This window comes from Heterocephalus glaber, unplaced genomic scaffold (assembly GCF_053883595.1).
Source record: "Heterocephalus glaber isolate CG9 unplaced genomic scaffold, H.glaber_assembly_v1.0 deba00001428, whole genome shotgun sequence".
Classification (NCBI taxonomy): Eukaryota; Metazoa; Chordata; class Mammalia; order Rodentia; family Bathyergidae; genus Heterocephalus; species Heterocephalus glaber.
This window is the reverse complement of record NW_028258293.1, coordinates 18,116,299-18,404,656: the sequence shown is the minus strand read 5'-3', so window position 1 is coordinate 18,404,656 and position 288,358 is coordinate 18,116,299. Positions and strand designations below refer to the sequence as shown.

Here is a 288,358-nt window from a genome sequence, read left to right as displayed (position 1 = left end):
CTGTGATACAGAGAGGGTAGAAAGCTTGCCCACAGTGCCACAGCAGCCTCAAGAAGCAGCAGAAATGATGGGGTTTTTTTCCAAATTTGGATTTCTAAATCCAGTATTCTTCCCACTACATCACAGCTGTGCCTTTATTTATAGAAGCATAAATAAGATTGCAAAAGAAATGTTTAGCTTCCTTAAGAAAGCCAACAGTTTTTAAGAGTCTATAAAATTACTTTAATCTAACCCATCTGTCTATAGAAACCTACTGCATTAATTACAAATGTTGTTACCTGTTCATTTAACTGAGAACAAATATGCAAAATTACTACTTGTAAGACTGTGTTGTGCCAATTGTTTGCACACCTAGCTTTTCCCTGAAAGACAACACTGTGTAGTAGAAAATATGGGGGCTCTGAAGTCAGAGAAGTGGGTTCAGATCTTGGCTCCATCATGTACCACTTCTGTGGCCTCAGACAAACTATTTAACTTCCCTGACCCTCAAGTTTCTCATGTGAAAAGCAGTTTTTAATACCAATTTCAGAATTATTGGAAGGATTAAATAAGATGGAAGTCACCTACTGTCTGGTAACTCATAGGTACTACATAATAGAAAGCTGTCACTATCCCTTGTGAAATAACTACACTTCTTAAAAATATTCCCAAATTCAGCCTGCATGATGGTGCATGCCTGCAATCCCAGCACTTTCAGGAGCTGACATAGGAGGATTGCAAGTTCCAGTCCTCCCTGGGCAACTTAGCAAGATCCTGTCTCAAAATAAAAAATAAGAAGGGATGAGATATAGATCTGGGTCTAATCTCCACTACTAAAAAACAATCTTGAGTTCAAATATATTACTAGTTCAAATGAATAAATCTCACTAAATACAGCAGTCTAATAAACCAGCAAGTTCAAAACTTCAGACCATAGAAATGGTCATGTCTACAGAGGAAAGTGTACGTATACAATAATATTAATTATACAATTGGCTACAGTAGTGGAAAATGGGAAATAAGCTATGTCTGTATCCACCAAAAGAGGGTTGGTTAAACAAATTATGATTTATCTATATCAGGGCCAACTTTTTCTGCAATACAGTCTGGTTTCTGTTGCAACTATTTATGTCTGCTGTTGTGAGTGAAATCTGCCATGGAGAATATGTTAAAGGGGCCAAGTACAAACTTTATTGACAGATACTGATGAAGGCCAGATGTGGCCTCAGGAATTGATGTGAAAGGCTGAATACTATAAAACCATTAACAAGAAAATCAAGTAGACCTGCAAATATTTAGGCAAAGGGATATCCACAAGGATTCCTACAAATCATAAGAGAAAGACAAACAGTGCAAGAAAAATTGAGATAAGAATATGAACAGGCAGAAATTCCAAGAGCTACTTAGGAAAATTGCTCCACTATCTAATTAAGGAAATTTTCCAAATGCAAACTAAAGCAAAATGATTATATTTTCATTCATCAGGTATGCAAAAATTAAAACACTGGCAAAGTCAACTGTTGATGATATGGCAGAGAAAAGACTCCCCTCATACACTGTTAGAAAAATATAAACGAGGGCAACCACTTTGGAAGATTCTTTGGCACAGTCTATTAAAACTGCAAATGTGCCTACCCTCTGACACAGTGTTTCTTCTTCCAGATCTCTACCCAGGGAACCACTTTTACATATGTACAAGAAGACTGGATAGGAAGCTAATTGAAGCATCTTAATAGCAAGAAACTGAAAATGACCTAAAAGGTCCACCCATAATGGCAGGGGAAAATATAATGCGGCAGAATGCAATTCAGCAATTACAAGGAATAAACCAGCTCTACGTTCATAAATGTAGATAGATCTCAGAAATGCAATGCCAAGTTTCAGAGCAATCCTTATAGTAATATACAATTTATATAAGAACACAGCCCAAAGTCAAATAATACTATATATGTAATATATATGAGTGCTCACTTCAGCAGCACATATACTAAACTGTAATATACATGAGTACACATACGCACAGATCTTTAATCATCTGAAAGCTCGTGCACTAAACTCAGAGAAGTTATCTTAAGGCATAAGGGAGGAGACCAAGTTTAGAGGTGGTGGTCAAGGTGGACTTAGCTTTACCTATAATGTCCTAACTTTTAAAAAACAATGTATCTATGTATTATTCCATAATTCAAATAAATTTAACAAAAAGATGTTCATGATTCATTCAATGAGTAGCTAGGTTGCAAAACCACATATATTGTGTGATGCTGTTTTATTCTTTAAATTATACATTGGTCTTGCATATGTGAGTAAACACCAAATAGTTAACAGGACTGCGGTGTTGTGGGTGGGAACCAAGGGCTGAGGATAGACGTGCTCCTTTTATCTGATGAGGCAGGATGCTGTTGAAGCTGCTCTGGAACTGAGTTGGCCAGGTCTGATCCCAGCGATGTGACTTCTTCAGAGCCACATGGCCATGGAAAAGTCAACTTCAGTTTTCTCATCTGAAAAATAGGGATGATAATATCTGATGGAGTGCTTAGTAAGAGCCAGGAACTCTTGTAAGTGCTTCAACGTAATTAGCTCATTTCATCCTGCCCTCAAGCCTATGAGGTGGGGTTATGTCTGGTTTAGAAGAGGAAACTGAAGTATAAAGAGGTTAAGTGACTTGCCGAAGACCATAAGGCTAGAAAGTGGCAGAGCTGGCTCCAGGGACCACAGCCTTCAGTCACAACCATTACTCTATGTGGAAATTACTGCTGTCTTTATGTTTTAAAATACATAAATATATAAATTTATAATGCTTGAATTTTATAACAATATATATGTATGTGAGTTTGTGTGTATTGGTTTCCTATAGATCCTATAACACATTGACTTAGTGCTTCAAACAATAAAAATTTGTTTTCTACAGTTAAAGGGCTCAGAAAAAGTCTAAAACCAGGGTGCAGAGCTTTAGAGGCTTTACAAGAGAATTGACCTCCTTGCCCTTTTCTACCTGTGACAGGCACCTGCACTCTGTGGCTCATGGTCACTTTCCCTGTCTTTAAAGTGGGTCTTCCAACCTCCTAGTCACCACACCTCGCCTTTCTGACTTTAACTCCTCCTGTGCTCCTCTTGTAATGCCCTTGTGACTACACTGGGCCTACACATATATTCCAGAATGATCTCCCTATCTCAAGATCCTTAGATTAACCACATCTACAAAGTTCTTTTTGCTATGTGAGGTGGCACATTCAGAGATTCCAGGGGTGAAGGTGCAGATCTTTGAGGACCATTATATGTGTGCATATGCATTCACATATATCTACACACACATATGCATACGTTCATAAAAAATTCAATGAAGGAAGTCAGATATATTCATCACACATGCATAATGCATCCTGATTAACAGCATATTAGACACAAACCATGTTTCTATACATAGACTTTTTAATGGCAGAAGTCTGCGCTTAGGAAAAGGAAGTGTGACTGAGTCTCCTCCCGGGAGATGAGAGGTCCAGAGAACGGGAGGCCCAGCTCCCATGTCTGCTTGTGTGGTTGGGAATCATTTACCTAGCCCAATAGAGCAGGGTTAGAAAAAAGAAGTGGTGACTCACAGGATACATAAATCCCATGTCTCTCTCTCTCTCTCACGCACACACACACACGCACACACGCACAGCAGATACCTGATTTGAGACAGCAGTATGATTTGAAGCCCCACCTCACACACGCACACACCAGGGGTCAGGCCACAGACCAGAGAGGATCAACGGGCTGCTGGTCCACACTGATTTCCAGGTCAGGTCTGCGTCAATTATGACACACTCTCTGACACCTCTCTGCTGGGGCTTTGGCAATGTCTCCTGAAATAGCATTATTCTGACCAACCTGAGCACTAAATCTTCTGCTCCAGGAAAGAAGAGAGCTTTGTGGTTTCCTTGAGAAATCTTCACATCTGGCTTTCGGCTCCAAGAGCCTCAGTGGTGCCACTAAGTTGATTCTGTTTCTTCTCGAAAACACTCCCCACACAATTCCATGCATTTTAATTTCCAATCAGCCTTGCTTTGTGAAGGTAACCACACCACGGCAGAGTAACAAGCCTCTGTGGCTATTCTACAGACCCTCAATTACCTTCTGGCTGAGCCTGTTTCAAGAAACCATTTAGAGCTACACTGCCTGCCACACCAGGTTGCCTGTCCTGACCCAGCCCCACTGTGTGCAAGCACCATCAGGAGCCCCGTCAAGGTACATCTTGGCTTTCACTTCCTGTCTCTGCCAGCACACCCTGATGCTGGCAGCTGGTCAAGACAAACATGGGAGACCCTCTCCAAGCTCCATACGGGGAGGGAGGCTTGAGCAGACCTAACCTGTCACATCTTAAGAAAGCCATTTCTACTTGCTGAGTTTCCTTATCAACTAGTTGATGGGGAAAACTAACATTCCAGGTCATGGCCAGCCCATAGTACTATCACATATATTTATCACAGATGATCATTAAGATCTCTCCTAGCTTAAAGATTCTATAACATTGTACTCAAGTAGCTCAGAGTTGTGTATGGAAAATAATTAATCTAGCCTGCCATTTTTTTTAATCAAAATTATTCAAAATGAAAAGTTTTCACAACTGAAAAATCTCCAGGCTTCATCAGGAATGTGATTGATTAAACATGTTTTCCATTTCTACATTCCTACACAAATCTTTAAAAGGAAGTGGGTATTGAGAACAGACAAGCAGTATATTCTATCTGGAGTCAATTTAGAATTCCTGTCTTATGAGATACAGCACACATCTTGATACCACAAGCTAAATGACTAAGAGGTGTTTTTCCTCATTTTAAATATGATTTATAACCATCAAATGTAACAAAATTACATGAGGCCTAAGCCATAGCAGTGAAGTAAAGGGAAACAGCTACACATTTAGAAAAGGAGATGGCAGGGTGGAGGATAGAAGGAAATGGGGAAATGTAGGCCAAAAGATGCAAAACAGCAGTTATGTAGGATAAAGTCTTAAGATCTACTATACAATATGAGAACTATAGTTAATGATAAAATCATCCCCCCTTATCCATGGGGGATATGTCCCAAGACTCCCAAGGGATACCTGAAATCATGGACAGTACTGAACCCTACATATGCTATTCTTTTCCTGTATGCCCTGTAGTATTACTACATGGTCCCAGAGTTAATCTGTTCCATGTTTCATGTTTTATGCACTGCTGCTTTCTGTGCATCACTATCCTTGTGCTTTGGGGCCATTAATGAGTGCTATAAGGGTTACTTGGATACAAGCACTGCAATACCACAAAGTCCAGCTGAGAACTGGAGTAACAGCTAAATGACTAAGGGACAGATAGTGTATTCAGGGTGACTACACTGAAAAAAGGGATAATTCACATCCTGGGCAGGATAGTAGGAGATTTCATCTCACTACTCAGAATGCCAGGCAATTTAAAACCTAAGAAATACTTCTGGAATTTTCCACTCAGTACTTTTAGACATCAATTTGCCACAGGTAACTGAAACCACAGAAAGCTGAAAAACAGATAAAGGGAAGGTTGCAGTTTTGTATTATATTTGGGACTTTTGCTAAGAGAATAGATTTTAAGTACTGTTGCCACAAAAATTGGGTTGCTATGTGGGATGATGAGTATGTTAGCGTTCTTGACCATAATAACAATTTAATTATCTATATGTACATCAAAATATATTGCATGATTTAAATATGTGCAAAATTTTAAAGGGAAATAAACATCTATTGAGCATCATTTATGTGTCAAACACTGTATTAGGCCCTTTATATGAGACAGATGTTGCCCTAAACTTCAAATAAGGAAATATAGAGCTGTTATATAAGTGACCTAGGTCACTCAACTAATTAAGTGGGCATTGAGATTCATAATGTCTCGATTTCTATGCTTTTTTATCATGCCATCTCTCCAGCATGTTGAAGTGGGATAAATTTTCAAACAACCACAGAGAAGAGGATGTTGGATGTGATCATAAAATCTGTAATATAAAAGATTATGACAAATATAAAGTTAGGTTTAGTTAATCATAAAACTGAGCTTCAGTTCTCTTAACATTTAACAGAACATTTATGGGTATATTACTCCAGGGAGAGAGTCCAAACTTGTAGGCATATTCTTGGAATTTGGCCATGGAAACCAGGTCAAGCTTCCATTTTTTTTTTCCCAAAATTTCCAGAGGTCTTTAATGCTTTCATAAATCTGTTTCTGATTCTCCATCCTCTTTACCCATAAATGGCATAGCCTCAGCCTGCACCTCTCAAACAGTCCTGACAGCCTGGGGAGCTGGAGGCATCATAGAGGACAAGGAGCAGGAGTTTTGTCTTAACTCCAGACTGGGTAGTGTCATCCTCAGAAAGAGCCAAGAGGTGTGAGAAGCGGGCGCTGTGTGGTGTTTTGGTCACTGATAGATCTCACTGCCTCACGCACTGCTGTCCCACCGCTTTCCTGGGACTTTAGTATCAAAGAACTCAGTGGTACAAGGTATGGCCCTGCTCTCTCTCTTCTGCTTTACTCTGTCTTAAGCCTTGTCAAAAACTGTAACACCTAGGGGCGGGGACTTAACTCAGTAGTTCCGGCGCCTGCTGCGCAAGCGCAAGGTCCTGAGTTTGATCCCTGGTACCAAAAAAAACCAAAACTGTAACAGCTGATGGATGTAGATCACATAGCAAATGAGGAAGCCAAAAAGCTCAATCAAATAGCTCAGCGCATCAGACATATCACCTCTCACAAAATGCAAACTGCAAATTGACTCTAGGTCAAGGTTTTTTAAACTCAGCAATATTGACCATTGGGAGCGATAATTCTTTGTAAGAATTACAAAGTGAAACGGTCTGTATCTCTCATTCCCAACTTCTGTCCCCCAGCTGAATCCTACCATCCCCAGGCTTCTGCTGAGATACAGCTTCTGGGTGAGCTCCCCTGTTTCCAGAAATCTGGATTATGTGTTCCCTCCAGTGTGCCCTCATACACCTGAACTTCCCCCTCAGAGCATCCATAGTAATCGTTTCTTAGATTGGACGGCATGACGGAGAATGTAGACAGTATCTGACCCATAGTCTATTGTATTTTTGCTCCCATTTAATCCCTCATTTGTTGCTATTGTCTCCATAGAGCATCCTCACCAAATTGTGATCAAGCCTCTACTTTTATACCTTTGATGGTGGACAATCCATTACTTTTCTTTTTCTTTCTTTTTTTTGGTACCAGGGATCAAACTCAGATCCTTGTGCTTGTGAGGCAGGTGGTAGAACCACTGAGCTAAATCCTTGGCCTACTTTTCAAGACTACTATCCTATTGCTGGATAGTTGAAAATATGCCATAAAAAGTGTATCTTAATCATAACCCCCAGTTATGCTTTTATATTCTCTTCTTGGCTGTGATTCTACCCCTGGGACTACCACTTTCAGACTGACAGACAAATACAAGCAACCTACATCCCAGGCTGATGTCTCTCCGTCACCTACTCTCTTTTGAGTTTGGTCAATCAACTGTGCATGTTCAGAGAATACAGACCTCTCTGTCTTTCTGACTGAGCGATGCTTGATGAGACAGAAAAGTAGAATAAATCTCTTCCAGGCCCAGCCTAGGAGTTTGGGCCTTGGTCTGGGTCCTGTCCCCACTGAGCAGAGATTATGATAGTCACTACTTAATATCTGGAATCAGAAGCTCTCTTGCTCCTGCCTAGTTTTATGAATATTGTTGGGACACCAGGTGGTGGTAAATTCTACATTATCATTTGGGAAGTCCAAATGGTTGTTCCAAGTCTCCAATGGCTGTACAATTTGTCCAGTGAAGGTGACCCAGAAAGAAGTTCAGCACCCAGAGGGAAGATATGGAGGAACACAGCACAGGCTGCCTGAAGCCAGGAATGGTGCCCCTTGGCTGGTACCATGCCAGGCCCTTTGGCCTCCCTGAGACCTCTTCAGACCTTCCACACCCTGTAACCTGGGCATCCCTCAATCCTCAGAAAGGAGCAGCTACACTTATATCTGGCCAGAAGCATCCTTATTACTTCAGTTATGCTCTCCAGTCTCCCACTGAAGAACATCTTGTCTTCTTCAGGAGGTCCTTGTTTCTACTCCCACTAAATCATTCTTCCACTGTTGCTAAAAGGATCTTTCTAGTACACAAATCCAGCCTTATTACTCCTCTGCTCAAAGCCATTGAATGACTGTCCATTACCTTCAGACCAAAGTCTAAACTCCTCTACACTACTCCTGTCCTCTTTCTGGGGTCATGGCTGACCTCTATCATGTGTATCTCATAGTACACATCTCAAACATCTGGAAATTTCCCCAAAGTCTCATGGTCCTTAGTACAGTCATGACCTCACGTGTTCTAGTTCCTCTGCCTAGAATGACCCTCCCCGCTCCCGTCTTCATCATGGAAGAATCACCACTGGTCCTATAATAATCAACTCATCTCCTTCTCTGGGAAGCATTCTGTGACCTGCCCAACCCACTCCATATACTTTATGTTAGCTTTTCATCACTGTGACCAAAAATAACAAGGAAGAAAGGTTTATTTGGGCTCATGCTTTCAGAAGTTTCAGTCCATAGTCAGCTGATCCCATTGCTTTAGGCCTGTGGCAAGGCAGAAATATGGCAAAGGGGTATGTGAGAGGAAAGCTACTCACCTCATGAAAGCCAGAAAGCAAAGAGAAAGAGCCGAAGGAAAGGACTGGGGACAAGATGTCATCCCCAAGGTCAAGTCTTCATCACCCACTCCCTTCACACAGGCCCCACCTCCTAAGTTTCCATTATGTCCCAATAATGCCATCAAATTAAGATCTCATCAATGGATAAATCCACAGATGGCGTCAGAGCCCTCATGATCCACTGACCTTCTGAAAGCCCCAACTCTGAACACGTGACACTTTCAGAGGACATTCCAGATCGAAACCTTAACACACTCCCAGGCTATATTAGTGCCCCCTCCTTCATACTTCCACAGGTCAAATATTTACCCCAATATAAACAACACTCATCACAAACTTCTATATGTGTCTTTGGATCTAATTTCCTGCATTCCCCTCCAAGTCAGAACAATGACTAGTCTCATGTGTAGCCCTCCTGCTCAGTACAATGGCATAGTACTACTGGCACATTGTAAGTTCTCCATATGGGTTTTTTTTGTTATTGTTCCATATATGTTTTTGAATGAATAGATGACCAGTGACAATTGACAAAATGAATAATCTTTTTTTTTTGGTACCAGGGATCGAACTCAGGTCTTTGCACTTGCTCAGCAGGCGGTGAAACCACTGAGCTAAATCCCTGGCCCAAAATGAATAATCTTACTGTGTTAGTCAGCATTCATTACTGCAACATAATACCAAAGATAATCAACTTATAAAAAAAGAAAGGTTTATTTTGGCTCATGGATTAGTAGGATTCAGTCCATGACCTATTGCCCCCATTACTTTGGGCCTATGGTGGCACATCACTGCAGAAGTATTTGGGGAGGGAGCCCTGTCACTCCATGGCTGATCACTAAAGAGAAAGAGCAAGAGACCAAGGTCCCACAATCCCCTTGAAGGCTATACCCAATAACCTAAAGACTCCCACTAGGCTACTACCACCCAATGGTGCCACACTGGGGGAAAAGTCTTTGGGAGATATTCCAGATCCACTCACATTATGATAATTCCTGCACTCTGTGTATAGGCTGTAATCTAGTTAATAATATATTAACCTCTCTTATACATCCACTTCCAAATTATAAGAACTTTCCAAATCAATGAACCATGATCTAAGTTTTCACTGTGTAACTTTAGCAACCTGTACTCTTTGAGTTTATTAAAAGTAAGTTAATATTTGAGTTCTCCAGTGACAGTGGCCATTATTACTGGCTTTTATATTAGACAATACAGATGCAAAACACTTCCATCATCACAGAAAATTGAGTAGCAGTGCTAGTCTAGGACAAGGCATCTGAATTGGGAAGCAGATGATTTCATATACTTTCACCCTCAGGGAGATAAAAATCTGCTGCAACACTGGAAAAAATATCATCCCCAGTATTCCCTTGATCAACTGTCCTCTTGAAGGACAGCTGATTATGGCTCATCAGACATTAGCCAAGCATTTCTGTCTTACCTATGGTTCTAAAAATTCATTTTTGCATATATATAAAATATCTCTGTGTTGTGCTGAAGTAAACAATCATTTTAAAATTTCTAACCCCTTAAAATTATTTTTTATAATTACCATATGGCGCGCTTATTTTCAAGGGTGTTAAGAGACTAAATTAATGTTTTTTTGAAACCTTACCTGTCAGAGCTGCTATTAGAGGATCCACTGAGAGTCTACTAGTAACAAAAAGTTGGGTGGAAAACCTTAGCTTATTCACATGGAAACACGTAAATAATGAGAAGAATTCCCTTGTCAGTTTTAATTTATCATTTATCACTATCAACTATTTATTAAGCATCTACCATTGTTTGGCAGTGAATGACAGAAGGAAAATGTGATTCCAGCAGGAGACTTGTGATTACTTCTTAGTGTAGAGTCCCTAGCATCCATCAAAACTCCTGTCATAGGAGGAAAAGTTACAGAACCATGAGATGGAGAAGTGGAAGGTGCCAGCTGGTGGGTTAAGCTGTCTCTGCCTCCATGGGGTGACTATAACCCGGGATATTAACAGTGTAGGTCCAGACCTGAATTATTCCCATATACCAAAGGGTATATGATAACCTTCATCAATATTGTCTCCTCATTGTTGTCATCAATTTCTAACATCTAGATAGTATTATTAGGTCCTCATTAATCAATTACTTGGAACTGACTTTTACCAAGTCTTACAGCATGTCCCAGTGACCTAACACTGGTGTTTGAGTCTGTTCCAGGATCCGATTACCTCAGGAACCTGAGATAGAAGTCCAGAGATTGCTGGGCAGGGAGGCACTGATGTAGTAGACATCTATAAACTCTCTAGCACCCCCATCTCACCCTATCTACACCCAATCTACACTTCCTAGGGGAGCTGGTGAAATTCTTCACTCTACCTTCTAGACATAGTTGACTGGTCCTGAGTGGACACTTGACCCAAAGGGACAATAAGCCTCCTCTGAAGAATGTTTGATACGAGACAGCAAAAATGGTAGTGAGTCCCTCTCCAGAGATGGACGCAATGAGGGGTAAAATTCAGAAGCTACAGGGGTCCATGTTCACTACCACTTAGAGAAAGTTGTAGGAACAGATGTGGGCACATGTGGGGAGAAGCAGGAAAAATCCTTAGCTGTGTCTAAGCTCCTGATTGCATGTGTCCTGACCCCAGCTTCATTTCTGGCCTCCTACTGATGTGTGGTGTTCATCCCTTCCTTGGATTCCAGACCTATACATTTCTCTTTTGACCTCTAGTTATTCAAGTTAGGTTTTTTTTCATTTGCAAACAAAGTTCTGATTAACACTCAACCTCCAGTGAGGTCCTAGGCTCTCGGCATACCATAGAGGCCCTATCTCACCTAGAACTCACCTTCCTTACCAGTTAATGCTACTCTCTCTCACTCTCTCTCTCTCTCTCTCTCTCCACCAAGCTCCCCCTCCTTGAAACATCCTTGCCTAACTCTGTATATTCTATTCAACTTAAACCACTGCAGGTTGTGCACTGCTGTATTCCCAGGGATTAGCACAATGACTGTCATACAGTTGGTGCCCAATAAATATCCAAACTAAACCAATAAGCCAGTACATGAAAATAGGTGCTTAGTCCTGAAGAAGCTTTCACTCAACTATCACAAGTCTCTATGAAACATTCTTTCCTACTATCGGAGCGTTTCTCCAGGTTAAGAACACTCCTCTTATATTTAGGCCCTTTCCCTGGACAGCTCTGGATACTCATTGGCTGGGTACTCACTCTGCCCATAAGGATCCCCCCCTGAAAGTTTATTGCAGACCAACCCTCTCTGTAGGCAGATCTCTCCCCACCACAGCCAAGTAAATACACATAAAGATGTAGATTCTCCAGCTTGACTGAGACATCATAGATTTAGTACTCCTAAAAGTGTTTTTACTGGCTGCCTTTTAATAGCTGCCCATTTTATTAACTCTTGGAACATTTTCTATAGAGAGCTGATCTCTTTGTATGACATTTTTATTTCTCTTAATTTCACTCATAGAAGGTGATGTAGACTTAAGGCTCTAGGATTTCCATGTCTGCCATCACTCACCTTTGGAATTTCTATCCTTGAAATACCCACAGTAGCAGCATCTGCCCTAGCAGAGGGCCAGCACTGGCAGCAGGCCCATCGCCACACTCCCAAGGGCCACAGTGGACTTCAAGTGCAATGGAAGATGAGTGCTCATGGCAATCTTTGTCTTCCTCATTTAAACCCATCCAGATCCCTTTTTCTACTCCTTTCCTCTGTGCTCCCTTCCCTGCCCCCTCTTCACTTTCCTGCACTCTCAGGATCACTGCTCATGAGGGTTAATTTTATGTGCCAACTTAGCTAGGCCATGGGATGCCCAGACAACCAGAGGTGTTCTTGGAAATGCCAGGATTTGAACTGGTGGACTGTGTGAAGCAGATGGCCCTCCCCTACGTGAGTGGGTATCATGCAACCTATTGAGAGCTTGAAGAGAACTGAAAGCCAGAGGAAGGTTGAATTCATGCTAGCTTACCCCGTGAGCTGCAACATCCATATTCTCACACCCCTGGTGCTCCTGGTCCTCAGATCTTCACATGAAACCAGCTTTCCTGGATCTCCAGGTTTGCAAAGAGTAGACTGCCACAGTTCTCAGCCAATACCTCCTTTTCTTTCTTCCTCTCTCTCTCTCTCTCCTCTCTCTCTCTCTCTCTCTCCTCTCTCTCTCCTCTCTCTCTCATAGATCTCCTATTATTTTGTTTCTCTAGAAAATCCTAATACAACTTCTGAAATGGCTCTTGGGGACAGAAAAGAGGAGAGGATGACAGGAAGGAAAACAAGAGATCTTCTCTCCCTTACTCAAGTGCTCTTTCCCTGGGTCCCAGTTTCCTGCTGAGCCCACCCAGCCTTCCTTCAACAGCCCGCCCACCTCCAGCACTCGCCCTGGCAGCACACCGCTGGGCTTCATGGCTGGCAGTCTGGAGCTGTGGCTGGCAGCCAGGGTGCTCCACTTCTCATTACTCTTCTCACTGCAGTTCATTTTCCCGTGATTGGAGGCAATTAGGATGCCAACAAACGACTCGCCCAGCCTTGCTTGGCAGTTACATAACCACAGACATGTGTGCACTGCCCATCGGAAGTAAGTGAGCCACTAATGATGAAGGTTAATTGCAAAGTGAGAGTCACCTTAGAACAGCCCTTCACTGCATTTTGTCTCCTCTCAGGCCAGTCACCGATGCCTTGACTATGAGGCCCAAAGTACTTTGTAGTGTTCTTTTTGGAAAACAGAATTGCTGATCCATGCTTATGGGTACAGAAAGGGGGCGGAGACAAGTTCTGTAACACCTCCTGTCCCTGAGAACCTGAGACATTGTCCCCCAAATAATCCCAGGCTTTGAACTCTTTGGCCTATTTGCTGTATTATTAATCCTCATGCTCTTCTGAGTGACTCAAGGCTTTGTGTCTTACCTTTCTCTTGCTTCAAGACACTTAAATACATCCTAAGGATGTCTCTGATGTTGCAGAGTTCTTCCATACCTCTGAGAAGACCATGCCCTAATGAACATCAACTGGCCATACATAATGTCCCAGGAAGAAACAGCATAGGAGGAGCTCCACCCAAGCCCATACTGTGGACTCCTAACCAGATCTTTTCCAGCAAGCTGTATCTGTGCTGACTTGAAATTTTCTCTTTCACATTTTTCTATAAAAACTGGCATAAGAGCAGCTTCTGCAATCCCTTCAAGTTGCCGCAGTTGTATCACCCTTGGTGTTACACATAGGAAGACAAGACCCAACATCCGAATCTGGAGGAATTGGGAGGAAATTCACACTTTGAGCATGAGGTGACTTGGGAGCATGGCTGAGTTGAGGCTGGAAACATGAGTGTGTTGGAAGTCCACTTTGTGAGGCGAGAGCAACTCTGACCATTGCAAGAATTCATCAGGCTTAGGTTCTCTAGCATCTCTTGAGGGCTGTCTCATATTTGGTGGTAGTAAAAATCTTTTCCTTTGCTTCATTTTCATCCATTCTCTTCTCATACATGGATGAAATGAAGCACATTCTCACATAACATTTTATTTCTTCCTTATCCTCCAAAATGATTTCATAATCCAATGTGTCTATAATACACTTTTGATTGAATAACATACCAATAAACATGCCATATTTATTGCCATATGATGATGGCTGTTTTCATCAACTGCCACGAAATGCATTCTTCTAAAATACTATATATGTGACCTATTCACTGTATACTGATGGGTCATCAAATTCCCCTGTCACTCCTTATTTTCACCTTTCAGTATGTGTCCTTCCTCTCATGTGGATAGGACCTCTGGTCTTGGAACAAAATGGCTTATCAGTCATCTTTGGTGCAAATCTTTCTGTTTTTCAGGAGTTAAAACAGTGTGAAATATCCTTAAAAGAAAAGAACTGGCAGGTATAGAGTACAAAGAGAATGAGGCTGGTGGGGTAAGCAGAAGCCAAACAATGAAAGTTAAAGAATCTGTACTACATCTTGTGGACCAGCAGCACTATTTAACATATTTCCTTCAGAAAAACTAGGGTATTGCTCATATGTACATTGCCAAAGGCATGCATAGATTTATACACCATTCCCCCTCTTACTAGCTATAAATTCCCCCTTCCACTCCCCACCAAGAAACACCTCACCATGCAAGTGATTTAGGGTACTATTATTATAGAAATAAAATGTATCCCCCATAATATTCAAATAAATTATTCACAATCTTTAGGGCTTTCACTCTTGTTAGTAACAAGTCTCTGACCCTATGGAGATTTTTGTCTGTTTTGTTTACTGGTGTAACCCAAACATCATACCAGTAGCTGACACGGAGTAGATGCTCAATAAATATTTACTGAATGGGAGGACAAATGTGCCTTCTTAGAATTGATGTGACAAACTAGTGTGTCATGACACCAGAAGCTGAGAACTGCTGTGGTTAGAAAGCACATTGTCACTGAAGGCTTTTAAGCAAAGAATTGACAGCATCATATGCACATTTTTTGAGAGATTGCTCTGCCTGCTGTGTGAAGGATGGACAGGAGAGGAAGAACCCAGCAGCAGGGAGACCCGTTAGGGAGGCTGATGCAGTGATGCATGCAGGAAATGATGAGTTCCTGAACCATGACAGTGGTGAAGAAGCCAGAGAGGAAGAAAGAGATTCAAGAAATATCTAATAGAACTGATCAGAACTTAATCAATGAATCTCTTCTCCATCAAGCCTTTGAATAGCAGCAATTATCACTTTGGGCTAGAGCAAGGCCCAGGATGCTCTTCATACTGAAATGATCATGGCAGAGCCCAGCAACCATTATGTGCAGGTAGAATAGGAAGCCACCTCCATACTATAATGTCAGGAGCACATGGAGAAGCTGAAATCCAAAAATATCTAGGCCACCCACTGCCTGACATTACATCAATGAAGTAGCATTTCTCAGTTTTAATCCTTTCCAGATGACTAAAACAGGTTAATATACCTGATAAGGGAAGAAAAGAGTATTTATTGAGTACAAAAATCACTTTGCATATCTTTATTGAATCATCAATATGACCTTGCAATTTTAACATTGTAAAGAGGAAACTGAAGTTCAGAGCAATACACAAGCAATAAGTAGAGAAGCTGGGATTTGAACCCAGGCCTTTTTGATTTCTTGGGTGAATCTTTATGGATACCATCATCATCATTACCATCAATATTTCTATTTTGTTTCTTTTACAAATATGATAGTAGTGGTCCCATCGCTTCTCGGCCTTTTGGCTAAGATCAAGTGATAGTAGTGGTCCCAAGGGAAGGGGGAGTGGTGGAAGTTCTGAGAGTTGTATATGGTACAGATAAGATAAATAAGCCCATGGATTATTAACATGTTGCCGAGGATTTAGCTCAGTGGTTCCACCACCTGCCTTGTAAGCACAAGGTCCCAAGTTCGATCTCTGGTACCAAAAAAAAAAGACGATTAACATGTTCAGTTTCATAACTTAGCCTAAGACTTCATGTGTAGTGCAGCCCTGAGACAGGAAGTGGCCACAGCAATCAGCCACATGGCCTGGGTGAACTAGGATTCTGAGCATTCTGGTTCTTATGAGCCATGAATTATCCAGTATCAGGAAGAGCTCCCAGGAGACTCCTTGTGGTCTTGAAATAATGACTAAACCTAGACCAGAGAGCTTAAAATGAGAACCAGAAAGAGTAATTTCCTTCATATTTCGACAATAATGAAAAGAAACTAGCTGGCCTAGATCCTAAGAGGAAAATTCTCTACATTCATAAGTTTACTTTTGTTTTGCAAATTTCTCATTTTACTAATTGTATCTTGTTCCTCTATTTTAGAGCTCAGTACTTTTCCACATTTGAGTAGTCTGTAGGTCCCACTTCACAGGTTTCAGGATTTTGCTCCTTTCCTGTTTTTTTCTTGGGCATTTGTAACACCTAATTAAGCTAGACTGTAATATCACACTTCACCAGTAGGAAATGTGAAGTAGCTTACAATGATACCTAAAAATCAGTTCGCTTAAACTTATTGATATGAAGATGTACAGTGGCTTACTAGTTCTTAAATTTGAAATTTATATATTGAGTTCATTATATATTAAGGCATACAACAGGAAAAAAGGATACTGTAGAGGGAAGGAAAGACCAAGGCCAAAAAATGATCAGAAATAGACAAGGCCAGAGCTAAACACCATGAGTAAGAGTATAGAGAGAGTTAGGTCAGAACCAGTGGGCCTATCACCAGACTGAGCATCAATGAGAGACAAAGACACATTGGACCCTCAGCTGACTAAACTGGTCAGCTCTCAAAATCAATCAGGTTCAAGAAATCTCATTTTTGTTAACCAAAATCACAAGGCATTGATTGATAATTCAAAGGCTGTACCATTACTTTCCAAAGAAAAACATAAGTGCTAATTGGTTTGTAACTGAAGCCATGTCCTGGATGATGTCAGAGATAAGCTAACCAAATATGAGTCTTTGGCTTTCAGTTTTTCTAGACTCTTTGAAACATTTCCCCTGTGAGCAATGCCAAACATATACAACATTCTGGTTTAGCTGGTTGAAGTTCTTTCTAGCTATCACTCTCCAGCAAAACCATCCTGTGAATACCCTAAATTCACCACAGTAGTTACATCCACCCATTTTTTTCATTCACTCAACGAAAACTTATTGATGCCTACTACATGCCCATAAATGTGCTAGCAGTTGCAGATATAACTGACAAATGAGAAAGGTGTGGTCTCGGTCCCATGAAACTTACATTAAAATAGGAAGACAGACTACCATCAGGGAGCCAGACGAAATCATTGAAAAGTGCGTGGGGGGTGTGAAGCAGGGATAGGACATATAAGGAAAAAAAGCCTCTTTAGATAGGGTGGAAACATGACATTTAATTTAAGACGTGGAGAAGCCAACCTTAAAAAGAGACAGGGGCTGGGAACAGGGGCAGACATTTAGCCAGGAGTATGGCATATGCAAAGACTCTGGGCTGGGTAAGAACTTGTCATGAAAGATAATCAGTGTTCTTGGAGTATAATGAACAAGGAGAGGGGGGATGTTGCATGAGATGAAGTTGGAGCCATTGGGGACAGCCATGCAGAACCTCGTGTACTATGAAAAGGAGTTTGGGGGCCTGGGATTTAGCTCAGTGGTTTCACCGCCTGCTGCGCAAGCACGAGGACCCAAGTTCAATCCCCGGTACCAAAAAAAAAAAAGAAAAGGAGTTTGGTTTTCATTTAAAGGGAAATGAGAGTCATGGAAGAATTTAAGAAGCAGAGTGATGTAATATGAGCTGAGATTTTAAAAGATGATCCTGTGGAGAGTGAACTGTGGCTCAGGTGAGGGTGTGTAGGTCTAGATGGAAGTAAACTGAATTACAAGATCTTTAGAAAGAATTGACAGATTTCCTGTTGGATTGGACATGGGAGAGGATTTTCAGTAGGTTTCCAGTAGACAGTGGAACTATGTACCACAAGAAAGACAAAGCAGCTTCTTCTAGGAAAGATTTCTTCTACTGAGCCCAGTATTTTGTGCTATCCAAATTCTGGGGTCAACCTTTACACATTATTACAGATGCTCCCCAAAGAATCTCTGGACCCGTTAACAACAACTGACAAAAGGCCAATCAAAGCAATTGGAGATCTTGATCCTCTTGAAGAAACATCAGTTCAAACAAGGTTAAGGACCAGCTCTCTCCTGTCTTAACCTCCTTAGCAAGGTTGAGCAATGCAGCACATTTTAATTTATAGTTTCAATTAAATCATAATATTAAGATCACTCTTTAGACACTCAGATGCAACATTATTAAATTTTGTTCACTTGTGATTATTATTGTTGCTGTTATTAAAACTTTATAGGTGTCTATGGTGACCTTTTGAATGAACAGCAAATTCAGAAGGAATCAAATCTTATTTTTATAAAAATATATTTTGCCATCCAAGAATTAGAATTGGATAAATTAACTATCAAGAACAATTTCAATAGTCTTTTTAATTAGCTCTCATTTATTGATTGTCTACTGGGTGCCAACTATTATTAAGTCCTTGCAATTGCTCCATGAAGTGAGTATCATCATTCCCAGTTTAAACTTGAGTAAGTCTCAACTCATGGAAGACATGACCATGAGCTAGGATTGGCCTTGGAATCCCATAAACATAATAGTTGTGCTTGTCTAAACATGCTTCTATTTATTATTTCCTGGGAGTTGTCAGCAACGTCATGCATAAGTGACCTCCAAAGAGACAGCAAGGAAAGCGAAGCCATAAGCCTAGAATGGCAAGTGCAAATGCCTACTAGATCCAGGCAGATGCTATAAATGATGAATGCTATTGATAGGAGAAAACTGGGAGTCATGGGGACTATGGAAAACTAATGAGCACATGTCTTTTGCAAGGAGAAAAGCCCCTACTTAGCTTGGCATGACTGCCACTGTTGGGAATGTGGCCCATGAGACTAGATCTGCTTTATCAAGGAAATAAAAATCAAGATGTCCATGTAAGCTCTCTGGAGTTTTAAAGTTTGCAACAGAACCCAAATTTTTTTAAAAAATAAAAACAACAACTACAACAACAAAACTATGTGTGCCGACACCATGTAAACCTACCAAAATGAGTGTGTGGGCAGAATCCAGCCTATATGCTGCCAATTTCTAACCTCACCTACGCAGACCATTGAAATATTATTTATGATTTGGAAGAATTTGATAAACAACCCTAACGTCCTATGAAGTAGGTTGCCCTGGCTCTCTGTGATACAACCATCTGATTAAATTTTCAAAGCCTTCAATAGTGAACAGTAGAAATTCCATGTAGCATACTAAAAAAATCCTTAGGATACACAGCAGGGCAACATGCTTCTGATATGATATTAAATTTAAAAAGCAAACTACAAAATGATTCCAAGGCAAATGGTTCATATCTTGAGCTAGGGGGCAGTTACAAAAATGAACACATATGAAAAATCATCAAGCTGTACAGAAGCGAGCACTTCCCAGCATGGATGTCACACTTCAGTAAAAACATTAATGATGCCTGGTTATCATTCCCATTGTGTACATTTTGCATGAATGTTGGCAAGAATTTCAAGGATGCATGAACAAAGAAAACAATTTGATTGTATTGGTTGTGGGATAATAAAACATTCTTTTTTCTCCCTTTCCTACATGTTGATTTCCATTACTGTTACTACAATACAGCATTTCTTTGGGAGGGAAAAAGTTCCTCCAAAATATATTGTCTAAGAGCAAGAAGAGAAGTTAAATTCACTTTTACTTTCCCATTGTAATGTTATTGAATGCCCAGAAGAAGGATTCAGTATTTAATGTTTCATTGGGGTTATTTTCTGCCCCTGCCCAGCCAAGGCCTCAACTTCCCACCTACCTGCCTTAGCTGTATCCCTGAACAGCTCCAAAGGGAAGCAGGGAAGGCCCACAATGCTTCCCTCATGGCTCTTGTTACTGGATAGCCTCTAGCAAGCTAGAGGCACTTCTGGGCCCACTGAGCCAACACAGTCCCCCTTTAATCAGTCAGTGTGGTTTCTGCTGCAAGCAACAGAAAAATCCAACCAAATGGCTTCAAATCCTGGGAAAAGTTCATTATCCCCCATATGGAATAATGGAATAACATAAACAATTTAGACTAATTGTATGGGTTGAGATTGACATAGGCATCAATGTCCTTGACGGCCTTTATCAATTGTAACTCCTAAAAAATGTCTTACAATTTGTCCATCTCACTGGTTTCTATGTTCCCATGATTTCTTTCCTGAACCATAGTAACAGCCTCCTAACTAATCTACCTACAAGTCCCTGGCAGTTAGGGACTGTTATCGTGCTCCTAGCTTAATCAAGCACCCAGAGAGTTAAATCAAATCTGCCAAATAAAATATTGAGAGTAAGGGGGTCAGAATACAGAAAGGACATAAGCTAGAAACAGAAGGAAAATTTCTTTTGATTGCTGAACTTGCGTGCTTCTTTGCATGTGACACTGCACCAAGACTAGCGCTTTATACATAGGTTATAATGTGATTCTCAGTACTAAATGTTTTCAGTAATCAGCAGGTTTATCCTGGAACTGCCAAGTTTAAAGTCTTAGAAATAATCACCTCCCAAGAATGCTATTCATCCATCCTATAGGTTTCCTGAGGACTTAGATCCCAGGCAGTGTGCTCAACCCTGCACAAAGGTGCATAAGGCCACACAGTCTCTGCACTCTCAGAGCCCACAGCGTAGCAGGAAAAGCAGCCATTAAGCAACAAATTACAGACTAATTATTTAATTCCCATTTTGACAAATGCTGTTGATAGAGAAATACAGGATGTTGAGACCAGATAATGCCACAAGGTAGGAGGCGAGAAATCAGAAAATGTTTCCTCAAGGAAGTAACATTTAAATGAAGTGGAGTTTGGCCCAGAGAAAACGGAAGGGAAGTATATTCCAGAATGAAGTCACTGTGTACAAAGACACTAAGGTGGAGCAAAGTGAGGAGGACTACAAGTAAGTCCGTGACCTGAGAATTTATGGAACAAGGAGGAGAGTGGTGCACATGAACTGGAGGTGGGTTGTCACCAGGACTCATCAGGACCTTTTGCACTGAAGGCACTTCTATTGGTCAGCTTTCCCATTGCTGGATACAATACCCAATACTCACAGCTTAAAGGAGGAAATGCATAATTTAGCTCCCAGTTGGGGGGGTTCAGTCCATAGTCATCTGGCCCCAAGACAGGAAGATTACGGCAGAAGGGCATGGCAGAGCAAAGCTACTTAGTTCATGGTGGCCAGGAAGCTGAGCAGGGGGCCAGTGCCAGAGAGGAAGTGGTGAGGAACTATTTATAGTCCCTAAGGTCATGTCTCCTTGACCCGCTCAGATATACCCAGGAGTATGCTTTACTAACCTACTAGATGTTTCTTCACCCAATGAACTTGACATATCAGGATTAACAGTCACAGCATTTAAGTAAGTGATGTTGATTAGAAGCCAGAAGAGGACTCTACAAGCAATTGAGAAGAGACAGAAACAGAGGGCCAGTGAGCCACTTCCAGAATTCTTGGAGAAAGGGGCACCCTTGACAGAAATTGAGGCTCTGATGAATCTGTTTACGTTTGACTTAGCCTTTCATTCAGTGTCACATTTGGACACCACAAAACCACAGGTCTCAGCGGATGACTGTTATAACATCCTACTCCCAGAACCCATAGAGCTGATCTGGCTCATATCCAGGCGGGAGAGGTTCCCAGATACCTGGAATCTGGGCTTCCCCCTTGCTCTGGCCCCATAGCCAGTCTCCTGCTAACCTGATTCTGCATGACAAGCGGGAGCCCTGTCTATTCCTCCAGCCTGAGCTGTGCAGACCGTTAATTTGTCTGTTAATTTTCCACATGAGGTAATATGCACAATGAAGCACAAAGAAGAAGCAGGACATGGATTCTGCCTCTAGCTGAGAAATCAATTCATACTTTAAATTACTCTGGGTGACCCAGTCACCACTGGCTTCTAATTGTCATCCATCCTGATTTGTACAACGCTGTCCTCCTGGAGCATGCAGCCCCCGAGGACTCCTGGGAGGTTCACCACTGCTCCCCAGTGGCACAGGAGTGGCCTGGTGAGAAGGAGTGCCAGACCTGAAGGCAGAATGTCTCCAGGGTGGGCAGCATGCACTGCACACCGATGGAGCTGACCCCTGTTGGGCCACACTGCTGCTCAGCCTCAGCAACAGCATGAACAGCCTGAGGCTGTCAGCCCCTACCTGGAGCACAGAGCCCTCCCCCTCCTCCCCACCACTTGAAAGCTCAGCGGATGAATCGCCTGGATCATTCATCCGTTTCACATCACACACATGACTGTCAGATACTCTGCTAGGTTCAGAGTTGAAAAAGACACCCAAGAATCCTAACCTTGGAGTTTTTTTTTTTAATGAAGCACTCTGGGCTTAAGTTTCAGTTCTCCCACTGAGCATATAGGTGGCCTTAGGCCTTAGGCCCCTCTGTGTGTTAGGTTCCTGGCCTGTGAAACAGAAACAATGTCTATTTCCCAGGGTGAGTGACCATGAAGATTGCATACAGATAAATAAAATTGCTTTTATGTGCTTGTCACTACATTGCACAAAATAGGCTGAATGGACTCTCACCAGTCATGGAGATCATAATTGGGATGGTCCATGTGAAGAAACCACACACTGTGTGATCCCATTTATAGGAAATGTCCAGAATAGACAAATCTATAGAACAGAAAATAGATCAGTAGTTTTGAGAGCAGGAGAGGAGCAATGGGAAGTGACTGGATTTCTTTGGGGGGTAATGAAAATGTTTTAGAATTAGATAGTGATGATGGCTGTGAAGCTTTCTGACTATACTTGAGGCAGTGAATTGTGTACTTTAAAGTTTATGACATGTGAATTATATCTCAATAAAGTTACTAACTTATGTGTGTGTATAGACGCACACTATATGGCATATACAAATTCACTTTGGCCTGTGTCAGAAGGAGAGACTTGTGACATGAATCAAGATGATGGGGAAAAGAAGCAAGGTTACAAACATGAGCCCAGGGTGAGAGTTTCAAGAACAATGAGGCTTGCGGGTGTTAATACACAATCACGATGCCATTGCACACCAGTAGCCACCTGTGGCCAGTGTTTGTCATATTGGACAGGACAGTGCTAGATGAAAGACAAAGGAAAAAGAAGCAAAGAAAGAGAGATACCACCTACCACAAACCTCCTGGGAGATGGCCATGCTCTCCTGGGTGACCTTATCCACCTCACCAATGCTCACAAGGAAGACGGCATTGTCCTTCTTGGACATTTGAGTAAAGTGAGGCTTAAAAACATAAAGCAAGGTTAAGGAAAAGGGAGTTTATGCATAAATTGAGAGTGAAGATGGAGGACAGCTAAAGTATAAAAGAGCCAACAGAGAATAGGTAGAGGGCCTAGAAGACCTACGAGCAGGATGTTTAACAAGGACATGATCCCAGAGGGTAAAAAATGTGTTTTATAAGTCACAGCCGTGTGGGTGAGGTTCACCTTGTAGAGCCCCCCGATGCGAGAACCAGGCACGTGTACAAGGCCGTGCCATTGCTTAGCTAGGATCAATGTGAACGTGAACATCACCAGAAATGTGCCTCCATGTGGCAGAAGCAGAGACCCCAGCAACCAAGGTTTGTGAGAGTGACAGGTTATGACAGTGACCAGCCCGTGCATTCACTCAGCCTTCCCAGGCTGTCTCCTTCCCGATTCAGAAGAATCCCACCCACTTGCACTCCGACAGCCACAGCAGCCCTCTCCTCTTTCCTTCCCTCCCTTCCCCTCTCCAGTTCTTTCCATTACACAGCCAGCTTCCTCTTCTCTGCAGTCTTTACAAGAAAGCTCTTTCCTCTCATTCTCATGAATAATCCAGGAGAGGCACTTTCAGCAGCTCTTCTTTCCTGTTCATAATTAAAATGGGTCTCACTGAGCAGCCTCCTCCCTAAAGCATTCATCAGATAAGAAACAAAGAGGGGACACACACTCCTCCTCCTGAGGCCTCTTCCCTTTAGACAGAGCAGGCTGTGTGCCCTGTGGAGGTGACAGCACTTCCCTGGGGCACAGCTGAGGACCTGTCCCAGTGGCCGATTCGCCAGTCTCCCTGATCTACAGGCAGGTGCTGCCTTCTCCAGCTCCTTAAGGTGTGCTTGACAACCTGAGCAACCAGAAGCCCACTGCTCCCAGTACACTGAGCAGAGTGAGTCTGGCAGCTGCATACAGGTGTTCAGACTTGGATACCTGAATCTGCCACTTTTTAGCTGTGTGGTCTTGGGCAAGTTACTCACCACCTGCTTCTTCCCACTCCACCAAGCGTGTTACTGGCGTGTGTTTAAAGTTAAAATTTTCTTAAAGGAAGGGGGAGATAAGAAACTGACAGGCCCAGCTGCACTAAGGATTAAAAGACACAGATGTATAAAAAGACCAGTGTTACAGTTTCTCATGGCTGTTACTTGCCTTCATTGCTTTCTTTGGTTATGAAGGGAGTCAGGCTAACTGTGCAGCCCAGTGTAGACAGGGATTGTATGTTTGTAGAACTCACCGGCCTGTGCACTGCCCCTTATGTGTTGAGTCTCAGTAGCTCGTTCAAGGTAATGACCAGATTGAGCCAAAGTAACACAGCCTTTCCCCTGATCGTGCATCTTCTGTATACAAGCCAAAAGAAGGTCAAAGATCTCAGTTCCAGTCCTGAGTGTAGGACAAGGTGACCTGAGTGATTTCTTCTATTAATGAAGCCTTGATTTGTTCTTCAGCCCCAGCATTAAAACCCTGATTACTCACATACAAGATTCATTTCTGAGGACAGCTGTCAGGAAGGGAACAGGAAGGAGGAAGTTGGAGAAGCACTGATCTTGTGGTTTGCCTCCTTAGTTACTGGATTCTCTCTGTGCTCAATACCTAAAACAGTGGCCAGATACACCTGGCTCAAAAAAGAAAAATTGAATAAATAAGTGATTGACATTCCAGGAAAATGAAATGAGATAGTCAAAGACAGGAGGATGTGAAAGAATACAGAATGATCAGGAAACTGCACACAATTTAGTTTTGAAGAAATGCAAAATTTAAGAGAGATAGTGAGAACTGAATGAATGAGCATTGGAGACTTTTTGAAAGTCCTAGAATCTTTGCTCACTTTAAATGTCCTTTCATAGGCAGTAAGAAGCCTCCATGCTGATTTCTGAGTAGGGAGAGAAAGTGGTCTGATTAACAATTTAGAAATATCACTCAGTGGAAAAAATATGGATCCAAAGTATAAAATGGCCAGAGGTTGCCTTAATCAGAGGCAATGACAACAGGGATGGAAAGAAAACTACAAAGACAAAAGAAACATAACAGGCTGAGCATAAGGAAGATAGAAGGATCTAGAATAAAATGAAGGCCAATGGTGTTTGAAACAGAGCACGTGGTGCCAAGAACCAAGTTTTAGAAGAAAGAGTTCTGAACCCCGGGAAAGAATAAGACTGTCAATGTCAGTACAAGGATGAGAAGACTCAGAGCCCCATTTCTGCCTTATCCAACAACAAGGGCATGTGAAAGACCATCAAATGCTCTAATTGTCGTATGGTCTTCAATTACCCATCTCCGTGTGACTCATTTTATTTTTTACCAAAATAAATGTAAAATTTAATTTTATGGACAAATAATTTGAACAGACACTTCAAATAAAAATATACACAATCGACCAATAAGCACACAAAGTATGTTCAACATCATTAGTCATCAAGGAAATAAATACTAAAGTCACAATGAGATACACTTTGTTTTGTTTCTGGGTTTTTTTGTATATCCTTTTTTTGGTACATTTTAGGTGTACAACATAATGACATTCATCATTGGAGATATGCACCTTTACATACTCTATTGGTTCTTACTTTTCACCCTTGCCCAGCCCTCCCTTCAACCCCTCCATTCCTCCCTATTTACAAAGAATTTGTTTCCATTTTTTCGTTTTCTCATATTGATTCCATTCCCCTCTTTCCTTTCCCCTACCCCTCCCACTTCCCCCTCCCCTTTGCCCTTTTTCTTCCTATTTCACATTATCTATTATATCTTTTCATCCTTATTTACACTTTCAGTTTCTCACACTAGAGAAACTATTTGGTATTTACACATGTGTGTCCTGTTTATTTCACTTAAGAGTATCGCCTCAACGCACATTCATTTAGCAATAAATGTCTCTAATTTCTCATTTTTGATGGCTGAGTAGTACTCCATTTTATTTAAAAACCCACATTTTCTTTATCCAGTCTCCAGTTGATGGGCATTTGGGCTGTTTCCAAGTTTTAGCTATTACAAACTGTGCTGCTATGAAGATGGGTGCACATATATCACTGTGTTATGATTCTTTTCATTCTTTGGGGAAGATCCCCAGCAGAGGAATAGCTGGGTCAAATGGGACTTCCAGTCCTAGTTCTTTGAGGTATCTCCATACTGATTTCCACAGTGGTTGCACCAATCTATACTTCCACCAGGAGTGGAGCAGGGTTCCTCTTTCCCCACAGCCCCGCCAGCATTTGTTATTGGTTGATTTCATGATAGCAGCCATTCTTTCTGGGGTGAGGTGGAATCTCAGCGTTGTTTTCATTTGCATCTCTCCAATGACCAGTGATGTTGAACATTTTTTCATATGTTTATTTGCCATGTCTACTTCTTTGTCTGAGAAATGTCTGTTCATTTCAGATGCCCATTTTTGGATTGGGTCTTTAAATTTGGGAGGTTTGATTTTTTTAAGTTCTTATAGATAATGTGATACACTTTGTGTGGATAAAGTAGGGTGCCTATAGTTTTAAAAATAGATAGATAAGATGTGGAGATAATAGAATCCTCAAATACCAATAATGAGAAGGTAGTGACTAGTTAAATTAATATGTATTAGAATATAATTTAAAAGACTCACAAAAATAAAACCAAATATTGACAAGGGTGTAGACCTATTGACACTCACAGATGTGCAAGTGGGAATGCAAAATGGTACAATGGCTTGGAGCACAGTGTGACAGTTTCTTATAAAGTTAAACATATTCATACCATAGGAGGCTACTGCCCATTCCTAGGTATTTACAGAAGAGAAATGAAAACATATATCATCACAAGATTTGTGCAACTTTATTAAATAACAGTCAAAAACTGCAACAACTCATTTATCAAAAAATGGACAAATGGATAACAAATTGAACAAATGAACTTAGCGGATGTCTACGGAGTGTTCCACCCCACAACATCAGAATACACATTCTTCTCAACTGCACATGGAACATTCTGCAAAATAGACCACATGCTAGCTCATAGAACAGGCTTAAGTAAATGCAAAGGAATTGAAATTATTCCATGCATATTATCAGACCATAGTGCAATGAAATTGTAAATCAATGGCAAAAGAAACCACAAGAACTTTATAAACACATGGAAATTAAATAGCACCCTCCTGAACAACCAATGGGTCACAGATGAAATTAAAGAAGAAATTAAATAGTTTATAATTAAATGATAACACCAATACAACATACCAGACTACATGGAATGCACTGAAGTCAGTCCTATGAGGGAAGTGTATAGCAGTGAATTCCCATATCAGAAAAACAGAGCAAGCTCAAATAAACAACCTAATGTTGAACCTCAAGCTTCTAGAAAAAAAAAGATCAAGTCAAGCCCAAAGCTCATACAAGGGAGGAAATTATAAAGATCAGAGCAGAAATTAATGCAATGGAGACTAAGAAGGCAAAATAAAAATCAATGAATTGAAGAGTTTGTTCTTTGAAAAATTAAATAAAATTTATGTTGAACACTACTTCACATTACACCAAAAAAAATAAAATAATTTCTCAATGGATTTGACATCTAAATGTAAATAGTTAAGCAATAAATCTCCTAAAACTGAATGCAGAGAAATATCTTCAACACACTGAAGTTGCCAAGATTTTTAAAACAGGATGCAAAACTTACTACTCACAAAGATACTGATAAATTGGACTACATCAAAATTAAGTTCTATTTATGAAAAGTCAAGCCCTTGACTAGAGAAACATGTTTGCAATATGTATATATAACCCACAAAGAGCTCTATCAAAAATATAGACAGGCTGTTTAAAAGTAAGGAAAAGGAAGATTTTCCAATAAAAAAGGAAGATTTCCAAACCATTAGTAAACATACAAAAAGATATTGTTTGAGAAAATGCCAATTAAAACTGCAATAAATACCAAGGTCCACCTAATAGAATGACTAACATGGAAAAGAAAATCAATGTCAAATGTTGTCAAAGAAGTGGACTAACTGGAGCTTTCAGATCCTGGTGCAAGAGCATAAATTTCCATAAACACTGTAGAAAATGTCTGACAATACTGTTAAAGGTAATGTCATATAATCTATAACTTAGCAATTTTATCAGAAGAGAGAAGCAATCTAAATATCCATCAACAACAGAAAAGATAAATAATTTGCAGTATATTGTACAATATAGCAATGAAGAATGAACTATTGCTATATGCAGCATCATGCTTGAAGCTCACAACATTAGCACTGAATGAAAGAATTAAAGCACAGGAAACTTTTGGAGATTCTATGTATGCATGTATTGTGTCCAAAATAAACTTTTAAAATCCATGATGTTAAATTCAAGATTGTATTGTATTCAAGAAGAAAGAGTGGGGATAATGACAGAAAGAGGGTGTTGGGTGTCTTCAAGGATGTTGCTAATGTTTTCCTTCTTAACCTAATTTGTGATGACATAGGAGTGTTCCCTTGGTAAAAATGCACTGGGCTCATTTATGATTTATAGGCTTTTTATATAATCATTACTTTCCAACAAAAATTTGTGAAAAAAATAAATTTGAAATAATGGTGATCACTAAACACTATATGCAAAGAGGTGAAAGTTTTACATGTAGGTTGCCTTAAAGAGGATACTAGGAAATAACAACCACCAGGGGGCAGAAGCCTGGAACTGAGAAACATCAGGAATGAGAGAGAAGGTGGAGTCAGATAAGAAAGCCAAGATACCAGACCAAGAAGAGATGAAGCCAGAAGATCCCAAAATACAGTGGCTGAAATATGAGCTCGGAAGCTGAAATGCATCTGAAATGAAGAAGGTGGTATCCAGTTGCTCAAGAATAGGGGCATCCAAGACAGGCATGGTAGGGCGATGAAATGATCTGAAAGCATGGCTTCTTTTAACCTTTTGTTCTAATCTTTCTTTAGTCTTGCTGTACTGTGCTTCTTAATTCCTAACAGACACAGGTCACCTTGAAATCTTAGACTACAGAATTTGACTTCTGTTCAACAATTCCCAAAGGATTTCAGTAGGGAAGCTGGAAAGGAGTTGTCACTATGATATATTCTAAATATTCAAACCAGCCTTTCACTTTCACTCTCTCTCCTTGGTCTTTGAACATCCAAAAATGTTTATAATACAATAATGAAAGAAAAATAAAGTCATTCATCAAGAACCCTGTATTTATTTTCTTTATGGCTGAAGGTTGTTAAATCCTAATTATCCTGAACTATTTTCATACTGCTGAGCAGCCTCCACTTATGAAGTCAGTAATTAATATTCAATTTGCCTAGAGCTTTCAGATTTGAATGTTAATTATTGATTTCTTAATCACCAGGATGGGTATTTGAGAGCTTTAAAGAACAATGACATTTCAGTAAATGTTATAGAGTGATTAGCTCTGTAGATTGGGATTTTTAAGAAAATATTTTGCAATCTTTTGTTTTCAGAAATCCTCTCCACCTGAAGCTCTACTTCTTTTCCTAAAGCATCTGCTCAGGCTTTGCTCTGCTGTTATTGATAGAATTTTGAGTTCAAAATCTGGAAAGAGGCAATGTCATCCTTTATGGTCTTAGCCTGGACACCTTTCTTCCTAGTGTGAGAAGGACATCTTTCTTCCAGTGGGAGAAGAGAAGGAGGTGGGGAATATTTGCCTCACATGCAGAGAGAGGCAGAGGAAACTGGGACTAGGTTGGCTAGACAGTGGGGAAGTGACTTAGCTGTAGTGGTTGGTCTAGTTGAGAAACCAGAAAAAAAAAAACAGAGCTCAACGGGATTCCAGTTGGGGAACTGAGAAAACTGATGGAAGTTCAGATGCCAGGTGACACTTGAATCCCAAGCAGGCAACGGCATCAGGGTTGTGGTCAATCAAATCTTTCACAAGACTCCAGTGGGTTGTGGGAGGACAAAAGCATTGGGATGTATCCAATTCCCAGGGGAAATGAATTGACAAGAACTGTTCTTATGAATTTAGCTGATAGGGCTGATGGTCAGATCGGAGCGACAGATTGAGTTGGGAGCTTCAGCATCTTCTGATCGTGGACTTTTGTGGCTAATTTCAGAAAAGTAATACATTCACACATGAAGTCCTTCACCTCACTCATGCACACCTTACCAAGGACTCACTGTCATGGTGCAGGTCATGTAATAGCCTGGAGAGTCCTGGAAAATAGGCCAAGATGCTACATTTACCTAAGCCATGCTTAAGTCAGTCATGAGGACACCAGCTGAGAGCCAGGAGAAGACCTGCTTGGCCAGACTCCAGAAGAAGTGGAGTGGAAAGAAAGGATACTGCTATGATGTGAGATCCTAGAGAACGGGCAGAAAAGAATAATTATGAATACGGAGTGGGGCAGCTTAGAAATACACTTTGAAAATACAGCTACAAAGACCTTGCTGTTTGACACAATACTGTCCAGATTGTACATAAAGTCTCACAATGAAAGGATCCCACTAGCCAAGTGTTAAGAGGGTGGAGGTAGGAAATTCTTCTTTTTTTTTTTTGGTACTGGGAATCAAACTTGGGACCTTGTGCTTACAAGGCACACAGTGGAACCGAGCTAAATGCCCTGCTTGGAGATAGGAAATTCTATGGTTTAGGTGCTCCCCAGTAACCTATCACCTTGAAATAGCAGTTCTGCAAAAATTCACTGTTGATGAAATCCATCCCAAGTGGGGCCAATATAACCAATCACTCCCTACTGTCAAGATTGTCAAGAATGGCTAAGGAATGGAGGGGGACTGAGCCTATAAAAGGGAGTAGCTGGAATGAGTTTGGAAGGTCAGAATGAGAAGAAGGAGGTACAGAAGGCTACTATGAAATCCCAGGTTCTTAATTTATGCTGACTGCTTCATTGACTGTATGCAGTGAATCAATCTAGAGAGGATATTTCCCAGCAAGAAATGTAACCAATAGAATAGTATCTAAATATCAATAGCCTGTGTATCTTGAAGTGCACCAAAGGACTTTAATGTGATTTTCAATAGATTGGCTGACTGTTCTTCTGCTATAGAAGAGAAATGGACCAGGGAACTGAAGTACAGCTAATATCTTAAATTACCTAAGTGATAAGCATGAATTCATTATTTAATCATATTTTAAAGTAGGAGTATCATCATGCCTGCAGTTATCTCAAGGTATTTAGAAGTTTAAGAGAAAGCCAGATTTAGCTATGTGTATAACCACCATCTCCTTGAATTTCTTCTTCATCCTATTCTTAAAACATTTCTGACCCATGCTGAGCTCTAAGTCTGCCATCCAGGTGGTCCAAGTGACTTTAACATGGTTCACCCAATACCAGATCCGGACCCTCATTTACCTGCTCTTCAAATGGTACTAGCAGTTCCAATGCTTTACCTTCCACCAATCCATTCCCTTTCATTGTGCCTTTGCTGTTTTTCCTACTAAAAAGGCAGAAAATATTTCTATACCAAACCCCACTTTGCCCAACAGGTTTATTAACATGGCTTGCTTTAGCAAAGTGGGTATGAATGGGCATGAGTAAACAATTATTTGAAAAGTGAGTTTTTTATCTTAGCTAAGAGGCACCTTCCAGATCTTTTTGTACACCAGCTTGTTCCCATCTCTATCTTGGGAACACAAGAAAATTCCAGTGTTCTCCTTAATTCTTAGGGAAGGAGGAAACTCAGTAGAGTGTCTTCACTGCTGTATGTCCCAATAACAATGCAGCTATTTTATTTCCCTGTTCCTTCACCCTGGTGGTATGGGACATACCACAAAGATGCCACCTCCAAGGAATCCATTAACTCATGAATCCCCTACATTTTCTGGAGGACACAGCCCCTATATAACCAATTTAGAGCTAACTTGGGCACCCTTTTCTTGATGCCTCTCACACCCAACTCTTTTCCTTCACACCAATTATTTTGTCTGTTCAAATCCAGAGATATTTTCCCCTCTATTAGTAGGAGTAGAGAGGAAAAAGAACTGGCCAACCAACTATTATCCCAGACCAATTTCTTATATCAGGATCATTTTGTTTGTTTTCTTTCTATCCTTGCTTTGGCTTCCTTGAAGACCAAGATCTAGAAGTAAGAACAATAGAACAAACTAGGAAACTGAGACAGTACCAACAGGTGACAGCAGTGACAGCTCCACTGGATATCAAAAGCACAAGGTTCAGGTGAATAAACAAGTCACCTGAACTATTAAGCCAAAAACAGGTAGAAAGATCCACACAGTAGCAGAGGTGCAGGACACAGAGATGGCAGTTCAAGGCTGGGCTTCACGGAGCATGTCCAGGGCATGGCCCCAGCTTGCAGTTTCATGTTTCAATGTGCTGTGACCACGGTCTCTATCTGAACACACCTATGTCCATGAGACACTGCTTGAAAATCATGAGGAGTCTGGAAGGGATCCACTCTTGCTCAGAGCTGGAATATGAACCAGTGCTCCCTGTTTTTGTGGTTTTGCCACATTGGCATGTGTGTGGGATGCTTTGGTCATATAATTATGAGGTGGGGGGCAAACACTGCTATTCCACTGATCTCATCTGTCCTAAGTTCTCTCCTTGTAGGGATTTAACTCTTTAATATGGCCATCCTGATATACTGAGGGTTCACATGGTTTAAACCTAGCATTTCTGATGACAATGCATATATCAGTCTCACATCAACATGATAAAATATGGAAGCAAAGCCACTTTCAGTCTCACAAGCTCCATCTCCTTAAAAGATACAACATTCATCTCTCTTCCTTCTATGCCACCCTCCTGTTAGTTATCGAGATTCTTCCCTTTTCTCTTCTCCTCATGTCCTTGTCTGCTATTCATAACTTGGTCTGATGACCACCCACCCACACTCCCAAGCTAGCTCCTGTGTTCCGTGAAGCGTTATGCATTTTCCATCACTGTCCTTCCAATTATTTTTAAATTTCCTGTTTCTAAGCCTCACTGGGTTGGGAGCTCGTATTATAAGGGGCTGGGTCTTTTAGTCCCTTCTCTGTCCTGCTCATGTCTGTACTCCTGAGATCAGCCCAGCACAGGGTCCTGGCACAGATTATATACTTCAGTAAATATTTAGTGCTGGCCAAAGCACATTTAAAAGAAATGTAATTGAAATATCTCTGTTCCCTGTCAAAAAATCTTGATTATGACTGGGGTACTTGCCTTAGTGTAGCTGTTAGATTCCTAGTGGTTTCCTCTATTGCCCTTGACCCACTTCCATTGAACATGAGCTAAAGTTCCCCATATGCTTGCTTGGCTCTAATTAATATTGGCTTAGGCTTGTCTCTGACCAGCCCAGGGTCTCAGAACCCTAGAAGAAATACCTGGAGAAGAGGAAATATTTGGGAAAGCAGAGCCTGAATACCAATCAGAGACAGGCTTTGGAAGAATAAACATCCTCCATTTAATGTGTCTGGACCTGGACACAGGATTCATGACCCCAGTGACTCTTCGCCATCTCTGACATCTATTATTCTGTGAATTTGTGAAGTCTCAATCTGTATACTTTTGAGGGAAAAGGGGTATTACAAAAAAGCACTTTCCCTTCTCCCCTAGGCAAGTGATGGTTTCTGAGCATTTCTGCCAGGGGGAGAAGCCGAGGAGGCATTAGGCGAGTTGTGAGCTATTCTTCCATACACCCCTTTCGAAAGGCAGCCAAACTCCTTTCAAGACAGAAGGCGGTAGGTTTGCCTCTTTTCCATTTTGGCAATTATCCTTCAGCTGCTCTGTTTCATACTGTTATGGAGTGGTTATTTGGGATTAAAGGAGCAACTGAATCTGTATCAAAAATAAGTTTGTGATTCCTCGCCTCCCTGACAAACGTGTTATTACTGCCTTCGCAAAGAGGCATTTACTTGTCAGAAATACACTGTTTTCATTTTGTACGAAATTCTCTTTTACTTCTGAAGCTGTGTCTGTGGAACAAATCAATGCTTCTGACAGACATTTCCCAAAGGGGAGCATGAGCCTTCACATACCCACGGTAGGTCCTGGCCCTTCGCTGCACGGTTCAGTTGGGGAAACGCAGTCAGGGACCTGTGAGGTTTAAAAACAGAACCTCTGAGGTTTCCTTCATTCCCAAGGTCTCTGCTGCTTCTCTCATTCATATGGTATTTAAGAGATCCCAATTTTCCTGAACATTCTCCTTAGTTTTTTTTCCCCCACAAAATAAAAAATATTTTGCATTTAAAGGAGAGAATCACTTTGGATTTGTGACTGCAGAGTCCCTGCCTAATTAAGTCCCTGGTACTGGGGTTCCCACCAGACTGCTATGTGTGCTCTGAGCTAGCAGTACATCATCCTCCCAAATGAGTCTTTCATTTCTCAAACTATCACTTTTTACACTTCATGAGAACCTTGAAGTGTGTGGTCAGGAGAAAGCTCTGCTATGAGGGGTAACAGCAGTCTAGAGTTTTAGAGTTGCAGAACACTCACACTTCGCTACCTCTTTTGAGCCTTTTGATAATCTTGGAAGGTGTTTTCCCACCTCACAGATGAGAAAATGGAGGCTCCATGAAGGGAGGGGTCCTGCCAAAGTCAAACAGCTCTGTGGCTGGCCTCACTCAGCTCTCCTGAAAAGCTGTGCCAGGATTCTTCTGCTGCCACATAAAAGCCATGACTAAGTAAATCAAAACCCTGTGCCGGGGGCCTGGGCTGGGTGTGCCCACAGTTGCCTAAGGGATGCTCCCTTCCCTCCCGCACAAGCCCCGCTCAATTCTAGCCCTGAGTTCTGGCGATGAAAAATGCAGAAGTGAGGACTTTCTGAGGAAGAGCCTGGGGCCTGTGTGAATGCTGGGGGACCAGACTAGGGGATCTAACCTGCACATGCACCTCAGGAACTGCAGCAGTCAGGTTCATGGTGTCCCACTTCCCAAAACATTTTACACTCACTGATGTATCCCAGGCTTATTAGTGAGGAGGTTTTAGAGAAAGGTGGTCAGGCCATGGTCACAAATTTAAAATTATGTTTATATACTAGACATTTACTTTATTTCAGGGTTTCTCAATCTCTATGCTATTGATATTTGGAGCCAGATCTCTCGTATTATGAGGGCTGTCCTGTGCATTGCAGGATGCTTAAGCAGCACCCCTAGCCTCAACCCACTAAATGCCAGTAGCTGCACCCACAGATACCCCCAGTTGTGACTCCAAAAATGACTCCAGACATTCTCAAATATCTCCAGGAGGCAAAAATCATCCATCCCAAGTTAAGAGCTGCTGCCTTATTTTGTTATATTTGATGTACATTTATCTGGCCGCCTTAACTGTGAGCTCACCTCTGTAATCCCCAAACCTAGCAGCACACTGTAGAGACTTTCCAGTTCACAGTGACCACTGAAATCGACCTGTCCATCCCAGGAGTGCTTCTCTGAGGCTTTGTACTCAGTTCTACTCCCTTGACCATGGTTTATTGGACATGTCATTTAAATTCAACCAATCAGATTCTCTCTCCTGCTGGAAGAGAGACTGCTAGCCTCTACAATAGCTGGGGCTGCTCTTTAGAATGGATGAGCCGGGAGCAGAGAGCAGCCTCTTGTACCTATCATAGGAACTAAAAGCAGAGAAAGCCCATCTTCCAAGAAATGAGAAAGGAACAGATGTTCAAGCAGAGACTAGGGACCAGATGAGCTTGCCTGGGCTGATGATGGTTTTTCAGACACTTCCTGGTGAATTACTCCTTCCTGGAGCCTGGCTACCTCCCTGCCCTTGGTTTCTATGGAGGACCTTTGCTTTCTTCTGACAAATTTCCTTCTTATATGTAAAACAGCTTGAGGTGGATCTTGATTCTTGTAATCAAAGAAATCTTACTGATACGTGAGACCTAGAACTTGGTAAATATTCAATAAATTTTGTTTGATTGATTGATTGATTGACTGATGTACCAGCAGCCAAGAATAAGAGGTGATCAGACCAGGACTCAGCAAAAGCAGTAGCAGCAGGGTCACTGGCCACCTGGGGCCCAGGAGATGGGAAGACAGCTCCTCCCTCTAGACAGTGCCCAGCCCTACCTAGAGGCAGAGCAGAGCCTGCCACTGGGAGAAGGAATGGGTGGCAGAGCAGGATGAGCAGTAGTAAAACCACAGAGAGTATTGACATGACAAGAGTCCAGTCCTTCCAAGCTAGGTCCAGCCTGGAATACAGGCTCCAACTGGCCTGCAAACAATCTGATTAGTCACTGAGCCACAGATGCTGCTCCCAAAGCAACTGCAGGAAACTCCCAATTCACAGTCATCCACAATGCAATGCAATTTTTCAGGAAGCGGGGGCTGAGAGCTCGAGTGAAGGAGAAATGCCAGTGTTACAGCACTGCAGATGAAGCCAGGTGGGAGTTGGCAGGAGCCGTCAATCCACTTCCTGGCAACACTGTCCCAGCTCCCAGAAAGCCTCAGGGTGTGCTGGGATGCACATGGAATCTGAGTCTGCAGCACACAGGTTCCCAAAAACCTCTCCTGGCTCTCCTCTGGGCACCCCAGGGACGCACTGAGTTCTAAAAGGTAAAGGACACATGGTGAGGGGACCAGGCTGAGGTTCTTGTGTGGCACCCTAGATGAGCAAGCACCACCTGTATGTGCCAAGTAGGAAAGGCACAGAGGATCCCTGGGCTTCGGAGAGATGGGCAGATCGGTCCTCATGAGCAGACTGAGTCCATGTTTAACCAGGAAAGCTCTGTATTGTTAAGTAACAGGGACTGCTGAAGTGGCATCAAATAAATGAAGTCAAAACCACAATGGCCAGGAGGGCACCAACAGGTCAAGGCTATAGAAAATAGGTGAGCAATGTTTCTTTACTGAGCAAACAGGGACGGCTCTATGAGAATGGCTCACAGCATCAGGTAAACTGAGTTCAGAGTTCAGACAAGGTTTCTCTGTCTGGGCAGTTTTTCTTGTAGAGTATTTCCCTGTAGGCATTTGTATAGCCCATTTTATGCCCATTCTTGCTAATCTGTGGAACAGTCAGAGTCTGGCTGGGGAAGGCAAGCTGCAAACATACTCCAAACAGGATACACATAATCTTCCCTGTCTGCCTGCTAGGTGCAGCTGTCTCTAATATCAGAAAGTTTTCATGGTTGAGGTCGCAGAGTAGAAAACTGGAAGATGAAAATGGGCACGGGTCTTAGTTACTTTTCTCATCACTGAAACAAAAATATGCAACACCCAAAGTTAAAGGAGGGAAGGTTTATTGTAGCTCACAGTTTGTAGAGGTTTCAGTTCAAAGTTTCCTGGCTCTAAGGCAGGGTGGCATGGCAGAGGGGCATCATGGAGGAAAAACAGTTTATGCCAGGCAGAAAGGAGCAAGGCGCCAGGCAGAAAGGAGCAAGGCACCAAGCAACAAAGTAGTGAAGCAGCAAGCAAGAGATCCTCTTTCAGTCCCTTATATTCTATCCAGGCTACACATCCTAGGCAGCACTCACACCTAGAGGGCCTTCCCATTATCTACACTCAGGACCATGCCAAACCAATCACTGGACTAATGTAGTAATCACACACCCTTGATCCCAGCACCAGACCCTCTAGATCCAGTCATCTGAAAAGCCCCACCTATGACCGACTAAGGCTTGGGGGGGGGGGGGTCATCTAGACACAAGCCAAGGCAGCACCTTCAGTGCTGGAGACTACTCAGATATTGGTATCAAGACAATGCCATTGTTCCCACATACTGGGGAGATGTAGTTGTGGATGTGAAAGGAACATTTGATGGCTTGAGAAAGTAGCCTGTAGGAAAGCGGATGGTCAGGAAAGAAACACCTCGAGAAGGTAAGAACTATCATTCTGACCTGTGATGGTGGGCAGCCAGGGAGCTAAAGCTTTGCCCAAAGCACCATTCAGCACTAAACAGGAGGATCCCCTGCAAGTCTGTCAATTCCTCCTCTGTTCAGCCTTCCGGGAACACTACCACTAGAGCAGTCCCTCTTTCCTAGGGGCTCTAGCACTTCCAGATGCCCTCCTTGTTACATCACATCTGGCTTTTCTCACATGGCCCTCCTGGATGGCAAGAATAATAGGCACAAGCTCCACACAGGTTTTCTGTAGGCCAGTTAGGGATGGAAGTCCTGACAGCAAAGGACACATCTTGGGGGTTTCTATTCCGTGCCCCAGCCACCATAAAAAGTGACCTCAGAGACAGCCCAAGGACCCATGGTGCAACTTTGAAATAAGAATTTCTAGGGTAGCAAGTAGGTTAAAAATGTGGCATCTCCAGTCACAGCACTGAGGCTTAGGGAAGCAGCTGTGAAGCCATTTATGGCACAGGAAGTCTCCAGCCTTCAGAACAATGTCCCCAAACCTTCTTTCTGCATTAAATAATACATTCTATAATATTAATTAAGTTTATGGAAGATATTGTGCAAAGATGCTAGGGAACCAAAGTTAGAAAGAAAGAGAAGCTTCTTGATGTCATGAAGCTTACGTCCTAAAGGAAACCTTCATACATGGGTACATCAGAACACATTTCCCAGTGAAATGTGACCAAATGTGGCGAATAGAAGACCAACATCATTACACAGGAGCTAACAATCCCCTCTGGGCTTTTCACTAATAAAACTGAGCTTTATGCTCTTTTGTAAGGAGGGCCATAGCAATCCCAAGCTCACAGCATCAAAGATTCCTGGTGTTGAATATGTGAAGATCGTCCACACCCTCCCAAGCATCTAACTTCCCAATACAACATCCCAGGAGCCCTCCCAGGGTGGGAGGTGGGGAAGAATTGAGTTTCCCATCTGGGTCCACAAAGAAGCTTGTCTATCCACAAGACCAATCACAGTGAGGCCATACAACCATGGCTCAAGCAACGACTTTTAGAGTTAGACAATAAGTTGATTCTACCACTTACTGACTATGAATGTGACTCTCCCTGTGATTCAGCTTCCTCTTGTACAAAATGAGGATAATAATCCCAATCTCCCTGAGTTTCTGAGTACATTGAAAGAAAGTTTATGTTTAAAGCATTTGCACTGAGCCTGGTGTGTGAAACTTTCAGCAAATTTTAGGGCTTTGCTCTCATCTGAGCTGGCTTTCCCTTCTCTCACTGCTGACCCAGGTCCCATATGTTTCTCTAAAGCACCCCAAAACAAGCTTCTTTCCCTACCAGAATAGTATTTGTCTTACTCAAACTTCCATTTCCCCAGTTTCAGTCCACATATAATCAGGAAAGGAAGTATCCTTCAGATAACAGGTCTGAGAGTCCCTGTTGCTAAGGATGGATCACTCGGGGAGGATTCATGTGGTGTGGAACTTTGATGAGGAACCATTCAAAGGTTCCCTAAACCCTCGGCAGAGTCACCAATCCTATAAGCACATCAGGACTGCCCTGTATCAATGAAGCAACAACTCAAATTTCTCCCATTCACAGGGCAAAGTCATAAATTTTCCCTCAATTCCCTGTCTCCCATCCTCTTTCTTCTAAGACAGCACTAGAGGGGGGATGAGTTGCCTGTTTGTGCTGTCACGCCTCCCAGTTTTATTGCAAATTAAACATGCACACATTATAAACAAACAATAGATGTCTCTAGAGCAAATATACAGCTTGCAGACCCCTCATAAATTCTTCAAGAGGAGCTCTTTGTAGTTTATAGCCTCGATGCAATTTTGAATGAGTTACAGCCCTGCATGTGTGTGTCAGAAAGCAGGCTTCTCACTTCCGGGGCTTCATAACCAAAACCCTCCACTCTCCCATTTTACTACAAACTCATTCAGAGTTGGAGTTTGGTGAGGTTCTGGTCTCATACCAGCTAATTTTCTCCTTCCCTCCATGCTTGTTGATTAGTAAGAATATTCTCTACTGCTAACAAGTTCAGTACTCAGCCCTAGTCACCAAATCATAGAAATCTGGGACATGAAAATTTTCCCCATCTACTCATAGTTTCTTTGATTGGAGTTTGATGTGGAGAGCCCCGGAGAGGTTGAACATGAGTATAAGAAATCCACACTGCTTTTCCTACCCTCACACACTCCACACTCACTATGCCACACAGCACAGAATGCTTCTATAGTCAGATGGATGGACTTTTCCTCACATGTACCATGAAACCCTCCAACAGATAGTAACTGATTCCTCTAGTCCAATTTAATGCTAACATTTTCTGCCTTATGGTAGCATCAGCTCCAACACATAAGGGCTGAGTCCCATCAGATGGGCTGCACTTCAGATACCAATCACAAGTCTTAAGACTTAACTTGAATTTCTAACCAGCTGGATCTAAATTGGAGGTTCCTTCAACCCTCACCTCCAGTTTGGTGAATTTGCTAAGACAGCTCATAGAACTCATGCACACACGGTTATTGGTTTACTGTGTTAATAAAGGATATAGTAAGAGATAGCCAAAGGAGCAGCCAAGGGAAGAGACAAAGTAAGGTATGGAGGACAGGCCGGAGCTCAAAGACTCCATGACCTCTCTAGGCCACTCTCCAGGAACCTCCCTGCAGTCAGCAAATGGAAAGCTGTCCAAATCCTGTAGTTCCAAGATTTCCATGGAGGCTTCATCACGTAGGTATGCTTGATTATTAACTCAGTCTCCAGCCTCTCTCCCCTTCCTGGAGGATGAGGAATAGGAAACTGAATGCTCCAAGGTTCTAATTTTGGCTTCATCCTTCTGGCGAGCGGCCCCATGCAGAATCCCATGGAGATGCACCTCATCAGAACAAAGAACACACCTATCACTCAGGAAATTCCAAATGGGTTAGGAGATCCGTGTCAGCAACTGGAGTCAAAGACTAAGTATTAGACAAAAGATGAACTTAGCATCCTGATCACTTGAGCAACTGCAAGGATTTTTGTAGCTCTGTGCCAGGAACCAGAAACAGAGAAAAAATATTTATATACAATGTGTCAGGAATCAAAGGAGAAAAGTGGAAATGGGACCAGTGCATGGCCACATTGTTATTCCTGAGGGAAGACAGAGGCTACACAGGCATGCAGGATGCGTCCCAAGCAGGGAAATGGATGGGAAGCCCGGGGATTTCCAGGGTGGATCTGGGAACATGTTTGCACAGGACAGGCTCGGTGTCTCTTTAGTAGATCCATTTCACACTGACTCTTTGTTCTACATTTTAGAACAACTCAGCAGGGGCACTGATCAAGCAAACCTGGGCTCAACTGGGTAGTTTCCACTGCAAAGGACACTGAGAGAAGGGCTCATCCTACAGAGCAAATGTCACGTCCAGGGGGTTGCCCTGGAAGGAACAGTGTCCAACAGAGGTAAAGGCTTAAATTTTGGTTCTTCCCCTGCCATATTTAAGTGAGGAAACTGAGGCTCCAAGAGGCTGGCCGACCAAAAATGTACAATTGTTAACCAGAAGACATCTTCCCATTCCAGCGCTCTTGACAGCATATCACGCTCTCCTCTAAACTATCTCCATGGCATTCCTGCCTTCCTAAACAACAATATTATACATGATGATTCTTTAATCAATTAAACTTATTTTTTGTTGCCTGTCATGATACCCCTCCAGATCACTGTCAAAACTCAAAGATCTCAAACTTGGGGTTGCAAATTACACTTAATTCAGGTGGTTCGGCCTATGAAACCTGATTGCCTGCTTTTCAGGAAAAAGTAACAGAAACATAATAGAAATTCTGTTTTGCTAGATACCCACATGCAGAAGAATGAAACCAAAACCCTATTACTGGTTACAAAAATCAAATCAAAATGGATTAATTAAAGACATAAATGTAAGGCCCATAACTATATAAATTACTAGGAGAAAACAGAAGAAATGTTTCATGACCTTGACCTGGACAAGGAGTTTTTGGATAAGATCTCAAAAGCACAGATAACAACAGCAGAAATGGGAAAATAGGACTGTATCGAACTAAAAAGCTTTCACAGAGCAAAGGAAACAACTGACACCCTGAGGAGCTGACCTGCGGAATGGGGGGAATATCTACACACTATACATCTGTAAGGCATTAATATCCAGAGTATGTAAGAAACTCATGTCAATAGCAAGTAAACAAGCTAATTTTAAAATTTTTAAAACACTGAGAATGTGACATGACAGCTATTTAATTTGCTTGACTTAGCCATTCCATAGCATATATGTGCATCCAAATATCATATTATACACCATGAATACAAAATATCATATTGTACACCATAAATACATACAATTTTTATTTGCCAATTTTTTAAAATGTGACTTTGCATAGGTAGAATTATAGTTTTAAAAAGCAGAGCATATAAGATCAAGAAGAGCCTGGGTCTTCCTTCTGGCTTGAGTGGACCCCAAGGATCCTAAATGAAGACACGATGGTAGAGGGAGTTTTGAGCTTTTCAGTTTCTAAAGAGCTTCTGGCTGGTCTACAATGAGAGGGAACTCATATGCAAAAGACATTGGTCAGTCAGCCAAGGCAATATTCTGCTTCATGGCAAGACTTTCAGGCTCTGAACCCCTCTTGAGACAGATCTGCCCTTCCTGGGGCCCCCACTGTGTTTAAATTTTCCTGAAGAGAAAGACTCCCCAAGTTGTTTTCCAGCCTCATACACAGTCTTGTGATAGAAACCTAAATTCTTACATTATAAGGAATATTCCTGCTGCCAAAAGCATTCATTAATAAATGATGAGAGATTGGACAAAATAACAATAGAATCCCAACTAGCAACTGAATTTCTCTAAAAAATCATAACTATTTTATGTTCAGGATGCTCTGTTAGTTCCTTGGCATTGAGTATATGTGATTTGAAAATATCAGTAATTTTTCCAAAGTGAAAGATTTCCTTCAGCTAAATTAATGGATTCCCTTTATCCAGGTCCTTAAAGTCCTATCTGAGCTGATTCCAGCCCTTCTCAAGCCTGGCTGGGAATCATATTGTTCACTCATAGTCAGTCTTCGGTTATCAGGTACAGGGAAAGCGCTCCACAGGAAGGCCCTCCCTGCTGTTACAAACCTTCAGTATGAAACTGGTATTCAGAGGGAAAATGGAATCTGAGGATTTCTATCAACCAAGCACCTCAGTAATGCCTCTGGAGAGCTACTGGACTGAAAGTTCCAGTTTGTAAGATGTGTTGATGACAAACTGTTTGTTTAAAATCGTTATGAGTCCACCATGCCCTGTGTTTTCTACCATTTTTCTTATAATTCTTTTATTAGTACATGTTTGCAGTACATAGTGGTTACATTCATTGTGGGGAGTTGGTGTATGGGTATAACATATCTTGATTCTTTTTTACTTGGCCTCCCCTCTCACCCTCTTCCCTCAATCTCTAGATCCCTTTCCCATTTGCAAAAGAGCTCCCAGATTCATATTATCCAACCTTTATTTTCCTCTTTTTCAATACTTTGTTTCTCATGTAAGAGAAATCATGCAATATTTAAGCTTGTGTGTCTGATTTATTTCACTTAACATGGTTTCAAGGTACATCCATTTTCCTACAAATTACCCAAATTTATCCTTCTTTCTGCCATTTGTTAAGCCTAATGGTGACAGGATCACCCCACCAGAGGTACCCAAGACCCTTTGTGTGCATTGCTGGCATCTCTGACCCACCCTGAAGCTGGTCAGTCCCTGTGGGGAAATTGAGGGAGCTCAGTACCACAGAACAGCTCCTTATTTTGTCTCCAGTGGCAGCCCCACCTAGTATAGATGCCCCCACACACCCTTTCCTCCCATTTCCAGTGCTGGTGAATAAATGTTCACAAAGGCTGGAAATTATTTTATGGAGTACAGATTTTAATGAATACAGGAATGTGTTTACCCCTAATTTATCCTCTACCTTTTGGCAATAAAATTTGACTACAACTGAAGAAGGGTTTCATACTTCTATAAAGGCAGCTTACATCATGAAAAGCTTATAGCTTTTCCAAGCAAAAAGAAAAATTTAAACCGGAGGTGGTTTTAAAAAAATAATCTTTCTCACATACCTTTTAAGAAACAAACTACCCTATCCATGCCCACAGTCTTTCAGATTTGTAGCAGGAAATCCTCCTAGTATTTGATGATTCCATTTCCACTGAGACTGGCACATTTCACAAGCACAATAAATGTCTTTTTCCTGAATTTCTTTCCGGCATTATCATTATTATTGCCATCATTATTAGGTTAGGCATTGGTTTTGCCTAAAGCAACAAACTATCAAAGACAGCCTTTAAGGTTCTCCCTGAGTTATCACCACATCTAGAATGGATCTTACATTAGCATTGTTGCGTTTTTATTTCAATCAGACTATGACTCTCCAGAGATCTGAAGAACTCCTTCCACCTTTGTGAACAGAAAAGCATTCTGAGGCAGTATAGATTTTCCCCAAACAAATGGAAATATTATTACCTGGAGAATTGCAACCAATGCTGGTTTCACCTGAACTAACAAAATTTCTCCCTATATTGCCTTCAATCTTCTTTTCAGCTCTGAGAAATTCTGCCATGCTAATGGGTACTCAGATAGCATGCATGGTTGGCACTCAGAAATGTGAGCCAACCAGCAAACGGAGAAGTATTGCTCTGGGCAACACTGTGGATTCTTAAAGCAGAGACCTGAGGCTTGCTTGGTTCTCTATTCCCTGGCACATAGGAAAGGGTCCTTGAAAGCTTGTTGAATTTCAGCTAGCTCAACGGAACAGGCAGGTTCCATTAGAGTAACCAGATGGCCCAAGGCTTGAGATCTGGCAAGTATAGTTTGGCCTGCACTGACTTGGGGAAAGCAAGGCCATTGGTGTGTGTGATGGGTGGGGGAGAGAAGGCAGGGGGTGATGGAGTACTGATAATGGAAGAAGGTGGGTATTAGCAGAGCTGCGCAGACAGGCAGTGGCAGTTCAGGTGGTCTATCCACTCCTAGCAAAGCATCAGCCAGTACCTTGGGAGGAAGGAGTTTAGGTAGGAAATTTTAGTGTTTCACCACTATCCCAACAGGGAAGGAAGAGACTGAACAGAGTGTAATTCTGAACCACAGAAAGAGAGTTTAGTTGGGACCCAGTCATGGAGAGGGATTATAATACAGTATAAAGTATCACAGCCAGGCAACTACAAGGCAGGGCTTGAGGCAAATGCCCAATCTGACAGTCTAATTTAGAGGCAGGAAGGATGAGGATCAGAGGGCCATTTAAATAAACACAGATCATTTTTGCCATTCCATACATCAAGTATGGGGGTAACTTAACTCCAGGCTCCCAAAGTAATGGGGATCAAGCTGCTACCATAAGCTATGTCCTAGTTAGGAATAGCTGAGGTCCTGGATCTACAGGAAAGGGGAGCTGATTGAAGTCAAGATAAGCAAAGGAAAGCTGTGGACCCTGCCTGACCTACAGAGGTTTCTACACAGGGTTCCAAAACCTGGCCGCTCAGGCTCCAATCAAACCAAAACTGTACAATCTGAAAGAATAATTTTTACAAGATACTCTTGGCCTGATTTCTCTTTATTATTTGAAATAAAACAGCAGGTGTTGCAATGTCTTTTTCTAGGGGGCAAATCCAAGGCTTTAGTTCCTTGAGTGTCTAGCACAAGGTTCAGGAAGGCTACTGAGTGACTAGAAGTGTCCAGTGCTGGAGAACCAGCTGAGGTCCCCTGGGGCAGCCAGCTGAGTCTATCAAGACTACAAAGCAGGAAAGCCGACCATGTTGCATTGATCAATGACCTGGAAAAAAGACTAATTCTGGAAGTTGGTAAGGAAAGGAAAAAGAAAGAGATCATTTATAATAATCATGGCATAGAGAGTAGAGAAAGAGATGACAGAAGTCATCACAGCAAGAAAAAATGACTGACTCCTTCAAGATCTGTACAGCCCAGAGATTCGTAAAGGACATTCTTCTTGAGGCCCACTGAAGCCTAAACAAGGATGCGTAGAATCTCTTCCCTTTCCTCTCATCAGCATCATCCAACCCTGAGGTGGTTTGTTTGTTTGTTCATTTGTTGGTTTTCAAATTGGAGATCAAACCCAAGGCTTCTTGCACATTAGGCAAGTGATCTACAACTGAGCTGCATCCCCAACCCCAACTCTGAATTTTCAAAAACTCTGTACACATCTTCCCAGTCAGAGTGCAATCAGAAAGATTTCCCAGATAGGGAAGGCTTTAAAATAGGAAATAGCCACTTGTACAACCACTGGAAAGATTTGAGGGGCCAAGATCAGGGAGCAGCTCATCTTCATGAAATCAAGAAGTGACCAGAAAAGGGAAGCAGCTGACAATTACCTCTGCCTTCCACAAGTCAAAACAAGGGATCACAGGAACTCACCTGAAAGCTCTGCAAACCCCACCCAGCCCCAGCTTCCCACCTGTCCACCACTGCTGCCAGACAGTAATAACTTCTACTCTGTCACTCTTCAACTGTCACAGGAGTTTACAGCATTGCAACACCTGCTGTGTCTAACCCACCGCCATTCCAAAAAGGAATTCTGGGAACAGGGCTTACAGGCTTCTTTGTAAGGATGATGGGTTTTTGAGGACGATGTGGAAAGAGGTAGGGAAGATGCTGAGTTGATAGCAGACAGCCTGATACACCTATTGAGAACGAAGGTTTTATGAGTTGTTTGATTTATCCTTGGTGTGTGACTTGTGGATTTGAAGTTTGTCATTAATTCTATATTAAGCATATATCTCTTTTCACAGGCTGACTGAGTGCTTATACAATGGAAAGAGACCGCTAGCTCATCTACTATTCTCTGAATATTTGCTGAGCTCTTCCATGTACCCAGTGCTGTTTAGCAGACGGGGATGTACTTGTGGACAAGACAGATAAGATCTCTGCCCTCAGAGGCTTACACTTTGACCAAAGAGTGCATGTCAGTAATAAAATGAGCAACGTGAACAGAGTAGTTTCTTTTTTAAATAACTTCATTAAAACATTTTACCTATCATAAAATTTATCCATTTTAAGTATACAATTCAAAGACTTTTAGTAAATTTACTAGGTGGTACAATAATCACCACAAATCATTTCAGAACATTCCCATCCCCCTGAAGGCCTCGCTGACCATTTACAGTTAATCCAAGTTCCCGTCCCCCACTCCAGGCCACCACTAGTCTTTCTGTCTCTATAAATTTGTCCTTTCTTGACACTTCATAGAAATTCAGTTATTCCAGTAATTTCAATTTGAGATCAATGGTAGGAGTTAAATAAATTAGAATGATGGCGACAGAGCTTCTGGGGCAAGACTCACCTTTCTTGGATAGCGAAAGAAAACCATCTCATGAAAGATTAACACTTGAGCTGACAGAAGTCTCTTCAGATTTATGAGGCCTATGTTTCAAGACCATGGGTAGAGACTGTGTCACTCCATGTAAAATATACCAATACTCTGAAGTCATGCCCTTGAAGATGATGGGCAGTCAGACTCTTCTTGCCAATAATCTCCTTGTGACAGTCAGGGTGGGGAAGGCCATGTGCTCTGGAGACGGCAGGCCTTTTGGAAGACACAGGCTTGTGGAGAGAATAAGGGAAAAGGCTAAGATGCGAAAAAAGAGATGAGGGAATTTTTTTCCCTCTAAAGAACACAGTCTTCAGGCTCCACTGAAAAATGAAGCCCAATTCTCTAACACAACACACACACACACACATACACACACACACACACACACACACACACACACACACACACACACACACAAAGATGGAGCCAAACAAGAGAATCTGCTTCAACCCTTTCCCTACTGCCCCAGTCCAGATACTAAGCTGGGGCACTGAAGGCTTTCAGCCTTCAGAATAGAATTGAGGATGTAATGTTTGAGACTTTAAAATGAATTTTTCAAATTCAGTCCTTCACATCCTTGCTATATGATCTGAGTTGCCAGTTCCTCATCTACAAAATGGAAATAAAAACTCTTACCTTATAAGACTCTTTTGAAGATGAAGTGTGACTAGGCATAGAAGTAGTCGCCCAGTGCCTAACATCTCAGAAACTCTCAGTGAATGACATTGTTTCTTTGAAGGAAGGAGCTGCTCCCTTGGGAACCAGGGAGGGGGAAGGGAACACAAAGTTACATGCTTTTGATAGATCGATTCTGACTGGTTTGACTACTCAATCTGCCACATTTATGTTAAAAGAAGGATATTAAGGCTGCTACTTGGCAGAATTAAGCAAAATGACTTGTCTCTCAGAAGTGGCCAGGAACAGGTGAAAATGAAGCAATTATGCAAATATGAAGCTTAGAGTACAAAGTGACCATGAGATCAAGAAATCTCACCCCACCAGAGTGCACTCAAATCTTGGGGAATCTAGGGATTATCTACTGAAATAGAATGGGGCTGGACCCAGCTTATTTTAAGGAGCAAGAGACCCAGTAGACATCAGAGTTAGGGCAACTATTATTATTACCCTCCACTCTCAGGCCAGTTTAGCAGATGATACAACTAGCATGAAACATTACAAGCTAGGCAGGCCATGTGTGATGGTGCACACCTGTAATCCCAGCTTTCTAGGAGGCTGAGACAGAAGGACCACAAGATTAAATCCAGCCTGGGTAAATTCACTGTTTTGTGAGACTCTGTCTCAAAATTAAAAAAAAAAAAAAAAAAAAAAAACTAAAAAAGCTGAAGACATAGCTCAGTGCAAAGACTTAGGGTTCAACCCCCAGCACTGAAAGATAAATAAATAAATAAATAATTTTAAAAGTGAGGCAGGCAAAGAGATTAAAGCACAAGAAGCTGAGGGCTAAAAACATGATGTGTAGGAGAGAACAAAAACTGGGTGATTCCTTGTCCTGGGGAGCCTGCAGCATACTCATTATCATCTCTCCAAATGCCTGCTAGAACTTTTTTCTGAAAAATAGAAATAAAAACCCTGAAAGGTTTGTCCTTAGTAACACCTGTGAACTGAATAAAGATAGCGCCTGCAGTGTCTCCCTGGGTCCTCCCTTGTATAAAGTCTCATCCCAGAATTTGGAGGTGTAAGCTACTCAGTAAACAATTCAAATGAAATACAAGGAACAGCCTCTGGGGATTTCTAAAGGTGATATTATCCAGAATACAAAGAATTCAAAAAAACACCAAAAGAACAAGTAATCCAGTCAATAACTGAGTAAATGAGCTGAACAGGCATTTCTCAAAAAAAGTACAAATGGCCAACAATTACATAAAAACAAAATGCTCAACATATTTAGTCATCAGAGAAATGCAAATCAAATCTACCCTGAGATTCTATCTCATCCCAGCCAAGATGGCTACTATCAAGAAAATTAAAAAATAACAAATGCTGGTGAGGATGTAGAGCAAAAGAATACTGATGGACTATTGGTGGGAATGCAAGTTTGTACAGCCATTATGTAAATCAGGGCAGCAGTTCCTCATAAAACTAAAAATAGAACTATCATATGACCCAGCTGTACCCCTCTCAGTATATACTCAAAGGAATCAAAGTCACCCTACAACAGAGATGCCTGCATACCCACATTATTGGTAGCACTATTCACAATAGCCAAGTTACAGACTCACCAATCATTGGATGAGTGGATAAAGAAATTGTGATATATATACACAGTAGAATACCATGCAGTCATAAAGAAGAATGACATCAAATCATTTGCAGGAAAATGGATGAGACAGACTGGAGACCAGCATGCTAAATGAAATCAGCCAGACTCAGAAAGACAAGTATCATGTGTTTTCTCTCATGTGTGGAACATGGTAGGGGCATGAAAGTAGACAGGTGTCCATCCATTAGAGAAGGGAAGAGGGGCCAGGGTGAGGAGAGGGGAGTAAGAAAGGGTAATGCAGAAGGTGCACAGTATATGTCACAGAGAAGCCCATCCTGGTGTTCAATTAATATGTGCTAATACTTATAACTTTTAAAAAGATAATATAGGGATGCATAAAAAAGAAAAGAATAAAAGATGATATGAATTGGTGCTGGCTAAAGAAAAGCCAGTAAACATCTATCTTTCTCTGCCAAACCCAAGCCAGACTGTTTTTGCTTCTTTTCAGAACCTGAGGATCAGATTTTTGAAGAGGCTGCCCAGGTGAATGTTATCCAGGGGACCCAACCCTAAATAAAGACACCACTCACCTGCCCAGACAGGAGAGGTCATCAGAAGATGCTTCACTGTTAGTACACACAGAAGAGCATATTCTCAGATCTCAAGAGCAAAGCCTCAGCAGTGATCAGAACTGGATTTAAATCCCAGCTCTGCCACTTAAGCAAATGATTTCACCTCTCTCTGCCTCGGTTTGCTACTCTGTGAAATGAGACAAGCAAAAATTCCTACACCACAGGGCTGTTATCAGAACTCAAAGAGGTAATTCATGCAAAGCACATGGCTGAGTACCCGTCTCACTGTAAGTGCAGTGAAAATTGGTTGTTCTTATTAGTATCCATGTATTCCAATGTCACTGCCCTGTACTGTGCTGGGAAGCATAACTGGAGTGATGGGACTGAAGTGAGTGTCAGAGAAGAGCACCTGAGTTTCAGTGCTGGCTCTGCCCTTTATTAGTTGTTCAAACTTACTCACCTAGAAAATGAGAATAGTGGTATGAGAAACAAATAGAATAACATTTTTTGAAAATATAAAAGTGAGATGTTATTACTGATTTGTGGATAGCTTGGGCCCTTGATTCCCTTCTTTTCCTCATTTGGCTCACCTCCATCGGGGCCCATTTTCTCTTCTTAGTGTTACCACCCAAGAGGGAGAGAAAGGAAAAAGGGCAAATTGACACACACACTTCAGTCCATCTTAGCAGGTATTATGATCTTATAATACTTTTTATGTGAGCAAAAGTTAAAGATGCAATTAATTCCTAGCACAGATCCTAGAAAGGTGGTATATATCCATTGTGCAGGGCAAATTTAGGTTAGGAGCAAGAAATCAGATTTGGGGATCAGATGTGTGTTTCAACTTTTTTAAAATCCTGTTTCCCATTTCTCTCCCTTTATACCTGTATGACCACTGGCCAATTTCTTAACTTCTCTGAGCCTCAGTTTCTTCATCTATAAAATAGGCATAAGTATACCTTAAATATAAAATAGGTAAAACGCAATTTGTAGATACATTGGATATTCAGTAAGCAGTAGTTATTCTAAATTAAAGTATTTATGTCAAGTCTCTCAAGTTTGTAATCATGGTAAAGACTTTTTAGCACTACCCAAAGGTTTGTGAACTACAGCAAGCCTAGCCATCAGATTCCAATGTGACCCTTCATCTTTCTTCCTCCCCTCAGACCCATGCTTCTTGCCCCACACTTCATCGAACAGTGATCAAATCACTGGCTCACACATAGCTCTTTGTGGCACTTCCTCTCCCTGCAAATTCTTGCTTTCAACCTGGCAATTTTGTCCTTCACAGAAGCAAGTACCTATGGGGTGAATCACCCTCCAGGACTGAAGTTCTATCAGTAGAGATCTGCCAAGTGCTACTGAAACTGTGTAAGACTCCAAAATAGGCAACGGTGGGGTACACAGTCCCTGGCCCTCAGGAAAGCCAGACCTGTTCATGGCGGCAGGGCCATGGGACCAGGGCTCTGATGGACCAGTGCCCCAAGGTGTGAGGAGCCAACACTGCTGTGAAGCAGCCAAAGGAGGTGATCTTTAGGCTGGGATTTGGAGAATGGGTAAGAGTTTGACAGGTAGGCAAGGGAAGGAAAAGACTGAACAGAAGGAACCATATGTGTAAAGATGGAGAATGATTTGAAGTGTGTGTTGGTAGGAACATAATAGGTTTTGAAAGAATAAGGACCGAGTTTGGATAAGCATGTCAGGAAAAGATGATAACAATCAAAACTAGAGCCCTGGGGCTGAGGGTGAAGAGGAAGAAAATCACAGGTTGTAATAATCAGTTCTTAGCAACCAAAAACCATCACCAAATGAATGAGACAAGTTAGCATCTCAGATGGCTCTCGGGCATGACCTGGAGGACTGAGTGGATGGTGGTCCATAGGCTGCAACAGAGTCCTGACAGGAATAGGTGGGGTGTGAATGTTGAGCTCTACGTGGCATTTATAGAATCTGACAGGTATGGGGGACCTTCCAGGCTTCGTGGGCTCCCAGGCAAAGCCAGGCCCCATGTGTTACTCTGTTGGACCCCTGGACTGTGCTTGCGGATTGTGCATTCTTCTTCCTTACGAATGGCCGTGCCAACTTAGACAGCTGGATCTTCACATGTGTCAGTTTTGAAGAGTCACGTTCATTAATGCCGTCACACAAGTCACGGGGTAGAAAAGGCACTTCTTTAGCTAGACACAGTGGTGCATGTCTGTAATTGCAGCTACTCGAAAGCCTTGAGCAGGAGGATCACAAGTTTGAGGACAGCCTGAGCAATGTAGGGAGACCCCATATTCAAAAAGAAATGGAAGGGAAGGAAGAAAAGAAGAGGAAAGGGAAAAGAAAAGAAAAGAAAAGGAGGCAAAGGCACTTCTTTGTACCTCATAGGTCCCAGAAAGGGAAGGAGCATGTGGTAGGAGCTTGATGAATTACAACTGCTGGGTTGATTTTCCTGACACAGCTCTCCCCTCTCGCTACTTCTTCTTTTCTATTGTGTCCACATCTTTCTTCCTTTCATCTCTTGCCGCTTCTCCTTTTCAGTGCCTAGTGAATACTCGATGAGTCCTGGCTTAGCAAACAAGCTAAACCCTTCTCTTAGAAAGCAAGCCCCAGCTTTTATCTTCCTCTGTGGGTTTGGGTTTGCTAGAATCAAAGTAACATTAGCACGATATGTTTGGATTAGCATGAAGACTTTTAATCTGCTCCTTTGCAATATTCCATATTTTAATAACTTTAATAATTACTGCTTCCTTTTTCTAATTAAGAGCTTAGAGATGGAGACCTTGGAGAGGGACCAAAACAGGGACATTTTGATTTTGCAGAGAATGGGAAGAAATGTTTGCATAGCAGAATCAATATTCAGAGGAGGCTACAAAGCACTTGGATTTCAATTGCGTATTTATTGTGCCTGTTCTAGGAACAAGACCTCAAATGTTGGAGATTACACATGTGGTAGGAAATTTTTCCATCCTGCCTGGGGTTCAACTGGAGTGATCTAAGTTGCATTCTGATAATAGCATACAGACTTTGTAACAATATCCTCCTGGGAATGTAGCTAGCAGTTCCTAGCAGTCCCTAGAGTTTAGGACAAAATCCAGACCACTCTAGCCCTCTGCTCCAACTTCAGGGAGGTGCAGTCATGGCTGAACAGAGGTTCCCACTGGGGAGTTTCCCTCAAACTGCAAAAGCTAGGTCAAGTTCTTGGCTCCAGCAGCAGCTCTGTATATATTAGGATGCATCCTCTCCACTGGATGCTAACCTGAAGGGCCAAGACAGAGCCCAGCCAGATCCTCGGTTTAATCTTCCCCATTGTGCAGCGCTGCATGGGTGTGAAGGCCCTGAGATGACAAGCATACCCTCCGGGCATGGGGTGGGTCTGGGGCCTTCCAAAGGGGGTAGCAAACCATCCATGCTTCCAAAGCTGCCAGGTTGGCGCTCAGGATCATCTGGTCCTGCCTCAGCCCAGCCTAGAGTAAGCCTTTACACAGTACAGTTGGCCTTGCAATCTGTGAGTTCAGCCAACCTTGGATCCAAAATATCTGGGAGAAAAAAACTATGTCTGGGCTAAATGTATATGGAATTTTTCTTTGTCATTATTTTCTAAACAATATAGTGTAACAATTATTTACATAGCACTTACATTGTATTAGGTATTAAAAATCATCTAGGGATGATTTAAAGTACATGGAGGACGTGCATAGGATCTATGCAAACACCATGCCACCTTATGTAAGAGACTTGAGCGTCAAGGCTTTGGGTATGGAAGGGAAGTCCTGGAAGCAATCCCTCATACATACCAAGAGATAATGCTAGGTCTTTCTGTTTGAATCCAAGCTCAGGAATGAACTGATCTGGGATTTAGTGCTGGGATTTTTCACCCCTGGGACCCAAAATCCCCATCCTCTTCCCTCCTGGGGCCTGCCTTCACCAGCTGAGCTTTATTCTGATCCAACTGTGTTATCATCTCTCTCCTCAATCATGCTACTCCTACTCTTGTTACAAAATCTATCTTTAGGGACTACAGTGTGCTTTGCCTTTCTAAGGGAGACTTCCAAAGGATTCCACTTCAACCCTTCTAAGGAATACCCTTCTAAGGGAGTTAGAGGTAGCTTTCTGCATCTTCCCACTGATTAGAGGAAAAACACACAAATTCAATCTCCAGTGGGCCACACTTCTGGTAGGGATTTCAAGTCCCAGAGACAAATTTGATTCCACCTCTGCCTCAGAGGAATCAGACAAAGCCTTCATTAATTCTGCATTTGGAGACCTGGAGAGGGTTTCACAGAGGAAGTGTTCAATTTGGGACTTTGAGGATAAGAATGATTTACTAGATGAATATGAAGGCAATGGCATTCCAGGGGAGAAGCAGAATGAGCCAACCAGAGGAGCTTGAAAATGCAAGCTTTACTTAGGAATAATGAGGGATCCAATATTACTAAAGAGTGGGATTCATGCCAGCTGAAAGGAAGCAAAGTCAAAAGTGTTTAATGATGTCCAAGCCCATGGCCTTGATTGCTGTGGCAAAGAGTTGCATCTTCAATCTGTCAGGCATGGAAAACCACCTCAGTGGGTCTCTAAAGAGAAGAGTGGTCCAACCCTTCCTCAGATGAGAGAGCTTGAGGTGGATCCCTGTTTATCCATGAGAAGAGAGAAAGTAACCATAGGCTACCAGCTTGGAAGCTCTTCCTATCAGCCAGGAAACAAAAGCCAGGGAGAGGTCAGAAGGAGGCAAAAGGAGAGCCAGGGATTTAGCTCAGTGGTTCTGGGGCCTGCCTTGCAAGTGCAAGGTCCTGAGTTTGATCCCCGGTACCAAAACAAAAACAAAAACAAGAAGGAGGCAAAAGGAAAGATGGTACAGGGAGAATTGTCAGGTTTCTGCAGCTGACTAGCTGAGGTCTCATTGTCTGGGTGTGTGTTTGACCTTGCTCACCAACATACACATCCCTTGAAAGCAGAAACCATGTCATATTCATCTTTATGACTTTGCTGCTTTCTAGAACATCTGGCACACAAGCGACTTTGACTGGAGTAGAAATCTTAACATGTGACCTCAGGAGGTCTTTGAGAGGATCTACAAGTCCTCCCCAAATGATACACAGAATTGTGTGTCTGTACATATTGTTCACCTGTTGGAGAAGGGCTTTATCAGGTCCTCAAAGGGCCCTTGACCTAAAAACTCGTTAAGAACAATGGTTTTAGAAATCTGATGTCTTCATAAATGTTCCTGACTCTTGGTTTCTGTTTTATTCTTTCTCTAAGTACCAACTTCCAATAAAGAAAGACAGGGTCAACAACATTAAATGGACACTTTGAGCATTACTGCATTTTATTTGTAGTAAAAACTCAACATATAAATTCAGCACTGAGTCTAAATTATGCTGAAACACTGAAAGATATTTTCCCTGCCCATACCTGACCTCATTCTCTGGTTGCACACCCTATTTAAGAACTTACTCTCTAATAGCCAATGCTTCTGTGAGACTGTGAATCAATTTTAATTTGGACTTTAGCTTCTGCAGCAAGTGCCTTTGAAGAAGCACCTTCCCAAGAATGCCAGCTTGCACCTTTCAATTATGGCCAGATAATTAGGACGAAGACTCACCTGCTGCCCATTCCATTTCTATGGGCATGGGGGAGAAGGGATACACAGGGCATTTCTGGGCATCTGACAACTTCTCCAAACACTGAAAGAGAACATGGTGTCCAAACCCACCCTGCTTGTCAGAATTGCCTGGGGAGATGGGGGGGGGGGCTTGGATGCCAAGCTACTAGATTTACAGTGATATTTCATTGGTATAAAGGGGATACATAAGAGTATTTAAAAGTGGGACTGTCCTGGAAAATCCAGAACATATATTCTTTGAAGGAAGAAATTAGCATCAGACCTTGAGAAAATGCGTAGTCTAGGAAGATAAGGGACACACATGAGGGGAAAGGAGAGTGCCTCTCTGGCAAAGGGTCAAGAGAGTGTGTTCTGTGCAAGGGAAATTATTGAGATAAGGGGAAAGGGGGAGGAGGAGAGGAGGAATTTAGAGAAAAGAGCCACCACTACACAGTAAGGTACTCACAGGAGAAAGTGCACGAATGAGGGACAAAGGCAAGTAACTTTCCCAGGACAGGCAAATATTAAGTGGCTGAGCCAGATCCCAAACCCAGGTCTGTCTCACTTCAAAGATGACATTCGTTTCACGTTACATAGTGTTTCTGAAACACTCCCAAGGAAATGTTGATGAACCTTGAAAACATTATGCTAAGTGAAAGGAGCCAGGCACAAAAGATTCCATATTGTATCATTCTATTTATATGAAACCTCCAGAACAGGTAAATCTATGGAGACAGTAAGCAGACTAGAGACTGAGAGGAGCCTAGGGGAGGAGGTAATGGGAATTGGTTGTTTAATGGCTACAGGGTTTCTTTTGGGGTGATGAAAATGTTTTGGAACTAGATTGAGATAATGGATTCACAACTAATGAGTGTACTAAATGCCACTGAATTGTATACTTTAAACACTTAACAGTTAACTTTATGTTATGTGAATTTTACCTCGATTTACAAAAAGCTATTAGGAAAGATAATTCAAGGAAACAAAACCCAGGAAATGAAAACACTCTCAGCGTATTCAGGGGACGATGAGGAGACAGCCAAGTGGAACAGCATGATGAGCCAACATTTCCTTCTTGATTCAAGTGAAGAATTCGGGTAAAGGATGAGTATCTGTCCTTGGTTTAGAGTGAGAATTCCCAAGCACTGCCATCTTGCTTTCCTAATCACAGTAAGAGGTGACCTCTATGGCTCAAAATGTCTCTGCTTGCATTTTGGTGTTAAGAGGAATGAATGCCACCCTTCCTGTGGGTCCCCTAAATCAGAAGACACCATATTCTGCCTGAGTGTTCCCCAGAGCTATGAAATGTGCTTGTTTCTTGGTTGCTCAGAGGCAACTTTGAATCTCTGTGAATCTTAACCAGTGAGGATGCCCAGACAGTTGCTCCTCATCCCGTCTCAACAGGGCTTTGTCCTTGGCATTGAGGAAGCAGCAACTCTCGTGCAAGGCCTTGGTGCTTGAGAGGCTGGGTTTGGCTTTATTCCCTCTAACACTGGCTATGACAGACACTAAGGCAACTCATGAAAATGGGGACTTCCCAAGGCCAGGCCACATTCCCAGGCAAGGGTCTGCTATCCAAAGAGTGGGGGCCTGGCCACAGACTCATCTCAGGGTTTCAGTCTGCCAGGCTCTTTGGGAAATGCCTACCTTCACTTTGGGCCATTCTCATAAGTCTGTGTCTGATTGCTGATGGTTCTTGTTTGTTTAGAAATTCACAAAACAAATAATCTTTGTTAAGGCCTTGTTATCATTCTGGTAGCTAGAAAGAGGGGACAGAAGTGTGAAGCCTGCACTGTTCCCTTCCCTTCACCAGGGACATAGCTGCCCTGGTGGGCCTGTGGCCCAGTCTCCTCTCAACCATAGGCTCTGCTCCTGAAAGGTGTCCACTGAGTATATCTGGGATGTGAGAATCAGACTCTTCAGCTGCCCACTCTTGCCCATTACTGAGGTCATGGAAGCACCCAGAAAGTGTGCTCATTTCAGAGTCTTGCCTGGTGTCAACCATGGTGCTGAAAGTCATGTTGCATGACAGGCTCAGAAGGAGCCCTGCTGGGTTTCCAGTGCAATGTCCCACATCGGATTCCACCCAGTGCCTAATGCAGCACTCAGTCAAGTGCTGTACAGTGACTTCCCTGAGCCCACTAAGTTATAACGTGCTGTGGCCTGGGCAATGCCAGCCCAAATGTAATATCTGATCAAGAGAGTTCAATGCTAGACTTAGGTAGTGCAATTCCCCTAAAGTTTTCTGAGTGGCACTCCCAGGAAAAAGTGCAACTCTGTGCTAAGTATATTCCTGGTGCTCAACAAGTATCCATTTGATGGCCTGTATGATGCCCAGTAAATGCCTTCAACCCCAGACAGTAACACACCTAGGAGGTCCTCTCTGCCCATAAGTCCCTTTGTTCAGGAGAACTAGGACTGGCTCTCTCTGGCCACTGATGAAATCCAAACCTGACTGCCAGCCTCACACTGGCTCCTGGAGTCCTTCAAACTCAACAAAATATCATTTTATCATGTACTAATAAAAAATAAAATAAAATATTTTGAAACAAAATAAAAAATAATTTGTTTTAAACCTAAGGACCATCTCTAAAACCCAAATACCAATGTAATCAAGTTTTACTTTATCTTGAGATTCTCTTTTACATTAAAAAAACAGTACAATAAATGCTCACTGTAAAATGAAACAATCCAAGCAAATAGAACAGAAATCTATTAAGTATAAAATGAAACTCCCTATTTCCTTCCCTTCCTTTCACCTCCCAATAATTCTTCTTTCTGTAATTAGCTACTATTTACTTGGTTTCCATTCTTTCAGGTACATTTAATGCATTACTCAAACATTATATGCATAGCTCTTTTTTTTACATACAGAATAGTACTGACACATTCTAAAACACATGCTTTTCTTGTTTCATACGATGTGGTCTCCTTTCTATATTCACACATATGCATTTGCTTCATTGTCTTTGATTAATGTATACTGTTTCATAAAACAGAGGTATTACTACCTTTTACCCAGGCCTCTGTTAGTGACATTTAGGTTACTTCCACTTTTTAATTGCTACAAACAACATTGCAATTAACACTCCTTACATTTTTATAATATTGCAAAATTACTCTCTAAACAGATTGTAACAATTTACACTTCTTCATGACAAACAGAAATCATTCCATTGCTACTGGAAAGCCATCAATCCACTCCACTTTAAGACATCCAGGAGGCAGAAGGCTGCTGAGAGGACTTGCAGCCTCATCTGCCTATTCAGAATGGGAGTTGGCAGTGCCTTTCACAAAGTGCAACACATAGGCTGCAGGCCAATCTGTGGCATGCTCGCTCATCCCAGATACCCCCAATCCGTCCCAGCTGCTAGGTGTGGTGATCTACCATCATGCTCAGGAGGCAGGCTCGGCTCACCTGGGACCAGGCTCAGTCACATGGGATCATGCTTGCCTCTCTTGGGGTCAAGGTAGGTGCACATGGAATCAGGTTTGGCTCACACAAAGAACAGGCTCTGCAGTGCCTCCACTTCTGCTACCTCCACACCCATCCACCTCTGTCCTCGGTAACCCCATGAATGATCGGGCTCCCAAAGTAAACACAGTGGCATCGGCCATCCCTCATTCCCGTGAAACAGGCCTCTGATCGGGCTCAGGCTTCTGAGGCCTCTGATCAGGCTTCTGAGCCCTCTGATCAGGCTTCTGTCTTGGTCCCTTGTTTGCCTTCAATTCTCCACATGGAATGCAGCCCAACTGGCTGGGCTCCTTCTCCCTCCAGCCCTTCCTCCAGCTCAGCATTAGACCTACACTCATGGTGATGGGCAGAGTCTTGAGATTCTCACTGCTCTCTCATTCCCTACCCTCTGTGTTGATCTGGATCAACATCGGCTCAGGGCCTGGGAGTTAGCTCAGTGGCACCAGGCCTGCCTCACAAGCGCAAGGTCCTGAGTTCAATCCCCAGTACCAAAAAACAACAAAAAGATCGGCTCATCTTCTACAGTTTGGATTTGCACAATTAACTACTCCTGTGTCACTGTTGCCCAGGCATCCCCTGGCCACCCCATCCATGCTCCTCACCCTGCTTTGCCCGGAGCCCAGATGTCTCAGAGCCAGGCTCCCCTCATGTTTCACTTATTCATTCATTTAACAAATATTTATTACATGCACTATATGCCATGTACATTTTCTACCAAAATTGCAAATTGGTAGAAATTCCTAAAACAACTTATATACACATTGAGCTCTATATTCCTGTTATAATACAGACGGCAAGTTATAGCAATTCTGTAAATTTAACTACAGACTGGATATAGTTCAGTCCTTTTTCTGACTGAAAAAGAAGTGCAGAAATGCACTCCTACACGGTTGCCATGATAGTACTCCATCCCAGTCCACTGACATTATATAATAACAGCCAACATTTGTTAAGTACTCACCATGTTTGGTCTAAGAAGCACACATGTGTTAATAATCCCCACCATGAAAGCCTGATAGGTATGTACTATTGCTATCCTCATTTTGTAAGTGAATATTGGAAGTTACATAAGTCTTCTAAGTTCACCATACTATAATTAACAGAGCCAAGATCCACCCAAGCCTGAAACCTTAACCACATTCCATCTCATGATAGCAACTCTCCACATCAGTTCCTTGGGCAAGAGCCCAAGAAATTAATCATTAACAGCTTTAGGGAAGTCTAAAAGGAGAGGTCCAGGATCTAAAAATGAGAGCAACAGCTCTGTACTCTGGCCAATGGGATGCCTTAGGAGCTCAGTGATCTACAGACCGTGGGTACCATTGTATCCAAAGCTGTGATGTGGGAGATACTCAGAGGCCAGCACTGAGTGCCTGGGACCCTAGTTCCATCCTGCTGCCAACAGACCTGTGGATGAGAGGGGTCCATTCAGGCTTATTTTTTGTTCAATCTCAGTCATTTCAAGCATTGCTGCATGGCGGTTGTTATGGTTGAGATCTAAAATATCCCCCAAAAGCCTCATGTGTTAAGAAGTGGAGCTTTTGAAGGTGACTGGATCATTGGGAAGCTATTCTCATCAGTGGATTCATCCATTGATGAGTTCAAGGCTAAATGTGCCATTAGGAAGTTGGGCCTGGTCAGAGGAGGCGCTTCACTGGGAGCGTGACCTGGAAGGGTGTATTCTGATCCTTGGTTCCTCCCCTCCTCCTTTCTCTCTGCTTCCTGGCTGCCATGGGGTGGGCAGCTGTCCTCTGCCATGCTATCTCATTATGCCATTTCTGCCTTAAAGCCACTCAACCATGAACTGAACCCACTGGAATCTATGAACCAAATAAATCTCTTGTTTAAATTGTACAGTATTTTCCCCAGCATTGGGTAAGCTGACTGATAGGGGGTTAAGATTTCACTGTAAGAATTAAGGGTAAGGAAAAAATGATGAGAAATGGAAAAAAATGGAAATAAAGTCTTTGTAAATAGGGAAGGGTGGAGGGCATGAAGGGAGGGCTAGGAATGGGGAAAAAATAAGAACCAAGATGCATTATATAAAGGTACAATTCCCAATGAGAAATGTAATTGTGTTGTATACCTACAATGTACCAATAAAAGAATTTAATACAAAAAAAAAAAAAGAAATACCAAATTTCTAGATGGAAAAACTCTATATTGTAAAGAAATTTAAAACTCTGAACTAGTCCATAAAAAAAAAAAAAAATTAAAGTTAAGGACTCTGCTCTGGCATCAGTGTCTGGGTCCACCCAAATCCTACCTGAACCATTTCACAGATGTATGCCCTTGAGCGAAGCTACTAAATATACCTGTGCCTCAATTCCCTCATGTATAAAAAGGGGGAAAGAATAGTATCTTTTTCAGAGAGTTCTTTTAAGGGTTTATATAATGGAATTCATATGACGTACTGAAAAGTATAGATAAAATGCTATTTTCCTATCATATCTAAGGTCTACTGATCACTTTGAAACAGCTGAGGCAGTGATAATAGACCTACAGCAAAAAGACATGTTCTTATGCTAGCATATTATATGAGGTACATGCAAAAGAGGAGAAGATGGAAGAAGAATGGCAATTTGAAGGAAAGTACCTATATTCATTTGCTAAGGCTTCTATAAGAAGGCCCCACAAACTGGGTGGCTTAAACCATAGAAATGTTTTGCCTCACAGCTCTGGAGGCCAAAAATCTAATTAAAGTGTCAGCAGGTTGGTTCCTTCCAAAGGTGATGAGAAAAAAAATCTGTCCCAGGACTTGTTCCTAGGCATAGATAGATATGTTCTCCTTATGCAGACACAGGCTTCCCTTTTATAAGGACACCAGGCACAGTGGTTGAGGGTTCATGCTTATGATTTCATTTTAACTTGATTACCTCTGAAAAAAACTCAACTCCAAATAGGTTCACCTTGTACAGCAGTGGATTTAAGGCTGCAGCACAGAAATTTTCAGAAAACACAAATTCAACCCAAAACAATAAATAATGAAACTAGTTGGTGTTTATTGGGTGATTGCCATGTGCTAAACCCATTAGAAACTGTGACTCTTAATACTCACCACAAATCCTCGGTATCTTGGGAAATGGAGATAAAGAGAATTTAACTTTCCAAGATGATTACAACTAGTCACTGGCAAAGCCAGGATTTGGAGCAGGGGCTGTCCAGATTCCCCTCCCCAGTACTAGTGATCAAATCCAGGGCCTCACACATGCTTGGCAAGTATTCTGCTGCTGAGCTATAGCCTCAACCGTTTTATTTTTATTTTAAGACAAAAATTCACTAAGTTGCCCAGGCTGGCCTTGAAATTATGAAATTATGATCCTCTTGCTTCTTCCCAAGCAGCTGGGATTACAGGCATGGCACCACTCCACCAGGCAAAGCCCACATTATTAAATGTCATTTAACAGTGCCCTTTTGGTTGGTTCCAACTAGTCAGTCACTTAAAATCACTGCAGTGACAGTGGTCACCTTAGAGCTGCCCTGCATGGGCAGGGGCTCAGTTCTGCTCACATGCCCTCTGCTGGGTCCTGAGAAAGTCACAGGCTAACAGAGCAGGTGGGCACCTCTGTCACCCCTCTTTACAGAAGAGGAAACAGAGGCCCTGCAGCGCCACCTTACTTGCACGAGGTCCCACAGGAAGAAGGGAGGAAAGAGTTCTGAATCATCTCACTTCCCAACACTGCCTCAGCTGGAAGAAAATCTGAACTTGGCTGGTTGGGCTAATTTATTTGGAAAAATTGTTTAAGGGATTTAAGTCACTTATATAAAACCATGAGACTAATCATATTTAATCCAGCCAGCCTAACAGTGCCCAAGGAGCACGTCTACTATGAAGTATCCTGCAGCCACAGTTACTGAATGCCTGAGATGGTGGTGAGCCCCTCACATTCACAAGAAGCATTAAACTTCTTAGATAACTTCTTTCATGTGCTAACATTTCAAACAGTAAGAATGAAGGGAAAGGTGATCTGTTCTTGTCACAGGAATTGTTCTGTTACACAGGAGAAACCTATTACATTTCCGCATCACTCGGTGGATAGCAAATGTGGTGTCCCTCCATAATAGCATCCATCTTCTCTCAATTACCAGCCTGGGGCACAACCACCTGGTGAGCATTTGGAGCACATGTCCTCTGTCATATGCTTTCTCTGTCCTGGAACACAGACCAGGTTTCTCAAGAACATTAACAAGCAAAATGTTATCAGAATTGAGACAGCCACACAACCACAGGACTTGGAGTAATGGGTGAAAAGACTCAGCAAGCTAGTCCCCAACTCAGCCCACCTCTTAGGAACTGTACCACTCAGGTACCTTCCTTTAGCTTCTGAAACTCAATTTCCTCATCATCAAAATGGGAGGACAGTTGCTTACATCACAGGTTGTGAGGATTAAACAAGATAATGGTTGAGAAAGTACACGGCCAATAGCTGGCACATAGTAGGGGTTTTGTATTTATTTTTAATTGAAAAGTAAAAGGATCTAGATGTGATATGTATAAGTACCAATATCTGGTGATGAATATATTCATTATGTATTTACAAACATTTATTAATAAAAACATTCTTAATGCATAGCGAATAACATTCTTTCCTTTAGAGCCAAAATGCAATAATCTACCCTTTTCCTTATTCCTATGCAAATAACACAGGAAGGGGTTGTGACTATTATCAGTCCTAATGTAGCTATCTCTGTTCTCATGCTGCCACCTGCTGGACAGCCTACATTTCACACTGTTAGTTCAAGGAGATGCCCTGAAAAAATAAGATCTGGGGCATCGACTCCCCGGCCCCCATTCCACCGCTCCCAGGGCAGAGGAGCTGAGCCAATCCCAGTGCCCAGAAGGAGGCTCACCAGCTGCCATTCCATGACTGAGGGCAGAGGAGGTGAGCCGCGCTGATGCCAGCAACAGCAGCACCACCACCACCAATACCACCACCACCACCACCACCACCACCATCCCCCTCTGTGGAAATGAGAAGATACGTAAACAATCCTCAAAAACAGACTTCCAGATCACCTACAAGCACCCCAAAGGGAAACAAGATGGAACAATCTGATACTCAACCACCTGGACTCCCTGAACTGGCAACAAAAGAGGATCTGGAAAAAATAAAATCAGAAATAATTTCTCAGATAACAGCAGAGATTGTGCCCAAAGTGCAAGACATGATTAATAAATCTAGAGAGGACACAGAAGAAAAAAATAGAGGATCTGAGGTACATGATGGAATCCCAACATAGGAAACAAATGGAATCCATAAAACAGATACAAACAGATTTCCAGGAGATTAAAAACTCCATTGAAAGTCTGCACAGCAGAATGAACCAATGTGAGGACAGAATTTCAGACATAGAAGGTAAGATTACAATTAGTGACCAGGAAAAGAAAAACTGCTTCAAAATTGTAAGGGACCACAAGAAAGCAATCCAGCAGCTGCTAGATGATGCGAAGAAGAATAACAAGACTGATTGGAGTCAATGAAGAAACAGGAGACAGTGCAGATGACATAAAAAAAAAAACTGTTCACAGAAGTAATTGCAGAAAACTTCCCAAGCAGGGGAAAAGAACCTGACATACAGATAAGTGAGGCATACAGGACTCCAACTAGCCTTGATCAAAAAAAGTCTACACATAAGCATATAATTGTTAGGATTACAGAAACCCAATAGAAGAACAAAATTCTACAAGCAGTGAGAGAAAAGAAACAAAGCACATACAAAGGAAAGCCCATCAGAATCAGAGCAGACTTCTCAATACAAACCCTCAAGGCAAGAAGAGCTTGGAGTGATGTATTGCAAGCCCTAAAGGAAAATAGCCTCCAACCCAGATTGATGAACCCTGTAAAACTATCTTTCAAAATGTATAGAGAAATAAGATACTTTCATGATAAAGAGCACCTTAGGAACATCATGAATACCAAATCAGCACTCCAAAAAATTTTAGACAATATCCCAGGAAAAGACAATGAGGATCACAACCCTAGGAAGCCCAGCAGAATGAATTTGTTGGGCGTGACAAATTAAGGTAAAGGAGGAGAATCCAACAAAAAGAAAAAGTCATGACAAGGCTTTTAAAACTTTTACCTTCATCTCCCTAATGAATGTATAACTCAATCTTGTTATTGTACTGATTAGCATTTTTCTGATTCTAGTGTTGCACACCTTTCCTTGTGCTATACTGGCTATTTATCATCTCCTTGTGTCTACTTTTTAATTGGGTTGTCTATTAACGAGCTTTAAGAGTTCTTTATATATTCTGGTCATAGGTTATATACATTGTAAATATGGTCTGTTTAAGGACTACTTTTTATTTTAATGACGTCATTTAAAGTTCTAAATTTTGATGGAATCTCACTTATCAATTTTTTTCTTTTATACATGTTTTTTGTATCCTAAGAAGTTCTTGCCTACCTTAAATTCATAAATATTTTCCCTTATAATTTCTTCTTAAAATTTTATAGTTTTAGTCTTTCATATTTAGGTTCATAGATCCTTTCAAGTTATTTTTATGTTTGGAAATAAAGGGTTAAGGTTAATTTTTTTATATACAGATACCAGGTGTTCTAGTTCCATTCACTGAAAACACTATCTTTTCCTCTGCCCTTGAATTGAGTTTATATTATATAAAATGCTAATGTTAAATAATCTTTCAAAACTCAGTGGACCATATATGTGTGGTTCTATTTCTAGATTCTCTGTTTTATTCCAATGATCTATATATCTTTCCTTACATCAACACTGCCTTGATTACTATAGCTTTAGAGGAAGTCTTAAAATTAGGTACTAAATGTCTTCCAACACTGTTTTTTTTTTCTTTTTCGTTTTACTTTTCTCGGTCCTTTGTACTCCTACATAACTTTTAAATTTCAATATCCAATTCTTCATTTATCCCAAGTATACATACACCTGAATTTATATATACATACCTTGTGTTTCCTAATCCTGCTAAATTCAAATACAAGTTGAAGGGGCTCCTAGAGATTTCTTAGTATTTTCTCTCTAGATGATCATTTTATCTACACATAAAGATTTTGCTTCTACCTTGCCAATCCTATCCTAGTTGTGTCATTTTATTGCCAGACTATTTTGGTTTAGGCCTATGTTTCAAAGTTTAATGGACAGATGAAGACTAGGCATATCTGCCTTTGTTCCCCACCTTAGGGAAAAAGCATTGTATCTTCTCCATTCATATAAGGCATTTTTGCTGGAAGTATGGAGTACATGTCTTTGATCTGTTGAGAAGGTTCTGTTCTACTTCTAATCTCCTGATAGCTTTTACCATGAACAGCTGTAGAATTTAGTCCAATACTTTTTCTCTAGTTAGTTACAGGATCGTATGGCTTTTTTCTTTCCTCTGTTAAAATGATGACTTTTGGGGGTAGATCTTCCAATGCTGAACCAATACTGCCATCCCTATAATAAAACCACTTTCTACGTACTGCCAGATCTGAATTTTAATAGTTTGTTTTGTTAAACAAATTTCTATGTATGTTCATACTTTTTTCTTCTATTATCTTTATCCAGTTTTAGGATTAGTACAATGTTGATTTCCTAAAATGAGGGGAGAAGTGTTCCTTCTTTTTTCTGCTTTAAATGTTTAATATAATTTATCAGTTAAAATGTTTATGAGCCTGTTGTTGTCATATAGGTAGGTTTTCAAGCTAGGAATATACTTTCTTTAATAGGTGCTATTCAAATTTTATATTTCCTCCAGAGTTAGTTTTATTAATTTGTCTTCCAAGGTACTTCTTAGAAGTTGTCAAATTTATTTCAAAAAAAATTTTTGTAATATACTTTCTATATCATTTTAAATTCTGTAAAATCTGTGGTAATGTCTCCTAGGTCTTGATATTGTAATTTTAAAAATGTATAATTGATATTGTGTAATAGGAAGAAAAGGTCTAAAGGAGCAGGGGAAGTAGGAGGGGTAGGGCAAAGGAAAGAAGGGAAAAGAAAAAATATGAGAAAAGGAAAAAAATGGAAACAAAGTCTTTGCAAATAGGGAAGAGTGGAGGGGGTGAAGGGAGGGCAGGGGAAGGGGAAAAAAATAAGAACCAAGATACTCATGTAATGGTACAAGATCCCAATGATGACTGTAACTGTATTTTATACCTAAAATGTACCAATAAACTTAATGGGGAAAAAAAATAGGGGTTTTTTTCCACCATGTTGAAAAATCTGAAGACACCGCAACACATGACCCACTTTCTTTCATAACAGTAATTAGCAGGAACTAAGTAGCAAGGTCCCCTTCAACCTGAATATGCTTTCTCAGTTGGACACTTCCTACTCCACCTTTTTGGATCTTTCACTTGGCCTACTTTGCTTGATCTGTCCTGACCCCAGCTCTACAAAAAATGTTGCCTCTCTATTCCCAACCAAAAGTCAACCAAGATGGCCAAATAGAGTCAGATTTATAAATGAAGGTATTAATTATACCTTCAAGTAATAACAATAATAATTAGTAATTTCTAAGAACTTGCTTGTCTCAGACACAAGGAAAAATATTTTGACCCTAACTTCTTTCGTTCATTTCTTTTGTGTATGTGTGTGATTGGTGGTACTAGAGAATAAATCCAGACCTTTGCGCTGAGCTTCCTCCCCAGCCCTTGTTTGTTTGTTTGTTTGTTTGTTTTTACTTTGAGCCAAGCTATCACTAAGTTGCTAAATGGCCTGGACTGGGCTCAAACTTGTAATCCTCCTGCCTTAGTGACCCAGAGTGCTGGGATTGACTCTAATTTTTTTTTACCTCCAAAACATTTTTATTTCATTGTGCATTCAGATCTTACATCTATGTTCTATTCTTCTGCTTTCTTCTTTGTGTCACAAAAGATAAATGACTAGTGCATCCAATGTGTAACAAATAGCACTTGCAGAAGCAATCTGTACAAAGTAAAATTAGCAGGGGTGAAAGCTTTAGACAATAAAATGTGTTACTGACGCAAAATGACCCCAAAAACCACAGATTTTAGGAAATATTGAAAATAGAAAATTTTGAACTAAAATTTCTATGAAAAAGAATAGAATCATCACAAAAATCTCAATCTAATGAATTAACCTGAGAATTGTACTTGCTAAAACTGATGACCAAAAAGAAAACAATAATAAAAAATTATAATCAGTTTAGAAATGAAAAAAAGCTAATTAGATGAGTGTTTGTCAAAAATGTATTTGGGGGCCAGGGATATAGCTCAGTGCTTCCGCTGCCTGCCTTGCAAGTGCAAGGTCCTGAGTTCAATCCCCGGTACCAAAAAAGAAAAAAAATGTATTTGGAAAAGAATCAACCTCAATAAAAACAAATTCAGTACAACAAAAATTTAAATTGGAAAAATGTAAAATCACTTAAATTTATAGGAACTTATGCAAGAAATTATGTTGGGTTTACTAACTGCTCATCTCCAAGTACCACAAAAAGTCCATCTCAATGATCTAGTGTCCTAGTTACTTTTTCTCTCATGGCTGAGACAAAATACCCAACACCCAAAGTTAGCGGGGAAGGGGTTTATTGAGCTAACAGCTCGTAGAGGTTTCAGTCCATAATTGGCTGCCTCCAATGTAGGATGGCGAAGGATTTACTCATCTACAAGTGTCCATTTATGTGATTTAGCCTTTTTAACTGAAAGGTTCATGGTTTGTTCCCATTTGTAAGAGCTTTTAGCATATTTTTACTATAAATCTTTTACTACTACTGGCATTACAATATTTTCTTCCAAATTAATCATCTGTCTATTGACTTTGCCCGTGACATCCTTGCCATTGTACAGTGGGAATTTTTATAATAAATATGATTAATATTTGATTAAAAGAGTCATTCTCCCCTCCTTAATCATTTTTAGAAAATCTAGGAATATAGATTTCCCAAATTATCTTGCAAAATCTTACTAATTTTTTATATTTAGTTTTTACAATAATTCTTAACTTATTTTTAAATGTATAACATAGGTATCCAAGTTTTTCTTTTAAATGGATAGCTAGGAACAATTATTATAGAATTCATTCTTTTCCCTCTGACCTAAACTACCACCTTCCTAATATATAAAATGCTTATATATTCCAGGATCTCTTAGCAGAGTTTTTAACCTATCTGCCTATTCCTATACCAATAAGATATTTAATTTACAGTATGCTTTGATAGCTTGTACACTCTCACTAGCTTTCTTAGCATATTTTTCTGTACCACCTTTGGGCATTTATCTTCTATATAAATTTTAAGATCATTTTATCAAACCATCTCTCATTTCAAAGCCACTGAGATCCTAATAAGAATTGTGTTAAAATTATATATTAATTTTGAAATAATTGACAACTTACAATATTACCTTTCCACTCCAAAACATGGCATCTCTATTTGTTTATATTCTTATTGTATGTCTTTCTATGACACATAACTTTTTTTTTTTTTGGCACCAGGGATCAAACTCAGGACCTTGCACTTGCGAGGCAGGTGCTGGAGCCACTGAGCTAAATCCCCAGTCCATGTGACACATAACTTCAAATGAATTATTTGCTTCACATAAGCCATACACCTTTCTTGTTAAATTTCTTCCTGTTTCACTTTGTTGTTATTCATTGAATACTTGTTAATATTTCATTTATAGCTGTTTATTTTATATTAGATAAAAATTGCTAAATTTTACGTATTTATCCTGCACCTAGACATCTAGCCAATCTTTTATTAACTGTAAAAGTTTTTACTGTGGTTTTCTGGATTTCGATACACATGACCATATGGTCAGAAGAAATTATTTTTTTTCTCTTTTCCAGTATTTTTACTGATTAGTGTATTTTATTAATTATATTTTCAAGAACCTCCAATATAATGTTAAAAAAATCAAGAATAAGCATTATTGTATAGTTTTCATTTAAATTGAAATGGTTGTACTATTTTACCATTTAGGATGACATTGACTATTTGTTTTTAATAAATACTACTTCTTTTATTGGAAATTTTTATTAGAAAGTTATTAAATTCAATCAAATGTCTTTTCAATTGATATGCTGATTTATTTTCTCCTTTAACTTATCAATAGATGGATTATGATGCTAAACTTCCTAATATTAAACTATATTTGAATTCTTAGAATAAACAAAACATGTTTTATCATTCATATACTGCTAGAATCTGTTAGATTTTATTTTATTTAATTTGCTAGAAATTTTGCATCTCTATTCACATGTGATCATTTGTCTATGGCCTAGACTAGTTTATGAAACATTTCAATTATCTATTATTTAAAAATGAGACAAAACTCAACAGTGAATCTGTCTGGTCCTATTGTCTTCATCAGTTATACCTCTGTAATCACCTTTGTAACACCCTGAATAGTAATTGGTGCATTCACATTTTCCACTTCAGTTTATTCCTTTGAGGAATTTAGATTCTGCTAGGAAATCAACTGTTCAAATGTTTTGCCATATAGGTGTGTGTAATAGTCCTTACAATTACTTTAGTTTTTATGATTTGTAATTTTTCAAAATTTCCCTTTTTTTCTCTTTAATGACAAAATCGGAGTTTGAGGTTTAGTCTTTTGGCATTTAGCCTAGTCTTCCTGTCACTTTCACACCATAACCCAGAGGGTAATTAAAGCTAAATTTGTAAATGTAAATTATTTTGGCTTACTTGGTTGAAAAGATTAGTCAACTGAGTGAATTATGTATTTTACAAAATTTAAATTATTCTAATTTTTTCTTTAAAAATACTATCATGGGTAGGATCAGCAATAAAATGTGTTGGGCAAAACTTGGGGAATTCGAATTGTCTTCATTTAACGAACAGATTCATTTGTTTCCTTTGTTCTAAAACTGACTTTTCACTAGCATCAATAATTTCCATGGACGAAAACAAACACCCTCTCATTTTGAGACTCTGAATGTTATTTAATTCTAGAAAATGATATTCAAAGTAACATGGGATTTCATTTGGTTTAATAAAATACTACCTCATTAGGAAAAAGCTTTGCTACTATCTCTAGAGATATATTAATATCATTAAAAAGAACATATGCTTAGAAGTATGTACATTTATAATTTTGTTCCCTTCTGAATGTGAAAGAGTATTTAATTAAGATTATTACTATCTTTAAAGCTTTTTCTCAAAGGCAATATTCCTCATTCTAAGCTACATTATCGGCCTTGGTTAGAAAAATTAAAGAAATATTGAAATCCTACAAGGACATATGCTCTGGTTGTATCCTAAGAAGGGCCTCCTTCCTTTTCCCTCCTCTCATATTTCCACAGTGTAGTGTAAATCAGGGTTGCTTGCTGTGCTCGGTTTATTTCTCTCTGTAATGATTCTCTCTGAATAAACTGGAGAAATAAAACAATTTCCTGTGTAATTCAGATTAAGAAAAAAAGAGTGTGGAGCCTGGCAGGGAGATGAGAAAAGTACACCTGCTACAATCCAGAAAAGGGACCCAGATTCATACTTACTGGTCTATTTTGCTTTGTTCTCAATACAAATGTCTCTGCTTTCAATGGTCCACACCCTTCAATTTATCCCTTGCTCCTCTCTTCTCTTCCATTTGAGTTTCAGTTTCTTACTTTTCTTCCCCTGTGCACCATCTGACTTTTGCTGAAACAGTTCTCCCAGAGACCACGTTCTCTGCGAGGGGTTGAATTATGTCCCCACAAATTTCACATGTTGAAATTCTAAACCCCAGTGCCTCAGAGTGTGACCCCATCTAGAAACACAGTAGTTGCAGATCTAATGAGTTAAGATGAGATCATACTGGAGTAGAATGGACTCCTAATCAAATGCGACTGGTATCTTTATAAAGCAGAAAATTTGAACATAGACGTATACACAAGGAAAAGGCAAACTGAACAAAAAGTCCAAGACTAAGATGGTGCAACTACTAGCCAAGGAGTACCAAAGACTAACCGCAAAAGCTAGAAGAAAGCACGGAACAGATTTCTCCCTCATAGTTTTCAGAAGAAACCTATCATAAGGACACCTCAGTCCTGGACTTCTAGCCTTTACAACTGTGAGGCAATATGTTTTTGTTATTTAAGTCACCCAGTGTGTGGTACTTTGTTACAGCACTCCTAGGGGAAGGGAAATACTAACAAATTCCCCTTCCAAATTGAATGGTATTTCCTTTGTGCTTATCTACATAGCTTCTCCCCTAAAGTGATAACAGTAGCTACTAAGTCCCTGAATCACTCCCCTGATGCTACAACACTATAGTCCAGAGATCCTTTTCTGGTATTTCTTCCTATCGCCTTCACTCCTTAAAAATATCAATGCCCCCAAGTTTCTGTCCATAATCATTTCCATTCTTAGTGGGAATATTTTTAAATAGCTAGCATATATATAACTAGCATTTATATGACAGGCATTTATATTATATTTTTCACATATTATCTGCTTTAATATTCACTGCCCCTCTGAACAAAATGCTATTTTCTACTCCATTTTAGGGATGAGAAAACTGAGGCTTAGAGAGAGTAACTTGACCAAGTCACACAGAGTATGCAACAGAACTAAGATTCAAAATGTTTCTGAGCACGTGATCCCTTTCACATGCCTCTCACTCTTTCTCTATAAAGAAAAAAAAAAACAGATTTCCCTTCCCTTCCAAATTCTTACTGAGTTCCACTACTTTGCTTTCTCAGCACAGATAATCTCGCAATCTACGTTTCTGAGTCATTTCCTTTCCATATTCCAAGTCTACAGTTTGACCTCAACGTCCCACAGACATCTCAAACTCCTCTATCCAAAATAGAACTGCTTCCCTATCTTTCAAATATGCTTTGCTTCTGCACCCTACTGATTCTGCAATAGTCCCAGCCACCCATGCTTGGAAACTTCATAGCATATTTTATTTATCTCTATCCTTTGCCTCTCTTTATAATCAGTTGTCAAGTTGTGTTAATTCTACTCCAAAACATTTAGGTTGCCCTCTCCTATCCATTCTACTTGCCTAAACTATCCTAACAGTCACTTAATGTCTCTCTATATTCCATCATTTCCATCCTCCCATCCATCCCACAATCCTATCAACAGTCCCTCCTAGAACACGTGGTTCATCAAGTTATGCTCTTTGCCTAAAGAATAAGATCCAAACTGCTTACATAGGCAGTGAAGATCTGCTAGAATCTAGCCTCAGTCTACCTTTCCAATCAATCTTCATTATCAAGCAAAACATCCGGCCATTCTACATATACCCAGACTTTCCAGACACAGTTCCACCCAGTATGCCTCTAAATGCCTAATCCCTTAAAGTTTCAGTTCAAATGCTTCCTGGTCTGAAAATTTACTTCAGATCTTTCACCAGCTAAAAGCTATCTCTTCCTCCCCAGAACTTACTTTATATTTTGTTTATACTTGTATTGAATCATTATGATTTTCCACTTCTATTTCAGTTATTTGTCTGTCATATAATCCCCACCAGACTATGAGTTTATTAAGGGTGGGACCATGAGTCATCTTAGAATTTAGCACAGCACTAACTCAGTATCTAACTGTGGCTGGTATTTATTAGCTTAATTTTTAAATTCACTAAGTACATTTCCGTTTTAGCCAAACTGACTACCAGACTATTTAAAATTCACAGAACTCAGAGCAGCTAAATCTTTAAAGTAGATTCTAATCATCAAAATCACCAGATAACATGGCTCACCTGGATCCCATTATGGTCTGGTCAAAAGTTGTCATTATGCGCAGCAATCCTGCTTTTTTTCCTGGGAAGTATTCTGAGCTAATATATTATGCTGGAACCAAAGCCCTTTTCTCATCTTTCCCACCACAACCTGAAGGGTAAGAAGTTGTCATTATCCTTCTTCACAGCCTGGGCTATATTGGATGCCTAAACCGCTGATAATGAGAGTAAAATAACTGGTGCCAAAATACTTTAAACCTGTCAAGTTCCATCCTATTGTTATGGCTATTCTTGTGCCCAGAGGCCACCACCAGGAGGCTCTGGCATATCCCTGAAGCCTAGCAGTTTTGCAAGGCCATGGGAAAGATTGAGGAGAATCTTCCAAAGCCTTGGTTTACAATCCCAAATCATGGGAATGCTGGGCAATCCCAACTGATCCTCACCCAGAGTATAGCCACACAGGATCTGGGAGCCCAGTGAGTGACAAGTGTCTCATCTCACATTTGAGAATCCTGGGGTGGGAATTACGCAGGTCTCAAGGCTTCTAGACAGCATAAGGAAGAAGCTAAATCAGAGAACTGAGAGCTGATAGCTTAAATTCTTAATCAGATCTGCTTACCTCCCCCTAAGAGAAGTCAAGAAACTATCAGAGGCCACTCCCGGCCCAGAGGTAGGGGCTTCTGAGCTGCCCTCCCACTGTTCCTGGTCCAGAGGCAGGGGCTTCCCAGCCACCATCCCTCCCACCATTCCAAGCCCAGAGCAAAGGGCTTTTGGGCCACCATCCCTACTGCCGCTCCCAGCCCCTGTCCCACCTCTCCCAGATCAGAGGAGGTGAGCCCTGCACGCTCCAAGAGCACACCCCTGTCCCCACCTCGTTGAAATGAGAAAACACGTAAATAAGTCTCAAAACCAGACTTCCAGATCACCTACAGTAACCCCAAAGGGAAATGAGATGGAACACTCTGATACTCAACCACCTGGACCCACTGACTGGCAACAAAAGAGGATCTGGGAAAAATGAAATCAGAAATAATTTCTTAGATAACAGGAGAAATTGTGCTCCTAGTGCAAGACATGATTAATAAATCTTCAGAGGACCAGAGGAACATGATGGAATCCCAACACAGGAAACAAATGGAATCCATAAAACAGATGCAAATAGATTTCCAGGAGATTAAAAACTCCACTGAAAGCTTAGGCAGGAGAATGAGCCAATGTGAGGACAGAATTTCAGATATAGAAGATAAGATTGCAATTAGTGACCAGGAAAAGAAAAATTGCTTCAAAATTATAAGGGAACACGTGAAATCGATCCAGCAGCTGCTAGACGATGCAAAGAAGAATAACAAGACTGATTGGAGTCAATGAAGAAACAGGAGAGAATGCAGATGACATAAAAAAACTGTTCACAGAAGTAATTGCAGAAAACTTCCCAAGCAGGGGAAAAGAACTTGACATACAGATAAGTTAGGCATATAGGTCTCCAAATAGCCTTGATCAAAAAAATCTACACATAGGCATATAAATGTTAAGATTCCAGAAACTCAACAGAAGAACAAAGTTCTACAAGCAGTTAGAGAAAAGAAACAAAGCATATACAAAGGAAAGCCCATCAGAATCACAGCAGACTTCTCAACACAAACCATTAAGGCAAGAAGACCTTGGAGTGACATATTCCAAGCCCTAAAAGAAAACAGCCTCCAACCCAGATTGAGGCACCCTGCAAAACTATCTTTCAAAACTGATGGAGAAATAAGATACTTTCATGACAAAGAGCACCTTAGGAACTTTGTGAATACCAAACCAGCACTCCAAAGAATTTTACACAATATCCTAGGAACAGACATTGAGGATCACAACCCCAGGAAGCAAAGCAGAATGAACCCATCTGGCACGACAAGAAATTAAATGTAAAGGGGGAGAATCCAACAAAAAGAAAAAGGCATGGCAATGACAAGTCAATATGTTTCAGTTATAACCATCAATGTTAATGGCCTCAATTCACCAATCAAAAGAAATAGACTGACAGAATGGGTCAAGAAGCAAAACCCAACAATATGCTGCATACAAGAAACACACTTAATTCAAAAGGAAACTCACAGACTGAAAGTTAAAGGGTGGAAAACAATACTCCATGTGAAGGGAACCTGAAAAAAAGCAGGAGTATCTATCCTCTTGGCAGATCAAGGAGATTTCAAACCAACACTGATTAAGAGAGATGAAGAAGGACACTACATCCTTGTAAAGGGAAGAATCCAAGAGGAAGAGATGACAATCATAAATATCTATGAACCAAACACTAGTGCACCCAACTATATAAAACAAATACTAACGGACATGAAAAGTCATATATGCACTAATACAATTGTAGTGGGGGACCTCAACACCCCACTGTCACAAATAGATCAACTAGACTAAAAATAAGTAATGAAATACTAGAACTCAATCAAACTCTTGAACAAATGAACTTAACAGATGTTTCCAGAGTCTTCCACCCCACAAAATCAGAATATACGTTCTTCTCAGCTGCACATGGGTCATTCTCCAAAACAGACCACATACTCACACATAGAACATGTTTAAGTAAGTGCAAAGGAATTGAAGTTATCCCCTGTATATTATCAGACCATAGTGCAATGAAATTGGAGATCCATAGCAAAAGAAACTGGAAAAATTTCATAAACACATGGAAATTGAACAACACACTTCTGAATAACCAATGGGTCACAGAGGAAATTAAAGAAGAAATCAGACAGTTCCTTCAATTAAATGACAATGATAATACAACATATCGGGATCTATGGGACAAAATGAAAGCAGTCTTATGAGGGAAATTCATAGCAATGAATATGCATATTAGGAAAACAGAACGAGCCCAATTAAACAAACTGATGCTGAACCTCGAGCATCTAGAAAAAGAAGAGCAGGACAACCCCAAAGCTCATACAAGGGAGGAAATTATAAAGATCAGAGGAGAAATCAATGCAATGGAGACTAAGAGAATGATACAAAAAAAATCAATGAAGCCAAGAGTTGGTTCTTTGAAAGAATCAACAAAATTGACAAACCCTTAGCCAACCTTATCAGAAAAAGGAAAGAAAGGGCCCAAATTCATGCAATTAGGAATGAAAAGGGTGAAATGACAACAGACCCAGCAGAAATCCAGAGGATCATCAATACCTACTTCCAGAACATATATGCCAATAAGATGGAAAATACAGAAGAAATGGACACATTCCTAGATACATATGAATTGCCAAAGTTGAACAAAGAAGACCTAAAAATTCTAAACAACCCAATATCAATCAATAAAATTGAAAATGTAATTAAAAACTTATCAACTAAGAAAAGCCCGGGCCCTGATGGCTTCACTGCTGAATTCTACAAGACATTTAGAGAGGAACTGCTGCCACTACTGTTTAAACTCTTCAATGAAATTGAAAGGGAAGCAATACTCCCAAATTCATTCCTGGAAGAAAGCATCTCCTTGATCCCCAAAGCAGAGAAAGACCCAACCAAAAAGGAGAACTATAGGCCAATCTCACTAATGAACATAGATGCAAAAATCCTTAATAAGATACTGGCAAATAGAATGCAGAAGACAATCAAGAATATCATACAGCCTGACCTAGTGGGATTCATCCCAGGGATCCAGGGATGGTTCAACATATGCAAATCAATCAATGTAATACATTATATCAATAGAGCCAAGTACAAAATCCATATGATTATCTCCATAGATGCAGAAAAGGCATTTGACAAAATACAACATGCATTTATTATAAAAACCCCACAGAAAATTGGAATAGACGGTCTCTACCTCAATCTGATAAAAGCCATCTATGAAAAACCAACAGCCAATATCATCCTAAATGGTCAAAAACTGAAATCCTTCTCACTAAAATCAGGAACAAGACAAGAATGTCCACCATCATCACTCTTGTACAATATAGTTTTGGAAACATTAGTGTCGGCAATTGGACAAGAGAAAGAAATAAAAGGAATAAAGATGGGAAATGAAGAAGTCAAATTGTCATTATTTTCAGATGACATGATACTCTATACAGAAGACTCCAAGAACTCCACCAAAAGTCTTCTAGACTTAATAACCAAATTCAGTAGAGCAGTTGGATGGATACAAGGTCAGCACCCAAAAATCAATAGCTTTCCTCCACATGAACAACAGACCCACTGAGAGAGAAATAGGGCAAACAATTCCTTTCACAATAGCATCCAAAAAATTGAAATACCTAGGAATCAACCTAATGAAAGAAATCAAAGACCTCTTCTCTGAAAACTATAGCACTCTGAAAAGAGAGATTGAAGAGGATATCAGAATATGGACAGACATCCCCTGCTCCTGGGTAGGAAGGATTAATATAGTGAAAATGGCCATACTTCTAAAACTGCTATATAGATTCAATGCAATTCCAATTGAGATCCCAGCAGCATACTTCATAGACCTCGAGAAAACAATCCAAAAATTCATTTGGAACAAGAAGAGACCCAGAATAGCAAAAGCAATTCTAAGTAACAGAGACATGGCAGGGGGTATCACAATCCCCAACCTGCAACTATACTACAAAGCTACTGTGATAAAAACAGCATGGTACTGGCAAAGAAACAGACCTGAGGACCAGTGGAACAGATTAGAAGATGCAGAAACAAGTCCAGACACACTCAGCCATCTCATCTTCGATAAAGGAGCCAAATACCCTCACTGGAGGAAAGATAGCCTCTTTAATAAATGGTGCTGGAAAAATTGGGTTTCAACTTGTCAAAGATTAAAACTAGACCTATATCTCTCACCATGCACTAAACTAAAATCAAAATGGATTAAAGATCTAAATATTAAAATAGAAACTCTGAACCAGTTGGAACAGAGGTTAGGTAGAACTCTTGAAGACATCCGTGTAGGAAAAGATTTTATGAACAAAACCTCAGTCACCCGTGAACTAGCACAAACAATCAACAAGAGGGATCTCTTCTTATTAAAAAGCTTCTGCACAGTAAGAGAAACCACCAGCAGTGTGAGGAGGCAATCCACAATGTGGGAAAAAATCTTCACCTGTTTTTCTTCAGACAAAGGTCTACTATCTCAAATCATAAAGAACTTCAAAAGATCAGACCTCCCAAATTTAAAGACCCAATCCAAAAATGGGCATCTGAAATGAACAGTCATTTCTCAGACAAAGAACTAGAAATAGCAAATAAACATATGAGAAAATGTTCAGCATCACTGGTTCGAGAGATGCAAATGAAAACAACACTGAGATTCCACCTCACTCCAAAAAGAATGGCTGCTATCATGAAATCAACCAATAACAAATGCTGGCGGGGCTGTGGGGAAAGAGGAACACTGCTCCACTGCTGCTGGGAGTGTAGACTGGTGCAACCACTGTGGAAATCAGTATGGAGATACCTCAAAGAACTAGGACTGGAAGTCCCATTTGACCCCGCTATTCCACTGCTGGGGATCTTCCCCAAAGAATTAAAAGAATCATACCACAGTGATATATGTGCACCCATGTTCATAGCAGCGCAGTTTGTAATAGCTAAAACTTGGAAACAGCCCAAATGCCCATCAACTGGAGACTGGATAAAGAAAATGTGGGTTTTTTTATAATACGGAGTACTACTCAGCCATAAAAAAATTAGAAATTAGAGACATTTATAGCTAAATGGATGCATATTGAGACAATACTCTTAAATGAAATAAATAGGACACACATGTATAAATACCAAATAGTTTCTCTGGTGTGAGAAACTGGAAGCGTAAATAAGGACTAAATGTATAATAGGTAATGTGAAATAGGAAGAAAAGGGGCAAAGGGGAGGGGGAAGTGGGAGGGGTAGGGGAAAGGAAAGAAGGGAATGGAATTAATATGAGAAAATAGAAAAATAAGAACAAAATCTTTGTAAATAGGGAGGAATGGAGGGGTTGAAGGGAGGGCTGGGCAAGGGTGAAAAATAAGAACCAAGAGAGATTATGTAAAGGAGCAAATTTCCAATGATGAATGTCATTATATTGTATACCTAAAATGTACCAATGTTTAGAATGAATAATCGAGAATGCAAAATAGGAAGAAAAGGTCCAAATGGGTAGGGGAAGTGGGAGGGGCAGGGGAAAGGAAAGAAGGGAAAGGAAAAATGATGAGAAATGGAAAAAATGGAAATAAAGTCTTTATAAATAGGGAAGGGTAGAGGGGGTGAAGGGAGGGCTAGGTATGGGGAAAAAATAAGAACCAAGATGCATCATGTAAAGGTATAAGTTCCCAATGAGAAATGTAATTGTGTTGTATACCTAAAATGTACCAATAAAAGAATTTAAGGAAAAAAGAAATAAACTACCAGAAATCCTATATTAGCTCCCCCATATTATTATGTAGTGGCATCATTAATACTTACAAAGCTGATAAAAATAGGAGCATCCTATCTGAATAAGAGCATGCTATCTGAATATGCTATCATCTGATCTTCCTGCTGTCCCTGTGAAAAATTCCATTTATTAGAAAAACTAAGGTTCAGAAGTATAAGTAATGTCCTAAGGTTACATTGGTTCTAAATGCCAGACATTCCAAGGCAACTGTGGAAAGCAAGAGAAAAGGCAAAGAGATGTGGGAAAACACAGAGACCTGTAAATAGCTGGGTATTCCTAGAGAACAAAATAGAAAGAAGAGCAAGGAGAAAATGGTTGCCCTTTTATGCCATGTTAGACAATTCACTTTATCTTGCAAATAACCTAGAGCCTTTGAAACATTTTAAGCAGGAGAGAGACACATCCGACTTGTGTTTTAGAAACTGTGGTGGAAAAATTATGGACCAGTCAAGATCAAAGGTAAGGAGACCAGTTGGGAAACTATAGAAGTAATAATGGAAAGAGATGATGCTAGCCCCATGCTTTCTCCATCTCTGTGATGATAAAGGGAAAGTGTAGGAATAGAGAAATATATGACAGATAAAATTACCAAGTCTTGGCAAAGTATTGCCTAAGATTTTCAGCTGATCACATCTCCAGTATATTCTCCTGTACCTCAGACTCACACACACATACACAATTGTCTTGTGGGTGTCCATGGCTGTTGTGTCAAATTGTGCAGAGGATGCAGGAATAAATAAAACAACATTTCTGATGACCATCTAGTTGGGACAAACAATATCAATGAAATAAGAAAAATATTCAATAGAGATAGGTGTCATGCATATGTTTAAAATAGAATGATGCAATATGGTTTGGACTCCTTTAGAACTGAGTGGTCAGGGACACTTCTCTGAGGAGAAAGTTGGAAATCCAAGTCTGAAATTCTGGGAAGATATTGATTATAAAAATTTACATTTCAGAATGATCAGCCTATAGATGGAATGTAATACCCAAAGACCAGAGAAGTGTCAGGGACACTTCTCTGAGGAGATGCCATTTAGCCTTGCTAAGAAAAGGCAGAGAAAGAAGTGGCTTCTGGTGTTGGAAGAATCCAAAGCAGGTCAGTGTTGGACTAGAATGGGCAAAGGAGAAAGGAGAGCAAAGCAAGATCAGAGAGACAGGCAGTGGCCAGATCACATAGAACTTTCTAAGTAAAGTTAAGGAACCTAGACTTTATTTGAAGTATCATGTGATGTTTGTGGAAAGTTTTAATCCTGGAGTGATCTTATGTGACTTAAATTGCTAGGTGATCGCTCTGGCTTTTCTATGAAAATGCAGGCAAAGCAAGTGTGAGAGTAGAGAGATTTTTGTAGTTGCCCCATTGAGAAATAATATTGGCTTGGAGAAAGGTGAATGGAATGAAGATTAGTTTTAACAGCTTAAATGCAGAAAGAAGAATCGAAGTGTAGGGGAGGCTGAAAAGGAGCAGTTTGGCAGAGAGAAATCCAAAGCTTTATTTTAGACTTATTTAGTCTAAGATGTCTATCAGGGATCCAAGGGAATATGCCAAGTAAGCAGTTGGAAATCCAAGTCTGAAATTCTGGGAAGACACTGAGTATAGAAATTTACATTTCAAAATGATCAGCCTATAGATGGAATGTAAAACCCAAGGACCAGATGCAACTTTCCAGTGAATAAGAAAGAGCAGAGAGAAGGCCAAGAAAAGAGATCTGAGAGACTCACACATTTAGAAGTTGGGAGAAAAAAGAGAAGAAGCTGGGAAAAATTGAGGTGGAGCAGCTACTAGGTGAAAAGAAGCCAAAGACGGTGTGGTGTGCCCACAACCAATCAAAGAAAGTGATCAAGAAAGAACAAGGCACCGATTATGTCTAATGCTGCTGACCATTCAAGTTATAAGAAGACTGAGAACTGACCATTGGAATGCTCTTGAGGCATTTGATCTAAAGGAAATGGTGGGGCCAAAGTTCAGTCAGAGTAAGTCAAAGGGAAAAGTGAAGTAACTGAAATGGCCTGTGGTAGACAACTTTCTATTGCTATGATAAAATACCCATGGTAAACAACTTCAAAGGATGAAGATTTATTTTGGAGCATGGCTTCAGAGGTTTCAATCCACAATCACTTGGCCCTGTTGCTTTTGGGCTTGTGGCAGGCTGTCCACCATGGCAGAAGTTGCATGGAACAGGGAAAGGAGACATTACTAGAACCTCTGCAGTAAGTCCTAGTCTCCTGTGAGCCACAACAGTGCAAAGAAAGTTAACTTAGTAGACAGAAAATATAGAAAAAATGAGATTCAGAGAAGAAATTGAGCTTTGGGCCTCATCAGTGCTGCTCTGGGCTGCAAAGATGAAAGCCCGGAGCTTGCCACACCTTTATTCAGTACATCAGGAGAAATAAATGTAACAAATGACTTGGGGCAAAGAGTTCAGTACATGGGAGAGTAACAACTGTAAAAGGTGACTCAAAGGGCAGCAGAGATGAAAATCCTGGAACAATGAGGAACTTTGCAGATGAAGATTTTGTTCCTCCCTAGGATGTCCTCAACTGTGTAATCTTGCCCTAGAGCATCACAGCACCACCCGACCACTGACTGAGGTCTTAGCTGTGACCAGAGGGGGAAATGGAGTTATGTCTTGACATGCCATAGTTGGCCGGTAGGCAGGAAAACTAGGCCCTAATCATTTAACTGTGAAATGATTTTTTCCCAAAATTATGTAGAAGTGCTTCTGAAAAGAAGTGCTTGGCAGAGGAAAGCTGTTCAGTTCATGGAGGTGAGAGAACTATAGAGGAGGAGAGAAAGAATTGGGGTCCGGATATCCCCTTCGAGGGCACACCTACAAGGATCCAACTTTCCTCCACTCACTTATGTTTTCACCAACTCCCAGTAGCACCACAAACTGGCAGCCTACATTCAATATATGAGACATTGGAGGACACTCCAGATCCAAACTATATCATGGCCTCAATGTCCTTAGGAAGAAAAGCTATGCAACAAAGACGAGTGGTGAGGGATGGCATAGGGCTTGAGGAGAGTGATAAAACCTAAGACAAGTAAAGAGTTCTGTGGGAGAAGCTAAGCTGAGCAAGGAGAAATAAGAAGCAGTGCATGTACCCAGCTGAGGCTGGGGACCGTAAGTGGTTTTATAGCTTTTCTTTCCAGCAACACCAGCAGCCCAAGCACAAGAGCTAAGAAGACAGAAGTCTTATAGTTTTACAGTTTGGTTTTTGATGGATGAGTTCAGAAAAAGAAGAGGTAGTGAGATAATCCAGGGTTTGACAAGGAAGAGACTCACCAACCACATCTGTGGGATGAGACAAAAAAGAGGAACCAGGGACTGGAGAGTCGGTGTGGAAGAAAAGGCAGGGGGACAATGGGATTACCAGACAGCTGATAAGAAGCAGACCAGAAGGTGGGATTGAATGTGCTATAAGTGAGGAGGCCCTTAACTAACTGGATAATTAGAACTAGAATCACATTGAGAATGGTCCATCTTTGTCAGATACTTTGGTACCAAGACTGGACACCCCCCAACACACCAAATTGTCCTACTGTAACCACTGTACACACAGACCAACAGTGCCAGGTGAGCTGAATTAACTGTGGGTCTTGGGCTGGCCTTGCAATAGTGTGGGTTCATTATAGGTCTAGACCTGCCTACTGAGGTGGAGGGGATACTTTCCTGCCCTTCAGAAAAGTATGTTGTGACATTCATCCTAAGCAACAACACTTTGTGTTTCTGATGTTCCCAACGGACTCAAGTTAGGATGGATGTAAAATCCAGGAAAATCTTGCACACAGAAATGTTCTTTTCCTCCCACAGGTGAAGTCTTGTTTTTGACCCAGCTCTTTTTCGTTAGGAGAAACAACTTCCTCAAACTTTAGTGCAAATCATATAGGCCCACACTTCCATATGTCCCCAGGCACAACTGGCCCCTAGAGAGAGGGCAACTTCATCTCAAGGGAGACTCTGCTATATTGATATCTCTTCATTGTGTTGTGGGAATTGGGAAGAAACAAGGATAAGAAAGTACACTGTTTTCCTGGCATATAGTAAGTGTTCAATTTGGATAACTGTTCCCTAAAGGCTCATGTTGGTCCCCAGGGTGGCTCCCCTGGGAGATCATGAGGTAGAGCCTAGCAAGAGATCTTCTGATCATTGGGAGTGTACCTTTGGGTATGTGTGTGTGTGCGCGCACCCATGTGTTCAGTCTGTAGATCAAACCTAGGGATTTATACATAGTAGGCAAGCACTCAATCACCGAGCTATACCCCCATTCCCCAGGGTCATGCCCTACAAAGGGATATGGGGACCCCAGCCCCTTCTTTCCCTTTTTCATCCTGCCGCATGGTGCCAAATGGCCCCACATGCTTCCACTATAATGTGCCACAACGCCACAGGCCCAGAAGCAATGAGGCCTCTGACTATGGACTGAAAGCTCCAAAACTCTGAGCCAATATAAATCTTCTTTTTAAATTGATTATCTCAGATATTTTATTAATCAGAAAACTAACTAATGTAATAAGCACTCAATAAACATTTTTACTAGAATGAATGAATGAATGTACTTAAGAAAAAAGAAGAAATAGAAAAGAAAGACATCAAAACTCTTGGAAAAAATTAAAACATCATTTTTGTTTGCCAAAAAATCTGTGTATGCTGTCAATAAACAAATGTTCTATTACTCGCTTAATTGTTTCCTAGGAATAAACACATATGGAGGATTATTGCATTTTAAAAACCTTTTTGTCCTGAAAAGGTAGACAACTAACATTTCTATTGTCTACTCTAATATAGAAGAGGTCACCTAACTTGTCTATATTTGCTGATAACTTGATGCTAACATCTCAAGAAATTGATTTCACATTATTCATAATAGCTAATATATAAACCTAAATGCGCCATCAACAGACAAATAGATAAAGATAATGTAATATACAAATACAGTGGAATACTATTCAACCTTTAAAAATACTATTCAACCTTTTAAAAGTAATGAAAACCTCAACATTGTATGTCATAAACATGAGATAAGATGAACAATATCAACAAAAATGAAAATGGGGAAAGGAGATTAAAAGGAGGGAAGAGGAAAGAGATTTTTTAAAAAAGGACCAAGCTGTACTATGCGCATGTACCCACTCTCCAAGACGATTATAAATCACAAATGCTACAAACATATACAATAAAGGCGGGGGGTGGAATTGTGCTATATGCAACAATATGATAGACCAGAAGGACTATGCTCAGTGAAATAATAAGTCAAACACAGAAAGATAAATATAGTGTGGTTTTACTTACATGTGGAATCTAAAATAGTCAAACTGGAGCCAGTTGTATGTTCTTACAGTTGTTGTGGCAAAGCGGAACAGCTCAGCGCTATAGCCAAGTGCCACAGCTCTGAGGCACAGACGAGTGTTACAGCTCAGCGTCGCCATGACAGTGGACTCAGTGGACCTCTTACTACGGTACTACTAAGTCCGAGCCTTGGGGAGCTACTGGGTGGGTGAGCATGCTCGCTGAAGCAGGGGGGGGCGGAGTCACAGAACATTCCTGAGAGGGGCGGGACTAACAACATTCCTGAGAGGTTTTGCAGTTCAGACAGTTACAAAACATTTTGATACCTTGGGCAGGGTCGCTGCCCCGCAGCACATTTCTGGAACAAAACATTGTGTGGAAAAAACATGAAGGCAAGGCAAGGGCCTGTCTTATTGTATAGTATTGCTCTATCAATTCCAGCGGTTTGGGACACTGAGACAGGCAACTTAGTGAGACCTTGTCTAAAAATAAGAAATAAAAAGGGCCGGAGATGGGGCTCAGAGCAAAGGCCATGGGTTCAATCTCCAATACTTCAATAAATAAATAAATATATACAGCCTTTCATATGTCAGTTATACCTTAATAGAGCAGTTTTTCAAAAAATAAATAGATGTTTCCCCATTTCCCCAGCCCATTTTCTCTAATTTCTTCCCCCCCAAAAAAATGCTAAAATTGAAAAGTATGTTTGTAGACATGCTAAGATTTTTTTAAATTTTCTTAATATCACTTAAACATAAAAACCTAAAAACTCTACCTTGAAATTTGAATTTGTTCATGTACTGAGGTAATTTTTTTTTTTTTTTTACCAGGGATTGAACTAGGCGGCAGAACCACTGAGCTAAATCCCCAGCCTCAACTTGGGTAATTCTTATGCTTAAACACTTCCCTTTGTTGGTCATTTTTATTTTCACTAAAGACTCTTTAGGACTATTAATATCATGTCTGCTTTTTAAGAAAAAAGGATGAAATCAATTTTTTCTGAATATATTTTATCTCATCTGGATTTTTGGCACTTGACACAAACACATTTTCCCTCTAGCTAGCATCACTAAGGACAAGAGAAATTGCACCCAAGTTTTCGTTATTGCCTTTCAGAAGTCTCACAGTCTCCAAAACATTTTTAGGAGTCACATGAACTTCATTACTAGCGTTCAGCATGTTACAAAACATGCTCTCAGCCACTTTTTGCCATGACCTGCTTTTTCCAGGCAAACTCAAATCCAGAGGCTGCTCTTCCAAATCTACTTTCTTTAGCTCTCCAAAGACCAAGGAAAGTAGCTCTGGCTAAAGAAATGTAGAACTCTCCCATTTGTCAGGCCTCTCTCAGGTGCCCATGTGGCTTTGGTCTCTCTTAGAGGACTTTTAGTTGCCCTGAGGGAGAGAACCATTTTCTTGAACTACTTCTGCTTTGAAGATCTCCTCCCAACTTCTGCAGAGTCACTGAAATGATGACTCTTCTCCACATCCAACCTTGACGTATTTAGAATTTGCTAAAGACAAATAAATACAGCACCTATTAAGACTCCTGGAGACAAGTCTTGATTTTGTTAAAGGGCTTTTGAGTTAGAAAAATCTCTCTCAACTGTAATCAAAACTAGCCACATATTGTTTTCAGTGCTTAATGTGCCTGTTTGAGAAACCCTCTTATCTTTCAGGCTCTGCACCCGAAATTCATCTTCTGAGTTACATGTTTTCAATTCTAGCACAGATGGACTGGATGACAAAGGAGGCTCTATGCTGTGAGGACAGCTGTTTATTTCAGGGATGGCAACTCCTGATACAAGGCCAACAATGATTTCCTTGTGTGCCCATTTCTGCTTTTGGAATCTACTTGGATCCCATCAGCAAAACAGTATGAGGCAGTTTAAAGATCTTCATTGCAATTATCTCTGGAAATGCTGGGTCCCTGGTGTTCCCTGCCTTCATCTAGACAGACAAGCATAAATACCCACACAATGCTTTTAGCCTTGGTTTTATTTTTCTTGCAAAAAATGGGTCTTCTGCAGAACCTTTTATAAATTAAATCTGACAATGAGTCTTGACAAAGTTTTTTTTATAATTTTTTTATTAGTACATGTTTGCAGTACATAATATTTGCATTGCTTGTGTGAAGTCACAACATGTACATAACACATTTTAATTCCTTTTTCATTCCCTTCCCCTACACTTCTCTCCCCTCTACCTCCATCTCTTGACCCCTTTCTCATTGAGAAAGATCTATCTCCCTATTTCTTTTATCTATCTTTTATTTTGCTGTTACATTTTTATTTTAAGTTTCTCATATAAGGGAAATCATGCAATATTTAAGCTTGTATGTCTGTTTATTCCACTCAACATTATGGTCTCAAGGTGCATCCATTTTCCTAGAAATGACTCAAGATTATCACTTTTTATGGCAGAGTAATAAAGTCTTTTAAAATGTGCTTTTCTCTTTCCTTTCTTGTCAATAACGGGCAAAAATGAAGATGAAAGAGAAAACCTGATGTACAAGAGAAATGTCATCTTTGATGAATCTGATTTCATCTCAATCCTTTTTATCATGCTTACAATGTTTGTTTCTAGGAGTTAGCTTCTTTTTATAAAACAAGAGCATTAGATATAGTTGAGATATGTTTCAAAACTTTTGGGTTTTCTGAATCAAGCCTTCATTTTTCCTATATACCTGAGGCATATTTTGATGATCCATGACATTTTCTAGCTTTATATTTTCTTTAGAATGACGTGCTATTAATTTTCCCGTATAGCATCAGTGTTTTCATCTGATTGCAACTGACAATACTTAGACAAAATTTGTATTCATTTGGGCTGGGGATTTAGCTTAGTGGTTCCGCTGCCTGCCTCTCAAGTGCAAGGTCCTGAGTTCAATCCCCGGTACCAAAAAAAAAATTTGTATCAATTTATCCATATAATAAAGAGTCACTGCATGCACCCAGCCCTACACTAGATGTTACGTATAGTCAGATCTTAAGATGTTTAGTAGAGGAAGGAGAGATACAAATCCTTGGAAAAAAAAATCAAGCCACTATATTAATAAATATAAATAGGTGGCCAAGAGGAACACTTACGTCTAAAAGTAAATCTGGTTTTCTTTTGTAAGATTACACTTGTTACAACAATTTGATTGCAACACAAGTAGTACTTAATGATTATGTGTAGCAACCCAAGTGTAGGATGACTTGAGTTATAACCAGCAGTGATTTGATGACTTTAGTTAGAAATGCCTACTTTCTTAATTAAGTGCCCCCCCAACAAAGTGCAGGGACTGTGGTTTTATTTTTAAGCAGAAAACTCTGTTTCCAGCTTGCCAGCCTCAGGAAGCTTAAAGAATATTTGTTTGATAAGGTTTATTAAGGTGGTATGGTATGTTTTGAATAGTAAAGGTGAGGATGAATGACGGAACTTCATCTGAAAACATCTGCCTAGGAGAAAAGCTATTTTAAAATGACAGGCAACATCAAGAGACCAAAAAATAAGGTGCCAATTACAATAACAGCCATATCCATCTAATAATGCACCATAAAACCAACAAAACCATGTTCTGCTGCTATTACTAGCAAATATCTACATACACCTTTCCCTAAGAACTGTATATTAACCATAAAAACCATTTACCTTTGCAGAGTTTGTTTCTACTTTAAAAATGCTTTACCCATACCAATAAATGAAAAAGGATTTATGCATGTGCCAGATGTACCTGTAACATAAATTGAGGGGGAAATGTGTGGGCCTTGAGGTAGTGGCTGCAGTCAGGACAGCTCTGTCTTTGGCATGCTGCACTGTGTGAAGATAAACCTCAGACTATGAAGTAGGGCTCCAATCAAAACAAAATCAAATAAGGCTGGCAAAATCCATTAAAGAACAAGGCAGGAGAAGCACATCCAGTATTTAAATCAAACTTTCAACCACTGGCCTCCACAACAACAAGAAGGAATAAAAATAGAACATGAGTCCGGATTCCACTGGTTAATTTAAACTGCTTATTATTTCATCTTTGAATCTCCCACCCCAATGCATCAGGGTTGGCATCAAGTAAATAGAGTGTGATTTATAGGAAGGACCAGTAGAAAAGAGAGAGAGAAAACCCACACTTCGAATTCTCACTGAGCCATATGGAACCTTTCCACACAAAGGTGAACAGAATAATTCCAGAAAACAGCAAACAAGCAAACCAACAAACAAAACAAACCTGTGGGATGAGGTGGCTCAGGAAGCTGTTGTGGTTTAGATCTAAAATAGCCCCCAAGGCCTCATGTGTTTGGAAGGTGACTGGATTTTGGGAATTTACAGCTTACTTGCCCTTAGGAGGTGGGGCCTTGTTGAAAGAGGTGTGTCACTGTGGGCATGACCTTCCTGGCTCCTCCCTTGACTCTGCTTCTTGGCTGCCATGAGGTGAGCAGCTTTTCCCCTGCCATGACCCTCTGTCATACTATTTCTTCTCAGGAGTTGGTTGACCAGGGACTGAAAAGTGAGCTAAAACAAACCTCTCTTCCTTTAAGTTGTGGGCATCTGGTATTTTGTCCTAGTGACAAGGAAAGTGACTAAGCCAGCAGCCATCCTTTGGGAGTCTCTCCTTCCTTGGACTCTTTCTCATTTGCCTACCATCTTCCTCTTTTCTCTAGTCCCCCTTTACCCCAAATCCACACATTGACACTCCACAAACCCCACTCCCAAGCTTTGGATAAATAAGATCTTCAGCATCAGTTGGTTGAGGTAGATATTCTTTTTTATCTTTTTCTTTTAGGTGCAGTATTGAGGATTGAACCCAGGGCCTTCACACTGAACTACATTCCCTGCCTTTTTTATTTTTATTTTTAATTTTGAGACAGGGTCATACTAAGCCACTAAGTTGCCCAGGCTGGGCTTGAACTTGTGATCCTCTTCCATCAGGCTTCCTGAGTACTGGGATTACGGTAATGCACCATCACACTCAGCCAAATAGTCTTAACCAGAATTTAGTGCATAGAGTTATCTATGTATATAGAATTCCAGAATCTGGAAGTAACCCTAGAAGTCTTTTTACTCCTAATTTTCCACCCTCTGCATAAATTCTCCTATAATAATCCCTACATAAGGGATGATGACTCTGAGTAAACACCTCCCAGATTGTAAATCAAGGCCTCCTGGGCAGCTTCTTCCATTTCTGAAATGTTCTAATTAATAAATAATTAAATTAATAAAAAGTTCTTGGTCATGTTAGTCAGTATTAGTCCCCTGTAGCTTCTCTTCATGTGAGAAATATCAAACAAGTTGTCCTTCCTCCTGGCAGCCTTTTACTTTGTTTGAAGCCAGCTGTCACCTCCCCGTGGAGTACTGTGCCCCTGCACTTTAAACATGCCCAAATGCTTCTTGTAGGATGTGATTTATAGGTTTCTAACCATCTTGGTCATCCTGTCTTGAACATATTGCAGTTCAACAAAGTCCTTCTTCAAAAATGTCTCCAGAATGGAACACAATATTGCAGAAATGGCCTAAATGTGGAACGAAAGTATTTGTCTCCTGTTAAAACAACCCAACACCGAGGATCACTTGAACAAGAAATAGTGGGGGTTTTATTGTTGTTATGAGAGGGAGAGTTTGAGGGGAGGAAGGCAGCTTCACCATGCTTTACACTTGGTGATTTAGGAATTCAATTATAAAAACTCACAAATGAGAATTGGTCTTATACAAGGCTCTCTGTTGGGGATTTTTGGAGAAACAAATGAATAAGATAGGGCAGGGAATGAGTCCATATGCTATCCCCTGCCCCTAGTCCTTTCTCTCCCTATATGTCTCACAGGGATAGAAGGCTTTGACCAGGGAGGCTGATACCAGTCATCCATTTTAGACTGCCTGGATGGGCACAGAATGCTCTCAGGAAGAGGAGCTTGACCTGGTCCCAGAACAGCTGACAAAATCCATTCCCAGGAGCCACAGAAGTACTTCATACTCCAGCATCACTGGTCCCACTGATTCCCACCACCTGGCCTGGCTGGGCTGCATGTCTTTTCAGTCTGAAGCTTCTTCCTACTTCGTGGACCCCAGCCTTCTCCTCACTTGCTGAGTTGCCCAGGTACTACACACTTAGTATCCCCTCCCTCTGGCCCTAAGGATCCAATATCCACAAGGGTTTCTCCAGCCTCCCTACAGACTGGGAGCTCCAGGCATGGGGTTGTCTGGTTCACCAAAGAAATCTCCAGTACTTTGCATTCATTCATTCTTTTTGCCTCTGTACCTATTTGCTGCTGAAGGGTTGGGAGGTTTGCTGCCACCATCTGTGGTTAAGGACATAGACTGGGGTTGTTCAGCTCTACCAGTCTGTCTCTCATAGAATTGGAGAACTGAAAAAGTTGTGGCAGGGCCAGGGATGTAGCTCAGTGGCACCATGCCTGCTTGGCAAGCACAAGATCCTAAGTTTGATTCCTGGTACAAAAAAAAAGTCTTGGCAATCATTGCTTTTCCAGGTGACAGAATAGGGAACCCCAACCAGGTAGCAGAAGACCCATGGTGCTAGAAGATGAACTACCTGGATTCTTCATTCCACATTTCTTTTAAAAGCTTTTGTATAAAGTCATCCTCAGTATTCATGGTTTGGAGGGAAGGGTTGATTCCTTGACTCCCATGGATACCAGAATCCTTGAGTGCTCAAGTCCCTTATGCAAAATGACCTACACACATCCTACTATATACTTGAGGGCATGTCTAGATTGTGTATAATACATAATACAATGTAAGTACTATGTAAATAGTTGTTATACTTCCAAGCTCAAAGATAGAGTGACATGGGTACTTTCAACAGATAGCCTGCCCTGGAGTTCATGTAATCACAATAGTTGTTAAAGAGATAGAGCAGGGCCAGGGATTTAGCTCAGTGGTTTTGCTGCCTGCTGCACAAGCGCAATGACCCCAGTTTGATCCCCGGTACCAAAAAACAAACAAACAAACAAAAAAAGAGATAGAGCAAAACAAGAAAAAAAGGGGCCGGGGATTTAGCTCAGTGGTTCTGCCGCCTGCCTTGCAAGCACAAGGTCCTGACTTCAATCCTCAGTACCAAAAAAAACCAAAACAATAAAAAAAAAAATTGGTCTCCTTTGTGATTTTTACTATTTACAAAACCCACTATAGCTTTTGAATTAGGAAGCAAGGTATGTCATGTACAGGTACAAATTCCCTATGATCAGTGTCATCATTATGTATATCTAAAAAGTACCAGTAAGATTTTTTAAAACATGCAAAAAAGCTTATTTAATAGGGTTCATTTGTATGAAAAGATTTTGAAATCTTTTTAACACTGCTTGACCAATGGCTTGAGGAAAGGAGATAATTATGATCTGTCATCTGTCCCATATTCTGATCTTTCACAATAGAGACTCAAGGCCTTATAAGAGTGACGATCCTACAAAATACGCTCTCTGGGGTGTGCAGTTTCTGACACTAGTTTACACTAGTGTGATTAACAGTATGTTGTGGCATTTGGCAAAGCCGGCCTGTGGTGTAGACATTCCAGACCTTGAGCTCTGACCTGGAGGACCTGAGTCATTGTGATTGATGGAAGAGGGTGTTGCCCATAAGTTTAGGCCTGGTGTGCTGATTAATGGTCTCAGCATGAAGCACTGGGTCTCTAACCTGGACAGATCTCTAGCTCTCAGCAAATGCCCAGCATTTGGAGGTCATGGTTATTATTACAAGCTGATAAATACATGAATAATATAAAGCAGAGCTAATGCTCTTTTTATGCGTTGGGGTTATTTAAAAACTAAGCTACATATTTTCATGAATATAGATTCTGTTTGTACCATAAATCTTCCATTAGCTTTCACAAAGCAAGTGCAGAAAGCATTAACAGAACCATATTTCACCATCAATGTTGCATTAAATTTTAACTACTGCAGTCATGGCTAGGGAGATATTTTCATTGTAATCTAGTATTTTCAGGATCTTACAATTTAGTTCAATACTCTCTTTTGGTGAATTGATTATTTTCACATTCATCTCTCCTTCAAGGAATATTGATAAAACTCAGTCAGTCTTTAAGATTATTTAAATATTAGAATAGATCAAATCCACACAGAGAATCATATACATTATCTGGGAAAAATAATCAGCCCCTATAGGAAGGCAACATAGTTGGCCAATGTTTCATACTTATTGGGTACAATATAGTGCAGTGAAAAATAGATATGGTGCCACTGTAAACTTATAGTATGTGAAAAAGGAAACCATAAGCTAATAGCTGCTGGAATTATTGTCTGTTCATTTATTTCTTTAGTTCCTGATTCACCTATTCTCCAATGGGGGAAGGAGGGAGAGAGAGAGGAAAGGAGGGAAGGAGAAGGACGAGAGGAGAGAAAAAGATAAGTTAGCTAACACAAAAAGTGATAAAGGGAACAATAGGAGCGACCAAAAAAAAAAGATTACAACTGTTAACTGTTCCAACAATAAGAATTACCCAGATGGCATCAGACATCCCATCTCCTGGTACTAGAGGTTAGAGGGAAACTTGTTGGAAAGAAGAAAATGTGTGAGGTCCTCTGAGATGACTGATTGAGTTTAGAAGTCTATTAAACCTTATTCTTGTTCCTTTCTTTTTGGCCAAGAGACTGTGGCACCTTAGCGATTCTTTCTTATGGACTGAATTACGCACTGCCAAAATTCATATGTGAAAGACCTAGTCCCCAGTGGGACTATATCTGGGGATGGGACCTTTAGCAGGGAAATAAAGTTAAATGAGGTCACAAGGTATATCAGTCAATGCTCACTAGAGAAGCAAATTTAATATAAGATATATAAATATATAAGGATTTACTAGGTAAGCTTACAATGGCTGCCCACTGTGTCAGGTATGGAAGAGTACAAGAGGGGCTATAAGTGTGCTGGAGATCAGAAGGATCCGGTCAAAGGTTGAAGGCCTAGAGCGCACTGTGGAGTCCTCTGTGAGTCTGTATCAGTAGGCCAAAGGGTCTGCTATGACAGCCTAAAGAGTCTGCTCTGGAAGCCAGAAGCCAGAAATCCAAGGCAAAGGTGAAGACTGGAGCTCCTCTGAAGAAACCAGAGCAAGACTTCCTTCTTTGATCCCCTTTTCATCCCATGCAGGGTATGTATAAGCCCATTGGTTGGTGAAACTCACACCTGGGCAGGGCCTTCTGTCTTCAATAAATCCATTCAGATACACCCAGAACTATGCTAAGCCAATCAGTTGGGTGTTTCTTACTTAAACTGACACTACAGTTAACTATCACATGGGGGAGGGTCCTAATCTTATAAAACTCTGGCATACAGGAAGAGAAAGATTCTCTTTCTCTCTCTCTCTCTCTCTGTCTCTCTCTTTCTTTCTTCCCCCTTCCTTATCCCTCCCCACTCCCCTATGCAATGCACAGCCAGAAGGCAGCCCTCCTGCAAGTGACCAAGTGAGGAGGGCCTCACCGCCTCTTCAGGACCCCCAGGACCCCATGCTGCAGCCTGATCTTGAACTTGCAGCTTTCACAACTGTGAGAAAACAAATTCCTGTTGTCTAAGCCACTCACTCTGTGCTATTTAGTTATTGAAGCCACAACATACTAATACATATTTTGGCATACACTTCCCTTAAGACATGTGAAAACAGTGCACAATCAGGTGACAAGAAAACTAGGTCTGTTCCTAGCCCTATATTTCCTTCCATGGTTCATCAATATAGAAGACAAAAAGATCTAATTATAGATTTTTACGTGGCCTATACACTGAAAAACAATAAATAAATGAGTCTTTCTCAATACCATGAAGTAAAGTTATAGATTTTCTTAAACCATATGGTGAGTCCATTTATTTCAGTCTATTTTAAACAGCTAAAATAAAAAGGTGAGGCAGCTACACAGCTATGCAAGAATAGGAGAGTGATAAATATGGTGCTTTGACTATCTAACTATGAACTGTTGCTTTGGGAAATTTTGAAAAAATATATGTGATACAATATTTAGTAACATTTAAATGACAACAATTCTAAGGATAATGTAAAAACGAAAATGACTGAAATAGATGGTTGAAATATGAATCACTTTTCCCTTATATTTTTATTTTCTAAATGTTACAAGATGTTCTTTTTTGTCATTTTCAATTTTTAAAAATAAATTCAAAAGCACCTGTGGGTATGTTCTGTGAACTGTCTTTTACTAGTATATTTTATTAGTTTTTGAGGAGTCCAACTGTGATTAAAGTTTCATTTGATTGATAGTACTATCATTTTAAACATACATTCAAAAAAAACTAAATCAAATAACCATTGTTTCAACTGCAATGAGATCTGAAAAGTTTAATTTAGCCAAATACCTTTAAAAGACAGTTGTTCAAGATGGATATTGCATAATGAGATATATTCATCTTACTATAAACATGAAGATCGTCTAGGGCCTCAAGATGAAAATGAGATGTATTCTTAGAAAAAAGAAAGCACTCAACCCTCATCAAAGCTGGGTCCAGACTGCTAAGTATTCCTGGATAACAAAGGCCTCCTACCATTTGCTATTCAATCATTGACATTCACTAATCATTCATAGGTTGTGATTAAGACTCAGGCTTGATGGCCAGATTACCTGGGTCTAAATCTCTACTCCATCGCTTACCAGTGTTCTGATCCTGTGTACTGAGATGAATTAGGTTTGCTATGGCAACATTAAAACATGAATGTTTATTTCTTTTTCTTTTTTTTTTTTTTTGGTACCAGGGATCAAACTCAGGACCTTGCGCTTGCGAGGCAGGCGGCAGAGCCACTGAGCTAAATCCCTGACCCTCAATGTGTATTTCTTACTCAGGCTGCATTTCCATCATGAAGGAGAGGGAGCTCTGCTCCACATTGTCACTCAGGAATCCAAGATGATGGAGACTCTAGAACCTTGTAGCTATAGATACACATCAGCTCTTTGGAGCACTAGGGAGTTTCAAACCAGCAGTTAAATACTCCAACAGAGAAGTAACCAGAGCACAGAAGTGACACTCACAGCTTAATGACCATTATTAGTCACTAGGCCACATAACTGCAAGAGAATAGGAAAGAGATCTCCCCACAAGCCTGGAAAGAGGAGAGACCCAGGGAAGGATGAGCACCTCTAGGATATCTTAGGAACATTACCTAATCTTTTTGGTGGCCCTATTCATTCCTGGAATGAAGATCATAATAGTGTGTGTATTAGTTAGGATTCACTAGAGAAATGGAAGCAGTATAAAATATATGTATAATTATACAAAGAGATTTATTAGGTAGGCTTACAAGATCAGAGGCAAAGAGTCACATTGTCCTTCTGGGGAATGAGAAGAGGAAGAAGGGCCATCTGAGCTCTGGAAAGCCAGGGGATTCAGTAGCAGTCAAAGGTCAATGGCCTGGAAGCTCAGTGTAAAGTCACTGGTGTGAGTCTGTGTTGGAAGGCTGAAGAAACTGGAGATCAATGTTCAAAGATTGTGGTGAAGCTTGGAGCTCTTCCCAAAAAAGGGCCATACGTCTTTCATTCAGTTTTTATTCTATTCAGGCTACAAGCCTATTGGTGCCACCACATCTAAGGTGGGTCTTCTCTTCTCAGTTGGCTGGGCTACATGTCAATTATCCGAAGACACACCCAGAACTTTCGTAATCTGCTTGGCAGTTCTTACTCAAGTAAAATTCACATAGCGCAGTTAACAATCACAGTGTGTATCTTATAAAATTATTGTGAGGATTAAGTTATTATGGATAGATCACTTCGAATTGTGCCAAGGAATGGGGACAGTGAGAGGAATCAGACAACTCTCTACCCTAGAAGTTTACATCATTTGTAGAGAATATAAATTTATATGAAATAATTCAGCAGGAAATCTGACTGTTATCTCTCACAAGTTATCTTAGTTCTGGTTACTCAGTAATGCAAAAAGGCGGAGCAACATGGAATTGTGGAACACAGCCTGCAGAATGGGTAATTCTTGGTTTTCTCTTGGCTCTGCCACTTACTGTCTGTGAAGTAGCCTTTCTAAGCTTCAGTATTGTTCTCTGTAAGACAGTGGATTTAAAAACATTCACCTGTAATTAGTCATGAGAATTAAATGTGGAGCAGTTAGCATAATATGCAACATGTAGTTCAGTTGAGAGGAGCTATTATTGTGAATATATTCTTTTTAGGGGGTGGGGAGGGATTATTAGGATTGCACTGAGCTTTATCCCCAGCCCTATTTTATTTTATTTTATTTTGACAGGGTGTTGGGAAGTCACTACGATGCCCAGCTAAGCTTGAACTTGTGATCTCCTGCCTCAGCCTCCTAAAGTATTGGAATTACAGATGTGCCCCACCATACCCTTACACTGAGCCACTAGAAAGGGCTCTCCAGTCCCTAGCTGCCCCACAGCCCTGGAAGATGCTATTACTGCCATTCATGGAAATTGGTGATGGTCCAGAGAGGGGAAAGACAGGAGTCTCTGGGCTAAGTCAGCTGAGGGGGATGTCCTTCAGTGGTCTTCGATTTTGTACACAGTGAGTTCTCAAGCCCTGTAGCACATTCCCATAAATATTTACCTTTGGTCCAGAATCTTTACTGCCATCCATCTATTCTTTTGTGTAGTTGTGCAGATAGTACCATAGTCAAGGTGAATATTCACTGTTAACTAAAAGTTAATTTCCAAATCTACCAACCAGATGACCCCACTTCTACTATAGGTTTGAAAGAAATGACTTCAAGCCTCACAAAGTGGTAGACAGTTGGTATTTGATAATGTGAATTCCTAATAAATAAATATTCAAATGCTTTTGTGTTGTGTGAAATCTATTATCTTCTGGACAATCAGTAAATGTATAGTGATAGATTACAGCATAGCAATAAATCAACAGGAATCAACCTCACTGAAATATTTTCAACAGAATGAGAAGAAGCTTCGCAGTCCACCAGCCCCAGCCTACCCCTTCTCCCGCTCCAGTCCACTCAGCTTCTTGGAGAACTTCTGGAGTCACATGATCTAATGAAATCTCTGCCTCCTCCTTCTTAACAAGATTTCCCTGTTTGGAGCTGGACATTTTTTCTCTTGCCTTTTTTTTTGACAAGTATGGAATGTGTACAAGAGTATGAATGTGTGTGTGTGTGTGTGTGAATGTGTGCGTGCATGTGTGCTCTATTTTAGGACAGTGCCTACTCCTTTTTCTTAGCATATATTTATATCATGTCAATTTATATGTTCTTATTCACTTTCATAACTGAGTTTCCATTATGTAACACACAACCTTTGATTTAAAAAGCATTCTTATTTTATTTATTCAAACAGATACAAAAGTGATCGAAACCAAATATAAATCTCTCCTTCCTTCAGTTGTGTTAGGGATTTGTCCAAATGACAAGAAAGTGGCTAAGATAACTATCTTTACAAGATGTGATAAAAAATATATAGTGAATGCTGCTGAAACAGAAATATGAAACAGAATCAGAAAAGCTGAAAGAATACGTGCAAAGACCCTGGGGAGTGCCATCCAATGGAAGCGGTCTCATAAAAACATTGTAATGTGTCTTCATCTACCTTATTCACTGGATCTGACAGAGTACAATATCTGATCCTTCTCCAAAGTCAAAATGACCATGAAAGGCAAACATTTTGAATCAATTCAGGACATCAAGGCAGCCATGACAGCCCAACTAAAGACACTCACAAAAGAGGACTTCCAGAACTGCTTCAGAAAGTGCCAAGAATTCTGGGATAAGTGTGTCCATAGCAAGGGGCAATATTTTGAAGGAGATTCATGGCAATGTGTCTTTTACTGTAATAAATTTTCAAAATTTAAACATTCACTATATTTTTTATCACACTTTGTATTTATCCCTGCTGATGCTATGATAGTGATGAATAAGACATGTCTTACAGAACTTACATTCTGTTGAGGCAGACAAACATTGAAAGACTAATAACATAAATATATGATTACTGTTGTGTTAAAGGCTCAAACAGAAGAAAACAGGTCGATAAGAGAGGATAGGACAGGTGCCTGACTTCTTTCAAAGTGGGAGAAAGGATTCCTTGAAGTCATGCTTATTGAGATGAATTCTGAGGGAATTAGAAAAAAAGAAGGCAAAGGAGGGGTGTGGAGTAGTAGAAAGTGCCATAAAAGTGATCCAGAAAGCTGAATCAACATGCACGTGCAAAGACCCTAGAGAAAGAAAAACCTGGCTTCAGTAACTGAGAGAATGTGGCTGAAACACAAATACCAGGGAGGAAAGTCCCCAAGAGGAAGCTGGTGAGCAAGGAGAAATGAGCTCATGAGGAGACTTGCTGGCCTTGCTAGAGACATTGGTCTTTACTGTGTGAGCCATGGAAAGTACTGAAAGATTTTAAACAAAGTGTTACATGATTCCTTAAAAAAAAGAGATGATGCTGTGTGGGAAAAATATCAGAGGAGGAGAGTAGAGGTAAGAAGCTATTTCATTAGTCTTAATGAGTGATGACTGGGAGACAACCTAGCTTTCCATCAGAGAAATGGAGAAAAGGGAGGACTTCTGAGATGTATTTAAGAGATCAAATTGCCACTGACTAAGGCCTGAAAATTCAAACTATTATATATGAATTTAAGATTAAAAGGGAAAGCAACGTAATGAGAACCAGGGAATTTCCTATTTAGAAAGTGTGACAGAGGAACTTTCTTTGAGACAGTAACATTTATACTGATAGTAAAGGGGAATATGGAAAGGCCAGATTTATGCCTAAAATCTAACCCTAAAATTCTGGGTTGTTGGGGATGCGTGTGCACACACACACACACACACACAATTTTAATATACATAAGAGTTTAAAGATTGCCCATACATTTTATGAAAAGGTTATATAAAATATGATTACATGTTCATTATATATATGAATATATGGATTAATCAAATTATGCCCTTAAGAATCACGACAGACCCTGGGGTGCTTGGTTCACATCCCACATGAATGTTGGGCCACACAAACTGGGCTACTTGACCTCGTTGGCATGCTTGGGAAAGAATGGAATTAGTTAAGAGAATGTGTTTCTATTACAATTTAAACTGTACTTCCAAATATAAGGCCATTCTGTTCTTCCTCATTCTTGAGAGCATACAGATTCACAGCAAATGAAACTACTGGTTTCAAGTGAAGCCAAACACAGAACACTGTTGAGCAGAAAAATCTCTAGCCATCTCCATTTCCTTCAGCTTTTTGGAGTCAAATTTGTTTCTGGCTCTTGAGAAGATCTGAGTCAGGAGAGATGAGTGGTGGCCACCTGGTACTTCTGGAAATGTACCATTGGATCATGAAGACATCATCATGCTAGGAGTCAGAAATAGGAGTTCCAACTCCAGTTCTAAGCCTGGCTTCCTGGTTAACCGTGAATTGAACCACTTGGCCTCCCTGGGCATTGACTTTTCAGCTGTGGAATTTGGATTAGATTAAGTCTAGGATTGCCATAATACTCATTCTGTGATTCACAGAGAAAATGTGAAGTCTCTCACATAACATTTTGAATATACAGTCTCTTTAATTACTTATTAATCCTTTTAACACATGAGAACCTGCTATTGTGCCAAGTGTTATTGTAGGATCAGGCACCCAGCAATGAATAAAAACAGACAAAGGGGCCTGGTATTTGGCTCAGTGGCGCCGCCACCTGCCTCGCAAGCATAAGGTACTGAGTTCGATCACTGGTACCAAAAAAAAAAGACAAACATCCTCATGGAATTTATATTCCAGTGTCTGTAGTGGCTTTATTCAAATCCTGGATCATCAATAATACCTTTAATAAACAATTTAAAAAAGAGTTTTTGCTTGTTTAACATTCAATAAAGGAAACAATTTTTCTTTCAATATTCTTCCCCATATCGCCTCTTTTATCCAGGAAAACTTTCCCCTGAAGACATATGTATTTTATAGTATTTTGGGCAAAACTAGTTATTCATAAGTTGTAAGTATATTTACATATTAACACGTATAAAGAAATATTGCTATAGAAGTTATTTGTCAGTGTTATCATCACTAGACTACAAACTCCTTGACCAAGTGACCACTTAGCTTTAGCACCTGGGACACAGTAGTGCCCAGTAAATACAGACTTAAAATAGATTTATACTATGGGAATATGTTGTATCTGAAACCCCAGGCCTCACTGCCTTGTGTAGGAAGAGATTTACAGCAGGATGATGCCTGCAGCTATCTGACTCTTGGGCTTTTGCCAAATTTCCTTCCTGCCCCTACGTTTTTCTCCCATCCCAGCCTCAGCCTCACTCAGGCCCTGGATCCACAGCTGTCCATTCTCCATGGCAGACAGCAGATCCATTCTCAGCAGAGAATGGGCCTCCTACAATAGGAGTTCCTAAGTGGGGTGAACACATCACAGGGCATATCCTAGAAAGCCCACTGAGGTGTGAGAAGGAAATATCGGAATATATTCAAGAATATTTATATCTGCACACGTACATACATATATGTAATGTATACACACGTATTCAAATGTACACACAGGCATACTTCTATACAGCTACACATATATACACACAGATGTACATGCAAATCGCACACATATACACATGCATATATAGACACTATACAAGAACACATGGACATGTACACACAAACACATGTGTGCAATATATGTCCATATATACAAATATGTACATGTGTGTGCAGTACACTCAATACATACATACATGTACACACAAGTACATCTATACATGCATTTGTGGGTGCGTGTGTGTGTATACACATGTGTTTACTTTTTAATTGAAAATTTAAAAAATTGAGATTTACTAACACTATGTGTGGATCAATATCAATACTGCCACTTGGATTGCAAGTCTGATGACTTTTGTCATATACTGTGCCCAGGTCATGTGAGGGGGAAAAAGGAAGAGAGCTTTAAAGCAAAGATAATTCACTGAGGGTTAAATGAGGTTAAGTTACAGATGATGATGTTATCTGGTTTTAACTAATTTTCTATCATGAATAGAAAAGTGACTTTAAAAGATCCCTACCCAAAACCACAACAGTCTAAATATAATGCCAACAATATCAAATACTTATGTGTCATTCCTTATATATTAGGCACTGGTCTAAGTGCTTTCTGTCTATAACTCAACTAACCCTCCCAAGCCCCACATTTTGATTCCCATTTTAAATCTGAGAAGGTGAGGCATAGAGAGTTGAAGTAAATTGTAAGTCAGTGGCAGAGTGTTTGCACCTAGGTGGTCTCCCCTTGGAAAGCCCTTAACCACAACACAAGAGAAGAAAACAAGAAAATGGCCGCTCGAGTGTTTCTCTTCCTCTTGGTTCGCTGTCTCAGTCAGACATCTTAGAAAGCCAAAAGCCACAAGGAGGATGTCAAGTCTGACAAGCCCAACAGCCCAACAAATTGTGGTAAAGCTATCGAGAAGATGATGAAATATGGATCTGCATTCACTATATTTAAGGATGAACTTTGTTCAAGTTGTTTCCTAAATCTTGGGATGTGAGTCAATGATATTACAACATACATTACATTTATGAATAAACCAACCAACTTATTTTGGTGCTTTTCTACATCATACCAGGTCAAAGAAATTTGGAGATCACTGCCCAAGAGATAAACAGATGGCTGATCAACTTGCTCTGATGGCTCAGAAGCTTACACTCCAAGATATTTATTGTTACTACTTTCTGGGAAATGAGATTGTGTGGGGAAAATAGTTTTAAAATACAATTCTACTTATTGCTTATAGATTAAATAATGTTGGACTATCCCAAACTATTGTCAACATGCTATAAAGAAAATTTACAGAATATAATTTTTTATGTCTCTCTAGTAATAACTAAGAAGCCTGGCTTCTTAGCATGACAATTAAGATTTTGCATGATAAAAAAAAAAAAAAAAAGATTTTGCCTGATATCTGTGATCCTTTTCTCCAGCCCTCCCAAGTGGCTTTTGCCTCCAGGAATAGCTTCTCACTGTGTCTCTGTGTCTAATCCTGGCTTTTGCACATTTGGCTAGTGACCCAGAATGGGCCCATCATACATAAAGAGACCCCATTTTCTCACCGCAAAACATTCTACCAATCATCTCATACTCAAAGGCCATGTCTAGACAGAACCCGATTACCTACAATCAGGATTTCATAGACACATCTTTTATTATATCTTTCTATCATATTTGTTTGTTTTAGTTATGGTGAGGACTTATTACCATGCAACACAAGTTGTGCAAGGCACACAGATGCCTGGCTAAAGGTGAGTGGAGCTCAAATCTAGCCCAGGCTCTGTTCAGCAAGCCATGAATTCTGAAGTGCCTTTCCCAATTTACACATTGGCCAGTGCCAGTCACACTGGAGTGCGACATCCTTGAGAGCAAAGAACATTCTTAGTCATCTATGTGACACAGTCCCTGCCAATACACCTTGTGAGAAGACTCTCAATAAGTATCTGTTGAACTGAATTTCAGGGCCCTTTAACAGACGTAAAATTATGTCACACTCCATCATGTTTAATCTTCTTTATTCAATTGCACAGGAAATCATCAACACTTCGATGTTACACTCTTTTAAGCATCTATCACAATTTCTAATACCTTAACGATATTTAGTGGGGATTAATTTATTATGACAATGACCCTTCCTCATATTCTGTTCCTTCTGTCACATTTTCTGATCTGTTTTTATAACCTACCTTCTAAGTTTTATTTATTATATTTTTATCTTCCAAAGAGTCTATATGGGAGCAGTGCTGACATGTGTAATAAATTTTAAATTTTTTGTAGTTAAATTAAATGGAATTGTGGAATCTATTATTCCTCCTAAACAAAAGTGCCATATAAAATGCCAACAGGAATCCAATAAATGTTGATTGACAACAAAAATGGTGATAATGATTGAGGTTAATCACTTCTCTAGGTATGGTGGCCCATCTCTGTAACCCCAGCACTCTGGGAGGCTGAGGGAGGAGATTGCAAGTTTGAGCTTAGTCAGGGCAACTTAGAAAGATCCTGTCTCAAAATAAAAAATTTTAAACAGGTCTGAGGAAGTAATTCAGTGTGAAGACCCTGGGTTTAATCCCTAGTACAGGGTGGTGGTGGGGCACCTATATTATATTAGAAAATGAGATAATGAAGTTCATACAATCACCTAGTGATCAGTGCACAATAACTAACACTGAAATGTTAAACTTTAATTTTTTCTACCAGAAGAAAAAATTAAAATGGTATGAAGAGATTCCTTTACTAACTTGTGTTAGTTTGTGAAAGACCTTGACTGACAAATTTAGATAAGAATATGCATAAGAAACTATCTGCTCTATAAAATGAAGAAGAATAAAAAGAGAGAAAAGAATAGCAACCTTTTAAATTTTTTCTTTATTCTTTTAAAAACATTTTTTTCACTTTTAGGGAAGGAGATTGATAGTTATTCAGAAAAGATCAACCACAAGGATTCCATAACCAAATCTCTAAAGAATAGGGATAGTAAGAAAGTGGGCTCACTTAATTTAGTGTAAACCCCCAAATAACTCAAAGACTAGTTTGGCCATTTAAAATACAAAGAACCAAGGAACAAAGCCCATTAGCTGAAGTTTAAAAGAAAGGTCCAGAGGCTTTAAATTGCCCAACTTGGTAAAGAGTAAAGGTGATAAGGGGAAGGGGATATAGTTAAGTGGTAGAGTGTTTGCCTAGGGCTCCATCTCCAACACCATTGAAAATGAAAAGAAAAAAAAACTATAAAAATGATTAATAATAATTACTTCCTTCCATTACTGATAGAACACACTTACCACATAACCATCCAGAAAGTTAAAAAGTAGTAGCTATAGCCGTAACCAAGGCTTTATCTCTGATAAAAGACCTTGGAGTTGGCCTGCTTGGACTCCAGTCTGGGACCACCATTTATTCCCTTCGGGGTTTTACCAAGATCTTTTTCTCTTCCTGTCTCCTTGTCCATAAAATGAGGATAATATATATACATAGCTGCTCAGAGTGCTGCTATAGGGAATAATGAGGTTCTATGTGTAAAATTCCTAACACAGGGCCTAGAGAACAGTAAGTATTCAAAACAAATTTGTGATTGTTGTAAGAAATACATACAGGAACAAACTTATGAATAACAGCAGGCAGTAAAAGACCATAAAAATATTCAAATACTGAACACTCACAATGTGTCAATCATTATGTCATCAGTCAATTTTCATACTTTATTTTCTTAATTTGCTGTTTTTAAAATTATGTAAGAAGCACATGCCCTCTGCAAAGTTTAAAAGAATAATTTTAATGCAAAAGTTAAAAAAAAGAGATAGAGAGAAGAGTTCAATTAACTTGTATTTCCACTGAGTTTGAAAACTTCTATTCCGGTGACTGAGAGATGGTCTCTGTTTAACTATTTTGGAGGAGAAGAAAGAGGGAGGAGCCTGCACTGCTAGAGATTTCTATGCCTGTGTTAGTATACTTATGTATGACTCCATCTGCTAGCACACAAATCCTATGCACAGTGTCCCACAACATTCTGGATCTTTTAAAATTTATTATGTGTTCCAATATCACTTTTTAAAAGTAACTGCTCATTTTGGTATAATTTTGAATTTACAAAAAAGTTACATATTACAAAATCAAGATTTTTTATCAAAAACAAGAAATTAACATTGGTACTTTAATGTGAACTAAACTTTATAATTTATTTGGGCTTCACTGATTTTTCCACAAATAGTCTTTATTTGTTGCAGGATCTAATTCAGCACACCATGGTGCGTTCAGTCTGTGTCAGTTTTTATTTTTCCATTTAATTTTATTTTAATAACTGTATACTATTTATATAGGGATTACATAAATTATGGAGGCATATACTCTTATTGAAAGTTTTTCATGTTGTTCCAAATTTTTGATTATTGCAAACAATGTTGTAATTAATATCAATACATACATATCTGTGCATTTGTACTATAGAATAATCTTAGAAATAGAACTCCAGAGTCAAAAAAATGTATTTGGAGAACTCCAGAGTCAAAAAAATGTATTTGGAATTTTGTATATGTTATCATATTGCTTTCAAGACGTACACACTATTTCATATCCCACCAAATTCAAATAGTTCTTGTTGTTTCCTCACAAATCTTGTGAATCTGAGAGTAAAAGTGGTGTTTTGTTATTTTCATTTGCAATTATTTAATTATGAGTAAAGTTGAATATCTTTGCAGATATTTACTGGCAATTGTATTTTTTACATTTTTATTAAGTATCAATCTCCTTTAAGCATTTTTATTGGGTTGCTCATATTTTCCTTGTTAATTTATGAGTTATTTTATGTCTATATATATATATATATATTTTTTTTTTTTTTGTACCGGGGATCAAACTCACGTCCTTGTGCTTGCGAGGCAAGTGGTGGAATCACTGACCTAAATCCCCGGCCCTGAGTTATTTTATATTGAGGAAATTTTCCATTTGTCATGTTTGTTGTAAATATTTTTTCAGCTGATATTTTAGGGGTTTACCTTATTTATATTAATATCTTCTTACATACAAGGTAAAAATTTTAAATTTCCATCTTTTTCTTTAAAGTTCTAGGTTTTCTGTTCCACAGTAATTTTTTTTGTAAAATATTCACTTTTATATACATTATTTCCACTTCTAACAATGTTATAAAGTAATTACTACAACTCATCCTTGACATTCTCTGAAAATATTGAGAACTCTTCAAATGCTAAATTTATAAACATTACTCTATTGCAACGATCTTATGAAATCATTTCAGTAAGATCAGCAACATTCCTCCAGTTTTATTTTATTAGATTCCTCCTTTTTCTTGCACCTTGATATCTCAGGGCTTGTAAAACCCTAGAGAAAGCTAGGATGAATCATGGTCAATTTGTCTTTGGTTGCCTTAAGCTCTGATATTAATGTCTCCTGCTTGGGTATGTTTGGCAAGGCATTTTCTGTTGATGTGAGCTTCTTTTTTAAGCTGTTGAACACACTGACCTATAAGTTTTCTTTATGAACATCTTCAGCTCAGAAAAAGGCAAGCATTTCTGTGGCAATAACTTTTATCTTTATTTTATGTCAATAGAAAAATGCTATTCCCTTGAACCAATCTTTTTTGAGCTCACCCAAATATCCTCACTGTATTATTTTATGAAAACACTTATACACTTTCCTAGGTTTCTTCTGGGTTACATTTTATTGAGCATCATATATTTTTTTTTTTTTTGGTACCGGAGATCGAACTCGGGACCTTGCACTTGCAAGGCAGGCACTGGAACCACTGAACTAAACCCCCTGCCCACATATTCTTATCTTTACACCAAAAGTTAGTCGTCTTTTCAGTGTCACTAAGTTTTCTATTTAATTGATGACTTTTTTTAAAGTAAAAGGATGGCACTCACTGAAGTAGTTTCCCAAACTGGTTTCCTGTTTCCCTTTTGACAATGTCATTCCCATCATAAACAGAAGCCACTGACTTAGCCAGAGAGTCTATTTTTTTTTGCTAAGATCCATCACTTTATTAATTTTTTTCAATCTTGTTACTAATAACTGAGACATTTTCATATAAAAACATTTAACCATTTTAACAGTGGTACTACATAAATGAAGAAGAGTAGTTGACAGTGAAACTTTGTGAGAGTAGTGCTACTGGATGATTAGTAAGATCTATTTATTAAGTGACTGGTTTATTCATTTGGTCAACAAGTAGTTTAAAACACCTACTATATGCCAGGAATTATTAGGGCTTTGTATTCCTTGATGGAGCTAATCTAGTGCTAAGATAATTGCAACCAGCATAAATTAATTGTGTAGTATATGCCAGGTAGTGCAGAGTGCTTTGAATACTTTATATTAATTTCCTCAGTTGTAAAATGGTGATAGTACTACTACTTGTGCATGAAAGTGTTGAAAGGATTGAAGAAAAAGATAATATATGTAAAGCATCTAGAACAGGGCCCAGTACACACACACAGCGGGCAGAAGGGGATGGAAGCTTTATGAATTTAAGAGGTCTAGCCAAAGAAAGCCCATACAGAAGTAGGATTCTATTATGGAAAGCCCATAATAGAAGTAGGATTCAAATCTATATTCTGGCTAATACATAAAATTCAAATTTTTTTCTTTAGCTCAATTACAGAGTGCTACATGTAATGTACTTTTCTGACCAAAACCACAAATGTTAAATTGGTAAATTTCAAGAATCCACTTTATTACTCCAACTTTCTAGTTGTGTGAATGGATGTGCAGAGAGGTCTCATGTGGAGAAAGTAGTGGAGCTTGGATCTCAAAATAGGTCAGCCTGGCTCCAAGGCCACATCACAGAGGCTCTAAAGGTTTTCTTTCTGACCTTATTAAACATAGTCATGGTGAAATTTCTTTTCACTAATATTAATTGCATTTAACGTTTTTACTAGCAGTTTCAATTACAGTAAATATTGGTAGTTCTTCAGTGTATTGGTAGTCTTTAAGTTGTATAATATGACTTTGACCATATACCTTTTCTAAAAAATTTATCATATGCAAATGTGCAACAAAGGGCCTGAAATATAAAAGAAAGGAAAGAAATGCTTTAAGGATTGTCATAAACATTTAAAATACCTTTATTTTAGAATAATCTTAGATTTGTAGAAAAGTTACAAAGATAGAAAAGACAATCTGCATAGGACCCTCCTAGTTGCTCCCACTGTGAATATCATTCTTTATCATAAAAACTAAGATATTACTATCAATGAACAAGTGGAGTTTGAAATTAAAAACACAATACAATCTATATTATCATCTTCCAAAATGAAATGTTTAGGTATAAATCTAACAAAATATGTACAAGCTCTATATGAGGAAAATTACAAAACTCTGGCCAAAGATAGCAAAGAACCAAATAAATGCCCCATATTCACAAATAGGAAGGCTCTGTGTTGACAAGATTATAGGGTTTTGATCTCTAGATTTAATGCATTCCCAGAAAATTATTTTGTAGATATTGAAAAACTGACTCTAAAGTTTATTTGGAAAGATAAAAGGCCGGGAATAATTGAGTCAATATTGAAGGAGAAGAACAAAGTTGGAGGACTTACAGTACCTGTCTTCAAAACTTTAATGAAGCAACAATAATCAAAATAGTGTGATACTTGTGAACAAATAGACAAATATATCAATGGAACAGAACACAGGACCTAGGAATGGGTAGATACACAGAAATATAGCCAACTGAATTCAGAAAAAAGTAAAAGCAATACAGTGGGGAAAAGATAGGGGTTTTTTCAACAAATTATTGTCGAATAACTGGAAATCTATGTGCAAAACAAACAAACAAATAGTCTAGATACATTTTTTTCACAAAAATGAACTCAAAATAGATTATAAACCTAAATGTAAAACTATAAAACTGTTAGAAAATAAAATGGACAAAAATCTGTATTACATTGCATGCAGTGCTAGTTTTTCAGATGCAACACCAAGGCATAATCTGTGAAACAAATAATTGAAAAGCTAAACTTCATTAAAATTAGAAACTTCTGATCTATGAAAGATAATGTTAAGAAAATGAAAAGATATGCCACAGACATGGAGAAAATATTTGTAAAAGACACAGTTCTGATAAACAACTGTTATCTAAAATATACAAATAAGTTTTAACACTCAAGATAAAATAAATAATATGATTACAAAATGGAAGAAATATTTGAATATACCCCTCACTGAAGAAGAAAAAAAATGGAAAGTAAGCATATAAAAAGGTATTCAACATCATAAATCATTAGAGAATTGCAAATTAAACCAGCAATGAGGTACGACTATGCCGCATTCCAGTTAGAATGGCCAAAGTCCAAAACACTGACTACAACAAATACTGGTGAGAATGTGGAGCAACAACAAATCTCATCCATTTCAGGTGGGAATACAAAATGGTGCAGACACTTTGGAAGACAATTTGACAATTTCTTACAAAACTAAACATAGCCTAACCATATAATCCAGCAGTTGTTCTCCTTAATATTTGCTCAAATACATTGAAAATTTATGCCTACACAAAATCATTCACATGGATGTTTATATATAATTGCCCAAGCTTGGAAGCAACTAAGGTATTTTTTAGTAGTTGAATGGATAAATGAAATGTGGTACATCCAGACAATGGAATGTTATTTACTGATAAAAAGACATGATCAAGTCATCAAAAGACATAGAGATGGCCGGGGATTTAGCTCAGTGGTTTCGCTGCGTGCTGCGCAAGGGCAAGGACCGAAGTTCGATCCCCGGTACGAAAAACAAAACAAAACAACAAAAAGACATAGAGGAAACTTAAATAAATATTAATAAATGAAAGAAGCCAATTGGAAAAGGAGAGATACATTAGTCCAACAATATGACTGTATGGAAGAGGCAAAACCAGGGAGACAGTACAAAGTTTCATGACTACCTGGAGTTAGGAAAGAGGAAGAAATAAATAGCCTGAGCACAGAGGATTTTTAGGTCAGTGAAATCATTCTGGATAATACTACAGTGGTAGATACATGTTATCTATTTTTCGAAAACCCCAGAATGTATGACACCAAGTATGATAGTCCTTTTTTTTTTTTTGTACCGGGGATCAAACTCGGGCCCTTGCGCTTGCGCAGCAGGTGGCGAAACCACTGCGCTAAATCCCCGGCCCTTTTTTGGGGGGTGTACTGAGGATTGAACTGGGACCTTGCGCTTGCTAGGCAAGCTCTAGAACCACTGCGCTAAATCCTCGGGCCCAAGGATGATAGTCTTAATGTAAATTATGAAAGTTGGGTGATAATATATCAATGTAGGCTCGTGGACTGCAACAAATGTACTACTATGAAGGGACTTGTCAATAGTAAAGGAGGTTGTGTATGGACAGTGCATACATGGGAATTCTATTTTCTCCTCAATTTTACTGTGAACCTGAAACTGTTCTAATAAACTTTATTAAATTAGAAAAATTAAAAACTAAAAACTGACATTGTATGTAAGTATTAACCAAATGTAGATTTCATAGAGATTTCAGAAGTTTTTTGTTAATGTTCTCTTCTTGTTGGGGATCCAGCCTACACTAGCACATTGCATTTAGTTATCATATGTCCTAACCCTCCTCTGGTGAGTGCCAGTTTCTTAGTTTTTTACTATTTTTCATGATCTTTATAGTCTTGAAAAATATTGACTAGGTATCCTGGAGAATGTCCCTCAGTCTGGGATTATGTGCTTTTTTTCTTTTTCACATTTTGACTAGGATTATGCTGTAAACTTTTTTTTTTTTGGTACCGGGGATGGAACTCAGGTCCTTGCACTTGCACAGCAGGCGGTGAAACCACTGAGCTAAATCCCCAGCCCTGTAAACTTTTTAAAGTGAAGTGAAAAAGGAAAATATTCCCAAAGAAATTAAAAGGAAAGAGTAGCAGTCTCTGACTCTCACTAGTCCTGAAACTTGTTCTAGGTGAATGTCACCTAAAACACATCATTAAATTAAAAAAATTTTATTAAACACGTATTATGTGCTAGACACTTTCTAGCCACTGACATACATTAAAGACAACTAGCATAGATTGGATGATCATGAAAGATCTCTTTGAGAAGCCCAAGTGATGAGATTGGTAGAACTAGATAAGCACAAAGATTCAGGGAAAGAACCGTCAAGGAAAAATAACTAGTTGGGTTTTGAGACAGAGACAAACTTTATGTATTTGAAAAGCAGGGGCAATATAGCTAACTTGCTATTAGAAAGTGGGGCTTCGTTGGAAGAGGTGGGTCACAGTGCAGTACCTGGAAGTGTGTGTATCTTCCTCCTTTCACTCTCTGCTTCCCGGTGACCACGATATGAGCAGCTCTCTTCCCCCCAGGCCCTTCTATCATGGAGCCAACTGTGTAAGGACTAAGACTTCTGAATCTGTGAGCCAATATAAACCTCTCCTCCTGTAAATTGCAGGTGGCTGGTATTTGGTCTCAGTGACATGGAAAGTGAGTAGGACACTTACATTATTATTTCATTTAATCAATTGTTACTAATATTAAAATGTCTACAAGACATTCTTGGAAAGAAATCATGAGTCGTAGATAATAGTGGAAGCATAAGTTAAAAAAAACTATGATAGACATGACACTTCTAGCTCAAAGTCTACAGAGGCCATCACCTCAAAATGTAATGGGGATGATATTTTATAAACAGACATTTGGGGATATTGACATTATAAGAACTTGTGTAAAAATGATTTATGTATGCTACCCAAGGCTGGAACAATGGTGAGGCAATTGAGTTGTTTATCTCCAGTACAAAATGTAAGAGGGCATTGAAATTTCAGTAGTCAAGATAAATAGTCTTAATGTAACATTCTACAAAATTAAATTAATTTAAAAAATCATGGACAAACAAAAATCACAATTTCCAAGACAAGATCACTACTACCCTAAAACTCATGTATACATATTTTAACTTGAAGAAAGAAATTTTCAACCTATAAGAAATCTTCTGAGCAATGTATTCAAAGAGGCTAGAGTGTATTAAAAACATAAAAATCCAAACATCTTCTGGATGACATCAGGGAGGATGGAAAATTACTAGTTGCATTTCAGCAAAAACCTTTGCATGGTTAGTGGATGGAACTGATAAAAATGGGTACTTGTATTATTAAAGCAGCCAAAGATGTACCTCTTCTGTGAGGATCTATGGCTTTGTTACCTTTTTCAGATTGTGACAGCCATTAAAACCAAGTACAGAAATAACTTGAATGTTGAATAAGACATTTTAATAATTGTTTCACAAAGCATTAAAGATTTTCAAAACTAATGAAACCTAGTCAATCATAGTGAATTCACTAAATACTTTTAGTGGGGTAATAGATTTTTATATTTATAATATTATAAGCTACTTTAAATGCTTATTTTACATTTTACAAATGTTTTATAATGCCATACACAGTGTAATGTATATATAATTTACATAAATACATGGTTATCAGGGTTTTTTTGCTACGAGGGGAGTATGATCTTAAAAAGTTTGGAGAACACAGAACACAGGTACAGGTAGTTGATACTGTGGGTGTTAGGAACGTGGCAGGATTATATTATCTCAGCATGCTTTAAGATCACTGTATCCAGGGAAGTCTTCATGAAGGACTGCTCGCTGAGTATTCATAATGGAAGAAGTAGGATTAGAAAAAAATGACTATTGCAAAATTTGTTTAGTATAACACATAGCACGATGCTTACTGCCAGAGATTAAAGTCCTCTAAAAACATTTTCAAAGAAGATTATAGGTTGAAGCACACTGTAGCCCTACTCTCAGAGGCTTTCGCTCCAGCCTGGCCCGGTTGAAGAGGAAGTTCAAGTGCAGGGAGCACTTCTCCAACGCAGTTGAGGGGGGCGATGATAACACTGCTTCACGGGGCAAGGGGTCCCCTCTTCCCCAGCAGGGGATGGGCCCTGAGGACCCTACACCCGAGTGGGGCGGTGTGGAGGGGGCAGGAATGACAGGGGAGGGGGCGACTGAAAGCCTCTTTTCTGACTCGCAGGTCCACAGCCTCGTCAGAGGACGAAGGCCAGGAGGTAGCGCGAGGTGGTTTCTTTACCAGGAACGGGCAGGGGTGTGTGAAGGGGACCGGCGCTCACGCGCTTTACTAACCGGAAGCGAGAAAAGTGTGGCGAGGGTAGAATCGGAAAGGGGTTTTCGGCTCCAGTCTCAAGCCCGGCAGGGAGTGAAAGAGCCCGACCAGGCATGGAGGGAGGACCCTGGGGCCTGGTACTTTCCCTGCCGGCAGAGGGAGTCCAGGCACGCAAGGCCCAGCTTTCCTCTAACGAAAAGAGTTTGCATGTCCCTCACACCCTTGAGCCAGTTCGGTACGCAAGGGGACTGAGTAGGGGATGTGAAGAGGAAAAGCGGGCGACCACAGCTCCAGCACCTCACACGCCAGACGCCGGGCTCAGAGCCCGACAGGCCGAATTCTCGCGAGAGTGGCGGCCGCCATTTTTCCATTGATTGCAGTGGGCTGGGGGAGGGGCTGGCGACGAAGGCGGCGGCGGCGGCGGCGGCGCCCTGGGTCGGTGTCTGCGCGTTGGTGTCTGAGGCCCAAGCCGAGGCCTCCGTGGTTGCGGGAGCTCTGGCGGCGGGGACGATGACTGCCGTTGCTGTTCTCTCCTGAGATAGAGCGCCGCCGCCACCCTCTCCCTCTTCCCCGGCGGGGTGGAGAGGAGCGGCCGGAGTCTGAGCGATGGTGCCCGGCGAGGAGAACCAGCTGGTCCCGAAAGAGGTGAGGGGCGGCGGGGGAGGCTAGGCCCGAGGCCTGCGGGCGCTGGAGGCGGCCAGGCCCGGGCGGGCGCCATGGGGAAAGGAGGGGGGCGTGTGTCCCGATGTACGACAGGCGCGGCGAGCAGTGGAGGGACCGCTGGGTCTCGGGGGTCGGGGGCGGAGACCCCCCCCCCCCCTCCGTGCAAGGGTGGACGAAGAAAAGAGCGGACGAGAAGGAATCTGGTCTGGCTCCGGGGGGGTGGTGGTGGTGGTTGAGGAGAAGAAGGCGGCCTTTGAAGTCCATATTTAATATGTCGCGCACAGGGAGAGATCATTTCAACGAAAACATTCTGGAACAGTTGCCGATGGGCACGGCGGGGTGACGGTGCTGCTTCTGGTTTTGACAGTGGAGGTGGATCGCTAACTAGGCTTGTGAAATCTACACCCAAGTTGCGATCTGTGAGAGGGCAGAGTTTACTGTTGAGACTTTTCAACTCCTGTTATTTCGTACGGTAGTAGTGCACATTGGCCCTTCTAAACGGGACCTGCCTAAGATCGTTGAAAAGTAGTAAATGGGACTTGGATGTGAAGGTGGGAGATAGTTGAACGTGACCATATGGAGCGCTGAACTCTTTTTGTTTTTTTGGTCGTTGGGTTGTGTATACCAATTTGGGTGACTTATTAAATTCTTAAAAGCAAGTGATACGAGAAACCTTGAGATCTTGGCTTCTCTTAAACAGTAGTAGAAGATTAAGGGTAGAATGTAGCACTGGCCAGCGAATTTCAGTGTATTAATAGTATCTCTGTTGGCTTTAAAAATATCTGCAGCGTATTCAAACATGTATTTTTAACTGATGATCATCAAGCTAATGCTTTGAGTTTTTATTTCTCGTGTATCTTGGAAGCAAATGTTGCCTTGAACTTAGCTGTGTAGGATCTTGATATTTATGAGTGATCATTATCGATTCTTAAAAGTTTTTTTGTCTCTTCATAGTAGTTTGTTGCTGTATAAGCAAGTGAACAGTGTAAAAGTAATATTGGAGTTATGTATCTGTATGATACGAATATTTTTACAGCTTTATCAGATGAACAGTGTAATAGTTGTTTTGCAGTTTTTTTAAGGCAGAGTTGTGTCAGAATTTATTCATCAAGCATCGGTATGTGCAAAGCAGATAAACAGATGAATTAATCAGAAATCTTGCCTGGGGAGCTTCTAAACTACAGTACTAAGAAGAGAAGAACTAGTATTCCTTGAGCTCCAATCAGGGGCAAGGTACTTCTTTATTGCATAAGTAACTCTTATGCAAAGAAGGAAGTGATAGGTGCTAAGAGAAAGGTATGAACAAGTATTTCCTTTTAGAGCCACATATTGCTGCTTTTCATTCGTATAAAAAGCAAATTTAATCCTTTTTTAGTTTTTCCAGTGTTATAAAATATAACATAGGTTGTATTCTGCTTTAAGAAACACAATTAGATATTTCCTTAACAATTTGACTTACAGAAATCCTGATACAAACACAATTTCACAGGAACTTTTCTGTTGTGTAAAGAGTGATACTGCAATGCTGCTTTTTACCTTGTGGAAATTTAAAGATTAAATCCCTCTCAATTAAGATAACTTCTTATCTGAAGCCTTAGGCTCATCATAACTTTTTTCTCCTGCTTTTTTCTGGATCATGTGACTTTATTTTGTGTTCCTTAGTCTCATCTTCATCTTCTTTCCCCCCCTCCCCTTTTTTTTTTAAATGATTGTTGGAAGCACACATGGTAATCTGAAATCTGCAGGCTGTCATGTAGACCCATGCCTTTTTTAGCTAGTCAACTAATCTTTTCTTCTTTGATGGCCACACTCATTCTTCACTTAATTGCCTCCACTTCTCTGTTTGCTTCTGCATTACTGGAAACTGTGTTCCTGAACATCACCAGCCATCTCTTCAATTACTGAATACATTGGTGCTTTTTCCCCTCTTCTTCTCTTCCATGGTTTTCTGTAGTATTCTGGATATTTTTAAAAATTCCTTGATTTTAGTAATATTGAGTATCCTGTGTGCCCATTCATTTAGTCAAGGCCTTTCTCTTGATTTTTGTGTTGTTAATTATCACTTCTGCTTGAGCTTTGTTGTTCCTGACAAGTCCTTTTAAGAAGTAGAATCATTCAGTGCCAGAGCTAAGAGAAAGGTGGTGATCACCTAGTAATTAATCCCCACCACTTCGCAGATGAAATAAGTAGGCTAGATGATTCAAAGTGACTTGCTCAGGTTCAAATAACAAGTGAAATGGCAAAGTGAGTAGAAATCCCCCACCCCCAACCCCAGCCTTTGTCTAGGGAACCTCTGACCCCTACTAGATCTAGACCTTGATTAGGGGTGTGTGTGCATGTGTGCATGCATATAGTTATAAAATGGATGATATATTATTCTGGTCCCTGAAACTCAGGGACAAATGTACATTGGAGGACTGCTGAGGAAGGCAGTTTAGTGTAAAGGGGTTGGCAAGCTAAGATCCATGTAGCTTGCAGCCTATTTTTGTATGGCCCATGAGTCAAGAATGATGTTTATGTTTTCAAATTGTTAGGAAAAAAAAAACATTGTGTGACACATGGAATATGAAATTGAAATTTCATTATTGGAACCCAGCCATGCCACTTATTTTCTGTTTTCTGTAGGTACAACCTTAGAGTTGAGCAGTTGCTGCGAAGACTGTATGCAAGATAAATTTGAAACTATGTAGGTTAGTATTCAAGGCTCAGGACAAGAGTTGGTTGTGGCCAAAAGCTGCCTTTCCCCAGTTTATTATCTCTCTTCCCATGAAATAAGGTTTTAATGTAGCCAAACAGGTTTCTCTGACTTGCTTTTCACTTCTATTTGTTTAGTCCCCTCTTATTTGTCTCTACTGGTTCAAACCTTCATACCTCTTTGTTCCGTAAGAACTTCATATCTCATTTATTTAACCTTAGGGATTTTTTTTTTAGAAGACCTCTGTATGTGAATAGAAATCATTTGGCAGTTACTAAATCGTGCCTTGGAACATCTGTTATGGTCTGTAATAGACCCTTTATATGTTATTTGTTGTGAATTCCTTGACGGCAGAGATCTTTGTGCATTTCATCCTCTTTGCTTTTTGTTTTGGTGTATATCATAGATCTAGGGCAGTGTCCTTCCTGGAGTGGGAATTCAGTAAATAATCATTCATGTGCTTATAGGGTTGTAAGGAAACTTAGAATTCTAACCAAATATCCTCTGCTTGGAAGTTTTCCACAGCATAATTGGCAAGCTGTTTTCTGACTCCATGACTAATCTCTGATAATATCTTTTTCTTAAGAGACATCTGTTATTTTAAGTTTTTGCATTGAGAGAACTCTAGATCTCTGTAATGTCTTTTGGTAGTTGACTCTGGATGAGACAGAAATCTTCAGTATTTCCCATGCCATAGCTTTTTCTCTGTGAAGATGGAGGAGGGGAGCCAGGGAGCACATCTCTGTTGAGTTTGGCATCCTTAGTTTGTTACCTGTTTCTTAGTTGCTGTTTTTTGGATATAATCCAGCATTTTCAGTGTTTCTTCTAAATTTTTATATCCAAGAAAGAGCAAATACAGTGTGGTCTGTTCATTGATGAGAACAACAGAGCTTTTTTTAACCTCACTATTTAATTTTGCTGTGTATCTTTGGATTGTGGCATAATCATATTGACTTTGAGATCACTTGCTATTTAACATGGTATCATCCCAATTTTAATTATTGGTTGATTGTTTTATTATTCTATTTTCTTATAAGGATTTGTGACATTAACATTTATCAAATATTAACGTACTGTACTATACTCTGTCATATAGGGAAAAGTTAGAATTGGCAAAATTTATCCTTCTCTCAAGTATCTTAGTATAATTGAGGTAAGGAACATACTTACATGCTTTTAAAATGATTTAACTTTAACTGCGTGGAGCATATAGAGAGAAATTAGTAATACAAATGAAAGAAAGTGAGAAATTTAAGTTCCTTATCTCAATGCATTTTTACTCTTTTTTATCATGGAATACCTACTATTTTCCTTTAGAGCTGATTTTTGACATACAGTGATGATGATGCAATAACCGGTATTCAGTATTTACTTTTTCACATATAAAATGTATGTCATATATATATATATATATATATATATATATATATATATATATATATACACACACTTTAACTTAGTTGAGCTTCCTAACTATATAAAGGGTACTGATATTTGAGAGATCGCCCCCCACAATAAACTTATTATTCATCTCCATTGTCTGATTTCTTATAAAATTTCTTTATCAGTATCTACTGTGGAACACAGCAAATGAATATTCCTTTAATTTTATTTCTCCTAATTAAATTACTTGGAAATGCACTACAGTGATTATTCTTGTTTTTGATAATTGTTAAAAAATGAGCCTTTTTCTCAAATGTGAGGTGTTTGTTCTTCCTGTAGCAGTAAAAAGCATATCAAATTATATCCATCAGTGTCTTAAATAAATTGAAATGTTTAATAAAAGTATTACAGTTATCATTGGAAATATTTAATAAGTTGAAAAAAGCTAAATGCAGAGTTACGTATGAGTCAAGTTATGTCAAAGAAGAGGTGAAAATTTAGGGTTATAGATATTGAAAAATTGAACAAATACACTAAAATTTAACCAGTTGGTATTTCTTGATACCTGAATTATTGGAGTATCTGATTGTAGTTTTTGAAGTAGTTATTTATATGCCATTTATATTGACTTTTTTATGGTCATGGTTTTTATTCCCCCCCTGTTGTCTTGCTGTATGTACAGTATTTGCCTTGAGTAATCTGGTCCACTTGTATGCCTTCAAGTTTGTAGGCCTTCCTTTCTTTCCTAGCCATTTGGCCTGCAACTACCAGAAATACTTCTAAAACGAACAAGCTTATGACTTACCTGCTTTTAAATTTCTAAGTATTACTCTCTGATTGCAAATTGAGTAATAGGTACTATTTATAAACACTTTGTGCCAGACACTATGCTAAGCAGTTTATATACCTTATCTAATTTAATCCCTATAAGATCCCTTTCAGGCAGCTATTCATTATCCGTTTTATAAATGAAGAAACTAAGGCTTAGAAGATTAAGTAACTTGTCCGGAGTTATATAGCTGTTTGCTTCTAAATCGAAGTGGTCTTAACTAATGGGAAAGTCTGTTATAATCTGGCCTCAGTTGATTTTTAAAAATTTATTTTCTATCAGAGTTACACATGTACATATTTATAAAATTTAAGTACCATACAGAACTATTTACATAATTTATAGTCCCCTGAAAATTCCCACTCTCCCTCATTTCAAGCTCCCTGAAGACAACCACTTTCAACTCATTCTTTTGATACTTAATTCCATATTTTAAATATGGAACATTTTGATAGTGCTCCTTGATTTTTCAGTTTAAGGTATTGTCCATTGACTTCTTCCAATAGAAGGTGAAAGTTAACTCATCCCCAGTCACACATAAACACATTTATCAGCCTGGTACAGTCCTTCCAATGGTTTCATATTGTAAGTTTGGACGTAGCAATATTGCAAGATTTATATTACTGTAACTATAAAGTATTCATAGTTGACCTGGGTAGTTTACAGTGATTATCTTCCTTTTCTGTATAACATTTGTTTTATTCTGAGCTATTTTTAAAAAAATTTGCTTTGCTTGGTTTTCTGTATACTTATTTAGCCAAATGATTCTCAACGAGGGGCCCCTCAAGGACTTTTGGCAGTGTTTAGGGGTGGTGGAGGGAGAAGGGTTATGACAGCTGGTGGGTAGAAGCCCAGTATGCTGCAGAACATCATTCTACACTCCCTAGGACACCCTTCCACAGAAAGAACTACATAGCCCGCAATGTCAACAGGGCCCTGTTGAGAAGCTCTGATTTAGCTTTAAGACTCTTGTCCACTGGATCAATCTTTTGGGTCCACATATACCCATTTTGACTCTAAGAAACACTTTCCCAGAGCCTTCCTATCTGTTCCTTCTGAACTTCTTAAACCTGCAACATATATGTTACTTTTGTCTTATGTTTGCTAACATCTTTATATTTCCTTTCAATTCTGTCTTCTATGCCTCATGTTTGTTTGCTTTCGCATTTCAGTAGTTTTTGGAGGGAATATAATTTTTCTAAGCTCTTACATATCTGAAAATGTTTTTGTTTTTTTTTTTCTCCTCTTATTTTAGAGATAGCTTGGCTGGGCAGAGAATTCTGTCTGACATATGTTTTTTCTCAGAATAATGAAGGCATTCCTCTATTGTCTACTTTTGTTGTTGAGATAACAGATTCTTTACCACTGGTTTGAAACTTTTTGTCCTGTCTGCCAGCTTGGAATCTGTGTCTTTACAGTTCTGGAATTCCTGTCTTAGATATCTTGGCATACATAAGTCTGATTTTATCCATTCTGCTAGGTTCAGTGCAGTCCCATTGAATCTGGAATTTATCTCGTCAAGTTCTGGAAGTTTTCCTTAAGTAATTTCTTTAATTTTCTTCCCTTCATTTTCTCTGGGGTTTTTTTTTTCTCTTGAATTCTTATCATTTAGGTGAGCTTATTGCTAGTTTAATTTTCTTCTCTGTTTTTCATCCCCCCCCCCTTCTTTCTGAGAGATCTTTTGCAACTTTATTTTCCAATTCTCCTAAGGTTTCATTTCTGCTGTAATGAAACCAAACACTTTTTTTTACTGAAAAACTGTGTATGTTTTATGTTTGCATAGTCTTAGGAAAGTTTTTTTTCCTTAAATTCTTTTATTGGTACATTTTAGGTATATAATAGATTTACATTTCTCATTGGGAACTTGTGCCTTTACATGATGTATCCTGGTTCTTATTTTTTCCCCATTCCCTGCCCTCTCTTCACCCCCTCCACCCTTCCCTATTTATAAAGACTTTGTTTCCTTTTTTTCCATTTCTCATCATTTTTCCTTTCCCTTCTTTCCTTTCCCCTGCCCCTCCCACTTCCCCCACCCATTTGGACCTTTTCTTCCTGTTTTGCATTATCAATTATTCATTTTAATCATTGGTACATTTTAGGTATGCAATAGGATGACATTCATCATTGGAAATATGCACCTTTACATAATCTCTCTTGGTTCTTATTTTTTCCCCTATTCTCCTGCCCTCCCTTCAACCCGTCCACCCCTCCCTATTTACAAAGACTTTGTTTCCATTTTTCCATTTTCTCATATTAATTCCATTCCCTTCTTTTCTTTCCCCTACCCCTCCTACTTCCCCTTCCCCTTTGCCCCTTTTCTTACTATTTCACATTATCTATTATACCTTTTAGTCCTTATTTATGCTTTCAGTTTCTCACACTAGAGAAACTATTTGGTATTTACACATGTGTGTCCTATTTATTTCACTTAAGAGTATCGCCTCATTGTGCATCCATTTAGCTATAAATGTCTCTAATTTCTCATTTTTTATGGCTGAGTACTCTGTTTTATTAAAAAACCACATTTTCTTTATCCAGTCTCCAGTTGATGGGCATTTGGGCTGTTTCCAAGTTTTAGCTATTACAAATTTTGCTGCGAGAAACATGGGTGCACATATATCACTGTGGTATGATTCTTTTAATTCTTTGGGGAAGATCCCCAGCAGTGGAATAGCAGGGTCAAATGGGACTTCCTGTCCTAGTTCTTTGAGGTATCTCCATACTGATTTCCACAGTGGTTGCACCAGTCTACACTCCCAGCAGCAGTGGAGCAGTGTTCCTCTTTCCCCACAGCCCCGCCAGCATTTGTTATTGGTTGATTTCATGATAGCAGCCATTCTTTTTGGAGTGAGGTGGAATCTCAGTGTTGTTTTCATTTGCATCTCTCGAACCAGTGATGTTGAACATTTTCTCATATGTTTATTTGCTATTTCTAGTTCTTTGTCTGAGAAATGACTGTTCATTTCAGATGCCCATTTTTGGATTGGGTCTTTAAATTTGGGAGGTCTCATTTATTTAAGTTCTTTATAGATTTGAGATATTAGGCCTTTGTCTGAGGAAGAGCAGGTGAAGATTTTTTCCCACATTGTGGGTTGACTCTTCACACTGTTGGTGGTTTCTCTTACTGTGCAGAAGCTTTTTAGTAAGAAGAGATCCCACTTGTTGATTGTGCTAGTTCACGGGCGACTGAGGTTTTGTTCATAAAATCCTTTCCTACACCGATGTCTTCAAGAGTTCTATCTAACCTCTGTTCCAACTGGTCCAGCGTTTCTATTTTAATATTTAGATCTTTAATCCATTTCAGTTTTAGTTTGGTGCATAGTGAGAGATATAGATCTAGTTTTAATCTTTGACAAATTGAAACCCAATTTTTCCAACACCATTTATTAAAGAGGCTATCTTTCCTCCAATGAGGGTGTTTGGCTCCTTTATCGAAGATGAGGTGGCTGAGTGTGTCTGGAGTTGTTTCTGCATCTTCTAATCTGTTCCACTGGTCCTCAGGTCTGTTTCTTTGCCAGTACCATGCTGTTTTTATCACAGTAGCTTTGTAGTACAGTTGCAGGTTGGGGATTGTGATACCCCCTGCCATGTCTCTGTTACTTAGAATTGCTTTTGCTATTCTGGGTCTCTTCTTGTTCCAAATGAATTTTTGGATTGTTTTCTCAAGGTCCATGAAGTATGCTGCTGGGATTTCAATTGGAATTGCATTGAATCTATATAGCAGTTTTAGAAGTATGGCCATTTTCACTATGTTGATCCTTCCTACCCAGGAGCAAGGGATGTCTTTCCATTTTTCTGATATCATCTTCAATCTCTCTTTTCAGAGTGCTATGGTTTTTCAGGGAAAAGGTCTTTGATTTCTTTCGTTAGGTTGATTCCTAGGTATTTCAGTTTTTTTGGATACTATTGTGAAAAGAATTGTTTGCCCTATTTCTCTCTCAGTGGGTCTGTTGTTCATGTGGAGGAAAGCTATTGATTTTTGGGTGCTGACCTTGTATCCATCCAGCTACTCTACTGAATTTGGTTATTAAGTCTAGAAGACTTTTGGTGGTGTTCTTGGGGTCTTCTGTATAGAGTATCATGTCATCTGAAAATAATGACAATTTGACTTCTTCATTTCCCATCTTTATTCCTATTATTTCTTTCTCTTGTCCAATTGCCGAGACTAATGTTTCCAAAACTATATTGAACAAGAGTGATGATAGTGGACATTCTTGTCTTGTTCCTGATTTTAGTGAGAAGGATTTCAGTTTTTGACCATTTAGTGTGATATTGGCTGTTGGTTTTTCATAGATGGCTTTTATCAGATTGAGGTGGAGACCGTCTATTCCAATTTTTTGTAGGGTTTTTATCATAAATGCATGTTGGATTTTGTCAAATGCCTTTTCTGCATCTATGGAGATAAACATGTGGCTTTTGTCCTTGGCTCTATTGATATAATGCATATGTTGAACCATCCCTGTATCTCTGGGATGAATCCCACTAGGTCAGGCTGTATGATATTCTTGATTATCTTCTGCATTCTATTTGCCAGTATCTTATTAAGAATTTTTGCGTCTATGTTCATTAGTGAGATTGGCCTATAGTTCTCATTTTTGATTGGATCTTTCTCTACTTTGGGGATCAAGGTGATGCTTCCAGGAATGAATTTGGGAGTATTGCTTCCCTTTCAATTTCATTGAAGAGTTTGAACAGTAGTGGCAGCAGTTCCTTTCTAAATGTCTTGTAGAATTCAGCAGTGAGGCCATCAGGACCTGGGCTTTTCTTAGTTGGTAAGTTTTTAATTATGTTTTCAATTTCATTGGTTGATATTGGGTTGTTTAGAATTTTTATGTCTTCTTCATTCAACTTTGTTAATTCCTATGTATCTAGGAATCTGTCTATTTCTCCTGTATTTTCCATCTTATTGGCATATAGGTTCTGGAAGTAGGTACTGATGATCCTCTGGATTTCTGCTGGGTCTGTTGTCATTTCACCCTTTTCATTCCTAATTGCATGGATTTGGGCCCTTTCCTTTTTCTGATAAGGTTGGTTAAGGGTTTGTCAATTTTGTTGATTCTTTCGAAGAACCAACTCTTGGCTTCATTGATTTTTTTGTATCATTCTCTTAGTCTCCATTGAATTGATTTCTCCTCTGATCTTTATAATTTCCTCCCTTGTATGAGCTTTGGGTTTGTCCTGCCCTTTTTTTCCTAGAAGCTTGAGGTTCAGCATCAGTTTGTTTAATTGGTCTCATTCTGTTTTCCTAATATGTGTATTCACTGCTATGAATTTCCCTCATAAGACTGCTTTCATTGTGTCCCATAGATTCTGATATGTTGTATTGTCATTGTCATTTAATTGAAGGAACTGTCTGATTTCTTCTTTAGTTTTCTCTGTGACCCATTGGTTATGCAGAAGTGTGTTGTTCAATTTCCATGTGTTTATGTAATTTTTCCAGTTTCTTTTGCTATGGATGTCCAATTTCATTGCACTATGGTTTGATAATATACAGTGGATAACTTCAGTTCCTTTGCACTTACTTAAACATGTTTTGTGAGCGAGTATGTGGTCTATTTTGGAGAATGACCCATGTGCGGCTAAGAATGTGTATTCTGATTTTGTGGGGTGGAAGACTCTGTAAACATCTGTTAAGTTCATTTGTTCAAGAATTCAGTTGCGTTCTAGTATTTCATTACTTAACTTTTTTGTCTAGTTCATCTACCTATTTGTGACAGTGGGGTATTGAGGTCCCCCACTACAATTGTATTAGTGCATATATGACTTTTCATGTCCGTTAGTATTTGTTTTATATAGTTGGGCACACTAGTGTTTGGTGCATAGATATTTATGATTGTCATCTCTTCCTCTTGGATTCTTCCCTTTACAAGGATGTAGTGTCCTTCTTTGTCTCTGTTAATCAGTGTTGGTTTGAAATCTACTTGTCTGCAAAGAGGATATAACTACTTCTGCTTTTTGTTGGGTTTCCGTCGCATGGAATATTATTTTCCACCCTTTAACTTTCAGTCTGTGAGTTTCTTTTTGAATTAAGTGTGTTTCTTGTATGCAGCATATTGTTGGACTTTGCTTCTTTACCCATTCTGGCAGTCTATTTCTTTTGATTGGTGAATTGAGACCATTAACATTGATGGTTATAACTGAAATGTATTGACTTATCATTGTCATGACTTTTTCTTTTTGTTGGATTCTCCCCCTTTACATTTAATTTCTTATTGGACCTGATGAGTTCATTCTGCTGTGCTTCCTGGGATTGTGATCTTCAATGTCTGTTCCTAGGATATTGTGTAAAATTTTTTGGAGTGCTGGTTTGGTGTTCACGAAGTTCCTAAGGTGCTCTTTGTCATGAAAGTGTCTTATATCTCCATCAATTTTGAAAGATAGTTTTGCAGGGTACATCAGTCTGGGTTGGAGGCTATTTTCCTTTAGGGCTTCGAATATGTCAGTCTAAGCTCTTCTTGCCTTGAGGGTTTGCATTGAGAAGTCTGCTGTGATTCTGATGGGCTTTCCTTTGTATGTGGTTTGTTTCTTTTCTCTAACTGCTTGTAGAACTTTGTTCTTCTGTTGAGTTTCTGGAATCTTAGCAATTATATGCCTATGTGCAGATTTTTTTTGATCAAGGCTATTTGGAGTCCTATATGCCTCACTTATCTGTATGTCAAGTTCTTTTCCCCTGCTTTGGAAGTTTTCTGCCATCACTCCTGTGAACAGTTTTTTTATGTCATCTGCACTCTCCTGTTTCTTCGTTGACACCAGTTAGTCTTATGTTATTCTTCTTTGCATCGTCTAGCAGCTGCTGGATTGATTTCTCATGTTCCCTTACGATTTTGAAGCAATTTTTCATTTCCTGGTCACTAATTGCAATCTTATCTTCTATATCTGAAATTCTGTCCTCACATTGGCTCATTCTCCTGCCTAAGCTTTCCGTGGAGTTTTTAATCTCTTGGAAATCTGTTTATATCTGTTTTGTGGATTCTGTTTGTTTCTAATGTTGGGATTCCATCATGTTCCTCAGCTCCTCTCTAGATATATTAATCATATCTTGCACTACAAGCACAATCTCTGCTTTTATCTGAGAAATTAATTCTGATTTCATTTTTTCCAGATCCTCTTTTATTGCCAGTTCAGGGAGTCCAGGCAGTTGAGAATGAGAGTGTTCCATCTCATTTCCCTTTGGGGTTCCTGTAGGTCATCTGGAAGTCTGGTTTTGAGACTTGTTTACGTGTCTTCTCATTTTGACACGGGGTGGGGGTTGCTGTTGGCGCCCATGCCGCTCACCTCTGAGCTGGGACCCGTGGGATGGTGGCTCAGAAGCCCCTTCCCCTGGGCCGGGAGTGGCGGGATGGATGGCAGCCCGGCAGCCCCTTCCTCTGGGCCGAGAGTGGCATGAGGTACGGTGGCCTGGAAGCTCCTTCCTCTGGGCCAGGAGCGGCGGGACGGACGAGTCTTAGGAAATATTGTTAGTTTTTTTCTCTACATATTATTTTTCCTCTAGATTACCTCTTTTTGTTTGTTTGCCTTGGACTTTGATTTTTATATTAGACAATTAGATGGCTAATAATCATTGGAAGTATATACATGTTTGAGAGAGGGGCTTTAAACGTCTGAATGAAAACTGCCAATTGATATTTATTAATTTCCCTGTAAGGTGATATATCTGGATAATTTTCTTGCAGATTCCCAATGTCTTAGTCTGTTTGGGCTGCCATAACAAAATACCATAAACTAGGTGGCTTATAAACAACAGTAATTTACTTCTCACAGTTGTACAGTGTGTCATTTTTGTATGTGTGTTTTGTTTTTAGATTGCCCATATTAGGGAAAACATGCAATACTGTACTTGTGTTTATGAGTCAGGCTTATTTCACTTAACATGATGACCTCCACTTCCATCCATTTTTCTGCAGATGACATTTTGTTTTTCTTTAGAATGGCTGAATAATACTCAAATATATTTTGTGCTGCAATAAATATGGATATATGGGTATCCCTATAATATGTTGACTTTAATTCCTCTGGGTATATATCAGGGAGTTCTATCTTAGTCTCTTCCCTCCTTTCTGGGAGACAGTACCCAGCACCTGCAATTTAAAGGAAGAGAGGTTTGTTTTGGCTTAGATTTTTAGTGCATAGTTGGCTAGCATCAAGAAAGGAAGATGTGGTGGAGGGGCCTAGGTGGAGGAAACCTGTTCATTTCATGGTGTCCAAAAAGCAGAGAAGGTAGGGAAGAGCCAGGAGGGAGAAATCCCCTTCTAGGTCACACTGCCAGTGACAACTTCTTCCAACTAGGCCTCACCTCCCAAAAACCAAGCAGCCGTGGGGCCCGCATAATCCGTTCACCCTCCACCACCTGTTGAGTGCCTGAAGCTCTTGGAAAACATCTGGATATAAACCATAACAGGTTGTATAGCTGGATCATGTGGTAGTTTTCTTTTAATTTGGTGGGGAACTTCTATACTGATTTTCATAGCTGCACTAATTTACATTCCCACCAACACTGTAGAAGAGTTTTTTTCCTCAAATCATTGACAACATTTGTTTTTGTGTTCTTGATGATAGCCATTCTGACTGGGGTGAGATGGAATCTCAGTGTAGTTTTGATTTGCATTTTCCTGATGGCTAAACATGTTAAGCATTTTTTCATATACTTAATGTCCATATATACTTTTTTTGAAAAGTATCCATTCAGTTCATTTGCCCTTTTATTGATTAGGCTACTTGATTTTTGGTTTCTTTATGTGTGCTGGATAGTAATCGTCTGTCAGAAAAGTAGCTGACAAAGATTTTCTACCATTTTGTATGCTGTGCCTTCACTGTTGATTGTTTCATTTGCTATACAGAAGCTTTGTAATTTGATATGAGTTGTAGTTTTTATTCTTTCTATTATTTCTTGCCCTATTTGAGTCCTACTTAGGAAGTCTTTTCCTATAGCAATGACTTCAAGTGTTTACCCTGTTTTCTTCTAGCAGTTTCATAGTTTTATGTTTTATACCTAGGTCTTTGATCCATTTTGAATTGATTTTTGAGCATAGTAAGAGATAGGGCTCTAGAATCAATCTTCTCCATATGGATACTTTTCTTGGAACTATTTGTAAAAAAGGTATTTTTGGTCTGTTTGTTTTGGACCCCTTTGTCAAGAATCAGATGGCTATATTTGTGTGGGTTTGTTTCTGGGTCCTCTGTTCCATTGATCTACATGTCTTTTTGTGCCAGTACAATGCTGTTTTTGTTACTATGATTTTGTAGTGTAATTTGAAGTCAAGTATTGGGATACTAGCAGGATTGCTTTTCTGCTAAGGATTTCTTTGACTATTCTAGGTGTTTCCATATGAATTTTAAGATTTTTTTCCAGTTCTGTGAAGAATTTCATTGGAATTTTGGTGGGGATTGCATTGAATCTGTAGATCACTTTTAATCATATGGACATTTTAACAATATTAATTCTACCAATCCATGAACATGGGAGATTTTTCCATCTTCTGGTGTCTTCAGTTTCTTTTCTCAGTGTTCTGTAATTTTCACTGTAGAAGTCTTTCATCTTCCTTGGTTAGATTGACTCTTAGGCTTTTTTTTTTTGAAGCTATTGTGAATGGAATTGTTTTTTGCTTTCTTTCTCAGCTGGTTTATTACTGGTGTATAGAGAAACTATGGATTTTTTAAAAATAATGTTGATTATACGTCTTTCTACATGCTGCATTTATTTATAAGTTCTAAAAGTCTTTGGTGAAGTCTTTAAGGTCTTCATCTACAAATACATAAGGATAATTTGACTTCTTCCTTTCCTGTGTGTATTCCTTTTCCTTTAATTCTTTCTCTTGCCTAACTACTCTGACTAAAATTTCAAGTTCTATATTGAAAAAGAGTGGTAAGAGTAGACATTCTTGTCTCATCCCTGATTTTAGAGGAAATACTTTCATTTTTTCCCTAGTCAGTATGACATCACATACTTTGTTGTTATTTAATTTTATTGCATAAACTTCATATTTTGCTCAGGGGGTGCTCTCTCTAGTTGACCTCTATACTCTCCTATGCTTTCTGTGCCCTTCCTTACCTTTGGGTACCATATAATGCTTCTTCCCATCTAACATTTCTCTTGCTCCAATCCTGGAATTAACCATTTTTCCAAGAAGTTCAGATGTCTGGTATAAATGTACATGTGTATCAATTGGGTGTCTAGGTTTCCTTTAGGGTCATGTTAGAGTCAACCTCCTTAGTTGAAATAGTTATCACCATTTATTTTTTCTAGCTTTTGAAATTGTGTGTGTGTTTTTATGGGTTTGTGCTCTTTAAAACATTTTTTTTAATTCTTGTTTTCAAAATATTTTGGGAGGTGTCAGAGCTAAATTACTTGTATTCAGTTTTTTTCTCTTTAACTTGGAAACTCCCAACTTGATATTTTTGTCTTCATTTGAACCACATCCCTGTACTTCAGCTGTTATTCTCTAGATGTGCTATATGCATTCATGTGTCACTTCTGTCTTAGTCCTGAGTGAATACTAGAAAGTATTTCTTTTCATCATCTTGTTTTTAAGGAATTTTAAATGGGTGAAATTTGATGTTTACATGATTTAAGTACTTTCTTAGGATTCCTGCCTCTTTTTCACTTTCTCTGTCAGTTAAGTCACATAAACTTTTTTGTGTCTTGTGCCCAGATAGTGTAATTTTTAGCCAAACTGGAGAGGAGGAGATACGAACGTTTCTAGAGTAGTAGAGCACTATGATAGCCCAAATTGGAAAGAAAAGATTGTATCAAATTGAAAATAGAAGAATGCAAAAATCTTAGCATTAAATATGTTTAAATATCTACTGCAAATTGAAGTTTCAAAAGACATCTATTAAACAAATTCATTGTATTAAGGTTCAGGCAGTATGTTTAAGTGTCATGATTTGCAGATGCATATTCTTTCCTGAGGTTTATTTGCAGATTTTAAAGTGTTCTATCAGATTTTAAAGTATTCCTCTCTTAAAATTTAAAGTACAGATATTCTCCTTTGTAAAGAGTTTTCAGCAAAATTTTTGTGATTGGCAGTGATGGCAAATGATTGACAAAAATGTGTTCTTTCACGTCAAGATTCTTAAAGAGTAGGGTTTTTTGCTCATGTTTTCCTGAGCCTGGTTTTCAGTTGGTATAGTAGTATAAGGTGGGATGGATACAGGTGTAGTAGTATAAGTAAACTTATGTCTCTTCTTTGCTCTACTGCATACTTCAGTTTGCTTAGTTTCTAACTGTGGGAATAATAATTACGCTATCCTTCACATAATGGAACTAAACTGAACCTTGCATATGTAAATTAATAATGGGTATAAACACTTTTATTTATACAAAGCTGTTGTTGATGTAACCCACTGTTGCTAATACAGTTTTTATGAAAATTGCTAAGATACAAATACCATGGCGTTTTATATATATCTATATCTATAGATATAAATATCTCAGATTTTGATGTTCTTTAAAAAGTGCTTGAAAAAGAAAAAGTGCTTGAAAATCTTGGCCAATGACAAACTCTAGCCCTTCTTACTTCATATAAGAAATCTTTCCTGTTTTTTTCTTAGCCTGATTGCATCTTTCTAACTCCGAAATCCCATAGCTCTGTATTTTGGGGCATTTGAAAAATTTTATTCTTCTATTATAAATTGTTATTTATGTTAATGTTTTTATTAGATTAGAATCTCCTCAGAGTCAGGACACCATAACCAGAGTCCCTAGATTCTAACACCAGCTATGTGGTGTCAGAAATTGTTGACTTGGAAGTCTCCTAATTAATAAGAATAATAGTAACTGCATTGTCAATAAAATTAAGTTGATACATGTAGAATGTCTTGCACATTATAAACATTCAGTGAATGTTAGCTATTGTTATCTTCTGTTACTACCTTCACTGCTATTGCTATATTCATCCTTCTATCCTTAGTCAGGGGCCAGTGCAGTGTGCTGCTATACATTGTACAATAAATATTTATTGATTAAATGAAAATGAAGTCAGATTTTTGTTGTGTTAGTCATTTGAAGTTACAGTTTTGATTACACCCTGTCAGCTAAATAACTTAATAACCATAGTGCTAATACTAAATGATTGTTAGATTTATCGGCTTCTCTTGTCTGATCAAGGAAGACCTATCCTTACTGCTTTGAGAAGTAGAACATGTAACAAAATGCAGATACCAAAAATGTTGTCTAAGCTAATGAAGTCTCGAGAAAAACTGGTCTAATATATTTAAATAGCTCTTAAAATAATTTACTAGATTAAAAAATTACTTGTTTGGAAGGATTCAGTGTGAAATGTTATTTTAAAGGAAGATCCATTTTAAGAATAGCTTATTTCAGGGCCAGAGATGTAGCTCAGTGGCGCCACGCCTGCGTGGCAAGTGCAGAGTCCTGAGTTCAGTCCCTAGTACAGGGGGAAAAAAAAGAATAGCTTATTCTGAGAGAACTTCATGTGTTTGATAGTTATGATCTTCTGTAACTCTAGAATAGATTCAATGACATGGATAGAAGAGATTGTCCCTATCGGTTGTATTATTGATTATGCTTTATATAAATTTCATGTTGTGTAGCTGACTGCTATAAGAATTGTATTCTTTCAAATATTAGTATACTGTGCTTATATTAAACATAGTGACTTTATAGTAGAGAAGAATCAGGTCTGTTAAGTGATGTAATTAAGATAAAGATCTGGAATTTAATATCTTTCTAAAAAACGGTGACTGATAACTTTGGTAAAATGATAGGTTGACCTTTAGGAAAACTGTGAACCTCATTTGTAATGTAGGTGGAATTTTATAGTACAAGCAAAGCATTGTAGTTTGACTGTAAATGCCTTTCTTTTTTCAAATGATACCTATTTTTATTTAATAATAAACACACTTTAATTTTTCCTAGTGCAGAGCTAGTGGTAGCTGCCACAAATGAGAGATTCAAAGATGAAAAAGGAACCTAGCCTGATTCTAGGTTCTGGTCTAGCCTAATGGAAGAGACAGAAGATGAGACAGACGTGTAATGGGGAAATAAAGTGGGGCTATAGAGAAGGGAGCATTTTGTTTAGGGCATTGTGAGGATGGAACATTTGAACTAGATCACAAAGGATGACAAGACATTTATACCTGGAGGTGGTAAGAGCCTTTAAAAGGAATAGCTTTCAAAACAAAAGTTTGTAATGCATTTTAAGAAGTGGCAAAAAACTAGTTTAGGTGCCTAGAGGCTGTGTTTAGTGTAGTGCATGGCTCTAGCAGATTGTGTCTAAAAATTCCAAAGGTTTTGTATGTCTAAAAAGAGTGTAGATTTTTATTGTGTAGACACATTAGGGAGCAAGAAATGTTTTGAGATTTTTTTCTCCAGAGCAGGTTAACAAATTTGTCTATAATTTTTATAAATATTAATTGCTGAAACTTGTTCACACACATATTTTTACTTAAGTGTTTTATGTCTGTTGCATTAATATTAAAATTTACACAGAAATGAAAATGAGAGGAAAACTTGCAAGTAATTTTTTTCTCATCTCTTTTTAAGTTTGCGGTTATATAATTAAATACCTTTTTAAAGAATGAAATGTTTCCCATCATAATGCATGTTAGCACATTTTCTACATATGAGTCATTTTGGCAGGATATCCTTTGGCATAATTGCTCTTTATTTGATGTAGATAGTCAACAGGTTAATGTCTTTAAATAAGCTAACTAGAAGACTTCTTGCATTTAGTAACATGCCAGTAGCTGCTCTTAGGGTATGCAGATCTGTAGTTCCAAGCAGTTTCTCACACCTACTGCTGGAAAGAAAGTTTGCAAGTGAGAAGTTCAGCATGCATATCATAACTTCTGCTTTTCCCTGAGGGCCAGGGCACAAGGCTTGTGATGATGTGCTTTCGTAGTTGCTAGTGTACAACTTGTTCTTGTGAATGGCTTTGGTAGCTGTTGCTTGCTGAGGGCTTCATCCCTGGTTTGTGGACACTTGTCTTGATAGAGAATTCCCTCATTTACTCCCCTTATTTCCTGGCCCCAGTAGCAGCCCAGTGACTGAGCACATCAAAGGGAATGTTTTAAATTTGGAAATTAATGAAATCTTCCAAAGAATATCCCCAATGCTCCAAGTAAAATTAAGACTTTAATACAGAGGAGACTTGATTACAATCTTAGTTCTAGGTTACAATAACATATAAAATGTTTGTGTGAGTCATCTCTTAAAAGACCTAACATTGTTTTAATAAAAAATAAATAAGCTATCTGTGAAATTACATACGTTTCTTTCATCTTATAAACACTAAGTTGTTTGTTTGGTATTTTAATCTTATTATTTTACTTTTAAATTTACAGTAGGTTGGTGATTTTATTTTATAGACTTTGGAATAATGAAAGGAAGTTGGGGAAAAATTAGATACCTACCAACCAACCGCCTTCTTAAAGACATAAGAAAATTAACATGTCTTGAAGTATTTATTTACCATCACATTATTTTTTTTTTACCATCACATTATTTACCATTAACATAATACCAATACAATAATAAGGGCTTCAAAAACATAAAAAAAAAGGGCTATAAAAAAATGGAATAACCGTTATTATTTTGTGGGTGAAAAACACTATACCAGGCCATAAAAATTTATAAGTGATATCAGGTAGTGGAAGAGCTTGAATGCAATCTTTTTTAAAAAGTTAGGTTTACTAACTGAACAGTTTACATATATATATGAGATACACAGTTTTATACAGTTGTATGGCCACTATTATAGTCAAATATAGACAATTTCCATAATTTCAAAAAAGTTCTTCTAGTTAAGCTTTTTCTACCTCCAGGTTCTAGCAACCACTGATTTGTTTCTGTCCTCACATTTTGCTGTTTACAGAATGTCATATAGGGCCGGGGATTTAGCTCAGTGGTTTCGCTGCCTGCTATGCAAGCACAAGGACCTGAGTTCGATCCCTGGTACGAAAAAAAAAGCAAAAAACAGAATGTCATATAAATGGGATTATATAGTATATAGGTTTTAAGTCTGGCTTCCTTCACCTAGCATAAAGCATTTGAGAGTCATCAGTGTTGTTGCTTGTAATAGTAGTCTGTTCCATTTTTATTGCAGAATGCCACAATTTGTTTATTCATTTACCAAACTAATGGAAGTTTGGGTTGTTTCCAATTTTTTTCATGATTCTGCGTAAGGCTCTATACATATTTGTGTACCAGCTCATAGGTAGACATGTGTTTCATATTGGATGTTTAATTTTGTAGGAAAAGCTTATTTCTAAAATGCTGTAATCTGTTTTGCATTCTAGTCGGCAGTGCGAGAATTCCAGTTGATCTGCATCCTTGTTGATACTTGGCAGTCATTTTTTAAAAAAAATTTTAATGTGTCAAGTATTACCTCTTTGTGGTTTGAATTTGCATTTTTCTGATTAATGATATTGAACATCTTTTCATGTGCTTGGTTTCTTATTAAGCCTAATCTATAATACTTTATACAAGTATATGTTTAAGGCTTTGCTAGGTACTTACAGGGAGGAAGAATAAAGAGTGTTCTCAAGGAATAGGCTATTTTTAATGTTTTTAAATTTTGTGAGAAGAACATGCAATTAGAAAACAAAAGATCATTACATATTATCCTCATCTGATAATTTCTCTTACCCTAACCACCAAGGATAATCCTTGAAATTTTAAATATTTAAATTGTACAATTACTTGTATTCTGTACAATAATTAGCCTTACATCTGCTTTAAGGGTAGTAACTGATCTATAATAATACCTTATTTTTGTATGGTATTTTATTATTGTTATAACTTATAAAGCATTTTCAAGAAATTCCTTTTCAATATTGAGGAAAGCTTTTATATAGAGGATACGTAAGTAATCTCTTTGAGGACCCTGAGAGTCAGAGACAAGAGGTTTCTGTAGGATCACCTGCCTGAAGGGAGGAGCCGTCCTAACCTGAGGGTTTCATCCTGGAGCTGGCACCACAGGCCACGCCAGAAGAAATAAGTCTTTACATAGTTTTAAATACCCGTAACATTTTTGAAATGGTATGCTTTCATGGTTAGGGTATTAAAGGAATGTAATATTCTTACTTTATAAAATGCATGGTAACAGATAAACAAGCTCTGATTTGGTAATAATGCAGTAGAACATTCAAAACTTGTAAACAAGTCAGTTTTATCCCAAGCTGAGTCACTGCTTGTCAACAGCAGCCTAGTCACAGAGGAAATGCTAGCTGTAATAAAAAATAAAGATCACAGGAATAGTAAAGGATCTGTTACTTCGCCTCTTGAGAATAATTTTAGTTTCTAAGTTTAGATACCTAAAATATATTTTTAGTGGGTAACTCATGACCAATACTAGAACAACAGCAAAAGGAGTAAGTCAGAAGTGGAAAGAGTATTGGTATGGAACTGAGAGGAAAATTAATGCCTTTAGAGTTTTAATGCCACAAACATGTCAGCATTATAAAAGTCGTGGATAGGCCTGTATTACTGTAGAAGACCCAAGTTCAGATGTGGCTTTGAAAAAGTCGTTTCAGGTTTCTGAATTTCTTTTTCTTCATTTGTAAAATAAGGAACTTGGTCTGATATCAAAAGGGTTATCTAGCTTTAAATATAATTTTGTGTCATATATAATTAGCTATTTAGTTGATTGACTTTTAGATGTCAAATATGTTGATTTGTAGTCAGATACATTGTAAACTGTTTTAAAGTTCTGAATTATTAGTTTTCTAATAATTGGATGCTAAGTGTAATTTCTTGCAACAACTGAAAATAAGTTATATAAGATCAAAATAATTCAGAAGACTTTCTAATTATAATATTGTGGTGTTCTGGAACTTGTTTAATGAATATTCTACAAAATGGAATATAGTTATTTGAGGGAAACCCACAAGTACCTTTGGAAGTATGTGTGGTCTTAAAACTGTGAAGTAAATTTCTAGAAAGTGATTTTGAAAAATTTTACAAACTAATTTAAGTTTTGAAGTTTTTTTAGTGTAGTAAAGACTTATACTATTTAAATGAAGTTCATGCCCTGTACTAACTTGATTTCTAAATTCAAATCCGCATACATGGAATTTTCTTAACAAAGAATTCATACTATTCTAAAAGCTTAGTTCAATGCATAAATTATAAGTGGATTATATTTTAGTAATTTAATTATATACAGAATTTGTGATAAACTAATTTGTATTACTGTTAGATGTATCATGATATGGATTTTCTGAATTTATTTACTGCCGTATGAGGGAATCTTTATAATCCAGTCTTTATACTAAGTTATATCCCCAGCTTTTGTCTTGTACGTGTTTTTTTTGTTTTAAGGCAAGTTCTTAGTAATCAAATTGCCTGTGCTGGGCCCAAACTTGTCATCCTCCTGCCTCAGCCTCCCAAGTGCTGGGATTACAAGCATATGCCACCATATACCCAGCTGGATTTTCTGAATTTAAACTAATAAACTTGTAACATCAACTGCATGTCAATATATGACATTTGTTTTCAAGTTCTGTAGCATTAAAAAATATTCAAGTAATAAAATACAATAGGCTTACATGGATAAAGTATGTTTTCAAAATTTTGTCAAAATACCTGCCTGTCAAATAAATCATTTATATTAAAATTATCCCAGATTGGCCAGAGGGAGCCCTTTCGACTGGTTCTTGTGCCCTCTTGACGTATGCCCACCGTTCTTTGAGCACTTACTTTTTTGGTAATTTAGGGTATTCCAAACTCTTCATGTACTCTCTCAGCTATTTCTACAAATTCTTCTGAGTCCTTTTTTGTGTGTGTGGAAAATAGTATCTACAAATCATGATATGGATAGTTCACGTGCTCATGGTTGTATGAATGTCATTACTTCTAGTCCTTGTTAGTGAAAGGAACTATGTTCACAAACATCTGTGAATGAAATCTACATTTAACTTTATGTCTCTTTCTCTCTACATATATATATATATATATATATATATACACACACACACTCAAATTATATGAAAGCCCTTAATGCATAGGTAGATTTTTTTAGCTTTTGAATTCTAAGAAATGGAAATTTATTTCATGCTTATATACTTACACATATTGTAGTATAACTATGGTTAATAGGTATTTGTAATGCAGAACTATTAGAAACTCAGGAGGCACACAGTTCTACCACTTCCACAGATTTACAGTAATAAGCTGTTTAATTTTTATTTTTTTATTTTTAAAAGTTTTGATAAAAGTACATATAACATCACATTTACCATACTACCCTTTTCTTTTCTGGCAGTACTGCAGATGGAACCCAGGCCTTCATGCATGCTGTCACTGAGCTACACCTCCAGCGTCAGTCTTTACCATTTTTAAGTGTACGGTTCACTGGGATTAGCACATTGTTGTGCTGTCATCACCATCGTGCACCATAAAGATCTCTTCATCTTGTAAAACTGAGACTGTACCTGTTAAACAACTCAGTTTCTTCCCTTGCTCTATCCATTGATCATTCTACTTTCTGTCTATAAATAGTACCTCGTATAGGTGGAATCAGATAGTATTTGTCCATTTTGATCGGCTTATTTCACCCAATATGATGTTCTCCGAGTTCATCCATGGTGTACAGTATGTACCAAGCTCATCCCCCCCACCTTTTTTTCCACTTCTGGTATTAAACCCAGAGCCTTGAACTTGCTAAGCAAATACTCTACCACTGAACTATATCCCAGCCCTTTTTAATTTTTTGTTTGTTTGTTTTTGGTACCGGGGATCGAACTCGGGTCCTTGCGCTTGCAAGGCAGGCGACGAAACCACTGAGCTAAATCCCTGGCCCAAGATAATTTTTTTGTGTGTGTGCTGGGGATTGAACTTGGGACCTTGGCTTGCGAGGTAGGCAGCAGAACCACTGAACTAAATCCCTGGTCCTAAATTTTTTTTTTTTTTTTTTGTACTGGGAAATGAACTCAGGACTTTGTGCTTTTGAGGCAGGCACCAGAACCACTGAGCTAAATCCCCAGCCCTCCTTTTAAATTTTTGAGACAGGGTTGTGCTAAGTTGCCTGAGCCATACTGAAATCCTCAGCCAGCCAAGTAGCTGGGATTACAGGGGTTTTTTGCCTGTTACCCCCTCCACCCGCATAATACTCCATTGTGTATATTTACAAATGTTTATTCATTCACTTCATTCATCTGTAAATTAGTTGATGGAAACTTAGGTTGCTTCCACCTATTGACTGTTGTGAATTATGACTGATGTGAAGAAATACCTGTTAAAGTCCCTGCTTTCAGGTCTTTTGGTTATACCTGGAAGTGGAATTGCGAGATCTATACAGTAGTTTTTTTACAGCTACAGTAGCAAGTCACACCTTTTGAAAAACTTACTGTAACCTTGAAATGATTTGCGTTTGACTTTACAGCATTAATAGTCATGGTCTGGTAAGAGCCTATACACTTGACTAAGAGCTCATGATTTGTGTAGCTTTTCGTGGAAATATCCTAAACATCAAATTGAGTGAACTCACATAGTGATGGTGAACCTATGGCACACATGCCTCAGCAGGCACTCAGAGCCCTCTCCATCAGCAGGTAAGCCAAGTTGCCCCAGCATCGCCCCAGCATCTGAGCATTCAGGTTTAATTGCAGTGTTGGCACTTTGCAATAAATACGTGGGTTTTGGGTTGCAGTTTGGGCACTTGGTCTCTAAGAAATTCACCATCACTGTCCTATAGCATAGAGTTTAGCCGTGTTAATCAGGGCAGTATTCTAATCACCCACATAAAATAGTATTTATATATTATTATAGAATGTTTTCATTTTTAATACAAAGCAGTTTCTTGGCATTCTTATTTCTTTTTAGAGAGCCTTCTTTGGATAATCTTTTAGGTTAGATCTACTAGCAAGAAATCTCTTACTTTTCCTTTATCTGAGGTCTTGATTTCTCCATAATCCCTGAAAGGTATCTTCATTGGATGTATACTCTGGGTTGACAGTTCTTTTCTTTTTAGCTCTTTAAAGGTATTATGCCACTTCCCTCTGCTCTGTGGTTTCTGATGTAAAATCACTCAATTGAGTTATTTTGCCCTTATAGAAAAGCGTTTTTTCTCTTAATACTTTGAAAATTTATTCTTTTTTAGTTTCCAAGGAATCTATGATATGTCTTGACATAGCTTTCTTTAGATTTATCCTACTTGGGGTTTGCTCAGCTTCTTGAATATGTGGGTTTAGGTCTTTGCCAAATTTGGGAGAGTTTCAGCCATTGTTTTTTTCAGCATTTTTTCAATACTACCCTCTTTCTCCTTTCCTTGTGGGATTTGAATAACATGCATGTTTGATCCCTTATTGTAGTCTTGTAAGTACGTGACATTGATTTTTTTTTAATGTTTGTTTTTTCCTTTATTGTTCAAATGCGATATTTCTGTTCTCATCTTCAGGGTCAGAAATTCTGTCTTGGGATCTTCATCCTTCTGTTGAGTCCACCTAGTGAGTTTTTATTTTAATTAGTTATTCTATTTGAGGTCTCTTCTGTGAGACTTTCTTTTTCCCCATTTGTTTCAGGCATGTTAATAATTGCTTGTAGGAACATTTTTGTGATAGTTCCTTTAAAATTCTTGTCACAGAATTCTAACATCAGTGTCGCGTTGGTGTTGCGTCTGTTTTTTTCATTCAGGTTGAGATATTCCTGGCTCTTGGTGTGGCAAGTGATTTTTCACTATATTTTAGGTATTACTGTGTATTATAAGACTGAATCTTATTTTAATCTTCTGTTTTGGCAGACCTCCTCTGGCACTATGCCAGCAGGAGAAAAGAGTTATCCCTCATTGTTGCTGGAAGGTGGGTGTAAAATCCCAGGTTTCTCATTAGTTAAGAGCAGTCTTCAGTCCACAGGTGGCTGGCTCCAGTGCAGAAGCATCATGCCAGAAGGTGAACCACTGCTGCTCGCTTCACAATGGCGGGGAAGCAGAGCAGGGGAACTGCACCAGAGAGGATGGGGCCAAGGGACCAGATACTGTACCCAAGATCATGCCTCCATGACTCAGCCAGACACACCTAGAGGTGTTGTTTATGTATCCTCTCGGCAGCTCTCAAGCCAATCAAGTTGACAGTCCAGCTTAACTGTCACAGGCTTTATGCAACTAGAATCATTTTGTGGTTATTTGTTTGTGGTATATATACCTCTGCTGTGGCTTGGTTCTTTCACTTATTTTTATTTTTGAGATACATCTATATTAATGTACGTAACAGTAATTTGTTCATGTTTTACTATTAGTCTTCCAGTCTATAAATCTACTACAGTTTATCCATAGAACAGTAGATGGATAGATGAATAGATGGATCAATACACAGATAGATGGATGGGTAGATGTTTTAGTAGTTAGATTGATGGATTGTGGGCTAAACATATTTCTAACATAAGTATTATAAAACTTTTACTGAAACGTTATATTGGTTTCACACTAATAGTGAGAATTCTTGCTTTGCAGTATGGTTTTTAAAATGTCTTTTTTGCTTATTAATGATTTTACACACGTAAGAATTTCTTTGTGAGCTCTTTATTCTTTTCTGAGAAGAATGTCTTTTGACTTTTTCTGTTGCATTATCTTTCTTTTATTGATGCATAAAATTTATTATTGTAGGTACCAGTACTGTGTGGTTATATTTGTTGCAAATATCCTTTCCCAATTTGTTTTTAAAATTGAGACATCTTTAGTTTCAGTTGGCATTAATTGTTTTTTGTATGTGTTTGTAATATGCATAGAATCTTTCTTTCCTAGCCCAAGATTTTAAGAATATTATTCCATATTCTTAAGGATTCATTATTTTAGCTTTCATATTAATATCTTTAATTCACTTGAAATTGATTTTATTTTTAATGTATGACATCAAGTTTAGGGTTTTTCTGTGTATTCCTACTTATCCAGGATCATTTTCTGAAAAGTTCACTCTTCTTCTAATAAAATTTCTGTGTGTTTGGTTCCTTCGTGGAAATAACTTGCTGTACCAATAGAATATTATTCTCATTCTTTTATTTTCTTACTCTTGGTAACAGGTAAGACAATTCTCCCAATCTTATTTTTTCAGGAGTTGCTTGGCTATTCTTGTAACTTTGCACATTTATATAGATTTTAACTTGTTAATCTCCTCCTCCTTCGCCAACACAAATATACACAAATTTTGTTGGCCTCTGATTGGAATTGCATTTCTGAATATACAGCTTGCTTTGTGGAGAGTTGACTTCTTTACAGTCTTGAGCCTTCCAGCCTTATCAGTATGATACATCTTTGTTATCTTCCAATTTATACAGACCTTTATGAATTTCTTACAAAAAGATTTGTAATTTTTCCTTTAAAAAAATCTTACAAAGTTTTGGTTAGCTCTGTTTCTGAGTACTTTATATTCTTAGTTGTTATTATAAATAGGCTTTTTATTTATTGTTGGCATATTGATTGTCATTTAATATGTAGAAACCTTGATAGCTATTATTTAAAGCAGAATTAGAATATTGATAGTTATATATTCCATATATTAATTTCTTACAAGATACATAGTTTACAGATATTTTCTCCCACTTTTGTGGGTTGCCGTTCCACTATGGTAGGGTCTTTTGATGCACAGAATTTTTAATTTTTTTTTTTTTTTTTTGGTACTGGGGATCGAACTCAGGTCCTTGTGCTTGCAAGGCAGGCAGTGGAACCACTGAGCTAAATCCCCAGCCAAAATTTTTAATTTTTAATAAATCAAGTTTGTCTGGTTTTTTTCTTTGTTGTTTTCTATGTTTTGCTGTATAATTTTAGTTCTTATATTTAGGTCTTTGGACTATTTTGAGTTAATTTTTGTAGCTGTTTTTACTTTATGTATCTCCTTTTTTAAAGAGAAAAAAAAGTTTTTTGACCAACAGTAAACAACCAGTCTAGAAGAGTGGTGGCAAGGCTAAGATTTACAGCTCAGGAGAGGCGAACTGGTGGGTTTTTAAAAGCTGAAATCTGTTGAAAAAAAAGTTAATTAGGGCTGCAAATCAGCCCAAGGGCTCTCCACTCTCAGGAGGACCCTCCCTTGCCCCTCAGCTTTCCAGTTTCAAGCAGAAAATTTTTTTAGTCTCAGGGAAGCTGTACGAGTAGTTGAATAGGCATACTTTATTTTTCAAATTCAACCTTTTACTTGAAATAATTGTGGGTTTACTTATAGTTATGAGAAATAAAACAGGTATATACCCTCTTTCCAGTTTGCTCTAGTGTCACATTTTATAGAACTATGATGTAGTATCACAGCCAAGGTAATGAAAGTGATTCTCAAGATGGAGATTATTGCATTTTGTTCACCACAGAGATCCTTCATTCTGTCCTTCATAACTACACTCACTTCCCTTACTCTGTCCACTCTGTCTCCACAATTACCAATCCTTACTATACTGTTATACCGTATAATACACCATATTGCAGTCCATTTCTATACTTGAATGTTTCAAAAATGTTATATATAAGGAATCACAGTGTGTAACTTTATTACCCAGTGTGTAACTTTTGGCCATCATTTCTTTAAACTTAGCGTAATTCTCTAGACGGTCCATCCAAGTTGTTGAAGATATCAATAGGTATTATGTACTGCTTAGTACATTTTCATGGAAGGGATGCGTGTTGGCCAAATACACCATTTAACTGATCCACATGCAGTTGAATTTTGTATAAGGTGAGGGAATTGGTTATTATTTTTTCTTATCTGTGGGTGTCTAATTGCTCTGGCACCATTTGTTGAAGGGACTAGTTTTTCCCACCATTTAGTTGTTTTTTTACCTAGTTAAAAATCAGTTGTGCATATTTGTTTGTGTCTCTATTGTGACATTGAGCTATGTGTCTATTCATCAGTACCATACAGTCTTCCTCATTGTATCTAAATAACAGATCTTCAAATCCGGTTTTCTGAGTCTTCCCACTTTATTATTTTTCTGAATCCTTTGTAATATTCTAGTTCCTTTGCTTTTCCTTGTAAATTTTAGAATAATCTTATCCATTATGTTACAAAAAATGTTCCTGAGATTTTTACTTCACAGTGATTTGAGTGTTCTAAAACTCATGTTGAAATTTAGTTACATTGTAAGAATGCTGAACAGTGGTTAGGTCAGGAGAACTCTGCCTTTATGAATGGACTAATGACATTATCACAGGAATGGGTTCATTATCTTGGAATGGATTCACACACACACACACACACACACACACACACACACACACACACACACACACACACACACACACACCCCGTCTTGCTCTCTCTGTTGCCCTCTTTTTGCTTTACTGCCATGTTATTGTAAGGCCTTTACCAGATGCTGGTATCTTGTTATTGAACTTCCTAGCCTCCAAATCTGTAAGCAAAAAATTTCTGTTCTCTGAATTACTGAGTCTTGTGTACTCTTTGGTAGCAGCATAAAACAGATCAAGACAGACTGTTTAATTATTTAGGAAGAATTGACATCTTTGCTGAGCCTTTCTGTGTAAGAATACACTGTCTTCATTTTTTAGATTTCTTATTTTACTGTGATCAGAGAACACACTTTTTATGAATTCATTTTCTTTTAAATGTTTAGTGAAATTTATTTTATGGCCCACAATATGTTTTTACTCTTGTTTGTTGGAGTGTTTTATAAATGATCATAAAATCCTATTGTTTGATGGTATTGTCGGGAATTTCTATGTTCTGATTTTCTCTCTAGTTGTTCTAGTTGTTCAAGCACTGTTTGATAGAGGAGGTGTTGAAATATCCCAGCTATGATTGTGGATTTGTCTTTCAGTTTTATCAGTTTTGGCATCACACATTTTGCTGCTCTGTCATTTAGTTCATACACATTTAGGATTGGTATATTTTTTTGATGGACCCTTTTATGTCTGATAACTTTTTTTAAATTCTAAAGTCTGCTGTTAATTTTTAAAAATTAACTGTTGGCTTCTTTTAATAAATATGTGGAGTATTTTCTATCCCTTTCAATATAGAATATTTTACGTGAAATATATATGTGCTATATGTAAAGTTACATAAACATGTATTTGGTACATATATAGGACATAATATGCATCACATATGTATGATTCTTACATGTTCATAAGTACATTTATGTAAGTGTAAAGTATGTATTGAGTTTTTGTTTGTTTATGTTTTAGACAGGCTCTTGTTACATAATTTAGGCTGGCCTTGAACTCACTATGTAGCCTAGACTGGCTTGTTTACAATCACAGTAGTTCTCCTTTAGCCTCCCCATTGCTGGCTTACAGGCATGCACCACCATGCTCAACACTATATTGAGTTTCTTGAAGACAGCGTATCTTGTTTTTAATCCACTCTGCCGATCAGTCTTTTAATTGGTATATTTATACCATTTACATTCCTTATAATTATTAATACATTAGAATTTAAGTGTACCCTTTTTTATTTTGTTTTCTTTCATTTCTTATGTTTTACTTACCTGCGGATTACTTAAACATTTTTAAAAATTATGTTTTGATTAATTTGTAGTGTTTGTTATTGTATTTCTTTAGTATAAAAGTGATTTCTTTCCAGTGCCTGCCACGCAAGCGCAAGGTCCCAAGTTCGATCCCCGGTACCAAAAAAAAAAAAAGTGATTTCTTCAGATATTACATTGGACATTATTTTTTATAATCTACTAGTGTTATTTTATTAGTTCAAGTAAAGTGAATATCCTTTTACTCTGCTGTGTTTATACTATAATTGTGCCAAATATTTCTTCCACCTGTATTTATAACCATGTGAGGCAGTGTTTTAATTTTTACTTCCAACTCTCAAGTACTTACAAATTCAAGAGAGGAAGAAAGTTGTATTTAATCATAACTTTGCTTAATGTGGTCTTTATTCCTGTTCTAAGATCTTTCTTTGCTACAGATCTTCCTTTAGCTTTTCCTTTAAGGTAGTTTCCCTGAAGCCACATTTTTTATTTTCCTTCATTTGAGAAAGTCACAGATTCTGCTTGATTACTAACACTATTCCTAAAGGACAATTTTGCTAAGTATTAGATTCTGAGTGGGCAGTTATTTTCTATAAGCACCTAAAAAACCATCATGCGACTTCCTACTGGCCTCCATGATTTCTGGTAAGAATGTTGTCCTACTTTTCTGTTCTTTTTTTTTTTTTCTAATTTTATAATTTCTAGTGCTGTATCTTCAAGTTCATTAATTTTTCTTAAGCAGTGCTTAATCTGATCATCCCATCTATTTTATGTTCATCTTAGTACTTTTCATTAATAGAAATTTTAGCTTTAAAAAATCTTTCATGATTTTCCTTAACATAGTCTTTCATTCTTTAAATGTAGATTATAGTTAGAAACTTATGTGCTTGTGTACTGATTCTGTCATCTGTATCATTTCTGTTAGTTTTCATTAATTGACTTTTCCCCTTGTTCTAGGTCATAGTTTTCTGCCTCTTTCCATGTCTGCTTATTTTCAAGTGGATACCAGGCATTATGAATCTTAACCTTGATCGGCATTAGGTATTTTTAGTTTTGTAAATATTCTTAAACTTTTTTATTAGATACAGTTAATTTACTTGTAATAATTTAGTCCTATTCAAATTTGTCTTTATATTCTGGAAAGGTTGGAATGATGTTGCCTTTAGATTATGCTTCATTTGGTACCACTGAGTGATCTTCTTATATGATGCCTTGTGAATTAGGAGATTTTGTTTAACTCGCTTTAGTAGAAACCTGTGTGATCTCCAGCGATTCTTTCCTGCGCTTCATTCCTTTGTCTCAGGTAGTTGCTTCACACTCAGCCAAGTACTTAGCTGAGTATTCAAGGGACATCCTCGGCAGAGCTTGCTGTTTAAGGAGCTTTCTTCTGTCCTCTGTCTGCCCTGTGACTTTTAGCTGAACTGCCTCCCCTTAACTCTTTGAACTCTCAGCTTCGTCTTTGGAGCTCAGGGAGATACTGGATTCTTCCTGGATTCTCCTTCCCTGTACGGCAGCTTGGAAAGTGGCTCACCATGGTTGCTTTTGCTTTCACAGGAATTCTTGTCCTGTGTTGCCTTTTGTTCAGTGGTTGAAAAATCATTGTTTCGTATGTTTCATATAGGTTATTAGCGTTTAAGTGAAACAGATAAGCCCAGTGTCCTACGTCATTTGTCTCAAGGTGGAACTTTTTGAAGTTAGACAATAAATAAAATACTAGCAGGTTATCAGGTGGTACAAGAACTATGGGGAAACCTGAGTGAGGAAAGGAGATAGATACCAAGGGAAATGCAATTTTAAATAAAATGGTGAGAGAAGTTGTCTCCTGACTGAGAAATGGCTGTTCCAATTACCTTTAGCTGTGTTACAGTCTGTCTGCAAATCTAGTGACTTGCTCGCAGATACGCGATTTGGGCAAGGCCTGGCTGTGGCAGCTTGTTTGTGCTATGCCAGGGGTCAGCTGGGAGCTAGAATAATCTGAAGCCATCCTCCACCAAGTGTGTGGTGGCTGATGAAGTTTGGGGTCTCATTTGGGCTGAGATTGGCACAGTTACTCATGGTCTTTCCATTTGGCTGCTTGGCTTACTGACACTATAATAGCTGGGCTCTAAGACAGGCATATGAGAGACAGCCAGGAGTGGTATTACCTGTTTTAACCTGGTCTTGGAAGTACCAGGAGTCACTAAGGCTGGTCCATAGTAAAGGTGGACTTTTTTTTTTTTGCTGGGAGTAATTTCAAAGAATTTATGGACATGTTTTAGAGCCACCAAAATGATATTTGAGCCCAGGAGGTAAGGCTATCCAGGAGGAAAGTGTCTGGGTACATTGTACAGAAATGTGAAAACTCTAAAGATGGCGGATGCCCGATAGTTTAGCTTTGTTCATGGTTTAGTTCCACTGTACAGTGTCGCCTACTTTAGGAGAAGGGTTTTGTTCATTGCTCTATTCTAAGTGCCTACAATAGTTTTGACACCTGGTGGCAGTTAGTGCTATTTTGTGGAACAAGCGGTTAACACTCTATATTAGAAATCCTAAAAATGTCATAATCTTTGCTGTAGTAGTTCTTTTTTTGGGAAATTATAATAAAGAAAAAATTGCTAAGATAAGAACTTTTGTAGTGATGGTGCTTATTAGTTAAATAAATCATGGCTTGTCTATAATGGAATAGTGCAATTTTTACACTAAATGTTTTGGCACAGGAAGGTGAGTATTGAGAGATAAAAATTCAAATGATGCATAGAAGGATAAAATTTGGTTAGAAATTAACAATCTATGAAATACATCTATAGAATGGAGAAAGCTCTGGTAGTATATATGTCAAATTATTGCTGTAGACATTATTTTAGAGTTACTTTTCTAAAAGTATGTACTGCTATTAGAATTACATTTCTATTGTAAAAGCAAAATCACCTCTTAAGCCAATATGCTGATCTCTTTATTAACAAAAGGAGGGTGAGGGAGATAAATATGTACAGAAAAGGCATAGAATGATATAAAACTAAGATTTTTCAAAAGATTATCTTTTGATTATGGGTTACTGTTTTATGTTTATTTTGTTAGAAAAGCTTGTCATGTAATAAGAAAGAGGTTTATATTAAAGAAAAAGTGTTGTAGGGCATAATGTTAAGTAATCTTATTTTAAGAATAGCTAAATTTGGAAAAATCCAAATTTATAAACTAGCAAAATTAAGAATCTCTTGATTTTCTATACTGCAAGGAATTGCAGAGTTTCCTTTAGTAGACTGAAAATATTATGTGGCTTATTAGCATATTTGATTTACACATTCTTAAGCTACCCCTCTTTGTTCAAATATGCCTGTTTCCCACATTAATCTTATTCTTTATCACTGTAAGTTTTTAGTAACTATACAAAAGTAAGTGAGGCCTAAGGTAAAACTTACATGTATAATTTAGGAATAAAAGCCTAGGAGGTGTATTAATACTTTAATACATACTTTACCACATAAATGTATTTATGTTAATTGTTCTCATTTCACTATCTTCCTTTTTCTTATAGAAGTAATTCATTTTGTTCTTACATACCATAGGATGTGTTTTGGAGATGCAGACAAAATATCTTTGATGAAATGAAGAAGAAATTTTTACAGGTAGTCTGCTGATGTAATTGCTTTAGTGTGATAATCAGCAGAGCAAATAACAGCATGTTAGTATTTTTATTTAATAACAAAGCATGTCTTTAAGTTTTATGCTTGCTTGGCTATTTTTATTTTTCCATTTTAATAATATGAAAGTCATATTTAGTGAATGTGTATCTGATAGACTCTTCTTTGTAACAAGTGAATGAGGGGGAAAACATAAAAATCATGGAACCCTTTGTTTTGATTTTTCATATGGTATGTGTCTATTGTTTGCAGACATACTTGTTTTGCAGACATATTTTCTGGAATAGTAATAGTGCTAGAAATTAAGTAATTTACAAAGTTACAACCCAGAAACCTTATTTGAAAAATTAAAGCTGTTACCTTCCTGACAGCCTTATGTGCATTACTAACAAACTTCTGGCCAGGTGTGGTGTTGCACACCCATAATGGCGGCACTTAGGAGGCTGAGGCAGGAGGATCACCATGAGTTTGAGGCCAGCCTGGGCTACATAGTGAGTTCAAGATTAGCCTGAACCAATAGCGACACCTTGTCTCAAAAACTAAAAACAAAACAAAACAAAAAACCCATAAACTTCCCTGTAGTGTACTGTTCCATTCTAAACTTTATGGAATAATAACTTAGTTTCCTTAGGTCCTTTAGCTTTTTTTCTCCCCAAGCATTCTCTGTTGTGGCAAGAGATTACTTAAGAAAAAGTAGTATGAATAGCATCAGAGTTGGCTGGGATTTGGGATGGGTTAGAGGGAGGATCTTCAAATATTTTTTTCATGTAATTTAGGTCCTCTAAGTAGCACAGGAATTGTCACTTGTTAAAATGAAAATGAAATTTTACAAATTCCGGCCAGCAGAATATTCATACCATTGATTCTTTTAATCTGTGGAAGTACACTAATCATGAACTGTGGATACCCGAGGATAATGCTCCTAAGTCTTAATCTCTTAGCTCAGATTAGCTTCCATGCCGCAAAGTAGAGAAATGGGCTGTGTGTGTGTGTAAGTTTGCAGTCATCTTATCTTTCTCATGTCCTTGAAAGGGAAATAGTCTTAATTACCTTCTTGAATATAGAGGTTAAAAATGTCCCTTCGTAATGTTTTAATTCTTAAATTTTATTCTCAGAAAAATCTAATGATAATTTTGAATTTTGTTTAATATTATTTTCTACATGCTAATCACATGTTGAGTATATAGCATCAGTTTTACATCTTAGTTTGTGTTTTATAATAAGAAACATCTAGGAACTAAATTTGTAAATCAAAATTATGATTCAAGCAGCATAGAACTCAGATTTGAGTTTAGAAATACTACAAATGTCACAAAAAGAAAAAGACAAGGAAAATGTGCCTTCAGCAGGGTCTGAAATTTCTTAGAACAATTGTCTATGTCAACCACTTCTAGATATTCTTAGCAGCAAGTCTATCCCCAGAAGAATATGATGTTTTATGTTTTTAAACCCAGTATGTTTTACCTTTTATAAAACAAGATTGTGGTTGTATGTATTTTTTTAAAGATTCTTTCTTCAAATTTTACTAGGAAATCCAGCTTTGTTTCTGCAGTGAGTTTAGACACAAACAGAATGTTTAGCATAAACAGTCCTATATGTAATTGCTGTGGGCTTTATTCTTGGTCTGAGGACTGTGATATTATCATGAGTTGACTTTAAAACAGTTTTAATGTGTGATTTACATCTCTTTTGTACTTGGCTAGATTTTCTGTGTAGAAAACGTTGTGTCCTTCTAAGAGCCCATCTAGGTATATTAAATGTTTTGCTAAATAGAATGCATGGTTTTTTAAAAACTTTGCATTTGTTTTCTCTTTCATTAGCTCTTTTGACTAGAAGCATTTGTCCCCTTCCCCAATTTATCATATATCCCCAGATGTCTTTCCTTAATGTTGAGCATGGTACTTAAATGCCTCTTCCCGCTGCCATCGCCCCAACTTTCTCAACTAGAATTTGTCTGTTTTTGCTATGTTTTTATCTATTGCTATGTAACAGCCTGCTCGAAAATTTAATAACTTAAAGGACACCTAGTTGGTTTACCCACAATTCTGTGGGGTAAAGTTTGGACAAGGGCTCAGCTGTTCATTTCTGTTTCACGGCACATTATTACTTGGCTCCATTGGGCTGATGGCTAGCTTTAGATGCCATGTCCAAGAAGGCTTTTCTCATGTGTCAGACACCTCAGTGCTTCCACTAAGTGGCCACCTTCTTTACATAGATTGCTAGGGCTTCTAGCTAGCACACTGATCCCAGGGTAATTGGATTTCTTACATGCTGGCTGGTTTGTAACAGGGAAGCCTCTAGAAGTGTTAAAGCAGAAGCTGCTGTTTTCTTAAGGCCCTGCTTGAAATTACATATTATCACTTCTGTCACATTCTGCTGGTCCTGGGTGATCGCATGATCAGCCATACTCAAGGAAAAGGGGAAAAGAAAAAGAGGAAAAGAAGAAAAAAGAGTGTTTGGCCATCTCTAATCCACCTGAAGATACTACTGCTCTTTTGTTTGGGCATAAATGGTATAAATCTGGGGTAGAGCCTCAAAGAAATTAAGATAGCTCCCCTAGTTTCCCAGTTCTAAGAAATATCCTTTCACATATACATATTTTGGAAAATTTATATATTTAATTTATTTGCAGAGGACTTTTTCTATTGAAAAACTGTTATAAGATTATTAGTACAACTTACCGATGGTATCTTAAGATGGAGGGGTGTTTTCTTATCAGTCCCAAAATTGGAAGTGGGGAAGGAAGAAATTTCATGTTAGTTGGCAATAGTGATTCTGAAAGGTACGTTAAATCTGTGGACAGTAGCCTCATGTTAGATTAAATTATGAGTGAAATAAAAAAAATTATGAGTGAAATAAAGAATGGTCCAGAATATTGGGTATAAGGTAATAATTTATGAGTGGCTAGCGTACAGCTTTTTAAAAAAGTGTATTTTGTTTATTTGTTTAAGTTATACTAGAATTCAAGAGTAAAATGTAATTGGTCTAGAAGTTTATAAACATTTTTAGGAAACAAAATATGCAAAGTTTTACGTAGGTGTTCATCATATAAATATTTTTACAAGTGTAATAAAGTCTAGCCTAAGAGTATAATAGAATTAAGTTATTAATTCATGTATTAAAATACTATTCAGCTGTTAAAATGATTAGTTAAATGAGTTAGAGCGTGACAAGAAAAGATTTCATGCTATATGTATATAAATAAGAAAAAAGTTACAAAACATCATGTATATTCTTTTTTTTTTTTTTTTTTTGCTGTGCTAGAAATTGAACCCAGGATCACTGGACAGACTAGGAAAGCGCTCCACTATTGACCATAGCATATATATTCTAATTCAGTGTTTGACTAAGAAACTGTGTGTGTAAGAAAAATACGTGGAAGGATATGCACAGTTTTTTTGTTTGTTTGTTTTTGCAATACTAGAAACTTTGCATTGAACTATATCCCACCAAAGTCTCACTATGTTTCCCAGGCTGGAACTTGGGATCCTCTTGCCTCAGTTTCCCAGAGCAGGGAAGTATTCCCAGGGAATACAGGTGTGCACCACCATACTGTGCCCTGCACCTAAATGTTAATAGTCACCTCTTGAGTTATAGAATTAGAAATCATCTTTCTATTTTTCTTTATAGTCTTACTAATTTTTTAAAAACTCAGCATAATTATATTGCAGAAAAGAATGCTATTATCAAAAGGAATAAAAGACATCTGGTATTAAATTTTGTGTGTACTGAGCACATTTAATATTCAGATAAAATTCTGTGGAATAAAATGTCTGGAGTGCTTATGCTTTGCACTCACGTATTTAGGAAAAGAACCAGGAACTGATAATATCTGGCCATTTGATGTTGCCACATTCCCATTGTTATATATATAACTATAAGCACTTCTGATTTCCAAATTCTTAGGTAGGATCATCTTCCTTAAACTATCAACTCTAACCTATTTGTAGCTTTAAAATCTTGTTACTGAAGTATTTTACACCAAGAACACTTGATTTATTCAGGCCTCACCTACCTTTGAAGCATATACTGTTGGAACTACAAAAGTGGTTGTTGAAACTTTTTCAGTTATTCACTCTTATTGTCAACCAGAGTATTTTTTTAAATGGGTCCATTTTATATTTCTTAGTAAGATTTAAATATGTAATATACACCGTTTATTTACAGTGAAGGCTCTTTTTCTTCGTAGAGAAATATATTAGTAATGTTCTTTTTTAATTTTTTATCTTGTAAAAATTATTTCTCATAATTTTAATTTTATAATTTAAAATTAAATGGGCTGTTTTTGATAATTAAATATTTTGATTTGTCTGAAATGTGATGCTAGCCAATCTGTTTTAAGTATTCTTTTATAGCAACTTTCTACTTTTTTTTTAAGAACATTTCTGTTCTAAATTAATTGGGTTAACCTTAATTTATATGATCCTTTGCAAACCCCAAATTTTATATTATAGAAACAAAGTGTAATTGGATTAATTCGTGAAACAAAAAATTTTGTTGCTGTCCTGTTTTTAGTACTAGTCAATAATAATTACTTTAAAATGTATAATATAGAAGCAACAAAAGGTTGGAGTTGATTTTGTTGAAAGAAAGAAATTAATTCTTGTGTGCAGTTCATATTTTTTAATTGCCTGTTGTGGGAATAATAGGAGTTCCCACATCTGGCTTTCATCACCAGATCCGTATATTAGAAATACCCTTCTGGATTGAAGGAATACAAGATTGAAAAAGTTTAATTTACCAGGAATCCATTGCCATCATTTTGGTGAGATATTCTGATTGCTGCAGGGAGGAATAAAGGGAAGTTCAAAGGATATCTAGAAGGTAAAATTGGTAGACTTCGGTGGTATTGGGTAAAGAAAAGGTATAAGATAGGAAGATGTTCATCTTAGCTGTCTGGTTTTAGCAGCTGGGTAGATGTTGGTGCCATTCATTGAGGTGACCTTTACAAGAGGAGAAGCAGGGAAAGAAATTCCTCTACTTAAGTATTTGATGTAGTCTGATGTAACCCTCACCTTTGCGAAAAGTGGAAAAGTAGTGTTTTTCAAGAGCTTCAGGGAGAGCATAGTTTATTTAAGAAATTCTCCTTTTAAAAGCATTTGTCTTGATAATTACTGAATTATGCACTAGATGAAAAAAGAGAATTTGTGACCCTTATTTATTTTCAGGTTGGCAATTGAAAAGATTTTTTTCCCCCTTATTTTTCCCTATTTCTCCTCCTGGCTGATCTATTTGGATAAGTTTTTCAGCTCCAAACACTTGATAAATGAATGCTTTTGGACATCTGGTCTATGGGTACAGTAGCATAAAGGTTAGACCTGGTTACCTAAGTCCCTTAGTTGCAGATTTTGTCATCTTAGTCCTCACCTCACTTCTGCACAGTTATCTTTTTGTTTCTTCAGGAGACCCTGAATTCCGTGGTTCAGCTGTGTTAGCATGGTAATGACACATTTTAAGGATTGGATTTTATAATATTGATTCTGATGTATGCCCCAGTGTTTCCAAAACAAACATACATAGTGCTTAGTATATGTTTGACATACCCATTGAAGTGTGTTTCAGATGTTCTAAATATTGGCACAGAGTGGGTGCTTTGTGGGTTCTGTTACATTTAATTATAAATTTTATGGTAATTATCATTTTGTTTTCCTTTAAAGACAAATAATATTTAAAATGTATATTTTTAAATTTCAGATAGAAAATGCTGCTGAAGAACCTAGAGTCTTGTGTATAATACAAGATACAACTAATTCAAAGACAGTGAATGAACGGATCACTTTAAATTTACCAGCATCTACTCCAGTCAGGAAGCTCTTTGAAGATGTAGCCAACAAAGTAGGCTACATAAATGGAACCTTTGATTTGGTGTGGGGAAATGGAATCAATACTGCTGATATGGTAAAACCCCAGGTTTAAAGCATCTTCTATTAAGCTGCTAGTAATGTTATTATAACCATTAGTATTATTGTTGTTACTAATGATTATGTTAAATCCTAGCCATTACGGTGTCTTTAATATCATAACAACTATAGTAAGAACCTGTGTGTGTCTCTAACTGGATCCCTATTTCCTTTGCTTCCATTCTGGATTCATCATTTGTTGTCTGAAAGTTTGCATAATGTCACATCAGTTTTTCATTTATGAAAGGTGACTATCATAATATTGTGTCTAGTCAATGGAATGATGGTTTGTTTTATGTTTTTCAATGAAAAAAGTATATAAATCACACATTTTATGGTCTGGTTTTTGAAATAAAAAGAGAAATGGGCATAAAAAGAAAGGAGTGAATGATACACACCCTAATGTTAACAAAAATTATCTCTAGGTGACTTTTATTTCTTTTTATTTGTGTCTAGGTGTATTTCTGGGTAACATTTTGATTTTTATATGTTTCTTTTTCTATGTATGAATATGTATATATGGATGGAATATAATATGGATAGCTTTTGACTTTAACTCTCAAGCTCAAAAGTTTTTAATGACTGCAGGTATCTCACATATCAGATGATAAGTTTACTCATTTTAGTCTTCTGATTGCTCTGTTAACTGTTTCCTTAGTCATGTATCCTCCTTCATTTGCTGCATTTATTTCTTTCATAATGTAGCATTTCCTCAGATGTTCAGTAATTCTTACTTTCTACTCATCTTTGTATTTGAGAATCTCTGTTAACTTCTCTGTGGATGCTGATTAAATATACTGTGTTGAATTCCTGGTTTTTGTGAGAAAGAGGTGGGACATGCTGCTGGGTATGGTGTGTTTATAATTTGTCCTAGAATCACCTAGTTTCTCCTTGTGAGGTTGAGGGTGATCAGTACCAAACCAGACAGCACGCTCTGCCTCACTGGCCACAGAAGCCGTTCTTTCCTCTGGGAGGAAACAGATACTGCTGTCTGCTGCTTAGCCCAAGGTAAAAAGGAAGAGAAGCCGAACTTACTAGAATGCCTGTTCCCACGGGAACAGGGCTCTCTCTGTGGCTCCCAGATCTACCTCTTGACCTTAGCCTGGAGTTCCCTGTTACTTTTACCTCCACAACAGTCTTTTCCTAGGAATGCTGGGCTGTATTTTCTTCTAGTTTTGTTTGTCTATAGAGCTCATCCTCCTTCTTTCTGTTTAATTTCTCAATTTCTGCCTTGCTAAAGGCATTCTTTGTTTTCCTGAATTGTTGCCAGATTTTTCTTTAAAAAGCTTATTAGACATTTCATAGAATTTGAAGGTGCATTATTAGATATATGTTTTAGGTCACCATTTGGTCCAATCCTATATTAATGTTTAATATGAAAATAAACAATTGCAACTACTAAAATAAAATCCAAGGAACCTTTAATAGACATCTTTCCTTGGCCCTCTTTTATAAAGGAACTAATCTCATTCATAAGGGCTCCACCTCAGCGATTTTGGACAGACACCAGCATTCAGAACATGGCAGGGGCATTGATCAGTTTTGCATGATAGTGGTAAAGGAGACTGTTGAGTTGGACCTCATCTGTACTATTAAGTAGTTGCTTTTATTCTGTCTCTTATCTTAGTCCACTTTTACCCCATATACTACTGCAAGAATGTTCTTCAGTCACCTTAAATCATAGCACTTGTGTTACCTAGTTCTAGTTCAGAAACCTTCAATCATTTCTTAGTACCTACTGCTAAAAAAAATCACATTCCTTGGTTAACATTTACAAAAAGCTGTAATTGGTCCTTTAAATCTTTGTAATCTTAACTCCCTGGTATTGGACTAAATGTAACAGCAGCATTCCATTTTCCATTTTCATGTTTTTGTTTATATTGCCCCTTTCTATCCCGTGCCATTACTATTCTAAGTTCTCCAAGAAAATGCCTCTCATGGCAAATAAAATGGCACACAGCTATCCTTGGTATGTGGAGGGCATAGTTACTTTGTCTCCATAAGAGAATCAAAGATGTTTGATGTTCCCTGACTTGCCTTTAAAATCTTATTTTGCTTTCTATTCATAATACATGCAGTATGTGGATTTTTTTTAAATACAGAACTATTTTAAAGTAGTTAACTTTTCTCTCAATATTGATCAATAATATTGGTAGTCCCAACAAGGTAGGGAAAGATAAACAGCTTTTAATGTTAAGATTTGTGCCATTCCCTGGCATATCACCATGTAATTTTTAGTGTTGCTGCTTTTTCAGTGTAAAGGATAGTTTTAAATTGTCATATGTCTTCACACATCCTGTTTATCTTTCACCTTTAAGAAGGCTTACTTAATGTTTCCCCATGCCACTTTAAAAGCAATTTCTTCCTCTTTGAAGTTCATTGACCTTCTTGTTTGGCCATGAGACTTAACATAGTCTTCTTTTATTATAGTCATTATTCATTTGTGTCTTCTGATTTGGTAGACTGTATTTTGATGGCAGGAATCTCATAATATTAATTTTATGTCCTCCATAGACAGTCTTCTTGGAAATTCTTCTACAATAACTTTTAAGTATTCTATGCAGGGATTATCCATTTCTCTTTCTTCAGTATGGTTTCATTGCTGCATTTTTATTTGCCTACTATATATCACTACACATGCTTGTTTTTACCTGCTTGCTACTTGAGCACGCCTCTGAAAATCAAACCTGTTTAGCTGCCAACAATGTCGAATTCACAGTCATATTTATTGAAATAAAATCTTGAATTCCAGCTCTGTCATCTGATCTTGTATGGCTTGCCAGAGAATTTAAGGGGAAATACCTTCTCTCCTTCCATGTGGCTCCTCATAGCCTCTGATTTTCTGTGTCCTTTTTTTGCATGGATTTCAGAATATGAGGTAAACTTGAGATAGATCTAAAAGTTTGTTATTTACTCAACACTTAATTTGAGCGCTTATTTTATTCTTAATACAAAGTATAACTGGAAAACACAGTGAATGTTTGAATTTTAAATGAATTGTTACAGTAAAAGACATATTGCTATTAATCTGGGCCAGGGATGTAGCTCAGTGGTTCTGTGCTTACCTGGCAAGCACAGGGTCCCAAGTTCAATTCCCAGTACCGGAAAAAGAAAATCTCTTTCAAGAAAATCTCTTTCAAGACTCCTCCTTGGTTCAGACACACTTTATCCCATTGTTTTTGTCACTTTCTGAAGCAGTTCTGAGAGTCCTCCTGCTAGGTGGATTAATGGCAGTGTATCTCTTACTATAATATATTTTTTAATTTAAACATCCATCATATATTTTGATTACTCTTTGTATTGTTCTTATCTCTGTACAGATAAAACTTTATTTAGTCTTAACTACTTTCTGAGGTAGTTGCTGTGAGGAATCTGAGTCATGGGAAAGTGAATACCTTACAAATTTACATAGATAATAAATAGTAGAATCTCTTAAAGTTGATTTTTTAAATCTCTAATAACTGTACTTTTATATAATGTTAATTTCCTGACGAAAGTATTTCCATAATACGAGTCTTTTTAAGGAGACATCATCTCTGTCATAATGTAACAAAATGTTTTAAAACAGAACAAGAAGATGCTCATACTCCCTCGTTTTTCTCAACAGTGGTTGGGAGTGTGGGTAAGTAGTCAGTAGGGTGCAGAGTTCCACTTCTCATGCACCAATCAGAGTGTACATGTCAGAATAACAGCCTCATAAAGGAGTTAAAGACTGAGTTTTAGACATTTAATTTTCCAAGGAGTGATCACTTCCATCCCTCCTAGGATCCTTTGAATCCTGGTAGTAGACTTGAAATTGGTATCATTTTCTAGCATAGGCTTTTCCTTAAGGGCTTTTTCTGAAGGTTATATTGCATTAGTTATATTATGTAATTATTTTGATTTGGTAGTTAAGTATATTGCTTATCTGAGAATTCTACCGTATTCATATATCAAAACATTTTATAATTTTTCTATAAAATTATCTTTAGTTAATTTTCATGAAGATTATTAAATATTATCTTGCATGCATTTTAGGCAACAGGTAACTGCAATGTTTATAGATTCTTTTTTTGTGTAGTACTTAATGCTATCTCCTAACCTCTGCTGTGTCACGCTTTGGTTTTGTGGATGTTGGGGAATGTGAGCCTCTGTCAGTGTAGGTGTCCTGTGACTGGGTTTAGCTGTCCCAGTTCAGGCATAGATGAGTTCTTTCTAAACCTAGATAAACAGAAATTTCCCAGAATCATTACTGAAAAAAATGCTATTTAATTGTAGATATTCCCATTTACATATTTTTTGATATTATAATTCATGTTTCTCATAATCTGAGACACTATGTTTTATGCTCATAGGCTCCACTGGATCATACCAGTGACAAGACTCTTCTTGATGCTAATTTTGAGCCAGGAAAGAAGAACTTTCTGCATTTGACAGATAAAGATGGTGAACAGCCACAAATACTGCTGGTGAGCTATTTAGAAAACGTTATATTCAAAATTTTTGTGTACTTTTACCTACTATTTGGAAATGTAACTTTCCAAACGAAGAGAGAGATCTTCTGTAATTTATGTAATAAATTATTATTTTTTCACTTTATGTTGGTTTGGCTAAAGTGTATATGATAACATGAATTCAGTGGACATCCGTAGCACCATTATCTATGTGTATAGTCTGTGGCCACATTGAAGTTAATATGGGCTGCTGTCTCTATGGCTGCTGTCATACCAGAGGTGGAAGTAGGTCTAAGATTGGTTAAAACATCACAGACTCCTGTGTTTCAATAGCCTTTCCCTTGGTTAAGTATGTATTCACTTGGTTGCTGTAAATTGTAAGTTTTGTCAGGTTTTTTTGGTATTCAGTGGAAGACCATTTATACTTCCACTCTCCCACCCTGCCCAGCTCCTTTTGGAATAGCTAGTGTGTGAGTTAAGGGCTTTCTTTCTGTCCTTTCAATATTTACCTCAATTCACATTTATTTTAATAGGCTTTCCTTTCAAATCTAGTATCCTAAGAGTATCAATTCCTGTAACTCCAAGTTTGAGGGACATTTTCCCAGAGAGTTATGACTTTTGAAAGGGTTAACATCTGTGAGTTAAAAAACTACTCTTTCAAAATACTTTTTGTTCTCAAACTTAAAGCTGTGGCCAGGTGTGTAATCCTAGATACTCAAAGGCTGAGGCAAGAAGATCACAAGGTTGAAAACAGCCTGAACAATTTAGTGAGAACCTGTCTTAAAATGAAGTTAATGGCTGGGGATTTAGCTCAGTGGTTCTGCTTCCTGTCTTGCAAGCGCAAGGACCTGAGTTCGATCCCCTGTACCAAAAAAAAAAAAAAATGAAGTTAAAAGGGAAGGGGTTGTAGCTCAGCACTCCCAGGTTCAATTCTTAGTACCACAAAAGAAAGCAAATTTAAAACTATGGAGGGCTGGGGGATTTAGCTCACTGGTTATGCCACCTGCCTCGCAAGCACAAGGTCCGGGGTTGGATCTCTGGTACCAAACAAACAAAAGCTATGGAAAGTAAATCTTATCTGATGGTTACAAATACATGGCATAGGAATACATTGAATACATTATAGGTTATGCATCTTAGAAGATTAAGAAAACTTGGTCTGATTTACCTTTCTGTTTTATAGACTGAGGAAATTAAAGTTCAGAGAGTTTATGAACTTTGCTCAGGGCAAATTGTTCTATTTGGTACTTTTCATTTAGAAGTCTGTTGTGAATAAAAATGCATTTTTGGACAGTGGACAGTAATTAAACACTATTTCTACCGAAGCAATGCCAGAATATGCTTTCTGACTTCCTTAATGTTGTCATAAGATTTTGCTTAGTGACATTCAAATATAAATTCACTATGAATTTGGCAAACTCTGGATTCACAATTTGGGGATTTATGTTTTAAAATGCATACTAACTATTCTTCAGCTCTGTCTTAATTGTTTGTGCTGTTTTTATGTCCCTTAGTCTTCTCAGCATCTTCCAAATAGATAGGAAGTTTCTTATTAGAGACCATGTGTAACTCTGACTCATTCAGCAGTTACTGAGTAAGTATTCCCTACCTGCCAGGTCTAACTTGCAGTGAGGGTTTGAAAATGAATGTTAGACATTGAGGTGCCCACAGTGGTACTTTATTTATTAGGTCAAAAAAAATTCTCCTTTTCTTGTGTAAACAGAATATTTGAGAAAGAAGGGACATCAGTACCTTTCCAAAGCATTTTATATCAAACATCTTTCAAACCTTTCTACAGGAAATAATAGAGGTATATATTCCTTTGAATGCCTTGGTGGTAAGAGTACGAGTAATGCCACATCATTTTTTCATTGCCTCAGCAATTAGCATGGTTTTTTTCATTGTTTTAGTATATTTCCTATTCAATAAATACTGATTTTTGTGCATTGTAGGAGGATTCCAGTAATGTGGATGACAGTGTTCATGACAGGTTTATCGGTCCACTTCCAAGAGAAGGTTCTGTGGGCTCCACCAGTGATTATGTCAGCCAAAGTTACTCCTATTCATCTATTTTGAATAAGTCAGAAACTGGTAAGATTTATTGATGGTGTATTTTCATAAAATCATGAGGCATGATTGGGTGGGTACTCTCCTTGATCAAGAGTAATCTTAGCAATTTCTAACCTTGTCCTCCCATTTTGGTTAAGAAAACTGAGGCCAGAGTAAGATTACTGTCTAGCAGCAGAAAGTTACAAGAGTGTAGTTTCTCTTTCCCTTGACCCATTGTTCTCCTTACTATATTGTAACTGCCTCTATTTAGTATTAACCTTAAAGATACTGGATATTCTATTTTTAAGGAAGACTTTTTGATAATTTCCTATTTCAACTCTAATCTTAAATTTTTGAAGTCAACTTTAGAAAGTCTTTATTACCTCATTTAGGATTAGAACAGGCTGTGAAGAATATATCCATTTTGAAGTAGACAGACTGTGTATTGGGTTTGTTGTATCTTTTAATCTATTATGTTTGAAATGAATTGTGTTATTTTTTAATTTTTTTATGTTGATGGAAATAGAAACAGGTTTAGAGAAGCCTTTATATAGCCAATTCTATAGAGTTACATTGTTAGTTTTGTTCTAACATGATCCATAATCTTCCATTTACTATATTTTTTAATTAGAGCGTAGAATAATTTCCTCATGGCTAATCATATTGGAGAGTTGTAAATAAAAATAGAAGCTGGCCATATTAGTATTTAGAATAATTTATATCAATAGAACCTTTTGCTGCATACCACAAAGAATAAAAGAGAATGCACAGGGGTTGTGCTTCAAAAATTATTTTGTTAGTCACTATTGAATTTGCATTTTCTTAGGAAAATACTATAAATCTTGGCACCATTTATGAAATGTTTTCATTGGAAAATGCTCTTATGCTTTCAGCTCAGTGCTGTAGGAACACATTTCTCAGAAATGAAAAGGGCTTAAGGACTTAAATTCTTTCCTGTCTTGTCTACCACCTCCCTCTGGTAGTCAGCTGCTGTTGATAGATGATGGGTGGGAGGATGAATTTCGAGGAGTAAATAGTGGATGAAGGCTGGTGTGGGTTCACAAGGAATTAGAAACTAAATTTATGACACTTGTCTTTGGCCAGTTTCTTTGACAGTCTTTTTACTTTTATCTATTCCAAGAGTTGGCCTGTTTCAATTCTCCTTCATTACTTGTTGGTTCATGTAGGATTTCTCTCAGCATGTGGCTTCTGTGGGAAGGCATATGTTCTCACATTCTTCTTCCTTTCTGGCTTTTACTAAGAATATTGATTCACAGCTATTTAAGATACAGAATCCACTTGACAATAGCTGTCATTTAAAGTTTAATTTAGATGATATATAATGACAGATTTTTATTAATTCACTAGTACTTTTATTAGTCTCACTAAAACCTTCATCTTTGAAAAAAAGCACATTTTATGTGAGATACTTCATTCTGCTTAAATATGGTATTAAGTCAAGTACAAAGGATCATAGATTTCTATATGATTTTTTATTGCTAATAAAAATAAAGAGTGATGAAAAAAAATTGCTCTTACTCCCACCTCTAACCTCCCCCTTGATCCCCTCACTCTTTTGGACCATAGAAGAGGAGCAAGGTCACAAATAAGTGGTGCACGATTGGTCATTAGTAACACAAAGGGCAACAGCAGTATTCATTTACCTTTTAAAGTTCCAAATAGATTGGTAGTCTCTGACTGTTGAGGAAATGGAAGAAGATGGAAAAGGGAAATCCCAGGCAGGCTCAGCTTAGAAGGTACAGAACACACGGATCTTCTGGCCTTACTGGTGAGGTATGGGGGAAGAGTCTGTTTATGTGAACTAAGAATGGAATAATGCTTTTCATTATTAATAATTAGGCCAGATTTCATACAGATTTGTGTGACTTGTAAGTCATTAACAGCTCCCTCCTTTACATCTGTGCGAGGCAGTAGTAGAGCAAGAAAGAAATCAGATTTGACTCCTGATCTTATAGTCTGATACAGGAAGAAATAAGTAGGTAATTACAAAACAGTGAGATAAAGGTTCTAATATATATGAATTAAGGAGAGGGATGCATGAGAAACTGAGGTGGGGGTGATTAGGCATTGAAGAAGTTTATAATTATGTAATAGTGTAAACTACATAAACACATATACACATCTTAAAGATGAAAGGTATTAAAAAATCAAAGCTTGCGTCTTAGAATAAAATGAGGTAGCTATTTGTCTCTTCTTGGAATCATATCAGTGCATATGGTGTGGGTCTGTATCACTGTTTGCATAGCAACCCAACCTATAGAATTTCATACTTGAAGGGCTTGAGAGGAAGTCACTTTGCATTACTTGGTCTCAGCTTTTGTGAGTTTTCATGTAATAACTTTTCTCATATGAGATGTGATCTAAAAGTAATATAAATGTTTAAATTTTTAAAGTCAAAAATTTACAGCTAAAAACACATTTCTGTTAATCTCCCTCAAAGTACTCTTTCTCACTTCAAACACACTTATCCCATCATTGTTGCTGCTTTCTCAGGCAGTTCTGGAAGTTGTCTTTAGTGAGTGTCTTTAGTTATCCTATCTTGCGTGCTGCTTTAGTATTCTGAAACAGTTCAAAATGTTTATCTTTCGTGGTCATTTTTTGACTTTGAGGAAGAGCCAGAAGTCACAAGGTGCCAGATCGGGCAAATAAGGTGGATGAAGACATACTGTAATGTTTTTTTGAGTCTGCCTTTCCACAGGATGGCACTTGGCAGCATTCATTATGTGTTTGATCACACCTTGTAAAGACACTCGTGAAATTGGACCCTCAGAACTGCTGCAGAAGGTGGCAAGAATGATGGGATAAATGTATTCAAAATGAGGAGGAGGTATTTTTGAGAGGGATTAATGTCAGTGTGTCTTTTACTATAATAAATTTTTTTATTTTTGCATTCACTGTATATTTGGATCACTCCTCATATGTTATTAATTCTTGGTAGAAATTGCTGTATAGGGCTGATGACAAGGATGATTGGTTGGTTACATTCAGTCTTCCTGTGTTGGGAATATATGCCACTTAAAGTGAGTATGTTTATACTTTTCTATTTAAATCCACAACTGTTAGATTTGTAGAAGTGTACTTCTATGGTAATAAAACATACTATATTAAACACATTACTTTAAAAATTTTGTTAAATGGCAAGTAATAGCCATGTATATCTCTGGACATATTTATAACAAGATATTGTGACGTTTTCTGAGAAACAAGGTTCATATGGTTTACATTTGGAAAAAAGATCTTTCTTAGGTGCTACTGAAGGGAAAGGAAATTTGCAAGAATAAACTTAACCTCTGAATCTCAATTATGTATTAAATTCATGTAGTTTTCTTTTTCATATCCAAATGCTAATCTATGTATATTTGTATTTTCTCTTTAAAGGTTATGTGGGATTAGTAAACCAGGCAATGACTTGCTATTTGAATAGCCTTTTGCAAACACTTTTTATGACTCCTGAATTTAGGAATGCATTATATAAGTAAGTATTTAAAAAATATTCTATAACTAATATTGATTTAACTTGCAGACTTTGTTTTTAATTAAAATATAAAGTGTTTTGTTTATGTGTATGTATGTTTCTAAAAGACTGTTTACATTAGGTACTTTAAAATGTTCTAGGGAGGAAGTCCTTATTTAAATAAACTCTAAAATCAGCCACTTATTTTAGTAGTATTCTACTATAATATATTTGGTACATCTTTGCCTTACATATTTTAAGACATACACATTTTAATATTTTAAAGTAGGAGTAAGCTGATATTTCCTTTTTGTATTATTTTGAAATTATGTAAATATAGATTTAAGCTCTTTTTGAAAGTTAATATTACTGGTTGTATTGTTCAACATTGTATATCTATTATTTTCACCTGTAAGCTTGTGATTTGAATTTACTTATAAAAGTTGACATGTTTTTCATTCAATAAATATTTGTTGCCCGTAGTGTTTATATGCTAGGTACTTGGTAGAGAGGGTGGTAGATATAAGATCTTTGCAGTTGAGTAATAAATATATAGATCTTTCCACAATAGCAGTATGTATATGTAGTCTACCAAAAAAATGTATACACATTTCAGGAAAAGAAAAGCTTATATAAATATTTTAATGCTAAATTTATTGAGACATCATGGAATTAATACATGTTACCTTTGGCCTCCACAATTATAAGAGGTGGGGCCAGGGATTTAGCTCAGTGGTGCCGCCGCCTGCCTCGCAAGCACAAGGTCCTGAGTTCGATCCCCAGTACCAAAAAAAAAAAATTACAAGAGGTGCTCAAAGTGGTGGCCATTAGCTTCCAGACATTTATTAGTGTGACAAACTGCTACATTTTTTAGTATGGTAACCTTGGTCATTGAGATTGCTGCACATGCATTTTCAATTTCTTCTCTAGCTGTCTGCAATGTAATGAGTTTTCTGCTATATATATCTTCTAGGGTCCTCCAAATGAGGGTGATACCATCTGTTGAAATAAAACCTATTTTTCTTTTCCTGAAGTGTATACATTTTTTTTGGTGCTGTGTGTGTGTGAAGTAGTTTAAATAAACCTTCAAGGACTGCCAAATGCCGTGATACTTTAGAGAATAGGGAAATTGATGAAACTTGGAAAAGTGGCTCTGTGTAGAAAATAGATATGTCAGGAAGCCAGGTTAAGTACTTGAAGCCAGGTTAAGTACTTGCTCAAGGCCACACTGCTAGGTTGTCCAGGTTGAGAAGAAAGGGGACATTATAGACAGGAAGACTTTCAAAAGCCAAAGTGAGTACCATAAGTGTTACCTGAATGTTGTATCATGATTCTTCCTAGGACTTCATTTACTTCACTGAATTCTCACAGTGACCACATGAATTACATGCTGTTATTATTCCCATTTTACAAAGGAAGTAACTGAAAGCACAAAAGGGTTAAATACTTTGTCCCAGGCCACACTTCTAGAAGTGACACCCAATCGATGTTAGAATCCACTACTCTGTTTTTCCTGAACTATAGCTGATCCCAATAAGTAGTAGTGTGGTGCAGGGACCTGCAGGAGATCAGCATAACCAGTTTTGTCAGAGTACTGCAAAGTGGTGTTAATAGAGTGGAGCCTGCCCTCAAAACTAGGAAGACTGAGTAGTCCAGGATGATGTGCCTGCTCTGACAAATATTCCATAGGAATAGGGAATTCCAGGAGCTTTCTTAACTATGAATTCTAATACCCTGAAAAGTAGTCTGTGAATTTATAGCACTGTGGGGAATATTAAGAGCATAGCCAGGGTTAATCATTCACCATACAAGTATTGGGACTTACTGTATGTTAAGTATTCTGTTTGACAGAGGTTACAGTAGTATCTTAGTTACTTTTCTTGTTACTGAGACAAAATCCCTGATACCCAAAGTTAAAGGAGGAAAGGCTTATTTAGCTCACAGTTTGTAAAGGTTTCAGTCCATAATTGGCTGGTTCCAAGGCAGGGTGGCATCGAAGAGGAGAAACAGCTCATGGGAGGCAGAAGATAGCAAAGCAACAGGGGTAGACCATAGTTCTTTCTGTCCTTGTATCTTATCCAGGCTACTTAGGGTGAGTAGCACTCACACCCTTAATCCTAGTGCCCTTGATCCTAGCATTGCACCATGAATCAATCCCAGCATCACATATTCTAGATCCAGCCACCTCTAAAAAGCCCCACCCATGATTGCATGAGGCTTTAGGGGAACATCTGGACACAAGTCATAAAAAGTGGTAAATAAGATAAAGTCCTTTCTTCAAAGTTTCCTTAGGTAAACCTATACAAATAAGTTCATTTTATACAGTCATGTATATTGTCTTAGTGACTTTCTCATTGCTGGGGCAAAATACCTGACACCCCCAGCCTGTAGGAGGAGAGGTTTATTTTGGCTTATATTGCAGTAGTTTCAGTCCTGCATGGTCAGCTCGCTCCAAGGCAGGACAGCGTGGCATGGGCATAGCAGAGGAGGGTTGCTCGTGACATGGTGGACAGGAAGCAGAGAGTAAAGGAAGGAGTCAGGAAGGGAAATATAACCTGGGTCCTGCCCACAGTGACCTGCATCTTCAGAACAGTTCTCACCTCCCAATAGTGAATCAGCTACCTGTAATCCAGTCACCTTCCAAAAGCCCAGCCTATGATCATATGAAGCTCTTGGGGGACATTTAGATAAAAACTGTAACATTCCACTCCTAGATCTCCAAAGACTTATGGGCATCCATTTGTGCAAAATGCATTTAGTCTAAGAGTTGCCAGAGTCCTAACAGTTTCAGCATTGCTAAAATGTCCAAGTTCAAAGTCTCCTCTGAGATTTAAGGCAAGCTCTTAAAGCTCCTGTTAAAAAAAAAAAAATTAAATACTGCTGACATATAAACACTCTCATTCCAAAAGGGAGAAAATTCTAAAAGGGAGAAATACAGCATTGCCAATGGTTGTAGCCTCTACGGCCCGTCTCTGGCTGACTTTGCTCACTCCATGCAGCTTTCCATGTTCTTGGCTTCCCCAACTTTCTGGGTCTCCACTGCGTTTTTGGGTTCACTCTCATGGCTTCATGCACTACTTTTTCAGGAGCACACTATCTGGCCTCCTAGGCCTTCTGAAATTTGAGTAGAAGCCTTCCTGATCCCACAATTCTTGCATTCTGCATGCCTATATAACTACCACCGTGTGGATGATGCCATGGTTTGCCACCAAATCAAGCAGTAGCCAGGCTCCCTTGTATTATGGTAATAGAGATCTCCAAGAGCCTGAAGGACTGAGCACTGAATAAATCCTAGGAAACAAATTCCCTAGGAGGCCATTCTGGAGCGTGGTGTCCCGGGGCTGTCTTTTTAAAGCAATGTTTTTGACTTTTGCAATTTTGAGCCTGTGAATTTTGAGCCTTTGCTGGTCTTTAACATTCCCGTAAGCCTCTTCAGACCAGGTCCCACCTGCTAACAGCAAGTCAGCTGTGATGCTGCTGTAATTCAGTCACCATCAAAGCTCCACCTATGTGTGTATGAGACTCTTGGGGAACATTTAGATATAAACCATAACATGTACCCAAGAAGAAGATAAAGTAGAGTAATGTGGATGGAGTAACTGTCAAGAGGTCACAGGAATTGAGATGGGCCCCAACTTTAGGTAGGCAGTCGAGATGAGAACATTAAAGATCCTGGGAAGAGCACTCAAGGCATGTGAGCCTGAAGTGTAAAGGGCTTTGAGGAGCCAAAGAAATCCTTTTCGAGAGAACTCAGGGAGTGAGGAGTTGGGGTGAGATGCAATGTCAAAAAGGAAGGCCACATGGTTTGAAGACTGAGAGAACATTGTGAAGTTTATAGCAAGTAGCAAAACAAAGCTTGGGAGCACTGATGATGTTTCTTAATATACCTCACTGACTGAGTACCTTGCTGGACTACATGGGGTAGCACTAGCACGAAGGAATGGGATTTGCTTGTTTGTTTGGCTGTATGCTGCCCAGCAAGATCCACTTTGCTTAGGAGGCTTGTAAGTGATGAGGTAAATACATTGTTTTAGGAAAGTTTACATAGTGCAATGTGCAAGATTGATTTGAAAGATAGGGTCCCTTGCAGGAATCTGTCATTACACCAGACATGGATGCATGAGTGTCAAAATGGTGATGCCGGCAGTGATTATACAATAATCACTCAAAACTGCTATGACTCCATGACAAATTTCATTTAGTTAAAGGAGAGGGAGGTATCAAATTTGGTGCCCAAGCTTCTAACTTTAGGTATCTGAATTAATAGTAAGTACTGGCAAGATATAAAACCTTTAAGGAATTTGTACCAAGAATAAGAGACAGGCAAGAATTGCATTTTATAATACAGTGATTCTCCACTAGTGAATCTCCCTTGCAAGAAAAGTGAGCATTTTCTGCTTTAACATCATTATTCCCCCAGAGCTATTGAGAGAATTTTTAATGTCAATTTTAAATATTTTCCTTTGAGGATAGCTGGAATAAACGAGAGCAGGGGACTGAGTATAGAAGAGAAGGTTAAGGCAGGTGTGTAGAAATGTGTGCATGATGCCTTGAGAAGAAAAAATGAATTGTAGTTCATTGACATCAGTGAGACACAGGGCACTCCAGTGTGTTAAAAAGGGGTCAAGTGGGCCGGGGATGTAGCTCAGTGGTTTTGCCGCCTGCTGTACAAGCGGAAGGACCTGAGTTTGATCCCTGTACCAAAAAAAAGGGGGGGGGGTCAGGATCACAGAGCCGTGACTTTTAAGTTCTATGGTAAGAAAAATATTGAACACTTTCATGGAGGGCTGTACTCAGAACTAAAAAAGGTTGTAAACTGAAGCAGAGAAAAATTAATGTGCAAGCCTTTTTTTTGAAACTGAAAAGTGAGGAAGTTGAAGGTATTAATCATGTTGTTAATTTAAGATGAAGAATACCAGCAATATTGTTCTTAGTATCTTGTTTTCAGTGTTTTATTTTATTGAATATAGAATCATTTTAAGAGCTTTTATCGATACGTTAACCAACATTCAACGTTAGTCCCCCGGTCTTTTTTTTTTTTTCTGTTAAATTCTTTTATTGGTACATTGTAGGTATACAACACAATTACATTTCTCATTGGGAATTGTACCTTTATATAATGCATCTTGGTTCTTATTTTTTCCCCATTCAGAGCCCTCCCTTCATGCCCTCCACCCTTCCCTATTTACAAAGACGTTATTTCCATTTTTTCCATTTCTCATCATTTTTTCCTTTCTCTTCTTTCCTTTCCCCTGCCCCTCCCACTACCCCTACCCCTTTGGACCTTTTCTTCCTATTTTATATCGATTATTCATTCTAATCATTGGTACATTTTAGGTATACAATATAATGACATTCATCATTGGAAATTTGCACCTTTACATAGTCTCTCTTGGTTCTTATTTTTCACCCTTGCCCAGCCCTCCCTTCAACCCCTCCATTCCTCCCTATTTACAAAGATTTTGTTCCTGTTTTTCCATTTTCTCATATTAATTCCATTTTCTTTCCTTTCCACTACTCCTCCCACTTACTTCCCCTTTGCCCCTTTTCTTCCTATTTCACATGGCCTATTATACATTTAGTCCTTATTTACACTTTCAGTTTCTCACACCAGAGAACCTATTCGGTATTTACACATGTGTGTCCTATTGATTTCACTTAAGAGTATTGCCTCAATGTGCATCCACTTAGCTATAAATGTCTCTAATTTCTCATTTTTAATGGCGGAGTAGTACTCCATTTTATAAAAAAACCACATTTTCTTTATCCAGTCTCCAGTTGATGGCCATTTGGGTTGTTTCCAAGTTTTAGCAATTACAAACTGCGCTGCTATAAACATGGGTGCACATATATCACTGTGGTATGATTCTTTTAATTCTTTGGGGAAGATCCCCAGCAGTGGAATAGCAGGGTCAAATGGGATTTCCAGTCCTAGTTCTTTGAGGTATCTCCATACTGATTTCCACAGTGCTTGCACCAGTCTACACTCCCACCAGCAGTGGAACAGGGTTCCTCTTTCCCCACAGCCCTGCCAGCATTGCTTATTGGTTGATTTCATGATAGCAGCCATTCTTTCTGGAGTGAAGTGGAATCTCAGCGTTGTTTTCATTTGCATCTCTCCAATGACCAGTGATGTTGAACATTTTTTCATGTATTTATTTACTATTTCTACTTCTTTGTCTGAGAAATGTCTGTTCATTTCAGATGCCCATTTCCAGATTGGGTCTTTAAATTTGGGAGGTCTGATCTTTTTAAGTTCTTTATAGATTCGAGATAGTAGAGCTTTGTCTGAGGAAGAACAGGTGAAGATTTGTTCCCACATTGTGGGTTGTCTCTTCACACTGCTGGTGGTTTCTCTTGCTGTGCAGAAGATTTTTAATAAGAAGAGATCCCTCTTGTTGATTGTTTGTGCTAGTTCACGGGCAACTGAGATTTTGTTCATAAAATCTTTTCCTACACCGATGTCTTCAAGGGTTCTACCTAACCTCTGTTCCAACTGGTTCAGAGTTTCTATTTTAATATTTAGATCTTTAATCCATTTTGATTTTAGTTTAGTGCATGGTGAGAGATATAGGTCTAGTTTTAATCTTTGGCAAGTTGAAGCCCAATTTTTCCAGCACCATTTATTAAAGAGGCTATCTTTCCTCCAGTGAGGGTGTTTGGCTCCTTTGTCAAAGATGAGATGGCTGAGTGTGTCTGGTGTTGTTTCTGCATCTTCTAATCTGTTCCACTGGTCCTCAGGTCTGTTTCTTTGCCAGTACCATGCTGTTTTTATCACAGTAGCTTTGTAGTATAGTTGCAGGTTGGGGATTGTGATACCCCCTGGCATGTCTCTGTTACCTTGAATTGCTTTTGCTATTCTGGGTCTCTTCTTGCTCCAAATGAATTTTTGGATTGTTTTCTCGAGGTCTATCAAGTATGCTGCTGGGATCTCAATTGGAATTGCATTAAATCTATATAGCAGTTTTGGAAGTATGGCCATTTTCACTATATCAATCCTTCCTACCCAGGAGCAGGGGATGTCTGTCCATATTCTGATATCATCTTCAATCTCTCTTTTCAGAGTGCCATAGTTTTCAGAGAAGAGGTCTTTGATTTCTTTCCTTAGGATGATTCCTAGGTATTTCAGTTTTTTGGATGCTATTGTGAAAGGAATTATTTGCCCTATTTCTCTCTCAGTGAGTCTGTCATTGGTGTAGAGGAAAGCTATTGATTTTTGTGTGTTGACCTTGTAACCAGCTACTTGATCGAATTTGGTTATTAAGTCTAGAAGACTTTTGGTGGAGTTCTTGGAGTCTTCTGTATAGAGTATCATGTCATCTGCAAATAATGACAGTTTGACTTCTTCATTACCTATCTTTATTCCTTTTATTTCTTTCTCTTGTCTAATTGCTGTGGCTAATGTTTCCAGAACTATATTGAACGAGAGTGGTGATAGTGGACATCCTTATCTTGTTCCTGATTTTAGTGAGAAGGATTTCAGTTTTTGACCATTTAGGATGATATTGGCTGTTGGTTTTTCATAGATGGCTTCTATCAGTTTGAGGTAGAGACCATCTATTCCAATTTTTTGTAGGGTTTTTATCATAAATGCATGTTGGATTTTGTCAAATGCTTTTTCTGCGTCTATGGAGATAATCATATGGTTTTTGTCCTTGGCTCTATTGATATAGTGTATTACATTGATTGATTTTCGTATATTGAACCATCCCTGCATCCCTAGGATGAATCCCACTTTATCAGGTTGTATGATCTTCTTAATGATCTTCTGCATTCTGTTTGCCAGTATCTTATTAAAGATTTTTGCATCTATGTTCATTAGTGAGATTGGCCTATAGTTCTCTTTTTCAGTTGGGTCTTTCTCTGCTTTGAGGATCAAGGTGATGCTTGCTTCCAGGAATGAATTTGAGAGTATTGCTTCCCTTTCAATTTCATTGAAGAGTTTAAACAGTAGTGGCAGCAGTTCCTCTCTAAATGTCTTGTAGAATTCAGCAGTGAAGCCATCAGGGCCCGGGCTTTTCTTAGTTGATAAGTTTTTAATTACATTTTCAATTTCATTGGTGGATATTGGGTTGTTCAGAATGTTTAGGTCTTCTTCGTTCAACTTTGGTAATTCATATGTATCTAGGAATGTGTCCATTTCTTCTGTGTTGTACATCTTATTGGCGTATAGGTTCTGGAAGTAGGTATTGATGATCCTCTGGATTTCTGCCGGGTATGTTGTCATTTCACCCTTTTCAATCCTAATGGCATGGATTTGGGCCTTTCCTTTCCTTTTTCTGACAAGGTTGCCTAAAGGTTTGTCAATTTTGTTGATTCTTTCGAAGAACCAACTCTTGGCTTCATTGATTTTTTTGTATCATTCTCTTAGTCTCCATTGCATTGATTTCTCCTCTGATCTTTATAATTTCCTCCCTTGTATGAGCTTTGGGGTTGTCCTGCTCTTCTTTTTCTAGAAGCTTGAGGTTCAGCATCAGGTTGTTTAATTGGTCTCATTCTGTTTTCCTAATATGTGTATTCACTGCTATGAATTTCCCTCGTAAGACTGCTTTCATTGTGTCCCATAGATTCCGATATGTTGTATTGTCATTGTCATTTAATTGAAGGAACTGTCTGATTTCTTCTTTAATTTCCTCTGTGATCCATTGGTTATTCAGAAGTGTGTTGTTCAATTTCCATGTGTTTATGAAATTTTTTGAGTTTCTTTTGCTATGGATCTCCAATTTCATCGCACTATGGTTTGATAATATACAGGGGATAACTTCAATTCCTTTGCATTTACTTAAACATGTTCTATGTGTGAGTATGTGGTCTATTTTGGAGAATGACCCATGTGCAGCTGAGAAGAATGTGTATTCTGATTTTGTGGGGTGGAAGACTCTGTAAACATTTGTTACGGTCATTTGTTCAAGAGTTCAATTGAGTTCTAGTATTTCATTCCTTATTTTTAGTCTAGTTGATCTATCTATTTGTGCCAGTGGGGTGTTGAGGTCCCCCACTACAATTGTATTAGTGCATATATGACTTTTCATGTCCATTAGTATTTGTTTTATATAGTTGGGCACACTAGTGTTTGGTGCATAGATATTTATGATTGTCATCTCTTCCTCTTGGATTCTTCCCTTTACAAGGATGTAGTGTCCTTCTTCGTCTCTCTTAATCAGTGTTGGTTTGAAATCTACTTGATCTGCCAAGAGGATGGCTACTCCTGCTTTTTTTCGGGTTCCTGTCGCATGCAGTATTGTTTTCCACCCTTTAACTTTCAGTATATGAGTTTCCTTTTGAATTAAGTGTGTTTCTTGTATGCAGCATATTGTTGGATTTTGCTTCTTGACCCATTCTGCCAGTCTATTTCTTTTGATTGGTGAATTGAGACCATTAACGTTGATGGTTATAACTGAAACGTATTGACTTGTCATTGCCATGACTTTTTCTTTTTGTTGTGTTCTCCCCCTTTCCATTTAATTTCTTGTCATGCCAGATGGGTTCATTCTGCTTTGCTTCCTGGGGTTGTGATCCTCAATGTCTGTTCCTAGGATATTGTGTAAAATTCTTTGGAGTGCTGGTTTGGTATTCACAAAGTTCCTAAGGTGCTCTTTGTCATGAAAGTATCTTATTTCTCCATCCATTTTGAAAGATAGTTTTGCAGGGTACATCAATCTGGGTTGGAGGCCGTTTTCTTTTAGGGCTTGGAGTATGTCACTCCAACCTCTTCTTGCCTTGATGGTTTGTGTTGAGAAGTCTGCTGTGATTCTGATGGGCTTTCCTTTGTATGTGATTTGTTTCTTTCTCTGACAGCTTGGAGAACTTTGTTCTTCTGTTGTGTTTCTGGAATCTTAACAATTATATGCCTATGTGTAGATTTTTTTTGATCAAGGCTGTTTGGAGTCCTATATGCCTCACTTATCTGTATGTCAAGCTCTTTTCCCCTGCTTGGGAAGTTTTCTGCCATTATTTCTGTGAAGAGATTTTTTTTTATGTCATCTGTACTCTCTCCTGTTTCTTCATTGAGCCCAGTCAGTCTTATGTTATTCTTCTTTGCATCATCTAGCAGCTGCTGGATTGATTTCTCATGTTCCCTTATAATTTTGCAACAATTTTTCTTTTCCTGGTCACTAATTGCAGTCTTATCTTCTGTATCTGAAATTCTGTCCTCACATCCTCACATTGGCTCATTCTGCTGTGTAGACTTCCAATGGAGTTTTTCATGTCCTGGAAATCTATTTGCATCTGTTTTATGGATTCCATTTGTTTCCTATTTTGGGATTCCATCATGTTCCTGAGCTCCTCTCTAGCTTTATTAATCATGTCTTGCACTAGGGGCACAATTTCTCCTGTTATCTGAGAAATTATTTCTGATTTCATTTTTTCCAGATCCCCTTTTGTTGCCAGTTCAGTGGGTCCAGGTGGTTGAGTATAAGAGTGTTCCATCTCATTTCCCTTTGGGGTTGCTGTAGGTGATCTGGAAGTCTGGTTTTGAGACTTATTTACGTGTTTTCTCATTTCCACTGGGGTGGGGGCCTGTTAGCGCCTGCACGGATTACCTCCTCTGAGCTGGGTGAGGTGGGACGGGCCGGGAGCAGCGGTAGGGATGGTGACCCAAAAGCCCTGTCCTGTGGGCTGGGAGCAGCCGGAGGGATGGTGGCCGGGAAACCCCTTCCTCTGGACCAGGAACAGTGGGATGGTGGCTCAGAAGCCCCTCCCTCTGGGCCGGGAGCGGTGGGAGGGATGGTGGCCCAGAAGCCCCTTCCTCTGGGCCAGGAGCAGCAGGACAGAAGGTGACCCAAAAGCCCTTTCGTCTGGTCTGGGAGCAGCGGGAGGGATGGTGTCCGGGAAGCCCCTTCTCTGGACCAGGAGCAGTGGGACGACGGCTCAGAAGCCCCTACCTCTGGGCCGGGAACAGTGGGACTCAGTACCTTGGTCTGGTGGTCTGGTGTCCTCTGCGTCTTTGTACTGTGGAATCAGGTGGCTGCCTTTCTGCAGCGGGGTGATTCGGTGTCTTCCGCGTGACTCAGGACCTCGGTAGGGTGTGCGCAGACCTGCCTGTCTGCAGCAAGGTGATTCGGCGTCTTCTGCAGGACTCAGGACCTCGGTAGGGCGTGCACAGACCTGCCTGTCTGCAGCGGGCTGATTCGCCCTGTTCTGTGCGACTCAGGTCCTCGGTAGGGCCCGGGCAGACCTGCTTGCCTGCAGCGGGGTGATTAGGCGTCTTCCGCGCGACCCAGGACCTCGGTAGGGCGTGCACAGACTTGCCTGTCTGCAGTGGGCTGATTCCCCCCAGTCTTTATTTCTACCATGAGATAAGTTCTTAAGTTCTTCCATTGGGAATGCACCTGTTGCTGAGACAGCCCCTTCACCTAGGGCTAGATATGACTGTTCATAATTTTCAATTATTTCATTACTTCCACAATAGTCCCTCTTATAAACTTTTTCGTTATGGAAAGTTTTAAACATTCAAAAATAGAGAAATAGTATAATGAATTCCTGTGTAAACATTATACATCTTTGAACATCATCAGTTCATTATCAGTCTTTTCTTAATCTATAACTTTCCACCCTGATTACTTAGAAGGCACATCCCTGTTATATTATCTGTAAATTATATCCTGGGGCAGTATTAATTGCATCATAGTTGTTTTTTAAACTACTTGTTCAAATCAAGATTCAAACATAATTTATATATTGTAATTAATTGATAAGGGTCTTGCTCTATTTAATCTATTTGTAATCCCCTTTCATCTTCCCTGTAATTTCTGAAAGTTTGTATGTTGAAAACTGATGTTTTTGTCTTACAGTTTTTCTAGATTTTGGGTTTTGATGTTGAATGCCTTAGTGTCAATTAATATTGTTCTGTATTTTTTGTAAATTAATAATTAGGAGGGCCAGGGATTTAGCTCAGTGGTTTCGCCGCATGCTGCACAAGCACAAGGACCCGAGTTTGATCCTGGGTACCAAAAAAAAAAAAAAATTAGGACAAGAGTTTTAATCAGGTTCAGGTTTTACAGTTATTTTTAAGTGATCTTTGCCTTTCATTCTTGAGAAGAGTTGCATTTTTACATTTCTTGGTAAAATCTAAGGTTCGTCTGAATTTATTCAGAAGACTATTTCATTAGAGATTATTAGTTTCAGTTAATATCCAAACTCCAGGTATCTCCCAGAATAAGATGTTATATTATGATATTTAATGTTATGCTTTTAAAGAATGAAATTATTTTATAAATAATTATCAAATACTTCATTTTAATAGGTGGGAATTTGAAGAATCTGAAGAAGATCCAGTGACAAGTATTCCATACCAACTTCAAAGGCTTTTTGTTTTGTTACAAACCAGCAAAAAGAGAGCAATCGAAACCACAGATGTTACAAGGAGCTTTGGATGGGATAGTAGTGAGGGTACTAATTCTCTTGTAATGATAAGTATTTCTCACATTCAAAGGAATTCTGCAAGATAGTAATGTAAACACACTACACATGTTAAGAACTTAATTGCTTTTACCTTAAGCTTTCTCATTGCTTTTTGCTTTGATTTTAAAGTAACTTGTTTTTCACTATTTAAGGTGTGAGGGGTAAATTTTCGATCAATTAGAATTTTCTTGTAAAATAAGTTTCATTATATCCTATTTGAACTTAAACTAAAAATTTTTAAATTTTGTCTTAAATTTTTTTCAAACACATTTCTTAACTCTGACGAAAATTGGCAAATATTTTTGCACCAGAAAGATCGTAGTGTTTATAAAACACTGAGATCTCAATTTTTTTTTTTTTTTTTTTTTTTTGGTACCGGGTATCAAAGTTAGGACCTTGCGCTTGCAAGGCAGACATGGTGCCACTGAGCTAAATCCTCGGGCCGGATCTCAATTCTTTTCCTTGTGATTGTCTTTTCCTGACTATAATGTATATTTTTGTGTTACTATAGAATTTAGCTTTATTTAAAGTAGACTTTTCTGTTTCTGCTTGTTTTTAAACAACTAGTGTTTTATTATGCTGTGTATTGCTATTCTTAATTAAATTTTATCTTAAAATAGCTTGGCAACAGCATGATGTACAAGAATTATGCCGAGTCATGTTTGATGCTTTGGAACAGAAATGGAAGCAAACAGAACAGGTAATTCCTGTCCTTCAAGTTGAGGGAACTTTTTTCTGATAAATCATTTCATTAAAATAACTTATTCTATTGGTATGTTTTAAAATTTGTATATTAGTCTAGAGGTGAAAGCACTGAGTGGGGAACTGAAATTACTAGGTTCTCATTTGACTGTTATTTGAGTCGTAAGCATCCTCATTAAACCAGCCTAGACTTCAGTTCCTATCTTTAAACTAAGGAAATTGGGCTGTCTGATGAAGGAGGTACTTTTTAACTCTTAAAATTATATAACATATATGTATACTGTATATGATTTTTGGAGAGATGATTTTTGAATAATATTTCCAGATATTTATGAAGTAAATTAAGTCTGATTCTGTGTAATACATTATAAAATGCATTCATCAAGCATTACCTTCATTTTGACTATTGAAATACAATCATACTCTTTTGACATTGAGAATTCTTAGTAAACTGACCCTATTCTTAGCCCTTGGAAGTAGGAGCAGATCAGGAGTGCGAAGAATATAATTGGGATGAGGACTGAGGCTGAACTAGTTCAAGCTCAGTATGTAATAGAGTATTATAGGGATAAAAGAGGAAGAATATATAAAGTAGCTTGGAGGGTCTAATTTCTGATTGGAACTGTTGTGATGGCTTGAACCAGAGTTTTTCGAACAGGGTTTGATTCTTCCAAAGGTTATGAAATCAGTTTGGGAAATCCATAGTAGCACTTTCAAAAAAGGAATGGAATAGAAAAGTGTAAGAAAGGGTCATATAAGTAAAGTCTTGTTTTATGAAACTTTAGTTAATGTTATAGGTGCTGGCTTGTGATATAAATTACTTTCTTATGGTAGTTTGGTATCAGATATTTAAAAATTACTGGTTTGAACCACTTGGAAATACTCTCCTACATGGAGAAGATAATCACATGATTGAGGCAAAGGATAAAGAAGCTATTATTAAATAAATAGTATTAGAGTAGATAGCAGTGGTGGATCCAGTTTGAAGACTTATGGGTCCTAGACATTTTAAGAGAATTAAATTTAAGAAGTAAACTGTAGTGCACTTTCTCTCTGGCCTACCCCTATTTAAGAAATAATAAAAAAACTTAAGTTCATTTAGAGATTTAGTTTCTCTACTTAGTCCTACGGGGCTTTATTTTAGTAACTTTATATAAACAGTATTAGGGGCTGTTTCTTCTTGAAAGGTATGAAGTTGTCCTTCTTCCTCATTACAACCTTCTCTGTGGATCAGCACTTCCACTAAGATCAGCTGAGGCATTTCTACTGCATTCCCAAGTTTTGATAGAGGAAGGCTTGGGGCAAGACATTTATACGGAGAACCCTTACTTAGGGAGTTACCTGCCTACTTTCAGCAAGAGGAGCCCAGCTGGCTAACTCTGAGGACTAGGTGAGAGGTCCATTCTTTAGGTGAGGATAATTTGTGGGAGTTATTTTAAGATATTTTTTTGAATTTCTGTACATTTAAAAAAATTATAGAATAATATTTATTCTTTAAATTTTTATGTATATTATTGAATGTTAAAAAGTTTTGTATCTTAAGCTAGAAGATACGATTTTATAAATCAGGATATATATTGTGAAAATGGCAATATGCATATGTAAAGCTATAAAAATACAACCATTTATTTAGCTGTATAGTTTTTTATCATGCCTAGAGTGAGAGATTAGGATATATTTTCATCCTAATGAAGTGATACTTGGTAACTGATTTCATCAAAACTTATTTTAATAGTTGAGGTTTTTAGTGTTTTGGAGTATTGAACTAGATTTTGCACATCGACTCATAAATTTATGTTAATCTAATTTTATTTTTCAATAAATAAGGTGATTTTTGTCAAGCTTTATTTTTTTCTATAAAACTTTAGGTAAATCATGTTAAGACTTTAACAGTAAAAATCAATATCCTTTCATAACCCATTCTAAAAAAGCATGAATTGTTGTATCCTCACATATCCTAAAAATTATTTTTAAGGAGCACTTTTAAAATGCAAATTTTTTATTTTTAGGCTGATCTTATAAATGAATTATACCAAGGCAAGCTGAAGGACTACGTGAGATGTCTGGAATGTGGTTATGAGGGCTGGAGGATCGACACATATCTTGATATTCCATTGGTCATCCGACCTTATGGGTCCAGCCAAGCATTTGCTAGTGTGGTGTGTACCTTTCAGCTGACTGCTTGTGTATCCTTATACAGAATACATAATAGCACAGTGGTATAATCTCTTATTTGGTAAGTATCGTCCTAGATACACCTTCTTGGGTTGTTAGTAATTCCTGCATTTAACGTAGCAAGATCTAGAAGATTTTTTGACCCTTCAGCAAGTCCTAATAGTGCATGTTTTAAGAGGGAAAATGAATGCAAATGTACTGCCTCATGGCTCAGTATTTTATTCTTTATCTCTGATATTAGATGATTTCACCTTTAGCCTTTTTGAACCTTCTAAACAATCTTTTATGAGTGCTGTTTTTGTAGTCATTTTTTGCATTGGAAAACACTTTTTTGGTGCAATTGTCTTGTTCTACACACTTTTAAAACTGAAAAAACCTCTGGTTTTTATGACAAAATTCATAGGGTTCTTTTTTTAAAGAAGCATCCCTATTCTAAATATTTGGTTAAAAATACATTCTGTAAGCAGAGATAATTTGAAGAGTGAAAACTCTAATAATCTTCATTATTCATATAAAGAGTTTCTAATTGAGTATTATCTAGGGTCATCTCATTCCTCCTGGCATCCTTTCCTTACTTACTTTATTTTCTTATCTATATGTGCTTACTCAGGAAAAAGGAAAGTCATGGGAGGAATTAAGTTGATACTTAAAATTAGTATTCAGAAGCATTTATTTGAACCTATTGTATAACCAAGGAAATTATCACAGCTAAATAAAATATATTTCAAAAGTAGAATTTCATCAAGTTGTTCATTTTTAAGTTTGCTATTAATAAACTGTTGGTGGCTCTTAACTAAAAGTCAGTGTTTTTAATGCTAGTCTGTACTTTATTTTCTAAAATAGTGCTGCAAGTGTGGTTTAGTCTTTTGCCCTTGTAGGCTGGAGGACAGTTCATTTTGCTTTTTTTTTTTTCCTGCTCATAATTCGGCTGTCAAGAAATAAGTAGGAAGTTTTGGAATCAGTGGAATCAAAACCAGCGTTTAAGTAAAAGACCTTTTCTGGACCATATGATATCAAGTGTTCTTTCCTCTACAGTTTTTCACAGACTGCTTCCTGAATATATTTACAATTTTTGTTATCTGCTTAGTAGTACCATTTATGAATTGTCATTCTAGCTATCATTAAAATTGGCCTTGATTTGGGTACTAGGTTTGGTTTTCATTTTTATTTTATTTATTCTTTTTTTTTCTTTTTTATCCCCAGCCCCAAGAGTAAGAAAAATTTATTGAGAGAAAAATAGCTTCTGCCTAAGAAGAGAGACAGAAGGGGGACCGGAAAGTGCATTACCCTTCCCCCCCTTTTTTTCTCTTCAGTAACAGGGATCGAACTCAGGACCTTGCGCTTGTGAGGCAGACACGGCGCCGCTGAGCTAAATCCCCAGCTTTGTTTATTCCTTTTTTTAAACTTTATTTTGGCTATTTTAACATTTGTCTTTTAATGACTAATTTCTGAACAGATTTTTAAATATTGGCATTTCTCTGGCAAAATATGCTAGGGAAATACAGGATGGTTCTAAACGGTAGTGACTGTTTTTCCTACCTCACCTGTGAAAATATCATATGAAATATTTTTCATTCAGTTTCTTTTTCAATGTATTAAATATTGATAGAGTTAGTTTTATGTGTACTGTTATGTTGGGATCTTACGTTTGACTCTTCAGCAAATAAAATTGCTTAACTAAATCTTTATGTCATTTATTTACCTCTTTACTTGCTTCCACTGTCTTGAATATGTAATGGATGCAACAACAGAAAGATTTGGAGGATACTTTTGGAGAAGTAAATAGTATTACATTTCTAAATTAAATTCTCCAAAGGTAGTATCCTCCATTGATGTATGGGTGGTAGTGGTTGGTAGCTCAGCATAAATTGAAAGTTAAAGCTATGAAGCAGTACGTGAGCAAGTTTATAATGCACATGCGCTAATAGGGCTTGTGGAAGAGTACTTAAAACTTCATAGACTTTGCTGGAATCTTTTACGGGAAATCACAGCAGGTGAAACTACCCAAGATAGGGTTTCTGAGGAGGATACTACCTTCCGAGAACTGTTGTAGGAGGTAAGTGATTCTCATTGTTTTCTGAATTTAGAACTTGTATTCTACACTTTTTAGTCCACAAACATCATACAGTGTCTAAAATTAATTTTATATCACTGCTTGCCATTGTGTATTTTGTTAATTCTCTGTGTTTTAAAAATAATTTGGTATAAATATGGACTATAAAAATCTAGTTAGAAGAAACATTGTAACATTTCTCATTCAGACTCTTAAAACTTGGCCTTAATTTTAAGCAAACTCATAACTTTATTAGTGGAGTCTGGTATTTTTGTCTTATGGATTACATAAACTAGTATACACATATACGGATATACACAAACAGCATTGATGATTACATGTTGTATTTATTATATGGTCTGTTCAGTGACCCAGAATCTTACAGATATGTATATGGAGTCAAGTTATTGTGATGTTTAATTTCAGACAATCAAATATGAGGTTATACTAAAAATTAAAGTTTTGTTTAAAAACTTTAGTCTTAAATGAATAATATCTAGTTGTATATTTCCATGCTCAAATTAATTTGAAAATAAAATGTAGGATTAAAATATGAGTATAATTAGCAATCACCTAGTTCATTTTAACATCTATGATCAATTTTTATGATTCTCAGCATGATTGATAGCAGATGGTTTTTATAATTAATGCTAGAAGGCTTCTACAATTTAAAAAAGTCTTTCATCATGTTTTTTCATTGAATTATTTTTAATTATTATAAATGATGTTTATTAAATTTCTGATCTTCATTTTACCTAGGCAAGTAAAGAATCAATATTTAAGGGCTCTTCTGCGATTCTTTCAAATTGAGTTCTGTTCAGCACTAGTTTCTAACAGTATTTGATAGCTCTTCTCAGAACATCTACTTCAGTTAAATAAACTTACCGAACTATAACTATAATCCTCTTTTGGAAGATCACAGTCATTTTATTTTGAATACCCCAGTGATTCCTGTAGTAGACAAATCTGTAATATTTTTAAACCAGCATTTTCTTTCTCTGTGGGACATCTGTTAATATCTCAAGGGACTTTATCATTCTGAGGAACATGTTGTGAGAGTTCTGCATTAGAATAAGGTGATTTAGGGCCGGGGGTTTAGCTCAGTGGTGCTGCCACCTGCCTCGCAAGCACACAATCCCCAGTACCAAAAAAAGAATAAAATAAGGTGATTTAAGGAATATCTCCACTTTGTTAAATTAACATGTATGTCCTACAGGGAAGTGAGAATACTATGTGGTGTGATTTCCTGTTGTTTTGCTTATTTTATTAATCCAGAAAAACTACTGATAGCCAAAGAAATATATTAGTAGTTAAACAGAATTTTGTTTTTAATGATTTATGAATTAGAACCTTATAAACTCTCTGAATTGCTTAATCAAAGTGAACTTGAATTTGCTTATTGCCAAGCACATTTAAGAATGTATTCTTATAAGGATATAGTTCTAAATATATTCTAGTAATATATACAGATCAGAAAATTTTTTGGCTAATTATGGAAGCATATTTCCTAAGTTTTATATAGCCTCATATATTTTACATTATCTGGGAAGTCTTTTTCTGTTTGATAATCAAATTTTACACATTGTCTCTTCATGGGTTCGTTTTGTCATAGCACCTGTCGTGTCTGTTGTGACAGATACTGTTCTAGGCCATTTTCTTTATGACAATATGTGTTCAAAAGTCTGAAATTGCATTTAGCTGCATAGTTCCCTATAGTGCCCTTGGAGAGATCAGATGATGTAAGACTTTAGTTCCCTAAGTAAACATTGTTTAGTAAGTTTGACTTAAAGATTTGAAAGAAAATGTTAAATTAGTAAATACTTATGAAATCAGAAGCATTTTAAGTATTAAGTTTATACAGGTTTATATCATGTCCTGCCTTGATTTAACAGATGATTTGGAAATTCTTATAGGGCTGCCTCAGCTATATAACTCATTTGAATTAAGAAATGGTCCAAATTTGTCCAAATATGTAAGCATCACATTAAAAAAAAAAAATCTCTTCCACACATAATCTACCCTCATTTTTCCAGGAATTTGTGTGGTTGGACATAGTGGGAACCCATTTAAAAAGTGGGGACTTCTGCTTTCAGGAAGATGGAGTAGATGTATGCATTGCCCTGTTCCTCCCACTAAAACAACAGAAAACCTTGAATATTTTATATAAAATAAATATAAGAAGACTCTGAAAGGTGGAGAGAAGGCATACAGACTAGGGACCTCAGCACCCAAGGAGTAACACGGTGGTGAGTTCCCTGGGTTTTCTATTTGCCTCATATACCCCAGACTTGGAGCTGAAGACTCTGGCAACCTGGAAACAGCAATGGGCACAGACTCAAAAATCCTGCACGCTTTAGTTAAAATATTAGGGAAAAGGCAGCATAGCAAGTCAGAAACTTTTAGACAGTAATCACTCTAGCCAAATACCATGGAAACACTATGGTCTTAACTCATGCCATTTACATTGGAGCTTGGCCTTTAAACCTTATAACATTGTAACAAGGCTCCTTGACCCCCCTACTGGGGTGTTACCAGAGATCGCTGAGTAGGAAGTCAATACCTTCATCCTAGCAGGACCTACCACCATTTCCCTGGTTTATGATCAGTAAGGACCATATGAAAAGGTTGGACTTCTACCTGCACTAGACAGTGCTGCTTCCCCTGCCCAACAGACTGATGTCAGAGGGGGCCAAATAGAGAATTAGGACTTGGCTACTTTCCAGAGATAATGTGACCATCCTCTTATCCCTGTGGTGCTCCTTACAACCAGGGAGGTATTAGCAGAGGCCTACTGAGCAGCCAGAATTCCTACCCCTGCTCAGTAGTAATAAAGAGCCACACTTAAGTGGGTAACCTAGACTTCTTATCCTATTTGACAGTAATGAGGCAGGAATCCCTTCCACACCTGAGCAATGTGAAAGGAAACCAGCAAAACCAGATTTAAATAGGGTCCAGAATCTCATACCGAATACAGTACTAAAATATCCAGATTTCAATTTTTAAAAATCACTCTGAATACTAAGAACAGGAAAGCCTTAGTTTGAATTATAAAAGTAATAGATATAAACTGAAATGACAGCTGTTCAAATTATCTGATGTCTGTTTTAAAGCAGCTGTTATAGAAATGCTTCAGTGAGAAATCTCAAACCCACTTAAATGAAAAAGTAAAAGGTCTTGGTGAAGAAATAGTAGATATAAAGGAATGGAAATTTAGAAGTAAAAAGTGCAGTAACCAAACTTTTAAAACTCAGTGGATAGTTTCAACAGCAGTATGAAAGAGACAGTAGAAAAAAAATCAATGAATGTGAAGATAGAGCATTTGACATTACCCCTAGATACAGCAAAAAAAGAATTACTGAGAGAGCAGGGCAGATTCTCTGGAACATCTGGGACTATAACAAAAGATAAAACAGTTGTAGCATTGGAGTGGTAGAATGGAAGGAAAGAGAAAACAGAGCTTAAAAAAGTACTCAAAGAAAAAGTGCCTGAAAACTTCCTGAATTTGGCAGAGGCCTTGTAGATCCAAGGAGCTGAGAATATCCCAGAGAAGATAAGCAAGAGAAGCCTACATCAAGTCCAGCTGTAGCCAAATTTCTGAAAACTAATGTCAGAATATCTTAAAAGTAGCAAGAGAGGGCTGGGGATTTAGCTCAGTGGTTCTGCCACCTGCCTCACAAGCGCAAGGTCCCGAGTTCAATCCCGAGTACCAAAAAAAAAAAAAAAAAAGTAGCAAGAGACAAAAGACACCTTTCTAATAGAGCGAAAGAACTCTAATTTTCTGTAAGCAGATTTCTCATTAAAAACCATGGAGGCCAGAAGGAAGTGGTACATTTTTTCAAGTATTGAAAGAAAAAAAAAAAAAACTATCAACCAGAGACTTATACCAGTGAAAATACTCTTTGGGAATGAAGAAATTAAGACGATCTCAGATGGGGGGACTAAGAGATTTTGTTATCAGCAGACCTATCCTTTTAAAATGACTATAGAGTTTTCTAAACAGAAAGGAAATTAAAAAGGGAAGGCATCTTGGAACATCAGGAAGGAAGAAAGAACAGGGTAAGCAAAAATATGGAAAAATATAATAGTTTCTCCTTCCCTTGCTGAGTTTTCTAAATTGTTTGATAGTAGGGCCAGAATTACAGCACTGTCTGATGTGATTCAATAGATGTAGAAGAAATATTTAAGACAATTACAGTGGACCCTCGAGTTACTCCTGGCCTGACATACAAACAACTTGAGTTATGACCAGAATTTTAGTTTTAACTTATGACAAAAGTTTTGAGTTATGACCCAAATGCCAGTCACTTGTGCTTCCAGTTGGCCTCAGCTACAGATTTAACCCTTAAAGAGTTCTGGAAGGAACATTACAACATCCTTTCCTGTGTGGGGTTAATTGAGAAATCCTGGGCCAGTGTCTCTCTAAGGACACTGAGATCTGCCTGGATACAGGAGGGAGACTTTGAAGGCTGTGTAGAGGAGCCTGAGGCTTCAGTAGACCAACCTGAGTTACAACCAGCCCTTGGGAATGAACTGAGTTCGTAAGTCAAAGATCCATTGTATATTATAAATGGGAGAGGGTATAAAGACATAAGGGAAGGAAGATTTCTGTATTCAAACTGGTAAAAGAATGGCACTGATAGACTGATACTTTTCATATACATCTATGTATAGAGATATAGATGTATATAATGTTCATAAATAGGAACCACTGCAAGAGATACACTCAGAAACTATAAATGAATCAAAATAGAATTTTAGAAAAATACTCAGGTAATTTGTGAGAAGGCAGAAGAAAGTAAAAGAAATGATAATGAGAAAAGAATATAGAACTGAAAAAATAATGACAGACTTTGTTGCCTGTAAATAGTCTAGATATACCAACTAAAAGGCAGAAACTAGCATAGTAGGTTAAACACACACACACAGACACACATGACCTAGTCATGCATCTGGTATAGGCAGATTAAAAGTATAAGGAAAGAAAGTATCCATGCAAATATTAACCACAGGCTATTAGGAATGGCTATATTGATACCAAAGACTTTAGAAGAAAGAAAATTACTAGAGACTTGGAGGGGCATTGTATAATGATAAAAAGATCAATTCACCAAAATGATAAACATACTAAATGTATATGTACCAAGTAACAGCTGCAAAGTATATAAAACAAAAACTGTTAGAACGGAAAAGATAAATAGATAAATCTACAATTATAGTTAGAGACTTCAAGGCCCCTCTCTTACCAATTGATAGAACAACTGTACAGAAATAGCAAACTTATAGAACTCAACACCATCCAGTATGATCTTGTAAAATGACATTGTCCACCCAGTAACACCAAAATAAACATTTCAAGTGCCATGAAATAAACACCAGGGTAGACCATGCTCTGGGCCAGAAAAAAAAAAAAAACTCAACATGTTTAAAAGAAAATCATAGAGTATGTGATTTTGAGCCACAGTGAAATCAGAATATGCATTAGTAACAAAACAAAACAAAACAAAAAAACCACAGAAAAGTCACCAACTCTTGGTAAATAAACAGTACATTTCTAGATATCCGTGGGTCAAATAGTCTCAAGAGAAATTTTTAAAAAGACCGAACTAGATGAAAATGAAAATATAACATCAAATTTGAGGCTTTGAAGGGATACTTACAGGGCCGGGGATGTAGTAGCTCAGTGGTGCTGCACCTGCCTGGCAAGCTCAAGGTCCTAAGTTCGATCCCTATTACCAACAACAACCACAAAAGGATACTTTCAGCATTGAGTGCTTTATTTAAAAAGAGGAAAAGTTTCAAGTCAGTAATCTGTTAGACAACTTTCAGCATTGAGTGCTTTATTTAAAAAGAGGAAAAGTTTCAAGTCAGTAATCTGTTAGACAACTTTGGTAAATAGAATAAACCAAATGCTTGACAAACGCAAACTACAACTCACCCAATATGAAGTATATAACAGGATGAAAAAAGAATAAAATGTGTTATGTACCAATTCCCCATGTGGAATGTAATCATTATGTATTATAGACATTTGCTAATAAAAAACCCCCAAAATAAAATTAAACATTTAAAAAATAAATGAGCTAATTTGTATAGCCCTGTAACTACTAAGCTAATTAAATTCATAATTAAAAAAAACCTCTTGAGAGGAACATCTCCAAATCTGGTTTGTTTCTCTGAATGCATGTACCAAACATTTTTTTTTTTTTTGGTACCAGAGATCGAACTTGGGACCTTGGGCTTGCGAGGCAGGTGGCGGAACCACTGAGCTAACTCACCGTCTCTGTACCAAACATTTTAAAGAACAGTGTACAGTGAACAGTTCTACATAATCTCTTTCGAGAAAAAGAGGAGGGATCCTTCCCAATATTTTATAAAGCTGTTCTTATTCTGATACCAAACTAGACAAAGGCAATTTTTTTTTTTTGGTACTGGGGATAGAACTCAGGACCTTGTGTTTTCGAGGCAGGTGGCAGGACCACTGAGCTAAATCCCTGACCCAAAGAATCTTTTTAAAAACCACTATGCATCATGCGTATGATAATTCTTACCAAAATATTAAGAAATGGAACTAAGTAATGTGTAAACAGATTTTACATCATGATTAAGTGAGGTTAATTTCAGGGATTGAAAGCTGGCCAGTATTTAAAAATCAAAGGAGTATTATAATCTTCCATTTAATGGACAAAAGAAAATTCACGTGGTCATATTCAGAAAAAGCATTTGACAAAATTCAATATCTACATGGGGTCATAACTCAGAAAACAAGGTATTGGAGGATAGTTTCCTCAATTTAAGAAAACATCTTCAGCTCACATCATTCTTCATGGTAAAACTGAATGCTTTCCCCCGTGGGGGTGTTAAGGTTGTCTAGTTAAGGATATCTGCTCTTACCTCTCTTATTCAACATAGTACTGGAAGTTCTAGTCAACAGAATAACACAAGAAGAGTAAAGAAAAGGCATATTAATTACAGGGATAAAATTGCTCTTATTTTTAAGTAACATGGTTACTTTGTATTATTTCCTAAGCATCTGTATTTTAAAAACTCAGACTAATAAATTTAGCAGAGTAGCGGGGTATAAGATAAACAGAATTGATTTTCAAGAAACTAGTAATGAACATGTGAGAAATAAAATTAACTTGTGCACTGGAAACAGAAAAACTCTGAAAAGAGACATACTAATTGATTGGACGACTCAATGTATAAAGATGTCAGTTCTCCAAATTACTTAGTTTAATGAGTTCTTACTAAAATCCAGCAATACTTTTGAGGATATATATATACAAGCTCATTCTGTAATTTATAAGGAAAGAAAATGAACTAGAATAGTAGCTAAAATAAATTTTTAGGGGCGGGGATTTAGCTCAGTGGTTCTGTTGCCTGCCTTGCAAGTGCAAGGTCCCAAGTTCAATCCCCAGTACCAAAATAAATAAATAAATTTTTAAAAGAATAGTGAGAGGAAGCCAAGGATTTAGCTCAGTGGTTCCGCCACCTGCTTTGCAAGTGCAAGGACCCAAGTTTGATCCCTGGTGCCAAAAAAAAGAATAAAGTGGGAGGAATCAGTCTACTTGAATTGAAATGGAACACCATGCAAGGAATTACACTGAGAAAAGCCAATCCAAAAAAATCACGTACTGTATGACTCCATTCATATAACATTTTTATATATGAAAACATTTTAGAGCTAAGGGACAGATGAATCATTGCCAGAGTTTATGGATTTTATGGGAGACATGGAGAGGATGAGTAGGTGGAATTGTGGCTACAAAAGAAAAGTATGAAATATCCTTGTGTAGGAATTGGTTAGTCTCTGTACTGTAATGGTGGATGCATGACCCCAAAAAGGTGATAAATTTGTAAAGAACTTAATACACACACATCCATGAACAAATGAATAACTAAAACTGGGAAGAATTGAATAAGATAGATGGATCATACCAATGTTAGAATCATGGTTGTGATATTGTACTAGAGCTTCCAAAAGGTTACCCTTAGGAAACTGAGCAAAATGTACATGAGATCTCTAAGAAATAGAGTATATCTGAATTTAAAGTTATCTCAAAAATTGTAATGAAAAAAGTGAATGGCTTTGAGGAAAGTATCTATAGTTATTTTCTTAGTTCCCAAAAAAAGATGCATGTCCTGAGGAAGATAGTTGAATATATCTGTAAAGAAAATATATTGCTAAACATTGAGTGAATTAATGTACATTAAAACAGTAAAAATACGAGAACATTTATAGGCAGTACCATATCATAGATATATCTTTTGGTTACATTGTTCCTAGATTATCTGCATTAGCTATACAGTTTTGATGATCAGTGTTTTTTGGCAAACTAAGGATGTAAGAATTTTCTATGTTCTATCTTGAATCCTAGAAGGTACAGGCTAAAAGATGTGCAAAGGGAAGAAATAAGCTCTAGGGAACAATTACTATTTTCATTTTGGAATGATAACAAAAAAATTATAGTCAACCCAAAACTAGTTTTGGAAGTATGATTTATGAAAAATTTAGCACACCATAGAGGATAGTCTTTGGTGAGCATTTCTGTTTTTGTTTGTATATTACAAACAGTACAGTATTTATAATATTTTATTCCATTTATATGGCTCATGACCTATTTTTTTGATACTAGAAATTAATTTGGCGTGGTTTTTAATTAGGTACATCCCATTAAGTACAGATAAATGTATATAACTACATTAGTTCATTTACATAATTTATTTGTTGAGTGGATGGATAAATTAAAGCTGATTTTTCTAACTGGCTGAACTTATAATTATCTTGGTGACAACTCATTAAAAGCTAGAAATAGAGTACATTAATGCAGTACTGAAGGATAATGGCAACTATCTGAATCTGATTATCTCTACACATCTTATGAAAGGAAAATAAATGAAATCCATCTAACCCATACCTTCCACGTTACTAGGAGACCGAATACCCTGAACTTCAGATTACCTGTAAAAAAAAAACAAATTGCAAAGTATATATCCAATTCCAACAGAGCTTCCACTGCTGCTGCAGGTGTGTATATGTGGAGAGTATGGAATGGGATGTTTAAGAGAATATTAAAGAGGAGAGGGGATTGAGGGACTTAAACAAGACAGGGACAAAATCACCCTCAGCCTGAGGAAGTACAGCAGCAAGTACCTAAATAGTGAACACAGACTGGGACTTGATGGTTCATAGGACCAGCTATAAGGAAAGGGTTTTATAGTGAAGGTAATGCCCTTCTTGCTAGCAGAGTCCTAAGATTGTACAAGGACATCACATGTCAAAGGACGGGAAGCCTGTATGTCTGGTCTCATTATAAGGCCATCAGTATATGGTCATGGGGTCTTCACCCTGATGACTGTCTGAGCCTAATTGCTTTGTAAAGGCCCCACCTGTCAGGCAGTTAAGTTTCCATCCTTTTAAACATCTAATAATGGGAATTAAACACCAATATGAGTTTTGGAGGGAACAAACCATATTCAAACCATAGCAGTTTTTGACCCACAAAACAAAAGCTGGTATCCTAAACTTAATGGTGAAAGATGGGTATGTACATGTACCAACTCCCCACCAGGAATATAATCATTTTGTACTGCACACATGCGCTAATATTTTTAAAAGAGAAAAAAATACAATGAAAGCTCATCAAACTTGAAAAAAGCTAGAGAAAAAGACAAACCTGCCTTACAAATGAATAAATTACAGAATTTTCAAAAAAGTACAAAGAATGAAAATCTGAGGGATATCAAATGAAAATGAGACAAGAAGTGAAAAGAATTTCAGAAAAAATGAGAAGACCAGCAGAAGAGCTGTGGTACAATTGGAGTTTTGGAAAAGGAAAAACATGGGACAGAACTAATGGTTAAATTATAATCCAGAAATCTTTCTGGGGATAACAGAAATGTTAAGTCTACCTCTTGAAGAATTTTTCATGTACCTCGAAGAATTGACCTCTAGAACATTGAAGTCTGAAATGTAAATTTCACTAAGTTATTAAACTAAAGAACTTGGATTGTCCTCATACTTCTGAAGAGCAAATCACAGCAACAGTAGCAATTTCACAAAGCAATTTCTCAAGGAATCAAAGTACAAGCCAAAGATTTGCTATCCAGCCAGTTTTTTTTCAATTATGACAGCAATAAAAAAACCAAATTTGAACATGAGCTCTTGAGTTTATTAGCAGATCAGCTTAATCCAACTAAAAGATCACCACAGAAGCTTCACAGAAGGACTGCTTACCACCTTAAATGCTTGTAAACTTAAGGAGTGAAAGCAAGCATGGAGACTCAGTAGAACAATAGTATGAAATGTCATATATAGGCAAAGTACCACTTTTAGAAAGGAAGAGAAGGAAAGAAAGTGAAAGAATAAGATTACAGGCTTGTGTGTGTCGGATTTATAAAAGGATTTATAAAACTGGCAGATCAGATACTAAAAGCTTCTGATTAAAAGAGAATAAGGAATTAAAACTAAGAAAATTTTAAGTGTAAAAGTAGCTACTAAAACAAAATTACTATGCTAATTACTAAACAATGTAAAAAAGTCATATAAAGAAAGGAACACGTAAATGTACATGCAGTAATTATATTGTAGTGGCTGAGCTAGAACTAAATATACTATTCATATCAAATATAAATGGGCTTAAACTATTGAAAGAAGGATTTTCAAATTGAATTAGAAAAGCAAACATCCTATTAAAATTTGATTTAGGCAAAAATCTGTTAGTGCTAAAAGCCAGGGTGGCACATTTGATAAGGCTTTTTCAGGATTTTTTGCATGACATGCAGTGTCTCCTTACAGACAGCTTATTACCCACACAGGGAAAAATAACTTTATGATGGAGAAATTGGACGTTTGCCAGTGACCTCATGGCCTGCAACTATGATACTCTTGGGCACACATCACTTACATAGTAATCAAGCAAGGACTTTATAAAATGAATGTGAAAATGAAAAGCATCAGGCAAACTCAAAAGTTCAGAAGACTTTAAAATAACTGGTCTCTATTCAGAAAATATCAGAGTTATGATAGGAAGAAAGGCTTTACAATTCTTACGAGATTAAAGAGCTCTTAGAGCATAGGCATCCAAATGCAGCCTGTGAGTAACCCTGGATTAGATTTTCTATTAGATAAGGGGAAATGCTGTAAGGGGCTTTATTAGAGTAATGGGCAGAATTGAAATAACCAACAAAAGCACAATATCAATATTAAATCTCCCAAAGTTTGGAACTACTATTTATGTAAAAGTCACACTGAACCTCTGAGAGTTAAACATGTTGTGTGGACTTACTCTCAAATGATTCAGAAAAAATAACATGATAGTATTGGCATGTACAGGAATAATGCAAAAGTCTCAAAATTTTTAAAAGATGTGTTTGAGTTAAAAATTATTTAAGCTTTCTCTAAGTTTAAATTTTATTTTGCAAAGAGATAGTCCTAGTTATGAAGTATAAGCCAGAAACCCATACATGCCTTAGTTTAGTAAAGTAGAATTTGAGTTACAAAATTTTTTCACTCCCTTCCCCCCTTTCTAGGACGCTTAAGTGTTTTATGAGTTCAAATTACTTCTTTTCCAAAAACCTGGCAAATTTGCTATCAGCCTTTATTAAGCTATAGGTGTGATTTCTTTCAAAATTTGTTTTTCTCTGTTATGTTTTTGTAGAATTTGTCTTTTTTAATTCTTAAAATGTGCCTTAAGGGCCGGGGATTTAGCTCAGTGGTTCCGTCGCCTGCCTCGCAAGCGCAAGGACCTGAGTTTGATCCTCGGTACCAAAAAAAAAAAAAAAATGTGTGCCTTAAAAAGGAAAAGAAATTATTTCCTAAGTGTGTCCTTTACTGTGACCTTCAGGTCATGTGGAAAAGCCCTGCTATTTATCTTTCCCCCTTCCTAGTGCCTCCTTGCGGTATAAGAGGAAAAAAAATAGGAGATGGGATGAATTTAAAAGCCATTAATTATCTTTTCATATTTTTATCTTGTTCCAAAGTGAACTCTGTTAAACAATGTGTGGATAATAGTTTTATAAGCCTTGCCAATTATTTTGCAACGAAGTCCATTTTGCCAGATCAAGCTCTTTATTTATCTGAGGAACAATGTGTTTTGATTCAACAAAAAATATTTTAAGATACTTTGTGTTAATGATTCAATTTCTTTCTCTTTGTATATGATAAATTTCATTAGTAGCTCTGCTTGGACTATGTGTGAAGAAAAGAGAAAATTAGATGAAATTTGAAATTATGCATCCAGTTTTAATACATTGTACTAATTTTTTCAGTTGTGAAAAGCTAGTTATCAAAATTAATTTCATATTCACTGATTCTTCAGCAGTATTTATATTGAGTTTCTGGCTTCTCTTTGAAGGCTGAACAGAGAAGACAAAATCACATGGTTGTACTTAGGTGAACCTTTTCCCATAAAGCAGTATCTCACATGAAATGACAAAGTTACACAGTGGTTTTCTATCTTTGTAACTAATGCAGTGCTGGATTGCTGACTCACACTGATTGTAGTGATTTAAGGATGACTATATGATTACAACTATATGGGTAGTGTGATTCACAATACAATGTTATACACTGTACAGTACAAAATTGCCTTTTACAAAAAGATTAATACACATAACTACATTTCTAAGAAGTATGGAATTACTTTTGGGGGAGGTACCAGGGACCAAACTCAGGTCCTTGCGCTTGCGTGGAACCACCGAGCTAAATCCCCGGCCCAAGAAGTGTGGAATTACTTTTTAATGTGAAGACCATGAAGCTTTTTTTTAGCTTATTTAACAAACACCACAATGTAAAGCCAATAAAAACTAGGAGAAAGTGAAATACTAATGTACAAGATTAAGGAGGACAAAATTCATTTTTAGAATGAAGTAATTTTTTAAATTCAGTTTTCATAGTGGTTAGCATTATTTTACTGTTGATCATTTTTGCTTGGTGCATTTTAAGGTCATAATTTTCCAACCATTCTACTTAAAAATGTTTTGGTAATTGTAGTGTTTTTATATTTAGGGCATTGTCATTAACATTATTTTAAGTAATTACAAAATAATTTTTTTCTAACTAGGAAGAAGCATTGCATGCATTTATTCAGCCAGAGATCTTGGATGGCCCAAATCAGTATTTTTGTGAACGTTGTAAAAAAAAGTGTGATGCTAGAAAGGTAAGTGTCATATAGAGATTAAATAATTAATTACCTGAGATAACATTCACTATTCAATAGAGTCTTCCTTTGTTTTTCCTTAGGGCCTTCGGTTTTTGCATTTCCCTTATCTGCTGACCTTACAGTTGAAAAGGTTTGATTTTGATTATACAACCATGCATAGGATTAAATTGAATGATCGAATGACTTTTCCAGAGGAGCTAGATATGAGTATATTTATTGATGTTGAAGATGAGGTAAATATCTATTATATTTTTTATTATAAAATATAATCCACTTTAGTTTGCGTTTTTTTAAAAGAGCTGTTTGAAATAAATTACCACAGATGCCATTTACCATGGCATCTTGATGGAAGTTTTTTCTTTCCTTATTTTCTAATACTGAGTTCTGTTTAACAACAACAACAACAACAAAAAAAATTTTGCCTCTATATAAGCTTTTCCCAACCATAAATTACATCTCAGATATTCTTGTTTCACCTTGTATCTTGGATACACTTTGAAAAGAGTTTCATAATTTCTTAGTTGTTGGAACTCATACTAGTAAAGTGTACCTGTGTTTCTGGTACATATTAAACATGGGACAAATACATATATATATGAATAAGTGAATGAACAGTCTGAATAAAGTGGAGTTAATTTCTTGTAATTGTTTTAGAAGGGTTTTTTTGAGGATGAAAGTATATGCATTATTCCCACTTAAGGTTTGCTAGCTCTTTTCTAAGTTAGAAAGATAAAAAATCAAGGTATCATGTCTATTTTCCTTTCATAATTAGTTTTTTTAAAATTTGAAACATTATTTAAATAGTTTGAGCTTGAGATTTTCACATACACCTGAAATGCTCATCAGTTTCTCCCAACTCATTAGCCTTCCAGGATTCTCTGATTCTTTTAGCCTTGTTCAGTCTCAGATTTATAATATCACACTCTTATTTTGGAAGCTTTTCTGATTCTATTGTGTAAAATAATTACAATCATTTAGCATAGTTGTTGCAAAGTGATAAATATACTCTTGTAAAATTACTATTTTTGGGCTGGGGATTTAGCTCGGTGGTTCTGCCGCTTACCTTGCAAGCGCAAGGACCTAAGTTTGATCCCCCGTACCCCAAAAAATAAAATAAAATTACTATTTTTTTTCTGATTGGAACTAAATACTATAGTTATACAAAAATGCCTTTTCCCATGAGCTTAAAAATAATTTTAAACATCAAGTTTTATTTAATACTGTTAAGTACTAAGGCAATGTGAGATAATGTTTTGGGCCTAGCTAGATGTTGGTTCAAATCCTTGTCTTGCTACTTCCGAACATTCTTGACCTTAGGCAATGTGTAAGTTTTCTGGGGTTCATTTTCTTTGTCAATAAAGTAAGGATAATAATTGGGTTTTTGTAACTACTGTAAAAAGACATCTTAGATGAAGTAGATGCCTACTGAACCTATGACCAGATAACATTTTTAAAGATTTAAAGTATTACCTCAGACACTTATGTTTAAGTTAGAAAGTCTGACCAAAGTGTGCCACATTGAAAGGAGATAAAATCTTTACAGAATTTCTGTTCAAATATAAATGAGAGTTAGATGAGTCTTCTGTATATGCTTAATGTGTTTTTCTAAAGGGAAACCTTTCCTAAGGGAAGGAAACCTGAAGTTTGACAGGTTCTTTTACTGAAGTTCTAGGTTAGTGATGCCAAACCTTTGAGAGCTTTCAGTGACAACAAACAGCCCACTGTAGCACTGTTCTAGGTCTAGTTGAGGGAAGGATGCTTTGACTTAGCTGAAGAAATTTCAGGCATGATCTCTTTGAACTTAGAGTTCTGAGGTTGGTTTTCACCTCCATTTTCCCTTGAACCAAAGTTTCTTGAGGGGTGCAATACCTACAACAGAGTTCCTAACTGAAGAAAAAAGTTTATACTTGCTTTATATTATTTAATCAATTAAAGAACTTCTGTGCAATGTCTTACACACACCAAGAGCCTGCATCTTAGAGAATTCTCAACTGTTAAAATAAAAATATTTTTAGGTAGTTCTTCAAATTAATTTTGTGGAATGTGATTTTAAAACTGTAAAGCATGGAAAAGTTACATTTCTACCTCCTAGATACTAAAGTTCTTAAGGATAAATACAGTGTCTTGTTTTTCTAATTATCTATAACGCATAATAGTGATAAACTGAATTGTACTTTGTGTTCAAGGAAAGAGATGGTATTCTATCGGGATTTGAGAACAAAAGAGCATTTTAGAGCTTAGATTCTCTTATGGATTTTGCTGAAAGAAGTGGTAATTTATGTTACTTACAACAATAAACATAAATAGAGTTTATTTCACTAATTTGTTGTATTAGTAGAAATACTTTTAAAGCACATTTTTTGCTTTTTAATTTTTACTTCAAGTCTGACTATAAGAAAATAAATTTACTTAAAGTAAAATAATTCTATTTATAAGAACATTTTAAATCGTGAAAATGTTAGCATAGATGGTAAAAAGTTTTGATATTTTTCCTCTGTCTGGCTTATGACTTTAAGGTAATTATTGTTTTATTAAGAAATCTCCTCAGACTGAAAGTTGCACTGACAGTGGAGCAGAAAATGAAGGTAGCTGTCATAGTGACCAGATGAGCAATGATTTCTCTAATGACGATGGTGTGGATGAAGGAATCTGCCTTGAGAACAACAGTGGAACTGAAAAGATTTCAAAACCTGGTCTTGAAAAGGTACCTTTTATAGTTTGTTTTTGCTTTCAGTGCTGGAGATTGAACACAGGGCTTGACGCATGCTAGGTGAGCGCTCTACTGCTGAGCTACGCTCCCGGCCCTTTGTGTTTTGTTTTTGTTTTTATTTTGTTTGGGGAGTACTAGGGGTTGATCCTTAGGTCTTCATTCTGTGCCACTTCCGTCTTTTGTTTATTTTTATTTTGAAGCAAGGTCCTGCCAAGTTGCTAGTTGTCCAGACTGGGCTCAATTTTGTCATCCTCCTATCTCAGTGTCCCAGAATACCGAGATGATAGATGTGCAGCACCAGGCCTGGTTTCCTTGTGTTTTTTATTGAAAAAGAAAATAATCTCTGAGCTTCTATATAATCCTGTAACTGTTGTTACTGATAAATATCTATTAACAAGAAGCTTCATCTTTGAAAATTAAGACTTCTTGAAGATGCTGCTTATTTATAGATAACATGCTTGTGTATGATAATTAAACTTCAGAAAAAACTGCTTACATTAATTTCTGGAGGACTGAACTGTAACGATGCTATAGACTATACGGTTTTAGAGAAAGGGTGCCTAGCAGTCAGGAAACCAAGGGTCTAGTATCACCTCTGCCTTTAACATTTCAGCACGTCTCTATATCTTATATCTCATCTGAGTTTTCTTATATAGAAAAACAAAAATATTGGGACTTGATTTTTAAAATTCTGGCCAAGAAACACATGTGAAGCAGTAACAGAGCTGATCTTTTTGATATAGAGGAAAACTAAAGCTGACTTTTTAGAATGAGTTAAGGAATTGTCTTAACTTTCTTGTCACGGGGATACAATACTTGACACAGTACTAAATGAGGAGAAGTTTATTTTGCCCACATTTCAGAAATCTCAGTCCTCACACGGTAGGCGGCATGGTGGAAGGGCCTGGGCAGAGAAAAGCTGTTCGTACCTTGGAGGACAGGAAGAAGAGAGCTAAGGGAGGAGCCAGGGAGGGAGACACACCCTTCCAGGTCACATATCCAGTGACCCACCTTTTCCAGCCGGACCCCACCTTTTAACACCAAGCCAACAATGATGCCCCATAGTCTAATCTTTCACAAGCCTGCCTGTGAGCACAAATGAGGCTTTGGTGGGACATCTAGGGACACCCAAACTGTAGCAAGACTGCTCCTTCTGCTTCTATATTTGAAAGAGATTTTGGATAATTGAAACTATTTCTACATTAAATGTTTGGGGATATGGGAAGGTAAGGGGAAGTGAAAAGAATTAAAATGTGTTGTCTACATGTACCAACTCCTCATGGGGAATGTTGTAATCTTTATGTACTGCAAATATGTACTAATAAAAAAAGGAAGAAAAACATTTTGCTAGAATTTACCAGTGAAATCACCTGAGCCTGCTGCCAAATCATTTATTTCTAACAGTGGGTTGTGTTTTTGGTTTGTTTTGTTTTTAGTTTTTTAATGTTTGGGGTTTTTCTACAAAGAAACTCTTGCCACCTGAGTGATAATTTCACTTCTTCCTTACCTACTTAACTACTTGGATACCTTTAATTTCTTCTTGCCTGACTGCTCTGAGTAGGACTTCTAGTCATATTTTAAATAGAAGTGGTTAAGAGTGGACAACCTTGCCTTATTTTTGGTCTTACAAAGCTTTTAGTTTTTTATCATTGTGTATGGTGTTAGCTGTTGACTTTTATGTTGAGGTAATTTCCTTTTCCTAGTTGTTAAGTTTTGATTGTGAAGGGATGTTGCATATTGTCAGATGCTTTTTCAGTATTAATTGAGACAATCATGTGGGTTTTGTCCTTCATTCTGTTAATGGGGTATATCGCAGTGACTGATTTGTGTATGTTGAATCATCCTTACACTCCAGAAATAAATTCCACTTTGTTTTAATGTATAATCCTTATACTATATAGTTGAATTCAGTTTGGTATTATTATGTTAAGATTTTTTTGTACCAATATTCGTCCAACAGTATTGATCTATAGTTTTATTGTAGTGTCTTTATCTAATTTTGATATCAAAGTAAATGGCCTTATAAAATGAATTTGGTAGTGTTTCCTCCTCTTGAGTTTTTCAGGGATTTGGAGAAGGATTAATGATAATTCTTCTTTAAATATTGATAGAATTCAATCCTGAGCTTTTCTTTGTTGGGAGGCTTTTTATTATTAATTCTGTCTTCTTACTAGTTCTAGATCATTCAGATTTTTTCTTATTTCTTCAGGAATCAGTCTGAATAAATTGTATGTTTGAGAAATTTATCCACTTCTTCTGAGCTATCCACTTGTTGGTGTATAATTGTTAATGGTAGTCACTTAAATTCTTTTTATTTGTGTAGTATCCGTAGCAATGTCTCTGCTTTCAATTCTGATTTTTACTTAAATCCCCCCCCCCTTTTCCATAGTCTTAACTAAGGGGTTGTTAATTTTATGAATCACTGCAAAGAAGCAGCTCTTAGTTTTATTGACTTTTCTGTTGCTTTTCTATTCTCTATTTAATTTGTTCCTGCTATAATATTTATTAGTTCCTTTCTTTTGCTAACTTTGAGTTTGGTTGGTTATTTTTCTTGTTCTCTGAGGTACAAAATTAGGGTTTTTTATTTGAGATCTTTTCTCTTTTTAACGTAGCTTTTTACTGCTATAAACTTCTCTTTTAATTCTTGTATACAGTACATTTTGATAGGTTGTGCTTTTTTCATTTGTGTCAAGATAGTTTCTAATCTTGTAATTTCTTTGCATTGTTTGCTTGAGTATGTTGTTCTTTTTCCACATTTGTGAGCTTTCCAGTTTTCCTTTTTCAATTGCTTGCTAGTTTCTTTCCATAACTTTTGAAGAATTGTTTCAATGGACATAGAATTCTAGGTCACTTGTAATTTTTCTTTTAACATATAAATATTTCACTGAACTCTTTATGATGGAAACTTGTTTCTTCCATAGAAACGGTGTTATTTCTTCTCTGGGTGTCTTGCATATTTTTCTTCCTTTTTGTGCAGTTTGAATAACATATGCCTAAATGTAGAAGATTAGTTGTGTTTGTTTCATGTCGAGTTTTGTTTTGGGGAGAGGGAAGGTGCTATTCCTCTTGCTTGGTGTTCTGAGCTTCCAGGTCTGTTACTTGGTGGGACATACCACTCTGTTTGCTTGCCTGTTGTCTGTGGCTCATTTAATGCTGTGACAGAGTTGAGTAGTTGTGACCGAAACTGCATGGCCCATAAAGCCCAGCATTTTCATTTTTATTCTTGCAAGTGAGAGTAAAATAATCAATATTAATTCTATTATTAATAAGCTCATTCACGTTAGGCATATCATTTAATCTGTGTGCCTGTCAGTTGCTACATTTTGGAAGAATTTGAGCTACATTCTTTGTGTTCTATTCAGATCTAGAAATTTGTAATTCTATTCGCTACTTCTGTGTTTGAAGATTTATACCCTTTTTACTTAAGAGTAATATATTTGTTAGCAGTATTAAAATAGAAGAATTTTGTTTGGTTTGGTTTGGGTTTTTGTTTTTGTTTTGTTTTTGCTGTGCTGGGGATTGAACTCAGGGGCGCTCTACCACTGAGTTATATGCCCAACTCTTTTTTATTTTGAGACTAGATCTTGTTAGGACTGATCTTGAACTTGGAATACTCCTGCCTCAGCCTCCTAAGTAGCTAGGATTGCAGGCATGTAGCACTGTATCCAGATAGAATGTTTTTATATAATTTTATTTATAAATTATCATTGTAGATTTGGATGAAGTCAGTCTTATGTTTCTTTCTACCTCTTAGCAATTACTTTGTTGTTTGAAACAAAAATTGTTTCTGATAGTCCTTATTCTTTCACGTATCTTTTCCTTACAGTATGACATACACAATCATAATTTAAAAATTATAAATCTACCACTATTGTTATCTAGAAATTGCTACATTAAGAATTTGTCTTGGAAATATGGCCATTTTCACTATATTGGTTCTTTCTATCCAGGATCAAGGGATGTCTTTCCATTTTCTTATATCCTGCTCAGTCTCCTTTTTCAGGATGCTATAATTTTCAGTGTAGAGGTCTTTTGCTTCCTTTGTTAGATTGACTCCTAAATATTTCATTTCTTTGGATGCTATTGTAAAAGGAATTGTTTCCCTAATTTCTCTCTCAGTGAGTCTATTATTTGTATATAAAAAAGCTATTGTTTTTTGAGTGTTGACCTTATATCCAGCTAATCTACTGAATCTGTCAATTAAGTCTAGAAGTCTTTTGGCAGAGTTTTTTGGGTCTTCTATGTAAAGTATCATATTGTCAGCAAATAATGACAGTTTAACTTCTTCTTTTCCTATCTTTATTCCTTTTATTTCTTTCTCTTTTATGTTTCAAGAACAATATTAAACAGGAGTGGTGATAGTGGACATCCTTGTCTTGTTCCTGATTTTAGCATGAAAGTTTTCAGTTTTTGACCATTTAGTATGATGTTGGCTGTTGGTTTTTTCATAGCCTTAATCAATTTGAGATAAAGACCTTCTATTCCAATTTTCCTTGACTCTGTTAATATAGTGTATTATGTTTATTGATTTACGAATATTGAGCCATCTTTGCATCCCTGGGATAAATCTGACTTGGTCAGGGTGTATGATCTTCTTGATGATCCTCTGTATTCTGTTTGCCAGTATCTTGTTGAGGATTTTTGCATCTATGTTCATCTATGTTCATTGGTCTGTAGTTCTCTTTTGGGGTTGGGTCTCTTCCTGGTTTTGGAATCAAAGTAACACTTGCTTCCAGGAATACATTTGGAAGCTTTGCTTCCCTTTCAATTTCCTTGATGAGTTTAAAGAGTAATGGCGACAGTTCTTCTTTAAATGTCTTGTAGAACTCTGCAGTGAAGCCATCAGGACCTGGGCTTTTCTTTGTTGGTAAATTTTTTATTACATTTTCAATTTCATTCATTGAAATTGGAGTGTTTAGAATTTCTATATCTTCGTCATTTAACTTTGGTAATTCATATGTATCTAGGAATCTGTCCATTTATTCTGTGTTTTCCATTTTATTAGAGTACAGGTTCTCGAAGTGGGTATTGCTGATGCTCTGGATTTCTGCTGGGTTTGTTGTGTCTTCACCGTTTTCATTCTTGATGGCAAGGATTTGAGCCTTTTCTTTCCTTTTTTGATAAGGTTGGCTAAGGGTTTATCGATTTTATTTATTCTTTCAAAAAACCAACTCTTTGATTCATTGATTTTTTTGTATCATTCTCTTAATCTCAATTGCATTGATTTCTGCTCTGATCTTCATAATTTCCTCTCTTATACTAGTTTTGAGTTTGTTGTGCGCCTCTTTTTCTAGGAGCTTTAGGTTCTGCATTAGGTTATTTATTTGAGTTCTCTCTGTTTTCCTAATATAGACATTGACTGCTATGAATTTCCCACGCAGAACTACTTTCATTGTGTCCCATAGATTTCTGTATGTTGTACTGGCATTATCATTTACTTGTAGAAACTGTCTAATTTCTTCTTTAATTTCCTCTGTGACCCATTGCTTGTTCAGGAGGGTGTTACTCAGTTTCCATGTGTTTGTGGGAGTTTGGCAGTTTCTTATGTCATTGATCTCCAATTTTATTGCACTATGGTCTGATAATATACAGGGGGTAACTTCAATTCTTTTACATTTACTTAGACATGTCCTATGAGCTAGCATGTGGTCTATTTTGGAGAATGACCCATGTGCAGCTGAAAAGAATGTATATTCTGATTTTGTGGGGTGGAACATTCTGTAAACATCTATTAAGTCCATTTGTTCAATAGCTTGGTTCAGTTCTAGAATTTTGTTGTTAGTTTTTTGTCTAGATGATCTGTCTAATTGTGATAGTTGGGGTATTGAGATCCCCCACTACCATTGTATTAGAGCTTATTTGGTTTTTCATGTCCATTAATATTTGTTTTGTATAGTTGGGGCCATTTGTATTTGGTGCATTTATATTTATGATTGTCATCTCTTCCTCTTGGACTGTTCCCTTCACAAGGATGTAGTGACCATCTTTGTCTCTCTTAATTAATTTCTATTTGAAATCTACTTTGTCTGCAAATAAAATTGCTACCCCTGCTTTTTTCTGGGTTGCTGTGGCATGGAGAACTGTCTTCCATCCTTTTATCTTCAGTCTGTGTATTTCTTTTTGAGTTAAGTGTGTTTCCTGTATACAGCATATTGTTGGATTTTGCTTTGCTTCTTAATCCATTCTGTCAGTCTATTTCTTTTGATTGGTGAATTGAGACCATGAACATTGATGGTTATAATTGATAGATATTGACTCATCCTTCTCATGATGTTTTACTATTGTTGGCTGTTTCATTTCTTGGCTTTTCTTTTTTTCTTCCCCTTTCCCTTTAGGTCCTTCCCCACCTCTCAATCACTCCCTACAAAATAAGTACAGTGAGATCATGGGTATTGAAAGCACAGGCTCTGAAGCTCCACGGCCAGGCTTTCAGTTCTGGCTCTGCCAACTCCTATTCTGAGCATGACACTGGGTCCAGTGGACCTATCCCTTACTTTTCTACTGTAAATTCATACTTTAGGGTAATAGTAGCAAGCTGTGCATCTCAGTACCTTTCCCTGAGGGATACAGGAAGCAATCTATGTGTTTACTCACTTGGTATGATGAACAGTAAGGTGTGAGCAAATGTGCAAAAGAGACAAAATGGGATTTTTACCCATATTATGCTCCATCTAACTGGTCTTGTGTATGTTTACCCAAGCATCACGGAGGGTCTAGTAGACCCACATTACTTCAGGATTTTTTTTTTTTAAAGTTTTCCTTTGATTTTTCTGGTAGAAGTAGCCCAATTCAGTACAATGGCACATGAAAAATGAAATTTGCAAGTTTTAGAGGTCAAAAGTGAATCATCAGATTACTCAGGCATGGATGATAAAGATGATCGGTTATAGTAAAATACAATGTTTTCATAACAGAAGAATGGTGTAGGTGGATGATGATGATGATGACGACGATGACGACGATGACGATGATGACTTTGACACTGGCTCTGTGAGCCAAAGTTCCTGTGACAGTGAAATAAAACAAGAATCGACTGATAACAGACATAGGGAATGCACACCTGCTTGATTCAGGTGACGAAGAAAAACTGCAATGTGAATGCATATTTGACTAGTCAAAATGTTGCAAAATGGCCATGCAACCAGATGGACTGATTCAATTTTAGAACTAGGCTCAAAAATATAGTGAGGGTCTTGACAGGGGTGAAATATATTGGACAGTGCCAGCACCACCATTCAGTGTTGGAAACTAACAAATGAAATGCTACAAGTTGCAGTGAAATACACACAAGCTGAAATGCAAGTAAAACATTCTGTATGCACCAACAGTCATATTTAAAAATGTATTTTTTATGACACTACACTTACTGAAGTGAAAGCATTCATATGTCTGCTGTGCTTAGCAGGGATTTCTTGTGATAATCGCAGGAATGTAAAAGACTTATGGAAAAGCGATGGGTCAAAATATGGCATAAAAATTTATACCCTTGTACATATGAATTGCCAAAGTTAAATGAAGAAGATACAGAAATTCTAAACAACCCAATTACAATGAGTGAAATTGAAAATGTAATAAAAAATTTACCAACAAAGAAAAGCCCAGGTCCTGATGGCTTCACTGCAGAATTCTACAAGACATTTAGAGAAGAACTATCACAATTACTCTTTAAACTCATCAATGAAAGTGAAAAGGAAGCAATACTTCCAAATTCATTCCTAGAAGCAAGTATTACTTTGATTCCAAAACCAGGAAAAGACCCAACCCCAAAAGAGAACTACAGATCAGTGAACATAGATGAACATAGATGCAAAAATTCTCAACAAGATACTGGCAAACAGAATACAGAGGGTCATCAAGAAGATCATACACCCTGACCGAGTTGGATTTCTCCCAGGGATGCAAGGATGGTTCAATATACATAAATCAATAAACGTAATACACTATATTAACAAAGCCAAGGACAAAAACCATATGATCATCTCAATAGATGCAGAAAAAGCATTCGACAAAATCCAACACCCATTCATGATAAAAATCCTACAGAAAATTGGAATAGAAGGTCTTTATCTCGATGTAAAGGCTATCTGATTAAGTCTGTGAAAAATCAACAGCCAATATCAGACTACATGGTCAAAAACTGAAAACTTTCAGGTTAAAATCAGGAACAACACAAGGATACCCACTATCACCACTCCTGTTGAATATAGTTCTGGAAACATTAGCCACAGCAATTAGGAAAGAGAAAGAAATAAGGAGGAAGAAGTTAAAGGAAGGAAGAAGTTAAACTGTCAGTATTTGCTGACAATATGATACTTTACATACAAGACCCAAAAAACTCTGCCAAAAGACTTCTAGACTTAATTGACAGATTCAGTAGAGTAGCTGGATACAAGGTCAACAGTGAAAATACAATAGTCTTCTTTTACACAAATAACAGACTCACTCACTGAGAGAGAAATTAGGGAAACAATTCCTTTTACAGTAGCATCCAAAAAAGTGAAATATCTAGGAATCAATCTAACAAAGGAAGCAAAAGACCTCTACACTGAAAACTACAGCACTGTGAAAAAAGAGATTGAAGAGGATATAAGAAAATGAAAAGACATTCCCTTATTCCTGGGTAGGAAGAACTAATATAGTGAAAATGGCCATACTTCCAAAACTGTTATTTAGGTTTAATGCAATGCCAATTGAAATTCCAACAATATATTTCATAGAACTAGAGAAAACAATCCAAAAATTCATTTGGAACCAGAAGAGACCTAGAATAGCAAAAGAAATTTTAGGCAACAGACATATGGCTGGGGGAATTACAATCTCCAACTTGAAACTATACTACAAAGCTACTGTGATAAAAACAGCATGGTACTGGCAAAGAAACAGACCCAAGGATCAGTGGAATAGATTAGAAGATACAGAAACAACTCCAGACATACTCAGCCACCTCATCTTTGACAAAGGAGCCAACCATCCTCATTGGAGGAAAAGTAGCCTATTTAATAAATGGTGTTGGAAAACCTGGATTTCAACCTGCCAGAGATTAAAACTAGACCCATATCTTTCACCATGCACTAAACTAAAATTAAAGTGGATTAAAGATCTAAATATTAAAACAAAAACACTAAATTTGCTGGAAGATAAGTTAGATAGAACTCTTAAACACATTGGTATAGGAAAAGACTTTATGAATAAAACCTCAGTGGCATGGGAACTTGCACAAAGATCAACAACTGGGATCTCTTCTTATTAAAAAGCTTCTACACTGCAAGAGAAACCACCAACACAGCTAAGAGACAACCTACAAAGTGGGAAAAAATTTTCAGCAACTGTACCTTAGACAGAGGACTGCTATCTAGAATATATAAAGAACTAAAAAAAATCAGACCCCCCAAATTCAAAGACCCAATTCAAAAATGGGGATCTGAAATGAACAGACCTTTCTGAGACAAAGAAGTAAAAGCAGCAAATAAATACATGATAAAATGTTCTATATCACTGGTCTTTCAAGAGATGCAGATGAAAACAACCCTGAGATTCCACCTCACCCCAGAAAGAATGGCTGCTATCAAGAAATCAACCAATAACAAATGCTGGCGGGGGTGTGCGGAGGAAGGAACCCTTCTCCATTGTTGGTGAGAGTGCAGGCTGGTGCAGGCACTGTAGAAATCTGTATGGAGATACCTCAAAGAACTAGGGCTAGAGGTCCCATTTGACCCAGCTATCCCCCTGCTGGGGATCTTCCCAAAAGAATTAAAAGAATCATATCACAGTGATATATGTGCGCCCATGTTTATAGCGGCACAGTTTGCAATAGCTGAAGCTTGGAAACAACCCAAGTGCCGATCAACGGGAGACTGGATAAAGAAGATGCGTTTTTTTTATATAAAATGGAGTACTACTCAGCCATAAAGAATGAGAAACTAGAGACATAGCTAAATGCATGCATATCGAGGCCATCCTCTTAAGTGAAATAAACAGGACACACATGTGTAAATACCAGTAGTTTCTCTAGTGTGAGAAACTGAAAGGGTAATTAAGGATACACATGCATGAAATTGCCTAATAACATATTTCTCGGATTGTGTTTCCATCACGTGTCATATGACTGTATCGAAATTTAAATTAGGGAGAAGTTTGGCTTATGTGGAGTATGCTAGCTAACTGGAGTTTTTTTCCCAGATCATTATTTGTTCAGTGTTGGTTTGGGGGATCTTTCTGAAACAAATCACATCCTCTGGTGTCTTGTTGGTACTTGAGATGTTTTTTTGTTATATGGAAAAATGTTTAAGTGCTTTTCAGTTTTGTTTTGGTTGAGTTCTCCTCTATTTGAATATTATTGTAGTTTTTTTTCCCTTGCATTGTTCTTCTTTGCATGGTTTTAATTTCTGTATGTGTGTGTGTTTGATAATAGTTATTTTTAAATAAAAAGTATTTGTTAGGGAAATTTTTTTTCTGGCCTTGCTAATTATGATAAAACTATATTTCTTAGGCTCAAAATATTTTTATATTGTGGATTTCCATGTTTCATAAGTTGTTCAGTGCTGGAAAGGATTGCAGGTAAATTCTAAAACTTCCTATGGCTACTTAGTTTTAGTTTTAGGAATAAAGTGAACAACATAAGGATTTTTTTCAGAATTTATACTAGAAATTTCACCATTATAATTTTTAATTTAAAGTTATTTAAGATAACCTGAAATATACTGAGACTTTTGAAAGCTCAAATGCTATTGAAGCAAAAAGTAAAGCAGAGAGAGCTGGCTGACCTCAGAGGACGGGGCAAGGAGCAGTAGGAGGGGAAGCTGCTTAGTGGGAGAGGGCCTGGCAGTGTCTGCTCCTGGGTTTGATCCCCAGTGTGACGGGGGAGGGTTAAAGAAGAGAAACTCTAGAACCCTAGTTCTTGTAAAAGAAATGAGTGAAATAGAACTTGTCACCAACAAGGGAAGCTTTTTATGTCTACTCCTTTTTAACTTTGTTACCATCTCTTTTGTTTTATCTTCCTCTGTCCCCTTTGTGATGGAGTTACTGATCCACAAGTTCTCTAGTATCTCAGACTATCCTAGTAGGTGTGAATTGCCTAGGCTTTCAAACTAAATATAAAAACAAGTCACTTGTAAGTCACCACTTTTTAAAATAAATCTCTTCGTTCCTGTTTTTTCCAGAAATACTTGGTTTGCTTAAAATAGTCTTCAGTTCCAAACAGTGAAGTATTGTTAAGACATAGTTTTAATTTATTATAGATACAGTATAATTCAGAATTCATTCTTAATATAAATGAGATACCAAATTGACAGATTACTGTATCACAGATGTTGCACAAATACGTTAGAAGATGTTCTAAATAATTGTATCATTTGGCTTTTTTTGTATAGCATAATTAAAATATGAAAAAATAGGCTGCATGAAATGATTTTTTTTTTTTTGGAGACTTGTCATTTTAATTTTATCTTAGGGAAAAAGTGATCTATAATATACAAGACAACTGTCATGTTACTTCATTATGCATTAATGGGAAATAAACAAATAAGGGTTTTACAGATTTCCTCTCCTCTAAATTATTTTATTTTTTCCCCTTAGAATTCCTTGATCTATGAGCTCTTCTCTGTCATGGTTCATTCAGGAAGTGCTGCTGGTGGCCACTATTATGCTTGCATAAAGTCTTTCAGTGATGAGCAGTGGTACAGCTTCAATGATCAGCATGTCAGCAGGGTAAGGAGATGTCTTTTAAAATAATTACTTTGAAGGATATGAGTAGAAATGTTTCTGATCAACTCATGCTTCATGTGAGCTCAGAACATTAGAACTGACTGGCTGGGAAGTAGCCACTGGCTGTGATTAAATTTTGTGAATTGGTATCTGATCTGTCTTGAAGATCTTATGTAGCATTTACCTCTAAAGTTAAAAGATTGGTTTACATGTTGATATTAATGAAATAATGTCACAGATTTTACAAAACAAATGTAACAACATTTTAGATAACACAAGAGGACATTAAGAAAACACATGGTGGATCGTCAGGAAGCAGAGGATATTATTCCAGTGCTTTTGCCAGGTAAGTAATTTCCTAAGTTTTAGTGTTTATAAGTTAGAATGCATTATAGCTTCTCTTTTTTATCACCACTATCCAGCCCTTCTACAGATTTCTGTAAAATAAAGTTTTATTGGAACACTAATGTAGTCATTTGTTTATATGGTTTGTATAGATGAATAGTTGCAACACAGACCATCTGGTCTCCAAAGCCTTAGATTTTTCTTTCTATCTGCCCCTTTTCAGAAAAAAAAGTTTGCTGACTCCTGATTTAACTGTTGTAATTGTCATACACAGTTTTGTTGAAAACTATTATGTTACCAAGAGGAGATGAGAAATTGCTTCCCAAATGTATCATTAAAAACAAAGGTTTTCATTTCTTTCTGGAGTGTTTTAAATTTTAATGTGTCTCTGAACAGTGGTATGACTTTCTGATTGTCTAAAGGAATAAATCTCACAACTTTAAATTCATATTTGATGCTTGGAAATGGAATCTAGTTTTTGTCCCTATTAATCTTTCTATATTTCTACTAGCTCAACAAATGCATATATGCTGATATATAGGCTGAAGGATCCAACAAGAAATGCAAGTATGTTAACTTATAGTTAATTGATTTTAGTTTGTATTGTAAATTAAGTTCTTTTGGAAGTTTAGCAAAACCAGATAACTATTTTTAAATGATAGACCAATCTGCATTTTTGAATGCATGGAAGAATTAACTTTATACTGTTATGAAATAACAGTGATAAAAATACTTGGGAAAATGTTGTTGAATTACTTTTTAATATACAAAGAAACAAGTAAAACGTATTCTTACTTAGATAAATTGAATATTATTATGATACTCTCTGAAGTTTTCTGCACTGATGATAAACTCAGACCTGTGTAGCTGTCATTACTTACATGTCCTAGACGAGGTTTTTTAACCTTTCTTTTCACATCTGTAAAATAGGAAGAATAACAGTGTTTTATAGAATTGTTTTTAAAAATGAGATAACATTTTAAGCATTTAGTATCCTGTTTCTAGTTTAGCTATTACTTTTCCAATTTCAAGCTTTTTGGTTACATTAGTATCTAAATACTCTGAATGGGGACCCTAGAAGACCTGAAATACTCTAGAAACATTTTAGGGACTAGAGTTAAATTTTTCTGCTTACTTGATTAAAAAGCAGGGTAGTTTTTATGAATCGAGTGCACATACTTTATTATGTTTTAATTTTACTAAGAATCCTAGAAATAATCCTGAGCATAAAATGCATGTTTGTCCTTTCTATTTCTTTTTTTTTTACTTTTTTTGGGGGGAGGGGGCGGTAATTATTACTTCAAAGAATGACAGTTCTTGTTTTTGCTAATTCTGACTGATTGACACAGTAGTATAAACAGGATGTGTGTATATGTGTACATATAGATCCATACACAGATTATATATTTGCCCATTCTTTTCATAATTAAAAAATAATCATTGTCTTTGATTTCAGTATTTTTCTTTCATTTAGAAACTACCATACTATTAGTAAATCTCTTTCAAGCATTGTTTTTGTGCATATTTTTGTGAACTCTCATTGTGGATTCAGTTGCTGCAAGGCTTACAACCCAACCTGTTCATCTTTTTAACAAAGCTATAATTCCAGGATCTGTCACATAGTCATTGCCTAGTAATTTAGTGTAGACTTACTGAAAAAAATGGACGGAAATTATAACAAGAATTCATTGCAGAACAGGGATTTAAGAACAGAAATGATCGCTCTTACTGTATCATAAAGAAACTGTATACCAAAGAGTAACTTGTCTCAGGTCATAGTTACCTGAAGACAGAGCCAGGATTGTAATTTATGTGTCCTGTGTGGACCCAGCTTTCTAACAGTGTAAAACTTGTCTCTTCTTTATTTCCCCAACTCTAGTTTTGTGATGAAGCACCAGAGGGCGCTGTGTGATATGATAGGGAATATTTTTTAAATTCAATCTCATTTCTAGGAATAGTGAATTATTACTTCCCTCAGAGAAATGATCCTATTGCTATCTTTGTTCTCATTTAATGTTAAATAGTAATTTGATTTATTATACAGTGTCACGATCTCATGTTGTTACTTGCATTTGTTTATATGTAAGAAAAACTTAAAATAATTCATATGTAGGTATTAATAATTTTTTTAACTTTTATTAGCACATGTTTGCAGTGCATGTTTATGTTCACTGTAGGCGATTGGTACGTGTATATAACACATTTTATTCCCCACCACCACCCCTCTCCTACTTTTCCAGCAACACTTTCATTTATTCATCTTATAAAACCTTATAAAGTTAATTATATATGCAGATTGAAAACCAGACTGATAGGCCAAAGAACATATAAAACATTTAAGACAAGTGCACTAAATCAAGATACACTTTTAGATACATTGTCCACACTGGAGTACAATATCTTTCTTTTTCTTTCTCTTTTTTCCTATTATCTCTTTCATTTTGTATATACTGAGTTTTTCATATAAGAGAAACCATGTGATATTTGAGCTGGTGGGTCTGAGTTACTTCACTTAACATTATAGTCTTATAAACTATTTTCCTTTAACTGATTGTTTAAAAGTAACATCAGAAATGATAATCACTTTTTGTATTTAAATGAATCTTGACAGTATAGAGAAAGAAATGTCATAGCTGAAGCTACCAGTTTTGTGACTTGGCCTTCTTTTGTTAGAAAGTAGCTAAAAGCTAATCCTATTAGAGAATACTAACAAATAGGTAGGATTTCTAATAGTAAGAGTAGCAGTTGAATTTATTACATTATATTACACCCAGGCAATAACTTTGTGCAGTAGGTGCTATTAGGAAGCTAAAAAAAGCCCCTAGGTCTGGAGAAGTAAACTTGCCAAAGGGGATGTGTACAGTTCAGTGGGTGGTGGCAAAATTTGAAATCAGAAATGATTTTACTTTCAAGCTTAAGAGGAGCTTTTTCGTTCTAAAATCTTAGTGTAGATATTTGAATTCTAGAGCCAGGATCCATTTTGGATAAATATGTGGCTTTTAAAAATAATGAGACCGGGGCCGAGGATTTAGCTGGTGTCACCACCTGCCTCACAAGCACAAGGTCCCAAGTTCAATCCCTGGCACCAAAAAAGAAAAATATATGAGACCTGAGCGTGGTATCATTATTAGTATCTCTGCACCTTTTCCTAGAAGAAAAGATGAGAGAAGAAAGTAACTGGACTATATATCCATGAGTGCTCTGCTACCAGGGATACCATAGGAGCATAGTAGGTCAGAATTGAGTAAAGGGAGCCCATTTTCAATGACACTGCCTTCTCTTGTTTTCATTATTAATAGAATTTCTAGAGGTGGATGAATACCCCGAACATATTAAAAGCTTGGTACAGAGAGAGAGAGAATTGGAAGAACAAGAAAAGAGGCAACGAGAAATAGAGCGTAATACATGCAAGGTTAGATTGCATAATTGTATTTTTAATTGAAACGTGCCATTTAAGTTTGCTTAACTAAAATTTCCATAACTGTTCAGTTGAGTCTATAGACATTTATTCTATCAGGACCATTAATTAGGTGAACTAAGTAGACTGCAAAGGTAAATTTTGATTTGATTTGATGCATAAACACCTAGTAACATATAGTGACAATGTTCAGTGATGGTGAGGCTACAGTAAAAAAGGTGTTCTCTTATCCTGCTAAAGAAGAATAAATCAGGCAGGCATGATAGCGGGCACCTGCAATCCCAGGTACTTGGGAAGCTAAAGCAGGAGAATCCAAAGTTAGAGAACAGGGTAGGCAACTTAGCAAGACCCTGTCTCAAAATAAAAAAGGTGATATCAGGGCTGTAGCTTTTTGGTAAGCGTGCTTGCCAAGAATGTACAAGCACATAAAGCAAATGAAGAGTAAATCGTTAAAGCCTGCCTGGACAAAAATTGAGTAGTGTTTATCAAAAATTTTAAGCAAATTCACATTCTTTTGTATGATTTCTCTTACAGAAATATTACCTAATGAAATCATCACAGATACTGCAAAATATCGACCACAAGCATATTCATCAGAGTATTTTCTAAACTAGGGAAAAATTGTGAACAGCTTGAATGTATCTCAGTAGGGAAATTACTACATAAATTATGATATACACTTACAAAAAGACATCACATTGTTAAAATTAATGTTTTTAAATTTTTGAGACATGAAATAGAGTAACTATCATTAAGTGAGAAATAATAGACATAAAAGAGAATGATTCCAATTGTTTTTTTAAATTGCAATATTTAATTTTTTTTGATTCTTGGCCTGCTGAGTTGGTAATGATATTTCACATTTTCCTAGATAAAATTATTCTGTTTGCATCCTGTGAAACAAGTAATGATGGAAAACAAATTGGAAGTTCATAAGGATAAGACATTAAAGGAAGCAGTAGAAATGGCTCATAAGGTATGTTTAATTGTATTGTTGGTATTTCATTATTGTACCTCATTTAACAGTGTCATAATTAGGAGTTTTTATTATACTTAATAGTAATATAAGCACTTACAATAAATTTGATAGCCTATTAAATTCATATCTCTTATTTCCCTTGAGGGTATACTCAATTTTTTTTTTTGTTTTGGTACCGGGGATCGAACTCGGGTCCTTGCACTTTTGAGGCAGGCAGCAGAACCACTGAGCTAAATCCCTGGCCCAAGGCATACCCAGTTTTTGAGAATTTCTTCACTATGAAAGCCAATTAGGTTTTCTATATCCCAGAACTCAAATCAGAAGCAAAATGTTTACTTGTTTATCTCATTTATTTAACAGATATTTAGAGTCCCTTCTCTATGAGGTATTAGAAATACCAGAGAAAAGACATGTTCATAGAAGAATGGGGTGGCCTCTGGCAGGCATAGAAGTTAAAATCTTTGTGTTGGCTATAAGAGATATATGATCCACCTGTAACTACTGAGATACTATTATATATACGAGTTACCAATTCTGTTCCAAATTATATTAAAAAACAAAAGATACATGTTCTGTGTGGCTAGTTGTTTTCCCCTTATGTTTCTAGCTTAGTAATTAGAGAGCAGTAGATTATCATGTGTTAATTTTGAGCCCACCTAAAGTTTAGAATATCTTTTTTAAAGTAAAAATGTCTTTAAAATATGTTAGTGCATAGTTTGTATGATTTGAAGGATAATGAGACATGGTCATTTAAAAATAACATTTAAGGCATCGCTTTAACTTTGATGTCTTGTGATGTAGATCATAAATCCATAGATTTTTATTGTTTGTTAGGACTTATTGGTAGGGCTGTTATGCACTGGACTAAAACACTATATATTTTTTTTCTTTTGCTGTTGGTATTTTCTTTTAGATGATGGATTTAGAAGAGGTAATACCTCTGGAGTGCTCTCGCCTTGTTAAATATGATGAGTTTCATGATTACCTAGAACGATCATACGAAGGGGAAGAAGATACACCAATGGGACTTCTCCTAGGTGGGGTCAAGTCAACATATATGTTTGATCTGCTATTGGAGACAAGAAAGCCTGATCAAGTTTTCCAGTCTTACAAACCAGGAGGTAGGCAGTTTTATACTATGTTGAGTTGTACAGGATTTAAAATTTTCATGACAAAATCTTTTGAAATGAATGTATTATAAATATTTTATATGTTCTTAAAATGTAGAATAATTTTGATAGGTTGGGAAGTAGCCAGTAACAAGCTTGGAATTAAGTTCTAGATTACTTGCAGAGAGCTATATCCAGAATTCTTTAAATGAACAGCTTAAAAACAAAACTTCTAGCTTATAATCTTCAATGAGATTTTTCTTTTCTCATATGTATTACTCAGTTGTTGATACTGAATAATCCTCTGTACTATAAATCAATCAGCCCCCCCCCCAATTCCACTGCCTTGAACCAAAAAGTGTATATTCCCATAAAGTTGGAAAAACAGATTCAACCCTATCACTGCCAACGTTTTAATTTTGCTCAGTCCTTCCTACTTCCTCAGGTCTCAGGGGCTTCTTTTGTTCTTTATTATCTGTCACATTCACTTAGTCCATTTGAAGTTTGGTTTTTTTTCCCCCATGGAGATTGACTTGGAAAGTGACAGTGCCCCTAGTTTCTCCAGAATAGTCCCTAAAGGCAGCTGACATAGTCTTTCTCATATCTGGAGTTTCCTTATAATCACTATATGCCATAACAAATACAAGAAAAGCCAAATGTTTAAACAGTTTTACATAATTTTTACTGTTATGATCAGGCATGATGACACATGTCTGTTTTTCCAGCACTTGGATCACCACAGGTTGGAGGTCAGCCTGGGTTACTTAGTGAACACCTGACTCAATAAAAAAAAGTTTTTACTGTTGTATCTTAATCCTAACTCCTTTATATCAGTGATAAATCAGAATTCAGTCTTATGCTCTGTGTACTTTTTATTCCTGAAAGTTGAACTTAGAAAACCTGATCGTGTCCTTTGAAATTTTGGACTTTCATGGATCCCATCTACCTCTTTATTTTATGTATTTCCAAAATACATTAATTGTAATACTCTTCCAGGGAGCCTACCTTCTTCCAGGGAGTAGGAAAGTTTGTGAAAATTAGATGGTGCCTGCTTCAGTTGGACTGTACTAAGTATTTTTATATAGAGTCCCTTTGAGGAACTTTTGAACCGGATAGAAAAAATATATATAATGATTAAAAGGTAACATGAATTCTTTTTCTAAGAACTCTAAATGCAAGTATAGACTGGAAGACTTATACTATCCATTATTCATTAATTATCAGGATCTTACAATGTTTGTCATTTAAATCAGCAACATAGAAGGAAAAACTGAAGATTGACATAAGGTTAAAACAATATTTATTAGAGATAGTGCTTGAAGGTCATTTTTCAAGAGAATAAAAGTTTAGTTATAAACATCTAAAAACAGAAGAGAAAACATGGTTAAATTATAATATGAAAGATTTAAGTGACAAAACAAATACACACACCAGATCATTTTTTATGCAGAGTCTTCCATAGGATGTAGAAAATATTATTTTGCAGAGAGGCAATCTTTGATTATGAATGAAGTCATGAATTGTTTAATTAAGGCTGTTCAAAAGCGATTAGGGTTTTGTATATCCCCTTCAGTATTTGTTTTGCAATCTCTTATTATATACTTAACATTGTAGTTTTGGTCTGTATTTGACTTATATTTGGTCTGTATTTTGATTTATATTTTTAATGCAGTTGGTAAAATTGGCATTGATTTTATTTATATACACACACACACACACACACACACACATATATATATTTTTTTTTTTTTTGGTACCGGGGATCGAACTCAGGTCCTTGTGCTTGCGAGGCAGGTGGCAGAACCACTGAGCTAAATCCCCGGCCCATGATACTATATTTTAGAAGGAAACAAAGCATATAATTTTTAAAATCACACTTCAACTTTTTTAGGTAACATATAGTGCATGAATTCAAAATAATACTTTATAATGAAGACTACTATTTAACATTTTAAAAGTAATCTAAGAGAACTTACTATCCTTGTTTCCATTTGTATATATAAGATTGTTTATATTGTGATCATTTGTAAAGCTCTTAACCTGTATTGTATATAATGTACACTAACCATGTTGATAATTAGAAAACATTATCTTTGCCTTCTGTTTAGAAGCACATTAAGAATACAATGCTCATGTGAAATACTCTTAAAAGATAACCTCCAATTATGTTTTTATATCTTCAAATGTGACAGAAGTGATGGTGAAAGTTCATGTTGTTGATCTAAAGGCGGAAACTGTAGCTGTTCCTATAACTGTTCGTGCTTACTTAAATCAAACAGTTACAGAATTCAAACAACTGATTTCAAAGGTAAGTTTTAAAATTGATCAATGAATATTTTTGAGTGCTGCTATCTACCAAGTAGTATATGATGGTTATGAGCAAGGTGTACACTGTGCTTTAAAGAGGCAGTGTGTATGGTTAGGATACAACTATAATAAGAAAGAAGCCATTTCAAATAGAAGAAACAGGTGAAGCAAAGTATGGAGGTAAGAAAATATGAAGCAAGTATGTATGACAATGACTTGTAAGCTTTGGCTAGATCATTGGGAAATACGGGCCTGGAGCTGTACATTTCATTTTATTTCATGGAGGGCTCTACACAGTAAACACCCAAGTTGGTACAGGAAGTAGGAAGTAGGTTTTTATATTTTCAAGTACACCAGTGGTATGATCAGATCTGTGCTTTTAAGTCCGCTGACACTAGACCAATGATGGCAAACCTTTTAGAGATGAGTGCCCATACTACAGCCCAAAACTCATTAATTTATCTCAAAGTGCCAGCACTACAATTAAACCTGAATCCTAAGGTTTTAGTCTAGAAAAAACAACTTACACCTTAACATCTTTTGTCTTTAAAACAACACGTGTGCCATAAGTTCACCACCACTGCACTAGACTAGTGGTCCAAGTAGACTGAGAGAAAATCAGGAATGAAGATGAGAAGCTGTTAAAATAATTCAATGGACAGAAGATAAATGGTGGAAATGAGAGAAGCCATAGACTGTGACAGTGATTGTGTAATCTCTCTGCAAGACTTGTAGTTTGGTAAATGTTGGGGTAAGACAAGAACAAGATGACCTGAAGGATTTCAGACTTGTGTAACAGAAAGCTATCTAAAGTATTAATAGAGAAGAGAGGTGGGAAAGCAGATCTGACAAAGTGATGAATTAAATGTTGGCTATATTGTGTGAGTTAGTGATAAAGAATGCATGGTCATTCTGAAATTTTGAGCTGGAAAAAATATGGTTAAAAACATTAAAATTTCCTTAGACCAAGAGACTAATCCACTTTAGACAAATGATTATTATCCTTTGAAGGGTCATACACTTTATAGAACCTTGAACCCCACAAACAGCCAAAATGTTGCAAGGTTCCTGAACTTCAGGTTAAGAACCTTTGGTATAGTGAAAATTGTTCAGTAATTCTAAGTGAAGAAATTGAATCCCGTTTTCTGCCTTAGGTCTTACGGTGATCTTGTCTTTTATCTCATCTAGGGGTTTTATTACTTGTAAAACAAGTTTGTCGTGAATATCAATAAATGTTCTGTGAAAAAGTTGTAAAATATAAGATTAGTGGTTTTTACTATGTTTTTCAAAACAACAATCACTTCTACCACTTTTGTCAAAGTAATATCCAGGAAACAAATCATGTTGTGAAGTCATTTTGATTAAATTGCTCATAAATACTTACTGTGTTCATATGATTGCTCTGTACATTTAAAAATTGTGAATGCCAGAGGTAAAAAACCTCAGTTCAGTCTAGAGTATAAGTACTGAGGTAGATACATGTCTTAGTTACATTTCTCATTACTGAGACAAAATACCCAACACCCAAAGTTAAGGAGGAAAGGTTTATTACAGCTCACAGTTTGCAGAGGTTTCAGTCCGTAATCAGCTGGCTCCAAGGCAGCGTGGCATGGGAGAGGGACGTCACAGAGGAGAAAAGCAGAAGGCAACTAGCAGGGAAGTAGCAAGAAGCAGGTGACAGGCAACAACCAGTGACAACAGCAACCCTCTTTCTGTCTCATATTTTATCCAGACCCATAGGGTAGCATTCACATCCTTAATCCTGGCATTGCACCGTGAATCCCAGCATCACATCCTTGATCCCAGTATCACACATCCTAGATCCAGCCACCCCCGAAAAGCCCCACCTATGACTACAAGAGTCTTTAAGGGGACGTCTAGATACAAGCCATAAGGATACAGAAATGCAAACACACATGTTATTCCCTTCCCTAATGAAGCTGACACTCTTACTGGGGAAAAATATGTTTAGAGAATAAATGTAGTTACAAAACATTGTGTCAATAAATACAATATTTTAAAGTATAACTAGACTGCCTAATAATTTAGTCTTCATAACTACTACCATTAACTGTATTAAAAATGAATTGCTTTTTTAAATGTAAATAATTTTTATCTGTTCATTTCATATGAAATTCATAAAATGAGTCCACAAATTAAGGATGTAGAATTTCAGAATAACTTACTACTAATTTGATCTCATTGATTTAGTAAAAGTATTAACTATTTATATACTACAGTAGAGCCTATCACAATCCAGGGAGTTTAACAAGGTTGATTTGACATCAGCTCTCAAAGAGTCAGATATGCAGTTCCCTTGGAATCATATCACCTCATCTAAGTGGCAATTTTGAAAGGAATAGACTCTTTAATGAAAAATTTTAACCTTTAAAATAGTTTCAGAGTATGTACAAGTGATGCTTCAGTCTCCTAATTTACAGCATAATTAATGGATGTGACTGATAATTTTTGCCTTAGATTCTCTAAAAATTTTTAAAGCTCTACTAAAAATATTCTCTTTTTCCCCTAAACTTTTAAAAAGTAATTAACACTGACTTTATAATTCCACTGTATTTCTAGTCAAGCAGAATTAGTGAGGGTTTTTTTGCACATGGCAAACAGGCCTACTAGGTCTTTAACGCAGTTCAACATAAAAGGTGACACCACAGTAAGATAAGTGAAGTTCCAGTTTGGGTGCCTCCATTTCCCACCCCTGTATCCTGATCCAGTGGCTGCAAAAACAAAAGGAATTGAGTAGGGTGCTTGGTCATGGGGAAAGCCACTGTGGTTGGCCTGGCAGATGGGGAAGGGGAGGGTTTCATTTCTTCACAATCTGAATGCCATCCTCGTCCTCCAACGTATGGTCTTTACCCACTTTCTGAGGATTGTGTTTCACAGAGAGACCCCAGACCAGAGTGTATTTAAATTCTTTGATAAGATTTTTGTGAATCTTCATGCAGAAATCCTCCACAGTGGTCCTAGAGTAAGGCAGCACCACAGGAGATGTGTAATCTGGTAATTGGCCTTTGGGTTTGGTGTAGATTCTCACTAGTTTCAGATAGTCCCAGATCTTTTCCAACAAGTCGTCAAAATTCCAGCGGTGATGGGCAGAGATGGGTACACAGTGTAGCACCTTATAGATGATGTCCAGTTCCTCAATAGAGATCTGGTCGATCTTGTTTAATACATAGATACAAGGGATATACACTCTTTGTTTCCTTCCACCACGTCAATGAGGTCATCTGCTGTGGCATCGCTATGCAAAGTTACATCGGCATTATGAATTTTGTATTCAGCCAGAATGCTCTTCACAGTTTCAGCATCCAGCTCACTGTGAGGGCAAGTGGCTGTGAGATGAATGCCTCCCTTGTCTTTCTTCTTAAAGCCGATGTTAGGAAGTTTGCTATTCAAGCGAATGCCAAAGCCTTCCAGCTCATTTTCAGTTATCTTCTTGTGTCCCAAGGGTTTCAGGACATCCAGAATGATCAGGATCAAATTACATGTATGGGCCACTGCAATGACTTGACAACCTCTACCTTTCCCATCCTTGGCACCTTCAGTGATACCTGGGAGATCTAGGAGCTGGATCTTGGCATCTTTGTATCTGATGACACCAGGCACAGTAGTCAGAGTAGTGAACTCATAGGCTGCCACCTCAGAATATACTCCTGCCAGGTTACTCAGCAGTGTTGACTTCCCCACAGATGGAAAGCCCACAAACCCAATTAGAGCATCACCTGTCTTGGCCACATCAAAACCTTCTCCTGGCCCACCACCACCACCACCTTTTGGTGTAATGAGTTCTCTACGAAGCTTAGCGAGCCGAGCCTTAAGCAGCCCTAGGTGATGTGCCATGGCCTTGTTCTTTTGAGTCCGTGCCATCTTGGCTTCAATCTCCCCAATATTTGCTAAAGTGCTGCTCATGGTGGCGAGTCCCAGGGTACACAGTAGCCTCCACACTAGCTGTCTCCCCTCACACACCACACTCCGGGCAAGCCACCGCCACCAGGAAGCAGAATTACTTTGGAAAGAGTAGTTTCTTAATTAAATTTCTTTCATTGTAGGCCGTCCATTTACCTGCTGAAACCATGAGAATAGTGCTGGAACGCTGCTATAATGATTTGCGTCTCCTCAGTATGCCCAGTAAAACTCTGAAAGCTGAAGGTTTTTTTAGAAGTAACAAGGTATGTCTTATTTTTTTCATTGCTATTTTCTGTGCTGATAAAAAATGCAGTTAGCTCAGAATGCCCTAATAACTACTTTAGAAGCCTGGCCTGTAGCACTGTCTACCATCTATCTGGAACTGACCTTTGGAATTACCCAATTTAAATTAGCCAAAGTCTCCCAATAATTGCTGTTTCTCGTCGTCTTTAACTTTGTTCATGTGCACTCCACTTGGAGTGTTATTTCACCTCTCCATTTAATTAGAGCCCTGATGAGCCCTGCTTAGTTGGTGAAGCCTTCTTGGGTAGAGGTGGTGATTATGTCTTCTGAATTCTGTTCATCCTTGAACTGCTCCCATAAGAAAGAACTTGATACTCAGAATCAGACTTTTTCATTTTCATTCACTTTAGTCAGCTTAGTCTTTTGTCTCATTTAACCTTTTTAGTGTTGTTTAATTCACCTAATTTCTTCTAATATGCTAGAAAATTTCAAACATATACAGAAATAGAGAGTAGTGCAATGACCTTTTGTTCACCGAGCTTCTATGATTATCAACTCATGTTTCATTTGTATTTGATCACCCACTTCCCCACGGTTATTCGAAAAACTTCCTCTGCATCATATTTCATCTATATGCAAATAATGTGAACATAAATCTCTTAAGGATGAAAACTCTTTAAGAATTTATCAACAGTTACATTATATACCTTAAAAATGTTAAATACCCTAATAACCAATTTCAAATCATTGTTCAAATTTCTTTTTTGTCTTACATAGCTTTTTTCCAATATGATTTGTTAAATCAAGATCCAAATAAAGCCTGTAATAACTTTTCATGTCTATTTTAAGTTATAGATTCTCCTATGTAATTGTGTTTGTTTGTTCTCTTGCTGTTTGTTTTTTTACAAAATCAGATTATCTGGCCATTAATTTTCTCTGCAGTCTAGATTTATGTTTTTTGCATTCCCAAGGTATCTTTATATATGTTTCTCTGTCTGTATTTATCCTAAACTTTGATTTCCTAAAAGGCAGCATGTATACTGAAAATAAGCAGTCCTATAAACAAGGTGTGTGTTTGTTTGTCTGGCTATGTCTACCCACCTACTCTAAGTATAGTTTTGTGGGTATTTACGAAGATATATAAGCTAAATAAATATTTTATTTAATCTCTGAAGTACTGCGGTATCCTTTACAAACTTTCTCATCACAAATTTTATAACATACTATGCACTATCTTGTACAGTATTAATGTGATGACAGTGTTGCATTGTAACTCTTTGACTTACTATTTAGGTGTTTGTTGAAAGTTCTGAGACTTTGGATTACCAGATGGCCTTTACAGACTCTCATTTATGGAAACTCCTGGATCGACATGCAAATACAATCAGGTTATTTGTTTTGCTACCTGAACAATCCCCAGGATCTTATTCCAAAAGGATGGCATACCAGAAAGCAGGAGGTGATTCTGGTAATGCGGAAGATGATTGTGAAAGAGACAAAGGACCTGTGGGGAACCTAAAGTCTGTGGAAGCTATTCTAGAAGAAAGCACGGAAAAACTCAAAAGCTTGTCATTGCAGCAACAGCAGGATGGTGATAATGGGGACAGCAGCAAAAGCACAGAGACAAGTGACTTTGAAAACATCGAATCACCTCTCAATGAGAGAGACTCTTCAGCATCAGTGGACAATAGAGAACTTGAACAGCACATTCAGACTTCTGACCCAGAAAATTTTCAGTCTGAAGAACGGTCAGACTCAGATGTGAATAATGACAGGAGTACAAGTTCAGTGGACAGCGACATTCTTAGCTCCAGTCACAGCAGTGACACTTTGTGCAATGCGGATAATGCTCACATCCCTTTGGCTAATGGACTTGAGTCTCACAGTATCACAAGTAGTAGAAGAACTAAAGCAAATGAAGGGAAAAAAGAGACGTGGGATACAGCAGAAGAAGACTCAGGCACTGATAGTGAATATGATGACAGTGGCAAAAGTAGGGGAGAAATGCAGTACATGTATTTCAAAGCAGAGCCCTATGCTGCAGATGAAGGTTCTGGGGAAGGACATAAATGTATGTACTTCAGAAGGAAACAGCTCCTTCAAACAGCATCCATTTTCTTCTCACTTAATTTAAAATTTTAGTTAAGAATTAGGTACTTAATTCTAAGACTGTTAACTTCATTGACTATAATTTAATTGACTTTTCTTTCATTTTTAATGGCATTACAGTGAACAGTATTCTTAGACCTACTCGTGCATTAGACCATAATTAGGTTGAAACTCTGGTGAAATAAGAAAAAAATAGTAGTCTTCAAACTTAGGAAGGAATTATTATAAACACACTAAGTAAAAGAAATAAGGAATGGTTTAAAAAGTAAATAATATTACCACCCCTAAACGTCCATATGCTTTAGAAAATTAAATACTAGTGCCTAGGAATATTTTTTATTTGCATCTCCTCTCCTTTCTCTCCATTCCCCAAATGCAGACAGCTCCTTTTCCAAGTCCCTGAAAAGTCCATAATTCATTGTGAAAATTAGAAAAAGGAAAAGGCTTTCAATTTTTTTTTGTCTTTGTTACTTTAAGGTAATTTTAGTCAAGGTACAAACTAGAAGTTTTTAACTGCATAAATCTCAAGATGAAGATATCGTTTAGTATGGGCATTTGGCACAGTCAATAATAGAACAACCTACCAACATTATAAGAGACTTTATTAATTTTTTTTTAAAGGAATCTCATTTTTGCAGTGCTGGAGAGCAAACCCAGGGCCTCTGTGTTAGGCCAAGTGCTTACCACTTAGCTAAATGCCCAGCCCTGTATGAGACTTTTAAAAGGTGCTTTTGAAAAGAACTTGAACATCAGACTAAAACTAGCCAAAGACTTAGCAAGACAGCGAGGTTCAAGACCCAGACATTTTCTTCAAGTGTAAAAGGGGACTAGTTGAAAATTTACTTTACATTACTGCTTAACAAGACAGATATTATCTGTTTCAGTTTTAATTTTCAGAATACTTGTAATTTCTCACTTAAAGTTTGTCTGAAATTAAGCACATACTGATATCATCATTTGACAGATAAAAATAGTAAAATTCATAGAGGATGACTGACTTGCCCAAAAGTACATATATAGCTAGTAAATGGTGTGACCAATACTATAATGTAACACATTCCTGCCAGTATGGTGGAATATTCATGACTACCCCAATGGGTGGCTTGTACCACTGCTGATGCAAATAGATCTAATCACTTCTGTCGTTGCTTTTACGAATAAAATTAATAAAAAACCACCCGGTGGCTAAATTACTAATAAAATTAGTAAAAACCCATGTACCGCCAGTGGTTCAAGCCACCCAGCAGCGAGGCATATGAATTGCAGCCCCATTGTGAATGTGTTAAGGCTTCTAATAGAAAGCTATTAGAAGGAGAGACACCTAAGATGTAGCCTTCTGCTTCATGTAATGTGGAAGAGGAGTACGAACAAACACTATTTCAAAAACAAAATAGTGCTATGGTGCATGTTGTCTCAAAATTCTTTTTAAAAAAAAGTGGTAAGCAGGCCCCAGTGACACAAACCTGTAATTCTAGCATTGAGGGCAGGAAAATCTCAAGTTTGAGTCCTGGTTGGGCAACTTATCAAGACCCTGTCTCAAAATAAAAAATGAAAAGGCCTAGGAGTGTAGCTTAGTGGTAACTCACCCCTGAGTTTGATCCTCAGTATCACAAAAAGGGCAGGAAGTAGAAATTATATGATATATTATATGTAAGAGGATATAAATTTGTGTTTTAACTAATTAGGTTGACATAACCTCATCATATGGCGTCACACATATATCTTGCAGAAACTCAAGTGTGAAAATGAGGATTGGTGGGCCAAAGTGGAAACAGAAATGATATTATAATGATGCTTTGAGTTTCTGTAGAGCTTTTACTTCATAGGTTCATTAACTTATTTCATTCCATTCTCTTTAACAGCTGTGTGAAATTGATGGTTAGTTTTCCCTGATGAAGTAACTGGCTCATACAAGTTAAATAGTTTATCTGAGGTCACACAGCTAGCCTAAGAGGTCACAATGATAGGATCAGACTCCAGTATTGCAATTGTAAGACACCACCTCCATGGCTACTACCATTATTACTTTCCTCACATCATAGTAAAGGGGAAACAGCTAGTAGTTCCTCTGCTTTCTCACTGTAGTCAACCCGTGAAAGGCATTGGAAAAATTAAATGTAGCTTCTCTTAGGAAAAGATTGGAAATTTCTCTTAAGTGGTTTGTTTTAAAATAATATGCTGAAAATTTGGATGATCAGTTCAACTTTAGGAAGAATTCAGTGGGGATACTTAGAATTATAGTTTGAAAAATCTCATTTCCATTTTAGGATAGTTAAAGTCTTTAAAAGGAATTTAGATTGCTGGTCATTTCTCTTGGAAATTTATACTAGACCAATTTACTAATGTTTACTGAAATAATAAACATGGTGATAAGGACAAGCCATTTGCTGTAATTTGTGTAGGTTTCCAGCAACCATACAGAAGTCTTATTTGAAAAGAAAACCCTGTAAAATGTCTTTTCATGTTTAGAAACTGGCTTGGAGATAGGGGAGGAGGAATGATAGCTAGCAGCCATGCTTTGGGGGATCTGTAGTAAGACTAATTGATCATAGTTCCTCAGTGATCCAAAAGTGGGTACCAAGGAAATGTGGGTGAAGAGTAATACCACAGGCTCTTCACAGTGAGGAAATGGCCAGATAGACATAGCAGGTAAACAGAGAATTTGATAGCTGATGCGTGTCGCTATGCGCAATATAGGCAGTTCACTCTGGTAATAATTGAACTGTATTTAAAGTGATCTCTTAGCTATCAGTTATGATACAGAAATTGTTTCAGGGAGCAGTTACAGGCCATTCTTTAGAAATCCCTTTTTTTTTTTTTTTGATACCGGAGATTGAACTCGGGTCCTTGCGCTTGCGAGGCAGGCGCAGGAACCACTGAGCTAAATCCCTGGCCCTATTCTTTAGAAATCCTGTCCTGCTAATGATCTCGTTGCATTCTGCAGGCACTTGGGTGTAAACAGCCAAGGGAGTGCTTATAGTCCCTTAGCTCTGAACTGTCTGTACAATTTTCATTACTGCTTCATTTAAGAAATATATTAATAAAAAGTGAAGAAAAAAATAGCCTAAAAATACTTTGAGATTGTGCTGTGAAGAAAATCAATTCTTCAGTTTTAGAGGTAGACAAAAAAAGTAGTATGATGGTCATCTTCAAAACTTTAATTTATAACCATTAAATTAAGCGTAACACTCTTTGCCACGTCTGTGCTAAGCATTTTACATGTATTGACCCAGAAACACACTATGAAGTATAAAAACCATTGTCTCCATTTTACAGTGAAGGAGTTTACTCGAATTCAAAGAAATTAAGTCAGTAACAAGTCTGATACTAGAGGTTAGGAGAGAAACCAAAGTGGCAATGACAGCTTATATTCGAATAATGCTTTAGAATTTGCTGAACTTTGTATAACTGTAGTCTGTGGGACTGGTGTTATGATCCTGTGGGAAAATTGAGGCTCTGAGAGATTGAGTACCCTGCCTGTGGCTATTTGTCAGGTTAAAGTGGCATAACTTAAATCTAGCCATAGGCTTGTGATTTCTAGTCATTCCCTCTTCATTCAGGAAATTTAATACCATGCTATATCACATAGAAGTTTGTTTGCCCAAAGGTAGATTATTAAGATTTAGGGGTATTCTCTAAACCTTAGAAATTGACATTTTAAGCAAATTACAATACATGCACACTCAAAAAGTACATAGTAAACAAAGTTAATTACCCTCATTATATTTTTTCTAATTTGTATTCATATTTTCTGTGAACTTGAAGCTGAACCTGAATTTTATAACCAAGATAATTTAAAAAGTCAGTGAACATTAGTCCATTTGAAAAAATCTAAAAAAAAATAATAACAACCCAAGGGTTTGAATGATCTGAGGATGTAAACTGGGAGAGTGTTAAGCTGTATCTTTTACCTTTGTAGATTTTAGAGAAAAGCAAGACCTACCATTGAGGGAGCATTGGGGCTATGGAAGGATGCAGGTCTGAGGCAGTGTGGCATCTTCTGTTTGGCAGTGCTTTCTTACCAGAAAAAGACACTACTAAATTAAATTTCTGCTAGTGTATGAGAACTAGAGTAAACAGAAGCAGTCTTATGAGTGGCTTACAAAATTAAGACAAAAGGTTGAAATGATAGTAGAAAAAAATATAGTTTATCAAAGGTATCCTGTTTCAATGCCAGAAGAGCTTAAGTTTAAGCACAGGGGAGGTGGGAATTTCTGGCCCATTTAGATACAGTTCTTATTAACAGTCCAACCACATCATAAAATATACATATTAATGTGCTACTCTTGAAATTTTTTTCTAGTAGAAATCCCAGAAGTAGATGATATTACTAACAGTTTTAGGGCACTTGCTATGCATGTAGCTGACACTGTGCTAAAAGCATGTTAAATGCATGAGTTCATTGAATTCACATTGCACCACTATGAGGCAGGTAATATTTAGTCTCCATTTTCCTTTTGAAGAAACGGAAGCCAGTAACTTAGAAGATGTCCCATAGCCATTACGTACACCAGGGAGGCAGGGGTGGAACCCAGCCAGAGCCTGTACATTTACTGTGTAGAACTAGAAATGGATGTGTTTTTTAAAAATGCATGGAAGTTTAGTTTTGAATTCAGCAACATAAATAAGCACTTAAATATCTCAAAACATTCAAAGGTGTCAGGCTATACTGATCATATATATATACTCAGTGTCCATGTTTGTGTCCATTCAGTATTGTATTTTAGCTAAAAGCCTAACCAAAAATGGGTACTTTTTATAGTATAATAAAAAGTATATAGTCTTATTTATACTCGAAGTTTCCTTTACATTTTGTCCTTGTTTTGATTTTTCTGTGCTTAGGGTTGATGGTGCATGTTGATAAAAGAATTACTCTGGCAGCTTTCAAACAACATTTAGAACCTTTTGTTGGAGTTTTATCCTCTCACTTCAAGGTCTTTCGAGTGTATGCCAGCAATCAAGAATTTGAGAGCGTCCGACTGAATGAGACACTTTCATCATTTTCAGATGACAATAAGGTTGATTAAAATTATCTTTGACAAGCTAGATACATTTTAATGTTTTAAATGATAGATTTGAACATCTTGCACTACTTCCATGTAAGGTGAAGTAAATATCCTAAAAGAGTGGTTTCAGTTTGTTTCTTAGTGGTTATTTAGGGTGTTTGTTGTTTTTCTTCATCTGACAGTTATTAAATGTTAACTGTGTACAGTTACTGTCCTAGGTGCTGGGGATTCAGAGGTAAAAGATGTAGCTCTTCTCAAATAGCCTCCAGTCTAGGGAAGTTTGGAAAACAACAAAGAAGTGGGGGAGGATGGGTTGTTTTTCTGCAGGAATAGTACATCTGAAAAATAAATGTTTTTTATTTGTAGATTACAATTAGACTGGGGAGAGCACTTAAAAAAGGAGAATACAGAGTTAAAGTGTACCAGCTGTTAGTCAATGAGCAAGAGGTGAGTCATGCATCTAAGCATTTTAAGCTCACATTTTGTACTTAATGAAAACAACAATGCAGAAGATTTTTTTTTTAAACTGGTTGGGTTTCTTTTTTTTAAGTTTTGCAGTCATACTGTCTGTTACAGCCACCCAATTCAGCCACTGGAAGACAAAAGTAGCCATAGATAATAAGTAAACCAGTGAAAATGGCTGTATCCCAATGAAATGACAGTAAAAAGCAGCAGTGAATTTGGCCCACAAGCTGTGTGTCCTCCCCCTTCTCTAAGTGGGTCTACAGTGCTAGAGTGAAGCAAAAATGTTCTGCTTTTAAGAGGAGATTTGTTTGGGCTTGCCTCCTGGAAATGATCGTATAATAATATTGGTGGATAGCTACTGACCTACAGGTCAATGGGTATTTGTGTCTCTAGAGTCATGTTAGGATTTAACAACTATTGATAGAGTGTTTACCGTGTATCCTAAGTGCCTGCAAAGAAAGACTCATTTAATTCTCTGTTAAGTCCCTGATATATTTACAATTCCCATTCTACAGATGAAGAAACTCTGCAAAGAGAAATTTAATATCTCGGTTAAGGTCATATAACTTGTAAATGGTAGATTAAGAATACAAATAGCCTTTCTTTTTAATCAGTAAAATATTTTAGTTCTGATGTACAAGACTTGTGGGTGATACTCAAAAGAATAGGGCAAAGATCCTATTTTTAGGATGTTTATAACATCTTATTGGAGACTTAGAAAAATTTTTTTAAATGTACACTTTTCCTGAAATGCCCTTATTCATCTAACAAATATTGTATGAAGCACCTATCATATCTTATTTGTGACCCACTACAGTCGTTTTGACTTAAATACTTCTTAGTTTGGAATTTGTGGATACTGTGTCTCTTGAGACAATGTGTTTAAAATTTAATATGTATTTCAGTCCATAAAAGTGGTTCCTTTTACTTTGAAAATAAATTGTGACCGTTTTATTACAAGAAGTGAAGTATGCATGCATAATCTTAACCTTCACAGTGAGTCAGTGAGGAAAATACTGTCCCCAATTTATAGGTATGAAAATTGAGGCACACATTAAGTAAGCTTGCTCAAGACAGCTGAGCTAGTAAGTTATCCAGGAGCTAAGATTTGAAACTAGGAAGTTAGGCTTGTAAACTTGGGCCCTTCATTGTTAAACTATAAAGTACAAATAAAATGTCTTCATAACCCTTAATGTGTAATTCAAGCTCTGATTACTTATGTTTATATTCCTAGCCATGCAAGTTTCTGCTTGATGCTGTGTTTGCTAAAGGAATGACTGTACGGCAATCAAAAGAGGAATTAATTCCTCAACTCAGGGAGCAGTGTGGCTTAGAGCTCAGTATTGACAGGTAAAATTGCAGCATTGTTAGCCGTTTAAAGGTTTGTGTGGTCAGTTGATACAGACTGATATAATTTTACTTTATAGGGAAATTCCTATACTAGTCAGAATTTTAGTACTGCTGATTAATAAGATTAAGCAAGAGTATTGGAACTTTATTTGAATTTCCTGTGGAGGATATTAAATCTGAATTCCTGTGAGCATTTTTTTACATTTTCCTCAAGTGATAACCATTTGACTTCTGTATTTGAACCCTGTCAGGTTAATGTCAATTTTTTAAGTTAGAAATTTAAAATTACAGTAGTTTTAAAAGTGTTGTCATGTTTGTAGGTTTCGTCTAAGGAAAAAAACATGGAAGAATCCTGGCACTGTCTTTTTGGATTATCATATTTATGAAGAAGATATTAATATTTCCAGCAACTGGGAAGTTTTCCTTGAAGTTCTTGATGGTATTATCAATATTTTTGTGGGGATAATATGGGTTAGAAATGCTGTAGAACTAAAAGCCTATAGTGTTTAGTCAAATAATGAATCTAATATACAGTATAGAATTTTTATATCATTAAATATAACGCTACATTATTGTGGACTGATGTATTTCCTAGCACATTCCATCCCTGAGAGATTTATTTTCTTCTAGTGTCCTAATTGTTTAAGTTATTTGCATAGAACATCTAATGCCTTCTACCCTTCTCCTTTCTCTGGGTTCCATTTGCCTTTGTACTATTTCTTTTCTTTATTTTGATATTAATTCCCTCTAACAGGGAAATTATAATTAGAAAGATTTTCTTACTACATTGTGCAGAAAATTCTGCTAATGTTTTCTTAGCCATGCTTTATTATTTTCATTTTTCACTAGGGCTTATTTTGAATTGAGACTGTGATACTGATAGTTTATCTGAGATTTTGAGTGACAACTGTATTAGTTACCTAGGCTGTCATCACAAAGCATCACAAATTGGGTAACTTAAACAACAGAAATGCAGTATCTCCCTGTCCTGGAGGCTGAGATCAAGGGCATTTCCTTCTAAGATCACATAAGGAAGTATCTGTGCCAGTGCCCCTCCCCCTTACTTCCAGAGGTTTAGGGGCCATCTTTGACTTTCCTTGGTTTATAGACCTATCTCTGCCTTCATCTTCACAGGGTTGTCTCCTGGTGGGCTTGCCTATACCCAGATCTCCCCTTTTTAGAAAACCCTAGTCATTTGGGGATTAGGGTCCACCCTGATGCCTCATTTTAACTTGATTACCACTGCAAAGGTCCTATTTTCAAATAAGGTCACATTCTGAATTACTTAGGGATTTGGACGCCATGTCTTTTATGGGGAAAATAATTCAACCCATAGCAATGCCCTAAAAGAGCACTGGTATTTGTCATACCTTCTGGTTTTACTTTCAATGTTGGAACATTTGAGGATTGCATTTTTAGAAGAAGTAATGGGAGGAAAGTTGGCTTTCGAGAAATCACATCAAGGTAAACAATTAGTTCTACATTCTTTTGTAATTACTGTTGCTCAGGAAGATTTAATTGTGGGTTTTATATAAGATTATGATAGTTTCTAGAGAGTTCATTAATATCTCACCTCTTACAAGCTATTTCAGGTCTACTTTGGTTTAAATTTAAATAGGTAAAATTCTAATTAGTTGACGAGTTAACTGAGACAAAGAACTACTAGGCCACCGTCTGCCATGGTGTGTGCCCCAGGTGATGATTCCCTTCTCTGAGTGTCTGGGACCTTAGAGAATAACCACTGTGTCTGAGTAGGATAGGAAGGGATCGTGAAGGATGTAGAAGAGAGGGATTAAATATGATGTACAAGAAGAGATGGATTAACCAGAAAATGGTACAGTTATTGGAGAGTGGGTACCAGCATCAGTATCATTTCAGTATATACATGAGCATCAAAGTCATTGAAAAGAAATGAGTCACGTAGTTAAATCCAAAAACATTTATTCAGCTGTAATTTGCCAGGCAGTGCTAATCTCTGGTGCTACAAAAATGAATGAGCACCAGAGATTACCTACCACAGGCACCTAGTCTACAGAACTGCACACCTGACATTCTAAGATGATGCTAAGGGACCGATCAGTAGAGGATGACACTGGAAGATAGGCAAGCAATAGTTTGGTTGAATTTTGAAGAATCACTAAAATTGGGAGTAAATGCAAAGAGAAGGATAAATGATAGCTTGAGTAAAAGAAGAGGATCAAGTGAAGATGACATTGTGATTTTAGATTGGGGAAGTAGCCACAAGAGACACAGGTTGACCATGTAGAGAAGAGCATAAATGGTCAAGCAGTATCCCAAGAGGGTGAGGGAAGGAGTGGAATTAGGCTGAAGTTGGCTTGCAAAGAAACAGTTATCTACTGAGACTGGAGGAAAGAGTAAATACAGAGTCCACAAAAAAAAAATGTATTCACACTTCTGGAAAAGAAAAGCTTGTATAAATATTTTAATACTAAATTTATTGAGACATCATGAGATTAATACAAGTTACCTTTGGCCTCTACATTACAAGAGGTGCTCAAAGTGGTGGCCATTAGCTTCCAGACATTTATTAGTGTGCTGCTTGGGTAACCTTGGTCATTGAGATTGCTGCACATGCATTTTCAGTTTCTTCTCTAAGGGCCGGCAGTGCAGTGGGTTTTCTGTGATATACAACATCGTGTAGGGTCCCCCATATGAAGGTAACACCATCTGTTGAAAAAATACACTATTTTTCTTTTCCTGAAGTAGTATGTATACATTTTTTTAGGCAGACTCCGTATTTCATTCTTAAAATTCTCAGAATAATTCGGGTTTTTTGTGCCCAGTTTTAAAGAGTAACACTTGAAGAAAATCTTTGTGTTTAGCCAGGAACTACTGAATCATGAAGCTTTGGAGAAAATGGAATGATGGATGTTATCTTACATATTCTTAGGGGTGGAGAAGATGAAGTCCATGTCACAGCTTGCTGTTTTATCACGACGGTGGAGGCCCTCAGAGATGAAGTTGGATCCCTTCCAGGAGGTTGTATTGGAGAGCAGTAGTGTTGATGAGTTGCGAGAGAAGGTGAGTTGATTTTAAACCAAATGAGCTACTTCCATTTTTCTTGTGTTATATAAGAGAGAGCCTGGAAGTGAGTACCAAGTGCTGCTGCTACTGGCAGCCTTTCTCCATCTCTGTACACCTTCTGCCAGTCTCTGAACATCATTTAGGGCTCCTGATGCCTTGGGAATTACTTTGTCTCCTCCTTATCCAGAATTGGACCTTTACTTCATGTTACTTGGACCAACTGTGTTCTGAACAGTTAGGATTAGTTACAAGTTAGTACATTGCTATATTTCTTAAAAAACCAAATAAAGTAGAATTGAATAGCTAATCCAGGTGAGTTTCTGTTTTGCACGTTAACAAGGGAACTTTAAGGATCTCTAGGGAAAGGGTGAATTGTTCCATTTGTGGTACTAGTGCAATAGGCACTTACAGAAAGATTTATTTCCATCCTCATACCACACACAAAAATAAATTACAAGCATGTTAAAATGATATAAGAAACAAATAATAAATGCACTGGATAGAAATATTTAAAAATATTAAATATTGAAAATATGTTCATAATCATGGAGAAAATATTTGTAAGCATAATACCAGAATCCAAAAAAAAGATATACTACATAAAAGCTTAAATCATCTGCACAGCCAAAAGGGAAAAAAAGTATTGTAAAGAAACCTGTAGGTAAAGCAACCTAGATAAAACATGATTTGTGTCATTTATAAGAAGTTACTACCTGAATAAAAGGATGAATAACCTAATTTTTATAAAAGGCAAAGAACATGAATAGATGAACAGACAGTTCATAGAAGAAATGCTAATTAAAAGAACATTTTTAGCTGGGCATGGTGGCACACACCTGTAATCCCAGCACTTGGGAGGCTAAGATAGGAGGCTTGCCACAAGTTCAAGACCAGCCTGGGCTACATAGTGAGTTCAAGGCCAGACTGGACTACATAGTGAGACCCTGTCTCAAAAAAACAAAACAAAAAAAGAACATTTTTTCTTACTGTTGGTGAAGATTTACAAAATGAAAAAATACCCACAGTGGTCACCTTTGATGAGTGTTTAAAGTACTGTAGTATTTTTCAGGGTTCACTTTGGCATTGTTAGCATTTCACATTTGTAATTTCATGTCTAGGAAATATGATCTATGAAGTTATTGTTTTTCTGTATAAGCTATATAAAATCATGTGAAGATATCTTATAAATATAATTTTGTATATTTTAGAAATATGGGAATGTGTTTATATATAGGGAAAGATCTGGAAGGAATATATTAATTTGATGTGTTGGAAGCTTGATATTTGCATAGTGACCAGAGGAGAGAATTTTACTTTCTGCTTTTTGTTTTTATTTTTTGCCACACATATTTTTGGGGGAATAAAAAGCAAGCTATTTCTGCTTGCAGGATAAAAGGAAAATAACTTTCCTAAACCATTTTACTCTTTATTACTTTTCAATTTATATAAGAACTTTTTCTTTTACAGCTTAGTGAAATCAGTGGGGTTCCTTTGGAAGATATTGAATTTGCCAAGGTAAAGACCTGAGAATGTTTGCATTTGCATTTGCATATTAATATACAATGAGCATGACTAATGGCATGATATTTTTCCTTCATCCTTTTATTCTTAGGGTAGAGGAACTTTTCCCTGTGATATTTCTGTGCTTGATATTCATCAGGATTTGGACTGGAATCCTAAAGTTTCTACCCTGAATGTCTGGCCTCTTTATATCTGTGATGATGGTGCAGTCATATTTTATAGGTAACATTCCAATATTTTTGTTGCTTCGAGTGATAAAACATTTTCAGTGTGCATAAGTACTTTACCATTGCTTTGATATAGAGCAGCACTAACCAGTAGAAATACAATGAGAGCCACATACTCTTATTTGAAGCTTTCATTACCCACTTTAAAAACAGTAAAAAGAAAGAGGCAGTATTTTCATAAAATACTTTTAATCTAATACAGCCAATATTATCATTATCATTCAAACAATATTATCATTAAAACATCACCAATATGAAAAATCATTTATGGGACAGTTTCTTTTTATTGTACTAAATCTTAGAGATACTGTATGTTGCACTTTCAGCACATCTTAGTGTGGACCAGACACTGAGAGGTAGTCCAGTGGCTACCTTAGTGGATAATCCAGACATAGAGAGGTAATAGTCTTTGGAGCCTGGAAAGTGTGGGTTCAAATCTAGCTTTGCTATTTACCTAATTCTGCTCATCTGTAAAATGGTGACAGTGTTAGCTTCATTGCAGGGTTTTATGAAACTTAGAGCTATTGTCTAGTGCCTGTGAGAAATGTTTAATAATGATAGTTGTGGGCCGGGGATTTAGCTTAGTGGTTTCGCCACCTGCTGCGCAAGCGCAAGGACCCATGTTCAATCCCCGGTATCAAAAAAAAAAAAACAAAAAACCAATAATGATAGTTGTTATTACTTTTAATAATAACCGCAGGGTCCTGAGTTCAATCCTCAGTACTGCCAAAAAAAATAAATAAATAACAATAATAACATGGAAATTATTCTTTGCCATTTTGAGAAGTAAGTTATGTGTGAATAGTGTTAACACATTAGCTATCTAGGATACCCTGGTATCTTAGATTATATATAACATCAGCAGTGACGATCAGATTTTATTTAGCCGAGGGTCATCATAGTATTCAAGTATAAATAGCAGCAGTTGGCTGAGTGGTCTAATATGTAATTCATATTTTAAATAAAGGGATAAAACAGAAGAAGTAATGGAGTTGACAGATGAGCAAAGAAATGAACTGATGAAAAAAGAAAGCAGTCGACTCCAGAAGACTGGACATCGTGTAACATACTCACCTCGTAAGGAGAAAGCACTAAAAATATATCTGGATGGAGCTCCAAATAAAGATCTGACACAAGACTGACTCTGCTAGTGTAGCATTTCCCTGGGGTATTTTGGTTTTAATAGATGGTTCACTACTACTTTGTAGTGCCATTATGGCCGGACATGGTTGGGGTAACCGGTGACACCAGCACTGATTGGACCGCCCTTCACCAATCAGAAGCTCAGTGCCCAGTGGGCCACTGTTGTGACTTGGAATCATGTTGTGCACTATAGTCAAATGTACTGTAAGTGAAAAAGGGATGTGCAAAAAAAAATAAAAATACAAAAACAAAAAGCAAAACCTGCTACCAGAAAAGGGGGAAGGGGAATGACTAAGCTTCCTTTATTGCGGACAAATGTGCACATAACCGCTAGTAAAACTAGCCTCAAACAGGATGCTCATAGCTTAATAATAAAAGCTGTGCAAAGGCCATGAATGAATGAATTTTCTGTTTTATTTCATTGATACACACATTACCTCATTGACAATTCAGAAGTAAATGCAGCATATATTGACTCTTGGAAAGCAGCAAAAGTAGGAGCTGAAGAAGGAAATTCTTAGAACCAGCCGTAACTCGGAAAAAAATTGTAAAGTTGCATTTTTATTTTGTTTGATTTTTTGCAAAGGATTAAGAGTATAATCCTGGAACATCGAAACATTTCCCTTAGACCACTTCCAGCAGGTGGCAGCTCAGATCATCGCAGATTTGTAATTATAACTGATTGTACTTAAGTTATGGATGTAGAGAATATGTTTCACTCGTTAATTCAACATGTAAATAAAATCATCCTATTGAGTTATAGCTGCAGTTCAACTATTTCCCATGGTTATTCTTTTCGCATATCTTTATGTACATTTGGGTATATTGAGAAGTTTAGCAAACTGTTTAACTGTATTCTCAGTGAGGTTCCTTAGTGCTGGGTCACATAGGATTGTATTTGCCCTTGATAATGAGGGTTTTTTCAGTGGCTGCATTTTTTTTCTCTATGTACATTTGTTTTTAAAAATTTACTTCAAGTTGGAATCTTCTAGAATGTCTTACATCCCATTTTAATTTTTAGAGTCAGTTTGTAGTTACATGTAGTTTAACTTTGAGGAAATGTCTTAACATCATTTTGAATAAACTTGCTAGTGAGGTCAGGCCATGGTACAGATTGATGCAGTCAACATGATTTCAGTGCAGAGTCTTAGAATCAGCAAGTTTTTGCTTTGCTAAATATAACTATAATGAACACAATTCTACACAACTTTTGAAATACCATCTAATTTATAAAAATAAATAAAAGGGTTTTGGTAAAACTTTTATCATGCCAGATGCTGTTTACAACAATGAACATGCCAATAAAACATTTGTTCATTCTGTTGTGTTATTTTAGTCTTTAAACTTTTGTGGATGGAGAATCTGGGTTAAGAATAGATTTGTCATTTTAAATATAACACTTTGTAACGTGTATTGAATAATTAACTCATTTTTCAAGTTATATTTACAGTAAAGTTCTCAGAGAGATGAAAAATGTTGATATCTAACTTTGGGGATCCTGCCAATGTTTCACTATCATATTTTTACCCTATTTTTCCTTTTAAGAAAGATATTATTAAAAAATAGTGTTAGCAGATGTTGGCTGTACAATTTGAATATAATCAGTGAGAATTCCATAATGTCTTAAAAGTCTCTCATCCACAAGGGAAAAAATATTTTCTATGGTATTTTTCTTGCTAATTTTTATTCCATGTAAACTGTACTGTGTTCAGGTAAACTTGAAGTACTTTTCTGAGTTTGTGTTAGTGCGCTTAGGATGATGTTCTTGGAAGAAAATGTAAAGCATTTGTGATGAGGTATCTTTAGGGTCACTTGGATTTTCTGATGTAAGAAGACAGCAAATCAATTCCGACATGGGCCCAATGACTAGGAACACGGGGCTTAATAGAGTTTCTGCTTTCAAGGAACAGCTTCCTGGCAAGCGGAAGAGTCAGGCAGACAAAGTGGGCTTTGGGTGGGGCTTCACTTGGTATTCTCTAAGAGTCAGTGGTTAAATTCTCCTTCTGCTCCTTGGTCTGTGCCTTTTGCTCTGGTCTTGTTACTTTGTGTTTTACTGCTGCTTTTGAATTGCAGGCATATTGCAAATACCAAGAGTAGAAAAGATACTTCATTACGTAAGTGAAAATTTAAAAAACTTCTTGCTTTTCAGTGCCTGGTAGAATGAATGAAAACACAATATTACACTTTTGTGGGAGATGACAAGTTCTTCAAAGTGAATTTGTTGGGGTAGAAAGAGTAGCGTACCTGAGGTTTCCTCCCCGGGCCTTAGAGAGTAAGGGAGCATCTATAACCGCTGAGTGGCTCAGGGGCCATGGAGCCTGATGATCACCAGCTCCTACGGCCGAGGCAGGCCACACAGTGCTGTGACCCTGCTCCCCACAGGTCAGACAGAGGCTTTGGGAACCTTTTATGTGGGGCAAAGCAGTTCACATCAGCCGTGCACACCTGTAAGGACCAAGACCCTGCATTGCCGAGGGAGGCGCTGAGGCAAGAGGTGCATCCTGGCCACAGAGAGCAAAGCTGTGGTCTCAGGATCATGCCCTGTTCAGCCAGTCAGTACAAAAACTCACTAAAGGCCCACTTCTCAAACTAAAGAAGTGTGTTGATCTCTTACAATGGAAATCACTTCTGAGAACATAGGGAGAACCTATGCCCCAGTTAGAAAAAACCAAAACAATCAAAAGAGCCACTGGCTCCCAGCCACACTGTCAGTGGTATTGTGGTTCACCTGAGGCTGCGAGGGCAGGAGAGCCACTGCTGCACTGGGCTGAGCATCGCCGAGTGGTGGTGGTGGTGTTGGTGCTGAATCTGGAAGTGACCTGTGAATGTATGGAATACAGTAAAATCTGTTCTGGTTCATTTGCTTGTATTTCCCTCCAGTTGGGTGTTGTAGTTCTCCTTCTGGACTTTGTCCCTTTGTTGAGCATCAAGGCTCTAACAACTCTTGCGCTTGTGACTTGCAAATTGTAGTCTAGAGTGCAGTACAAGGAGATACTTTGAATCAGTGAGTTTCTTGTTTGCTAAATAAAACTGTTCCATCCAAACAATTCTGTGTAATCTTTGAAAAACAATATTTCGGCCACTTGACAGTCAAAATCCTTATAAGGCTCTGAATCCTGAAATCAAATGCAAAATTGCATGATTTTCTAGAGGGCCAGTAGATGGTTTTTATCAGATGTTCAAAGGAGTTCCTGGTCCAAGGAACTTGGAGCTCCTGGAGTTCCTGGATATATTCCTGGATATTCCAGGAGTTCCTGGTCCTATACGCTCCTTTAGTATAGTTCACGAGAGGAAGAGGGAGGCCATGATTATTTGGGCACACTAGAGTTAATTTTCACAACTCAGCTTTCAGAAGCAAGATAACTGGACAAACACCAGAATGCATTGAAGCATACATGACCACTTAGAAAAACATGCACCTAGTAGTAGGGACCAAGCTAGGAAGCCAAAAAGGCATCAAGAATGCTCTGCCTCTTCCCCATGACAGCACTGCCTCTTTCCACCCTCAGCTGCACAAGAGGAGTTGGCTTTGATTGGTTAGAACCTAAGAATTCACCACGTCCAAATTACCGGTGGACCCTATAGCATAGCTTTAAAGGTGCAGGCCAAGCACCACCTTCCTTCTGCTTTCTGTGACCCCAACTTCCCCGCTCCCCAACATACAGAGGGGACCACTGTTTACAGCCTCTAATATAATGTTTAAGTTGCCTGTTTAGAAGAGTATCAACTTGTGGAGATACAGCAATGGCTGCTTTTCCAATAACTGCCAACTGTGTTCCATCTAATGTAGCTTCCCACTGGCAAGTGAGTGCTCATCAAGCCCTCAGTGCAATCCTGTAACTTTCAAGTCACTGTTCATTATTAAGACAGTCATCATTCAGAGCTCCCTCTGTCCCATACAGTACCCACTAGCTGTGCTGTCCCTGCTGTGAGTGGGCAGGAGGGCACTGTGGTCCCACCTGCTCTTCCTGCACCACTATACTGATGGCGCATGATCCTTTCATCGGGTCATTATTCTTACAGGCTTGATGGTAGATGCCCTACAGGTTTTGTCCTCAAGGACTCAACTCTAGACAGCATTGGTGGTCCCTCATGAAATGACTACTCTTTGTAACCTCCTGCAATAGACCTTCCCTGGCACATGCACCACTATCCCATGCTGCACTGGTTGGCCAATAATTTCATCTCTTTTCCTGTCCTAGCTCTGGGGATGTGGATGCTGTCAGAATCCATCTTGTTTGCCCCTTGAAAGCTACCGAAGACAAAGAATTGGTCCTTTCCCCTACAGCTGTACTTGGCAGCCATTCTGGCTGATGCTTCATCCCTTCTTGTCAAGATGGGTGCAAGTCTACATGACTTGGCTTCCCCTGTTAGCTGTCAGCAGCTCCTATACAAAGTTTCTGTTTCCCTTAAAGTTCCCCTCATAGTTTTTTGGCTAAGGGAGTAAGTTTAGTTTTTTCTCCTTTACAGGAAGTCTGTGGGGGGAGGGGGGCAGTAGTCTGTCCCCTGAACACTGCACCCTTCCAAAAGCACATTTCATCTCCCTCCAGTCTTCTTTATAATGGGGCTATTGTAGTGCCACGAACACGGGTGGCAGCACCAACCAGTTGTGTGCAGGTGCCTCGCTCCTCAGATGTTGACCCTCTGGGTGTAGAAACCCATCCTGCCCTGCATCCCTCCTCCCAGCTGGCTGTGTACAAAGAGCAGAGAACCTGGCCAAAGGGGCTTTGGCGAGTGTCCCGGTGGCCAGCTCCTGTGTCAGGAATGCTTTGGGCCTCCTAACAGCCTTTGGGCTTCCTCAGTTATAATGATGTTTTACCTTAAAAGGTGTCTGGAGAAGGTGAGACCAGAATTGGTTTCCTCTCAATCCCAAGGATTGAGACTCTGTCTCAGCCTTCTGTGGTAAGCAGAACAACAGTAGCCTAAAGATGCCAACAGCCTACACTCTGGATCCTGTGGATATCTACCTTACATGGCAAATGCCATGTAGACTGCAGATGTGATGCAGGTAACAGACCTTGGCATGGGAAGATTATTCTGCATCATCCAGGTGGGCTCAGCCTAATCCTATGAGTCCTTAAAAGTGGGAAACTTTCACTGCAGAGAACCAGAGCCATGGCACTCAAAAGAAGATGGACCTGTTGCTGGCCTGAAGAAGGGGCCATGAGCCCAAGAATGTGAGCTACCCAGAGAGACTAGAAGAGGCAAGGAAATAGATGCCCTCTGAGCCTCCTGATCCCGGGACCTCAGATAGCTGCCCACAGACAAATGCACATCCTACAGCTGTAATCCCAGGCAGGGAAAGAGCTTGGGGTGGAGGACAGGGGCTCTTTTCTTGTCACTTTCCCTTGTCAGAGGAAAAATCCTTCCTAAAAGCCTTTTGGCAGCTTTGCCCTTCCATTTTCTCACACAGAAGTGAATCCTGTGGCCATCGGTAGCCAAACTGCCAGTGTCTGCCATGATTTCCTTGGGAGGAAATCAATCTAGGAGAATGACAAAGATTCAAGAACCACACTCCACTCAACCCTTGCACACTTCATTGAATTGTGAGTAGGCACCACATCTATACTACATGTGCATTTTAGCTAAATAGGTTGCGAAGCTGATTGTGTTCTTGTATTTCAGTGGCTACAGTAATAAAGTGGCATAGGGTCACTGCCAGCATATAACCTCCGGAAGACAGCAACCTAAGTGTATCTCATTTACCACTCTCTCTGGCACCTAATATAGGGCCTGGCACATGCAGGTGCTTAATACGTTTTTTTGTTGGATGAAATAATTTTCAGTGTCTTCTCCAAACACACATTTTCAAGCTTTCCTTTCCTTCCAACCACTGCAAATTACATGATTTCCCTACACAACACCCATCCCTCTTGCTGGTCTCCCTCTGCCTATAGCCCAGAATGCCTGTCCTGCTTCATCTGGTATCCTGATAAAACTGCTATCATCTCCAAAAGCCAATTCCCTTGCCAGCTCTCCAAACCATGTGCTGCACTGGGTCTCCAACACGCCGATCCCGGGTTGCCTCTTTCTGTTGCTTGGTTTAGCTGAGGCCTTCAGGGTAAGGACTCTACCCAGGCCAACGTGGCACCCCATTGCTCATCACAGCACCTGCTTCTGAGCAGGCTCTCAGTACACACTGCTGAGTGACACAGCATCTGAGAGGCTGCAGGGTGGTTCCAGTGGGTTTGGGCACTAAATGGAGAACACCTCCATATTTGATCTCAGAATAATCAGGATATCCTGGGTATACTGAGCTAGCTACTGTTTTGGTCAGACTTCTAGCTCTGTCAATCTTTTCTGCCTGCACTTCTTCATCTGTTCAATGAAAATATACATGGAATTCAGTGAAGACGAAATGAGTTCGTGTAGGGAGGTGGAATGTTCAATCTGGTGCCAGCTGACCTCAGCCCACAGAGGCTTCATTCTTACAGTCCTTGAAGATCCTATTGTGTTAGGAAGTGCCCCTGAAAAGCCCACACGTTAGAGGCTTGGTCCCCAGCATGGTGGGGGTGGGAGGAGGTGGTGGACCCTAGGTCACTGGGGCCAGGCCCTGAGAAGGGACTGTGGGGCTCCAGTCTCTTCCTCTCTCTTGCTTTCCAGCCATGAGGTGAGTGATTTGGCTCCTGCACACACCCCACCATGATGAGCCGCTCCCATGCAGATCCAAAGCAGCAGCAGCATGGACTGAAACCTCAAAGATTGTTAGCCAAAATAAACTGTTTCTCTTTGCAAGTTACTTTCTTTGGTATTTTGTTACAGGCCCAGAAATGCATTTGACTGTTACAGAGGCTTTTAAGGAAAGACACATCTATATTCCACTTGTTCTTCCAAGAGATAGTGGAGTATTTACACCCTTAAGACTAACTCCTATCCAAAAAAACCCTAAGATTTCTAAAATATTTTGATGCTACAAGAGGCCTGCTTCAGATGTCTGGGAAACATGCTTCTATGGAAGATGTCTTTTTTGTTTTGTTTTGTTTTTGTAATATAGATCATTTCTATTTTTTTTCTCGCTGAAAGTGTTTTATATTTACTGAAAGTCAGAAGAAAAAAAGTCCAAGAATTACAGAAGAGTAGTCAAAGTGATTTATGCTTGATTTCTAAATGCAACATATGTGTTTATACATAATTTAAAAACCAAAGAAAGCATGCTTATACAACCATGTGCAACTTTAAAGTTTAATAACTCTGGACGAATACATGATGGGAACAGTTCTTGGCACCTGAAAATATCATTTGCAGAATGACATCCAGTTTCATGTTCTCAGTTTGGATATTACAACCATATTTCATAGAGCCTGGCTTGGATTGATTTTCTCCATGTGCTTGAAAATGGTCTTCAGTTGCTTCTAAGTGGTTTTGCAAATCTCATTACTAATCTGGGCCGTGCAATTATCTAAGTATGTCTCCTGCAGGTTAACTTGGATTCTATGCTCTAATCATGGACCTTCAAAGTTACTACTGCATACCTCAAGGGGAGACAGTGTCCGTACCACTGGTCTCCACTAGAATGACGGCAACCCCACACTGCTACTTCCAGGCACAAATATTATTATTATCTCTCCTTTGGGGGGTTCTGTTGGTGACACTGAAATTGGTGTGGGTTAACTTGGAGTGACGCTGGGGAAAACTCAGTCTGCCCTTCACTTGCCATGTGGCTTGGCAAGTAGCTCGTGGTCTCTGAGCCTCCACACACTCCCGTCCCCAGGCTGAGAGTGACTCAATGGTGGGTATGAAAAATCTGTCCTGGCATGAGGTAGGAACTGAACAAAACAGCTGAGTGAATGAGCGCATGTAAAGCGGATCGAGCACCAGATGCCTGTCTCCAGGGAAAGAACGGCACAAATCACTCGCTGCCTTTTTGTCAGGTTGATGTTTGCAAAGCAGCCCCCCACCTCCACATTTCCCCAAACCCACCCTAGGCAGACTCTACCTCATTTTCCTCCCCCACTTCAAACAATTCCCAAATCCATATAGACCAAAACACAATGTCTGTCCACCTGCAGGGGCAAAGGGGCCAATGAAAGATTCAGGGAGCTGGGTTCTACCCTCTCTCTGCCATGCCCCACCTTACCCAGAACACTGACGCCTGGAGTGGGGTGGGGGCAACTGGACAAACACACAGCACCTCATTGTGTCAAGCCAAAGGGAAACTTACTGGAAAGGGGACATGGGGAAAGCCTGGCCAGCCCACATCTGGGACACACCTGGGAAATAAATTACCTATTTCTACTGCACGTCTACCCATGGCCCAGGCCTGGATCTAGATCTCCTCTCCCCCTAGAAGCTCGGTGGCAGTGGGCTCCCCAAGCACCCTCTCTTGGGTCAGGCTCCGCTCCAGGTCCTCCAGCTCCTGGCGCACCTCCTCCATGAAGCCACCGTCTTCATCCTCATTGAGGGCCTCCCTGGGCAACAGGCTCTCCCCGTTGGGGTCACGGCTGCCGTCGAAAGCTGGCTTGCACACGTACACCAGGCTCTGGCTGTGGGAAGATGCAGCTATGGCTTGGCCAAAGTTCGCTCCATGGGGCCACAGCTAGACTCTAGGACTAGGCTGCTGACTTCGGGGCTTCTGGCCTCACCTGCACACCACCACCTCCTCCCATAGTTCCTGTCAACATCTCATCTCAGACAAGGTGGCCCAAGAACGGTCAAATGAAAGAATGTCCTGTTTCTAGACTGACTCGTGGCTCAGTAGCTCAGGGGTGGGTCCTGAGGATTTTGGATCTGGGTGTTCCAGACCATACTGTACCTTCTGAGCCCCCTGTCGACCTGGGCCTCCAGGCGAGAGTCAGCCTGACAGAGAGGTGCAGTCACAGTCTAACCCCCACACCTGCTGCACAAGGGGGAGCCCAGGGAGGAGGAAGGGACTCCTGTCTGTCCATCTAGCTGTTCTGGAAAGCTCTGCTAGGACAGGAAGGTGTGTGGAGATGGAGGCCATGCCCGAGGCCTTTTCTGGCAGCCTCTGACGCGCTGACCCCCTCCACCGTGGAGGCCGGCTCCTGACTGCTCTCCTGCCTCCGCCAGCGGCTCCTCTCCCTCTCCATCTCCATCTCCATGATGTGCCCGAGTGCCTCCTCAGCCTTCTGCTCTTCTCCCTCCATGGGTCATCCACTTGGGAAGCTGCAATCTCCAGAGCCCCAAATCTGCACCCGTTAAGCCCATGACACAGGCCTGGCACCTCCAGGACCCTCCCCTGGATGGCCCAAGGCCACGTCCCGGCAAACCAACCCCCTAAACTGAGTCCACAGCTCTGCAGGCTCCTGCCCTGCCCTCCCCCCCTGCAGGGAGCGGAGGCGCCTTACCTGTGGGGCTGGCAGAGGAGGCCACTGGCACATGGACACCGGTCCAAAGCCCCGTCAGGCTCCAGCTCCCAGGTGATGAGGTCCAGCAGCCGGCTGGAAGGGTCATGGCAGAGCTCACCCTCCACGGGCAGCGGAGTACACACGGGGAACAGCAGGCCTGGAACCAGCCAAGAGTCACCACAGAGGGGCAGCAACAGGGGGGCACTCCCCCAAGCCCCCAAGTGAGGTGACGGTCGAGGAAGTGGAATAAGGGGAAAGGAGAACGGGGGTTTGAGCTCAGGAGGGGACAACGGGGGAGGCCTGGCGCAGTCAGGGAGTCTGTCTGGAGGAGGAGAGCTGGGTTTGGAGAGCCAAAAATCCTGGCGAGATTACAAGCGCAACCAAGGCATTCAAGACCAGGGCACGGCACTGACAAAAGCCTAGGGCCAGGTAGGCGCCATGGGAAAGGCTGCGCTGAAGAGGGAGGGACGGGAGAGAACGGGAGGTGGGTGGCTTCGGAAGAGGGAGATGACAGAAGCTGCTGCCAGCCCCAGAGCAGCACTACCAGCAAGGGCCTGAAAGACAATCACCCAGGCTGCAGGCACAGGGAGGAGCCTGGGAGGTGGGGGGGGAGCTGGGAGAGGGCAGGGAGCTTGGGGGGACACACTTCCGGGAGCAGAGTGGGTGTGGGCAGACCTCACCTGGGGTAGGCGGTGAGGACCGAGCGTGGAGCAGGAGGGGCGGGGCGATGGGCAGAAAGAAGGGCGGGGCCAATGAGGTGAGGGGACAGGGAGGGGCTGCTGGAATCCCCCGGGCTCAAGCCGGGACTCAACTCGGCCAGGTAGCAAAGGGAAAAACAAAACACCACCGTCTCCCCGCTCCAGGCCACCTCCAGGCCACCTAGCGGGGCCGGACACACACTGCGAGCATTGAGCGTTGGGGAGTCTGAGCAGGTGTGGATGGATGTCCTGCTGCAGCCCCAGCAGGCCCAGCAGGGCTTTCCTTGGTTCCCCTCCACCCACCTCTCTGGAAGGCGCAGCACAGCCCAGGTTGGCAATCCCTCTGGTTGTCACAGATGGTCCCGTTGCCACCTCTGGTGGCCTTTTTGGTGCAGTGACCCCAGACACACAGCTGGTCTCCACAGCACTCACTGTTCCGGGTGCAGAGCTGCAGAGGTGGGAGGAAACACGAGGGCGTGGCTCACGGGCCTGGGAGCCCGGGAGGAGGTGTGGTCAGGGTGGGGGTGAGGGCCCAGGGAAAGTCAGGTGGGTTGAGATGACTGCACTGTGCAGACGTGAGAGGTCAAAACACTGGAAAATGCCACCTGGCCAGGCGGGTGTTGGTCTTTTGACAAAGCGCAAGATTTTGCAAAGGACGGTTGGGTGTCTCTGGGGCTGAGCTCCTCATGAGTCCCCTAGTCAGGGAGGAGGGCTCAAGGCGCATCTGGGCAGGAAGCAGCGCCACTCCAGGAACCTGGCAGGTCAGTCCCCACTGGGAAAGCCCAGGATGGGAAGGCAGTGAGTTCTGGGAGCTGCGGCCACACAGGGCATAGTGGTGGCCGGGGGACAATGTGGGTCCCCATAGCTGTGCCGATGTAGGGTGGGCTGAGAGGTACAACAGCAGCTGCCTCGCCATGCAAGAGGCCCCTTTATTCTTGAAACTTATTATCAGGCCGTGTTGTCATAATAAGGAAAAACGACCCGAAGTGTGAGAGCCCATGACTTTGTCCCAAATGTCTGCTGTGGGGAGGGAGAAGAGGTCCTCTGCCCTCTTGCTTCTCAGGGAAACCCTACAGGCAAAGCTCCAGCCTCTTTCTGCCTTCTCCTTCTGCCTCTTACTGAGCAGGCAGACTGGGAGAAAGATCTGGGGGTGGGCTGCAGGCCCGGAAGGAGAAGGGAGCTGCCTGGGGGCTGCAGATGTGCCGCTTTGTATCTCCCAGATAGGATCCCATGGGAAGGGACAGGCCGGGGCCTCCTCCTCTCCCCTCTGCCCTCCCTTCTCTGCCATCCATGCGGCAGACGTGCCCAGAGATCGTGGGGTGGGGCAGAGGGGGCAGCAGGTCTGCAGCAGGCTGTGAATCCGTCTGGGAGGACTTCCTGCTCACTCCATCGCTGCAGGGCTCTTCCAGGCGGCTCAGCTGAGAAGTCTCCCCCACAGCCCCATGAGTCTGGTGCTGAAGCCCAGGAGACCCCTGGGCATCCTCACCGCCTGCTGGTCCCGACACGGCTGGCAGGTGTACTGGAAGCTGGCGAACTGGCAGTATTTGGAGAGGCCGCAGTCCTCGTCGATGATGCACTCCTAGGGGAGGGAGGAGGGGCAGCTCCGTCAGTGAAATGCAAGGCGGCAGGCCCACAGTGCCCTGGAAGGGGAAGCCGTGCCTGTAAGGGTCTGAGAACTCGGCCACTCCTGAGCCCAGGCCACTGGCTGCTCTTGGCCACTGCCCTCACCAGCTCCCTGGAGCCTGGACGATCCCACACCCGAGCCACACAGTCACTGCCTGTGTGCAATCTCCCCCCACACCCAGCGCAGGGACTGGAGACTCGGGGCTGGTCTTGCACTCGGAGCAGATGGGTTTAATAAGCGCTAATGAGTTCCAGGCTCCTCATGATGCACAGGGAGAGCTGGAAGCGAGGCCTGGCGGGGCCTCCTGCCCAGAGCAGAGGCTGCACCACTGGCCATCTGTCCTCAAGGCTGTAGCTGTGCCTGGGGGAGCCCTTCGTGGTGTACCAGGGCTTTGACAGAGAGGCAAAGGCAGCTGCCAGCTTCGAGCCAGCCCAGGGACCTTCTCCCCACAGCTGCTGGATCCACTCAGTGGAGGAGGGAAGGCACCTATCTGCCTGGGCCTGAATCAGAGCTCCTCTTAGGCTCAGGTCTGGGAACTGGCCAGAAAAGGAGGGCAGGACAACAAGAGCAACCACACATGGATCCTGGGCTTGACATCCTTGCTCTCATATGGACCTTTCCCAGCGGGTGGCAGCCTCCCCTCCGTTGCCAGCTGGAAGATGGAGGCTCAGAGAGGACAAGGGGATAGAATACAGCTAGCTGGAGTAGAGGGACACTTTCCAGCAGCAGCCCTTGAGTAGAGGGAACTCGGGGCTCCAGATGCACAGCCAGAGGTGAGGGAAGCTCACCAGAGCTCGCCCGGCCAAGAGACCTATCAGTGCCACTGGACACCCCCTCCACACAGCTCCCCAAAGGACACTGTGCATCTGGGCCTGCACAAGTCACTGTCATTCACCAGGCTCTGGGCTCACCAGGGGCTTCTTCCGGTGGACTCTCAGATTAACAAGGAGCAATTTAACTCTTACCGTGATTTCTCTAACAAATGCCAAAAGAAATCACATTGCCTGACACCCTAGAAATGACCTAGAATTACCCATCTGTGCCACCCCCACAGAGTAGCATTCATTTGAGCCCAGCAGCTTCTGCCAGTTCCCTCCCTGCAGCACTATCTGCTCTTGAGATCAACACCACAAGGTGCTGGAGGGGCAGCCACCAGGAATCTCCCTCCCAGGTCGAGTGGCTGATTACTCCCGTTACTTTCTCAGCAATCCTAAAATGTGAGGAATCACTACTACTGTTTTTACAGATGAGAAAAAGGGCTCTGAGGGTTAAGAGGTACAGCCAGGGTCTGGACTCTTGGGTCTGCTAGAGCCAGGATCCCATAATGGCAAGAGAAGCCACAGCCACATCCTCCTGCATACTTTAAATCCTCTGTAGATTACTTACAACACCTCATACGTACATACACTTTAGTATAAAGCAGTTGTTTGTTTTGTTTTTTTTTTTGGTACTGGGGATTGAACTCAGGTCCTTGCGCTTTCGAGGCAGGCGGCAGAACCACTGAGCTAAATCCCCGGCCCAATAAAGCAGTTTTTTAAAAAAACTTTCAAACTGAAGTTGGTTGAATATGGCTATGAAACTAGTGAGTATAGAGCTCCAAGTGGAAATCTCAAGACACTTGTCTCGGCCCACTACACCTTCCCATATACAGACTCAGCCCTGGCAGCTAACCCAGAAGGTTCCTGACATTCCTTCCAAAGAGAACAGAGTAGGAGGGATGACATTTGGGAGGGCGGAAAGACCAACAGGCACTGAATCTTTTCTCTGAATCCCAGTGCATTTTGAGGCTCTCGGTGGGACACAAAATTGACTATGAGGCGGTCCCTGCTCTTAAGGGATTCAGAATTCAACTGGGAGTAGAAAGGCCAAAACGGCCACCTGGGAGAAAAGGAGACAAGGGTACAAATAATTATGATTACAAAAATGTTTTGCCTCAAGACACAGAAAAAGATATTCAATTTCACTAGTAGTCAAGAAAATGCCGCTTTAAAGAGCAGAACGTCACTTTTTCACTCAGAACAGGAAAAATGTAGAAGGCTGATCTTCATAGTTCTGCAGAATTATGCCACTCCCTAAAATGCCCACATCCACCCCGGGAGCCTGTGGCTCTGTTACATGAAAGGGGAAGGATGGAATTAGGTTGATACTCAGCTGACGTGGAGATAAGAAGATTATCCTGGGTTATCCAGGGTGCCTTGTGTAATCATCAGGGCTTTAAAAATGGAACGGGGAGACAGGAGTCAGGGTTGGAATGACTTCCTGTGAGATGTCACAAAGGCTCCACTGGTTATCGCTGGGTTTGCAGATAAAAGAGGATGAGGTCCAAGGAACAGATTCTCCCCTAAGCCTCCCAAATGGCCTGCAGCCCTGTCCACACTGTAATTTTAGCCCAGGGAGACCTGAGTGAGACTTCTGACTTCTAGAAACGTAGGATGATAAATCTTAAATTGTCAGGGTTGTGGCAATTTGCTCCTGCACCAGTAGGAAACTAAGAGCCAATGTGGGTAGAGGTCTGAGGAAATGGGCATTGCCAGGTGCCTTGGAGGTAATTTAAATTGGACTAGATTTTTTTTGCAGGCAGTTAACCCTCTCATTACAGGAAGACCATGGATCAAAAGCTTAATGCATATGTCCTTCAACACAGTAATTTTCCTTCCGGGTGACCATCCTTAGAAACACTTGTCCTAAGTGCAGATATCTAAACATGAGGATGTTTAAGGCCTGTTATATTATTTGGAATCCAAAAATAACAAAAATACCCAATGAGAAGGAACTGATTAATACACAGTCACTGTGTGAAGAAATGTCTCATTAAAAAGAGTGAAATGGGGCCAGAGACTTAGCTCAGTGGTATCGCCACCTGCTGCACAAGCACAAGGACCAAAGTTCAATCCCTGGTACAATAATAATAATAATAATAATAAAATAAAAAGAATGAAATGGTTCTTTGCATAGTGATTTCCATAATCCAACAGTAAATAAAGCAAACCTGTGTTAGAATTGTAATCTTACTTTTTTAAAAAAATTCTTTTATTGGTACATTTTAGGTATAAATAACGTTTACATTTATCATTGGGTACTTGAACCTGTACATGATGTATCTTGGTTCTTATTTTTTCCCCATTACCTGTGCACCCTTCACCCCCTCCACCCTTCCCTATTTACATAGATTTCATCCTTCCCTATTTACATAGATTTCATTTCCATTTTTTTCTTTTCTCATAATTTTTCCTTTCTCTTCTTCCCTTTCCCCTTCCCCTCCCACCACCCCTACATCTTTGGACCTTTTTCTATTTCAAATTATCAGTTATTCATTTTAATCATTTTAATCCTTATTTACACTTTCAGTTTCTCACACTAGAGAAACTATTCGGTATTTACACGTGTGTCCTATTTATTTCACTTAAGAGTATGACCTCAATGTGCATCCATTTAGCTATAAATGACTCTAGTTTCTCATTCTTTATGGCTGAGTAGTACTCCATTTTATAAAAAAACCACATCTTCTTTATCCAGTTTCCAGTTGATGGGCACTTGGGCTGCTTCCAAGCTTTAGCTATGTAATCTCACTTTTTAAAAGCAGAATAATACCACACATGTGACTGTGTCCGGACACGCAACGGACACACGATGGACACGTGCCCAATGGACCACTGTGTCACATGGCAAACCAGCTACCAAGTGCTGTCGCAAGCAATAACTGGGAACCAAAGTGAGGAACGCTCCATTAACTGGGCTTGCCATTCCCCAGAAGGCCTTGTAGATTTGGAGTTTTCACTACACATTTCCTCTTCCAGATCTTTCTTTAAAAGGATATGAGCTAGGACCATTCCTCACCCATCCCCGCGAGAGACTCCGCTATTCACAATTCTCCATCCAGAAAAGTCCATGTCCATCACCAGGAACCACTTCCTCTCCCCACAGACTCCTGTGTGTGACAGTGTTTCCTGCCAAGCCACAGTGAAGCAATTCCATCTTTTCAAAGAATGGAAAAACTGGGGATCACAGAAGCTTGCCAAAGACCTCCGAAAAACCCAAGTACACTAAGCTTTCCTTTGCTGACAGGTCTTGGCTACCTCCAAGACCTCCAGCAGGTTAATTCCACATAACGTTCCCCTGAGAAAGCAGCGTCTGTCATGATATAGCTCTGTAGCTTGCCTGCCGTGGCTGTGCATCGTCACTCCCAGCAGACCCTAGAAATCCTTTGGAAGAACTGTGGTCACATTAGAAACCTTGGAACTCACAGATGCACAAACTTGGAACACTGGTTTTACCACTTAAGAGCTCTGTGACCTTGGGGTGCAGATTTTACCCCTGTTAAGAATCAAAGAGGACAGCGGGGGGGGGGGGAGCTATGGTGGGGAGTAAATGCGGGGTGCCTGGTGGCCATGGCAACAGAGAGCTAGGCATGCGCTCCCTCAAAACTCCAAAGCCTGATTCCTCACACACCCTGGCCAGTGGCCAGCTTGTCAGCAGGAAGGCAGGCCTAAAGCAGCAGGGGCTTGATGCTCCCAACAACTCTGCACCTCTGTCCCTGTCCACACTGGGGACTGACATCCAAAGGTGTCAGGTAGTGGGCAGTAGCCTGTACACCTATGAAGAAAGTCCTGGGCAGAGTGGTCTCTCAGCAGAGGAAGCCAGGCTTTCCCCATGGTCAGCTTGTTCACACTGGGTGTCTCCTGAGGACCCCTTGGCAGTAGTGACAGGTTCACCATTCCTGGTGTCACTACTCTAAGGAAGAACTCAGGTCCTCCAACCTCAGCAGAAATGAACAGGTGGAGGGGAGGGGGTGTGGGTTGGTGGCCCCTAGGCATGGGCAGGCCCAGAAATGAGGTAGCCAGATTTTTACTGTTTTCAATAATTCTAACTTCTGTTACCTGTGCTCCAGGGTTCTGTCCACATTGGGGCCAATCTACTAAGGGCTCTCAGGACCCAACTGGGCCCAGGCTGGCTGAGCAGCGAGACCTGAGGCACGTGACTCTCAGTAGCTTGCCCATCTGAAACCATGGGGGTTCTAGGTTTGGATCCCTGACTTTTGAGGGGTGAGTATCTTACGAGAACCCTCTGTCTTAGGCCCTAGGACTGCAAGGGGGACTCTATAAGCCACATAGTCTACACTGAAGACCACTGTATAGTCTGCATCTAGATGTTCCCCTAAAGCCTCATGCAGTCATAGTGGGGCTTTTTCAGAGGTGGCTGGAATTAGAGTGTGGGATGCTGGGACTGATTCATGGTGCAATGCTAGGATCAAGGGCACTAGGATTAAGGGTGTGAGTTTGACCCACCTAAGTAGCCTGGATGAGATATAAGCGACAGAAAGGGCTGTGGTCATCCCTTGTTGACCCTTCTGCCCACCACGAACTGTTTCTCCTCCGCGATGCCTGTCTGCCGTGCCACCCTGCCTTGCAGCCAGCCGATGATGGACTGAAATCTCTAAAAACTGTGAGCTAAATAAGCCTTTCCTCCTTTAACTCTGGGGGTTGGGTATTTTGTCTCAACAACGAGAAAAGTAACTAAGACAACCACCAAGGGCAGAGCACAGGCCTCACTGGGGCTGCCCAGGAGGAGAGATGAAATGCCATGCCGAGCCCCGCACCTGGGCTTCAGGGACCAAATCAGCCATCTATCCCATCCCAACACAAGCACTGGCACAGCAGAGCCAGGAGTGACCACCAAGTGGCACAAATTACCTCTAATCCTCTCGGCAGGGTTATTACCCCCACCTCACAGATGTGGAAAATGAGGAGTCAGGCGAAGGATTTGCCCAGAGTCACCCACCTTGTCAGAGATGACACCGGGCACCCTAAAGACCAGCTCTTCCCTCTCCTCTTGAGGAGGCAGATCGTCCTTTTGTTCCCTCCAGGCCAAACAGTCTCCCCTTGCTCAGGTGCAGCTTAGCAGGGCCTGCCTGCACCACACATCCCCAGACACAGGCCAAGGCCACATCCCCTAGGCATCTAGGCCTAAACGTCACTATGGCTGGATGACAAAAGCCACACAGGGGTTTCAGGGCTCCACTGCAGTCACTGGCACTCCTTGTCTGGCCCTGCTCCTCCCTCCCACCCTGAGTGCCAGCACGGAAGCTAGTCATCGGGACTAGAGCCATTCTGAGCATGGGTTCTCTGCTGTCACAAGAAGGGAGCTCTACTTAGAAAGCCCAGAAGCCTGCAGGGAAGTGGCCTGGAAACATGGCATAAAATCTGGGAGGGGTGCTCGCCTGGAAACTGCCCTGGGCTTCAACAGAATCCTGAAATACTGCAACTGCCCGGGGTTTCACCGCTACCCTGAAATAATGGCAAATGGCAGAGTTGTTCTGCTGCTTTGACTTTGTAGTTCAGAGTTGAGCAGGGGAGAGAGAGAGGCTCCCAAGAAGCAGGAGCCAAAAGCTGGGGGGGTGAGGGGCCAACAGCCAGATCCCTGCAAGCGTCCCAGGGCCTGCGAGGTCGGTGTGGTCAGCCCCAGCTTGCAGATGAGCAAACGGCCTCGGAGCCCAGGGTCACCATCGCTAAAGGGAAAGCTGAGGTTTAAACGCAAATCTATGAGACCCCAAGTGCTTACTTTCCACTGCATTGTGTTGCCTCCAAAGGCCCTGCTATGGACTCAAGTCCCCCAAAATTCATATGTTGAAGTCCTAACCCTAGTACGTCAGCATGTGGCCTTCTCTGGAGACAGGGTCACTGCAGATGCACTTAGTGAAGAGGTCTCTACAGCGCTGTCCTCATAAAAGGGGGAAATTTGGACACAGATATGTACAGAGGGAAGGGGCGGTAAAGAGACTGCAGAGAAGATGCCAAGCACAATCTGCCCTCACGACCTCTAGAAGGAAATGAAGCTGCTGACCCCTTAATTTTGGACTTCTAGCCTCTAGAACTGTGACAGGATACTCTTTTGTCAAGTGGCCAGTGTGCCATACTTGGTCATGGTGGCTCTAGCACACTCACCACGCCCCCTCCCTCCACACGAGCCAGGCACCCACATCTCCCTTCCGGATCTTCTGGCCCCAAGCACAGCTGACAGCTGACAGAGGGGAACCCAGCAGGAAGACACGAGCACAACCTGAAGGATGCTGGGACCAGAACAGGGCTCCCTGGCAGAGATCACAGTCAACCAGGGAGCCCTCAGCTTCGGCACCCCAGCCCTGCACACACTCAGGCTACTCAGGGACTGGCTGGATGCACTGTTGGGAGTCAGCCATTCCTTGGCCCCTGCAGTCATGCTGGGCCATAAATGCTCCCAGGATGAGAAGCCTGCCTGTTGGGTGGAGTGATCAGTTCCTGATTCTCCCAGGACTAGGGGCATGCTGGGAGGGGGGCTTGCAGTGCCACATCACAAGTTTGGACACCTCTGTCCTTCACTGTCCCCCACGTGTCCTCCCGCAGGCAGTGTTGCTGCACTTGCTGCACTGCTGGGCCACTCAAGCCTGGTGTGCTGGACCTGGGGCTGCATAGGGGTGAGACTCGGGCTCTGGGGCCCATGCCTGGGTTCAAATACAGGTGGACTTGGGCTGGGGATGTAGCTCAGTGGTTTCAGCGCCTACCTTGAAAGCTTAAGGTCCTGAGTTTGATCCCTGGTACCAAAAAACCAAAACCAAACAAACAAAAAACCAAAAACAGGTGAACTTGTAAAGCTGGGTGCTCCTGGACAAATTACTGAGCTTCTCTGTCCCTTGGTTTCCTTATCTGTAAAATGGGGACCTAGGAGGTTTCTGGACATATTGAAAGATATGTGCACGGTGCCCCCAAGAACCTAACATCTAGAGTGCATCTGCACCTCCAGGGCTGATCTGGGCAGGAAGAGGGTGGAGGATGGCCCCAGGGAGGACTCAGCAACCTGCAGAGTTTCAGTTCAGGCAATGATGGCATCCTCTTAATGAATAATTTTCCTAAAACATCAGGCTTGCGGGGGGTTCTCCCCTCATCACAGCACAGCCTCCTGTTTCTCCAGAGCCCTCTGTTACAGGGTGAAAAAAAGAGAGATGGGCCCAGGACTGGCCAACTGACCAAGGAGGGCAAGCAAAGGGGCAAAGGGACAAAGGGCATGAAAATATCAACACAACTCAGTTCTGGAGACCAGGCCCTATTCGGTCACCTACAGCTCAACTTCACACCATCTTATCTTCCAAAGTGAGCAAGAGGACCCCTATTGTACAGACAAGGAAACTGAAGCAAGGAGATAAAGTGGCTTTCAAAGTCATGGGTAAGTGGCAGGGCTGCACTTGAACCTGACCTAGGGCTGTATGGAGATAAGGGCAGACTCTGGGATCACAGTGTGAGACAGGAGGGGGCTCTGGGGCTGAGGAAGGGGCTGCCTGCCAAACCCGCTGCAGGAGGTCAGGGTCCACCAGGCCAGCCCTGGTGCCAGGGGACTGAAGGACTAGGAAGGGAACTCTGAGGGGAAGCAGGAGGTGCTTCCCCTTTATTCTAGGGATTTTCTAGTCAGACTTTCCCCCTTTCTGGGAGTCCTTTTCTGATCTACAGGCAAGGCCAGCCACAGGAGCCTGTAAAGCGCTCACATGTCTCAAACACAGCCAGGCACCTCCAGTCTTTCCTGGAGCCAACTCAGGGCTGTGGCAACCTCACCAAAGGTCTGGCAGAGACAGCTCCGTGGAAAAATCTGGGCTGGAGCACACGCTGATGCCAGCTATTATTACCCTGAAATGCCAGCGTCTGCAAAAGCCTGGGTCACCTGAGGATACTCCTGACAATTCTTTCTTCCCTGGGTCCCCCAGCCCCAGCTGGGCCCTGCAGCTGAGGGGCAGAGTGCACCCTGCTCCCAGACACTCTGTGCCAGAAGTTCTCTCCCTCCACCTACACTGCCCTTGTTCCCCAGTATAACACAGCCCCAGACCCAGGGCTCCTGTCTATCAGCCTGGGGAGACCTTCATACCCCTGGTCAGAGAGAGGGTCCACAGAACAGTCTGCTGCCTCCTCCGGAGACCTCGTCCTGCTGCCAGGCCACACAGCACCAGCCCCACGCTCCTTCCAGAACATTCTTTGTGCCTGAGTGCTCTGCACACTTCCTATGGAGAACTGACATCCAGACTTCATTCCAAAGGAAATTTCTTGCGCCCCAGTCTAATTGGCCATGTGCTTGTTACATCGCCTGGTTGGAGCAGTGCAGAGAGCTCTCCCTGCCAGCTCCCTCAGTGCTTTTCCAGTCTTTGGTTTGCACAGTCACAGCTCCCATTTCAAAAGCACAAGATGGGGAAACCACAGGCCTGCTCAGCTATGGCTGTTTCTCTTTTTGTTGTTGTTGTTTTTTTGGTACCGGAGATCGAACTCAAGTCCTTGCGCTTGCGCAGCAGGCGGTAAAACCACTGAGCTAAATCCCTGGCTCAATTATGGCTGTTTCTCTTGGGACCCTCGGCCATGGGTGCTGCAGGCTCCTGGCTGCATGTGCCATGGAGCCTCCTGTACAGCACAGGACCCAAGCCCAGTTGGGCCTCAAGGCTCACAGTGACACAGGAGCAATGCTTCCAGGAGTGGGCAGAGAGCACATTCTCTCCAGGTTCCCAGGAACTGGATGGGGGCCTGGTCCCTGGAGAAAGTGCTGGGTGCTAGAGAGAAACAAGTCTGCTTTATCCTTTTCCCCTACACCCTCCGGCGGGGTCTCTGGCGGTCCGGGGTTCTCCCAGGCTCAGACATAAGCATGGGGTTTCCTCACAGGAGCAGGAGAGCTTTGCTCCCCCCACAGATTGCCCCCCGCCACCTCATTCTCACTCAGCACAGCATGGCAGCAAAGAGGCTCCTCTCTAGCCACCAGCCTCCCTGTCTCCCCCAGGCTCCTCACCGCGGCCCAGTTATTGCCCTAAAACACAAATCTGATTATGCGCATCTCTGATCATAATTGTTCTGAAAGCTGTGCCATGAGGGGCCCTCGAAAGGCTGAGGATTGGACTGATTCAATCAGGGCAAAATTGGAGGAGACAGCTCGCCTTCTAGGCCCTGGGAGCAGTCTGCCTGCATCTCCAACACTAGCATAATAAAATAATGTGATAAGGAAGGAACAACGAAAAAAACAGTGATCAAGAAGAGGTGGGCCCAGAGTTCTGTCACTGGAAAGCTGTCCACCCTGACTGTGCCTGGCACCTCCTGGAACCCATGAAGTGTCCTTCAACATTTCCAATCCCCCTTGGCGTTAATTTTCACTTACCCAGCAACCTCCAGACAACCAACCTTGTTTCCTCAGGATCTTGACATTAGATAGAGGACATTCTGGATGGGCGCTGAATATTCCTATGCCTTGAAAGACTTGCTCCTCACCTCTGCTGTTTGGTTACATATTAGTGAGCTCTGAATTTAGTTAACAAAAAGGCTAAGAATGCCCAGTCTCTGGGTCTTTAGGGCTCAAGAATCCTGGACTGGGGACTGGAGATTTAGCTCAGTGGTGCTGCTGCCTGCCTTGAAACCGCAACGTCCCCAGTTCAATCCCCAGTACCAAAAAAAAAAAAAAAAAAAAAGAATCCTGAACTGTAGCAAATTCACCATGGCTGTGAGTGCTTATAAGCCTTCATCCTAAGGATGTCCTTCTACCATCTCCATCCCCTCTAATCTGGAGTCCAAACTCTGTGTGGCCTACAGAGTTTTGTAGGGTCAGCTCCCAATTTGCTATCCGGCCTGATTTTCTGACCTCATTAAGTCAGATTTCAGCCCATGCTTCTTGAATCCCTTCTCCGCTGGTTCATCTTCGAGAAGCAGCACAAATGACTCCTCTGCCTTGAACCCTTCCCTGGCTCCCCACTGGGAAGCCGACTGGCCCTCAAGGTAAACCCCAGGACAAGTGGGGTGAGGAGAACAATGAGTGGGCTCAAGAGTGTTTGTAAGACTGGCCAAAACTCACACGAGGAAAGCCAAGATCCAGGTTGGGAGGGTTGGCAGTGACTCCAAGTGACTTTGCTCTCTGGGGTTGACCCATCCAGCAGTAGTCGATGTAACCCATGGCCGGTTGGTCACTGGTGTCTCAAGGCAACCCAAGGACAGGACATTCCTCAACCCCCAAAGCCCTGGGCCTTCACTGGAACCACCAGCCTCTTCTTCACCTAAAGCACTTAGAGCCTCTTTGGGTCCTGCGATGGTTTCTAGTAACAGGAGCCAAGAGGGGACAGGAAGAAGAGCACACACATCATGCCAGCTGTTCCATCCCATCCCATCCCATCCCATCCTGTTCCATCCCATTCTATCCCATCCCAGGAGGACAATAGGGCTCCAGGGCTCACATGACTCACTGCTAATGAACTGCATGTGGAGGAAGTTACCCTGCATGACTTCCGAGGCCAGGCCATGAGGCTCTCCAGCTTCTGCCTGGCTCTCTTCCTCATTAGATGTCTGCCCCCTGAACCAAGCCACCATGTTGTAAAGAAGTCCAGGCTCTGTGGAGAGGTGGCAGCACTGGCAATGATCCTAGACAGCAGCAGCAGAAGTCCACATGAAGAGAGTCATTAGGAGAGTCCACCCTTAGCTGAGAATCAGCCCCGAGGCTCCCAGACATAGGACCAGAAGTCAGCTGCAGCACCCATCCAGCTTCCTGATCTGCAGAATCCTGGAGCATAGCAGGATTCTGTTGTACACCACCAAGTTCGTGCTGATGAGTAACAGGAACACAGCGTGTCTCACTTCGCCCTCTGCTTGCCCAGCTCCTGCTTGGGGCTCTGAGGGTGGGGTTCGGGCTCAGCATGTCCTGCCACTGCCTGTGGGCAGGGTGGCTCCCCTGCAGGAAGGCAGGCTACTTAGAAGCAGCCAGAACAAGACCTTGGCCGGTTTTGTGCCCCAGCAATCTCAGGCAGTCTCTCAAAGTGTGGAGTCCGCCCTTGCACTCCTCTGCTTGGTCACTTTATGGCTTGGCGACTGACTCCATCAACTTTTTACCTCCTTGCCCTTTCTGGCTGCTCTCCAAGTCAAACAGGTTAAAATGCTACTTTCCTTGGCTGGGCCACTCCCAGCCCCATGCAGGGGCCAGGTGGGGCTTGAGTTCCTGTGAACCCTGTGAGTTCCATAAAGTCCCTGGTCCTGGTGATGGCTGCGTCATGGGAACAGCTGCTGGAGGTGCTCCCGTGACCCTGCTTGGTCTCTGAGACAGACACCCCTCAACCAAGCCAGGCCTTGACCTTCTCAAGGCCAAAAGTCCACGGTGAGGATCTCTATCCTTTTTCTCTGAGCAGTCACATCTCAGCAGCCACATGTGAGGAATGAGGTGGGCCCTCCAAGGTGGTCATGTCTGCAGAGTCACAGCACTCCCCGACCAGTGTCTTAGGGATGTGAAGCCCTCCCAGAAGGGGGTACAGGAGGAGTCACGTCCAGGAAATTGTGCCCAGCCTTCCTGGGGGGATGACAGAGCTTCCAGGGAAGAAGGGTCAGTACGTGGCATCACACTAGGCCTTCTAGGAGTCAGCTCCAGAAGTCCCAGCAGGAACGTGACCTGCGAATCTCCGTGTGAGGGCTGTACGTGCTTGACCACGGCCTCTCATCCACACTCAAGCCTCTCAGGCTGGCTCTCCATCACCTTCTGTCCCGATGCAGGGCAGAAAACAGCAGCTGGCTCACATCTGTACCCTTCATCTCCCCAGTCTGCGGGCTCAGCCACTCTGCGCAGCACTCACACCCAAAATCTGTTACCTAGTGCTGCATCTGCCCAGACAAACACCGGAGGCTCAGCCCTGGGAGGCAGCAGAGCCACTGTCACGGCAGTGGTGTCCTGGGCCGGCACATTCTCATGGGCGAGGGGAGGCCATGGGTGAGGGGAGGCCAGGCCCAGTGCTCAGGGCCCAGGGCAGAATGAGGCTCCAGTCAGGGCCTCCTGGGAAGGCTAAAGCTGAGTGTCTGCCTGCTCCGAACACTCCACAGGCAGGTCCTCCTGAGGTCAACCTTCCTTTAAACACAGTGTTCAGCGATATTCACATTACTGACCTGCACTGGCTAAGCCTGGAGTTGGCCACATGGTTGAGCAAGTCTTTCGTCTGCTCAGGGGAGGGCTAATGGGGGATGACGGTATCTGCTCATGCCATTTGGCAGTTACACAGTGCCAGCTGGGTCCCAAGCAGCCCCTCAGTCTCGCTGCGGTTGCCTTCCCAACTCTGCACCATGGCAATGGGTAGCATTTTTCCATAGTCACTCAGTTGGTTTCCTGTTTACTCTTTTTATATGAGTCAGGGAGTGACAATGCCTAACCCAAGCCCTTAAAACTGCTTTTCCCTTGCCTTGGGAAGAAAGTAATAAATCTTCAGTGTCCAGTTTCCCAGAGCCTTTTCCTTTCCAGGCATGCCCAGCCTGCAGCACGCTTGCTCTCTCTGTCTCTCTAACTCTTAGGTAACAAGAAAAACATATATTAAAAAGAAAGTTTCACTACTTATGTACATTAACTATATTATATATTTAGCATGTGGCTGTGAGGATTAATCTTGTCTCCTTAACTGGCTTCAGAGACGCCTACAACTTCAGTAAAGCCCACTTCCGGATATCTGGTTGGGTCATGGGGGTGTGTCCTTGGGGACCAAATCTGGTTCCTGCCCCCTTCCTCTCTGGCTCTTTTTTCCCTTTTGCTCTGCTTCCTGGCTGCCATGAGGTGAGCAGCTTTCCTCCACCATGATGTTCCTGCCTTGGAGCCAGTCAACTGCAGACTGGAACCTCTGAAACTCTGAGTCAAAATATACCTTTTCTCCTATAATTGTGTGTGTCAGGTATTTCGTCCCAGCAGTGGAAAGGTGACTACTACAGTGCCCAAGGCAATTCCTCTTCACTCAGTGTGGCCCAGGCAAGCCAAAATGTTGGACACCCACGGCCTAGATTCAATCCCTAGACAAAGGGGCTCAAGAGGACCAAGGGGAAAATGAAGACCAGATCACCTTTTCCATCTTCCTCATCCATGCAAAAGGTTCAGAGTTAGCGTTCTCCACAGGCCAGAGAGAAGAACAAGATTCTAGTGCTGTGTCAGGTGATCCCTCCTAACACATCAGTAATCCCCCTTAATGTCACAGCTGCGTCCTCCAGCTGGGCAACTGTGGAAGGAGCCGGAGGGAGGCAGGAAAGGCTGCTGACCTGCCGCGGGAGGCCTCACCTTCTCAGAGGTTCAAAGATGGAGAAGAACTAGTGCCCAGGCCAGTGTCCATGGGCTAAGTTGGGCAAAGGCCAGCAGACTCAGGCTCAGCTTCACTTGTGCAAGGCCACACCCAGTAGCTTTGGTTTTTCCATTGCCTCCAGAGTCATGTCTCTCCTGAGGACATCTCTGGGGATCTCCTTCCCATGGACAACATGCATCCTGCAGCAGGAAGACCAAGTCAGAGGCCAGAGACCAGGTCCGTGCTGTCTCAGGCAGAGCAGCCCCCCACACCAGCCCATGCTTTGCAGAGGGTGAGAACAAGGAGAGAGAACTCATACTCTCCGAGCACCTACTGTGTGCTAGGCACTGGGGAACCATGTCTTCTGTCCCAACTACTATTCTCTCTGTCTCTTGTCCCCACTTTCTCGTCTGAGAGGCCTGGATTTATGAGACTATGAAAAATTCGGACCATTTTTCTTGTGGCTGTATTTCCATATCGTATCACTGAAATGTGTCTTCAGACAGGGACAAATGCCACCCACTTCAAGTGCTGCTTGGTGGCAGCTGAGAATGTTCCTCTGCAGCTGAAGCAAGTCTGATCCTTATCTATGGCAAGAACAGAGGAGAAGGAAGGAGAGATCCCAGTTTCCTGGACACTCTCCTCTGATGTCTCCTCCCAGGATCCCAAGGGGCTGCACTGTCCCTGGAAGGGGGCAGCCTCTCTATGCACTGCCTTGGGTTGTCTTGTGTGATTCTGATTTTCCATTTTGCACATGAAAGGAGGTGATGTTCAGTGACACTTGGACACATGACACAAGCTGTGATCAGGTGGTAGAAGGATTGCAACAACTCTACAAAACCACCCAAAATTATGGCTGCACACTCCCATGATTTTTTCTATCAGAAATCTATCTCTTCAGGGCCAGGGATTTAGCTCAGTGGTTCCGCCACCTGGCTAGCAAGCACAAGGTCCGGAGTTCGATCCCCAGTACCAAAAAACAAACAAACAAAAAAGAAATCTATCTCTTCATTGAAAGCAGCCAAAATTCATATCTGGGTTCAGAGTCTAGTTCTAGCATTTAACCATTTACCATGACTTTGGATATTTAACTTCTAAATCCAGTGTCCTCACCTCACAAAATATCTACATTCAGTGTTGAACGGATTAGAAAATAAAACATGTAAAAACACCTGGAGCAGAGCCCAACACGGTGGAAATTCAGGAACACAGATGACTGAATGCAGGCAAGGCAGCAATCATTCGAGCTGGTCTTGTCTCACGCAAGTAAAACTCATTTACATGCTTGCAGTTTGTTATTGGATCTTACTTTGGAGGATTTTTACTTATGCTTGTATTTCCTCAATTACTCATGATCATACAGCTTTCTATTACATGTGTTCATTCAACTACTGGTGCCTACTCTATGCCAAGCAAGACCTAGGGAGACATGGGATAGACGAAGTCCCAGCCTTTCTGGAGTTCACAGTATTCTAGAAAATTCATTTGTTATTTTATGAACTTCCTGTCTCTCCCCTGGGACCTGACAAAACCTGCTCCCCATTACTGTTCACCAGCTTCCATAGCACGAGGCAGCCCATCTTCCCTGCTACTGATCCTCTGTGTTGTGACAATACAGGAGCATCATGACCCTGCTTCTTGAATTGAGACTACAGATCCATAGTCCATTAAAACCTGAGGTTCCACCTCTGATTGTTGCATAATCTGGAGACAAATTATATGCCACCCATGTCTGTTTTCTCATATGTAAAATGGGAAGTTTGGTCCAAAACAGGGGTAGGAAACAGGCTTTAAGTACCAGCCTTTTCCACCTGACATCAGTGGTTGCTTACAGTGCTGTGCTGCCTCTAGGGCTGAGGCTCTATCTGGGCTCATAAGGAAATAACTCTGCAATTGATTAGCAATGTCTGCCACAGGCTGGAGATGGAGGATGGTAGTGTAGGTGCCACATGTGTTCATTCCTGGCCTAGGAGATCTTGACAGACCCTGTGAATTCTGCCATTTGTAATTCCATGACACTGTGAAATACCTTTTTGTCTTTGGTGAGGCCTGTCCTCACATATAAGAGCTTTTCAATCTTTTTGGTCTGGTACTTTGGCCACTGTCACATTTCAGAAACTTTCTCAGTTACTGTGCTCAAAGCAACAGCAACCTGACAATAAAATAAACATCTTTTTTTTATTATTATTCTCGTATTTCAGCAAGCTATGCTTCTTAGCCCAAGAGGCCCAGGAAATTACGTCAGAAAGAAAGTATGCTTCTTCAGTTTCTCTTAGATACCAGACACTTCCCATGCACTGCCTCCTTCTAGAACACCCTCTCAGACTGCACAGCATCCCCATCAGAGAGCAGGCCAGTACTGAGAGGGGAGGGAACTGCCCAGGGAGCAGGGATCCTGACCTGTGGCAGCACAAACTCCAGATTCCCTGTACTGTGCTCTTCTGAAATGCCCCATATATCTTGTTCTCTCTCTTCTAGGAGATGGAAGTGAAAAATGAGGCCAACAGTAGGGTCTAGACAGAACCATGAGATGTGAGCAAACATTAGGATGGCTCGCTCTCCATTCATCACTGTCCCTTCAGTCTGCTAGGATGTGACCAGGGTAGAGGTTTCCTGCTTAATGTGGGAGCGCAGCTAAGCTTGTCAGATTTGGGGCATGGCTGTGAATTCCCTGAGAGCATTAAATGTGTCCCCTGTATCCCCCAACTTTGTCCTGACCTAGTTCCCTTCCACTACCCCTGTATCTAACCCTGGCCAAGACTTCTGCTGGCACTGCCCCCAGTCCCCTCCTGGAATCTCTCCCTACCACTGGTGAGAATCAAAACTCCACTCAAAACTTCTCCTGAATGCAGAAGTCTAGAGTCCCTGACAGAGATATGGAAGTCCACGGATCCTTGGGAGATTCTTTCAGGAGATCATGGGGCTAGTGGCTGGGGTAGGCTGTCCCTTCCTATATGGCCAAGAGAAGTATGCCTTTGGGTTCTGGGAGGTGAATCTCTTGAAGCAGCCTGGGCCTGTGTACCCTGATTAGAGGTGTGGATCATGGGGTGAGAACCTAGGATCGGTGGTCTTGGTTATGCCTCATAGACACCCCTGAGACTGGGACTGTCACACTGCCCATAACCGCTGGAAGCAGGGTCAGAAAGACACTGCCTTATCCAAGGGCAGCAGAGACCGGGAATGTTCAGATTCAGCTCCAATTAGGCCCTGTGTCCCCTAGTGCTTCCAGTCATGAAAAGTGAGAGGTAGAAGGTTCTGCACATGAAGGGGACCTAAAATAATGCAGCTGCCATGAGAAACAGTATGGTGCTTCCTGAACAAATTCAGAACAGAGTGACCACATGACCTGGAAAATCCACTGCTGGGTTATAGGGAACCGGAAAGGGGACATTAAGAGATGTTACTGAAAACTCCAGTCGTGGGTCTCAGTCTCCTGCAAGCCAGTACGATGTTCAAGAGAGAGAAAAGTGGGAAATAAAGACACAGAGACAGAGTTGAGAGAAACTGAGTCATGGGCTGATCTAAGCTGCTCTGGGCAGCAAAGACAAAGGACTCCCAGGACATTCAGTGTTTATTCATTACAGGGTGGGAAGGGGGAAAACTGGGCAGGCCTTGGGACACCTGCTGATAACAAGTATTGGGCAGGCAGGACTGTAGAATGAGGACACAAGTCTATCTTTGCTGAAGAGAATAAACAGTTAATTCAGAAGGGAGGAATTTAGTTGGACCGAGTTGACTTTGGCTAGAAGTGAACTTAGCTGATCGGACTACTTCCAATGTAACACAGCCAAATTATGGAAGGGGAAGAAGCTGTTGCCATTATGGCCTGCTAATACTGGGAAGAGGAGTCTGCTACACTGGATGTACATATCCCAAAAGAACTGAAAACAGGATCTTGAAGAGATGTTTGCAACACTCATGTTCACAGCAGCATTATCTACAATAGCCAAGACATGGAAATAGCTCATGTCTATCAACTGATAGATGGATAAACAAATGTAATATATATATAGTATTCAGCCTTATAAAGGAACAAGACTGTGACACGTGCCACAACACAGATGAATCCTCAGGACACTGTATTAAGTGAAAAGCACCACTGACAAAAATACAAATACAGTGATACCTCAGTTATCAGATGGCTCCAAGCTTGAACTTTCCCCTACTCAAACAGCAAAGTTCGTAAAAAATCTGCTCAGTGTTTGTAACTTTGCTCAATAGTCAAACCAAAAATCCGACTTGAAAAAAACCTGTATGGGCCAAGAGCGAGTCACACGTCACATCTCGCTGCAGACATAAAGGGGCGATGTTTCAGTCTAAGCGCTACTCTCAACCAGACAACACACAGTGCTTGGGTTAGTGCATTACATTTGTCACTGTGCTTTTTTCGGTGCTTTCTTTCTGTAAAATATTGTAACCATGGCCCCAAAGCAAGTTAGTGATACCAGCAATAAAGCTAAGAGGAAAACTGTCAGAACCACAATAGAATTAAAGAAAGCAATCACTGTGAAATTTGTTAACATCCCAAATAAATGAATTTATAAGTACAACTTTTGGGCCTCAGAACCAATTATTTGGTGTTCCATTATTATGGGGAAAAAATATGTTCAGTTCTCGAACTTTTCAGTGTTCAAACACAAATTTGGAACAAATCAAGTTTGACAACTGAGGTCTCACTGTACTTTATGATTCCATTTATGTGAGGTATCTAGAGTCACCAGATTCAGAGACAGATAGTAAAATATTGGTTGTCAGAGGCTAGAGGGAGGTGGATACAGGGAGTTGCTGCTGAATGAAAACACAGTTTAGGTTTTACAAAATAAAAAGCTGTGGAGACTGGGCTGCCCAACAATGTGAACACACTCAATACATACACTTAATATGATCAAGGTGGTAAATTTTGTTATATATATTTTAGCCCAAGTTTGTAAAATGTTCCATTAAGAACCTGGGTTTTGGAAGTTTGGGAATCAGTTGGACCTCAGGGTTTTGATTATCTTTTTCTTTTAGAACCTGCTCTGCCACCTGCTAGCTCTGTTGTGTAATTTCTCTGAGCCTCTGCCAGTTCATCTGTAAAATGGGGTCAGTGGGTATCCTCCTTGAATGGCTGTCACATGGATTATTCTGAAGGATGCCAGAGATCCCTAGCACAGGTCCTGTGAAGAGCAGGTTTTGCTTTCATTGTTATCATTTTTTCCTTTCATTGTCATCATGGTCACTAATTACAACAACACAGCACAACACAATGGGTTGGTGTGGGCTGTTAGCAAGATTTACTCTGAAAATGAGCAGAAGGCAAATTTGGAGAGAGACTGGTAAATCTGGTCACTTTTTGGGTCACTGTGCCTGTATAAGGGAATCTTGTGGCGCCTGACTTTTTTTTAAAAGCAAAAGAAAATGGAGTTTTTCAGAATGATGCTATGGGCAAGGAAGGGCAGGGCCTGCACAGGGCTCTGACAGCCAGGAGGCAAAGGCCCTTGGCAGACGCTATCCAGGCTGGGCTGCAGGGATCCTCAGGGCCCAGTGGCAGTGGACAGCCACATATCTGCACGGAGGAGCAGTGCAGCCCATGCCGCGCTCAGGCACAGAAATCTGCTTGTTCTGCAGCTGATGCCTTCAGTCTAATGGGATTTCAAGTCCAATCACTGTCACTTATCCAGCCTGTCTACTGGCGTGGTGTGAAAGGAGAGTGCTCCGTTTCTAAGTAAAAGTTTCCAGGATTCCAGGCCAGAAGCCAGGCTTTTTGCAGGGCACAGGCTTAAAGCCCAAAGGGGACTAAGCCTCAAGTTCCAGGGAGATTAAGCAAAATCCTGTCTCCAGTGACATCTCCGCCATTCTGGCCACACTTTCCTGGCTCTCCCCTCTGGGGCTGATGTGGCCATTTGTTCCAGTATGCAGCACAGAGCACAAACAGTAAAGCACTGCAGATGCAGGACACAGTCCTAGCCCAGCATGTATCCTAACTTCTTGTCTGGGCTTTCCAAGCCCTTCCTGATCCAATTCTCATCCTCTCCAGCTTCAGCTGCTGCTCCGCAAGCCTACATCTGGCTCTGGCATTCTAAGCTAGTTAATATTCCTCAAACACACTCTTATTTCCACATGCCTCCTTGACTCTGAATGAGGAATGTTTCTTCCCCCAACAACTAAGAATTTCTGGACGCCACTGAAATACAGCTTAACTGCCACCTCTTCCAGGAAGCTGACCATGAAATGTGAAGGGTCTGGGGTTCCCCAACTTGCAAAGGGACAAGTGAGTCTGGCAGGTTTGCTACACTAGCAAGAAACAAGAGATTCCCCAGTCAGAGACAAAGGACTTCATTCCAACAGTATGGAAGCACCAGGAGATTCCCATCTACTCCGGCTGCTCCTGCTGCTCAAGTTCCACACATGCATGTGGAGGAGCCCTGGCAGATGCCACACGTGCAGCAGGTTTGTGTCACACCTAAGGAATCTTCGGCTGAGAGAACCCAAACCTTTTAGAGTGGACTGCAAGCCCTCCTCCCCTCTGCCGTGGATGGAGAGTGGTCTCTGACTCCCAAGGCTGTTGGCTACACACAGCCTGTAAAAGACTGTCTGGAGCAAAATGAGCAGAAGCCTGAGAGATCCATGAAGAACTGTCTCCCCACGAAGTCTTCCCTAACTATAAGGGGGTGGATGCCTGATCACCTGACTGAGGCTACAGCAGAGGATGAAAGAATACAGACAAAGAACAAAGAATAAAGATTATTACTTGGGGGAGGGCTGGGATATGATCTTACCTATCTCCTGGCTAAGACCACCTGATTTTACCTGTTTCCTGGCTAAGATCATGATCTCTAACTTGTCAGCATTTATTGTTTACACAACATAGCAGGGGGCATAAAGGCAGATGTAAGGAATAGCAGAACTAATGCACTAATGAGCCAGGCTTGTAAAGGGGAGGAATGATGTATTCTTGTGAAGGACAGGTCATAGTTAACAAGCCACCTGCGTCATCTTATAGGTCATAGCTAATAGGCTGCACAGCCATAATTCTTTAGCTGCAGTGTCATCTTGCTATTAACATCACAATCTCGGTGATCATTGAGATGTTAACTGTGACCACTGGCATAGGGAATTCTATTTCTATTTGCCAGCCGAAGGCTCATTTAGCAAGTCACATATAGGCCTCGGATTGACTCGTAATTTTAATCAATAGCTGAATTATATAAGCCAATTCAGTGATATTTTTAAAGTCTGTTCAGTGCAGTTTCAAGCTGGTGTCCTGCACCTGACTACCTGATCTGGCCCCTGCAGCATGCTCCTACCATGCTCTGCCCAACCTCTGCCTTAGAAATGAGACAGCCATACTGTAATGACCTGTTTATTCTTTTGGGCCGCTACTAGCCTGGGTGCTCTTTGATGTTAGAAACTATCTTTTATGTTTACCTGACCAAAACACAGTAGGTACTCAAAAGAATGAGTAATGAATACTAGAAATTGTGACAGGTGTGGAGATCAGGAGTAATCAAATAATAACAAGGGGCTGACATTTACTGCTTTCTTAATCATGAGTTCTAGGCACCGTATGGTGGTTTTGACCTGGATTATTTTATTTCACTCCATCCTTATGACAGACAATATCATATGGAAGGAAGTTTTATTAAACCCATTTTTCATATGAAGAAACTAAGGCATAGAGTAGCTGAGGAACTGTTACAGTTTGGGTCTGGAGTGTCCCCCAAAGTTCATGTATTGAAGGCTTGGTCCCCGATGCAGCAGTGTTCACATGTGAGGCCTCTGAGAAATGACGGGGATCATTAGGGCTCTGGCCTCATCAGTGGATGCACCAAGGTGGATTCGTAATTTGACGGCCCTGCCGGGAGGTGGTGGAAACTTTAGGAGGTGGGGTCTGGTTAGAGAAAACAGGTCACTGGGGGCATGGCCTTAAAATATAAATCTTTTCCCCAGCCCTTCTCTCTTACGCTCTCCTCTTCCTGGCCACCATGAGCTTAGCAGCTTTGCTCCACCCCAAGTTCCTGCCGCCACAGTGCTCTGCCTCACCACAGGCCTATAACAATGAGGCCAGCCAGCCATGGACTGAAACCTCTGCAGCCATGAGCCACCAAAGATCTCCCCGCCTTTAAGTTGATTTTTCACAAGCGTTTTGTCATAATGGTGCAAAGCTAACACAGAAATCTAACCAAAATCACACAGCTAATAAGCAGCAGCTGTGCCATTTGAACTGCGCTGTCCCTTCCCAGCCCTTTGCTGCCTCACTGAAGCGCTCTTTCTGCCAAAGGCACACACACTAGCCTGGGGTGTCTGTGAGAAGAGGGAGACAGGGAGTGTGTCTGCCTTTTGTTACTTGCAGGGGCAGAGGCAGTAAGTAGCATGCAAGCACCATCACTACCCTCCTGTGTGACTCAGCTGTCAGCCCACACCGACCCCACCCCCTGGCCTCCCACACTGGGGCAGATAGCATTTGGCCCTGGGAATAGGCTGGAATGCAGAGTGACCTTTCTCCGTGACAAAGAAAGGGACGTGATCAGCTTGAGGAGTCCTCTGTATTTGCTACAACTTACAATTTTCAAGCAGCCATCCTCTGACTTGCTCATAATCAAAAGTACAGAAGCACAGAGAAGCTGCCCTTTTTCCTTACCTCCCCGGCAACCAGTCATTGTGACACCCACTATAGGTCAGCTTAGCGACAGAAGCCACACAAATGGCTGCGAAGAGGAAAATGAGTGCAATCTTCTAGGGGAAAACTCAGCAGGACCTCTCAATTTTTATGTAGGCTCATCCTTTGACTCAGCAAATTAATTTCTAACACTGACACAATGCAAATACTTGCAAAATCCAAAAATTCAGGTAGATAGTTTTGCCAAAATTATAAATAATTTACCAGGTCTTTTAAAAAATATTTTTAAAATACAGAAATCTAGACAAGGACCCGAGTTCGTTCCCCGGTACCAAAAAACAAAACAAAAACAAAATACAGAAATCTGTTAAGGAAAAGTCCCACCGAATTTAAATTCCTCCAGAGATTTCTACTATTAATAATTTGATATGTATTTATCACACTTTTTAATGTATCTTTTCCTAAAAATGAGATATTTTATGTTATATATTATATAATGTATATATTCTATATATTGCTCTGAATTTGCTTTTTTTAAGTTAACATTTTATTGAAGACATCCTTTTATACCAACATATATGAAACTCATATATGAACTCCATAGTATGATTTTGTATGTGGAATCATTTATATTTAATGAACTCCTTTTCAAAGGGTATCTTAGTACAGGAGAATACAACTTAATATCCCAGGTTACAGCTCAAAAAGAAATCCCTATCCCATAAAAATTGCTTGCCCACATCATTTCTTGGAGGATTATTTACTCATCTCTCGAATGATACAATTACTTAATTTTCCCTATCACCTTTTTTTACTGGATAAAGCATGAGGACTTTATACATGGCCAGAAATCAAAGTCAAGTCAAAATCTGAATCTACAAACAAAATAGAGCCCCATTCTTCATGTGGTTTTGGGAGCATGGTACCAGACACGCACGGGACACTGTCCCCCTTAGAACAACACGCCTGTGCTTTTCTGTAGGAACGGTACCCACGCTGCCAACTGAGACCTCAACCCATGACCTAGCACCTTGCCCGTCGGCCTCTCACCCTTTGCCCTTCCTTCAGTCAGCATCCCTAACACCCACCCCAGGCGGGTGGCACTCTCAAGAGGAATGGCAGGGCTGGGATGGGCCAGTCCTGTGGCTCATAGCAAACAGACCCAGCCTCAGCAAAACTCTCGAGAACTCAGAGGGCCCAGCTCCAGGCTGCAGAAGAAAATCAACCAAGGGCTACATCATCAGGGGAAAGAGGCCAGCAGAGGCCTCCCAACCTCATCCGCTTCTAGGGTTAGTCCACTGTTTTTGCAATGCTTTGCTGGGAAGCAGGGGACAAACCAATTAGAGCCCAGCTTTAATTACTTTTCAATAATAATGAGCTTCGGACAAAGAGCTTTTGTAAACCTCAGTACACTGGATCCTCACTCAGTCTTGTGAAAGGGAGATTATCAGCCCCAAATGAAAGAAACAGGGTCACCAAGGGCAGAGCTTGCAAGGGCTCAGGCCTCGCTCAAACCCAGGCCCACCTCACACCTTGTCCACACTTCTCCATTCTGCCTCAAGGGCTTCCTTGCTGGGGGCCATGTCCTCTCAGCACTGATTCAGTCTCCCTAGAAAATAACTCAGGGCTTGGATATCATGGCGTCCTCTGATATTCTGTGAATTCAATAGAGGCCAAGGAGGAAACAAGACCTACCTTTCCTCTGGATGCAAGAACAAGTTAGGGCAAGAACTTGAGGCACAAGAGAGGAAGGAGTCATTCCACACTTGGTGGGGCAAGGAGGACCAGGTGCTGACTGCTCCAAGGCTTGCAAGCAAACAAAGCATCCTTCCCAGTGTTGGCCCGGGTTTAGCATCCCACTTCCCCAGGCTCCAACACAAATAACAGGCAAACAGGGAAGTCACTGCTTTCACACTTCCAGAAAATTCCCCAGGCATCACCCTCAGCCCACTGTCTCCAGGCAAAAAAAAAGGACCAGTGAAGGGTCACTCTTGGGAGATAGAAAGTCACGTGTTGCTCCAACTCTACTGCCCAGGTGTTCCTGGTAGTGAAATTTGTCCAGCTGTGGCCTTAGAAATGGACCAGTATTTTGGAGTGGTGGTACATGAGTGAACCTGTGGCTTCTAATTAGGTGTGTTCGGGCAGAAAAGCGAACACACTCATTCTGTTCTATCATTTTAGAAGGTGAAACCAGAAAGGCAACAAATCCAAGGCATGATGAGCCTTGCAGCTGCAAGCTGTATTTTAACCGGAGGACGCATCCTTTCAAAATGATGCCTTGGCTAATTGGGCCAGACTCTTCAATCAATAAAAGCATGTCCGTGCACAATGGCTTGTCCACTCTAGCCTTCAACATGCCGCTTTCCTGCACAAAAGCAGCATGACACTGGCCAGCCTACCCACTGACCCGTAAAGTGGCCGGCCGAGGAGTCAGCACAAAAGCCCCCTGTGAGGACATCAGCCCACATCACGGTCACTGATGCACTCAGGTGAAATAACAAGTCAGCCCACCCTTTTCCCCTCACACTTGAGTGTAGAAACAGACAGGGCTTTGCAGAGTCTGCAGACTCCTAGACAGGCATATAGAGTTTCTGTCTGTAACTTTCCGTGGGGCTGATCAGGTTACCATGCATGTTTACCACAAATACCGGAATTTAAAGAAAGGAAAATATAGGGTGCTTGGTGATTATTTTTAACTGAATTCATCTGGGGAATTTTAAATCCTGAAAATTTAGCTTCTGTTCATGGTTATCTGAAGATTGGAACAGCCAATGATTTTGTCCCTTGGAATGACAAATCTGCCTTTTTCCTTAAGAGATGGTTTCCGTAGCATAAAGTATATGGTTCAGAACCAACTGTGAAAATCATTAAATTGCAAAACCCAGTAATGGGACCATGGTGACAATGCACAATCCTGTGCATTTTTCTAAAAGCAATCTGTTTTTCCTAGAGTCCTGCTCAGAAAAAGAGGTCCGTGTCTCAGTGAAGACAGCACTTGAGCCCCAGCTCAATTGTGTTAGGCAGGGAGGTTGAATGGAGATGCCTGGGCAATCTGGAAGCTGGATCTTGTCCCCCTGACTCTTGACTGGCCCCTCTGCAAAGAGTAAGGCTCAGCACTGAAGAACTAACACCATCTCAACCACCTGCCATCCCCTCACAGGAAGCTTGACAAGTCTCCAGTCTGTTACCTAAAGCCTGGGGCATTTGCTGACTGGTCCAGTATCAGCTTCCCAGATCTGCCTTCCAGTCAATCAAATGGACATCTATTGCCACAGAGAACCACAATGACCCAATATCCTCAGGGCCTGAGCAGAAACCACGGAAACTTCCGAATGTCTGCTTCTGGGGGTCCTGGATCTACTCATCCCCTTCAGCTTCTGGCTTTCCCAGGGCGTCACCAGAGGGGTGTCCCCCACCACCTAGCGAACATGAGATTATGTGGGCATGTGTCAGGTCTGTCCCTCATCAGCCCCTCAATACAGACTTCCCTCAGGGGTACTCTGCAGGCTTTCCCTCTGGGAACCCCTCCTGCTTCCATCAGGTCTGCATCCTGTGGCTGTTCTCTTTCTCACCTGGGATAACCCTTTCTTTGTCTCATAGGCCTCTGTACTTCCATGGCTAGGAGGTAGTGACACCTTTCATTGTTCCCTCAAGGGAAATGAAGAAAGCAAGATGGCCCCTGCCTGTAGGTGATAAACTGTGTCCAGCCTCCACAGCCAGTGCCATTTCCTGTTCACTGAATTGTTCCCACACCTGCTAGACTCCTCTGAACGGTCCACTCTCACACAACCGACAAGACTACCAGCCTGCAGTACGTGTCAGCCAGCTCCCAGAGTTTAAGCACCGTGCTGAAACAAGCAAAAGAATTTCCAACTTCCAACCAAGACAACAACCCTTCTTAACCAATACCAATACACTGGTTCTCTTCCAGCAATATGGACAAAAGAGGTAGGCACAAATCTGATGCACTTGGAAAGCCAGTGGGCCATATGGCATCCAGGGACAGAAAAGCTGGCTCCTGGCAGACCCCATGAAGGAGGAACAGTTACTACTGAGCCTGTCCATGTCCCAGCCAACCATCCCTTTGAGAAGACATAGTGCCACTGAGCCTCCTCTGGCCTGGAGATCCCAGTGACTCTGACTGGGTCATCCCCAGACCTGGACTCAGGTTTTCCTTCTTACCCTTTTCAACTTTAGGCCTTTAGAATTTGACAAAATCCATTCCACCTTTGGACTAAGCAAGAGACAACTCAGTAGGAGCAGTCACAGAGAGACCAGAGCCCAAAGCCTGGAACAGACAGGCAGCCTTTACCCCTTTAGACCACTTACATCTTGCCCTCAAGCTGCCTGGCCAGGCCTGGGATTATACAAAGTGTGGGCCAACCCAGAGGCTCTAGGGGTTTTACTATCTGATGTGTGGGGTCTTTATCCAGGGTCCCCAATCAGTATACTTGGTACCTGCTTGCTCCCCTTTCAAAGCTGAGATGCAAATTACAACTAGATTTAAGTTCTCTGTTGTTCCTGATGCCATGCATAGCTTGCTACCAGATTGTGAAGTCTGGTCAGGAAAATAGGAACTGGGGAATCCTGGCAGAAACGAGGCAGAATTGGGCAGTGGCCTGCAGTCTGGGTTGCCAGGGCGGGCACAGGAGATGACAACTTACAGGGCTCCTTTGGCCTTCTTCATCTCCCACAGACGTAATGACCGTCTCTGCAAAGACCGTCTGTCCAGTCTGGTTGTTGGTTATCTGCAATAGAACAAGTACGGTGAAAGCGAGCTGAAGTTACTGGGAAACCCCACAAGATATTTTTTCTTTCCTTTTCTAAAATAGGAGCATCAAGTACAGTAGCCAGGATGCCCACGCCGGCTTCGGAGTCCACCAGCAGCTGTGGGATGGCTATGTGGGATGGACAGTGTCACTCGGTGCTGAGCCAGTAGACAGGAAGTCAGCCCCATCCAGTTACCAGGAGGAGAGGAGGTGACGCAGGCGACACCCACCCGGCCCAGTGCCTGACACGCACTTAGCGGGTGCTCAGCAACAGCATCTATTCTAACCATTCCTCGGGCTCATCATTTGAAACTCGATGTCAACTTTTTATTTTTGGTATGTGTTTTTGACACATAATAATTATACTGTTTTGGAAAATACATACATATATATATATATATACACACACATATATATATACACACACACGTATATATATATATATTATATATATAATATATATATATTATATATATACTTGATCATTTTCAATCCACTTCCCCCCATCCTCCTTTCCCTTCCCCATCTCCAAAAAATTTCCCTGTGTCCTACCATCTCTCCTTTATTTTATTCTTAAATTTATTCATATTTTGGCTTTCTCAAATAAGAGAAACCATGCACTATTTAACCTTCTGTTTATGATTTATTTCACTTAATGTTATGGGTTTTAAGATCCATCCATTTTCCTTCAAGTGACTCAAATTCATCCTTCTTTATGGCTGGATTGTACTTCATTGTATCTATATGCCACATTTTCTTTATTCAGTCAACTACTGATGGACATCTAGGCCGTTTCCATAGTTTAGGAATTGTGTTTTATGGTGCTATAAACATAGGTATATAAGTATCACTGTAATATGATGAATTTAACTCTTTTGGGAGAGGTATGGCTGGGTCAAATAAAATTTCTATTTTTAAGGGGTTTATTTTGAGAAATTTCCAAACTGATTTCTATAGTGATTACACTAATTTATATTTCCATCAGCCACGTTGAATGGTTCCTTTATCCCCTACAACCTCACCAGCATTTATTGTTTTTTGAGTACTTGATGACAGCTATTCTTACTGGAGAAGATGGAATCTCAGTGTTGTTTTGATTTGCACGACCGTAATGGATAAAGATGCTGAACATTTTTTCATGAACTTCTTAGTCATTTGTATTCTTTCTTTTGAGAAGTGTCTATTCATTTTATTTGCCCATTCATTTGACTCAGTCATTTGTTGTGGGGGAGGGGGTCTGATTCTTTTTAAATTCTTTATATATTCAAGGTATTACTTCTCTATCAGAAGAGTAGCTGGCAAAAGTTTTTTCCCATTCTGTGGGTTGTAATTTTACACTCTCGTTTCCTTTACTGTGCAGAAGCTTTTTAATTTAATTCGATCCTGTTTGCTGATTCTTAGTATTATTTCTTGTGCTACTGGAGTTGTGTTCAGGAAATCCTTGCCTATGCCTATGTCTTCATATGTTTTCCCTATTTCATCTTCAAGCAGATTCAGTGTTTTTCTTTTTTATATCTAGGTCACTGACTCATTTTGATTTGATTTAGGACAAGGTGAGAGAGATGGGTCTAGTCTCATTCTTCTGCATGTGGAAACCAGCATTTTTAGCACCATTTGTTGAAGGGGCTATCTTTTCTCCAGTGTATATTTTAAGCTCCTTTGTGAAAGACCAGATGACTAAAGGTGCATGGGGTTCTGTGTCTTCTATTCTATTCCACCAGTCTACATATCTATTTTTGTGCCAGTAGCATGCTGTTTTTTATTACTACAGCTGCATAGTTAGGGTGTGATGCCTCCTGCTTTGCTGTTTTTGCTCTGGATTGCTCTGGCTATTCTGGTTTCTTCTTGTTCTATATAAAACTCAGGATTATTTTTTCTAGTTCTTGTTCTGTTGATATTTTGATAGGAATTGCATTAAATCTGTATATCATTTTTGGAAATGTGGCCATTTTGACAATATTGATTCTGCCTATCCAGGAAGAAGAGATGACTTTCCATTTCCTAATGTCTTCTGCAGTCTTTTTCTTTAGAATTCTGTAGTTTTTGTTATCGAGGTCTTTCACCTCCTTGGTTAGGTTGGTTCATAGGTGCTTTTTTGGGGTTTTTTGTTGTTGTTGTTTTTGGTTTTTTGTACTCTACCATAAAGAGGATGGTTTTCCTGATTTTTTTCTCAGCGTGTCAGCTTTCTTTTTGCTAAGTTTCAGGTCCGTAAGTCTACCTGAACATCTTTCATGAGTAGTAGGGAGGTTTTGGCCACAGCACCCCGACTCCTGATTCTGGGGAACATCCAAGAGGAGACTCGCCCATATTCTTTTGCCTCTTGTCTGCCTCTAATTCTGCACCGAAGTACAGGCACCTCAACCCAAGCCCAACAGAAAACCTAGGCCACACCTGCCCCATCACAGGCCAGAGCCCAGGAGCTGAGAGGTCTGTGTTCTTTGAGGCCCGGCTCAGTTGCCAACAACTGTCTAGTACGTCACCTGGAAGAAGTAATTTCTCTTCTCTGATTTAGTCTTCTCATTTCTACTTCATCTTTAAAGTCCTTGCAATATCACAGGAGTCTGTAGCCAGAACAAAGTGGAAACAGCCTAATGTGCAGTAAGGGATCAAATTCCAGTTCTGAGGAGGTAAGGACCACAACTTTGTCACCATTCTTTTAAATGTTCACTCAAATCATTCCTCTCCCCAAAAAAGAATCAATGTCTACCTTCGTGGCAACTTTTTCAGGATTAACCAATGTCATATTTTTAAAAAATTCAACATTTTTATATGAATTAGTTGCAGAACTTCTCAGAGCCTTTATTACACCAACTTGCATTTTTTCCATTTCTAGGAGGAAAACATATGTACTTTATTCCAAATGTATTTCCCCACGACTGGGGTCCTCTTTCATGAAACACTGCACAGAACTGGTGCCTCGTGGAACTCCCTTGAGAACTACTGCACTGTGTTGGTAACATAACTTTGCCATAATATAACAACAGTAAGAATAAGATAAATTCGCATTTGCAAAGCACTTTATAGTTTACAACAAGCTTTCACATACTTTAGGTCATTTGACCCTTAAGATTCTACAACATAAACGTTGATATCCCTATTTTACAAGTGCTGTTAGTGAGGGCCGGGAATTATAAATAATTTTTCAAAGTCACATGAGTTACTGACAGGACTCACACACAGGTATTCTGACATCTACAAGGAGCAACTTTAAGATGCAGCTGGAACCACTTGGCTAATTACTGTCAGAAATAAATGATGGTCAATATTGGTTTTGAGAAGAATATAGTAATCACTTTCAGATCATTCTCCAGTCTTTGGATGAGCAATGCCTAGGGCTACTGTTCAGCTGATCCAGCTAGCTGGGCCCATCACCTTGCAGGCAGGAAAAAGAGCCACACAAAAGTTACTTTATAGTCCAAGCAATGGCTCATAACAGTTGACCTCCTTACACTCTAGGGCACAGAAACACAATTGTTTCAACCAAGTAATTACCTGAGCACTTGAACAAACACAAGCCTCTTTTAGGAGAGCCATCATGCCCTTGCATTTAGGAGTTCAGATGAGATTAGAGGCCAAGTTCTTTGATAATCACAACAGGATGTCAAGCATACAGCCTCCAACAATGACCCTGAATATCTGTACAGTGCACCCTCTTCCAGAAAACACAGACTGACATAGTTTATTCTCTGAGTCCTGCCAAAACCACACTGGAGATACCACACACCAGGCTACTGCTATGTTACTCTAGCTTGGCAAAATTTTCTTCATCAGGCCAGGCCAGGAAGGAACCTGTTTTCTCCTCATGCAAGATACTAGACCAAGAGACACTCAAACAGGTGGTAGGTCGGAAAAAAATCTGCTACAGAACTTTGGATGAATGAATATTTCATCTCATGGCAATGAAGGGTTTCTGTTCTGGAGATCAGATGGAGATCACATCTGAGTTCCTCCAAAGGAAAGAGTGAGAATCCATTCACCATAACTGGTCTCTGTTTCATCTCACTACCGACACATACATAAAAATCTAAGAGACAAATTCCTCCTACTCTGGTAGGAAGCCTAGAATTAAAGTTATTGTTTAAATGCAAAAGCAATTTAAGTTTCTGATGCACATTTTTCCCCTTTATACAGTACTCTCACGCCCTCTCTTTTTAAAATCTATATCTTACCATCCTCATTTACATTTTTGGCTTACATATCGAGTATGTTAATTAGACTTTAGTGGTGTTGCAGAAAGGAGGAAGTGTAGCCTTGACCACCCTTACCTTATGAATTTCTCGGTGCACGTGGATGGTATTATTTCCCACCTTGGTATCTGTGTTGGTCTCATTGTGATAGATGGTAGGTAAGCTTGCCAAGTTCACTGCTGATGACGATTTAGCAGCAGCTTCTTCTGCCTCCATCTATTAAACCAATGAAAATAATGAGCAAAACTTGTCAAATGAGGGTCCAATAGAAAAAAAAAAAAAGAACCACTTCTCTTTCTCTCTTCTGTAGTTACAAAGAGTGGTGACAAGGATTGAGAATCCATTAGGATCAGACATTATACCAAATGTTTTACATGTACTGTAACCCTAAAATCTTACAACTTCCCTAAGAGCTGAGTGTTCACGTCTCCATTTTACAAATGGGGAAACTGAGGTGGAGGGAGGCTAGATGAATTCCTGAGAGTCCTAGTGAAAGGTGGAGCTGGAGCCTGAACATGTTTCCATGAAACAGTCCTGACCGCCATGTAAGTACTCGTGGTGCCTTGCCCGTGTCCCGGAGACCCAATCTGGAGGTCACTTGCATTCAGTTCTCACAGAGGTCAACAATCACCTCTGTCTCTGGGGGCATTCTCTGGCCACAGAAGTGTGCTCAGTCTGCATAGACCATGAGTGGTAGCAATGAGGGGTGGAGTATGGGGTAAACACTCCAGCTTTTTCTCCTGTGGCAAACAGAAGTGACAATCTCTCTCTGATGACCCCCAGAGGGGTTGAACCCCAGATGCCCACAACAGTAACCAGCTCGTGGGCATTCCATTTGTTGCTTTTCTTTTTTTCCACCTCACTCTCTCTTCCTGTTAGTGTTTTCTAAGATCCTCCCAAATCCCCTGAAAGTAGAGCCACAGCTATGTCTCCTTTCATCCCATCTCTTGGGTATCCATGTAGGGTACTGGCAGGGGGACCTCTGGGGAGGTTAAATGGACAAGTTCCTGGGATCCCACATTCCTTCTGGCTCTCTTTCAACATTGAATTGTCCTTCTCTGCTATCAGGTTTCTGAGGTCATGTCCTCAAATCCTCCGGTCTCATGAGCTTCCGTGACATCTGTATCAGATACAGCAGTCAACACGTGTCTGTGCCCAACTTCCCCTTCCAGATTTCTCACCTGCCTCAGCCTGGATGAGTGGACAGTTGACAAGTGAACCACTCAAGACCGTGTCATAGACAGTTGAGCCAATCAGATACTCTCTCCAGGAACTTCAAATGAGAGGCACAGTGAGTAGTTCTGGTTGATGGTTGGCGGATTTCTGACACTGCTATCTACAACTCTGGGCTATTTTTAATCCTCCAAAGTACCTTCCTAGTGAAAAAAATCACTGTCCCCTATGCCCTTCAGTAGCAGATGAGCCCCCCTTTTCCCACCTCCCCTGATGGGATTTGCCAAGCTGGGATGGATGGGGCAAAGAACCCTTGCATCTCAATGCAGCACACACACACTGGACTAGACATGCAAAGAAGTCTGCAGGGAACAAAGCTCCAACTCATCAGAGAAGCTTGGTCAGTCCTACTGTGAACACTGCTGGGCTAACACTGCTGAGATGTCTGACACTAGATCACCGGCTTCAGTATAGCAATCGTTATAGTCACAGCCCCTCACTCCGGGCTACTCTGAGTGATTGCACCAGGTTCCTTGAACATTCACAGCAACCCTACAATAAAAAGATGCTCTTTGCCCCCCTCCCCCGCCGTGTTGCAGGTGAAGGAAAACACAGTTGAGAGATCATCACATTGTTATTCAGTGGCAAAGCTTGGTTCTAATCAGAGTCCACATCTGTTTACTCTTAATTCTGTGGCTTTCTGAGTATAGGACTTTACTCCTCACAAGTAGCTTATGCTTTTACTAGAAGAGACTCTACACAACCCATCTGAAGGTAGGATGTGTGTGACAGTCCTGTGTGACAGTTTCTGCAAGGAAGTCACAGGAGAAGTGAGACTTCCAGGAGGAGGAGGTGGCGGGACTGGGCTGGTCAGAGGGTGACTAGATTGGCACAGAGGGGAGTGTGGAATGGTGCAAATAAAACTAGTGCAGTGTCGGCCCGGATCAGCACGGTGTGGGCCATGGGCTAGAGCAGAGGGTCCCTGCTGGACACAGGAAAAATGGCGGCCAGTGGATGAAGCACAGAGGGGTTAACAGGCAGATCTACAAGGGACTTCTAATGCAGAACATGCTGGCTGCTTCTCAGCCAAACAGGTATGTCAGGGTCGTGCCCAAAACTTTCAAAATAAACACACCTCCATAAGGGAGGTTGGGGCACTAGCTAGGCCTAGAAAGGAACCATACCTGGAGAGGGGTCTTCTAGGCGACAAAGGTTCCAAAATAGAAGGACCAAGCCCCTAAGAGACAGCCACTGGCTTATGCAAGCAGTTGCCTCTAGCATCAACAGAGGCCAGCACAGGAAGAAGTGTCAGAGTTCTGGAGTCAGACAAAGTGGGTTCAAATCCAAGCTCTGCCACAAAGTACCCATGTGACCCTGGGTAAGATACCAAATCCCTCTAAACCCCAACTTGCCCATGTGTAAAATGAGTGACAATCCCACATTGCTAGGAGGATGAAAGAATCAAGGATCATGAACTCTAAGAACTGGTACATACACACCACATGACAAATATGTAACACATCTCTGCCTTCATAACACTGTCCTATTAGAAAGGAGAAATATAAGGCAGGAAGGAGGGAAGCCAGGATGGGTAAGAAAATTACTTTTTAGTGATGGAAAAGAGAGAGCTGGAAAAGAGGAGCATGAAGATGCCAGAGAGGATGCATCCAGAATAAGAAATGAAAGTTTGAATGTTTTTTAAAATTCTCATTGGAATCTGAATCATACAGCTTGGCTTTCAAATGATTGACAAGTTCCCAAGTCTCAAGTTTGCTATGGGCTGAGCTGACAGCCTTTTTGTAAAACCATTCCCCCCTCAGCCAGTGGTCGTTTCGGCAGAATGAGCTAACAGTTTTTTAATGGCACTGTGAACTAAGAGTACAGTTTACAATGGAAATTTCAGCCACAACTATTCCTGCCACTAGCAGGAGAAACTTTAGCCTAAAGCAATAGTTGTTTCATGAAGGAGGAATGTGAACGCTGCTAAAAATGGCATTTAGAGTTGGTTGAATCTGTGTCTGTTAAGAGGGCACAGCAGGAACACTGGACAGATAAATTCAGGCTTGGTAGTGGGGTTCTTCCTGGGACCAGGTAGGGCAACAAGAATGCTCTAAAATATATCAGTTACAGATGTGGCAATGAGGGTGATACAAACGGAGTGGTTTTATCCTCGAAAATACATTTATTAGTAACATACAGAATGACAGAACAGGAGAACAGAAATGCCCCAGATGGAAGCATTTAAAGATGTGCTTCTCTCAATAACAATCTTACAAGTACAGCTACTTTGTCTTTTTCCCTTAAGAGACATCATCAACAGCTTGAGGCAGCTGGAATATGTAAAATACCAGGAAGTTACTTGAAAGCAGATTCATGATACAACTATGTAAACAATGCATCTGGTCTAGGTCCTTTTTATTTCTTCTCTAGAATAACTAACAACTATTTTATGTTTATGAGACTTAAAAGTCTTTCTGGAAGTTTTTTTTTAAAAAAAATAACAACCTTAATCTGTTAATACTGTATTCTAGTCTACTTTTGAAGATATTCTTAAAATATATTTTTAGTATTTTAACATTAGGTTTTAATACTTTTAGATACCTAAAACGACAATTTAAAGATAGGTTCTATTGAGTCTATCAGATGCTGGTAGTGCTTGGCTATTAGTCACAATGCTACTATTAATATGATGATAACAATAGCTATTATTTTCTGAGAACCAACAATCTCCCATAATCCTGACCTCATGAGAAAGATGCTTGCATCATATCTATTCTACTTATTTCTATTTTAGATGGCCAGATAACTTGATTTACTTGACTCCTCTCTTTTAATTCTTCCCTTACTCTTGGGGTGGACATTTTCCCCCTTTCAGACCATGGATCCCACCCCTAGCAAGTGGCAGAGCTGGGATCTTGTCATGAAGATGTTCGACTTTCCTCATTCTGTCTTTACAGTCTGCAAGGACGTTCTTTGGGAAATGACTGCCACGTGGGTAGATGTGACAATCAGTGTCTCCTCTGGTGGCAAAATAACCCGACAACATGTAGGACTCCAACAGAGCCATGTCTGGGGGGAGCAGGGATGGAGCTCTGGTGAAACCCAATGCGGATATTGCCATGCAGAAGACATAGCCACTAGGGTCCCAGTGGGCCCCACACTGCTCTGATCAAGAGTCTCATGAGGCCCTCCACCATTAGTCAGGAGCTAAGCCCAGAAACCACACTGCAAACTTTCCAAATGCCGATAGGCATTTTCCCACTGTATAAAAACATGGTGACCTAGTCAGTCGTAATGGGCATCCACATGATTGCAGGAAAGTCCTGCAATCCAGATAAAGAAAGCAAGCGGCTGGGCCTGAAACTAGAAGGATCACAAGCTCAAATCAACTTGAAGCTACAGAGTTAAGAGCCACTGGGGACCACCTGGCTCCTCTCACTCTCTCATTGTTCTATGTCATGACAATTTTGTTGGTAAACAGAGCCCATAGGTCTTGGGATCTGGGCCTGACCAGTGGACATTTAGGTCCAGCCACCCACTTCATTTCCTGCCAACTCAGTGTACCTTCAGTGCAACTGCCAAACTACACAAGGTCCAGGGAAGAAAGTGACCTCTCCCAGAAGGCAAAAGTTGCACTGAAGACTGCTCAAGCGGGCTACCAAGCTGCAGGCAGCTGGAAGGTGGAGAAGCTTGATTCACCAGGCTGGACATCTGGCCCTCGCTGACTCCTTCACTGGCTGGCTCCTCTCCAAAGACATGCTACAGCCAGAGATGGGCTCAAGAGGAAGCAGGCCTGCCCACCCCGGGCACCAGGGACAGCTCCCACCTGGGTAAGAGGACGCAGGCAGCCTTCTCCATACCTGGGCGCACCATGGAGGACGGAGCAGGATGGCATGCAGAGTTTGGCCCAGGGAGTGATGGGAAGAAGAAGCCAGACAGCAGTATCTGGTATCTGATAATATTAGCGGTGATGCAGTGCTCACCTCTTACTCACGGGTGCCCACACTTATACTGCGGCATTTAATTCTTACAGGAAACTGAAGTTCTTTCTGGACGTTAGATGATTCACTCAATGCCAACTGCTAGTGGGTGAGGAGGGCAGAGGCCTGAGCCCAGGCCTAATTCCAAAGCACTGTTGGTGTAGGTGAGGTCGCTTCTCACACTCTCACCTTCTGACTTACAGAGCTGGGATTTAGGATCCCCACCTTCCATTTTTGCCTCACAATGCATTAAAGAAATCAACACAGCCCAGACAGACTTCCAGCAAAGCCCAGGGCTCTCTGTCCCCACATGGCATCGCATCCTAAGTGTATTTTGGGGAGATGCTACAAACTCAAAGCCCAACACACAGAACTTGAAGCTGCCTGGAACTACCTCAGTTTCTCCGCAAACACACAGCTCTGGGACACCAGGGCCTTTGCAAGCACCGCTTCGAACAGGGGAAGGCCAACACACCCTAAGACAGTTGCAAGCCGGTGTCAGGCAGTGGACCCTGGCTCCGGGGCGGGGCGGGATCCAGCCCAGGCTCTCCGGAGATGGCCTTGGTCCTAACCTTTTGGCTTTTCGGCAGAACGAACAAGCGGGAGACGGGGACCAAATCGCCCTGCGCTTCGCTCGGGTCACTCGGTGTTTGCCTTGGCCGTGGGCCCTCCCCGGCGCCTTCCCGAGCTCGGAGCGCAGGCCCACTCCCCAGCCGCACGCCCCCCGAGTCCAGAGGACCCACCTCCTCTACCGCGCTTTGCAGCTTGTGCTGCGTGTCCTCCATCAGCTCCTCCACCTCGCGGAACATCTCGTTGAGGGTGGCCTCCTCCTGCGGGTAGCTGAGAGCCGGGCCCGGCTCGGCGGGAGCCGACGTCGCTGTCGGAGCCGGCGCGGGGGCCGTGGGGACCGCCGCGGCCAGCAGCAGGCACAACAGGGTGCGTCCGAGCCGCGGCATCTCCTCTGCTCTCCTTTCCTCTGCTCTCCTCTGCTCTCCTCCCCGCGCCGGCCGCCGCCTGGGAGCCGCAGCTGGTCGGAGGCGCGCAGACCACCCCCTGGCCAGCCCCGCCCAGCGGCCCGCCCCCGGCCCCTCTTCCGGACACCCGCCCCGCGAGGGGCCGACACCCAGAGCAGGTCAGGGCGCAGTTCCTCCCGGACCCCGGCCCCCCCGCGCCCCCGTCGCCTCCGCACCCTGGATTCTGGTACCTAGGCTGAGCTCCGCTTGCCGCCCGGGGTGCTACCTCCCTCTCCGGACCAAAAGAACCTGGGTCCCCTACTCTAACAGCTGCCCCCGCTCCCCATCTCCAGCTCAACTCAGATTCGCCCGGGGTTCGAGCCCGGCCCCTTCCTAGACTAGCTCAGAACTCAGCTCTGGTGCTGGGACCCCCAATCCCCCCCCCCCCCAGCCCCACCTGGAGTGCGTAGAGCACTGGTCAGCCTCCGCCACTCGAAGTCGACAGCGAGTCCAGGGCCCTGCCCCCACCCCCCCGGGCGACACTGAGCCTGGCGCTCCCCGCCCGGGCCACCGCCGCCGCCCCTCACCCACCCGACTGCCCAAGCTGCGCCTCGGGCGGGATTGGTCGGCGCCTGGCTGCTACGCGCCGGCGAGCCGCTCGGCCGGGACGCGGCAGCGCTGGTACCAGGCGATCGCGCGCCCCGCCCGCGGGAGGGGCCGCGCCCACCCATTGGCCCCGCCACCTCGGGTTCCACCTAGAGACCCACTTTGCAGGAAGCCACCTCCTGCCCTGCAGCCCCCTCCCCCCGCGGCTTCACAGCCACTGTCACCTCTGGTCCCCGCTCCTTCTGAGTCCCACCTTGCTGCCTCCAAGACAGCCTCCTCCCAGCGCTCAGTCCTGCCGGTTGGCTTTCAGGCTCTGCAGCGGTGGAAGCCGTGCTCCAGCCAGGACAGCCCACTTGTAGCTCCCGAGTGGGACACCAGAATGCCTACAAGCTCCTAGAGGGCGGCTTGGCAGAGTGGGGATGACCGGACACCTGGAGTCCTTCCTGCCTTTCCACGGAGATCACGGCGGATCTGCCTGCCCTAGTGAAAAATAAAATGGAGGGCACAGTAGGACGTGTGCCTGCTACAGCGCGTGCTGCACGCAGATTAGTGTGGGACGCGTTCGATGGGTGTAAGTGTCAGCGCTCCTGATGAGGGTGGATCTCCGCCCTACAGCCCTGTCTTCCCAGTGCCTAGGCGGTGCTCAGACATTTCTTAAATAAATGAATTTTTTCAAACCTGTTTATTCTTTCTGACTGGAGACTCCTTGCTCCTCCCCTTGTCCTGGCTGACTGCTCCCGGGTCTTTCTCACCTCAGAGCCTCCTGACCTTTCCTCCCTCTCTCACAGGGCACCTCCATCACAGCCTGACTTTCCAGGGCCCGTCTGTTCACTGGTGGGTGTCCATCCTCGGGACAGGACTGACTCACTTTTGTGTCACCAGGGCCTCAGCCACACACGCTTGGTCCCGTAGAAATGAATGGGCTGATGGTTACATCAATGGCTGATAGCCAGTGTGTCAGCATCATTACTGAGCACCCACTGTGTGCCAGGCACTGGAATCAACTCATGGAATTCTCAACCCTCCGAGGCCCAAACTGCTCCTGACTCTCACTTTACAAATGAAGAACTTTCCTCAGTTCCCACAGCTACCAAGTGGTTGAACTGGGATTTGAACCCAGGAATCTGACTCCTCAGCCTTCACTATTAACTGCCACACTTCTCCATTGTGCCCAGCTGGAAGGAGTCTGAGAGGACTTGGGAGTATGAGATGAGCAACTTCCAAAGGCGACTGCGCAGCAAACTTGTTTGGGGGCCGTGGGCACCTGAGTCCACGGTGGAGTGTCCACTGGGTAGAAAGCATACCTGAAGCATCTTGGCGTAGGACACTGTGTTTGTCATAATGTATGAGAGAGGCCACCCACCTTATAGGTGAGGGCAGGGCGACTCAGAGAAGTTGGGCAACCAGCCCAACAGCCGCTAAAGCTAGCACTCACTGGCTTTGCTCCTCCAACAGCTGCTTTTTGCAGAACTCTCCAAACTTGCTTGTTACCAAGTTACAGCTTCCAGTCACTCTGTTCCACTTTTGGGCCTCACAGCATGGGCCTTCTGAATCCAAGAAAAGTCCCCCCAACCACCCAGCATCCCCTGCTCTATCCTTTGGGTGTCTGGCATCCCTGGCCTAATCATTTGTTAGCTTTCTTGGGGTGCCCAGTCCTTGTGTGAGACCTGGGGCTGCATCTCCAGAGGGCGGCCTCATCACATGGCGCACACTGTGTTTAGTAGAAGGAAGGACAGCTGAGCTGCAGGGTACAGTGGGAGTGAACTCAGGGGCAGGCAGGGGCCTGCAG

The 288,358-nt window shown here is 39.6% G+C and overlaps 2 protein-coding genes, 2 long non-coding RNA genes and 1 pseudogene across 8 annotated transcripts in view; 1 reads left to right on the top strand and 4 right to left on the bottom strand.

The window, feature by feature from the left end:
- The window catches only part of LOC110350528 (uncharacterized), a 114,655-nt gene extending 28,846 nt beyond the window's left edge, over nt 1–85,809 (bottom strand). Inside the window, exon 1 of the long non-coding RNA XR_002397139.2 lies at nt 85,595–85,809. This is a non-coding gene — a long non-coding RNA (uncharacterized LOC110350528). The remainder of the gene's footprint in view (nt 1–85,594) is intronic.
- Nucleotides 85,810–114,480: 28,671 nt separating this feature from the next.
- Usp47 (ubiquitin specific peptidase 47) lies at nt 114,481–237,025 on the top strand. 3 transcript variants are annotated; one of them, XM_021263801.2, is made up of 29 exons: nt 114,497–114,749; nt 148,595–148,654; nt 154,364–154,567; nt 158,904–159,017; nt 160,955–161,093; nt 164,451–164,547; nt 176,774–176,919; nt 177,552–177,631; nt 179,643–179,792; nt 194,926–195,021; nt 195,105–195,257; nt 197,561–197,728; nt 209,309–209,440; nt 209,707–209,783; nt 210,294–210,349; nt 213,082–213,194; nt 214,072–214,176; nt 215,093–215,300; nt 217,481–217,596; nt 221,660–221,779; nt 223,053–223,830; nt 228,711–228,886; nt 229,241–229,321; nt 230,574–230,689; nt 231,010–231,128; nt 233,601–233,731; nt 235,202–235,249; nt 235,347–235,477; nt 236,450–237,025. In XM_021263801.2, the coding sequence occupies exons 1-29, from the start codon at nt 114,711–114,713 to the stop codon at nt 236,622–236,624; spliced, it is 4,128 nt and encodes a 1,375-aa protein (XP_021119460.1). In that variant the 5' UTR covers nt 114,497–114,710; the 3' UTR covers nt 236,625–237,025. The 3 variants fall into 3 exon arrangements, with proteins under 3 accessions (XP_004851485.1, XP_021119460.1, XP_087067793.1); XM_087211667.1 differs by lacking the exon at nt 114,497–114,749 and adding an exon at nt 114,859–114,970; XM_004851428.4 differs by lacking the exon at nt 148,595–148,654 and having other exon boundaries at nt 114,481–114,749.
- On the bottom strand, nt 220,345–221,614 carry LOC101711185 (developmentally-regulated GTP-binding protein 1 pseudogene; annotated as a pseudogene).
- A 6,666-nt stretch (nt 237,026–243,691) lies between the features above and the next one.
- Nucleotides 243,692–287,008, bottom strand: Dkk3 (dickkopf Wnt signaling pathway inhibitor 3). 3 transcript variants are annotated; one of them, XM_004851429.4, is made up of 8 exons: nt 286,823–287,008; nt 285,754–286,024; nt 279,936–280,073; nt 275,566–275,649; nt 248,115–248,207; nt 246,932–247,076; nt 245,931–246,087; nt 243,692–245,108 (listed from the first exon to the last, which is right to left on the bottom strand). In XM_004851429.4, exons 2-8 carry the CDS (start codon nt 285,964–285,966, stop codon nt 244,892–244,894), a joined length of 1,047 nt encoding a protein of 348 aa, XP_004851486.1. In that variant the 5' UTR covers nt 285,967–286,024; nt 286,823–287,008; the 3' UTR covers nt 243,692–244,891. The 3 variants fall into 3 exon arrangements, with proteins under 3 accessions (XP_004851486.1, XP_087067795.1, XP_012930145.1); XM_087211669.1 differs by lacking the exon at nt 286,823–287,008 and adding an exon at nt 286,555–286,635; XM_013074691.3 differs by lacking the exon at nt 286,823–287,008 and adding an exon at nt 286,421–286,627.
- On the bottom strand, nt 269,907–270,858 carry LOC110350556 (uncharacterized). Its single transcript, XR_002397177.2, has 2 exons — nt 270,780–270,858; nt 269,907–270,136 (listed from the first exon to the last, which is right to left on the bottom strand). It is a non-coding gene; the product is annotated as an uncharacterized LOC110350556 (long non-coding RNA).
- Nucleotides 287,009–288,358: the final 1,350 nt, after the last annotated feature.

What these genes read in the sequence shown, in the direction of transcription:
- Dkk3 (XM_004851429.4), bottom strand. Translation starts at nt 285,966, where the DNA reads ATGCCGCGGCTCGGACGCACCCTGTTGTGCCTGCTGCTGGCCGCGGCG. An exon ending in CGTGTCGGGACCAGCAGGCG is followed by an intron (nt 247,077 to 248,114) that starts GTGAGGATGCCC and finishes CCACCTCTGCAG; the next exon opens with CTCTGCACCCGGAACAGTGA. An exon ending in GTGCTGCGCCTTCCAGAGAG is followed by an intron (nt 246,088 to 246,931) that starts GTGGGTGGAGGG and finishes GGCTGGTTCCAG; the next exon opens with GCCTGCTGTTCCCCGTGTGT.
- Usp47 (XM_021263801.2), top strand. Translation starts at nt 114,711, where the DNA reads ATGGTGCCCGGCGAGGAGAACCAGCTGGTCCCGAAAGAG. An exon ending in TTTAGGAATGCATTATATAA is followed by an intron (nt 164,548 to 176,773) that starts GTAAGTATTTAA and finishes TCATTTTAATAG; the next exon opens with GTGGGAATTTGAAGAATCTG. An exon ending in TTCTGGGGAAGGACATAAAT is followed by an intron (nt 223,831 to 228,710) that starts GTATGTACTTCA and finishes TTCTGTGCTTAG; the next exon opens with GGTTGATGGTGCATGTTGAT.